This window comes from Centrocercus urophasianus, unplaced genomic scaffold (genome assembly GCF_019232065.1).
Source record: "Centrocercus urophasianus isolate 14NV4802_14NV808 unplaced genomic scaffold, USGS_Curo_1.0 seq_13, whole genome shotgun sequence".
Classification (NCBI taxonomy): Eukaryota; Metazoa; Chordata; class Aves; order Galliformes; family Phasianidae; genus Centrocercus; species Centrocercus urophasianus.
Genome location: NW_024884475.1, coordinates 25,341,997 through 25,630,354, shown reverse-complemented (window position 1 = coordinate 25,630,354; position 288,358 = coordinate 25,341,997). Strand labels below are relative to the sequence as shown.

General features: G+C 38.4%; 8 protein-coding genes across 23 annotated transcripts in view; 3 read left to right on the top strand and 5 right to left on the bottom strand.

The window, feature by feature from the left end:
- Positions 1 to 44,575: 44,575 nt before the first annotated feature.
- LONRF1 (LON peptidase N-terminal domain and ring finger 1) lies at positions 44,576 to 59,466 on the top strand. Its single transcript, XM_042812648.1, has 12 exons — positions 44,576 to 45,152; positions 49,095 to 49,213; positions 51,538 to 51,660; positions 52,344 to 52,490; positions 53,009 to 53,246; positions 53,333 to 53,423; positions 54,263 to 54,377; positions 54,946 to 55,067; positions 55,754 to 55,912; positions 56,022 to 56,184; positions 56,576 to 56,728; positions 58,201 to 59,466. The coding sequence occupies exons 1-12, from the start codon at positions 44,576 to 44,578 to the stop codon at positions 58,357 to 58,359; spliced, it is 2,166 nt and encodes a 721-aa protein (XP_042668582.1). The 3' UTR covers positions 58,360 to 59,466.
- A 4,529-nt stretch (positions 59,467 to 63,995) lies between these two features.
- On the bottom strand, positions 63,996 to 71,129 carry LOC122157181 (multifunctional protein ADE2). The gene is made up of 9 exons (XM_042812650.1): positions 71,022 to 71,129; positions 70,331 to 70,528; positions 69,047 to 69,225; positions 68,511 to 68,690; positions 68,308 to 68,421; positions 67,463 to 67,546; positions 67,134 to 67,314; positions 65,827 to 65,985; positions 63,996 to 65,168 (listed from the first exon to the last, which is right to left on the bottom strand). The coding sequence occupies exons 1-9, from the start codon at positions 71,038 to 71,040 to the stop codon at positions 65,002 to 65,004; spliced, it is 1,281 nt and encodes a 426-aa protein (XP_042668584.1). The 5' UTR covers positions 71,041 to 71,129; the 3' UTR covers positions 63,996 to 65,001.
- A 340-nt stretch (positions 71,130 to 71,469) lies between these two features.
- Positions 71,470 to 113,841, top strand: PPAT (phosphoribosyl pyrophosphate amidotransferase). The gene is made up of 11 exons (XM_042812649.1): positions 71,470 to 71,614; positions 101,513 to 101,579; positions 104,980 to 105,186; positions 105,796 to 105,908; positions 106,000 to 106,145; positions 107,163 to 107,235; positions 108,219 to 108,370; positions 109,492 to 109,619; positions 109,900 to 110,121; positions 110,869 to 110,989; positions 112,353 to 113,841. The coding sequence occupies exons 1-11, from the start codon at positions 71,487 to 71,489 to the stop codon at positions 112,526 to 112,528; spliced, it is 1,533 nt and encodes a 510-aa protein (XP_042668583.1). The 5' UTR covers positions 71,470 to 71,486; the 3' UTR covers positions 112,529 to 113,841.
- LOC122157182 lies at positions 76,062 to 85,740 on the bottom strand. Of its 7 annotated transcripts, none has more exons than XM_042812652.1 (7): positions 85,655 to 85,740; positions 84,995 to 85,081; positions 82,963 to 83,034; positions 81,810 to 82,211; positions 80,375 to 80,440; positions 79,155 to 79,345; positions 76,062 to 76,555 (listed from the first exon to the last, which is right to left on the bottom strand). In XM_042812652.1, the coding sequence occupies exons 4-7, from the start codon at positions 82,072 to 82,074 to the stop codon at positions 76,466 to 76,468; spliced, it is 612 nt and encodes a 203-aa protein (XP_042668586.1). In that variant the 5' UTR covers positions 82,075 to 82,211; positions 82,963 to 83,034; positions 84,995 to 85,081; positions 85,655 to 85,740; the 3' UTR covers positions 76,062 to 76,465. The 7 variants fall into 7 exon arrangements, with proteins under 7 accessions (XP_042668586.1, XP_042668588.1, XP_042668589.1 ...); XM_042812654.1 differs by lacking the exon at positions 85,655 to 85,740 and adding an exon at positions 85,456 to 85,622; XM_042812655.1 differs by lacking the exon at positions 85,655 to 85,740 and adding an exon at positions 85,272 to 85,376.
- A 1,208-nt stretch (positions 113,842 to 115,049) lies between the features above and the next one.
- Positions 115,050 to 139,415, top strand: AASDH (aminoadipate-semialdehyde dehydrogenase). Of its 3 annotated transcripts, none has more exons than XM_042812645.1 (15): positions 115,050 to 115,354; positions 117,357 to 117,610; positions 119,643 to 119,763; positions 120,427 to 120,764; positions 121,411 to 121,603; positions 122,730 to 122,971; positions 125,779 to 125,885; positions 126,310 to 126,482; positions 127,374 to 127,566; positions 128,123 to 128,241; positions 130,043 to 130,880; positions 131,654 to 131,817; positions 132,405 to 132,530; positions 133,733 to 133,864; positions 134,910 to 139,415. In XM_042812645.1, exons 2-15 carry the CDS (start codon positions 117,381 to 117,383, stop codon positions 135,312 to 135,314), a joined length of 3,381 nt encoding a protein of 1,126 aa, XP_042668579.1. In that variant the 5' UTR covers positions 115,050 to 115,354; positions 117,357 to 117,380; the 3' UTR covers positions 135,315 to 139,415. The 3 variants fall into 3 exon arrangements, with proteins under 3 accessions (XP_042668579.1, XP_042668581.1, XP_042668580.1); XM_042812647.1 differs by lacking the exon at positions 134,910 to 139,415 and adding an exon at positions 134,399 to 134,895; XM_042812646.1 differs by lacking the exon at positions 133,733 to 133,864.
- CRACD (capping protein inhibiting regulator of actin dynamics) lies at positions 136,435 to 192,261 on the bottom strand. Of its 3 annotated transcripts, none has more exons than XM_042812641.1 (12): positions 192,126 to 192,261; positions 191,187 to 191,294; positions 172,738 to 172,906; positions 161,171 to 161,306; positions 152,469 to 152,633; positions 150,022 to 150,087; positions 148,572 to 148,754; positions 144,070 to 147,178; positions 142,325 to 142,515; positions 141,306 to 141,471; positions 139,493 to 139,649; positions 136,435 to 138,352 (listed from the first exon to the last, which is right to left on the bottom strand). In XM_042812641.1, the coding sequence occupies exons 4-12, from the start codon at positions 161,288 to 161,290 to the stop codon at positions 138,292 to 138,294; spliced, it is 4,218 nt and encodes a 1,405-aa protein (XP_042668575.1). In that variant the 5' UTR covers positions 161,291 to 161,306; positions 172,738 to 172,906; positions 191,187 to 191,294; positions 192,126 to 192,261; the 3' UTR covers positions 136,435 to 138,291. The 3 variants fall into 3 exon arrangements, with proteins under 3 accessions (XP_042668575.1, XP_042668576.1, XP_042668577.1); XM_042812642.1 differs by having other exon boundaries at positions 191,187 to 191,253; XM_042812643.1 differs by lacking the exons at positions 152,469 to 152,633; positions 191,187 to 191,294; positions 192,126 to 192,261 and having other exon boundaries at positions 172,738 to 173,016.
- Positions 192,262 to 251,450: 59,189 nt separating this feature from the next.
- Positions 251,451 to 283,655, bottom strand: CEP135 (centrosomal protein 135). Of its 5 annotated transcripts, none has more exons than XM_042812688.1 (26): positions 283,511 to 283,655; positions 281,658 to 281,811; positions 280,561 to 280,751; positions 280,090 to 280,257; positions 278,317 to 278,458; positions 276,655 to 276,739; positions 275,637 to 275,765; positions 273,822 to 274,037; positions 273,197 to 273,262; positions 272,103 to 272,253; positions 270,916 to 271,109; positions 270,295 to 270,438; positions 269,597 to 269,740; positions 268,963 to 269,040; positions 268,649 to 268,800; positions 266,927 to 267,042; positions 266,703 to 266,857; positions 266,199 to 266,254; positions 265,300 to 265,468; positions 262,121 to 262,231; positions 260,099 to 260,284; positions 258,969 to 259,178; positions 258,145 to 258,347; positions 254,369 to 254,473; positions 253,820 to 253,966; positions 251,451 to 252,083 (listed from the first exon to the last, which is right to left on the bottom strand). In XM_042812688.1, the coding sequence occupies exons 2-26, from the start codon at positions 281,768 to 281,770 to the stop codon at positions 252,062 to 252,064; spliced, it is 3,453 nt and encodes a 1,150-aa protein (XP_042668622.1). In that variant the 5' UTR covers positions 281,771 to 281,811; positions 283,511 to 283,655; the 3' UTR covers positions 251,451 to 252,061. The 5 variants fall into 5 exon arrangements, with proteins under 5 accessions (XP_042668622.1, XP_042668623.1, XP_042668627.1 ...); XM_042812689.1 differs by having other exon boundaries at positions 281,658 to 281,792; XM_042812693.1 differs by lacking the exon at positions 273,822 to 274,037.
- A 538-nt stretch (positions 283,656 to 284,193) lies between these two features.
- The window catches only part of EXOC1 (exocyst complex component 1), a 25,677-nt gene continuing 21,512 nt past the window's right edge, over positions 284,194 to 288,358 (bottom strand). For both annotated transcript variants that reach the window (XM_042812260.1, XM_042812261.1), the window contains 3 exons: positions 287,208 to 287,407; positions 285,592 to 285,786; positions 284,194 to 284,811 (listed from right to left, as the gene is read on the bottom strand). In XM_042812260.1, coding sequence (XP_042668194.1) covers positions 284,659 to 284,811; positions 285,592 to 285,786; positions 287,208 to 287,407 — 548 coding nt within the window. In that variant the 3' untranslated portion in view covers positions 284,194 to 284,658. The remainder of the gene's footprint in view (positions 284,812 to 285,591; positions 285,787 to 287,207; positions 287,408 to 288,358) is intronic.

Genomic DNA, 288,358 nt, shown 5'->3' with positions numbered 1-288,358 from the left:
TTTTCTTCACTCATGCTGCAATGAGCCAGAGTGATATTTTGACACAAAAATATATTGCTTCAATTTCAGCACCCAACAGCATTATGAAGAAAACAAGCTTTTGATCTTTCAAAATATTCCCTATGCGTATATGCATATATGTGATTGCTTTGTTTTGTTTTTTAAATATCCTAGCCTTCATGAAAATATGTGTTATTCTGTCAGGATTTTGTTATTAGTCAGACCTTGCACCCACATATAAAGAAGATACTAGAGATATTTCTCACAGTTAAAATGTATGCATAATAGAAAATTGGAGGAGTACATGGAGTTCCTTTATATCATCAAACGATACAGGGACTCAGCTCATCCTTTGATTACTCATACTGCATGCATCTGAGTTCTGCTTAGGGTCTAACTTAAAGCAAATTAACTGGTTCCTCTAACGCAATGCTTGTGTGCAGTCCAGAGATAGTTTTTTTGGGTGTGTTCGTTTTTATTTATTTTTTTTTTTTTCTCCCAGGACTCCAAACTAAACATAGTATGGATGAGAGTACACCAGGGCTGTTTCTTCCATACAGTCCTCTAACACTATTCCAATAGACTCATCCTCAGGAGACCTTAAATGCATTTCTACTGTCCTTACATATTGTGTTCCACACATGCAGTCCATAACTCAGGCATTATCTTACAAACATGTTGCTCTAGCAGCTATGACATAAGTCTTACATGATGGCACACACTTTTAGTAGAAAAAGCACAAAAAGCCCATAAGTACACCACCTGTAGACAGTCAGATTCAGAATTAATATTTTTCTATGTGGATATGAACCGTCTTGTCAATGAAAACTACCATACTATCATTAACACCATATTCACTATTTTTTATTTTCTTCCAGAGATGTTATCATGTTACCTATTTAAAATCTATTTTTACCTTCGCTGGTATGAATACACTTAATTTTGCAAGGTACAGCTGGAAATGAGAGATGCTCTCTTTCGGCAGATCAATGACTCTGAACAGTAGGTACTGGAAGACTGTAGTTCCCTACTGGAAAACAGGACCTTTTCTCTAAAAGGCGATGGTAATCCTAGCAGAGAGGAATAAGTCTTTGATAAAAGCACACAGGTATGTTATGATAAAATTCATTAAATTAAGGAGTCCCTTCCAGATATTACTTCAGTGAGAGGAAGGTGGGAAAGAACACAGCTCTATAATTTTAAAGATAGGTAACATCAAAATGCATTCATAAAAGCATACAAATTGCAATTCCATTCCTGCCTTGTTTCTGCTGCCCCCAGCTGCCAATTCCTCTGAAACTGTGCTCTTACTAGATTATCATAACAAATGACATTTTTTTCAGTGTATTGACTGAAATTATTGTATCAAAAATGAGTTTTTCTTCTTATGTAGAAGAAAACAGATTTGTTTTCCCCTCTACTGTCAATAAATGGGGACATTACTCTTAACAAATATGATTGCATTTTTCTTGACAGAGATGACATGCTTGGCCTGAATTTTGCTTCAAAATAAGGTAAAGCTGATAATGTTTGATGCATCAGTTTCTTATTTGCCTGCTTTTAGCACAGTATCCAATACACAGAGGAACCTTATTTTCCACAGAGCACGGTGTGTTTTATGGATCACAGTCTATGCCTAAATGAACTTCACCTGTAAGGGATGATCTTAAAATACAGTTTTATACCACCTATAGTGTATAGCTTTTTTGATTGCAATTTTCAGTATGTTCTGCAACATAAAAGAGTGCAAAACAATCTGCTGAGTGGTGCAGTCAATACATTGGAGGGAAAGGAAGCCATCCAGAGGGACCTGGACAAGCTGGAGAAGTGGGCCCATGAGAAGTTAATGAGGTTCAAGAAGGCCAAGTGCAGGGTGCTGCACTTGGGTCAGGACAATCCCAGGTGTTTACACAGATTGAGAGAAGAAACCCTTGAGAGCAGCCCTGCGGAGAAGGATTCGGTGGTCCTGGTGGATGAGAAGCTGGACATGAGCCAACAGCACGCACTTGCAGCCCGGAAGGCCAACTGTGTTCTGGGATGCATTAAAAAAAAGAAGCAGCCAGCAGGGAGAGTGAGGGGATCGTCTCCCTCTACTCAGCTCTTGTGAGGCCCCATTTGGAGTACTGTGTCCAGGCCTGGGGAACCCAGCACAAGAAAGATGCAGAGCTCTTGGAACAGATCCAGAGAAGAAGCACTAACATGATCAGAGGGCTGGAGCACCTCTCCTATGAAGAAATGTTGAGGGAACTGGGCTTGTCTAGCTTGGAGAAGAGTCGGGTTAGATATTAGGAGGAAGTTTTTCCACACAGAAGGTGGTGACACACTGAAACGGGTTACCCAAGGAGGTTGTGGATGCCCTATCCCTGGAGGCATTCAAGGCCAGGCTGGATGTGGCTCTGGGCATCCTGGTCTAGTGGCTGGTGATCCTGCAAATAGCAGTGGAGTTGAAACCAGATGATCATTGTGGTCCTTTTCAACCCAAGCAATTCTATGATTCTATGACTGAAGAAGAAAAAAACCCTTATTTTACAGATAACTTCAAAGAGAATAAGAGAAGCAGCTCTCCTTTTCTGCGTATGTCTATATCACACGTATAGAATCATTTCAGGAGCATATATGTAAACATTTCAAAAATAGAAACATAGCACAGAAAACTAAACTGAAGCTATATTTGAAATTCTAGAACTGGAAAAATAGTATAACTCATTTCTAAGTGCAACACAGCAACCTTTGGCATGAAGAACATGCTAGACATTTTTAGCACAATTCCTGTGTCAGTTCACTCAACATCACTCTTCTCGTTATTGGTTTTACATGGAATTTGTAGATGCTGCCCATAAATTTAATGCCTTTTAATAGACTTTGGTATAAGATACTGATCCTTATATCAGCTTAGTAAAGCAATCAGTGTCTCAGTTTAAATTATATCTTCTGTTAGCAGGATGACCAAAACCAGAAGCACTAAAAAAAAAAAAATAAAATAAAAATCAGAAGCACTAAAAATCAACAGAAATAAATCACACTTTCCACACAGAAAGGCCCACAGCCAGCTTGACTGCAAATAGTCAACACATGTCTTTGTTATCTTATACAGAATAATGTGCCTATTGTAACACAGTGTACATTTAAGTATTTTCAAGATCATGATCACTTATTATTAACAATAGTCCCTATTTCCAGAACGCTCAAATTTTTGTTCCTGATAATACTAACTTCCATGTTTCTTATGCCACTATGAATGACAGTTTTGCTGACAAAATTATTATTGTTTTTAATTCTCAGGAGTATTGGGATCTCCTTAAAGAAAAAAAAAAAAAAAAAAAAAAAAAAAACCAGGAGGAAGGGGATAAAACCAGGCCCATTAGAGCTGAACCCAGGAGAGCAATGACAGCACTGGGGGTGATTCCAGGGGCTCAGCTGAAGAGCACTTACACCAATGCACACAACATGGGCAACAAGCAGGAAAAGCTGGAAGCCACTGTGCAGCAGGCAAACTATGACTTAGCTGCCATTATGCAAATGTGGGATTGGTCCCACGACTGGAGTGCTGCTATAGATAGTTATAAGCTCTTCAGAAGAGATAGGCAAGGAAGGAGGGGTGGTGGCATGGCTCTTTGTGTTAGAGAGCATTTTGATGTCATTGAGCTCAGAGCTGGGAATAAGGTTAGATCTGTATGGGTAAAACATTGGGGGAGGGCCAACCAGGCAGACATCTTGGTGGGAGTCTGTTATAGACAGCCTAAATAGGATGAAGAGACAAAAAAAAGCATTCTACAAACAACTGGCAGAAGCTGCGTGATTGTCAGCCTTCGTTCTCAGGAGGGATTTCAACTTCCCTGATATATATGCTGAAAATACATATAGCACAAAAGAAGCAGTCTAGGAAATTTATAGAGTGCATGGAGGAAAACTTTCTGATGCAGCTGTTAAGAGAGCCAACCAGGAGACGTGCCCTGCTAGACCTGCTGTTCACAAACAGAGAAGAACTGGTGGGAGATGTAGATGCTGGAGCTGATCTGGACAGAGTGACCACTAAATGGTAGAATTTTCTACTCTTGGTGCAGTCAGGAGGGGGATGAGCAAAACCGTAACTTGGATTTTGGGAGGGTGGACTTTGAACTGTTCAGGACTCTGTTAGGAAGAGTCCCTTGGGATTCAGTCCTGAAGAGTAAAGGGGTGCAGGAAGGCTGTCTGCTCTTCAAGAAGGAGGTCTTAAAAGTATAGGAGCAGGCTATCCCCCTTTGCTCAAGATGAACTAGCAGTAGGAATAGAAGGAATGGCCTCAAGTCGCACCAGGGGAGATTCAGATTGGAAGCTGGAAATCTTCTTCTCTGAAAGAGTGGTCAAGTGCTGGAATGGGCTGTCCAGGGAGGTGGGGGTTGGACTTGATGATGCTTGGGGTCCCAAGCCACTCTATGATTCTATGATCAGGAAAAGTGTTCACCTAAAAGAACAATTGCTCCTGTCACTGTGAGAAATTGTTTTTAATTGAAACAAAATAATAGTGTACCAACAGCATCAATATTTTTCCTGTGATTTTTTTTTTTAATTTTAGTGGAAGAAAAATCTAATCTGCAGCAAACAAATGTGTTTGCTTTACTACATGCTGTTTCCCACTGGATGTATTTGATCAGTTTACTTGATTGGTCTAAACCCACCATGCTCTGATCCAACCTGTTCTTCCTTCCAAATAGCATTCAAGATGAAGAGCTATCTAATGCCAAATTAGCTTGGGGATAGCACAAGCAGTGAGTAAATATATTAAGGCAATTACTGTTGAAGCATCATCCTTAAAAGGAAGTATATCTGCAGAAAGACAGAATGGCCCAGGAATGATTTGGCAGTAGGTCTAATCTAGCAGACAAAGCTTCCCCCTGCTATGGCTACTAACATGAATTTTAATCAATGTTAAAAAGCTACTGTAGAGATTTCTACTTTTTATGATGCTGAAGGAAAACATTCAGGACATGGTATATCACTTGAATATGCACGCAGATGAACAAGCCACTCACAATAATTTTTAGATGTTAAAACTGGCCCACAACATCGAATTGCTCAGAATCATTGAAGCTCTGAAATACTGGCAGGATTCCAAAGCAATTCGAGTGCCAAAAGACCAATTGGAAATACTTTCAGATCATTTTTAAACTCTGAAAGCATTTACAGAATTCATACTTCCTAATCAACAGCAATTTTTGATTGCTGTTTTTTTTTTTTTCCTCTCCTGATATTAAAATAGCTGAAAGCATACATCTGATGCAGTATTTGACTTACAAGGTTGAAAAGCTAATTGACTAAAAAAAAAAATAATTTACCTTAAAAATATATATTAAAAAAAAAAAAACAACAAAAAGCAAACAAACAAACAAACAAAAAAAAAAACAGAAGCCCATATGACATTCGATCCATTTTGAGCCTAGTATGAAAAAGTGGAAGAATAGCAAAGCATGAAGAAAAATATTGCTCTCTCTGACAGTCAAAGTAGTCTGAAAAGTATGAAATTGCTTTAGTGCTCAATCAACTTTAGAATATTTTAGTGGCAATCAGATCAGCAGCTAACCTGTTCCAGTCTCAGCATTGTTACTGAGCTCTGGAACAGACTGTGCAAATCAAATGTTTGAAAGAAAAACATTAGAAAGCAATAAAAATTGTCAACATTTGTTATCAGGTATTCTGATAGATGTGTTTTTCTGAATTTCATACTAATGATCAAACGCCATTATCAGCACATGCTATTTTGGGCAGTAATGCATTTGTCAGTGATAAGATGAAGATGAGTTAGTATTTTCATGCTGTATTTAGCTAACTTGAAAGACATACATGTTCTTATAGCTAAACAACAGATGTAAATCAATCAGAAAGCACAACAGATAAATAACTTAAAAAATGCTTGAAAAAATAGGTAACCTAGTTATATTTGTGACTTAGATTCTGCTAAATTATTTAAGACAAAACTATCTTGTAAGTTACAGGTGCAGTATATCTGCAGTTAGATTAAAATGTAATGCTACCAATAAAATCAAAATGTCTACTGGTTGAAACTTAATCAATGAGATACATCTCATATATCAATTCAAGTTTTATCAGAAAGGCACTTCTGTTTTACAGAATCCAGTAACCATGCTGATCTCCAAATGAATCCTCATTCTCTCAGTAACATTCTTTTGGATTCCCAGATCTGACATTCTGAGCCTACAAGCATGTTCTCAAAAGAAAAGAAGAAAAACAAATCCTGGAAATGTACAAAAGTTTCTAGAATTTGTTCAGAGCATTCATGTAATGCCCTGGAATTTTACACAAACTGAGGTAAACATTCTGGTTATTCCTTAGTCGGGAAAAGAGGTAGGAAGGTCTACAGACAAGTTAAAAATTAATATGTGTACTAGTATTTCTACTAACTCTTTCTGAGAAAATTTATGAGGTTGGATAAAGAATGTTAGAGATAAGCATGGGGAAGAGCAGGGAAAGAATATTATGCTACCTTACATAACTGTTCTTGGTGCATTTTTTTCCTTATCACAACTCTCTACCTTGATGTGAAATATCAGCTGTCCGTATTCAAATTCTATTTGTTGCATGCATGAGATGAAAATACACCACACATTACAAAGCCATAAATAATAGTCTATGTCTTTGTTCCTCAAAGACAATACCAGTGCATCAGCACTATGATGTGCTTAGGGAGCCTCTGTTTTCTGCAGTCAGAAATTATCCAATACCCAGCCCACGAGACTGCAGAGCTGGGAACATCACAAAATGTCCCACAACTGGATGGCAACTCTTGGCACTGAACAAATGTCAACTCTGACACTCCAACAGCGAACAAATTCCTGTAAAGAGCTGCAATGTTCCTTTGCCAAAAGTTAGCCTTAGCTAGAACAGAATATTGGTGTGGGGGAAAAAAAAAGAAGTCATAGTAGTAAATGCACAAGAAATATACAATATAGGGTTTCCTACTGTCAATTACTATGTAATCAGCCCTTCAGCCTGCTGCTGACATTGAAATTATCTCAGTTCTGCTCAGTGTGGCTGCTTGTCTTGCCACTCTCTAAAACAGATCTGCCAAGTATCATTTGGACACCATTGTCAGAATTTTCTGTTTTCTCAGTTTGAATTTTGGGTGGTCCTGCACAAAGCCAGAAGTCGGACTTGGATAATTCTTGTGTGTCCCTTCCAATTTCAGATGTTTCATTATTCTATCAATTATCCCAAATTTGAAAGCAGAAGAGTGGCACAAAGAATGTACAGTAAAACCTATCATTAAATAGATCATCTTAAATACAAAATTTTAGCAAACAGAAACATCAATTAAATTGCTATCATAGCAGAAAAAACAATTAGGGTGGTCACTGTCAGCAAGGAGGTGGTAATGCCAGGCTGAGAGGGCATCAGGACTGGTATCTAGATCAGCAACAGGTAAAGCCATGTGTAAAGTCACAGCCTCCAGCTGATGGAGAACAAACAAAATGGCAGCAGCCAGAAAACGTCACTGTTGCTGAAAGGGGAAAAAGAAAAAAGAGAAAAAAGAAAAACAAGATCATAAAGTGGTAAAGCTGCCAGAAATATTTAAGCCAATATCCTGCAACTTTTGAACTCTTCCTAGTTTAGATTTATTGATTTACTGTTTTTACGAAAAAAGAAGTGAGAGAGAAGAAAAGCCCAACGCATTAGCGTTGTGACCACCAACCAGCCTTTTCCCAGGGACATGTAACATAATTGAATAATCTTTTGCAGAAGACAACGCTCAAGAAAAAGAATAGTCGGGAAAAAAAAAAAAAGAATAATTTTCCTTTGTAGCCTATTCATGGCTACGTTATCAGACCTCAGAAAAGGGTAAGTCGCAATGCAGCAGAGCAATGAACACCACCAGCTGTGCCAGCAGAGATGGATCTCTGCCCTTTCAGCCTGTGTCATCGGAGGGATCCCACATCACTACAGTCAGTGGCTTTCCCAGCACCACATCGTGGAAGAAAAGCCAAACTGCAGTTTTTCCCATCAGCAAACTAGGAAGAGCTTGCAGCTGTTAGCTTTTTTTTTTTTTTTTTTTTTTTGCCTCTTTTTTCCCTGTGAGTGGCTTCTTCCTTTTTTAAATAACAACAAGCCCACATCTGTTCAAGACGTACTGCATCTGTCTGTCTTCCAACCCACAGCTTGTGTTATGGGTATGGTGTGACCCAACACCCCAAAATACCCTCTGATATGCATGTGGTTCCTCGACCGTCCTCTCCTGCTGGTACATCTACAGTTGGCCTGGGGACTGTCAAGCCCTCCTGTCCCCATCTCCATCACATCTCTGCACCAGCCTCAGCAGTACACACCATAAATCTACATGAGAAGTCTGTTCTGTCAGCAGTACTTTGTGTGATTATACAAGTTCGAGTCTTTTCTACTGAGATGTAACACATTAAAAAACCCAGAACCTGAAAAACTTCTTTCAGAGAGCAGCAAGTCAGAACCCATCACATACTCTCCTTACTCTGAAAATTCAGAACTCTTGCTATGATATACTAAAATGAGGCCAAAGAGCTCATTTCAGTAGAAACTGAAAATGTAATTTCCATCAAATGAAAAATTCAATAATTTATCCACTCGCCTTCACCTCTACTTTAGTTATCTTCCAGAAATGAAGATAAAGGACAGTAACCTCATTCCTGAAGCAAGCTCCTTCAAGAAAAAAGGACTCGCTCACAGATAGCTACACTGAATTGTATCCCATTATCATTCTATTCCTTATTAGATCAAAGCTTCAGAGAAAATAGAGTCTTTCTGCAGAAAATTAGATTTCCTATTCTTCACTTGTATAGAAATATTCCTTCTTAGTTTCCAGAAAAAAAAATCTACTGTGTGCCTTCATGACTGCCTCTTCCTGTAACAATTCATATAACAAGAGAGTTCTGCAGACGTGTAACATAAGCCTGTCTGAGATAGAAGGTATGATTCTGAAATTTGATGAAGACACAACAGCTGAAACACTGCCTGCAATAAAGTAGAAGATTTCTAATTAAACCCTAGCTGTTAATTATTATGACATCTAGTACTTCATTCTTCAATACAGCTTGTATCTTAGCCTAGATAAACTTTTAAAAAAGAAAGTGATATGTGACAGATAAACTGTAAAAAGTTACAAAACTCCCATACATGCTGAAATTTAAAAAGAAGCACATCCTAGTATTAAATAATATGCACTCTAACCAAAATCCCTGGGCACAGTTAAAGCCTGAAATGTTTCTAAGTGTCCCTGTGCTGCAATGAGGCCAGTGCCCAGCCAGATCTCGTTCAGCCTCCAAACAGTGGGACACACTGGCAGGATGATCTGTACCAATGTACCCTGATTTTCCAATACTTTCACTTCAGTTTGGAAACGTGTTACCTCCATTACGTGCTTTCAAACTCATGTTTGCCCTGGAGTTTGGAGAGATTAAGGCAGCTATGCTCCAGGGTGGATTTCTTGATATACAGCTACTAGTAGGTTTTTCACACAGATGTGTAAACATAAAATACCATGTAATTGAAATGAACAGGTTTGAATAATAAGCACGTTGCAAATGAAATATCATAAGCACAGATATATAACACTGTCAAAAAAGGTAGTAAAGCACAGACTAGAGGTGGCTTGCCGGAGCTCTCGGAGCAGAGACGCCTGCCGCTAGCCGCCGCGGTGGCAGAGGGACGGCAATCGCCACTGACCTCCGAACGCCAGCGGATGGCAGCACCGGCACAGAAACTGGAAACACGGAGGGCTCTCTTTATGGCAGCGAGAGGGATTCCTGCTTCTGGAGTAACTGCCACAATCAAGCCACATTAAGTTCGTTATAAGGCTCTCTCCTCCTCTTTGATTTTATCCTCTTTCTGAAGTTACAGCAGGAAATTCATAAGATGCACATCTGTGCACGTAGATTAATCAAAAGTTTTTTGTTTTTTTTTTTTTCTTCCTTGACTAAGAAAACTAACCTTGTAACGATCTGGAATCAGCACAAAATACTGTGAGTACCATTATTAAAGTCATATTTTCAGCTACAGGGCAACATCCCCTGAGTCGGGGGGAGAAGGAGAAAAGACATTCCTCAGCAAAAGGTATTTTCTTTGTGTTGAAGTGAACCTGTTGCTATTTACCTTGCAAACAAAATAAACAAGTCAATATTACTGCCCAAGACAGATCTACTATGTTGTGCCTGAGAGGTTGGGGCAACATACAAATTTCTAGTAGGGTCAGCAGATTCAGTAGCCTTTGTTTTTAACTTAATGGTACGGGTTAAACACACAGTAAATTTTTTCAGTGTAAGCAAATAAAAAGTACAAAATGAAGTATTTTGTTGTTCAAATTCCAGGAAACACTTAAGTGCATATATACACACACACACTTTCAATTTAGAATAAAATCTGAAACAGACACAGAATATGTCATTTGTACACATTTCTAAGCATTTGTAATCCTTTAATCACTATCAAGCTAAACCGTCTTAAGAAGAATACTTCCTTTGCACCGTAACTATGCCCTGGCCCTTCTATAAATATCTGAAGCACTGAATTTAAAATGAATTTATTTTCAAGTGTGATTAAAGCTATTTTCTTACATATGCAACTCAAGCTCATTGTGACACACTAAAAATTAAGTAATTATATAAAAATAGTTTAATTACTTAATAATTAGATAGTTACTTATCTGAACATACACCAAACTCACAGCTAGAAATCCTATTGACAAGTTCAGCATAATAAAAAAGCCTTCAACATCATGAACAGTAATGAAAGTGCCAAATATTCCAGCTATCACATGTTGCAAATGGTTCTCATTTCTGCAGAGGGTACCAGGAGGGGGGAAAATAAACTCATTTGCCTAGTACATCTTGAAAAGAAGAAAAAGGGAAAAAGGGAAAAAGGGAAAAAGGGAAAAAGGGAAAAAGGGAAAAAGGGAAAAAGGGAAAAAGGGAAAAAGGGAAAGCTTCCATCTTCATTCTTTTTATCATAGTTGTAGAAATGTGATCTCTACAGATTTACTGTTACCTAAGGTAAGTCATGAATATGTGAAAACTGATTTAACTATTTACACTGGGAAAGTAATCCATTTGATTTGATGCTCTAACTGCAGTACACTAAGTCTGCACTGGGCCTTGCAGATCTACAAACACCTTGTTAAGAATACAGTTAGCTACCCAAACATTAAAACTGAAAGAGGAAGAGTGTCAAAAATTCTTTACAGACTGTAATGAGTTCCTCTTAAGTATACACGAGGATTTGGATGGAAGTTAAAAGTTTTAGATACACAAAGACATGAAAGTTTATGTGCAATGGAACAGACACTGCTGGTCCAAAAGTAACTACTGAGCAAGACAGAAGCATTGGTGACCATTTTTTATTATTCTTCCACAGAGTCCTGAGAAATGTGACAATCTATGCAAAATAAGTCACTGACATCCAAAATCAGTTTTATCAAAATATTTTTTGATACAAAAACAAATCTAATAACAGCTAGTCATAAAAGAACTTGAGACTAGTTGACAGATTATTTCACACACACGTACAGTGGTGTTAAGCCACATTTTCCCTTATCTGCATATGATAGAAGAGGGAGAAGAGGAGATGGAGGAAGCACAAGAGAAGAGGCAAATAATTAATTGGTAAGACTCTCGTGGGGCAATTTCAAAGACTGAGTATCAAGCAAAGATGTAATTTCTGTGCCAGGTTTGATGTCAGCTTGTTACAGGAGCCTTCATTCAAATAAAACCTTCTTAACTGGTTAAGTATGTACTTTTTCAGAGAAAATCCACCTTCTCATAAGATCCAATATGTCTTAGTTTTCTTTTGGTTTCTATTTGTGATATATTGAACTTTGCTTGAAATTTTTCATTAGGATTCCATAAAGAATCTCAAGCAAATCTCTGCCTGTCACAAACAGTAGCTACTTTTGTGAAGAGAAATAGTAACTGTGGGCATAAAAGACACTGTCTAAGTCACTTCTTATCAAGAGACTCTGAAAAACATCATGGGTGCCAATCCCTTTCTTCAGGGTACAGACATTAAATGACAGATATCCATGTGTTTCTATTTTGACTTGCATCCAAGCAAATGTTTGAAAATGACAACAGCATGATAATGCAGAATAAAAAAACAGAAAGATTGTCATTCTGTACAATATGAAAGAATCACAGAATTCTCTGCATCATGAATTTGCAAACTTATTGCTTTTCTAGCACTAATTTTAATATTTATATATAACTTACTGTACAATTTTAACAAACTTTCATGTTAGAAACAAAAGTATGCATTCTTGAAAGAAGAAAGTCTGCTAAGCTATGATAAATAAAGAATAAGTATGACAGTACAAGAGGATTTGGAATCTTCCAAAAAGATTTGGCAGACCAAAAATCTTCCTGTCAGTTTGAAGAGATCTTCACGCTTGGCAGAATACAGACTCATAAAATCCCATCTGACCTCTTCCTTATGACAAGTATTACAAAAGACATATGAATTTCAAGATCTATCATATTGGCAATATTTTGTACAGTAGTATCAGATGGAGCAAGGTGTGACCTTAAAAAAGAATTCATGACTCACTTTTGCACTGCAGGAGGACATCTAATCTTTCCTAGTATCTGATATGAATGTCTGCATAATGGTGGCTTATTTCTAGAAAGCTTTTTGGTTGCTAATACATAAAGCTTCAGATTCTACTCTCAGCTTTGGACTTACAGTTTGAGGAAAATGATCTATCAAATACCTTCTTTCATATTTATCAGCAGAACTGAACTGCTAGTCACTCAGAAGTTCACTGTTGTCCTAATCTTCCTGCTGATGGTGATGGGCATACTCCATCACATCCAGAAATCTACCTCAGTGTTTTGCAAACGTGAACTGAACATGGAATTCATGCTGAAAACTGCTGTACTGGGGTGGGGTTCTGCACAAAAAAAAAAAAAAAAGAACAAAAAAAAAGGATATTAATCATTGGAAATGTTCTACTACCTGCATATTTACATCTCTCTGAAAGTGGAAAGTGTCCTAAGGGCATACTCCTTTCTCAGAGGTTGCCTCAGTTAGGGACCAATTCAGGTAGCGTGGTCAAGGGCGCCGTCCAGATACAGCTGTGGAGAGACAGCCACCAGGGCTGCCTTCCCTTCTCAAAGCTGCTTTTAAGATGAACCACTACCATTTGTCTGTATACCAGAAGAGGCATTGCTGAATTTTTTGTTGTCATAAGGACTAGTAAGAAAGGCTGGAGAAACAGCTGAAGCTTGGAAGGTGTACATCCTGTCTCAGGATATTCCTTGTCAGACACACTGCTTCCGCCACTAATATTCACAGCTTCTGTGCTGAGAGGACCCATGCAGTCTTGGCTCTGCCTGGACAATGACCGCTAAAGACCCAAAGAAAGTCTCTTTCTAGAATTCCTGTGTAGTAGGTGAATAAAGAGGACTGCGCTGTTTATGTTTTTCTTCCTGAAAAAAAAAATCCTAAAGGGTTATCATCATCAATGGCATAAAAGAGGATACACAAAATATTTTCTCACTGATCCTGAACTGAGCATCGTTGTGATATCAGTAAGTGTGCTTTCTGAAGATAGATTAATATTTCCTCCTCAACAGAAGTTATGAATTTTATAAGTTATATAACTTCCTATTAAAAACAGATAACAAGTAATAACTAATGCCTATTTGAATCTTTTAAAAACATTGCAAAGAACATAAGGTAAAATATTAATGCCATACACGTGACACAGTAGGTTTGATAGTTTGAAAGCAATTGTACACCTCAAAAAAAAAAAAAAAAGTTATCCATTACTTGATTAGAATCCCTTATTATTTATAATGAAGTTTACCTGTTTTCTTAAATGACTGAAAAGGACCGAAGGAGTAATACAGGGCACTATTACCATACATGTTTTCCAGATGGCTTGAATTTAATATTTATTCATGTTTTTTTCCATACACCTCTCCCCCCCCATCCAGTTTAATTCTCTGATTCTGTTAACCAGTCAACTTTTGCACTGTTAGTGTGTGGAAAAGATTATATGCATAAACCAATTAGAAGATTGGAAGTGATTTTCGACTGTAAGCTGGAAAACTAATTTACTAGTGGTGAATGAGCTAATTGAGTACTAGCAAGGTGGCAAGCTTTTTATGTACCAGCAGAGACAACTAGAATAGTCAGGCAGAGAATCTAATCTATTACACAAGCATTATGCAAGGACATTAACTGGTTCCTTCCTGTTGCAGCAATGCCAAATTTAATTCAGATATGCTCTGGATTTCACTCTGTCACATCCTTGTTAGCAATTAATATGCAAGATATAACTGACAGATGCAAAATTTAAATGCCAAAGAAAGCATAATTATGAAGTTGGCTAACATTGTAGTTCAACTATACTGTGCATGAAGTTTAAAAAAAGGCTATCACTTCCTCTATTAAATCTTTACTAATGTATTCATTCAAACATTCCAAAAAGCAATAAATACTATTCCAGAAATTAGTGAACCTCAAAACATTGAGAGATTTAGTTCAGATTAGAGCTTAACATCAAAGATCAGCTGGTATATCAAGCTCTCAGTTAGCTCCTCCCCAAAATGTATCCTCCTGTGACACATCATCTACATATTAAAAAGCAGCTCTTGCACAAACACTCCTCTGTGGCCTTTCCTAAGCCCTGCTTATCCCTAGAGCATGATCTCGATGGCAAAGCTAATCAGCTGTACAAATTATGTATCCATTTTTTCCACCTAAGCAGAAAGGTTTTCAAGGAAATAAGTAGCAAGGCAACATGCACTTGCTGGGCATGATTTTCTGAAACATGCAATAGAATCCTGACTCTGTGTCAAAGGCAGGGCGTTCTTTTGACAGGAAAAAAAAAAGATAAACACTACCAGAAAACCCCCAGAACAATAGCAGAAAGCATGGCAGACAGTCAGATTCAAAGAAAGAAGAGGAAGCTGATTTCTAACTTCAGTGTATATCTTTTTCATTGATAACATTTTTCTCCCATCTGCATATTGGCTTTACAAGGAGTTCCACTGCTACTGAATGAATTGGGTAGCCATGCTTTGAGGGAAACTAAAACTACCAAATGGGAGAAGCAGTGGTAGTTAAGCTTACTTTTTCCTTTCATTTTGTTATATGTGGGTTAAATCCAAGTCATTTATGATTTAGGCTTCCAAAGGAAGAATTAAAAACCTTAACCGTGAATAGTGAACTGCTCAGAGTGAACACTAGGCAACATTAATAGTGACTTGAGCCTCTAATCTCATTTGATATTACAAATAAGAACAAACATTCTATCGAAAAGGAATAGGAAAAAATAGAGACAAACAAGCAAATCAAGGATGCAAGAAGCAGCCAAGGCCAGGCTCAGCAGTAGGCGTCAGCCTGATTTCTTCAAGATTAACATCACTTTTGCCAAAGGCAGCAACAACCAAAATGGTCATGTTAGCTAAACTCTATTTAGTGATGATCATGCTGGATAAGCAAATCCTAGTGATTACATCTGGTTTAGACCAACAATAAAAGACAAAGGAATACACTGGTATATCTAATGGGATGTGCATGAGAGAGCATAATCCATTCCAGAAGCCTTACAGCTGCTTACATAACTTCACAATAAAAAGCATCACACCACACCACGGTATGATTTTTGAGAACACAAAATTTCACTCACACAGCAAAACAAAGGTAAATTAGCAAATAGTTTCAGAGCAGTCTTGTACAGTCAAATCCTAAACTGTGATTAAGAGATGATGAAAAGAAGTATTAACATAAACAAGATAGCACATTGAGCTAAGGAATAAGCAATTATTACAAAAATTCCCAAGTGATCTAGTACACTAGAGATAAATGGTAGCATGATTCTCTGAAGTCATAAAGAAGCACCATCCTCTGAGGATGCTCAGATACAAGAGAAAAATATTCCAGAATGTCTAGAAACAGCACCTCCCAAAAAGAAGGGAAATACACAGGGATCCAGAAAGGAGGCAGTAACATTTAATGAAAAGAAAAAAAACCAGATAATTCCCACAGTATTACAAGTAGTGACAGCTAAAGATTTTGTCCAGTAAGTGACATGTTTTACCAAAACTGCCTTCCAGAAAAGAAAAAAAAAAAAAAGAAAACCAGTCTGCTTGTATAAGCATCCCACAGAAGCTCAAAATGTACTTTGAGTCTTCCTTCACTCATGATGTGTGATCAGTACAAACCATGTCTCTTGGAAAAATACAAATTGGATGCCAAAACACAACTGATTATAAAACTGCAAGACAAAAATCTTTCCACAGAAGAAAAGTACCAATGCTACCAAGCCAAAGCAGATAATTAAACTACCCATCACAACTGAAATCAGACATCTGGATGTTCAACAGTTAGAAGAATACATTATATCCTAATACATTCATACATACTGTGGGTGCTTTACCAAGATATTAAGCAATCAAAACATTAAGCATTATTACAAGATGAGAATCAGCAGAGATAGCTCTTAAACTGGAATGAGATTTCCAAAATTACTCTTAGGTTTTACGGACACTGGAGAAAGAATTAAAGCAACCTCTTGTCCCATTGTTCACATAACAACAATTCTTTCTTCTGTTGCTAGGACAAAAGCAACAATTAACCACGTGAAACAAATATGATAGATTTCCTTAAAAGATGCATTAAATTAGAGGTGTGCAAGCATGGTAATAATGACAACAGTAGGACTGCATTGAATGAAGATAGCTAGGTTTCCTAAAAAACAAAATTAAGCAATGTCTACAGGGTATGCCTGTTTCAAACATATTAACAACAACAAAAATGCAATATAACACACAACTTCTGCTGATTCCTCACACTACAGACTCGTATATCATCTAGCTAATGTCTAATACTAACTCCCTAAGAACACTCTCAAAATAGCATCAGTGAGCACAAATAAAAGTAGTTAAGCCAGACTGCATTTCAGGCATTTTCTGGTAAGCGTGGAGTTTCATACAGTCTGACCAACTAGCAGTCTCAAGAGACACATGACATCAGATTTTACAGATGCTACCTAGAATCACAACTCCTGAGTATATTCAGTAGATAAAAACAATAGAACAGCATTACCTATATATTATTTCTATTTTGCCTACCCAGATTCTTGTCTGATTTCCCCATATCTAAAAAGAGAAGAAAGATTTGAACAAAAGATTGAAGGAAAAAAACGGCTCACAAGTATCTATGTTGCGTTAATTACTTTGTCCTCCTTGATTAGCAAGCAAATGGGAGTTATCTATCAGAGCAAGCATTACTTTGAGGCATCCTCAGAGAGATTTTCAATTTCTTTCTCTGGTAGTCACTATGTCAGCTGCCCACACAGAACCAACAGCATGCCCTCCAGATCCACTCCTGTCCCACTGAAGACAAATAGCCTCCCACATTCCTGTGATCTATCCATACTCTTGATAAACCAAAGTAGAAGTAAATAACTTCAAAGAACAAAGTCTTACGCAGCCTACCCATACCTTTGTACAGCCATTGGTTTTGTGTCACCCTTCAGTGTTTTGTTACTCAAAGATATATATGTAAATAAAAGATATATATGTAAATAAAAATCAGTTAAGCATTAACGAGGAATGTTTAACATCTTTCTGACGGCAGCTCTTACAGGAGAAAACTATGCAAACTGGAAAAACAGTCTTGCATTCATTCCAAGCATAAAATCTTTGTAGGATTCCCAAACAAATTCTTTCCTCAATCCCTCCAAGCCATATTGCTTGCGATACTCTACAGAACTTTTACTTATTCATCTTCTCTCCATCCTCCCATTCCCTGCCTGCAAGATGAATTTCAATTTAACCTCCATGAAATTTACTCAGAGAATTTTGTAAAAATACAGACACTAGAAATTTCAGAATTTAGGTGATTCTGAAAACTTATAGGACCACATACCTATCAAACCTATTAACTGAGCTTTGCAACTGCAGGTGAGTTACATAGTAACAATTCACAGCCCTAGGAATGTGATCAAGAAAATCTCTCTGGAAACCATTTCATAGATTTTATAATCATTTGATTTCAAAGGGACTCTTGAAGGTCATCTAGTCTGACTCCTCTGCAACAAACAGAGACATCCACAGCTAGACCAGGTTTCTCAGAGCACCATCCACCCTGAACATGAATGTCTCCAAGGACAGGGCATCCACCACCTCCCTGGGCAACCTGTTCCAGTGCCTCAGCACAATTTTAGTAAAAAGCTTCTTCATTATAACCTTGCCTTATCACAACAGACCCTGCTAGAATCTGTCTCCTTCTTCCTTACCGTCCTCCTTTAGATACTGAAAGGCAGCTATTAGGTTTCCCCAGAGCCTTCTCTTCTCCAGGCTGAACAGCGCCAGTTCTGTCAGCCTGTGTTCCATCCATTTGATCATTTTTGTGGCCCCCCTCTGGACATACTCCAAGAAGCCTGTGCCCCTCCTATACCAAGGACTCTACAAGAGGATGCAGTAACCCAGGTGGGGCCTCACCAGTACAGAACAGAGGGGCAGGATCACCTACCTCAACCCGCTCTTCTTTTGATGCAGTCCAAGATACAGTTGGCTTTCTGTGCTGTAAGGGCACACTGCTAGCTCATATTTAGCTTGCTATCCGTTATATACTCAAGAGCTTTTTGGTAGCTTGCCTTGATAGTTGCCACTACCCAGGTGTAAGGCCTTGCAGTTGAATTTGTTAAATCTCATAATGCTCACCTGGGCCCACTTCTCCTATCTGTCTGGGTCTCTTTGGATGGCAGCCCATCCCTTGGGTGTGTCGACTGTACCACACAGTTTGGTGTCATCCACAAACTAGCTGAGGGCGCACTCAACCTCACTGTCGATGTCACTAATGAAGATGCTAAGGAATACCAGTCCCAGTACTGATCCAAAAACATAAAGGATAAGAAGATGATAGAGAATAGTCAGCATGCATTTACAAAGGGGAAATCATGCCAAGCCAGTCTAATATTTGTAACAGAGAACTGACTAACTTATTGGGTGAAGGGAAAGCAGCTGATTATGTTTACCTTGACTTTAGCACAGCTGACCCATAACATCCCCACAGACAAGCTAATATAATTTATATTATATTTATATTATAACACAGCAAGAAAGGTTGAATCAAAGTCCAGCTAGAAGTTAGTGGCGTAACCCAGAGATTGACACTTGCTAATATTAACACCTTTATTAATGAACTCGGCAATGTGATGAAGTACTTCTGAGCAAGATCAGATATACTAGAAGGAGTGGCTGGTGCACTACATGACTACGTTGTCATTCCAGTGAATATTTTTATTTTATATTATTATATAATTATAATATATTATTAAATATGGGGAATGTGAAGCCCTGAACTCAGAGTGGAACAACTCCAGGTACTGGAAGACATTGAGGGCTGACCAGCCGGAAAGCAGCTCTGCTGAGAAGGCCCTTGGAGTGGATAAAAAGTTGACCATCAGCCAGCAACACATCTACCCAGCAAAGAACATCTACTCTATGAAGAGTAGAAATATATGTTTTTTTTCAAGCAGAAGTCAGTGCAATCAAAAGTGCAAGGGGGATAAGTTGTAGAATATATGCTTTTCAACTTGTATATTTGACATAGAAAGGTGAATGAAAAAGCAACACTGATGAGCCAAAGAGCAGTATTGGTTCTTCAGATACTTTTTTGATAAACCCTAGGGGTATGTCCCTGCTTATATGAAAAGTAAGGATGTGTTTTGTAGAGATCTATTACAGTCCACATAATGGATGATTATGTAAGTTGTATGCTGCACTACTACATTTTTAAATAGGGAACAGACTGTCACCACTATCCTGTCAGGCAGCAGGCTACATTCCCCAGGCAAGATACAATCTGCTGTTTTCACCAAGTTTCTGCAGGTATTGTGGAGCAATCTGACTTGGAAACTGCTGCGTAGTGCCTAGAGGAAGGAAATTCTTTCAGCTTGCTTCACAGGTCTAATAGGAATGCAGCTAAACTTTGGGAGGAGGTAGAAGCTGTTAATTTGCAGATTTGTGTTTTCTTGCCACTTCGTTTTACATTTATGCCTTGTCATCAAGACTTTGATAATTGTGAGTTTTATGCTCTGAGTTTTGGCAAGTTTGAAAAACAGACAAATGCTCGATATCTTAACTCCAAAGTGTTATCTGTACAAAATCTAAAGTACGAATTTCTAAAAAGCCAGCTGTTATAACTTATGTAACTCTTACCCTATAGTTAATAGCATCTATGGAATTTTGTAGGCAGGAGGAACAAACTAACCAAGGCTTATCTGTACAAGCAGGTTTTGCAGCCAAGCAGCTAATGTACTATAAACCCAAACCCTACTTATCATTTATCAGGTAAAAGAAATAATTACGGCAAAAATATTGCAGTACTTGCCTGATCATTTTTCATCTGCTGTTTTACGATGACAACAAAAATTAACCATCATTATTTGTGGATGTTTTGGTGGAGACCAATTTCAAATAGTGAAAAGGAATTTCACAATATATTTAGAGGTGTGAATGAATCTTCACACTTCAAAAGTTCTGAAGTGATACGCATAGGAAAACTTGCACGTATGCACATTGAATGTATGGGTGATGAGGTGCTCTCTTCTTAAAAGTAGAGATGGAAAGCTGAAGATCACATAAACGGATTAGAAAAACCGTGGATTTCCCTCCCATTTCTTTGTTTGCCTATTTTACAGTGCCTCAGTGACTCTGTTCAGCCTAATTACTTTCTCTTGCAAAGACAAATCTTTGTTAACTATCTCAACACAGAGCAGAACACAGCAAAGCACCACTGCAGCAAAGTATCAAGATAAAGGATGAATGATTTAATACATATTGTGTAGTCTGGCAGGAACTTCCAGTGTCTGGAGCTGTGTTTTTAACTTTCAGTGTGACATAGAACATACTGCCCTGTTCTGAACCTCAGATTTAATTCATTCTGGGGTGCCAATGTCAGATCAAGCTGTCAACCACAGTTTTAAAACCACTACATTTGAAAAGCAATGTAAAATTAATTTAAGTTTGACTTCAGAATAACAGAATGAGAGTTCTTCTAAAATTGTCCATTTACAAGGCAACAAAATATTTTACATTATAACAGTTCTCAACACATGCCTGAAGAAACTGTATGAAACCTAACTTACGCCCTAAGAGAAGGTGACAGGAAACATGAGAAACAGATTTTCTTCATAATTACTATCACATGATAAGGCTGATATAAAGATATCAGAGTAATACTGATTACGGTAACAGTAATTTCCCCACAGTTTTTACTCATTGATATTTTAACCCCAAACCAAAGGAGGAGCTGGACAAAAATCAAGAGGAAATGAACAGCTGCAACAGCCCCTAAGCCATCACAGCTGGGTGGAAGGGAACAGGTACAGTAGCACAAGCCAGACGTTGACAGGTCAACAAGTTTTGAAGTAGCTAATTCGAAATAAAATATCATCACTTTGCTTTCTGATACTTTATTTGCAGCTTTTCCTTTCAAACCAATTTCTTTAGATTTATCATTAAGAAACTCTGTTCTACAGGGAATTTACCAGTCTTAAAACCTCTGGCCTTCCAAATATAGGCAAGATGCAGTCATAATAGAGCAATTCTTCTGCATTATAGTAATTCTTCACCATACGTGTCAGCTGCTGCAAAACTAATCCCTCTTATTTTATTACACTGACCTACAACATCAGAGGTAGATGTTGGTGACAAGGGAGTAAAGTATGAACCTTTCCACCAATATTCCATTTCATGTTGTTGTCATGTGGCAGATGGCAGCAGAGGGGCAGTCTGACAAAGCGGTGAATGACATGAAAGTGTGTATGAAGCAAAGGTGTGTCACTGAGTACTTTTGTGCAGAAAAAAATGGCACCCACTGACATTCATCAGCACTTGCTGAACATTTATAGGGACTGAGCAGTGGATGTCAGCACAGAGAGGCAGTGGGTGGTGCATTTCAGCAGTGGTGACAGCAACATGAAAGACAAGCCATGTTCTGGACAGCTATGCAGATTTTTATGAGCACAGTATGCAGGCTCTTTGTTGTTGGTGGAAATGCATAGCAAACAGTGGTGACTACATTGAAAAATACTTCTTGATAGAGCAAATTCTCAGCTACAGAATAGTGTTATTGTGCTCTTTGTATTTACTGTAGTTTCTAAGGAAATAAGTAGGAGGCATTACTTTCAGAGTGACTTACATATCATTGTCATTACATTTAGTGCTATATACATAGTGTGCAAAATAATGTTTGCGAGTTGAACAGAAGCAGTTCAGCAGAGGAGGACACCTGTTATAAGTTGAGTATTTTAATTAGAAGCCAAGTTTTGAAGAGAATATGAATTCTCCCAGCCACTGCTATATCACCAACTAAAAGACATATCTAACACACAGGGAAGTGGTAGGAGCTGGGGACATGACAGCTCACTTAACCACTTTAGTTTATCTGTACACAGACCAAAAAAGGTTAAACTATGATGCACAAAGATATCTCTAGATATTCTGAAGTTTACTTCTGACAGGGTGAATTAAGCCTCTTGAGCATATCTGCTCCCACAGCTGGAGCACTTCAGATCAGGTACTGTCTTATTGCAAGCTGATTTAGATACTATACACTACTGCCTTCCGGCATAAGCTGTAAAGTAGACAATAATAACAGTCATGTACCTTCAACCTATGCACAGCACTTAGTGAAAATGTCAGCTGTTAGTTACTATAGATACAGAAAGCAAATTCACATGTGAAAAGTTTTCAAGTCACAGCGTGTGGCAGTAAGGTGGTAATGCAGCTCACTACAGGAGATGCTGTAGTAGCATGATTAAAATGGTGAAAATCACACTCATTAGCACAGGCTCATCCAAAATAAACTTCCTCACAGCAGAACTACTGCATTCCAGCCCTACAAAGTGTCTGAAGGATGTCAGTGTTGCATGAACACTAATAACTTATCACAACTAAATACATGCCTAACATTCCTTCCTTTCCCCATGCTGGTTCAAACTAAGACTAGAGTTGAATGCTGTATGATGGCATAACACCTTCAGTTATTTCTTTGCAAAAGGCATCTATATTCTTTGCCACTGCGCAAAGGAGTGGCTAGAAAGAGCTTGTTATGGCACTGCACAGCCTTTGCAACTTTACAACATTTTCCTATATCTTTTCCATTCTACCATGTAAGAAAAGGTTTCACAGACATTAACAAAACATAAAACTATCCTTTAGAGCTATCACCTCTTGTGGTTTTGTGCCTAATTTCCCTATGCTGTTCTAATATGGAAACTATGCCAAAGAACATTTATTCAGAAAGAGTCCAAAGTAATTTATACTGTATGCTAAGGCCAGATAGCTGTACTTAAATGAAAACTGCTTAACTCTAGCTAGCATCAGTACAGCTTAACCTTGACTGTAAAGCAAAGATATTTTAGGATTGTAGTATTTAACACTCCAGGTACAAATTCAATCAGCAGAGCTAAATTGTAACATTTTACTTAATAAAATATAGATAAAATTTTACTACTCAGAATTCGGCAGGTATGACGTTTAAACAGGTCATCCAAATGAAAACCATTTTTATTCTTTAATAATTGTTAAGTTCCCAAGTGATCTCAATATTTCACTATAAAAGATAGGAATAATAAATTCTCTCAGGTTAAAATATAAAATAAGTGGGAATGTATCAGTTTATTGTTATTTAAGTTTTTTTTTCTTTTTCTATACTGCACATTAACTCCTGATTTTCATTCATTCATCCTTTCTTCCTTCATTTTGAGCTTGACAAATCATCCTGAAAAATAGTTTTGTGATTGTATTTATTCTGCCTTTTGAAGAATAGTCTTTAATAGATGGACTGAGATAATGTTGACAATGTAATACTTCAAATTAGCAAGAACTGTAAATCTGAACTACAAAATTAAAGAAATAGGAGGTGCAGAGACAGAATGTATAGACAGGCTGGGCAAGGAATTAAATAGTTATTATCCTAAGGGATGCAGACCATTTAGAAGGCAATGGAATTAACAGTGTTTAAGGCACCACCTGATATATCACTACCAATGAAATTATCCAATCTTTTTGATTAACAAGATATAGCATTGAAATAAACAATAAGAAGTTCTTAAAATTGATAATAAAAGCTATATCAGATAAAATACATGTGTTAGACTTCTGAAATAGTCTTTAGATAGTTCTTAAAATTGATACTAAAAAGTTATGCCTGCTATGAGGAATGCCTGCCACAGTGCTCTAACCATTTTCTGTAGTAAGCAAAGAAAGTCATAGTTTCATTTAATAGTGTTGCATGGCCTGAGGGGAGCAAAAGTATTTTCAACAAAAAGAAAACATCTGCAAAGACTCTTATTTACAGAGGCATGTGACATACAGACTTGTGCTCGTGATGTGAAAAAGGAGTAACACCCTTTTCTGACAATTTAACAAAGCTAATATATCAAAAATTGTAATCTGAGTTTTGGGAATACTTATTTACATATTTGTTCTGCTTTGTTGTACTGTTGTGTGTCAACTTTCTCAGTGCTGCAACATAATCCAGTAACATGATTTGGGAAGCATCAGCCATATTTTAAATCTCTAATACAAGTAAACTAAGTTTCATTAACATGTAGACTTTCTTCTGTGTAGCGCTTCTTAATCAAATGTTACAAAGGTTACGTGAGCAACTGAGGCCATCAGAGGATTAAAAAAAAAAAAAAAAAAGTCAACAAATCCCTTATTTAAAAATATATATTCCTATGTAAGTATGATGACTGAGATTCAGTCCTTCTCTGAAAGCTACTCTCTGTCAACAACATGGTAGATATTTTGGAGAATTAACAGCAAACCAAAACTACAAATTCTTACTGATGCCTCTTACATTGTCTTGAACTTTTTTTTCCCCCCCTCACTAAAACTTGTCTCCCATAACTGTGTAGAAGAAAGCTACTGATATAAACTCCCACTCATCCTCTAAGTTTAACAGAGAATTCAAATCAACTCTTAACTAGATCTTTTAGTCACATTGCTTTTTCAGACACATTCATGTAAGGATTGGTGAATGCAAAATACTTGAGAGGTAAATAAGGTAAGGTTTGTTGGAAAGTATTATCTAATAAAAGACCGCCTGACGTAGTTGGAAAAAAAAAAAAAAAAGGTACACAATTATTTTTTCAGATTTGAAATAGAAACATACGTTTCAGGATAAGGGCAAGTTTGAACAAACTGATCCCAGTTACCTAAAAATTATGCAATGTGAAAGAAAAAGCAAGGCAGAGCAAATGACGCCACTAACAGGGCAAGGAATGACACAGAAGAGTATACTGCTAATATAAAGGTCTTTGTGAAAGATAAAGAAATGAAGCAGAAATGATTTTCAGATCTTCAAAAAAATTAAAAACATTTAAATAATCTTCATGGAATTCAGATGTCATTAGAAAAGAAAAAATATTACTGATTCTGAGAAAATACCAAGAGAAATAATTTCCATAGTAATTTCATTCTAGATAATAATAATAAAAAAAAGGGATTGTTATTGAAGAACTGTACAATTACCAAGCCTTGAAAACACTCAGTAAATCACTTAGCAGTTTGGCAGATAGTATCAGGAAATATTTTTAGAAAGTTCCCTCTTCCCAAGACACAAATCACTGCATTATGAGTCTGAAATGCTAAAATATTGTCAGCTCTACTTGTTATAAATCTGATTACATTTTAAGTTGTTCAAATTTCTATACATTTTAAATTTGCAACTTGTAATCTTGTTCATTGCTTATTTATTTTTCGCAGTTAAATAGCTCATCATGTATCTAACTAAAGAAGCTAGCATGCGTGGCAGAATGTGACATAAGTAATTCAGTATGTAAACTCTGATCACAAGATATTACCACTAAATAATATTTCAGAAAGCAGCATAAGAGAAAGATGCTCATTCTGACAAATTATGTAAATTTTAATAATTCCAACGTCAAGAGGTAAATATTATTCAAAGATTTTGTTTTTCCCCTCTCAAAGATTTGCACAAGAATATCAATTAGACATTGTTCTTCTTGCCCTAACAAGACGTATTGCAGCCACAGACCAGCTTTGCCCACACAAAAGCAGGGCAAAGTACATCCAGTACTTCATAAATTATTTACTAAATATATTTTGAGATGAAAAACACAAGAAAAAATTGCAAGACAGGAATAATAAAAAGTGTAACTTTTAGTCGTTTCCTGTCTATACTGATACAAGCATAATCAAAGCATAATCAAACCCCTAGAAGGAGGAATCCCTGCCTATAGTGGAAGGTAGAAGTAGATGATCTTGAAGGCCTCTTCTAACCCAAACCATTCTATGAAAGCCCTAGCTGCATCTTCAAAAATTTAATCAGGTTGCCACAATGCAATTTCTCATAGTCCTTTTCACTGTTGCTGAAAGCTGTATAATGAATTCTTCACAGTAAATAATGCATGAGTTGAACTGAGAGACTGAAAAACTGTGGCTTGGATATTTTGAGACAGAGAGACCTACATATGAAAGTCAAGGGAAGTAATTTTCGTCTTTACTGGTCTTCGTATCAATACAATTGTATTATGTGATATAACAAATATATTTTGAAACATAGGTATTCTGCACAGTAAATCTTACTTTTATTGCTTTGTAAAGGCAGAATTTTTCAGTATTCTGCTTAATAGTGTTATGAAGAGATAATGAGCTAATATCATTTGATATCTTCTGTTTTTGCAAGCAATAGTGCTAAAAAGGGCTGTGCAGGAGAAGCAAGAAACACCTAACATCAATAAGATCAGGAAGAACTGTTACCAAATACATCATTTTGTTTCCATCATGTGCTCATAATATGAACTCTAGCTGCATTTATTTTCTGTTGCTTTAAACAACTTTCATTTAGTGTACATGAAAAGCTGAAGTATTCCTGTGATTATTTTCTTCCCACAGAGCTTCTCTCAGGGCATAAGCACGAAGTACAGAAACTGGATTTGCAGCGAGGCTTTAGATGTCCAAAGATTGGGTTATAGTTTTCTACAGCCCGCAGGGAAAATCATGAATAGGCTTTTTTCCCCCCTCTCTCTTTTTCCTTTTTTTTTTTTTTTTCCTCCCTTTTTTAAAGCAGAAAGAAACATCACTCAGTGAGGAAAAACATGAGTTACTACATCTGAAGTGGTGATGCTTTTTGAGAATATGTATCTCTAGGCCTTGGTAATATGAAAATCTTTGAAAAATAAGTTATGATTACTTCTTTATTATGATAAAGTATACTTACGTTTCATAGAGATTATACATAGACTAAGAAGTTCTTACTAGAAGAACAGAATATACATATTACTTAAAAGCTATAAACAAAGTATTTTTCTTACTCAAAGTAGGTTAGGTGAAAAGGTTCCCATGAAACACTAGGTATACCTCAACATCTTAATTCTTCCCTTTGTTATCTCTCAATACTTCTCTGAAATGCTCTTGCATAACATTCTCCTACATGTAACTGTTGGACGAGGCAATGAATTCACATTGCAAAGATCATCCTGAAATTTGTGCTTAGTCGTTTGCAAAATAATGTGCTGGAATAGACAGGGGTAGACATGTGAAAATAGTTTACTCATTTAGCACGAAAACATATGATAAAGCCATTCATCAGAAAAAACATACACATGGCATTTGGATTATCTCAGCAAGGGTTCATATTCTATATTTTTCCCTCAAGTAGAATTGTCTGTTTGTTTTTCATGATTCATCTGGTACTGCGGTAGGCAACTAGAGTGCTAAAAGCCCAGTGGGGACAATGAACAAAGCCTAGTTAGCATTCCAGTGCTTTTCTGATGTCCAAATTCCTGCTTTGAGTAAAGGCTAACATTTCTTAATGCATTCTTGCAAATTCTGACCTTCTTTTCTGAGATCTGTGACATCTTCCATTTTATTGTCATCTGGAAACATTTTATGCTTCTGTTTGTACATCAGATCATAAATCTCATTTAAAAGAAAAATAATCCTGAAAACAATTGTTGAACTCACTATATCTACTATCTTGCTTTGGATATGTTCAATATGTGATCAGGAAAATTTCTCTAAGACTGATTGATTAACAGAGTCACAAATTCTACCTGATTAGGGTTCACCAGATTTAGCCAGGCGTCTTCAGCACATTAATAGAACATGGCTTGAAGTAAGACCTTGCTTTTCCAATTCTAAATATGTAAAGATTTCCACGAGTCAAAGAGAATTATTCAACAATATTATGTCTCTCACCAAGTTTAAAGATGTTTCAAACCTGAAATGTAGAAGCAGCGTGATATGAACAGCAGAAAAACTAAGAGAGAAAGAGAGTAGATGTGCAAGAAAATACTTTGAGATACAATCCTGGAAAAAAACAAACAAACAAAAACAGTATTTGAAAGATTATTAGATGTTTAAAAACCTACCCAACCATAGAAATAAATGCTCTATTTAAGATGATTCACTTCAAAAGTGGCCCTGAAGAAAAATTCTATCCTAAAAAAAATTGCAAAGATTTTCTCACAGTTTCAACAAGTTTCCTCCAAGAAAAAAAAAAAAAAAAAAAAAAAAAAATACTAACAAAATGATTTTATGATGCTACATCTCCAGGCTATAAAACAAATGTTTAATGTACCAACTAACCACCCACCAATTGTAATGAATGAACATCAGACAACCACAATATATTTGCTATGATTAAGACAGAAATCTTAAGCCATAAAAGAGCCATAAGGATGGCTTGAACCATACAGTAAAGGAGATCAACAGGAAAGGTGGGAATAAAATTAATTCCTTGTAAGTCACATGTAGAAAATTCCTGAAGTAAAGACATTTCTTGCAACAAATATGTTATATTCTTTTCCAAAATAAGATCTAACATAAATGCAAACACGCTCTCTGATTTTTTATTTATTTATTTATTTTTAAGTGCTTTCAGATTTATGCTGGCCTGAATATGAACAGAAGTTGCCCTGTAAGTTTTAGAAATACTTGGCTAGACACCAAACACTGCACTTACATAAGGCTATATAATCACCTGACACTTGTAGCTGCCCTGTTGATTTTCCAAGAATTTTAATCCTCTTCTCATGAAACTATCCCTTCAGTGAGCAAATGTGTTTAGTCAATTATTTAAATGCTTATTTTGGAAACAAAGTTTGATTTATCAAGCAGGAGAATGTTTTCCACTCTCAAACATCAGAAATGAAAAGAAATCTATTTGTACAGCTAAGTACAAAGTGTAGCTTGTCATAAAAGGACCCATTACTCAGCCGAGTACTCACAGGCTGCTTCCACACATTTAAAAGTCTTTCTACAGAAAAATAGTAAAGCTTCACAGCTCTTGCTTCCTGCCAAACAGATGGATCATCATGCCAGCAAGTAACCCACGTAGTTAGCACACAGTAACTGTTACACTCTGCGCAGAGCAGACCGGAGATTGCTGCCTGATGTTTGGGCACAACAGTAACATGAGCTTCCCATTACTATAAGTTTTATTTTTTATAGAAAGCTTAGATATACAACTAGCCTATTCTATTTGCTTTAACTTATATTTATGTCAGATATAAAATTAAATGGATCAAATCCCTAGCCTCATGAAGGCAATGGAATTTTTAACTACAGGCTTCGAAGATACCAAAATCTGTCTCATTAGTACTCAAAATATTTTTACTTGCTGACTTCACAAGTGGAGCTATTCATTAGTGATGACGCTGGTGTCTGGTTTGTTTGGGTTTTTTATATGTGTAATTTACAATTATATCCTCTGTAATAATTAAGGATTGCTGATGTGACAACAGAATAAATTAAGAAAGCTCTGAACAACAAATTGCAACAAGCCAAAACAATACACTATGGAATTACCACTTCCTGTGCACTTTAAAATACATTATTGTGTGGTCTTCTTGGAACAGCTTAAAATTAGTGTCGGAGAAGAACTACTGACAAGTCTGCCAGCAACTATCATTTTGTGCTCTCTAACACTCCTGCTTCAGTATAAGCAAAGCAGCAAGAAGAGGGAGCTGCATGCTGCACACACTCCTTCAACTCTCACAGATCACAGAACTATCTAGGTTGGAGAAGACCTTCAAGATCAAGTCCAGCCATCAACTTGACTTTACTGAGTCTCATCACTAAGCTACGTTACCTACTCCATCACTTCCCTTTGAAGCTCACATCAATGCTTGACTGCCCACTCTCTATGTAGAAATTCATCACGACTTCAAATATAAATCTCCTGAAATGCAACGAGGCTGTTTTCTACCACTTGTCACCTGAGAAAAGAGACTGACATCCTCCTGACCGTAAACTCCTTTCAGATAGTTCCAGAGAATGATGATATCTCCCTCAGACTCTGCGTCTCCAGACTAAAGAATCCACGTTCACTCAGCCACTCCTCATAACTCTTGTCTTCTACTCCCTTCATGCACTTCATTCTGTTCTCTGCACACAGTCAGGCAATTCAATATCCCCATCGTGAGAGGCGTCTAAAAACTAAACACAGTATTCAAGGTGGTCTCACCAGCGCTGCATACGAGGGTACAACCACTTCCACACTCCCCCTGGTCACACTATTTCTGATGCAGGTCAGGCTGTTATTGGCCTTGTTTGCCACCTGGGCACACTGCTAGCTCTTGTTCAGACAGCTGCCAATCAGAAACCATAGGTCCTTCTCTGCCAGATAACTTTCCAACCACTCTGCCCTAAGGCAACGCTCCTGCACAGGTTACAACCCAAGTAATACACACTCTCCTAGCAGACTCATACCTTTCACAGCTGCTTACTTTGCTTATGCCAAAAAACAGCTTTTAATGGAAACTTCTCTAGTAAAAAACCTACTGGAAGCCAGTGGTTATGCCCAGCATTTTCACTGTTCTAGCACCTAAGCAGATATACCAGATGAGGCAAGAGGCAAGCAAAAAGAACGAAAAGCACAAGGACTCCTGTTACTCTCTCAACCCCTTTGATTCTGACACACTATTACTGGAGGTCTCTGAAGGAGAGGATATGTAAGGAGAAAAGTCAGTCACCAATAAGTACAAATACAGGGACACTTCTCTGTGTGAGCACAAGTGATTCTATACTCTTGCTTGACAGGCTCACAATCTCTAACATGAATAAAGCTTTGGTGACTGAGAACTCAGCTGGCTTCCATAGGAATTATGCAGCTTAAGCATGGGAACAATGCTGTGGTACGCACAAAATTCAAACTCTGACAACAAATCAAATGGAATGAAATATTTAGCTCTAGTTATTTTTTTAAAATTCCTAATGAAAATAGTTACACATAATTGAAAGAAAACATTTTTAAAAGTTTTCAATTACTAATTTCTTGTTTATTTTAATACCTACACCATTCCACTGAAAAGGGAACTCTGTCAATTAAAAAAAAAAAAAAAAAAAAAAAAAAACAAAAAAAACCCACAATTTTTAAGAGTTAACTGTTGAACTTACAAGACTAAGTAATTTTAAAGATTGGCAGCAGTTTCCATATTTGTCTTTATTTTCCTGGAAGTGCAGTTATCTTACATACACACATATATTCCTTCTGGTATGCATTGTGTGATAAGAAGTAATTAGAAAATTACTTAAAATCCTGGACTATCCATTTAACGCGAACAGAATTAACTTCAGTTCCTTGCTTGAAGGGTATTTTGACCTATTAAGCAGTTTGTTAAATGTCGATTTTCTAATGGGAAAACAAAACAATTTCAAACTACACTACCTTCTTCATCTTATCTAAAACATCGTTTCAAACTTGTTTACCAAGCACTGAATGCATCTTCACGTCAGCACATTTACTAATTTTAGCCAAAATTCAAAGTTCTACTACTTCTAAGGGACAAGTCTGCAGAAAAACAACATCCGGCTAGAGAAATGTGAATTTTCTTCAGCATCATGGGAAGTATTTCTGGCCACAGAATGAAGCTTCCATAGCAGAATAGGCATTTCAAGCATTTTAAAATTCTTATGTAACGTTAGGTAATGATGCAAAATGTAAAATGCTGAGAGTTGAATCTACAAGGAAGTATAATTGTCTATAAAAAAATAAAATACAGACACATGCTTGCGTATGAATCTGCATCACAAAAATCATTCTACTTTCATTCAGCACTACTTGCTACCTTTCATAAATAACAACATGATTTTTTATTTGTATCATGAAATTTGCTTCACAATTTTTAAACTTCTCTTGAGCACAGAACCATAGAATTGTTTGAGCAGGAAGGGACCCTTAAAGGTCATATAGTCCCACTCCCCTGCCATCAACAGAGAGGGACACCTACAGCTCAATCAGGTTGCTCAGAGCCCCATCTAGCCTGACCTTGAATGTCTCCAAGGACAGGGCATCCAACACTTCTCTAGACCTGTTGGTCTAGAGAACCTGTTCCAGTGCCTCAACACCCTTACAGCAAAAAACTTCTTCCGTATATACATGTGTATAATCAATGAATATAAAGATGCTATAATTATGAAATAAACAAGAGAGTTTAGCTAAGCAGGTTATAATAACAAAAAGAGGATGGATAGAGTACTTACCAGCATTCTGGGCTTGCTACAAAACTCCAGAGGAGGGATCTCCAGAAGAGATCCTTTCCTACTAGTAGTCAGCTCTTAAATGGGTCTAGGAGGGGTGAATTGCCTTCACCTGTGTTCCTGTGACTGACTCATTGCTTGCCTCAGGTGATCAATCAGAGGTTCAGGCCATGATTCAGCAGTTCCCATAAAACATGTCTGAAGCATCTTCAGAGAGTTTTGCATAAGCCCTGCTCCTAACTCCAAGGAACAGACAGAAACTTGTACAGGATCCTGTATTCTGTACAAGATAGTGCATCTGCTACAGGAGAAGTAGCAGCAGCTTCTCAAAGCAATATACACGTTCTGAGTGGTGCTGGCAGTTTGCAGAATGAAGTAAAGCAGGTATACAGGAACACATAGACAAGTCTTACAAATGAAACCAATACCATTTTCTTAGGAGAAAAGCTCAAATATATTATGAGCAATTCAAAAGATGCATTTATTTCCTTTAACCTGCATTAAGCTATAGTGATCTTGACCATCATACATGGTCCTGGAGTTAGGGACCCACACAGCAGTTACCCCATGCTACATGCAGCTTGGCCCTTAAGCCTGTGTTGCATGCACCTCTAGGCTGCAGGATCAACTCAGCCAGCTCACTGCAGCAGGCAGCCCCCACTTATCATAGAATGGCCTGGGTTGAAAAGGACCACAATGATCATCTAGTTCAACCCCCCCTGCTATGTGCAGGGTCACCAACCACTAGACCAGGCTGCCCAAAGCCATATTCAGCCTGGCCTTGAATGCCTCCAGGGATGGGGCATCCACAACCATCTTGGGCAACATGTTTCAGTGCATTACCACCCTCTGAGTGAAAAACTTCCTCCTAAAATCTAACCTAAATCTCCCCTTAGTTTAAAACCATTCCCCATTGTCCTATCAGTATCAACCCATGCAGTCATTCCCCCTTCTGCTTATATTCTTCCTTCAAATATTGGAAGGCCACAATGAAGCCTCCTTGGTGTCTTCTCCAAGCTAAACAAGCCCTCAACCTTCCCTGACAGGAGAGGTACTCAGCAACCACATCAGCCATCTCTCTCAGAACCCTTGAATGCATGTCATCTGGCTCCATGGACTTATACACATTTGGTTTCACGAGAAGGTATTGGACATGTTCCACTGCTACAGTGGGACAGAATCCACTCCTCTCACCCACACCTAGAGTCTCAGGGTCCTGGCAGGCATGGGTAGCCTGATCATCAGTGAAGAGCTGTAAATACTTTGATTGCAGGTATGTATATTTTAATGTTAGTAGTTATGACACAAGAATTATAGAAATGAAGTATGTAGTGAAAACAATAGCACCTACAGTAAAACCCACTTTACTGAAATACACAAATTTTAAATACATCAACTACCTAGAATGTTCAAGACAATTATATTGCACAAATGAAGATACTTCTTTAAAAGCAATGATAATTAGTCGCTACACTAAGCAAGATTGCTTAAAACAGTCATCCCAGATTATTTACAGTAAGAACAGATAAAAGCATTATGGCTTTCTACTGAGAACTAAGAAAGTCAGTCATTGTCTTAAAATGAAACATTATCAAGACTAGAGATTTGTTTCAGCTTTACTATAGCACATTACTGCTCAGATTGCCTAGAGAGAGGCGATTTTGGTGATAATAGGAACAGCTCAATCCCAGTAGTATAAGTAGAAATCAATTACTGGCCTGACAATTAATCTTGTTAATGACATTGCAAACCACATGCATTCTGAAAGTCTGTTAGTTCCCAGGCATTGGTACTGCAAACGTTGGATTATTCTGCTTACAATTTTATCAAGGTATTCCAGATATCAAAAAACATCCCAAAGTATTTTAAAATAAATGTTTAAATAAAATCATATTGCATCTTTTATTTCTACAATTAAGAATATTTACATCTAGTCTATGTTGTTTTGGTTTAGATTTGTGGCTAAGGAATTGTGTTAAAGCAGTACGAGTGGGAGGAAGAAATATTACAGGAGTGATGAATGCTGACACATTGTTGGATGTTGAATCCTACATCAAATCTTCACAGTTGAGAGCCCCAAGATACAACCAACTACTTCATAACAAGACACTGCTATGTATCACAAAGAAAACGATGACAACAGCTTGTCAGCTTTTTCAGCTCTTTAGTGAAGAGCAGGAATGAAGTGAGGGAGAGGTAGGACTCCATAATACCAGCCCTAGGTGTCTTACAAATCCGAAATTAGAACGTGCTGTAAGTCCTGTGCCAACAGAGTTCCACTGCAAGACATGAGAGTCTACCTTCTAGCACATCAGCAGTTCAAATAATGAGCTATTGCTAAATTTACTATACAGCATTAAAAAAAGCAATAAAAAGAACAAAATCAACCAATTTCTACAAACTTCAGTTTACCCATTCAAAAAGCACACTAATATTAACTTATCTAACATAAGTGCTCAGAAAACTACTGTAAGATGCTTTCAGATAATCTAAGATAGTAGCTGATTTGTAACAGAGAACAGATACAATTACCAAATGTGAGAACTTAGCTGTGTTTGCTTCTTAGTTGAAAACAGTTTTTACAGGAGGACTGAAACCTCAATCTAGTGCCTACATTTGTCACTATAGTATCATATTTAGTTATTATGGATTCCTTGTTGACTATGCATCAGACATACTATGCTTTAAAAGAGATGGAAAAAATTTTATTCAGTGTATCCTAGTCTTCCGTAGGAATACAGAGAAAACTGATGTATTAAGATTAATGCTTATGGAGGCTGACTTGCAAAAGCATCACAGTGAGATGCTTTAACATCACTTGGTCAGCTAAGACATTGCTCTTTGCTCCTCAGCAGGCATGTGCTAATAGACTTGCATATAGTTACTTTGTGTATTATGTGTTTTTGTAAATCCTGAGTTATCTCACCATTTTCAGATAACTGAAACCTGAATGTACTTTCCATTAGACAAGTAATTAGTTAAACCATAATGACAACACTATAATTATTTGGGTAAGAGACATTAGAAACTATTATTAAAATATCACCCTTTTTCTGACCTACAGAAAGGACAACCTGATTGCATGCCATTAGAAGGGACATGCATGAAAAACAGTGAATAATGAAATACCTGCATGGAGGTAACATATTATTTAGTTTTAAATTGCTTCAATAAGCTAAATAGGTGCATCTCTTACCACTCATTCAAAATTAGGGCTATCCACATCTTGAAGATACTGTTTTAATTCAGTTACTTTAAACAAAATTAATTCAATGAAACATTAACACAGCTGATTTTCAAATATTTTAATTGGGATTTGACGATCCTTTTAAATTACTGTTTGCATGATTACAGTGTGGGACCTTCTTTGAAAGCTGTATATTATAAGCATAGAAAATTCTGAAAATCATTTTTTATTCAGGCAGTATTTACCTACATAAACAGATCTGAACTTTCAGTGTGTTAACCACAAATACCTAAATGACCCAAGTCCTCTTGACTGGATTCACAAAATTTCAGAAAAAAGGGCAAGTATAAGAATATAACTTCTTTATTCCTTCTTCAAAAAAAGTCCTTGCTTTCTGTCCTTAGTCTTCTTTCACATACAGCATATAAAATCAACTGTTTAGAAGAAACACTGCAAAGGTATACAATAAAAAAAGCCACAAAAATTATACTTCTGCAGGGGATTAGCAAGGAAAAAGCTTGATCCTGTTCAGTTTTAGGTTTTGCAAAATCTTCAATATATCTCTTCTTTTTACTGCAGTAGACAAACAAAATTTTTAATTATTATTTCTGAGCTGAGAATAAAAGATGATAAGGTACACCATTCACATAAATGAACAAGTAGCTCACGTTAGTTCAAGTAACAGAAGCAGCGTGGCCCTGTTAGGTTGGTATTTTGCCCAGAACAGTTCACTAAATGGAAACACTATAATAAAACTACACAGCATTCTGTGTAGCCAGTAACCAAACTGGCTAATATTATAGAGAGAAAATATTGAAGAACATAATTCAGTCATCAGATATTACTCTATGGAAGATAATAAATTGAAATGTGATAGAAATATTTATATAAGCACTGTAAGTAAATACAACATATTGGTAAAGTTACACTATAATTATGTTTCATTTTAAATATTTCTGCTGTAATGATCTAACATAACTGGAGTTCAGAGAAAAGCAAACAGGAAAAGGACACAGAGTGCCAACAAACCCCTGAAAAACAAAAAGATTAGCTGCTCAGTTAAAGCACTGAGGGATTGTTTGGTAGGATTTTCTTTCTTTTAAAATTAGAAATAGAAGTACCAACAAAATATCAAGCAATGTGCTTTAAAAGTTACACTCACATGTATGGGTGTATCATGATCTTTCAGCTGTTTCCATATCACTTTTGGACAATCAGGAGTTGAAGGACACAGATACTTAAGTGGGATCCCTAAAATTTAATGCTTATGTAACATGTGACAAGGACTGAAGATACAATGAAGATAATTTTGGATGGGCTACGTTCACTAAAGATACCTTTGAGAAAATGTGACCAGCCTCAATTCATATCACTGAAACTCTGTACCACTGCATACAATGACAGATTTGCACAAATACATACTGGGGAAAAAAAGAAAACACCCATGTTCTTTGATTTTGTTGCTGAATAGAATCTAGTTAGGAAATGAAGTGCTCTTTTGTCTCTACACTGATGATTTGTGGGCACCAGCCTGAGCCCAGAAATTGTTTTATTGCACTGGAAAGATACAGCAGGAAAAAAAAAAATAAAAAAGGTAGGGAGGAGAAAAACTGAAATAGTAAACGTTCTTTACTCAGCTCGTGTTTCATTTACTTGTTTTAGCATGCTCACTTTTCTTCTGTACGATGCAGTGCTCTGTTGGAAAAAAAACCCCAACAACAAACAGATAGACTCTGAATTCAAGCCTGCAAACAACTGCTTTTGTCAGAAGTGATACAGAAGAGAACATTTCCTGCACTACACTGTACAAAAGACTGGTAAAATGTATGTAATAACCCAGCTTACAATGTACAATGTACTGTGTGATGCTACTAATGTTCAAGAAGTAAGGAGGACATAGAAAAGAGATATAAGCCAAAGCAGAAAGGGGATACTAAGGAATCAAAATAAACAAGAAAATTCACTTGGCTGCTAAGGGGCAAACTATTGCCAAACAGGACATCTAATTGAATAGACGTTTTTTTGCACCTTAAGTTTAAATTAACCAATTTTCATTCAGCTCATTTTCTTCATACAACACTAGATTCAGTAAAGAGTACTATTCATAGTCTTTGAAAAATATTCTATTCTCATTGACCAAAAAGAGTTGCCTAGTATTACAGAATTTCTGAAGGGGCACACATTAGGTAATAAAAAGCTGCATGTAAACTCTATTAAAAAAATAGTAGATAAATATTTAAGACAAAGAGCATACTTCTTTGAGCCTAAACAGTTGATCTAGAAAGAATAAGTAAATCCAAGTTCTGTACCTGTATTAACTGCTTTTCAATTTTCAAAGACAGGTTACTTTATCATTAACTATATTGAAACCCAATGATTTATCTAGAGCTAGCACAACCAGCTTACACTGGAAGTAGAGGTACTTGACAGTCTCATTTTATACCCTATCACAGGCTGAGGTACGATACAGTGGTAATAAGAAATGTGGGGGTTTTGCCACTTAACATTGTGAGGAGGCTACAAAGTAATTTCTATGCATATTTCTTAAATTCAGTACACAGAGAGATTGAAATTACTTCCACAACTATTACTGACTACCCAAAAATGATAGATTTTTTTTCCTTTTGAGATATCAAGTATCACAAGTATCACCCTTAATACGGAAAGAAAAAAAATCTTGTGTAGCACTGGTGTATTTTTAATACAAATACAATATAATAACAGCAGATTTTTTTCTTTAAGGGTATAAGAATGAACATCAATAATTGTTAGAAATCAAGAGAACAAAGAACTTTATTTGACAAAACTAAGTATCTCAGAGGATGATCATAAGTAGATGCAAAGCACCCAACTTAACAAAGATGTATTAGAGAACATATATAAGTATATATAACAAGAAACAGATAATATTTAAAAAGATATCAGAATTATTGCTTAAATATCAAATTGTAGCACAGAACACAAATCCCAATCATTATCTTGAGCTTTTGCTCTATATTCATTTATAAATAACGAGCTTATCCTTTTTCTTCACTGTGAAGCATTAATGCTACAAAAAAAAAAAAAAAACAACCCACAAACTTTAGTATATTCAATAAAATCATAAGTCAATAACCTTCAGCTAGCAGAAAACATGCTGATAAACCGAAAATAAATGCTGGCTGAGTTACTTGTCTTGCACACAGTTAGTGAAACATTTTTGTAAAAGCAATTCCTTCCTTAATGAAAGCCTTTTTAGTTCTACTTTAACTATTCATCTTTTTGTTCATTATTCAGTTTGCAGTTCTGTATTAAAAGCACTTGAACATCAAGAATAAATATGACTACACAGTGCTCTGTATCTCTTTAAATTCAGTATTTAAAGCTGTCAAATCATGACAATTTGAATTGTTACAATATATGTCAATCTATATTGATAGCAGCAAAAACAAGCTTTTCCACTTCAAATTTAGCTATTTTACTAATCTATTAAGTGAATCTCCTACCAGGCAAAATAGCAGAAGGAAGAAGTCCAATCAGTCCAAGGAATCTCTTCCTAAAGAGAAGACAAACATTACTTGTATCATACCTGGAGCTAGACAAGGTTTTCAAACTAGAGAAGCCTAAAATAAAAACTTATTGATCACATTTAGAATTGTATTGTCCTGCAAGCGTAGAAAAATTCTGCTATCTTTTGAAATGCATGTCTTTATAGCTCTATGGTGGATATCACACCATGGAGGAAAAAATGAACACAAGAACAGGGAAACAAGCAATTCAAATTGGTGTCTTCAAGGCAGCCACTGTATTTTCACAACTCCAAAATGTAATCATCAGATCAGATTCCTGCATCTTGCTCATCAACAGCAATTGATGCTAATATATATAAAAACATACACAAAAACACCCATATCAATAGTTAAGTGTGATGACTATCATTTTTGATGGGAATACATTTAATCCCAGCACCACTAAAGGAATGAGTTATCTGGACACAAAAATTATGCAATTCCAATTTTTTTTTTTTTTTTTTTAATTTTTTAAAAATTTTCACTGATGTGTCCTCTCCACAGTCCTCTCTATCTGTAGGATCCAACTACCATTCTGTTAAATCATGGCCGAGATAACAGAAGGAAGAAAAACACCTCTCATAGAGCAACCCATTGCCATTGCAGGCCCTCATTAAATCAAAAAGATTTAAATCGATAAATATTTTCTTTAAATAAAGAAAAGTGATTCTACTCAACAAGAAATAGGATATTAAAAACAAAGATGACTCTCCTCTGATCCTGTTAAAGCTGTGCCACTGAGAAGAAAAGGATTCAAAGTCTATAGGGACAGAAATAAAGTGTGAGATTTATCCCAAAGAATAGGGCATTCAGCAGGAAATGACATCCTCATCTCTAATTCATGCTCCCAAGACAATTTAAATTCATGCTGTCACACTTTAGGATAAATTACTTGGAGAGATGAGACAAGTTTGAAAACTCCTAGATAGAACCAAACTGAATCTTGCAGCTCAGATACGTAACTGAAGATAGATTGTTAAATAAAGTTACTCCATCTCGTCATCCTTCACATAAATGTGAAAAGCAAGCAAATACACCTAACTTTAAGAATCTCTGAATACAACAGCATGTTTGGTGGGGCCTGAAAATACTGACAAAGTAGAGTCACTTTGACAACTCAGTTGAAGACTGGTTTAAGAGTAAGTGCAGAGAAGTTCTGCAGCAGTTCCAGCTGCTGCAGAAATAAAACCCTAGCCACTCTAGGGATATAAATTAAAAAGTTTTCTGACTTCAGGCATCTTCCCACTTAGGCAGCAGCTATGAGAGATTTCTTAGATCTCTTTTTTAGAACCTCAGTACTTAAATTCCTCTTGAAGCTTGCTTTAGGTATGCAAGTCCTTTATTGGATCTCACCAATAAACTCCCTCTTTGCTCATCTGTATATGTCTTTTGCTGGTATTTTCAGCTCTGTTATACTTTGCCTTCTTTCTATTTTTCATGGGATCCTTACCTAACATGTAGTTAACCATTTATCCTATCTGTAGTGGCTTTTTTTCTATTCGATAGTGCTATCATACTTAGTAAGTGTAATTAAATAACTTTGAGTGCCCTATTTCAGAAGTTAGTTAGAAGAGAGTTAGAATTTCTTGAAAAACCCACGCTGCAGTACTGCACAAAAATGCCAGAGATAGCTGTAGCTGTCTAGATCTGATAAGCTTACCTGAACATTGAAGGCCAAGCTGGAAAAGCAACTTTGTTGCAGCTCATGCCTAAAAAAAGAATTTAAAACCTACTTCTGCTAAAGGCTGTACTGCAGAAAGGTCAGTACTTGCTTTACTGCAGAAATACTGAGCATTTTAGCACTTAGAATTCTGCCTGCTGGAGCTACCTTGTTAAAGCTCCAAAAAGTCTACCAAGCAACAACAAACAAACTGAAACAAAACGGAGTTGCATCTAAGGATTCATTATTCCTTGTTCTTTAGCCACGTCTGAAGTGATTCAAAGATCACTAAGGTCTTCAGAAGTTCAAGATTTTTCTAAGTACAGTTTGATATACTCTCTCATATTTGCTTTTTTTCTTTTTTTTCCTTTTTCTTTTTTTTTTAAGAAAAAGTATTAATAGTTTCTTAGCAGAACAACTCACTCTCAGGAACAGTAACATTTAAAAATTAAAAAAAGTATGAACATTATTTTACCTAATTGAATCTCCAACTAGTTTTATTTTGCTCTATATACCCTAGCAAAATTTACAACAGCTGGATAGGTAACTACCTTTAAAGAAATAGAGGGAAAGTAGCTGGAAAGCAATTACCACATTTCTCATGAGGTAGAGCAACTTTCCTTGGATTAACCACTTTTTTCTTGGGATATACATCAAGAGAGACTGTCAGACACAGCTCCAGACTTCCAGGCATTAAGCTTCAGGTCCACTGCCTGCTACTGCCTGTTCTCTCAGCCTGCATTGGTTTTGCTTCATTTTGTTTACAGTGCTGTTTATTTCTGAAAACCTTAAATCAAGATAATTTTATATAATTTACAAGAGGCATAATTAAAGACAAAACACTCTTATGGTCATCTTGTATTTAATCAGGCTGCACGCGCTACATGTACAATTGCTTACAGAAACATCAAATCAATAGCTTAAAATCATAAGCAAAGTACTTCTACCTCACTATACTGAAGGCTTAACGTTTTGTAGGCACCCTGCTGAATGAGGGCAACCAAGACTTACACAAGCAGTTGTAAATTTCTGCTCTACAGAAGGCAGGGGAAGGACAATCCCTGGAGTCCTTCTTAGAACAGCCCACACAAACCGTGCAACTGCACAGATATGTGTTGTTGTCTGAAAGTATTATTTATCTCATCCTACAGTAGGAAGAAAAAAAAAAAAACCTCGCATGTGTTATTTATAATCAAGTGTTGGTGGAACTGTGTGTGTTATCTAATCTAGTAAAAAGCTGCAGGTCTTTTATTCCCTTCTTACGTAACCGTCAGATTCTGATAGTAACACAGTGAAATATGAGAAAACTGAGTTTTTTCTTAGGCATGCCAGTGATAGAATACTGCACCCAAAACTAGGCTTGAAGGAACAAACATAACTTAAATATGTAAGTACAACCACTCTGGATAACAGCATGGTTTAACAAGGCCTAGAATCCCGCTTCCACTAATAAAAAATGTGCATCTAAAAATTAGGACAAGGTGAACATACAGGCAAATTTGTCCTCAAGTAATGTGCCACATTCCAGAGATCCATGTCCTGGGAATTTCCTGACAAGGAAGTGATTAACTTTATGTAAGAGATTCTTTACTATGAACTTCTTTCAACACATCTTGAGCCCAACCCTAATGCACCATGATCCAAAATTATCTGTTATCCAGAGGCTTCCCTACCTGCAACATACTGCTGATGTATTTAACAACATATTCGAGGTCTTTAGTGAAATGCTTCAGTGTCTTTCTGCAATCACACAGAACAAGAAAACCACTTTTTCTATCTAAATCTAGACAATGTTTTTTGGATGCATGAAGTCCTGAATTTCCAAGAGAAATGAGGACAGCTACGAATGTAGAACAGAATGTGTCACAAACATGAGCAGACAGTAAAGGCTTACAGTGACAGTAAGTATACTCACACAAAGAATAAGCTGTGAAGGAAAATACTAAAGATAGATTTCTAAAACTGGTGGGAGCAGGATAGTGTCAGGCTCCCTATCAACCCATTCATCCATCCAATCCAAACTCTTGTCTCTCACTGTTTCTAATTGGTTTGAAGTGGAGGACTGGTGGATAAAGCTGTGTTCTTCTGCCCTAAGACACTCCGGTTAGCAAAGGTCTATTTTATTCTTGTAATCTGGGAATAAAAAATTTTTTAAAAAAGCTGATTTGAGCTGATAATACTGTTCAAATGACCAGTATGTTAACATGTGAACTTTCAAAAGATTCATTGGAAATGGTGAAAAAGGGTTTTTATTTCTACTTTATTACCATCCTAACTCTAGCATTTCAATGAATTTCCACAACCCCCTGAATGTTGCCCTGTTTTTCTGTTTCCATGGGTAATCTAATCTGAAATGAAAAACAAAGTATTGCTCTCTTTGATGCCAATTCACCCTACTTCCTAAAGAGTTTTGTTTGCAATCTCTGCTAGTTTCCTTGAAATTTTGTCCTCGTATTTCCTCATAAGCTTAAAAAAAAACCCAGAACCACTGCAACTATCCATGGTGATTCAAACCATTCCACCTTATCCCATCACCATTCAAGTCCACACTCCAAGCACCTTTTACTTCAATCTTTCCTGAGGCTGTCACTTCCTAACTCATGTTGGCTGTTTTCATGAACAGTCATTTTAAGACTGCTATCTCTCCACATTTAAAAGCTGTCCAACGTTCTCCCTTGATATTTCAACTCCCACAGCATCTCTCGCATTTGACTTCAGGAAGCAGAAAGGCACTTGAGAGGGAATGAGTTCCGACAGCACAGCCGGATGTCACGCTTTGGACTCCATACTTTCTTTAGAGGCTTAACAAACACGTAGAAACCCAAAACATCCCCCCATCAAAGCGGGCTGCGGTTACGCTTTAGGCAGAGATCAGGGGCTTCCCAAAAGCGCTAGGCTCGCTATTTTATGCTCCCGGAAAACTGGAGATGCTCTGCAACAACTGGCAGTTACGGCATTATCTGACCAGCGACTGCATCAGCCGCCATCCTACAAGCACGATACACAGCGAACAAAAAACGTTCGAGAAAATCGGCTGCTCCGCCTCGCACCGCCCACGGCAGCACTCCTAACGCGTGACCCCCACCGGAGCTAGACACTCCAAGGAGCTGCAGCGCCTATAAGAGCCACAATCCGAAGCCGCAGGACCGACCCCTTTCCCCGCAGCCGTCCCCTTTTCCCCCACGTCCCGCTCCCCTCCAAGACAGAGCAGGGCTTTACCCAACGCTCGCTCCCTAAAGGCAGCACGCGCCCACCCACGCCAGCCCGCCCCCCGCTTGACTCACGCCCAGTCCGCCCGGCGCCAACCCCGCCCCTCCCACCCTGTTACGGAACGCGCGCGCGGCGCGGCGTTTTGTAACCACCTCGCTCCCGCCCCTGGAGCGTCCACCAATGGCGAGCCGGCCCGGCCATCAGCTGACGCGGTTCTTTATGTAAGCGGCGGGGCGAGGGCGCGTGGAGACGTTTGAAAGGGGTGGGAGCGGGGTGGGGCGGGGGGAGCGCACACGTATCCGCACCCCCTTCTGCCCCGGGTCGCGCGCGCGGAGGCGCGCACGTGACACACCCCCCGCCCCGCGCGGAGAGTGCCTCGCTTCCTCCCCCGCCCCGCGCTGCCAGTGCCTGGGCGCCTTGCGCAGCGCCGGGCCCGGCGGCCGGAGCGGCAGCGCCACACCCCCCTCGGCCGAGCCGGCAGCCGATGGCGTTCTCTCCTGTGGCCGTGGGCTCGGACGCGTCGCCGGAGCCGGGAAGCGGCGGGCGGCTCGGCGAGGAGGCGGACGGGGAGCGGAGGGGCCGAATGAAGGAAGCGGCGGGCTCCTCCCTGGCGTCGCTGTGCCTCGGACCGCTCGCCGGCCCGCGGCGCTTCGGGACCCTGGTGGAGTGCCTGGTGCTCAACTACCGCCTGCGGCAGGGGCCGGGCCGCGGCCGGGAGCGCGGCGCCGAAGGCGCGGCCGAGGGCCCGCTGCGGTGCTGCGGCTGCGGGCGCTTCCTGAGCGAGCCGGTGACCGTCCCGTGCGGGCACACCTACTGCCGCCGCTGTCTGCGGAGAGAGCTGCGGGCCCGCTGCCGCCGCTGCCGAGACCGGCTGCTGCCGGCGGGGGGCACCGGCGCGGCCGCCGCCCCGCTGCGCACCAGCGTGGTGCTCAGCCAGCTGGCCGAGAAGTGGTTCCCGAGGGAGTGCGAGCGGGCGCGGGCCGGCGGGCGCCTGGAGGAACTGCTGGCGCAGGGCCGCTTCCGAGAGGCGCTGGGCGCCGCCGGGCAGGCGCTGCGGGCAGGTGAGCCGGGTGCGGAGGGGGGGAGGCGGCGTCCCGTCTCCTGAGGGAGGGACGGGGAACGATGCGCTCGGCGCGCTGTGTCTCAGCGCTCTGAAGTTTTCCAAGTTTGTCGCTGGGACCCGGGGAGCCTCCCCGTGGGTTGAGGTGCGCTCCGGTGCCTCCTTTCCGCCGCGCTGACCGGTGCGTCCCGTGGCGGCCGCGCCCGCGTTACCGCGCGTAACCCCGTTTCCTGACGGAGACCCATTTCCAGTGTCACCGCTCGGCTCCGGAGGGCCGGGCCCGGTTGCATAAGCGCGAGGCACGGCGGGGACAGGTTGTGTAATGGCGGTGACATCATGGCGGGCGGAGCCGCGCCCCGTCTGGTGCCGGGCGAGGCTGCGGGGGGCGGGCGGGACCGCCAGGCGGACCGCGGTACGGTCGTGGCTTCGTGCACCCTGCGGGGCTCGGCCCGGGGGTGGGTACACCTGGGTGGTGCTGGCACAGCGACCCGCTGTGTTGGTTTTGTGCATCTGTGGGTTTTTAGGGCTTCGACAGCCCCACAGGTCCCATTTCCTATTGGAAGTGTTGGAAGAGGTTTTTTTTTTTGTGTGTGTGTGCATGCGTGTTCTGAAGTACAGTGTTGACTTACATGGGTCATAAGGAAATTTGTTGAAAAGAGAAAGAAGTTACTTTTGAGAAACACGAGAGGAATGGTAACATTCACATAGATAACGTGTGCTGTGCAGGCGTTGGAAGGAATTACCTTATGTAAAGGAAGGCTTTAATCCCAACACACCAGCTCTCTCACCAGAGGTTGTACAGTCACAAACCTGTTCCTGCTGGAAGAGCCTTAGGAGGTCTGTTGACCAACTCTGTGTTCAAAGGGCAGGCGCTGAATTAGAGCAGTTTTCTGGAGGCTTTGTTCTGTTGGACCATGAAGCCACCAGGGCGAAGATTCCGCTGCTGTCAGGACAACCTGTTGAATGGTTAATTACCATCGTAGTGAAACATTTTCTATTTACATAAAGGCAGAACTACCATTGTTCTGGTTTCTAAGGCATTGTCACTTGCTTTTCCTGCTGTGCATGTCAGGTTCTGTGATCTAGGCAGCCTCTTCTGGGATTTCAAGAGGCTCTTGGGTTCTTCTGCTGCCTCCGATGTTTCCTCATTAAACAACACCAGTGAGCTCAGCCTCTTCTCAGGTGTTGGCACCCTTGCCCTTTGGAATTGACCCTGTTGTACTGCATTCATAAATACTGCATCCTGCAGTTCTTTTGAACACTGGTGCAGAGTGCTTCTTTTACCAACTGAAGCTAGGGAACCAGGTGAAAATCGTGTAGGAGCAGACCAGAAGCAATCCATTTATGATATTCTCATGCTGACAGTAGGCAGAAGCAGATGCTTTGAGAGTAAAGAAATGAATGCTTACCTGGTGCTTTTTGTGTGTAAACTTTTGTACAGTTTTCTATTTGTGTGCAGTAATATATGGTGCACACATTTCTGCACTGAAGATATTCAGTACCTTTTTGTTTTTAATTGCAGTAATTTGTATTGATTTGCTAGGAGTGAGTGGTCTCTATTTAATATACTGGGCTGTTAAAATTGACTGTTCAAACAAACTATTTCTGGTTTTGTTTAATATCTGATATAAGGAATTGAAATATGAGGGCTGCTCCAAAAGTAATGCCTCCTATTTTACTATGTTGGTCCATGATGTCAGAGGCAGATGATGATATGGCAGTAGAGGTTGAACCATCCCACCAATATTCGATTACATTTTGTTGCCATGCAACAGATGATAGAGCTTGCTGGATGTTTATAGAGACCAAACATTGGATGTCAGCACAGTGAGGCAGTAGGTGGTGCATTTCAGCAATGACATCAGCAACATGAAAGACAAACCCCCATTCTGGATGGCCATGCAGATTTTTAAGAGCACAGCATACAGGCTCTTGTTTGGTGCTGGTAAATGCATAGCTGATGGTGGTGACAGTGTCAAAAAAAAATAGTGTTCTGCAGCTGAGAATTTGTTACATAGTGTAATTGTACTTGTTGTATTGTAGCTTCCATGGAAATCAATAGGCATTACTTTTGAAGTAGTCCATATAGTTTTATGTCATCTTGTTAAGTGGCAAGCATCAAAATGCATTCTGCAATGTTGTAAAACTTTCTTTTTCCACAATACAAAGCCTAGGAATTAAATGCTCATTTTAAAACACTCTCAGACATAGGGTTTAATTTTTGGATGGTCCTCTGTGGAGCCAGGTGTTGGACTTGATCTACATGGGTTCCTTCCAACTTGGGATATTCTGTGATTCATTGGCAGTTTTTGTGTAGCAGCAGAGTTGAGATATAGTTAAACTCCTTGATTTAAACCTTAATTTTGTAGCAGTTCAGTGCTTTTCTCTTTGATAAAGAAAAAACTATCCACCAGCTCTAGATTTGACTTACATTTTTATCTTCAGACGACCCCTAACCCCATCTTCCTGAGATCTGGGACTCCTGAGATCATCTTCTACACTTGAAAGTCTGAAAAAGATGAAATCGTTTTGATCAAGTGCGAACAGGCTGCTAGTTTATTACAGAACAAAGATTCCCACTCACTGCTGCCTCTGAAGAAAGGAATTTAGGTCAATATTGACTCTGCTGGACACCAAAAAGTCAAACGCAATAGAAAAGAACTGAGCTCCTGCCTCAGGAGGTTACAATAGTCACAAAGCCACAAGAAAGCAGGCATCAGTGTTCTTACATCTGCAGGGTTACGTGTTAAGTTAGACAATTTTCACCGATTTCTGTTAACTGTCTGAAGCATAGAAACAGATTGAGGAGTATATGTATTTTAAGGGAAACTGAACTATAGCTGAATCGCACGCTTCATTTTCATCCATGGAATCTGTTGGCAGTTTTTATTTACTTACCATTTCTTTTTTGTTAAAGTCTTTTACCTGTGATATCTAAATATAAAACAGTATGTTAAAATACTTTGGTTCAGTGACTGGTCTGGCTTGCTGCTAAAGCAGACTTATGTGTAAAACAAGCTAGCATTGGAAATTATGGGAACTTAAACTAGGCATTTAGGGTAGATTCCTCTGCATCCCTCCAAGGGAATCTTGTTCAAACAAGCTTACAGAACTTAATTTGAGTGTTGTTTACATTACATTAATGTTTAACTTATTTATTTTGGTGAAAAGCACAGGTGTGCAGTTTGCTGTGTTATGAAAGCCATGGTTTAAATGACATAGAGATTTCCTATTTCAAGATTCCTGTGCTGAAAGTCCAAAGTGCCGCATTTGGGACATGAGAATTTGTCTTCAAAGAACACACATGAATGTTTTTCCTCTGTGGAGGTGATTCTAGCACAACTACTTAGAGCAGGTTGCCAGCTGGCAGCAGTGGTTTTCTGGTGTTGGCTATCTTTTCAGTCCGTGTAGGGGTATAGACTATCTCTGATAAATCATCAGGTGCTAACGCTGTCTGTAGCTATCGCTGGCAGGGGCTGGGCATTATCAGAACAAAGGACAGTCTCAATAAAAAGTCAAATGTTTGAAAGGAGGCTTTCTAATACTTAGACTTTTTAATACTTGAGATTCACTGTGCTTGAAAAATGACAGATTTGTGTTTGTACCATAAAACTAAAATCAGCTCTGTTCTCTACTTCTGTTGTCACAGCAGTATTGAGCAATACTTTATTTTGTCAGCTTTGGTGCTAAATCTTTTTAAAGTATAAAAGGGTTCAAAAGTTAATCTTGGAAGACATAAGCTTGGAAGTATTGCCACTTTTTTTTAAATCCGAATACTGGTGAAAAGGCAGGAAGGAGGTACCTCAGTTGTTCTAAGGTGCAGTACAGAAGAGCGTAGTAAATATTTTTGTACAGTACGGCTTTGACATATCACTATAAAACATCTAATTAAAAAATTACAACATTCCAAATTATTAAGGTTGTTGTTTAATTTTGTCTTCAGATTCCAGTAACTTGATGCTAAGAATCTACAGGGCTGAGTCATACGCTGGCCTCCAAGAGTATAAAACAGCCATAGAAGATCTGAACTTTGTTATTTCTAAAATGCCAAATTGGCCAGAGGTAAGTTGATTTGAACTCCTAATTTTTCAAAATCTACGTTTATCTGCAAACATAAGGTATTTTGCATAATCTTTTCATCAAATGAAGCAAGCTGCTTTAAACACTTGGTTTTCTTGTTTTACTTTGTAAGTACGTGCAAAGTACTCAAAAGTTTCTTAAAATAGATACTTATACGTGAGACAGGCAACTGGTCAGCACTGTAAATTGGAACTGTTGATTCAGGTTTCATCAACAACTTCAGGTGCTTTTATTTCCCATCGCAACACACGATAGTGATGCTGGATGAAGGGTGACGTGGAGCAGAACTGATTTGGTGAGAAGTACTACGAAGAACTTTCGTGCTGTTTACAGTTGCTTGTTAGCGCTTATTTCTTTTTTTAGGAGCAGTGCTTTTATTGGTTCTCTTAAGAAAAGTTTTAAAATATTTACGAACTTAAATTCAGCTGAATGTTATTTGAGTGGGTGGCTGGAATCATGCAGCTGGCTTTAACTGCTTCAGAGCAGAATTTCTGAGCCATAGGTGTTTGGCTCATTGATGTAATTGAGATTTGAAATTTCTCACACTATATAAAAGTTACCGCTTTTAAAGCTCTGCATTTCCCTAAGTTTTTATACTTTGACTGTATTTCCCAAAATTGAGAGCGTTTTAAGCACTATTTGTTCTTTGAATATCATGTCAGATGAGTGAGCATTATTGCCAGTGCAGATTAGGATTTTTGGCTCTACGTTGAGTCAACATTTCTCAGGTTTTTTTGAGTCTCACTGATTAGGAAAAAACAAAATACTAATAGGACAACACAGTTTTCTTTTGCAATTGCTACCAGAGTTTAAAAAAACAAACTAAAAAAAACAAACAAAAACAAACAAACAAAAAAAACAACCATGTAGAGAGAACATTAAATTCTTTTGCAGTATTATTTGCAGTAGTAAAAAATGTGTTTGTTTAGGGCCTTCGTTACTGGCTTCGGTATTTGGAGTTGGGATAGTTTGTGGTGATGTAACTTCTTACAGTTGCCTTCTTTTGTTTGTCTGGTGAAGAAAACTTGCTGTTTGAGCTGGGAAAGTTTTTGAAAAGCACAGAGAAACTCATTGGAAGCTGAATTCTGCAAACAGTGCAGGCAACTGGAGAGTCATTGGCCTTCAGAAATGTTACTACTTAAATATTGCTTATTGCAGCAGCATCTGAGCTCAGCACAGCAGGAGCAGCAAGATTTTGCTGCATAGGGACAGATAACTGCTTTGGTCTGGTTTTCTCCTGTGTTGAGCAATTTCATGGCTGCTGCAAATTCAGAGAGCATTGTGCCTTTCTTTCTTTCTCAGACTTCATTTAACTGAGCTTGGTTTGATAGATTAAAATTATTGTCTGTGTAAGGAGATGAAGTAACTGTAAGAGGAGGATTAGCGTGCTTTCCTTCTTAATGAAACTGCCCAAATCCATCAGAGAAGATGCACGCCCTCATCTGACAGCCTTGTTTAAGATTACTGTTTCATATTGGCAGTCTATAGAAACTGCATTCAGTGTTTTGCTTGTTTGCTTTTCTTGTTCGGGTTCAGTTTTTTTGCCCATTATCCAAAATCTAGTTTAGAATTTTTTTTTTTTTTATTGAGCTTCTGTTTATATTACTGCAAACACAACTTTTTTAATTCATGTGAGTTGGGTCCAACATTGTATTTTTGTAAGTTCACCAACATTCAGTAGTCTCATCTCTTTCTTTCCCTTCTACCCTATATAAAAAATAGTAAGCATTTTTTTATTTAGTGTTCAGGAATAAAATGTAGTTGGAGGAAGCAATTCCAAATCTTCATTGTTTTGGATTAGGAATCTATATTAAGATAGATGTAAGGAATGCAGGGTTGTGGGGATTGTCTTTTCATGTAGGTTAAAGCTATAAGACTTCCGACAAAACAGCAAAAAAGGTGTCCAGTGAAAGCTGTTTCACAAGGATATGTAATAATTTTCGTTGTGTTTCCCTCTTCTCCATTTTCAAAACCTCACAGAATAGTGAAATTAAGGCCTTGTGTGGTGAATTCAGCACTAGTCAGGATTTTAAGTCTCTTTTAAAGTCTGGCTTTTATCTAAGCCAGAGCAAATTAACTGGAAGGAGATGAACACCAGCCTATGCCATGGTTATTTTCAGTGTAGGGGACTTATGCTAGGCAAGATATGTGTGTATCAGATATCCTGTGTATGGCTGAAGATTGCTGAAGAGGTGCATTCCTTTGTCATTGAGGGTTCTTGTTCTGACTCTGCTGTAAGGCCTGTAAGGTGAACACTACAGCTCTGTATGTTCACCAGAAGTGTAAACGTGTTTTCTGTTTCTCAGGTCTACTTCCGCAAAGGAAAAGTGCTGCACGACTCTGGCTTTGTAGGCGATGCCTTACAACTGTTTCTACAGTGCTTAGCCCTTGATGAGGATTTTCTTCCAGCCAAGCTAGAAGTAGAAAAGGTGATTTGATATATCAAACTGGATTACTACCTCTGTTTTGATTCCTTTGTAAAGTTCCTGTTGTGGTAGACAATTGACCATCAAAAAATCTGTCATGCATACGGAGAGGGTAGAGTTGATGGTTTAATTCCTTTCAAGATGTACCATGCTGTGTTGGAGTGTCCTAACATACGGCTTTTGAGGGCACATGCCTCAAAGTATTTATGCTTCTGAATTTGCTTGTAGATGACTGCAAAGGGAATGGTAGCTGGAATATGGTAAATTGAATTATTTAATGCGTAGACGACAGCAGCTTTTCTTCAGTACTGAAAACCTGCACAGAAAAATTTTTGTGATATTGAATTGATAATGTCTGACTCTGAAGAAGTTGCTTACTTCTAGTGGAAGAATTTATAGTTGCATTTTCCTTAATAATACAAACTGCATTGCAAAAACTGTATAATATTTAATTGATAATGTCTTAATGTTCATAGAGATCATCCAGTTCTAGTGGAAATGATTCCAAGATAAATTATGCTTAGTTATACAGATGTATGGATTTCTGCTTATTCCTAACTGTTCTTAAGTATTTGGGGAGTAACTTCATATAAGTTGAATTGTTGGTTTTGGTGCGTAGGTTTATAATGAAACTATATCCAGATCCTCCTTTCATTGTTATGAACAGTTAGCTGTTTGTTTTCCAGACATTGCGTGATGTACTGTCACCAGAGAAGCTAGGAGAGAATTTGAAGGAATCTGCTTGGAGTTCACCACATACTCGAAATAAATCTTTTGTGCTTGGTTCTGAGATGACTGAGCCTTACTGCAATTTACAACTTTGTCCTGAGCAGGTAATAGAAATCATAATTTGTTCTAATACTTAAAACTTGCTAATATGCCAGTATCAGACATCCTGATATCCTTATTTGTCATGCTTATTCTCTAACATAAATGCTGGCTCTCTGCAATTGGTTAAATTAGAAGAATTATGATTTGGGAGCGGTGTCTTCTCATTTGGATTATTATATACCTCATTCAAGTGAACCACTTACTAAAAACTACTGAGATGTTACATTAGTTCCAAAGCAAAAAGTACTTTTTGATATTATTGTTATTAATATTTTTATATTTATATTTGTTTTTTAGTATAGCTTCAAAGTAAGAAGTTTAGTTTTTCTTCTCTTTAAGGTAAATATTTTTTTAATTGTTAATGATAAGCAAATCTGAGAATTGTCTTGACTTAGCAAATTCTTCCAGTTAACTGATGAGCTAACTGCCTATCAGTTTGGATTTAGCATTTTTGCATGTTTACATTTTATATTCTTATATGTGTGTTATCTCTTATATACAGTTCTTTTGTCTTATGTAGAGTTTAGGAAGATCAGAGGTACTGGAGCCTGTGATTGGAAGCCTAAATCGTGCACAATCTGCCCATGCTCTTAACTCAACAAAAGCCCTTGCCAAGGAAGATGGCTTAAAGAGAGTATCTTCTGAACCTCTTCTCTCTGGCCAAGAAAAAGGTGCTTTGTTGAAAAGAAAGCTTTCATTTTCAGAGCAGGATACAGTTGTGTGTGAAGATGGAAGAAACAAACACAAAAAGCAAGGAGGTAAGTAATCACTTAATTTAAAATCTGAAGTATTTATTGTCTTGCGCCTTTCTTTGAAAGGTGTGTTTTATTATGTCTTTCTTCAGAAAATACAAACAGGGACATGAAACTGGCTTATGGAACAGTTCCAGGGAATTTGATTGACGTATCAGATTTTGAGTGCTCTTTATGTATGAGGTAAGATTTTTCTCATTGGTTCAATATTTTCGCTATAGGTGTTTGACTTCATATCTTTGTCACGTGTTAACTGAGGTGTTTATAGGTTGTGATGAGCTCTAACGTCAGTTAAGAAAGTGACATTTTCAGCCTTTCCTATATCCCAGTATTTAAATACTTATTTAAATATTTACATCATAATTGTAGTCAAGTTGCCTGTCAGATTTGGTGGTGTCAGCTGGTAGCTCAAAAAGGAGAGGATCTTCTGTGGCACACTACTAGAAGGTTTTTTCATCCAGTAAAACTAGTTAATTTGTTCATTTGGGAGATCTAATGCTTAGAAGGATTACCTGTGCATTTCAGATCAAGGAAATGACTTCAGAATGACAATCTACTAGATGCAGTTGATGGATATAAGTTCTTATCAAGTTGTCTTCTGTTCTAGAATAGAAATCTTAAAACATAGTCTATATGCTAGATTGTCTATAGTTGTGTTAATAGTGTGCAAAACTGCTTTGAAAGCAACATACCTCTTTAAATAATTACTTCATTTTGTGTATTTTGAATATCTATGTAGTAGGATCAAAATCTTCTTGTATTGGAATGAAGGTTTAAATATTCAGAGCATACAGACGTGTGTGGATTAATCACAAAGTGCACAAAACTAGTGCAGTGATGAATGGAAACAAACTTCATAGAAGAAAAAGGAGCATTAGGAGACATGGGATTAATGTTCTCTGCTTTAGATAATAATTAGTGGGGAAAAAATTAAAAAGGTTGATTGCTGAGTTGTTTGTTTTCTTTATTAAGCAGGACACAAATTTGCCACGGTATCTTAATTTTTACTAACTTTGTTTCAGGCTGTTCTTTGAGCCAGTGACAACACCTTGTGGACACACGTTTTGCAAAGGTTGCTTGGAACGGTGTTTAGACTATGCTCCTCAGTGTCCACTCTGTAAGGAGAGTTTGAAGGAGGTACTGTTGATCAGTAGAACTCAGATAGACAAACATTTTATCATTGTAAAGGCTTCTTAAAATGCAAGGAATTAAGATTGTAGATTGCTCCTAGAAAGAAAACACTTGAGGTAAATATCAATACAAATTGACTAGGTTTGCCTTGGAGTCTTAGAGGGTTTTCTGTTTCTGTGATCACCTACTTTATGATATAATTAAATCCTGATTATTAGGAAACTGATAACTATTCAATAAGACTTCTCTGTGGTTTCTATACGCTTTCCATATTTGTGTGGCTTTGTACTGTGGAAAATAAATTCTGGTAAATATAGAAATACGTACTGAATGAGACACCAGAGATGTTGGACTGTAAGAACTAAAACAGAATTTTCAGATATTAATGGTGGGGGTTAAGAAATATAAGAGTTTCAGAGCTCTTCATATCTTCAAGTTTTCATGGACATAAATCTCATTTGTCACATATTTCATGCATCATACTTAAAAAAAAAAAAAAAAAAAAAAGCTGATATGACTCAGTTCTTCTATTAATATATCAATAAAAAAACATTTTGTTTTAATTTGCTTACAGTACCTTGCAAGCAGAAAATACAGCATCACAGAGCTACTAGAGGAATTAATAATGAAATATTTGTCTGATGAGCTGTATGAGAGAAAAAGAATTCATGCCGAAGAAACCGCTGAACACTCAAAGTAAGCTTCACACCTTTTACCTAGAAAACCCGAGAAATTAGTATCGGAATGGTGTTTGACTGAGACAGGCTTGAGCAGTGGGCAGAACTGAACCTCATGAGGTTCAATAGATCCAAGTGCAAGGTCTTACAACTGGATTGTGGCATCCCCTGCTATCCGTACAAGTCTGGGGCTGAAAGGACAGAGCACAGCTGTGCTGAAAAGCTCCTGAGGGTACACACTTCCAGTGGAAGAATTTCTAGATAAACGTTCCCGTTAATAATTACTCCTAGATTCTGCTTAGTTTTTTCAATTGCTAGGCCGTGGTGAGACATTGCAAGTGTAAAAACCAGAGCTTGGGATGCATTGTTGAACTTAATCTAAATGGTGAGCTGGTTACTATGCAGTTATTGTGGCATCAACTAAACCAAAAAGGAAGAAACCAAGAAACACTCTTACTGACATGACAAGTCCTATAATCACTGGCTAGACATTTCAACTCACTGCTGTTACTTATTCAAATCAATACATAAGTGTTCAGTGACTGTGTTCTTACTGATTATGGAAGTTATTGTAACATGGTGATTACTGAAGTTTGTAACAGGTGTTTTATGACCTCAAACACATACTGTAATAAAAAAAAAAAATCTTGGCATTGCTCAGTAATTAGTTTTAAGCCGTGTATTTCTTCTGTCATTCTTTTGAAGCTTGACCAAGAATGTTCCAATGTTTGTTTGCACTATGGCATATCCTACTGTGCCTTGCCCTCTACACGTGTTTGAGCCAAGATACCGACTGATGATTCGCAGAAGTATGGAAACTGGGACTAAACAGTTTGGGATGTGTATAAGTGATTCTCAAAATGGGTAGGTTTACATTCTTAATAGTAAGCTTCTTTTCTGTCTTCTTTTTAAATTAAGCCAACTGTCATCATAGAACTGTGTAATTACATTACTGATAAAGTCTCCTTTCTAGTTTTGCAGATTATGGTTGCATGCTGCAAATTAGGAATGTTCATTTTCTGCCTGATGGACGGTCTGTTGTTGATACGGTTGGTGGAAAGAGATTTCGAGTTTTACGGAGAGGGATGAAAGATGGTTATTGCACTGCAGACATTGAGTATTTGGAAGATGTTAAGGTATTCAGAATGCTGTCCAAGTACTTCTACTTTTAGCTGATATCTTAAGAGTTTTCCTTGATTTGTTCTGGGGCTCTGTCAAATTTTTAGGTCCACTGAACTGTGGAGGATTCAATGTCAGTATAAGGAAGACGGAGAAGATAGCTTTTTTTATTATTATTAAATAAGAAGGAAATATTTTGCTTTTTATTTGAACAATAGTTTGTGAAGCTGTAATTCTTCTTAAGTATCAGAGGATTTCTTTGCAATTCAGCCAGTAGCAACCATGGCTTGGGAGAGTGCAAAAACTTTAAAAAGACATTTAATTTCAACTCTATTTAGTTATGTTAGCTTAAAAACTGTGGCAATTTTCTTCATCTGTAATGGTGTTTTCATAATGTTCTTCTGCTAGGTTGTTGATGAAGGAGAGCTGAAGAAACTGAGAGAGCTTCACAACTTTGTTTACAGTCAGGCTTGCAGTTGGTTCCAAAACTTAAGAAACAAATTCCGCACTCAAATTCTTCAGCACTTCGGGCCAATGCCTGACAGGGAGGAAAATATACAGGTGAGACATCATTTCATATCAAATCTTGAGTGCCTGTTTTTTTTACTGGGGGAAGGTAGGTGAGGAAAACCAAAATCCAGTTGTTAAAAAGCTGCTAAACATTAAAAGGAAAATACTTTTTTTCTCAAGTTTAAAGGAAGCAGGACTTCATCTTGCTTCTCTTACAGAGAGCAGCAAAAGACAATTGGCAATTTTTTTCTGCAATAAAGGATGATATGGTATTTTATATATAGTGTACTGATTACACTTTCAGTTATAGAAATGTTTTGAACTATTGGCTTGTGTAAAGCTATTAAAGTACAAATGGAGAAAAATAGGGAATGTTTAGTATTTTCTTTCCTGTGATGTGTATAGGCAGTAATCTGGGACAGAGGTAATCACAAATGACACTTTCGTCCTTTCTGAGCTAGTGCTGTAAATTGCTGCAGATGTTAGGATTTGGCAAATTCTATGTTAACTTTAAGGAACTAGCTTCAGCCATCTATTTCAGTGGTTGTTGTAAACAATTGATGAAGATCAGAGAGATCCTCAAAAAATGGGAGGCTGGAAAAGGTCATCTCCTATCTGCTACATATATTTTTGTGAGACCGTATCTACTGATTTTGGAAGACTGTAAATACTTTCGAGGCCAGTGTATCATTTCAGAAATGCTTTTAGAACATTTTTATTAAAACAACATATATTAGCAAAGAGGAGTAATTGCACACAAACAGAGTAACTAGCTGGGCAGCAAGACTGAAGGTATATGCCTGGGACTTAGAACATTAAGTGTCAACTGTGTGATAAAGATGAAAGGGAGGAAATTTCATTCAGAAGCGTACCACTGCCAAGACTGTTTTTGCAAGTATGTGAGGTAACTGAGGTATGTCTGCTCTGCAGTGATGCATCATCCACTGAGAAGTGTTGTGTTCTGGGCATGATGTCTCAGGCTCTGTGTAGGGAATTGAATAAAGTATAGGGAAAAGCTAGAAAGTGTGTTTTATAAAATTAGAAGAAACAAGCTAAGCAGTCCTGCTCTGTCTAGAATATAATGAAATGTGAGTGGAATGGAGTAGTAGTAATAGAGGAGTCCTTCACATACAGCAACAGATAAATCTATGTAATCTATGTTAGGCATCAAGAATATTCAAACCTGAAGAGTAATGTGACAGATATCATGTTAGTTTGCATCAGTAATGTTTATTAGGTGACTGTCCTATACTTAGCCATCCTTTCCTAAGGAAACTGAGATGCCTGTGTTGTCTTGAAAACGATTGCTTTATCAAACATGAGTGCACTTTATTTATAGACTTCTGTGGTGAAAAGCGATCAGAATAGATTAATTCGGAACCCTCTTGATCTTACAGATCTGTAATACTCTAGTTAATACCAAAATTCAAACCAGTGCTTGTTTTTGACTCGTTTGTCTTTTGATGTCTTCATTGTGTTGGTCAGCATTGTTCATAAGTAACTGACATTTCTCTTATTTTTAGGCAATGCCCAATGGTCCTGCTTGGTGTTGGTGGCTTCTAGCTGTTCTCCCAGTAGACCCCAGATATCAGCTGTCAGTTCTGTCTATGATGTCTTTAAAAGACCGTCTGATAAAAATCCAACATATACTTACATATTTTTCTAGGGACCAGTCCAAGTGACTAACCGCCTGGGTCTTCCTAAAGAGTAAATCTGTTCTGGTTGTAGTAGCAGCTGGAATTTTTGCTGCCTTTGCACATCTAGCACTGGTTTGAGAAGTGTAACAGAACTGCTTTTTCTCTCTCCTTCCCGCCTGCCCAGCTTCTTGAACCATATGGTTCTTTGAATGCACACTTTCTTCAACTATGAGAGAAGACCACTGATGATTGCACAAAGTCAATCCAGCTAGATATGTTTTTCACATGATCTGTTTTACAATTTGCACTATGTAGAAGAGAACGTTTTTGAGACTTGATAATTTTAGCCACTGACTTTTTAAAGATGTTGGAAGCGCAGGACTTAAGGCTGACAGTCTGAGTTTACAACATAGAACAGGTATTAAAGGTTTTGCAAATAAGTTTGCCTCATACAACTGTTCTTTTGCTGTTTGCACAGATATTTGAAATATAGTGTTGAATATCACTGTTGGATATTACTTTTCTTGTTGAATTATCTTGACCATGAATATGGCACAGATTTTTAAGTTATCTTGTAAATGTATGCATCACAAAACAGGTGACATTACGAACTGTATGCTGAACTGAGAGCCAATTTTAAGGATCAAATGCAAAAAAAAAAAAAAAAAAAAAAGGTACTTCTGTCTAAAAATAATTAAACTGTGAATATGGTTTACATACCTAGGCCTGTACATGTTAAAGAGAAAACTGAAAACTAAACTCTAGTACCAGTTACATTTCTACTGGGCTTTTCAGGCTGGCTGTTCTTCCAGAGCACACACTTAGTTTATAGAGCTTTTAAGGAGAAGTCTTAGAGTGTGCGTGTGTGTGTATTTGGGATTGTGCATCCAGGATTTAAAAGCTTAAAGTTTTATTTGAACTCTTTAAGTTGGTGCAAATGTGAGTTCTATGCCTTATATCAATAGTAGAGCACACTGCAGTGGCAAGGTAAGCATCATGCTGCCATTAAGTACTTTTTGTAATTAAAGGTTTGCATATTTGTGAATATGTCTGATACTGGCTTTCTTGTATGTAAATGATTTGTAAAATATTTCTTAAATCTCGCTTTTGCTAATATATTTAATTTTCAATAAAAGCTAAAAGTTTGTAATATTTTAACTTTATCAGAAACTAAAACTAACTTTCATTTTCCATATCCTCCTGTTGAGAAACTTCTGCCAGGTACAGCTGCCAGGAGCAGCTGTTCAACTCAGGGTTGTGGGCACTTCATGATATTAAGTAGCATGTATTTCTGCTTACAGTACCTCTCTTACTGATCATTGGTCAGTCGAGTTTGTTGCTGGGGTCTTTCTGATATACTGTTGTATCTACTCAAGGTAACTTGAAGTATAAAGTTTTCTTTTCACAGAATTTGAAAGTAATGGGAAATTGTTCTTGCAGAACAGCATTTCACAAGTTTGCTAACCAGGTGTTTTGCTTTGTTCTCTTCTGGTGTTTAAGGTTTGAGATACCACAGGCAACTAAGAATCTGCTGAATTTAGTTGTAACATGGGTTTCAATCCAGGTTAAGTTTGGGTTAATATTTGGGAAAGGTTTATTTACATTAATGGAAGGAGGATCTTCTATTCCTATGGTTTGGTATCTTAACAACCGTAGATGCTTAATTTTTGTATTACCATGATCTACTTAGGAATGCAGGTGAATTTTTTTTTAATTTCTTTTTTTTTTTTTCAGGAAAATCTAGTGGTAGATTTATGAGTTTTGGTTTTGTTGTTGTTTTTTTTCATGCAGAGAGCCTTAGTTTTCAAACAGTGTGTTCCCAAACCTGACAGAAGATGTGGTTTCCAGATGTTCTTATTAATTCCCCTGAGTTTTTAATGAAATAAAAATTTCTGCCAAGAGCAGATAAGGAAGTGTCAATTGGCTGGCACTGTCCTGTGCTTGTGTAAGTTCTACCTCTGGGATTGGGAAAAACATAAGAGAAAATTTGAAGAAATAGAAACAAAATAAAAAATGAAGTTATATGTAGATCAGTATGTACTGCATTAAGACTTTTGAGTATTACTGTCTAATTGCTTTTCCACAATCATCATCACCATGGTTGCCATTGTAAAGGATAAGAAATTGAGAACAGAGGAAAGATTTTTGAGGCCTCAGGTGTTTGTGGATCAGACTTTGTCACTTTGCAGTTAGAATGGAACAGGCAAGCAAGATGGACTGAAAATTGGCATAGACCTTTCAGTGTATATCTTAAAGGTATGTACAGTGTGCATACAGTACTGCACTTTGTGTGTAGTGTTTTGCAGCAAGCAATAAGCTTGTCCTTATTTGATATTTTTTGCTCCATCTTGGAAGCATGAGAGGCTGTTCCAGCAAGCTAGTAGATAGGAGCTATGTTTTTGAGGATCATTGGATCTGTGCTGAAATCTCTCCATAGCTCTCTTATTTAAAGTGTTTTTCTCAACTGGGAAGGAAAAGGAGAAAAAAAAAAATGCAAAATGTTCAGTGCTAGGATGTAACTTGTTCTAAAGCCTTCACCAAAGCAAAGTATCCAGTGAGATCTGAGCCTTGATTTTTGTTGAAGGTGTACTTTCCCAGCTGCTGCTGACAGTAGCTGCTTTCACAAATAAAGGCCAACAAAATGATAGCACTGTGAATTTGAAAAAACAATTACATCAGTGATAATCACAAGTGATGCAGTTCAAGTGCAGTCAGAGAGCTTGCCATAACACAATAGGCATGTCTAGATAGGACAGACAGGAAATAGTTGATGAAGATGACTTCATACTTCCAGTTGACAACTTGTGTTTTGTTAAGATGAAATAATGTTTTGCGTTTTATATATATATATATATATATATATAATATTATATGTAATATATATATATGATATATTATATATATATATAAAGGCTGAAAATGAACTTGTGGTAACTAGGAAGGTAGCCATTTGCTAGATGTTTAGATGAGTTAAAAATGAAATGATGTAAGGGAGAATTCAGGACAGGGATCTGTGCTATATTAAGGCAAATACAGTCACAATTTGTTAAATCCAAATAGAACTTTGGAACTTGGCATCTTGAAAAACTTTTTTGTTTTGTGAGAGTTGGCTCCTTGTATTCAAAACTTCCTAATCTGTCAGCTAGGAAGACATTTTTCTTAACACAGAGCTATACAGTGGGCTTGGCAAAATGACTTTTCCCTTGACAGTGTTGTAAGTTTTGGTTTCCCTTTTTTCCATCTTCCTTTCATCAGACAGCATTTTGTTAGGAGTACTTGTTGGGGTTACCATAGTCCATTCTCTGTTGTATACTTAGCAAATGTTCCAACCTGCTGCCCTCTGTTGGTTGAAATTCTGGAATTTTTAGAAGCTCCAAGTTCCCATAAATGCCAACCTCTTCCTTTCTGTTTAAGACTTGATCCTTGAAAAGACTCAAACCTGGTGCTTGATAACTCTCAAGCACTTGTTGAACTTTTGGCAGCAGTTTTGCTGTATTATTTTTCTCTCAGGTATCCTCCTGCTGTTGATGACATCTGTTATCAGAAGAGAGGGAGAGAGAAATGTGTTGTTTCTGGAATTAATTGTTTCAGAAAACTCAACATATTTCCAAGTCCTAATCTTTTTCATACAGAAACAGATACAGAAGTAAGATAATAAAAGAGAAGGCCAAGGCCTGCTACATGGCTGAAGAAACCCAAAGCTCTACAGGTAGCTACAGCACTGTGATGTTCAACCTCCATTGCAGTTTTTAAAGAAACAAATAGAAACAGTGCTAGAAGAGGAAACGGAGATCTTTCTTTAGTGTAGGTCTCCCAAATGCTTGTCATAAAGTACCCTTCTAAGATAGGACGAAGCTGAACTTTTTTCTACCCAGTAGAGAAGGGATTTATTTGCTTATAACCCAGGTGACTGTTATGACATATAGGATGTGTCTCATATTTTGAATGGATAGGTATGCTTTGATAACTTGTCTGTAGTAGTGATTTTGTATATCCTGATATGCCTTAAATGAGCAAGCTTATTTTTTCTGCCCTGTAAAGACCTAAAATGCTTCTGCACAAGCACAACAGCAGATGCTTAAGTGGTAGGGAAACTTAGCTGCTAAAACCATGCCCAAAGGCTTCAGGTCCCTGTCAGATTATGCAACAATTACATAATCCTGCAAGTACTTAAATTTGAGATGAAATATGGAGCTGGGACTGCAACTCAGTTCTAGGGGCACTTGAACTATGCAGGGCCTTTATATGTAGGGTTTGTTTTTGTAAATCAATCATCTATGTGCTCTCCTTCTGTTGAGGGAACAGATGTAGTTTTTCTTTGGGAATGAATTGCTCATGTAGCTTTCAGGAGGGAAAAAAAGTATAAAAAAACAGCATGCCTTTATGCCATACCCATAAAAGCAAGGTCACTGCTCCAAGCACATTAACTTATTCCTTACAATTTTATCTATATTCAGATGCTACTTATCATTGCCTTTTTTCCCTTTGAATGTTTTTACAGAGTGGGGCTTGGGGGTATTTTTGGAAGTGAATTTGTTATTCAAGGCTAAGGACCACTTACCTGTACCTGCAGCAGCTGAGGTTGTAATACAAGTCCTGCTGTCAGTATTTCCCTCTGCTTGCTGCTACCTTTTAAGAGTTACTCCAGTAGAACAGGTAACTCTGCTGAAGATGACATGATCTCATGGAGTCTGAAGTTTCACAGATTTTTACTGCGGGTATTCCAACTTGAAAAATGCAAATAAACTTGAGTAACCTCTCCATTATAGGGTTTTTATTTGTTTTACAATGATACAAGCACTTAAGGTGTTGGGTTTTTGTTTGTTTTTAACCAATGAGAAATGCTTGCCTTTCATAGCAAGAACTTTAGGAAGAATTTTATATTAAACAGTTGATTTGCCCCATTCTAGGGCAATCTTAATATCAGCAACTGACAGTGCAGGTTTTCTCTGCTGCTTTCAGCAATACATCATCAGTGCTAACTACAGTGAATACTTTTTGCAAGGAAACTTCACAAACGGGGCCTCACTTTTGAGGATTTAGTACAGACTGCAATAAAGGAAGAACACTCAAAAACTGAAGAATGACCTTCTCCATGGCAACTAAAGCACTTAACATGCTCATGCCTAACACAGGTTGTCAGTGTTTACAAACAAAGTTAGTATAATCAGGGTGAAAGTGATTTGATATAAGAAATGAGACACTACACAGAGCATAGTTTTTATTGCTAAGATATTTTACCATGAAATTTCAACCTTTTTGTCACTAACTAGCTTTAAGTTGTTTAAAAAAAAAAAAAAAGCACATTCCCCTCAAAACTACACAAAGAAGTAGAGTTGTTTTGCTTCAGCATAGGCTTTGATCAATTTAAGAAGGCTGCATTCAACTGTGAAAGACAGCACTATTTGGAGCTCTGCTATAGCTACGTAGAAGATGTGGTCCTTCATGTGAAGGCTAAGAACAGCAGAAATCAATCCAGTTTACCCTCATTAAGTAAATGTGAGCTACTACACACTAGTAAAACTATATTTTATGAAAAAGCAACAGGACTTCTTCCAACAGTAAGCAACATTATCTACTACTTTATGCTGGTTTAATACATAAGGTTCTTTTACAAGTGTTTACTGTACCTTAAGAGCTGATGACTTATTGTGTATCTTATCAAGTCTCCACAAGGCAACTTTGAATTAAATAGTTTATTTAATTATAAAAGCATAAGTTGTACATACATTGAGTAATTGCATATTTCTTGGAATCAGTACCTATTTTGAAGAATGTTATGTGCAAAGACAAGACAGTCATGCTTAGGCTTGCCCCTGGTATTCTGTTGCTTTACTATTTGTTCCCACCTTCAGTTCAGTATATCTCCCATGGAAACAGAATGAGGGAATATAGATACATTTGATGTGTATGAGGATAATTTGACAGCATCACATACATCCACAGTAGATCTGCCTAATATTTGAAGGGCAAAGACTGGACTAGTCAAGAGTTATACAGCAAGTAGGCAACAAGCCTAGTTATGGTTCCATTCAAAATTAGAGTTTGTCACAAACAAGAGAACTGTTAATTTGAGAAGTTATGTAATAAAGTTATTGATGGGGTGTATATACATACACACATGTACACATGAAAAAATATATGTTTTTTTAAATAAGGCAATTATTTCTTTCAGGCTCTTACTCATTTTTAGCCTATTTTCTTATTAATACAGCATGTTGCCATTTTATTGCTAAAAGAAAGCATACCATTATTACAAGCAGAACAGTATCAGCACTAGTTTTAGTTAGCAGTCCCATTGAGTTAATAAGCTTCAGGACATACATTATTACTATGTAAAAATGTTACTTTTACAGAAAAAAAAATGGATTTCTATTTAAATCACACAAATTATGTTGACAAAACCATCATCAGTAGTTAACAGTATACACTAAAGAGCAGAACAGCACTATTTTGCAACTACAGAAAGATGTCTAAAATATTCTCATCTTTTACTAAGTGGTTATACTAAAAAAAAAAAAAAAAAAAATACATAAGAGGGATGAGGACACAGCAAACTTATCTGCTGCCCTAAAGATGCTTCCTTCTGTATGAAAAGATTTCTCACATCATACAACTGCAAATCCTGATGCAAATGCATGTGCACACCCTTATCTTTGCCTAGCTAGGAGTAATTACTTGTTGGACTTACAAGGTGCACTCCCGCAATTTTTTGTCAGCCTGTTTCAAGGAGATCCATGTATTTAACATGTTTGATCGCAGTTTGGCCCATACCAAGTGGTTGTTCAACCCAAAAATCTGAGCAGCAAACTGAGCAGCTCCTTCAGGTGACAAAGTAGTAGGACAGCCAAGACCTGCAAAGAAAGCAGAATGCTACTTTCAAAAAACATGTTTTATAAGCACAAGCAGAACGTTGCCTCTAAATGACTGTTTAAGACAGTGCTTGTTTCAGCCCTCAAGAGGCATGTGATTTAGTTTTAAAGCTACTGAAGTGTCAAACGTCTCAATACTTCTCTCACCATGGCATTTGAAACCCAAAGCCAGCATAGCAATAAGTTTATGAAGAAAGAGGTTAACAGGCTGCTGGGCCAGTAAGCTGCCAAATACCTGTTCTAGTCACTAACTGATCAGAATTCATATGGTAGCAATACACTGCTGTAGAAGAGTCAAGCTAATTGTAGAGAAAGAAATTATTCGATCTTTCATCACAGTAAATTTACTGAAGAAAAATGGAGTACTATAAGCAGAAACAACAGCTTCCTATTGTTACTAACTCCTCTTTCAAACTCGTATATTTAGCAAGGATAAGCAAAGGATCATATCTTTCTAAGGAGTATTTGTACATAATCTCTGACTTCCCAGCTGCAAAAAGCCCAGACAAAGACTGCATGCAGATTTCTAGAGACTGTTCAGTACTGATCAAACCACTGTTTCAAACAGTGCACGTACATGTTTATGATAAAATAACTATAGCTAGGTCTGCACAATTGCACATGCTGAAGATCATCTTACCACTGGGCAGTCTGAGAGAAGACCACACATCCTGAGCACCCCAGTCAGATGAGAGGGGGGGACAGTTGACAACAGGATAAGCAGTGTTACCAGACATTACTGGTCCTAAACCATTGCTTCTGCCAGCTACTGCAACAAACACAGTTGGGATTCCATCTCCTTGCAGGGGAAAAAAAAAAATAAAAATAAAAAATAAAAAAAAAATAAAAATAGGCAGTCACACAGAATCACACAGAATGGCCAGGGTAGGAAGGGACCTCAAGGATCAATCTCCAACCCCTTGCCACATGCAGAGCAGTCCATCTTGCTTCCTCCCACTTTCTTTTCTGGAGTTTTATCTGAGTATACAGTTCTTCAGTTTGCAGTTAATTTCTTTCATTCCATTACACAGCACTAAAATTTATGTTGAATTTTCCCCTTCACAGAAACAACTGATCTTACAGCCTTAAAACCCAGATACTATTTACCATAACTGAACAAGTTAACATGACTTACTCTGCCTCTGCTTGAGAGAAAGTATCAGACGAATGGGTGCTGCTTTGCTTTTGGAAAGAGCAACATTTAAAAATGAGGGATTTAGTCAGCTACGTTCTGGCTGAAGTGTTAAACTATAGGTTTTTTTTTTTCCTATAGTCTTAATTCATCGCAAAATAAGTGAATCTCAGCTGTGATTACCATCTTTGTACTTTTGATCCAATGTAACTGCTTCATCCTCTCACCAAATGCTAATTTCTTTCCTGTGTAAGGAATATTCCTACAAGTTAATTTTTATCTCTTCTCTGCTAGCCTATAAACCATTTCAAAGAAAAGTCAAGTTTTCTTAGTAAAAATCTGAATTAAAATAAAGTATTTTTCTCATTGCATAAGAAAATGATTGAACATTTTCAACAAATGGGTAGGATGATGGCAATATCATCTGTGTTGTAGGTAAGCAAAGAACATTTATAGTCAGCTAGAGGAAACCACCATTCTTCCCTGTTTCAGAAATACATTTACTGCAGTATCTTCCTACTGATGCAGGTATTAGCACAATCAAGGCTTGGGCAAAGAAGTTCAGTAGTGAGATATGATCAGAGTTCAAGCTCTTGAATAATGGAAGTTCTGAGACAATATGTTACTTTGTAATTGCTTAGTGCAATCTACTATCTATCATGTAATTAACAAGAGTAGAACTGCACTGTAACAGCTTATTGCTGTGTTCAACAAGCAAAAAAATTCTGGAAAAAGCCTACAGAGATACTTAAGTTGACAAGTCATTTCTGTACATGATACTGCTCATTCTCATTCATTAGTTCTTTGACACCTACCTTCATATTCTGCTTTGATTCTCAGAGTTTCATCCGGCCCTTTGTGAGCAGAGGTTACTCTTAACTCACAAGGAATTCCAAAGGTTGCGCATGCCTTCTTTATTTTCTCACAGTGGCCAAGGTCAGAAGTAGATCCCATCAATACCACAACTCTACCTTGGCTCTTTGTTTTCAGAAGCAGCTACAAGAAAGAATTAAGTGAGAAGACAGAAGGAAGAAGGGGAAAAAAAAAAAAGGAGAGAAAAAAAAAAAAACAGTCAAGAGACTGAAGACAGTTATCAAAGACCACATACACTGTTCATTAGAAGAAAAAAGTCAGCAGAAAATACCTCTACTCTTTCTGCAACCCATTCAAAGTTTCTCTTAACCATCTGCAGTGCTTCAGGAGTCACTTCCTTCAGGTCTCGATAGGACTGAAAAGGAAAAAAAAAAAAACCACAAAAAACAAAAGCAAGAGTTAAAGGTGATCTTTTGCTTCAGGTGCACAAAGCAATTCTCTTTGCTACCACCATTGGTACAAATACCCCCAACTGAGGCATTTATGCCATTTCAAGGAAAGAAGATGAGCTGGCATTGGTACAGTTACAGGAGAGATTCTAAAGTGAGTTTTTCTTTACGTAGAAAAGGAAATGGAAAGAGCAAAGTCTTTAATTCTACGAAAATAAGTTTGAGTGGATGTGATTACTTCTTTTAAACATGGATATGGAAGCAAGGAAAAAACAAACTACATTAGAATTCATGGCCACTTGTAACATGGAAAGCTTTTTGCCACAGGGCTATCAAGGTTTCAATAGTTTCCAGGTGGGTAAGCTTAGGGAAACAACCAATTTGAAGTTGGAATTTGCAGTGATTTGATTGCCTGCAACAGCAAACCAAACAGCAAACAGCCAACCAAGGTTCTGCATGATGTTACCATGCACCTTATTTTAGGAAGATGAATAAAAGTACATTCAGAGCAATTCACTTGAGGATGCCACTACATGATTCATTCAGTAATACAATAAATCAGACAGCAGAACTGCTTTAAGTTTGATGACAGTGAAGTAACACCCCTGCTTCCCTACTCTCCCCCACTATTTAAAGAAAACAGAAACAGATGCTTAACTAAAGGGTGGAATTTTTCTTAATCCTTCTCCTTTCCCACTGACTTAAAATTTAAAGACCAGCATGTTACCTGTTTGTCCTTCTGCTGGCTTCTGTCTCCTGATGGCCACAGTCTCCATGAATCATTATCAATAACATCAGCAAGAACAATTTCTTTGGTCAAAATATTAACACCAAATTCAATCTATAAAGACAATAAGAAGCTTCTGTAAGGAACTATAGCAATATATTTTCCTGTCAAAATTAGGATCACGGGAAATCAGATTTTCATACCTTCAGGTCCACCAGAGTGCAGTTTTGGGGCTGCCATGATTTTTCCAGGATCTCAAAAATAGCTTGAGTAGAACGAGCCATAATATCTACTTCAGTCTTGCCAATAGTAAGTCCAGCAAAAGAGAATTTTGCTTCAATTAGCTGCTCCTCAGACCACTGTGGATCATTATTAGCATCATCCTGTTAAGGAACCAAACATAAAGCACGCAAGTTCAGTTGCTATAAGGGAAAATTAGCCATTAGAAAATAACGTTATTGCTTTAAAAAAAACCAAAAACTTATATATACTCTTTACCATTCAGCATTTTCAAAAGCACTTTGAGTTATCTACTTTATATAATTTGGCTTGTTATTCTTTGATGGCTTTGTGAGCCAGTATTGTATCGATGAGAACACATGAAAACATCAGAATACCTGAACTAGTTACTCCTTAAAAGGAGGTCAGTCAGTGCAACCTCTTATCCATTAGCATTTTAAATAAGATACTACAGAGTTTTATCTTTAAGTTTGATTCTCACCACAAGAGAGCAACTTACCTTGTAAAACATCTCAATTTTAGGTGGGTAAAACTTATAGCCTTCTTTGACACCAGGGTTTCTTTTGAGGAAAGAGCCAGTAGCAATTCTTCTGCAGACCCATTCAATTGGGATCATTTCACAGTGAGCTGCTATGAAAGCGGTGTCACTCTGTTTCCTGACAAAAGCTGTTTTGATTCCTAAATAGAAGGATGGCAGCTTAGTTTCATTAGTAGGCAAACTCCACAGTTGAATCAAGAGTCACAAGGAACTAAGTTTAAGCACAACAAAATCTTGCACTTCATTGTACTTAAAGGATGAAGTGAATCTCTTTAGGGTATTTTAAGCCTAAGAAAAGGGCTTTTTTTTTCCCCCCCTTGTATATGTGCTTTTCAAAGGCTCACACTGGTTCCATTATAAAGGAAAGAAAAACTTTAACAGAATTTGTTGAACTACCACCTTTGAAGAAGTTAAGGTTAAGAAGAGTTGCGAAAAGCAAACAAACTTCTACAATAACACATTCACGTTATCTGCAATTTATGCCCTCAAATAATCAAACCACAATAGAAAGAATCCTGGAAATTATTTTGTTGCTTTAAAATGCAACCGGAATTTACTCTATAGTGCCAGAAGCTACCAAATAAAAGCCACTTAAAAATCTTTGAGGCACCTTCTCAGCATTTAAAACTCATACTATACCCATAGGCTATTGGATATTTAAATTGTTAGGTTAATTACTGGCCATACAAACTTAGGCAACGTATTTAACTCACGCATAAACAACAGGCTTCCCAGGGAAGCCAGCAGCTGGAGGTTATACCGAATGACCCAATCATGCACTCCTCTTCACCAATCTGCAGAAGACCTCAGTATCTGCTAATGCTTTAAGAACTACTTGTACAGAAGTAAATATAATTCTACAGAGGCCTTCTTTCTCTTTCTCACACATGGAACACACTAGCTATGACTTTGCCGACTGACTAAAATTTATTACTTATTATAATAGATCATACAGTTTTTACATCAGCTGAGACTGAGCAGCAAAAGGGAGGTCCAGGGCTACATTCAGACTAGGGTAGAACCTCTACCACGTGGTCAGAAGATTATGCCAGATACTCTCATGTTCCAAATGACTGGGCCACCCACCCAGCTCTGTAGTGTCAGAGACAAAAGGTGAACTGAAAATTAAGTCTGAACAAAACATATCAGAGCCTTCAGGGAGGCTAAGGAGGAGCATGGAATCGGCAGTGTTGAGTAACAACACGTGCAGCATGCAGGCATTAATTCCACCTCTGCAATACAAACCTGCTTCCTGCAGCAGCTGGAACACGCAGCTGGTGGTGGTGTTGGAGATGGCAGCCTTCCCCTCCATCCGGTCCTTCCTGGCGGCATTCCCCGCCGTTATTTGGTCCTTGGACTGCATCAGAACGCATCCCGGGATATCCGGCAGCTCATACACTTCTTTCGTTTTACCTTCATTAACTTTTTTACCAAGTTTCAGTTCTAGAGAAAAAGTAAAATTAAGAGCATTTTAGATGCGAGTTTTGGTCGCGTACGTCAGCTCGCGTGAGAGGCGCAACCAGCCCCAGCGCCATCTGCACACGCAGCCCGGGGCTGCGGGCGCTGCCTGGAGGGCTTGGTACGGCGGGAGCCCCTTTCACAACTTTTTCACCGTTTTCCAGACTCCGAAGCCCAGCTGAGCGACACGCCCCGCGGCGCTCCGACCGCGACGGCAGCGAGGCGCGGAGCTTTTCGGCTCCGGGACCGCGGGACTCACCGCCCACGCTCCGCCTCCGCTCCTCCGGGACGCGGATAGCGGCACCTCTACCTCCGGGGCGAGGGAACGAGAAACGGTTAGAAGACGGCGTCGCAAAGAGAAACTTTTCTGCAGACGGCCCAACGGGGAGCGCGGCAACGCGGTTCCGACTCCCGCTCCCACGCCCTCCTCCCCGCTACCGCCACCCCATCGGCACCCAACGGTCGCGGCGCGCGTTACCTGAGGCGGCGGGGGCCATGGCGATAACTGCGGCGGCGACGGGCACCTAGAGCACAGGAGAAGAGCTGAGCACACGCGGTCGACCCGCCGCGGGAGTAAGAAGGGCCCGGCGGAAGGGGCGGGCAGGCGGGGCGGCGAAGCCCGCGCGCCAATCGCCGCTCAACGCGGCGGGGCCGACCCGCGCCCCTCCATCCCCACCCCCGAGCGAGCGCTGCCCCGTCCCACGCCTCGGCCAATGCCGGCTCCCCGCCGTCCCGGCGGCGGGGCGGGGGGTGGAGAGCGAAGAGGGGACCGGGCGGGGAGCGAGGCCGGAGGCCCCCCACGCATGTAAATGAGGAGGCCGCCCGGCAGGGTACCCGCGGCTCCGCGCGGCGCGGCGTTGTTGGCTGCGCGCGGCGTCCGTAGGAGCGCGCGGGAGGGATCCGCCGGAGCGGGCCGGGCCGGGCCCCGCCGCCACGTGCCGCCATGGAGCTGGAGGAGCTGGGCATCCGCGAAGAATGCGGCGTGTTCGGCTGCATCGCCTCCGGCGTGTGGCCCACCGAACTGGACGTGCCCCATGTGATCACGCTGGGGCTGGTGGGGCTGCAGCACAGGTAAGGGGGACGCGGCCGTTCGGACGGCGCACCCTGAGGGGGGAAGTTAGCGCGGGGCCGGGCACTGGGCCGGGCCGTCCTGCCGACGGCGGAGGAGGGAACTGTGCGGCAGGGGGCCTGTCCGGCCCGGCCCGATCCCGCACCGTCCGGGCAGCCTCCCTGGGCCTCGGAGCTGCTCCCGGGCACGCTTCGGAAGCGGCATCGCCCCGGACCGGCTTTGCGCTCCTCCCGACCCTGGGCCGCGCGGGAATGCGGCAGGGATGCGCCCGGCCCGGCCGCCCCGCGGCTGCCTTAGCGACTCCCTGCTCTGCCATGCCATGCCCGGCATTGTGCGAGATGCTCGTGCCTAAATGCAGTCCCGCCGACCTGAATCTACAGAAACAGAACGGTTCTCGAGGAGTTTCAAGCTCCTCTTAGGCGTAACCGTTCAGATGTATCATAATAATAAAATAAAACTCGCCGTCTACCTGAGAGACATATGGCTGTGTAAAGGAAGCTGCATTCGCTGCGATTCAGTGTGGAAAGTGCGACCTCCTCGTGGGAGCACCCGCACAGGCTCACACGCACATGCTGCGTCTGGCTGCTGGCCTGCGAACACCTGCACAATATTGCTTAACTTCCTCTTGCTGGACGGTAGGCAACATTCACATGCATGGCAACTCGGGAAGGCGTGCTGCTCTAAGTACACATGCACAAATTTGTTCTCTACATTTTTGAGGTCACAAACATGTAAGGGTTGCTCCGAATTTGGTTTGGATCAACAGTAGAAAACACAATCAGTTTTTCTGTTAGATCTGAGTCTCATATACATTACAGGTAAAATGCTGCACCCCTACATCACACTTACATCCTAACAGTCTTCTTTGGGTTGCAGGTGTATCATTTGTGAACTATACATGTTTGTCAGTGTCCATCAAAATCATTTTTATTGGGAATGATAAAGCTACAGAATGCAAGGAATGAAGCCATGTGATCAGTGGCCTCATTTTTGGTTGAGCCATTTTTCTGTAAAGAGCCTGGAAAAACATCCTAGTTCATTTATGCTTATAGTCACACTGCTGGACATGGATGAAGTTTCTTAGTTGGAAATAAAACGATGTATTTTTGTCACTTTGCAACGTACTCTCTCAATGTTTACTGCAACCTTGTTTCACAATTTTCAAAGAATAGTTTTTTTTCTCTCTTTTTCTAATGGATACTTGACAGCTCTATTTGATTTCCATGAGCTCTTTAATATCTAATATCTCCTGTGGCATCTTATATGATAGTAATACTAATGTTGTGGCTGAAGCTGTAAGCAGTTTGCAAGTTATACAAAACTACAGAATAAAGGCATACAGACCCTGCCTCTGATTCTGATCTTAACTCAATATAAGTCAAAGATTTTAAAGGCTGCTTTTTTGGAGACATAAATTTTGATGCATATGTAAAAGGAAACTTGCTTACTTTCACTGTAAAGTGAAAGTCCATGCAACTTGTTACACGTTTGCAAGCAGTCAATAGAAGTGTTGTATAGCTGAGATGTTGATTTTCCCCTTTCCTTCTTTACCATTTCTGTCCATATTCTCTGTATTTCTCCTTAGCATTCTGCTGTGAGGTGTAGTGAAAGGTGCCATCCCTTTCCAGAGATAATAGGGTACCAAATTTGTTCTTACTTCTTTTTGGAACACTTCTTGAAAACCAAGAATCAGATATATAGCATATATTGCATTGGTAAAATCTGTTAAGACTGTTCTTTTAAACTGAAAAGCTAAGAAGTGTCTCTTAGCCATATTCCTTTTGAGGGGGTTAAATATGAAAGGGATGCAGTAAATATTAATGGATGGTCCTAACCATGCCCTCAGCAACTAACAGAGCTTTCATTGTCCAATGGAACATATAGTCTTCAGGCCTCACATTGAAATTAGTGGGGATGTGTAGGTAGTGACTACTGGCTTGAGATGGGTGCAGTCACAATTCTTCTACATTGCTGATTGTTCCTGTGCTATACATGTGAGAAATTGTCCTTTAATTCATCTTGGATTTTAAAAATTAGGATCTTCAGGCGTTCTTGAGATGACCCACAAAAAAAGAGAAAGCTATTGGGAAGTTGTTATAATTTCTGGTCTTTGAAATCATATCTGTACACATAAACATAGAGTTTTTGTTACATGACACAAGAACACATGGCATGAATTCTTTGTGCTAAATGTCCTGATACAGTTGTTTTCAGCAATGTGAAGGGCTTTGCTTTTTGTGCTAAGTGGCCTAAAATGAGGTGAGATTTTTACAGTGTTAAAAAGATAGTCAGACACTGGAGAGATTTACTTCAGTGAGGATCTTTGCAACTGAAAACTTAAAACTCAGTACACTGGATTGCTCCAGGAAAATATTTTAGCATGAGTTCAAATGCATGTATTTGAATGGTGCTCTTTCTACCACTGAAACTCATCTGCGTGAAGTCAGGTATATGTGTCAGCTGGGTTCTGCAGTGAGCCCACAAGCAGGCACAACATGAAAGACAGACTTGGGATCTCACTGCATTGACGTGAGCAACAACTTCTAAGTTGTTTGTTTGTTTGTTTGTTTGTTTGTTTTTCCTCTCTAATGAAAAAACAGCTGCCTGAATTTGGAGCTTAAATTTGCACTTCTTTAAAGCAGAAGGCAGTATATGGCTTTTTATTGGCTTTACTTTATAGTCATGTACTGTGAACTGAAACAAAAACTGAGTGTATTCCTACTTGCACACTAATCAAGGCCTTCCCTGCACTAAGAACACAGTCCCAATTTAACTTAAAACCATTTTTTAGCCATTTTCATCTGATCTTGGCACATTCTATAGCTGCGTTAGCAGTGAATTCTCTGTGAAAACTTTAAGGCTATTGAAGTTAAAACTGTTACTTTGGATTTAACACTAAGAAAACTTAAAAACAGGTATTCTAAGTCATCTTTATGAAAAGTAAGCTAGAGAACAAAGTCACTGTAAAATCGACCGACAGCGTGCCAAAGTCAAGTTAAAGCGTATTGGTAAGGAGAAGATTTTCTTGGGGGCAGTGAGAGAGGGAGGAGGAGTACTTTGAGTTGCAAATCTATTAAACGTCATTGAAGTCCTTGACCAGGACAAATTTGCAACATTAATCTTGGAACAAGTGTGATTTCTGTTAACTTTTTGCAAAATTCTCTGGGAAATATTTTTGGCAGTAATGCCATACACCGAAACTGATTTTTTAACGAAGTCTTTGAAAGTCCTCTTCTGTGCAGGTGGAAGCCTGGTTAAATAAGGGAATCCTGCCTATCCCAGTTCAGCTGGGTCTGTGTATGGGATTTGTTAAGAGAATGAAAGTAAATGGAGAAGAAGCCATGCTTTTCTAATATCTTCCCTCTTACTGTCCACTATTAAAACTCACGCAGTATTGCCAAAACAATCACCATTTTATGTTTAGAATTTTTACTTCATTTTCTCTCCTGTGGAATTACTTGTTGCCTCCAATTAGCCACTCTTTCTAATATCTGTAATCAGTATAGCATATTAAATATCATTATCTACCTTTTCTATGCATCCTGTTCACTGCAAGATGGATTTTTAAAGGCTTTTTAGCAAGCTATTGGTATCCTATCTTACACTGTGAGTCTTACTGGAGCAAATTGGACTCAGCAGTATTTGAATGGGAATTTTCTGAGGAGCATGGATGTGTTACAGGTAGTGATCCTTATAATTTGCTATGTGGTATATTTAACCTTCAGTATATTTAACTTAAGCACATCCTCCATCCTAAGAGGTGAAAGTAGTATTGTTAATGTTTTAATTGTCTAAATGCCAGGTTTTTTTTATTTCTATATACATTACCTGTGGAATATGCTGGGAAAGATATTTGTCTAGTAATTATTTGACCCTTTGTGATATTTTACAGCAGATTTATGCTGCATGTGCTGGTTAAGCATTCCTGAGTACTTTCAGAGACACATACTGCATGTAGATGTACTAACACTTCATCTTCATTTAAGATTGGTGTAAGTTTATAGGCCATTCTGTGCTGCTAGATGTGGACAATTATATGTTCCAACCCTCACTACTGCAGGAAGAGGAGAATGGAGACCTTTGGGTGTGGTGAGCTGTTGCTCTGCTCTGCTTTTGTATAACTTCCTGCATGCTGATTTCCGGAAAGTGAAGGCAGGTTTATGTTGTAAGTTAAAATCACTGAAATCTAATGCTCATTTCACAAAATGCAGCTCAGCCTTAGGTCTTATTTCTGGATGTAGAGTAAGCAATTGGAATGAAATAACATAAGCAGTGGGAAAAACAGGAGGGAAGTGGTGTGAAATGTTTATTAAATGAAGATCTTTCAGAACAGCTGTTATGTTCATTGTGGCCAATGGAATTTAATTCCATCACGTTAACCTAGCCATGGAGTGAGAGTGAAACTGTTAATTTTTCTTCTCGTTGACTTTAGTTAAGTCATCCATGCAGGTGTGATACAGCTCTCCAGTTCTTTTCACAGGATTGCTCTTGGTTGGCTTGACTTGCCATACTTCACAATAGAGCCTGATGCATGGAGGGAGGCTTGTACATGACACAGGAGGTTTGGGTAAAACAGACTATCTTGGCTGCTCTTTCTGACATGTCTTGCATTCCTGTTCTTGATCTTAAGGGGAAAAAAAGCAGCAGCAACAACAACAAAACCAGCAACACAGAGTTGTTTGGAGGGGCTTTTTATCAGATTAGAACTTATGGTTGGACAACTCGCTTGAGCACGAGTGCTTGTACCAGCACAAAGATTACTTTGCTGCAGAAGAAAGGTGGGAGTCTGGAGGAGAGCGCCTTTTAAGCAACAATGGTGATTGTGGATCCACCCAGAAAGCAAGTACTTCTGCTCAGTGGAGCCCATTCTCCATGCATTTGTCCCAGATGTAGTTTGGTCTACCAGGAAATCTAAACGGGGCATTCCTTGCGGTGTAGTAGCCCTATCAAAGGCACATAAAGTGAGCCATTCATATCAGAATAAGTGTGTTTGAGAGGTGAACTGAACACTTAATATAGATCAGAGAGGTGATTGTGATGTTTATCTGCTATACCTCTAAAAAATCAATATCCTCATTTGAAGAAGGCAGTGGGGTGTCCTCACTGCAGCCTGAAGAGAGCCTACAAGCAGGAGGGGAATCAACTCCTTGAAAGGGTAGATAACAGCAGGACAAGGGGAAATGGTTTTAAGTTGAGGGAGGGAAGATTTAGGTTGGATGTCAGGGGGAAGTTCTTTACAGAGAGTGGTGAGAGTTTTTTACAGAGAGAGGTTGTGGATGTCCCATCCCTGGAGGTTGTCAAGGCCAGGTTGGATAGAGCCCTGGGCAGCCTGGTCTAGTATTAAGTGAGGAGGTTGGTGGCCCTGCATGTGGCAGGGGCGTTGGAAACTCATGATCCTTGAGGTCCATTCCAACCCTGGCCATTCTGTGATTCTGTGATTTGCAAACTGGGGAAGAAACGGAATTGTCCTTATGCTATTCTGGATGGTCCTCTGGCAAAAGCATGGATATTTGAGAAGGGAGAAGAGCAAAGATCTCTGTTTTTTTATAGGTTTGCTGTTACTCCCATCATTTCTTTGATGTTGGTTTTGATTTTTCAACTGGATCATTTCTATGAAGTAGTTTATATTAGATTATCAGAGCAGTTATATGTGAACAACTTGGTCTGGCCATGCTGCTGAACAGGAACCATACTGCGGTTCCTAAGAGTGTGATTCTAAGCAGTTGTACTTCCCAAGCCCTTTCAGTTTTCCTGCAGTGCTCTCACACCTAACATTTAGCATGTGTCAGTACCCCAGGTTCCATTCAACTTGTTTGTAAGTGTGCCTAGACTACATATTGTGTGACTATTATAAAGTTTAAAGCAGAGCAGAGCCACAGCACAAGCTCAAGTGGATGTAAAAATACTCTCAAAGGATGAGAATATTGGCCTAAGTAATTGCTAATTTCAAGGGACTTTTTTTGAGAAATCCTTCATTTTGGTGATACTTGATTTGGCCCATTGTCACTACCCTCGGTGATGCTGTCTAAAGGTGACAGACCATAGCTCTACACAACTGGAATTCTAAGTGGAACATTCATGTTATTTTGTCTCTAACCAAAAAATGATGTTGAATCATAACCACAGCTGCAATGAAGAAGGACTTTCCTTACACCACTTGGATTTATCTGTCTAATCTTCCTATATATTCAGGTTAATTGTAACAAGTAAGTGGGAGTAGCAAGAAAATATTAGATGATGCCAAATGGCCCTATACATTTGATCTCATGCCACTACTGACTGAGAATAAATGTGAATGGCAAAAAAGAATGATAAAGAATGTTAAAACGATTTTAGAAAATAAGCTATGTTTTGTAGTCACAAAGCAGAATACACAAAAGCAGATCCACCTTCTTTGCACATTTGTTTGTTAGGTAAATCCTGCTCTATGGCACGTGCAGACATGTTTTCTGAGGGGAAAAAAAACAACACCTTTTGGTTAGAAAGCCATGTGTTCTTTTTTTTTCTTTTTTTCCTGTCAGTTCTTGCTTTGTGCCTACCCTCTAGTGCTGATATGAAAATTTCCATATGTAGATTCCAAATGCATTCTCCAGTACCTGCTCTGAGCTGCTGAGAATTCGGACAGTCATTTGCCTCCGTGCTTTTGTGCAGTTCTTACCTGAACAGTACCATTTAAATACTTGTTTCTTGAAAGCAAATGAATAAAATAAATGTATTTTTTATTTTCTGGGAGAGGAAAAAAGGATTTAGGGTGCAGGCGGGGTTGTTGTACTGAATGATAGCAAAGCTCTGGAAGGATTGCAATCCTCAGAGTGCATTACTCAGAATTTTAAGTGAAGTTTGTCTTCTTTGTCATACAGCCTTCCTAGCGTCACCCTTCTGTGAGGACAGACACAGTATGACAAATCTAACATTTGAGCTGCTCCAAGTTAGGGCTAGCACTGTTGAGAACTTGCTGGGCTGCTTCTGTTCACTACCTACACAGAATATAGTTTGCTTTTTCTTTTTTTCCTTTTTCTTTTTTTTTCATCTGGGCTGTATTAGCAAACTGAACTGATTTATACGGGATCCAGAAAGAATAAAGAGTGAATCTTGTTGCAGTGAGTTATCAAATCAGCTTCAGTTTGTTTATGCAGCATTAGCCTTGCACTCATGGAATGGTATAATTATCATAAAAATTTCTGACTTGCTAACATGGTCATATTTGATGGGTTGAAATGTTAAGTGTAGATGTTTTATTTGATCAGAGTGGTATTTGCTTTCAGTTAAGCCTGTTATTTGTGTCATGTAGGTGAGCTAAGGCATTCAGGGAGAGTTTATATCTTTTATTAGACTGATGCTACTTCTAAAATCTCATTGTTAAGGATTGTAATTGAAAGTCATACCTTTTTCAATTTAAATAACTGAAGGTGAAAAAAATCAAAAGGGAGCAACCATGTACTCATGTGGGTGACCTTCTCTCACAAAAAAAGTCTGTTTAACTTCTTACCATCCGAGAGAATTTTTTGCATGCTAATTTGGTAGAAAGTTCATTAAACCAACCTGTTGCATGGCTGAAGGATGTGCATACAGCTGTGTTCTGTTGAGGTCTTGCATTTCTTCCTGCTTACAAAGCCTTTCTAATAGTAACTTTTTGCCTTCTGCTACTGTGTTCACTCTCTCTGTAAATAGTTTTTGAAACTGGAATATGGTGTTTTCAGAAGCACTTTTCTTAAGTGGAATGGGTGACATCTCTGTGGACAAAAGCAAAGTATTTAGTTAGAGTGCACAAGTCAATGAAATGCTGACTGAAGTTTAGCACATGTTAGGTTTTCCTAATACTGGCCTTGGAGTACCCTCTTTTGGCAAGCATTACTCAGTGTTGTGTAAGGGGACACTGTATAATGACTGGTAGGAAAGAAGTAGACCTTGTGAAAATTACTGTGTTGCTCACATGTATTTGAAAATTTTAGTTTTACCTATTGCCTTCTACAAGACATAGTTATCTAGGTGACAATAAATGAAAGTGTATTTAATCACATAAAATTAGTCTTTTTGGGGTAGTTTGTAACAGTGCACTGAGCAGCTTGAATTCAAAAATTTTGTAGTGTTTGGACCTGTTTGTGTTCATTTGCCTGCAGACAGACATTAAGGGGGAACCTCCCAAAAACTAGCTTTCTTATTCCTCATTGTTGGAGTTTTTGATCATTTAGGGCTTGCCAATTTCGGCAGGAATGAAAATAGCTCCTCTACTTTCCTATATCAAATTGCATATCATATATTTTTGTCCATCCCTTCATTTTTCTCTCACAGTAATTCTATAACATATTTCTTTGAGAATAGGTGTCTTAAATCGTTTTTTTCTTGTGCAGTTTTAGGCACAAAATTTTTCATTTACTCACTACACAGTATAATATAAAGAAACCACAACCATGACTGTGATATCATCATTATTTTCCTCTGAGCAGCACAGGTTATTAAAACAGCTTCCTCTTTTTAATTCTTTTTTTCCTTACATTTTATTTTTTTAAATCAAAGAATTACTTCCTGATGTTTTCCTCATTTTTATCACAGATGAGGTCTCAAAGGAATTGCACTTTTTCCCTCTGGTTCACATTTTAATCTGAAGTTTTCTTTTTACAGATTGTTGATGGTACAAGAAGAATGTTAGTTTGGGGGTTGGTATTAAGTTCTAGGAGTGTTTTTTTTCTTAAGTGTAAACTAGTATATGGCTTACAATTAACAGTAATGTATAGGTGCTTTAAAAAGTCAGAGGCTCTTACCATCATTCCATGTTTTTCTCTTGATACCCAAGGATCCTGCATTTGCTGTAACATCTCCCACTGAAACTTAAGAGAGAAGCAAGTTAACTTAAGTATTTTGTGGAGATTCTAAAAACATAGTCACAAACCAAAATGCCTTAATACTGTAAAAGCAAATGCACTGCGATGAGTGACTTGGAGCAATAGGAGTCTCCTAGAAAAGTCAGGCACTGGACTGGCAAACAAAATGAAGGTAGAGACGTGTTTGCTTGGCAGATACCTTAGCAAAGCTAATAATTAAAGCATCTTTTATGAATGGCTGTTGTTTTCCTTTATTCAGCAGCAGTATTCACAGCACAGGTTACACAACCCTTTTCTAGCATAATAAAATATAAAGCAACCAGTTTGGCTCAAATATTTTTGGTGCTGAAAAATTCTATTTAAAAAGACTAGAAATGAGTGATACTATCTGCATTTTCTAGATTTGGAAGAAAATGAAAGCTTTAAGAATATCATTTAGGGTAAGAACAAGGGAGCTGGGAAAGTGTCATCTCATAACTGTGTGGACTTAATTCTAGCTACAACTGATGGCACTACAAGATGGTGCCACTGGACACCTCACTAGGGCTCGGATTCATGAGTGAGCACAGTTTACTTAAGGATGTAAGTAAGGGTGGCTTCAGCCATTTCTACTCAAGCTGTCCTTGTGACCTCTGCTACCAAACTGGTTCAAGTCCTCAAATAATATTTGCAACATTGCAAATTATTGCCTAATACGTTGACAAAAATCATAGTTTACCATAATTCATTGAGCTCTAAGATGCTTTGCAAAGTTGCTTCTATATGATCTGATCTACCTGACTGCTTTGACTCTCAGGGGCACCTGCCTCTGCTCCAGGCAGGTAATAATTACAAGTGCTGAAATATGTATCAAAATATGTATCACAGCCCTGGATTTTTTTCTCTCCTGGCTGTGAATTGAATTAATGAAGTTTGTATGTTTGGAGCCCTTGCACTTGGTATCAGCTTGCAGCTCTCTATCCGTAAGTGCTTTACATGCCTCTTGGATCACCTCTGAAATCTGCCATATTTTTCTAGCACCATTTCACTGTACGTCATTTAAGATTCCCTAAGCACAAAGACTCTCCAGTAACATTGAATACTTCATGTGTTTGTACATTTTTGGTAATTTTCTTAATTCTAAACTCCTCCAGAGAACCACCGCTATTCTTTGAGTATTGCCTATTTGACTGTGCACAGAATCAAATAATCACAGTATCATAGAATATCCTGAGCTGGAGAACACCCACAAAGATCATCAAGTCCAGATACATGCTCTTTAGTTCTTTTCCCTCCTCATTATGACCATGTACCTCACCCCAAGAACAGCGTGTCAAACAAGCAACTTTTAACATTGTGTGTAATTGCTTTATCTCATTATGGAAGTTTTTAGTACCTGACAGGAGGCTTGAACTTTCGCATCCCCAGCCTGATGGACCTAGAGGCTGTCTTCTTAAGATACAGTCAACTTCATCGTAAAATCTCATTTTCCTCCTGGGATTACCAAGATGTTCATTTTCTTTCTGCAGTGCACGATATTCATATTTTAGGTTCTTGTACTTGGTGCGACATTGTTTCCAGTCTCTGTCTATTCCACATTTCATTAACCTTCTGGCAATTTCCTCAAATATTTCTTTATTTCTTGTTGCCCCTTCAAGCATTTGCTGTATCTTTTCATCTGACCATATATTTATCAGAGCTCTGACTTCATTGTCACTCCAGTGCTTTCCTGCTCCAGTATCATTAACTGTGATAACTTTAAAGTGATTTTGTGCTTCTTCCAAGGGGATATGATTATCTGAAAATATAATGAAGCAACCGGATACTGCTGAGTTATACACACATTGAAGTGTAATTGTAGTTAATGGTTAAGTGACAGCTGAAGGATTAATTAACATTTATAATAATTGCCTGGTTGCAAAAATCTTTTAGTTTTGCAATATTAATATCCAGATGCGATTACATTTCTTTCTAGATTTCAGTGCAAGATATATATATATAATCTATATATATATAGATCTAGTGCAAGATATATATATAATCTCCTGTCCTTGGTAATCGTAAAAAATTCAACATTTTTTCTCTTTCGATTTTGTTGCTGTTGTCAAACTAAAGACAGATGTATCTGAGTGCTGTGTGCAGGACTGCAATAGGTTTAAAGCTTTAAAAGCAACAATTTATCAGCAGTTGTAGGAAATTGGCTTTCCAGTGTTTTGTCAAATTAGAGTGGCAAGAAGAAGTATTATTCAAATGACAGTGCTTCTAGGGATTGAATACAAGAAAAAAACATCTATATGGATATTTAGAAGAAAGCAGATGGTGTTTATACAATAAATACAAAGCGTCACTAAAATATTAATTCAAGTTTTACTAATGACAGAGAATAATGATAAGAAACTAAACTTTGGGTGTAGTGCAAAGACTAGACAACAGACAAAAGCAAATAAAGTAAAGTAGCGTTTATGGTAGAGATTTGACTGATCCAGCTTTGGTCCTGAAATTACAATGCGACTCTGTTTCAGAGTAAATGCATGGAAATCAATACTCACCTGTCCCAACTATCTGTTTTGCTAGCGGCGTACATGATCTGTCTTCTGAGGTAGAGCTTATAGAATCATCATCTATAGAAACACACGGGTTTAAAGAAAGTGGACATAGGCAAATTAATCACAGGGATTATTGTCATTTTCTGCAGGTAACACCTGTCTTAATTAAAAATGTCATAACCCATTAGTCTTAGAGGGCTTTAATAAGTCTTTCGCTACATGCCTCCCTAAATCAAATTATCTGTTAGCATATCTCATAAGCCTTATCTTTGTTTCTGCTGCTGTGTTCCCCAAAAGGTAGCTGTGGATGCTGCACACAAGTTTAAAAACTTAATTAAATGTGTAGGCGTACATCAATGGTTTGTATCTCTCATATAGGTCGATTTGCATAACATGTTTCTGCACATTCACTGGCACAGGCATGCCACCCATTTTTGGGTGCCATTTGTACAGTTGTGCTCTTGCAGATTCACTCATACTAGTAGGGATCGAACTTCTTGAAAATTATAATCAGAAATTACATTCCTTTTTAAAAAAAAAAAGTGTGTGTGGTTAACTTGGGATGACAACAAGAAAAATTGTTTCATAAACATCTATTTCATGACTAGGCACCCCATAATTCTTCAGAAAATTCTTGCATTTTCAGCTGTTGGAAATACAGCCTTGAACCGAAAGGCAGCTCTAGCGCACCTGGTCTAGAGGTACATATCCCTGCCTGTAGCAGGGGAATGGGAATTAGATGATTTTAAATGTCCCTTCCAACCCAAAACATTCTATGATTTTATTCCTGGGCTCTTGAGTGATTATTATTATTTTCTTTTTTAAACTGTGACCCAGGAAAGATGGCTTTGCTTTCGTGTTCTCTCAACCGTGCACTCTAATCTCATTGTGCATTTGTGTACTTCTGACCTAAGTGATTGCTATCTTCAATGGATATTATGCGACAAGAAAAGGGAATTGGTGCAACTAAAGCAATCATTTGTATTCTGTTTCACTGTGCATGAACTCTTCTCTTTGCATTCGGGTGGCCTTGCTATGCCCCTGAACTTTCAGGGACACGGTCTTACTTTATCCTTAATGTAATTTGCGTTTTCAGTGTCATTGCTGTGATGGCATTGCTCTGGTGTTGTCCTCAGTGTCATATTCCTTACAGTTATGTAAACAGCTGTAAAAGCTGTGCTGAACAGGAGGTCTGAACAACCAATTTCAGATAACATAATTGCCAAGGACAGCTCCTTGCCTGGATTGCAGAAATACTGATGCATACAATGGAAATATTCTTTCAGTCTAAGAGGGCAAAGAATTTTCATTCCAAAAATCACTGCATTGAGTTTTTTTACTCATTCATTTAAATTCTGGGTATAAACAGTAATACTGTAAAAGTAGGATTTGATTCAGGATGTCAGGATAGTAGATTTCAATGTCATTGCTATTTTTCTCTAATGCCTTTCTTCCGTGACCATCCATAGCTTCTATGTTCAGTTATTCCAGAAGGTTAATATCCCACGTGTACTCTGATGTCAATTTTAAGTAGTTTAAATATATTTCCCAAATACGTGTTGTTGAATGTATTCAACTCTGATTTCAGTTTTAGAGGTAAGATAACACAGAATATTTATGCAAACTGTTGGATAGTGAACAGTCTCAAATTTAATGGACTGTCTTGAAATAGTTGGAAAAGACAGACAAGGCATAAAATGTTTAGTGTTTATGGGATAGCTATTTAGTCGTCCAGGTCACCCTCTAGTAGCTGTGAAGAAAAAAAAAACAAACCTGTATTTGTGTCACAAACAAGCACATATTTATCACATGTAGCATGAGAAGTATGTTGTCAGGTGAAATACAATCTTTTTTTAATGGATGAAAGGAGAGGTAACTGTTAATGCATTTTTTTCACTAGGAAATAAAACAAGAACAGGTTTTATCATAACCTAGAAGTAGAATGAGTATAAGTAGGAGTAACATGAATCTTAGGGATCTACAGCTCCCATTAAAGTAGAACTGTTATAAATATCAGGACACGGTCTTCACTTACCTATATCAATTGTCTCCTTCTTTATTTGTGTAGCTTCCAGAGCTGCCAGGGTGGAATTGCTGAAGTCCTCCTCATCTTCAAGGATTTCTGCAACAGAGATTTAGAGTTCTTATTAACTAAACAATCCTTAAGATATGGCTCTAGGACCACCAACTTGACAGTGTCTGTAATGATTACTATTGCTAGAGATTTCATCTCTTAATTTAAGACTGTCACTTCTTGACAATGCTGGGCTTAAAAGCCTAGTGTAAGCAATTATAAAATAACTCCAGAATACCACGTGACAACTTGTCAGGTAAGTTTATGGATGAAATGTGCAAACTCTTAAGTTAGTAAAAGCTGGATCAGAATGTTTAGAATTGTTCTCTGATCATGGTTGTAAATAACATAGTAACTGATAAACCTGCATGCAGCAGAACAGGCAAGACAGTGACTTTTGTAGGGGGTGTTTCAGTACCCACTGAAATTTGAAAGACTCCCAGCTGAGTGATGCCAAGAGTCACTGAATTAGCCTCAGCTGGAGCAAGAGTCCTTTCATTGACATAAGTGTGCTCTGCCTGGATAATTGATCTGCAGGACTGATTGCTTGCTTGATAGAGACAAGGTATTACATTCCTGTCCTCAGAGCATCCCCCCTGCTGCAATTGTGGCAGCGCTTACCTCACACTATTGGGGCCCAGGCTCTGGGCACACTGACAGTGGGTCCATGGGCTCTCCTCCACGGGGAGGAGAGCTCTGCACCTCTGTCATTGGTTCTCCCTTGTTTAATGGGGAACTCCACCCCTGTGCCCTCAGACAAATTGGCAGATGATGCAAGTGGTCTCTCCAATCATCATTTCTAGGTGAGGAAACTGGTATACAAAGATTACATGCTGAAGGCCACACTGCAGATCAATGACAGCAGCTGCTGACTCCCAGCCTCGGTCCATTCAAGAATATTGCCCACAAACATTGAGCAATAGCACACGATCTATAGTCATTTTATTAAAAATTACCCCCTGAATCAATACAGGCTTGTTTGCATCAGACATTCTTTATGATGTGACCAGCATCATGTGCTTTTCTTTCTTTCTTTTTTCTTTTGAGCCAAGAATGTGTGGGTAGATAGCCTGCCTTTTTTTTCTGAACCATTTGCCTGAGTTTTTGGGGGAGGGCATGAGGAGAGCATGGCTGAGCCAAACAGAGCAAACCATCATTGGTTTCTGACATTTATAAAAGATACTGGCTCCATCCATGTTGTTTTGTCAAGCTATAAATGACTGCCAGCAAACTTGCTTAATCTCTACTTTGTATTTGGAGCACTGCTCACAAAGCCACCTGAGCAGTACTGTAGCAGTCTTCTCCCATTTACTTCTTCAGACTGATAACAAGCTATGTTCTCTTTCAGTACTGTGCTCACTATTGCTATTTATCCTGTGTTCTGGCTCACTAAGCAAGATTAGTAATGCGTCTTAGTCCTTACCCTCATCTGTGTCATTTATGATACAAAAGTGCACCTACTTCACACCAGCCTAAGACATATGCATTAAAACATTCTCTTTTGACTAAACATTTAAAAATTCTACTCACAGGCAATATTCAAGAGAAGCCAACATAAATGCCTTGAGTATGTTCTGACTTAAGACCTTAGCTTTAAACAACCATTTCAAATAATTTTCTTAACAATGTACCATGGCAGTGTCACAACTTATCACAAATTTGTCCTTAGAGAGACATATAGTAACATAAGCAGCACAAAGAAAAACAAAAATAATGACAAGAGAAGTAATTTGTTGGAAACAAAACGCATAGATGTTTTTGCATCAGTCTGCTGGCATTCCTTAGAGTCTTGTCTTTATTTTCACTGTTGTTTCCTGTGTTACTTTAGATTTAATCAAATACCTGTACGCAGTCTGTGGTCACGCTGCAAGTAACATGTTTGGAATGTGTGCTTACGCATGCAGACTTCGAATTGGCTGTTCTAAATAGATTTCTGGAATTAGCTGCCCTTAAAAGCAATCTCATGTTTTATGAAACAGAAATAAAAGTGACTACATTGGTTTTATTTCCAGATTGACTTAATATGGATAACTGTTATCAGGATAGGAAGAAGTTTACAGTGACCCTGGGTTTTCTTTGCCTGTTTTTGACTGGAGAATGGTTCTGTGATTGATACAAGGCTCTGGTGCACTCTGCTGGCCAGTCACCTCAAGCACAGTTGCAGTCTGTCAAAGAATGTATAAGGATTTATTTACCTCTATCTATTCCTTCCCAAGTGGACATTTGCTACTCTTTAAGTGGCAAATACATTTGTGCAGTGATGAAAAAATAATGAAACATCAAATAACTGAGCACTTGCCTCAGACTGGTGGGTTTGTCTTTTGACTAACACTGTCTCAATCTTTTTCCTTGCTGGAACCTGGCATACCTGACTGGACTGTTCATAATGATTGGCAGTGGGTGATAATGTCACTGTAGTTTTTAACTCACATGCACACATAAGATCATGAGAAGTACATGCACTGCAGAGGAATCTTATACACCTCTGCACTTTTATGCTACTGCAGTTTCCAGAAAGCAGAAGTCTCTAGTTCATAGAAACAAACATGCACTTAATTCCACTTGCTGTTTCTATGTACAAATTTGGAAGATGCCCCAGCATGAAAATGCAGAGCAAGGTTAATTGAATTTCTAAATTCATATTTATGTCCATTTATTTATTTATTTTACAAGTATTTAAAAGAAAAATAAATACATGTATATATATAGATTAGAATCATAAACTTGTTGAGGTTTTCTGTGGAAGTTCTGCTGTAATAGGTAACAGAGGTCACATCCTAAAAGCTATGGATTGCCAGAATTCTGTTGATACTGAAGAACCCTTGTAACATGGTATCCCTGCTGCTGCTTGCCTTTTTGTGAATGCAAAGCTACATACTCTTTATTTAAGTTTCTCACTCTAAATTCACTTGAATTATCAAGGAAAGGCTAGTATCAAAACTAGAAAATAGAGTGCCCACGGTATTGAAGTAAGAAGCAAATTTCTGTTCTCTGCTTTATATAGTGCCTAATGGTTGTACCATAAATAACATTAAAGATGAAGTAGTTTTTACCATCTGTGATAAAATAATTGGATCCTGTATTGTTCATTTGGGAATGGAGAAAAGGATTTTGGAAACTAAACGGCATCTTATCAGGAGTGGGTCCTGTTTTTTGCCTGTTTTTCCCCACAGAAGTTGGAACAATAGTCTTCAGAGTGAATAGGCTAATCTAGAGAAACATGTGATATACTTGCAATTTTATTTTTTGCCTACAAAATGAGATTTTACAAATCGCAATTGCAATTACCCAGAAACAAAGAAAAAATGCCATTAAAGTACATATATTTGAAAAGGGAAATGGTAACTATGGTAAGCTGTAGCTGCCAAACTACTACACGTATCCTAATGGAATGTTAAAAAGTTAAAAATGAGTGCTCAGAACTGTCCTGGAAATATACAGTTAACTTTCCCTTAACTGGTTCAGAAGCTTGCAATCCAAGAAGGTTACAATATTAACACAGCAAGCATTTGAAAAAAAAACTAAGCCTTAGGACAGTTTAGTAGCACTGCTGAGTCTGCGTATTGTTACAATGTGGTGATTTTACCTGTTCACGGGGGAAAATGGAGTTTGGTGCATTTTACAAGTTGTCTTGAGTAGATCTCACTGAATAGCGGTTATGATTTCTTATATCTTTTGTCTCTTTAGAAAATGTACTTTCTGTGACAACCTATTTTTTCCCTAATGAATGCCTGAGGTGTCTGTGGTAATCCGGTAAAAGGCTAGTTGCATATTTCTTTGTGAGTAAACTTAAATTAATAAATCTAATTACATTTGAGCAGTGAAGCAAGAATGCTAATGCCCAGAATACTTCAAATTACATTTAATCATCAACTATCTCTTTACTTGTCATAGCTGTTTCTTTCCTTATATGAAAAGCTGCCAGATTCTCTGGAGAAGTATTTACAGTAACATCATCTGACAGAAGATTTTTAATTTGACATTAAAACCTTTCAAGTTCACTTTAGACCATTTTAAATTGTATTAGAGTACTCCTTAACACCTTATTTATGTGCACATTCTACCTTGTGCTACTGAAGGAGACCATTAGGTCCTCTCTGCCAAGGAAAGACCCACCCTTCAGCCTTCCAGACTTTCATACATGCCTTTAGCTCAGTGCTGAACTCCCACTTCCCCCAGAAGTTATGCTTTCAGAAGTAAGCTGTAATGTTTCTTTGTAAAGAGCGTATGGCTTTCGTTTTCAGTGGCCACCACAAGCTAGAAAGTGATATCTGAAAATGAAATTCTCACCGCTGGCATGGGTGTTGACAGAATTCTGTTAAATACTGACCAAATCATGTTGTGAAATTGAGAACACTGTATTAGACTATGCACAGGAGATGGATAATTATGTGCCTTGAGTATATACTGCTTAAACAAATGCAGTAATATTATACTCAACTTCCTTAAATCTATAGCTTCTTCTTTATTTTGTGGTCCCTAAATCTTCAAAAGGGTTATTTAATAGATTGGTTTTGTCAAATTCAGCATAGCACTGTAAATGTGTACGTGTGCCTGTAATTATTAGAAGTATGGTTATTATTGTGATATCTTTTGCTTTGAAGACCTCTACATTTTCTGACTGTTGTTGCAGTGCACGCTTCTTTTAGAAATCCAGCCAAGGTTACTAAATGTAAGAATTTATATTAAAAAAAAAAGCAGACTTTTCAGTTTACCTGAATCAGAAATTTTCTTTACATCTGCAACCTGTAGGTCTTCAGACAAATTACTAACAGAGTCCTCTTCACCTGTGTCTCCAGGTATTTCTGTGTAAGTAATGCAGTGTTAATTAGGGCATTGCATTTGTGTTCCACAGAAGAACAGCTGTGCTGTGTCAAGTCAAATGAGCCATCCGACCTATTGATTCCCTTTGTGCCAGCAGTCATTAGTAGATACATAAACAAAGAATTTAGAAGCTGCAACTGAAGAGTGAAACTTCTCCCAAAATGTTCTTATAGTTTTTATCAGACTATCCACTCATCTTTGCATTAAGTTTTTCTACATTGACTTCTTCCATTAAGCTAGACTTATATTTTTGGCCATAAAGTCGTCCACCATGTAGGATTATTACTGTGTAATAAATTACTTTAATTTTAATTTTGTTTTTAAACAACATGCCTCTACGTGGATGTATACACATAAGAAAAATAATTTAACTCTCATGCACTGTAGGTTCATTGGTCTTTTCTATTTCTGCGTTAGTCCATTCAGTATGAAGTTATCCATCAATAAGCACACAAAAACAAGTAACTGCCAGGATTCTTTACACCAGTCATTCTGCTATTTTTACAATAGTTGTCTCACTAGTTGGGGAACCTAGCTCAAAAGGCCAGTAAAACTGAATTTATTGGACAACATAAGAAAAATAAATTAAACATTTTTTAACTACTGCCTACAACTGTAGATTTCTTTGTCCAGTAGCAGTCTGATCCTTTCTTATCTAAGCTGCAAACAGTCTATTCAGACTTGATTTTGATTACAATTGTCTCTTTCTTTTCATCTTGTTTTCTTCTTTTTGTTTCCTAATTCTATAGAAAATGCTTGGAGGAAATCACTGAATAATATTAAGTGAACTACTGGACAAAACACTTTCTACTCTGCGTTCCTCCACCACCCCACCCAGCAAATTGATTCACCTACCTGCTTGTTTTTTTGTGATTCATTTTTAAGATTGCTATTGCAAAAAAATTTAAAACTAAAAATCTTAAATGATATGTGGGAAGCTGGAGTACTTACCTATGGAGTCCTTTCCTGATTTTGCTTCTGTCCACTCCGGAGGCCTCTCACTTTCCTCATTATCTGATTTACTTGCTCCTTCCATGGTACCATGCCCCAGAATAGCATCCAGTTCATTAAAAAATTTCATGCTTCTACTTGTACTCCCTGAGTCTTGGCCATTTTTTATGCTCTTGTATTCATGTTTCAGATTTTTATATTTTGTCCTGCACTGCTTCCAGTCCCTGTCAATTCCAAACTTTTGAAGTCTAGCAGCAACCTGTTCAAATATTCTTTTATTTCTCACTGTCCCCTCCAGTTGTTGCTGGATATTTTTGTCTGACCATATGTGTATCAGAGCTCTGACTTCATTAACAGTCCAGTGTTTTCCTCCTTCATTTGCTACTGTTGGAATGAAAGCCGGTGTTTTGGAAGCCTCTACTGCTGGTGGTGGATTACCTGCATCGTGTGGGGTAGGGGAGAGACACAGACACAGGTTACCTGCATTAGATAGGCGGGGTAGGGAAAGGACAGAGAGAATGAGGATGAAGTATGCTAGTTCCTAATGATTTTTGTAACGTAAAGACTTAACTTCCTGCATTCATCTCATGCTTCTGGTTTTACATACATGCAGAACTCAAATTGCACAAGGATCTGAAGAATCCAATTCTTAACTCCAAACAAAGCACCCCTTTGGAGGGAAGTGGACAAGTGGAGAATTTTGCCATTTTGTGATCTGCTGGTACAAAACTGCTCCCTTTCTCAATGTAGTTCAGCATAAATATCAAGATTTCGATGATCAAAAAAATACATATTTTTAAATGAAAAATGACAATTTCAGCGACTTATTTTGTAGAACTGTATTAGTATTATATATTATGACTCTCTCCAGTCTCCAGCTTTTTTTTTAGCGTTAGGAAATAAAGGAGATACACACAATCACTGTAAACACTGAAATATGATCTCTTGCATTGAACAAGAAATACTTATTTGTAATTATGAATTTGCTTAAAGACGTCATTTTGATTGGTTATTGAATTAGTTTGGGAAGTTTTATCTCATGCATTTTACAAATCTTTTCAAAAAATAACTTAAAAAATAATAATAAAAAAAACTTTTATCAAAGAGAGCAAAACTGAAAGTCCACAACAGTAACTGATTTTTTTTATTTTTTTTTTTTTTTCAGTCATACTGAAGTCATAAATGCTTTTGCAAGTGGCTTATTCTAGCAGGGCAAGCCAGAATGCAGGTGTTGGATATGGTATAATCAGTGGGCTTTGTGTGATGGCAAAAATATCTGACCTTTGCTTGCACAGACAGCAGAAGTGGAACATAGTTGAGTATAATAACCTGTCTGGGGACAAGCTTGTCCTAGATACAGGCATTATTTGCTCTGTAATTCATTCCATTTGTGAGAAAGCTGTACTAATACCAATATTTTTCCTGTTAGCCCTGTGATAACTGGAACTCTGCAGCAGCCAACTGACTGATGTTTTATTAGGAAGTGTAATTTTCAGATAAGATATGCCTTCTTCATTTCTTCCTGAGGGAAAATGCTAGCTTACATTGAATGCAACCATAGGAATTGCCATGGTTGTCAACTGTCAGCATCAGATAAGCTTGATGTGGTCTCTGCTTAGTATTACTGGGAGTATTTCACCTATCTGTGTTTCCAAAGTAGCTCATTCTTCGCTGTCAGAGAGCACTGTGAACACCAGAGGAAAAAGCCCCGGGGAAGAACAGCCCTCTATTGGCTCTGTATTTGTCAATCAAACCCATACAGTATATGGTAGTTTGAGAGGGAAAAGGTTCCTTTAGTTCTTGTATAGTCCAGTATTTCTCATTATGAAGTTCATTTGCAACTGAGCTCACTTTCAGTTATAAACATTAGTTTGAATGAGTTCTAGTGACTCAGTGGATTGCTCATCTGTTCTACTATATGCAGAGCAAGTAGAGCAGAATAGAAAATTGCTTGTTTGGTTCCCCATTACCTTTAAAAAAAAAAAAAATCAAAATATTTTACCCTTAATCAGACAAAGCGGTTATAGTCTCTATTTTTTCCTTAACGTCTTAACTTCATTTCAGCTCAAATTTGTTTTAAAATGATTTTGAAATTATTAACATAGGATATCCAAATGTTTTTTAATCAGAAAGGTGTATGTGCCGTATTTGGTATTTTTCTCAGCTTCTTCAACATGAAAAAAGTGAGCAATCTGCTGAAATGAAACCAAAATATTAAGTAACATGGGTATGAAGAGCTCAATATTTTTTTTCAGTGGTGTCTGAACCACTGTCTGAAATCTGAAGATCAACTGGGGCATTAGAGAAGACATTTTAGTATCAGTACATACCTGAGAGCCTATGCAATTTAAGTTATTGAGCTGTCTTCATAGAAAGCATTTTTTCCAGAACTTCAGTTATTTAGCAGGTGTACAATTAACAAATGTACAGTTAGAAGAGTAGCGTAGTTAGGATAGTATTTTACAGGTTTGTAGTTAGAAAGATTATCGTGGTGGAAAGAGACAATCAAAAATGAAATGCTCACCTGTGTCTTAGGCTCACAGCAGAAAACTCCAAAAGGAGGAGTATGCTGCAAGAGCACTAATGAATAGCACAGACCTATTCCTGTAAACTTTGTTTCAGATATGGCAATAAAAGTTTTGGTTTTATGTGAATGTGTGTATACAGTTACTGCATGTGGTATTCTTGTCTCATCCTTGATTTCTTGTTATGCCAGGCAGAAGGAGTGTAGTGTAGCTATTAAAAGCCATAGGTTTAGCTGGGGCCCTGTTTTCTCTCAGAATATTGCACCTTGGAGATTATGTAATGAAAGTTGAGAATGGACTGGGATGTACCCTAGGGCAAAAAGGACTTGACAGAAGTGAAAAGAGCACTTGGGAAGATTCAGGACAGTGCTGCTGTTCATCCAGGGAAGGAATGAGCTCATCAGTTCTCTCTGATTCTCCCCAAAATGTGTTCAGATCTCTCTGTTGTCTTCAGCAGCCCATTGAAGGGGTTCACATCTAGGATATTCACCTTCCTTAAAGCTTGCCAGATTTGTACTTTTGCTGTGTAATAACTTGCCTTAGCAAAACTCTTACAGGAGTCCTACTGGCCAGTTTCAAGTTGTATTGTTAGCCTAAAACATTGTTCACCACCCTTTGCTTGAAGAGAAGACACAGTTGCTGTGAAGACTATTGTGAACCTGGATTACTTAGTAGGAGAGGTCAGACTTCTGCACTGCTGTCCTGGCTCAGGCCATTCACTAATACTACTTCAAGCAGAAGTTACACGAGTTGGAGAAAATCCACAAGTTGACATGTGGATCACACACTACCATTTATCATGCTTTCCACTAGCATTTAACAAAACTAATATGGTTGACATGGTTAAACTACAACATGGAATGTCTTTTGAGTGGGAGTGGTGGTCAAGCAGGAGGCATGTCACATGCAGTGAAAAGTATTTAGTGATGCTTGAGACTGCTAAGTACTAAGACTAGGAAGGAGAAGGTGGAATAGTGTGATTATTTTAAAGCTTTGTTGGTCAGACAATGATGGCATATTCAAGCTATTGAAAATGCTCTCAAAGCTCAGAAAGCTATGCATTTAATTTTGGGTCACTGCTCCATCATACTATACCTAGTTGAACTGGTCTGACATGTGACATAAAAAGTAGTGGATCTCCTGGTGCATCCTCATCGTCTTCTAAAGAAACTGATAATTCACCTGGGGAGGAGAGAGTTTTCAGATGAAAAACAGGTATGGACAAAATTAGAAATTAGTTTAAGTGAAAATGTCCATACAAAATGAAATCAGTAACGTTGTAATCTCCACGCTTGATTTGTATTTAAATTAAACTTAAACTCATTTGGCCTGTCCCCATAAAAGGATGGGAGTTACAGGCGTTAAATTAGATTATTTTACATCTACATACAATTTCTGTTAGAAATATATTTTATTCTAAAATTCTTAATTCTTAGAAACTGACCAGATTCTAGTGACCCATATGCTTTTCTGATTCTAGGTATTTGAGGTTGCACGTTAAAACTGTAGTTTGAAAACAGAGAATGTAGAGATGTACAAAAAAGTAGACTTTGCACATGGATTCAGATAAACATGAATTCATTTATATAACCAAACAAAAATTTACAAAAAGAACATTTAGAGAAGAATAGGAAGAAGGTAATGAAGTTCAGCAAAGAGTTGTGGAAATCTAGCGATTAATGGTACAGGGAATGCGGGAAAATACTCTGTGTAGAGCACGGACATACTTGTAGCCAACTGGATTCAATCTAGCTTTTAAAGTATTGCATTCCTACATTTCTTTAACAAGCAACATTATAGCAATTGCTACATGCATTTGGAAAGCAGCACATGTAGCTCAAATTATGAGTCAGCTTAATTTTCACAGAGGACAGACTTTTAAATTGTGCTCTATTCAACACACACTGTGTTGACAGGAAGTTTGAAATGATGATTTTGCAGTTATGCTGAGTGAGCTGCTGTCATTTCCAACCAGGTAGGTCACACCGATCAAAACTACCTGCACAGCAGTGTTGCATTAATAACAGCAAGCAGTGACAAGATGCAGTCCTGATGGAATGTGGCATCCCTGACGTAGGTGAAATTGAAAACTGCATCTAGATTTGTTTGAAAACATTATCCTAAATCCTTCCGACTTTCAGCAAGACCCAGAATGACTCACAGATATTGTGGCCTCATCTCTAACTGCTGCCAGTTGTCCACCTTGTTTCTCTGGCAGAAGCTGTAATCCCCTGCAATTGGCTTGACAGGAAGAAAGGTGTGCTCCTGCCTCCACCCCTAGTGCCAGGCCTTGTGCTTTATCTGCCTGAGAGCCACAACGCACACTGTGGAGAGGGAAACAAGCTCTTTGTGGGAGGCCCACTGAATGGGCCGTGTGTGGGCAGTGGGATAAAGAAGCTTTATTTACAAGGTACACTTTAAAAATAAACTGCTTAATATTGTAAGCAAATAAGAACAGCAAACACGAAATATGTTGTATTTGAAAGAAAGGATATTTGATGGAAAAAAAGTATTTGATGAGTAAAAAAGTTTACATGCATGTATTGCATTCTTTTATTAATAATTCTATAGTAAAGTATATAGAATATTTGTGATTGCCAAGTTTAATGTTAAATCCAGACATGGAAAATGACATATGTGTGGCATTTGCAGTCTGCATTTTCAGAGGATCTTTTCTAGTAGCCATCTAAGTTGAGTGCATATGATAACAATTTCCTTGCTGATATATTTCTATTCTGACTGAACTGAAATTAGATTTTTTTTCTATGTTTGCTGTTGTAAAGCAAAGAGCAAGGAAATGAGTTTGTCCTCAGACACCTCTCAGATTTAATTGTGATTTTAACTATTAGCTTATCTAAATTACTTTCTAAAGGAATCTGACTTTATAAGATATGAAAAAAAAATCAGGAAAATGAGGAAAACACTGCAGAAATGCCATTCAGTCCCATAGAATTAGACTTCTTTTTTTCCCCTTCTTCTCCTTCCTCCCCCTCCTCAGCAGTATCGTAGTAGTTGAAATAATCAAACAAAACTTTGTAGCTTTATATGAAGGATGAGTATGAATATTTAAACTGAGGCTAAGCAGAATGGTAAAAGAGTTTTTTTGGGAGTGTGCCCTGTCTGCGTCGTGCATTTTAAATAACACTTTACAACAGCTAAGTTCTCCAGATAAGATCTGCATAGTGAATATTATTATTTGGCACAGGTTTTAGTTTTCTGATAGCCTTTTCTTGTTGCTGCTCCTCCTATGCAAGGCAGAAGCCTTGGGATCTCCCAGGTTGTTAAAATAAGCCTTCTCAGCCCCTTCTGAAAAAGAGAGGGGTAGAACCGTGCCTCCCTCTGCTCCTTTCAGTGGCTTTCAGTGGCTAAACAGAAGTTCAGGAGGGCACCTGCAAGGTCACAGATGTACACAGGTCTTAACAGGAGACACTTGTATGAAATAGTCCCTTTCTTCCGGAAGGCAGCGGAGGAGCTGTGAGGTTCATGCTGGATAGGCACAGCGGGCTGTGCAAACTCACGCTGCCATCTGTGGGAGTGCCACATTCACATCTTCACCCACGAGACACTTCTGACCAGCAGCAGCACAGCCACAAATGCCGCTTCAGCCTTACAACTGAATTTCAAAACACTGAGCTTGGCAACTCCTCCTTTCATAGCCACCACAATGATGGCAACGATGATGGCATTGCCATCATCTGATGGCAATGGGAAAAAACTGTCCCTGAAGCAGCGCTGTTTACTTGGCTTGTGTCCTTAAATGAAGGAAGTTGATGCTGTCACCGCTATTCACTCTGCCTGTGGTGCAGATGTGTGTGTGCTGCATACCTGCAGGACACATTCATTGCTTAGTGAGCTTCCACTGTGGCTGAATTATGGTTGTAGGAGTCTTTGCATTTAAATTGTTACCACTTGTGTTACATTATTACAATTACAGTTATTTTTACAGTTTTACAGTTGCTGTTACAGTTTCATTTACTTTCTGTTTATAAAATACTTGGTTGGGTTTTTCTTTTTCCTTGTAAAGGAAGTAGTAGAAATGCTTCTGCATTTCATTATACCACCTTTAAAACCAGATTGTGCCAATGCTTCAAAATGAAGCTTCTCACCTCGGGGACGAAAATTTTTTATTTTATTTTTTGTGTTTTTTTCCAATTTGGGATTCATAACTGCAACCAACTCCTCCTGATTTAAACTTGCAAGAGATCGAAAGCAGATGAGAATTACATGAGATGAGATTAACAATTGGTGCAAACTGCATCAAAACACAGAGAATAACCTAAGTTCAGAGCCTGAGAGGAGGGACTCTGATTTAGCTTTGTGCACTCCTCAGGAGTTAACAGCTTGTATCAGCCACAGATTTGGCTCTCAGTTCTGCATATTTAAAAATAAAAATGGATTGTAGTAGCAATGCATTGTGCAGACAGCACATGTTAAAATAGCATGAAATTGGCATTTTATTTTTAAGTGATTTATGACAGATTAGAGGCTTTATGCTAATGATGACAAATTAAGGTCGAGCTTTTAGCTAAGGTAAACAGTGGCAAGAGAAATGTTAATTCCTTTTTATCAGATCTGTAAGACAGCATTGTAGAAGGAGCCTTGGAAGAGTACAGTGGTAAGCTATATGTCCAGCATCTTTGTGCCATTGGCAAGTTCCTCTAATACTATTTTAGTGGGTTTATTGTTTTCTTTAAAAAGATTCACAGTCTTAATTAATGTAAATTTGCATATACGGATGGAACAAATTGAGCTTATCTTTGAATTTCTCTTTGTAGCCATATTATTTGGATACTTAGAACTATTACTGGAGCTTGTGCTTCAGTGACATTCAAAATGAGATGAGGAGGTTTGAGTGCTGTCAAATAGCAGATTAACCCTAATGAAATGTTAAGCACAGCTTAAATGCATATGTAAAGAGGGCCGAATTAAACAAGGAATGCAACTAATTTGGTTTAAAAAAACCCTTTCAGAATAAGAGCAGTTGTAGTTACGTGTTTTGCCTCAGAATATTCAGACAAACATTACAATTTTTATTTTTCCTTGGCACATTACAATTTTTAATAGGAAGTTATTAAACATCCCTCTGTTTCTCAAAAAAATGAAGTTAATCTCTAATAGAATAATTTCATTTACCTTTGATCATAGCTGAAATTTCAATTACAGAGAAATAAAAATAAAAACTAGAAATTTCAGTTGTGCCACAAGTAACAGTTCTTGAAATAATCATGACATTTTCCACATCTACATTCAGTTTTCTTTAAGTTTAGAACTGGAGCTCTAATAGTCAGGGTTGCAAAGTATCGCAAATGAAATTAAAGGGAAAAAAAAAAAAAAGCAACACACACAACCATCTTTCCTTAATTTAACACCTGAGCTCTGTGCAGGAGCCTTGACATCAGAGTACTTACAGAGGCTTTACTGCAAGCAGTTAGTGTGATTTGGTGAGAATTACTCTGTATTTACAGGCTTCAACACTGGTGGGTGCTAGCATGTCCTGCCCTGTGCCAGAGCGCATCCGTCTGGGGCTGCTCTACAGCACTGCCAGGCTGGGCAGCTTCAGCGCAGAGCCGGCAAACTTAGGATGTGGGCTTGTTTGCCTGGGGCTGGGGGCTTTTTGTTTGGTAGTTTTTAAACAAAGGGAGGATATAGAAGCAGAAAGAGTTTTACCTTGGCTGCTGTCTGCGGTGGGACTGGCGTTGAGCCGTGCCTCGGTGGTGGAGCACCTGGCGTTCCCCTCGGCAGCCAAGTGTGCGACAGGCTCACATCGCAGTATGGCATCCAGGTCATGAAAAAACTTCATGGTTTTAGTGGCATCCCCGGAGTTGCGGGCGTATTTAACCGTTCTGTATTCATACTTCAGGTTTTTGTACTTTGCTCGGCACTGTTTCCAATCTCTACAAACTCCTAACTCCTGCAGCCTTTTGGCAATGTAGATGAATATTCCTTTATTCCTCAGGGTGCCGTGGAGCTGTTTCCTGATGCTCTTCTCCGACCAGATGCTTAGCAAGGCTTTAACCTCCTCCTCAGTCCAGTGCTTCCCCGCTCCACTCTCCATGTTGAGAGTGACCTGGAAATGATTCACTATTTCTAGCCAAGATCTGGTTCCCTAGGCAACCAGGCGCCTGCTTCTCGGTGCGCCGCCCTGAGCACCGCGAGCTGCAGGCCGCCCTGAGCTCCACACCAGCACCCAGAGCCCCAGCGGGCAGGCACACAAGGGCAGGCCCTTGGCAGCCACACTGCCATCAGCCGCCTCTCTGCCCGGCCCCTGGAGTGGCCTCTTAGCCCCCTGTGTGGAAAATGGTGCCGGTCTCACCACTGCGCTGCCATCAGGGCAACAAAGCCGGTTGGGCTGGCTTGATGCCTTGAGCAAGAAAAACACAGGTGCAGAAAGCAAGCTGTGCTGGCACCCCCCCTCCCCCATGCTGGGGACAGGCTGCGCGGACGCACTGTGTGGGTGCTGTGTGTGAGCACCGCAGCACCTCCTCTCCACCAGCAACCTGAGGCTGCTGCCGGCCGCTGTGTGGGCTGCCAGGCGGTGTGCGTGGTGTGGCAGCAATGTGGGCATGATGCACAGCCTCACCATTGCGTGGCCAAGTGGCATTTGCTGTAAAATTGGTGGGCGCTTACATGCATTTCTATATGCATTTTTACTGTCCATTTACTACCAGTGATGAGTTAATTAAGTGCTTGCTTACTTAAAAATCACTAAGTTGGTAAAATGGCATAAGCTCCTTGCTTCCTTTTTGCCTGTGCTTACTATTCTTCTATTAGACTACATAAAAGATGTAAGCCCACTACTTGCAAAGTCCTTTTAATCATGATGCCGGCTTCTCTCCCTCTATTTGATTTTGGTGATGTTTAAAGGGACATTATCAATATTGAACTGGAAATCATCTATAATATTGAAATTTGAATTAAAAGTTGCTGAATGTGGTGTATGAACCCTTAATCTAACAAGATTAAGGTCAGTCATTATGTTAACAGATAGGATGTCTTCCTGAGATAAATGAATGAACTTACGGGTTTTCTTATCTCTGATTTTTTTTTTCCTCAGGGATCTTTCAAGTCAGCTATAAATTCATTCAGATATGTGTAAAGTTTGTTTTGTTCTGCTTTCTTTGTTCTTTAAACTTTGTTCTTTAGATGTTGCTGTACATGTAAGTGGGTCTAGCGACAAATATAAGGGTTTTAGGGCTTAAAGAAAGTCTTCAGTTGTAGATTAGAATCTGTTATGTAGGTTTGCAGCTACTTTGATTACTGCTTATACTAGATAATTCCTCAGTTGAGTTAAACCAGTCCGATGGATGAATAGCAGCTTCTAGTATTCTAAAAATATTCTAAGTGGTTCATTTTCTAAGAAAAACATCTTTCCCTTTTACTCCTTATTAAGTACAAGAATGCAGTGGGATCTGAGCAGGCCAGACAGGCCCTGCACGGAGTCAGGGAAGACAGCTGGGAGGAAAAGCAGCAGTCTAGGGACAAGGCTGTCATTTAGCTGGTAGTGCTCTTCTGCTTAGCAAAACACAGCTGCCAGCGTGAGACTGGTCTGCCATAGTGGAAGCATTTCCGTTTTCAATGTCACCGTACATAAGAACTGTTTTGCTATGGTTCAGAAGCTTAGGTTTATGTTCTCAAGCACTTTGCCAGAGGGTTCACACAACAGTTAGTGGTGTAAATGCTAGTTTGACTGCTTAAGTGCAAGAGTGCAAAAAACTTGTGTAGGTGATCAGTGGGAGAAAAAATGCATTCCTTGAGGCAAAACCAGCAGTTTCTTAAGACAAACCCCAACAGAAATAGATGCAGTGCTACTACTCTAGCTAATAGTAGCTAGAGTAGTAGCACTGCAAAGTTTCTTTTCAGATTAAACATCTGCTGTTATTTTATGCTTACACTGAAATTGGACTGCAGTAAGAGGCTGAACCAGTGCTTTTTAATGGAAAGATTTCCACTGAATTCAGTGGGCTTAGGCACAAAACTTATGTGACTGTTTTGAAAAAAAGAGCACAACGTGGGCAAGAAACTGCTTTGAATACAAATGTGTAAAATGAAACAACAAATAAATTTAAATTAAAAGTTCATGTTGTAAAGAGCAGATGAAAAAAACATTAATCCATAGCATAGTATGGTGTTTCATTCTAAGTACTTTCATTCTTTATATTTATTTGTATTTTGTTCACAGGGGCCAAGAGAGTGCTGGAATTGTGACAAGTGATGGAGAGTCATCCCAAGCATTCAAAGTGCACAAGGTAAAATGTAAATGTTTTGCTGATGCCCAAGTGAGATGCATATTTCAGCAAGGAAGCTAAATAATTAGAAAGAGGGGAAGCAGTGTGGTTTCATTTGCTGTTTTGGCATTGTCAGAGTGATAATATCTAATTGTGTTATCTAGGTGATTTCTGTCTTAAACTCATGTTTAAAGCAAATCTGCCCATGTTATCCCCTTCTGGGTGTAGCCACATGCACAGCAGTAGACACAAAGAAGTATCCAGATCAGGCTATTGTTACCTTAAAAAGTGTTTTCCAGCTCCACCTGCACCTAAAGTGTTAACTCCAGAGATGTGGAAGAGTACACCAATGCAACTTGAGAAAAGACAAATAGGTACAGTTCTGCAGAAGGACGTGGCCAACTAATTCTTAGCTTAGTGAGAATCAAGGAAGTGGCAGCTACTTCACCTACAGGTAAACATAAACTTTGTAAATGGCTGAGTGGAAATCTGAGAAGGTCACCCAGTCTTTCTCAAGCTGAGAAAATCCCAAGGGAAGTTAACAGCCATTAAATGACCAGAGTCTCAATATGCCAGGACAATCCCTGCATGATCAGGGATTGGTTTTGCTCATCCAGAAAAAGATAATCATCAACCTATTAAATCCTGGAAGAGCAGAGGACTGGAAATAAAACTATTTCAGCAAACAAAACTGTGGAGCACAGTTGATATGAGTGTGCTCTCTGACCACCGTCAGAAGGCAATTCATTTTTATGCGTATGCATCTCTGAGGAAGATTAATTAAGCTGTTCAAACCAGTTTAAGAGTAAGAACTGTTTTGCTGCAGCAGCATGCATATCTGCATGACTGCTCCATGCCTCGTGCACAGTCTCATCTCTTGAGCATTGTGTTCATCACCTTTTCTGGAATTTCCCCCCTTCCTATCTGTTACATACAACCTCATCCTGCCCCCTACACACTTTTAAATGCCTATTTTCTCAAATTCCACACTGTGTTATCTGTTCTTCACTCCTGCTTCTGCTTGGGTTTCAACTTACCTTAAGGTTTACTGGAATTGAAACTTTCTTTTAAAGTGAGATTTATACATAAATAATTAAATAAATCCTGCAGTAAAAATTATTTATGAAATTCTAGCAGACAATAGAATAATCTGTAGAGTTTCCATGTTACGGAGCTGACATACTTAACTGTCATGCTAAGAGTTTAATTGACTTTCTCATTGTATCAACTTTGATATTTTAAGAGTTACAGAGGATGTGATGTTTACTCTTATCCTTGAAATACCTTTCTTGGATTCAACACTTCTAAAAGACGCAATAACTACAGTGTAATAAAGAGTCTGTGGAGTACAACAGATTTCACTTGTATAATCCTGGAAATTATGCCAATGTAAGGAACATTTGTGTCTGTTACCCTGGTGAAGTTACATTTAGGATTCTGACTTTAAACTACACCATGAAAAAATCTCAGCAGTGAAGATGTCGCTGTGTCCGTTTGTCCTCCAGACACCAGCTGGCATTCTTCATAGCAGAAAAAAACAGAAGGGAAAAGCTGCCTGCTGCTCACTGCATCGATTTACAACACTGTGCATTAGTGCAAGCTCACCTTTGTCAACAGATTAAGCCAATGGATTAGAGTACAAACTGGACCACCTACGGATGGATATGTGTTCTTTTCTGATCGTTACCCGCCTTTGAAGGTGGATTAATAGCCCCTAACAAAGGTTTATAATCCTTTGTTTTAAACTCTCCCAGAAGACTCATCCAGATTTGTCTGGTAGAGCCTTTCAGCCAACTTTGTGCAAGAAAAAATTAGTGTCATAGCTGTACTAGCCCAGGATGTGGATAAACGTACATCTCTTATATAGATGTAGTAACATCAGTAGCAGAAGAGCTTTGTCTTACTGTTGCATGCTTGAATATGCAGAAAAGTCTATATTAAAGTAGATATATTATCATTTTCTGGTATATACCAGACCTGGGACATACAGAAATAAGATTGCATTCACTAGGAATTTTTTATAGTGGTGTAATTCACATTCATTGTCCCACTGACACAATCTAAATCAGCAAAATATTTCACTATGCATATTAAAGATGATGTACTTGTGTCACCAAATGTGTTTTGACATAGGATTGCTTGTTTAACCTATTGCAGTGTTTCAAATAGCCACATCCCTTAACATTGGACCTGTGAAGTGCCAGATCTCCTGTTGGGATAAGTAGGCCTAAGTAAAACAAGAGCACGATTGCATTTCTGCACATGGTACAGATTTCGTGTAATGTGTGAGACAATAGGTGACGTTTGATTGGGCATATAGTTTGCTGAACCATTAAAGCAAAAGCACTACTTTGAATGCTTGTGGCAGTAATTTTTTAACATGACAGCAGGTATCCTAAAACCATATGTGCAACCACAGTCTTTTTGTATTTTGAGTCTATCCAGACAAAGAACAGAATACTCTAAAGCCTGACTTTCTTTTATCTGCTTTGGTTGAGTTCTGCAAACAACTCACCATATTTCCTTCCTCCCTATGTTACCCCACTGTGTTGTTATTATACCCACAGCACAGGCCATAAAGCAATCATGACTTTTCAATCTCTCTCATGTAACTTTACAGATCCGAGAAGAGTGTTACCATGTGTGATTTCATGTACATCACAGTTACCATACATGATAGGGAAACAGGGGCTTAGAAGGCAGCATAAGAAGCTGGAGTGGTAGGAGGGTTTGGAATCCAGTCTTAATTTCTACTGTATGCAGGTTTTTTTTCTCCAGGCTATTCTTGCTGTTAATTTGTCTCCACATAGTGCTTGTTGCCATAAGAAGCTCCTGACAGCTGACTAAAATGCTTTGACGCATGTCTGCTTTAAATAGAAGGCAACCTGGATGTATGAAATGTTTGTTTTAAGTAAACAAGAAAATCCTCCAGAAAAAAAGCTTTGCTTCTGACATTGAGAGCAGTCTGATAAATGGGAATGACTACAATCTGATAAATGTTGTCATGGACCAGTATAAAAGTAAATCATATATATCACTAACTTGCCAGTAGTATATCCTAATTAGAGAATCTTGTGACTTCTTTCTTCTTTTCCTTCCCTTTGGGCATTCTTTTTTCTTATGTTTTTAAATGCCTTAGCACTTTGGTTGTGTTTTTCAAAGGATGCGTTTTTAGTCAGGAAATAGATTGTTCAGTGGAAATCCTCAGAACGAAAATGTATAAAGTTTTGTCTAAAAATAGGTGTGCTGGGATCTGACATATCATTGTGACACCTAATCAGCTTCTTTCTTTCCTGTGGATTTCAGGTTATTTCGCTTTCTAGCAAAGTGTTTATTACCAGGAACAAGCACAAGGAGAAATGAGCACACTGCCAATAAAACAAAACAGCAGAACAACAATTTTTTTCCTTTTCTCCTGAAGGGAATGGGGCTTATAAATCACGTGTTCAATGCAGACAGCCTGAAGAAGCTATATGTTTCAAACCTTGGTATCGGGCACACCAGGTACTCTACCTCGGGGATCTCTGAGCTGCAGAACTGCCAGCCTTTTGTTGTAGAAACTCTTCATGGAAAGATTGCTGTGGCACACAATGGGGAACTAACAAATGCTGTACGACTGAGGAGGAAGGTTAGTATCTCCTGGAAGAATCCAGTATCATTCATTCCTGAGCATGAAACAGAAATGAGCAAAAAGTTTGCTATGATGAGTGCTTAATGACAAACTACTGTGTGTTGTGAAAGAGCATCATAATCAAAATAGCCTTGGGGGAAGAGAAGCCCCAGGAAAGAGTAGACATTTGTAGTTGCTATAGGTCATAACTCACTAGTCCTCTAGACTATTTGTCACACTTCTGTATGTCAAGTGAAAAAACTAATTCCTAATGATCATATGTTAAGAGGGTTAAGAGAGACATAATTAGGTGAGGTAATCATAATATGAAATGTTCTTGTTTGGAATATTGTCTTTACTTGTATTTCTGGCTTGCAAAATTAATCATGAGTATGGTCAGGGCACAAACATAAGGAGATCATCAAATGACAGATTTTACAGTCTATTTGTCTGGAAAAGTACGTTTAGAGAACCTGCTGAAAATTTAGCAGATGTTTCATTGTGAAATCTGTGCTATTAAATTCCATCCAAAATCTACAGGATCTACTCCTGCACTGAAGCAAGGCAAAGGTATGACAAGATCAGTACTTTACTACTGGTAACCCTTTTTTGTGTGTGTCTTAAAAGCTTATGCGGCATGGTGTAGGATTGTCAACCAGTTCTGACAGTGAATTGATCACCCAGCTGCTGGCTTTCACACCTCCTCTAGAAAATGACGACACTGCTGACTGGGTAGCAAGGTGAGGATTACAGGTTTCAGAAGCAAGAACAGCAATCTAGTCTCAGCATGATGTGTAACACGTTATTATGTTCACCTCTGTCTCATTGCAGAATTAAAAATTTAATGAATGAAACTCCAACTTCATATTCATTGCTAATTATGCATAAAGACATAATCTATGCAGTACGTGATCCATATGGGAATCGCCCTCTCTGCATTGGTCGCCTTATTCCAGTAGGGGACATGAATGGAAAAGGTAAATCATACGTATATTCTAATATTCATACACCTATATGCATATATATGAATATACACATTCATGTTAGCACATGAAGCCATCAATTTAAGTAATTACAGCTGCATTTACTGAAGTAGAGATAAGAACATGTAATACAAAAGTCAGTTTTGTAAATTCCTAACAGTGGTGTTGTAAGGAAAAGGTAATTTGTAGAAAGTCTGCAAACATTGTTTCTGTTTTCAGCAAAAGTGAATACTGCCTGATGACAGTGTCAGAATTAGGCAGCCCAACTGTAATAGAGTATTTCTGAGAATGAAACTAAGTTCTTATCACCAAAATAGGAAAGCAAGGACAAACAGAATCACAGCTGAGGTTGGAAGGGACTTCTGGAGGTAATCTGCTCCATCCTGCTCACTCAAGCAGAGCCACTTGGAGCCATTTATCCGGGACTGTATCCAGTCCAGAAAAAATGACAATTTTCTCCCTTTCTTTTGTGATAAGTCAAAAGGTGTTGGATTACAGACAATCTATTTCTACTTTCCAAATGCTCACATTAACTGATGGGAATAAAGTCCTTTGAGCACAAGAAAAAACTCAAGATTTTTAAAGCATACAAACATTTGGTTTGATCTGTTCTGTGCCTGTACTATATTGGAGTTCAGTCCAGTATTCACTGTAGTCAAAAGGCTCTTGACACAATTAACATAGGAAAAAAATAAGGAATTTCTTGTCTAAACAGAAGTAATTATTTATATCTAAAGCAATTCAACTATAAATGCAAAAATCTGAAATAGTGTGGAGACAACATTTCTGAACCAGGAATAGGATGCTGTTACTATCAGCTGTGCCTAGGATTACTTTATGGTGCTTACATTTTTTAGAAAGATATTATAGAAATTTTAGAATGCTAACCATTGCAAATTTAAATTTGAGCATTTGGCAAACTAGAACATAGCAAGACAAGTACTGTATTAGATATGCAGTGTGGTATCAAAAATTGTGGAATCTAACTATAACAGAAATCTTTTATTTCAGGAAAAGATAACAGTGAAACAGAAGGATGGGTAGTCTCCTCTGAATCCTGTAGCTTTTTATCTATTGGTGCTGAGTAAGTGTTCTGGTTCTCACTTGATCTGAAAGCTCTCCTCAAGCAGCAATTAAACATTAAGCCTCAAATTGCCAAATATCGTAATCTCTAACAATGTAAAGACATGAAGGATTAGTTTGTTGACTGGTCGGAGGTTTGTTTTTTTTGCCAATTCTGTCTTTTGAGAGTTTATTTTTTTGATTGAGTTAGTGTAAAGGAAGTTAAATAATTATGTGTTCAGAAAATAAGAGTGAAGACAACCTCTTGTTGCTTTAAATTTGGATATCCTTATCAATTTAAATTTTAGCCTGGTTAGCAGTGAAATTCATGTATTATAAAGTAATGCTATGGAAGAGGTTGCAGTGGTAGCTTATGGGTTGTACTAACTTGAGCAATAGCATTTGCTGCCTATCAGCCAGCCTCTTTGTTTCAAAAAAGTGACAGGTACTTGAAACTATTTCCATAGGTGCAAATGGACCCATTAAAGCCAAAGGTGAGATTCACATTCTCTCCCTACCTAAGATGCTTTAAAAAGAAAAGCGGGACACTTTGTTGAAACAAAAAGAGATTGAAGGCTCACTGGGAGATGTAAAAAAAAAAAAAGAGCAGTTATATTTAATTTCTTAGTCAGAGATTAGAAAAATATGCATTTGGGTAACACACTACTAAGTAAAAAGAAAGTAAAGCGAAACCAGGAAAGAATGTCATCACTTTAGTATTCTTTTATTCTCTTCTGTATAGTATTCTTGTGGGTGTGTTTTTCTGTGTTCTTTGTACTGGATTGCATCCCACATATGGGAAGAATTCTGTGGTACCACAGTATTAATTTATTGCTATTAGATGCTAATTCAGACCATTTTAGTAAAGGTCACTTCTCTTACATGTTGGCCATAAAGCATAGTTAAGTCCTAAGACAAGAAAAATATGTTCTAAAGCAATTTTCCCACCAATAGGGTTTATGTTTTAAAACTATCATTCTAAATGCTGCGTATTTCTCTTTCAAGGTACTATCGTGAGGTACTTCCTGGAGAGATTGTGAAAATATCCAGGTATGATGTTCAAACATTGGATGTTGTACCAAGACCGGAAGGAGATCCTTCAGCATTCTGCATCTTTGAATATGTTTATTTTGCAAGACCAGACAGTATCTTTGAAGGTGAGAAGATGTAATGTACAAAGCCTCTGCTTCCCAAAATAATGGGAGGTTATAGTCTGGAGAACAACTGACTCTAGAGAGGGTGTAGGATAATTGCAGGTTGGCAGTGAGTGTGAGTTTTCACAACAGGGCTGGCATAGAATGGGCTGGCACAGTTCTTGAGGATAAAAGACTCGGGAGAAGCATGTAGCATCACTTTCCTGTTCCTGTCTGTGTATATTGCCTCAGTCAGGCCTGCCTGCATAGCCTCGTGGAAAGGAGGAAAAGAACCACAAACATGATTGAGGTCGTGGAAACATCCCTTCAAAGCAAGAGACTTATTAGTTCTTAGAAAACCTTTTAAATAATTAGACCTATGAAAGAGAATCTGCAAAACAACTTTATCTTAGTGTTTTTGTTGGAAGAAATGTTCACTTCAGGAAGATGTTTTTAATACAACTTCTAAATCTGTGAATTGTCTAAGTATTTGGGACAGTCAGTCTAATGTTTCTATTTCAGTAGAAACTTCTGAAAATTGTGTTAGAGATGCAGTATTAGCCAGGACATTCATACCTAGCAATGTCCCCACTTCCTTCATGTTCCCTAGTTCTTCTGTACCTTTACCTTGCCTATCTCACCACAGTACTTCCAGTTTCCTCTTCTGGTTCCAAACTTTTAGGACCTTCAAAGCTCTCGAGGCCTCTTTTTGCCTTAATGAATGTGGGGTAAATATAACCAACAGGTTTAAAACTAATAAGTGGATGGAGGCAGACAGAATGATTGCACAAACTTTGTCTGCTTAGGAAAACAGACTAAAAATAGAACATGCATATTGTGAACATGCAGGCATAATTTCCTCTTCTTTGCTCCTGTAAGTAGATTTTGTAACATACACATAAAGTTTAGTTACCTGATTAGAGCAGACCGGGTTTTAATTCTCTGTGTAGTGATAGAGTTGTGAATGTTAGAATATGACATTATGGGTGGAAATAAAAAATGAGCTCGTGTGAATGACTGCTTATTAACTCCAAAATTTTTCTCACTGACTTCTATGCCTGCAACTTACCACAGACATTTGTACAGCAATCTGAGAGGAAATCTGAATTATGCATACCAGGAAAAACACTTATTGCTGTTCTTAGGTCAAATGGTGTATTCAGTCAGGAGGAGATGTGGCCAGCAACTTGCTATTGAAGCACCTGTGGAGGCAGACCTGGTCAGCACTGTTCCAGAGTCTGCAACCCCAGCAGCTCTGGGTTATGCTCAAAAGGTTTGTGTTAATTTGCTTTCTTTTCTCAAATATATCTACACATATCTTTCTTTTTTTTTTGTAGTGGTGCATTTCAGCACAGGCTACTGGAGTGGCCTACAGACCTTCTGAGTCACTGCATCACTTGTTGGTTTTTGTCATTATTCCACTCTATTAAGATATTTCAAAGATTTTTGGTTATTGTGAAATCATACTGAATCCTAAGGTTTCTTTGAAGCACAGTAACAGAGAATAACCAGTTTTATAGATACTAACTCTGTTTAATGTCTCCTGTTTATAGTGTGGACTGCCATATGTTGAAGTACTCTGTAAAAATCGCTATGTAGGAAGAACTTTTATCCAGCCAAATATGAGGTTACGGCAACTTGGTGTTGCAAAGAAGTTTGGTGTTCTATCTGACAATTTTAAAGGCAAGCGAGTTGTTATCATTGATGATTCAATTGTGAGGGGCAATACTATTTCTCCTATAATAAAACTACTAAGGGAATCAGGAGCTAAAGAGGTAAGTTCATTTTTAGTCTGTATATTACACATTTAAGTACAAGATTGATTGGAGTGTAAAGCACTGGGTTTTGACTTCATTTGTACTACACATTTTTCCATTATTTAAAAGTGCAAGTGTGGAAAAAAAAAAAAAAAGAGAAGACTGGTGTGTGTTTTTGTCATGGTGGGTTGAAAAGTTTATTTTGTTTCTTTGGCTTTGATTTTTGGAGATTAAGGGGAGAGGAACATGTCTCCATTTATAAAGTGCTAACTGACAACTAGAATAGAAAACAGATTAGGTAAGATGAGAAAAAAGTGTTGGTGTATTTCTGCCACATGCATTAAATACATTCACATACTGCAGTAATCAGGAATGTGCTTTAAGTCATCAAAGCACGTTTGTTTAATTGATACAAATTTTTAACTGAAACTGTAAGCAAGTTTTTCACTGAAGCAGAAGTGTTTCATATGATGTTTGACTTTGTAAACTGAAACACCTGCATCAAGGATTGAATGCTATAGAAGAGAAGCAAAATCAAGACTGAACCTTATTGAACATTAGGAAATTATAATGATAAATTCTAAAATTATCTTTTTTCTCATCTTCAAATCTGAAAGTTATCTTACTTTTAAACATTCCATGGCTTTGATCAAATGCTGTGTTCCTTTCTTCATTATTATTTTGCAGAACTTGGACTTTTATATTTTATTACGATCTGCTGAACTTCACCTCATAGCACTGTCTTGAAATTGTGTTTTTATTCAGGTGCACATTCGTGTGGCTTCGCCTCCCATAAGATTTCCGTGTTACATGGGAATAAACATTCCAACAAAAGAAGAACTGATTGCCAACAGACCTGAATTTCATGATCTGGCAAACTACATAGGTAAAGGCGAGGTTTCTTTGAAAGATGGCTTTTACCTGCAAAGTATTTACTGCCTGCGTCAAAATAAAGAACGCATAAAGGCAAGAATGGCAAAACTGATAAAAAATCATAAAAGTTGACACGCTAAATATTGTGTGTTCCCTATGGTTCAAACCAATTTAGTTGCATATTTTATGATGCAGTTAATGAATTATATTTCTCTGACCAATGTAAACCATTAGAATAATTCGTAAGTTACAAATAAAGGCTAATAACATGTTTCCAGTACATTGAACTCCTTCTGGGAAACACTTGGTGTTGTTGTAGGCAAATATCAGAAAGAAAATAAGTGGTGAAAATCTGTTGTGTAATGAAAAACAAACGTAGTTTCACTTTATTGACATTCATAAAAATATATCCTGAATTTGTAAACACCCACTGATTTTTCTACAAATTTATGTTCTTGTAATTTGCATGACTTTGAAAGAAATGACATTTGAAACTAATGAAAGAATGTTAATTAAATACATTTTAAGATCTCTAGAGCAAGTCATGTTTACAGCAGAACAAAGAACCAGTAACTTAGTGTTGCTTGTGATGTGGTAAATAATGTGCTCATCATGGAGATAGCAGTAACAGAAACTGTGTGAAGGTCTGTGAGTGAGAAAATCCAGTATATGGCTTATTGTGCTGCAAAGTATTTTAAAAATGGTTTAAGAATATAGCTGTGGGTAGAAAACTTTAAATTCAGATTTCTTGTATAAATACTGTCCAATCTTAAAATTAATTCCTTTCTCCAAAATCATCACCATGAAGGCATGTTGAAATATTTCAAGTTTGTAGGATCTCGTATTTAAGAAGCATTCTTTCATAAAATAGTGGGTGTAAATGAAAAAGTGATTATGCGAAAAGCCTGTCAAACTTTTCTACTGCTACAACATTGTCATGAACTGAATACCGATTTTTTTTTTTAACATGATGTTCTTCTGCTCCTCCAAATTCCACAAAGGGTACTATTAGTAAGATGTTAGAAGTTAGGGAATTGAGTCACTCGTTACACCTGCTTCCAGAGCTGAAATGCAAAATAACTCTGTGAAACTCTTCAGAGTTTAGACAGTCTTAATACATACCCTGGATTCTGTTTCAATTTTTGCAGATCACAACTTAGAACCTCCTGTCTAGATTTCAGTGATTCTGCTCCCTGTACAAATAACTGGAGAAGGGCAAGGCTTGTTATGGTCTGATAATTTTTCATGACTATTGTCTATGTGAGGTGATTTACCTTGTATTGTAATCAATACAATAGTGCACTCACATTTTGTAAGAGCATTGCATTTGGAACAAAATCGCAGCTTTTAACCGATGAATCCTTTATTTCCTCTAGGGGCCGACAGTGTTGTTTATCTTTCTGTGGAAGGGCTCGTATCATCTGTGCAAGAAAGCATCAAAGCAAGAAAAGAGAATGAGAACAGTCTTAAAACCCAGAAATCGCGTGTTGGAAAGATTGGTCATTGCACAGCATGCCTCACTGGAGAGTATCCTGTAGAGCTAGAATGGTGAATTTTTAGTGGATGGACATTGGTTCATCCATTGATGAATGTACCTGTTTCAAAGATGCCTTCTTGCTAGTAGCCTTCTTACGTTTAGGTAATATGTAAAGCTTACCAGAGCTAACTGATTACTAACTACATCTTTATGGTAATGGCTTAGATAAAGCCTGTGCTGACAAAAACTATCTAAGCAAATTAAAATATAAAATCATATAGTTTTGAAGCACAGTTGTGCTTTCTATTTTCTCATAAAATATTGTAAAAACCAAAGTGTTTATAATTATTTACCGGTCCCAAAGCTTTTTGTTTCAGTCTTGCCCTGAATATGAGATATCTGTGTCAGATTTATTCACAGAGTTGAAGTACAAATTATAAATCATATGGTGTAATTTCAAATTATCAAAATAATTTTTCAGTACAAGGCTTGCTTCTCTCTTTTGGAAAAAATCTGAAGAGTCAAACTGCTTCCTTGGCAGTTTTTACTTAGATTTTTAAAAAATATATCTTACTAAATAGCCATTTATATATATAGCTAAATAGCATATAAGCTAAATAGCCATTATAAATCAAGCCCTTTGTAACTAAGTATCCAGATTCCATGAACATAATGTCTGGTACATGATTTTAAGAATGAACACTCAGGGAGATGCTAAGCCAAAAGCTTTCTATCTTTGTAACTTCAAAATTCTTTTCCGAAGTCCAACACGTATCTTCAGGTGTTTTCCAGTGGCCAATAGGATGTGGAAGGAGAAAAACACCTGGCACTGCCATTTTTTACTTTTTGTTTCACATCTTGTTTTCTCCAGGACAAGTCCTGACAATTTCTGCAGTCTGAATATTACTCAGTGTGCTCTTTCTATGTTAGCGTCCAAACTTCACTCAAAAATACAGTTACTTTCTTAACAGGAAGCGTGATATAACAACTGAAGATTGTGTTGTTTTGGCCAGACTCTTATTTTTACACATCACTGCTGTTAAAATAAATGTAATGTTTTAAAAGAAAGAGTTTTGAAGAACCATGAGTATTTAACTTTTTAATTGTATTAGCATAACATTTCTTAATTGGTCACAGTTAGTTACTTGTATCCATAACGATTGTTTCAAAATGAACCACTAGCTGAAGGAGAAAAGCACCTTTTGAAACTACTGCAAATGAATGCACAATTGTAAAAAATATTTTGTATACCTGTGTTTTTTCACAAAGTACCAGCAACTTAATTTTAGATTATCTATTTAATATTGTGTATTTTGGCCTTACAATTGCATGTGACACCACTACAAAAACAGAGAAAAATAAAAGTTTAAGAGCTTTTTTCTTCCCCATCTTGCACAGTTGAGAATTGCAGCACTGGTCATTATATAAAAAATTGAGCTTACTCAGGTGGAATTTGTGCCTGATACATGATCACAAAAGTCTCAGTTCAAGAAAGGATGTAAATACTTTCAAAAGACCGAGCCTTGTGGAGGTTCTCTGAAATCAGAACCTACTTGCAGTAAAGCTAATGGGAAAATCTACTTTATTTTGAGAATTGCACTCTTTGTGGAAGTCCAGATCTGCTTATTGGGTGAGGTATATGGATCTCTTCTATTTAGCAAGTGTTTTTCTTTTTTAACAGTCCTATTACTCAGACAGCAAAGTGAGCAAAAAAGGAACTGGATGCAATCTCTCTGACCTCCACTCTTCCACACTATGAGGGAGAAGTGTGAGAAAACTGAGAAACTTGAGCATTTTTTGCCTTTCTTCTCCTTCAAAAAAGCAAACATTTTTGAAAGGATAAATCAAGCTCTTGTGTTAGATGCATGTAAGAAGATGAAACCAGTCGCACAGTTTAATACAGTTGCAAGCAGAATTCAATCCATTTGAAGTTATCTTGTAGAACAGATTGAAAGTTATGCAAATAACTTTTAACAAACTTTCAACAAGAGTGCTATTTTTACATGTGGAAAGAACTGTTTAAATGTGATTTGAGCATCAGGTGGCGTAAATCTGATTTCAGTGAGTCATAATCCCATTTTTCTCCGTGAAACGCACGACATTACAGAAGGACTGCCATCGTATGCCCCGTAACTTTTAGTTACACTGCATGCCTCATTTTAAGGATGCATGTTTTAAAATTAAAGAATGCTTTTCGAGAGCCACTTTATTCACTGAGCAGTGAGGAGGTTACTGGGCTTCTCGTGTATCACATACAGCAGGTTGCACACGTGCTGTCAAAGCTTTGAAGGGAAGAATTCCTTTGGTTCTAGGCACTGCTACCACGTGCGACATTAAAAATGGTGAACGGTTTTCTTGGAAACGGTTTTCTTTCTACACAGTTTTTCTGGCACCATGCCTCGGAGATATCTTTAATAAAATCACCCTGAAAGAGCTCTCGGGCATGGGATAAATCCATTCGGGTCTTACGTTAAACCCCCTCCTCGCGGCAGCGTTTCAGCCCAAGCGCTCCGCTCCAGGAACGCCGTAGGACCCCTACGGCTCTCCGTACCGTCCTCCTGGGGGAGGGGGGGCGGGGTGAGTGGCCTTGCGCGGCGGGGCAGAACTTTACCCTTTGCTCCGGGGACCCTGTGTTTGATCTTCTCCCCTCTGCCTAGCACGGCTATAGCACTCCCCCTCTTCTCGCCCGCGACTAAAATGGCATCACCCACACCCGCCATTGCGATCTGGGCGCCGCTTGCTGATGTACCAATAGCGCGACAGGTGTTGACCAATGAACGCACGCGTTACTAGAGAGCGGGCCGGGGTAAAAGAGATTCCACCAATCGTTAGCGCTATTCTTTGGTTGCTAGGAGACGGTGAACGGATGGCGCTGGGTGTTGCTGGAGGGCCCCGGCAGAGGTGGGTCTCGTGGTATACGGGCCGTGCTGATGGCGCCTGTGGTCCCGGCGCGGCTAAGTGCTCCGGGACGGGCCGTGCAGGGCTGTGCCTGCAGCGCCTGGAGACGGGGAGGGCTGGGAGCGTGGCGGGATGTGCAGGGCAGCCTGAACGCCGAGCTCTCTGCCTCGCGTTTGGGGTGCGGGCAGTCAGGAGGGCCCCGCGGTGCAGGGAGCGATACAGACCAAACTATCCAGTCATCGGCGCGGTGGATTTTCTACTTGCAAAGAAAATAAGGTTATTTCGCAGTACTACTAAAGAGAAAGCTATTAGTTGATCTGTGTTACCAAAATTCTTAATTTGGTTATGTCCAGCTTCAAAAACAGAAGCTTAGCGATGAGCACCCTCTGCAATCAGTCACTACATGCATTTCCAACCTGGTGCCGTCCCCCGCGCCGTCATGGCAGCCATGTGTGGGTGAAACCACCGCATGGCGTAGCTGAAGCTACTGCCAATGAGCGTGTGCGGTTTGATGCGTTGGCTAAACGCAGCCCTGTGAATGGAGAAAAATGTGCAGCTGTGCTTTCCATTCTGATAAAGGAATTTGAGAATGGGTTTCAAGAGTGCCGAATATATATATATATATTTTTTTTTTTTGCGTGTGTCACTTATTTTCAGTTGATATAAGTATGTTTTCAAATAGAACACATAGACTTGCAGTCAGAAATCTGACCATGTCTCCTTACCAGACTTCTGTAAGCCCGCTCTTACCACAGAAGTGTCCCTCGCTTGACAGTCCCTTGCTTCACAGTCATGCCTTGCGTTGCTGTTCATACATTTGTAAACAACTGTTCTCATGGATGAAGCACAGGAAGGGTGAAATTTAATCAAAAATCTCTGATGAGCACCTTGAGAACTCACTGAAAATTGTTAGCACTGCCATTGAACCTGCCTGATGCACTAGCTTCACAAAAAAAAGCTCACGTATCCTGCTGTTTTTATGGTTTAGTTGCGTTTTTCTTTTTGTTTGTTTTAATAAAAACATTAAAGATTAAGATGAGTTTTGTTACTTAATATATATTAACTATGTTATATGAGGGCTCTCAGAAAGTAACGCCTCCTATTTTATGGTGATGTCTCACAATGTCACAGTCAGATATTGGTGGTATGGCAATAGAGACTGAACCTTTCCTCCATTGTCCTGTTCCATTTGTTGCTGTGTGGCAGATGGTGACAGAGGGGCAGTCAGACAAAATGACATCTGACATGGAAGTGCATAGGAAGAAAAGGGTTAGAATTAAATTTCTCCATACAGAAAAAACAGCATTGACACTTGGTGAATGTTAATGAAGACCAGACAGTCTCCATTATGTGAGCACAGTGGGGCAGTGGGTGGTGTGGTTCAGCAGTGGCGATGGCAACAGTGGTCATCACTTCTGCTGGCACAGATTTTTATAAGTATGGCATGCACACTCTTATTCATTGCTGGCAAAAACGCATATAGCTCATGGTGACTCTATGTAGAATCATAGAACAGCTTTGGTTGGAAGGAATCTCAAAGATTGTCTAGTTCCAACCCTACTGCTGCAGACAGGGTGGTGGTTGTAGAAAAACAATGCTTCGTAGTTGAGAACTTGCTCTGTTAATAAATGTTATCATGCTCTTTGTATTGATTGTAGTTTGGAAATAAATAGGAGGCATTACTTTCAGTGCAACCTACGTATAGTGGTCCAGGACAATCCCACTTCACTCGGTGCAGCCTAGGCAATCCAAAAGGTTGGACACCTGTAAATTAGTGAGTTACTCCTCGCCCTTAGCATGGGAGCTGTTGTAAGTGATAGAAGTATCAGGTTTTGCATTCCAGTGGTGAAATGTGTTGTGATAAAGGATTGTGCTTTCTGTTCAGAAGTTGGTTTTTGAATTTTTCCTGCTTGGCACTGTTCTGTGTACGTAAATGTATGTAAGTCATTTTATTAAAATATTATAAGTCGGGAGATGACAATGCACTCTATGTTAATCTTTCAAGGGGAGCTGGAGAAGTGCAGCAGAGATGACTCTCCATGATATGGTGGCTGAGGCAGCCAGCCTGCACTCAGGTAGAAAAGCTGTTTGGTTTGATGAATGCAATGATGGACCTCCAACTTTCTACACATATGCAACAGTGATTAAACATGCCATGGAGTTAACAGCTTTCCTTCAGAAGTACTGTGATCCTCAAGGAAGGTGTGAGATAGGCCTTTACTGCTCTCCTGGAATAAACCTACCATCTTGGATCTTAGGGTAATGTTTTGAATACTTGCATTGTGTTGTATTTTTAATGTTTATCTCCATTAAAGCAAACTGCAAGTTTAACATTTTTAATATCAACAAAAATGCTGTAATGCTATTGTAATACCACTGGCAGTAACTGCTAGTTGGCTTTGGTGCTGCTGAAATGCTACAATTGCTGGTTTTTTGTTTTGGTTTTATTTTTGCCTTTGTTGCATTCCTTAACAGTCTAGAGGCACTGGAGCCTCAGATTCTTATGAGAAGATTATGGTATTACAAATCAGTCTTTGAAAAGTCAGTGCCAGAGGTTTTTGAATCTTAAGTTCACTGGTCTAAAATGTGACTTGGTTAAGTATGTTTATAGAAATACAAACAATTATTAATGACCAGTATCTTTATTCTTGTTTTAAAATGGAGTTGATTTATCAGAATAAATATCCGGCGCAAAACAAATATGCAGATTTGTAATGTTTTCCTCTTGTCTTGCTAGCAAAATATATGAAAAGAAATCTCATGCTTTAAGCTAAATGAGTTTACGGATGCAGTTTCATTACAGGAAGGTTGTAGGAGAAAGTAATTAGCAATGCAGCACTAAAGAAATACTGATTATTTAATGGGAAGGAAATGGAAATGTTTGTGATCTCAATGTTAATTCAGCAATTTTTAAATCTTAGTGTTGCTAATGAATAATAATATTTGTATCCTTGTACCTGTTACACTTACAGTGTAGTACAGTACCTCATCACCATGAGCATATTTTCTTCAGCAGATGAAGCAGCATCTGTGCTTCTCTTAGGTCTGTATTTTCTTCTGTCACATTGCACCTGAATACACAGTAGCACAAGAGCATACATCACAGCTGACTACAAGAGATCTCAGTGAAAGGAGTGCTGTAATAATAAACCTTCCAGGTGTGCTGACGAACTGCTTCACTACTAACGGAAACCCTTCTCTAGTGTGGCAGCAGAGGAGGTTTCCCAGAGAAGTTGTACAGGCTCCATCCACTGGGACTTTCAAGGTCTGCCTGGAGCAAGTCCTGCACAGCATGGCCTGCTCTCACAGCTGACCCAGCTTGAGGTTGCCTCGGGTCCCGTCCTTCCTTGCTTACCCTCTGTCCCAACGCTCTGAGCAGCCACACAGATACCTTTTGTAATGTGACTGGAAACTGACAAGGCACTTTGGTTTATCGATTCATTTATTTAGAGCTCTAATTGCTGAGTAATTAACTGCTGTATATAGTGCAGGGCAGGCCTGAGTGCTTATTGATTCCAGACGCTGTTCAAGTATGCAGAAGGCTGCAGTTTCCAAGCCTTTGTTCAGCATCTTGTCATCATTACAATGATGAATCATTTGCATGAGAAAGTATATCTAATTGGACATGAGAACCCAGCCTTAGATGAAATGCTAAAATTTATGGGAGCTGTTCCTGTTTTAGTTACTGTTTTGTTCTGTAGAGTAATAAATTCAAATGCTTGCCTTTATCAAATTGAGCCTCTAGAGGGAGTGATTGCAGTGTACAACTGTTGCAGAAAAAAGGGACAAGCTAAGGTGCAGTGAATGACACCAGAATGATACTCAGTGTTCCTCTGTTCATTAGGAATGAAGTTCTGGTACACACTCAGAATTTTCTCACGCCAGACTGTTTAGTGAGAATAGAAGCTGTACTCAGTGTGCTGCTGTACACGTATAAATGAATGTTTGTATTTCTGTTCACAGTCAATAGCGGAAGCTTTGAAATTGTGCTGTTGATGTCAGTGCTACCTTTGTCACTGCCAACCTGCTTGGCAAAAAGAATTTTGAATGTTTTTGTCTAGCTCTAATCTTTTTCCTCACTGTAATATGGCAAAAGGCAATACTGATTTGCTTCATATTGTATTTCTAAAAAATATTTGAAAGTCATGTTGTGACTACATTTTCTGACTCTGGGAACTATTTACAGGGAAAAAAAAAAAAAAAAAAAAAAAACTGAGTGAAATTTAAGTGGATTTTTCTTAGTTTTACTATTATTAATTTATTTAAAACATTTTAAATTTTGTCTTGTTAGAATCCTGCAGGTTCCAGCTGCTTACTGTCCTATTGATCCAGATGCCCCACCACTGTTATCTACTTACTTCATGAGGAAAAGCAATCTTCAGTATATTCTTGTTGAGAATGACAAAATAAAAGTGAGTGTTCAGGCTTCCAGAAAAAGCATTGAAGCACAATTTAGAAATGTGTAGCTATTCAGATTGTATTATGTTCATATAAGCTTTGTTGAGCTGGTTTAATTCCTTCATGACAAAAGTCTTTAAGTCAGAATGTCTTCAAGATTAGAAGCAGAAAGTATTCTTCCTTCATTCAAAAAAATTACCTGTTTGTTTTTACAATACTGTCCAGGTAAACTTGATGGGCAGTGACTTTCAAAGACTTCTCCACTCTTGTTTCTCCATACGTCAAGATTAGGAGTTAGAAATCTTCACAACAGTTGAAAACAGTTGCTGCATGTAATGGTTTAGTTGTCTTCATCTTCTCTCAAATCCAGAACCCTGACTTATTGCTAAGGCAGTAGACAAGACTGGACCACACAGTTGTAATGTGGGGTGCTTCGTCTTCTCTGAAATTCTCTTGGATGTTTTCACCTTTTATTATTTGCTCAGATAATTGATTTCTCATTTATGAATTCTGTGTTTATTTAATACATAAGTATATATGAGCTTAAAACTGCTTGGTGTGTGTTCTCCAAAAGTAGAAAGGCAGATTTGTGAAAAAAAGTTTCATATTTTATTACAACAGTAGAGCAACAGTGCAGTCTGAGTTCTGCTGTTTAAACTGTTCATTTTCTTTTACAGCAATTCCAGACATCCCATGTCGGTTGGTTGTCCCACAACTCTTCCACAATAGAAAGTATTGGTTTAACTCTCTTCCAAATGAGTTGGAGCAGTACTGATGTTGATTTGCAAGCAGACAGTGTAAAAAGTAAATTTGAAGCTTTCAAAGTTATGGATAACTCACAGCTAGGTGCTCTCTGCCCAGAGCACCTGAAAATAAAAACATCGGAAGGAAGACACAAGGATGTTGGCCAGAAATGCTCTTTAGCATACATCTTGCATACATCAGGAACTACTGGGACCCCCAAAGTAGTTAGAGTGCCTCATGCATGTATAGTGCCAAATATTCAGCATCTTAAGTAAGTGTGGTTTCTATGTTTTCCTTTAAATGTTTCTACAGATTTGATGTTTGGGAACTCTTTCAAACACTAAAGAGAGGTGTGCGTTTTTTCCTAACACTGCTTCGCTTCCTCCTTCCCTCACTTTTCTGATTTCTTTGTGTTTGTTTCTGTTGCTTCAAAATAGTATCATAAGATCTTGTTTCTCATAATGCTGTGTTTAATATTTAAATGGTGCTTTACCTGAATTTTTGAAGAGTGTACTTCAAATCGTATTATACTGTTGTTTTAAGTATTTTATTGCTGATTTTCTGCTTAAAAGAAGTAGATAACAGTATTAATTATTCACAGTTAAATTTAATGTGTTTTATGGTTTTTAAAACCTAATTCAATTTTAGGCTATTTGTATATATTTGTACATTTGTTAGTTTAATCAGTAGTTCATGTCTTGTTATAGGACCTTTTGCTTAAATTGTCTGGTCTGTATATTAAGGTGGAATATGCTTTAATATTTACTGTAGTCTGTAATCCCTTAGTATTGCTAAAGTGAGACATCTGTTTCATGTTCTTCCACTCTGCTCTTCTAGTTTGGAGTTGGTTTTTTTTTTTTTTTTTTTTTTTTAATTAAGGTGCGTCATATTTGTAATTCCTGGCTTTCTGTTTTTAGATCAATTTTTGAGATCACCCAGGAAGATGTGCTGTTCTTGGCTTCTCCTCTAACGTTTGACCCATCTGTGGTCGAATTGTTCATTGCTCTGACAAGTGGAGCCTCTATTCTTATAGTACCAAATGCTGTTAAAATGATGCCTTTGGAGCTGTCTACTGCCCTGTTTAGCCATCACCATGTGACAGTGTTGCAGGTAGGCAACAACTGAGTGACTGTTTGCTGTGTCTTATTTCTCACTTCTGCTAATGTGTGTTACTTGTTTCAGCAGTCTTAACAATAATGACACTGGTGTTCTTCCTGAAGAGAGCAGACTGTGTTACTCTTTTTGCAGTAAAATATTAACTGTTCAGAAAATTACCTTCTGATCAAGGCCTCAAATATCTTGCAACATAAAGCAATGAACGGAAGATAAAGCCAGCATTCATCTTAAAAATCCATTAGTTCTTAAGAGTAATTACATTACGGAGTAATCTGTTAAAAACATCTACATCTACTTAGCATCTTATAATGGGTTTCCTTTTTGAGCCTCACTTCATAAACAGTTTTAATATTAGTATCTACCCTAAAAATACAACAACTAAAACAGTGCTGTCTATAGGATGTTAAAACGCTTATTGTTTCTACAATACTGAGAGAAAGAGAGAGAAGAAGAATCACTGATTGGTCTGATAATTCCCCAGCAGTACTTCTTGTTTTCAGGCCACCTGCTTATATGAGGTGTTATTTGCCCCTTCTCTCTTGGAATAGCTCTCGTCCTATATGATCGCAGTTGTAAAAACTTCAAAGTTAATTTTTGGAAAATTTACCTGAGTTTATGAGCATTCAACTTGGCCAAATAAGCCCAGTGTAAAAACATATTTCATAAAAATATTAACTGATAATAGAAGATTAAATCAGGGGGAAGAATGGCTAAAACAGATCTCACTTGTAATTGGCTTTGGACAAAATTGTAGTTTAATTTATTAATTCTGACACAATTAATGAATAATTTGCTGAGGACGCTACAGCAGAAATAAAACTATGAATATGCTGTGACTTTATTCCCTGCTTTTGTTTTGATTTATTAAATTGCTATAAATCTTGATGGTGTCCATTTCCCTCTACAGAAGAACATAGGGGCTGATAGCATTCATTCATGCAGTCTTACAAAACACCAGCATGATCTGTACTGACATCTGATGGTTGATGCCATCTATGGTTAGGTAGATCTGCAGTATAGGTGAGATATCTACATATGATAAAGGTAAAGAAAGAGTACACACGTACTGAAATAATGTACAGTGGTTTCTCTGTTATGTTTTTGAATATGTATCATCTAGGCAACACCAACACTTCTCAGAAGATTTGGAACTCACATTATTAAATCAACAGTATTGTCTGCAAACACTTCGCTCCGAGTCTTAGCCCTTGGTGGTGAAGCGTTTCCCATACTGAACCTTGTGAAGAGTTGGAAGCACAGGGAGAACAAAACAAGTATTTTTAATCTGTATGGTATAACTGAGGTTTCAAGCTGGGCCACTTGCTACAGGATTCCTGAAGAGGTTTTTAGTGCTGATTTTAGGTAGGAAATTTCAGTTTTCATGGCTTGTGTGTAAATGATGAAAATCAACGGAATAGAACCTGCCCAGGGCTACAGAGTCCTTATAGGTGTTTGTGTTGGTGGAAGTTACATTTGTGTACTTGTATTTCAATCTATCCACTGATTTCTTGCTCTAATACAGCCCTTTCAAGAAGAAGTTGTTGGGTGACTCTTGAACCATAAAACTTCAGTCTGAGAACTTTCATACTTGTAGCACTGTTTTTTTCACACAGTGTTTCATGGTGGTCTCTGTTCCAGTCATCTGTATGTAGACCTCTTCTGCTTTCCATCCTGTGTTCCCACGTGCTGAGCATGAACAAGCTTAGGTTGGGGTGTGCTGCTTCTGGTATTTGCTAGCCATAACTTCAGTTAGTCCTACTCTTGCTCGTCAGGAAGCTTTTCCAGTGAGATCTTGCATATTCAAATAGAGGAAGCTTAGCAGAACTATTATGGGAGTTTGAAAAAAAAAAAAAAAAAAAAAAATTTAATGAAGCTCTTAGACTTAATCGTAGGCTTAGAATGAAGCTATGTTTGTAGCTTAGGTCTGCCAAGGTCAAACTGTTACTTCTGAGGTTTACTTACTTGAAACAAAAATAGTCAAAGGTGGACATTGAAATCCGGCTCTCTTTAGTGGAGCCCAGTGAAAGGACAAGGGTCAACAGGCACAAACTGGAGCACAGGAAGTTCCATACAAACAGAAGGAAAAACTTTACTTTGAATAAGCACTGGTACAGGTTGCCCGGAGATGTTGTGGAGACTCCTCTGGAGGCATTCAATACCTGTCTGGACACCTTCCTGTGTGACTTACTGTAGGGAATTGCTAAAGCAGGGGGTTGGTCTTGATGTCATCTCCAAAGGTTCTTTCCAAATCATATAATTATGTGATTCTAAGTGTGTTTCTTAGAGATAGAGGGCTTTTACCTATGGTTTTTTGAAACTCCACAGATGAAGAGATGGAGACTAGTTACTGATTTTTATTTTTTCTGACATTGGATAATGTACTGCAGCAAATGATCCCACTGATGTTACTTGGCAAGTACCAAGTACTGAAATTGTACAAAGTGAGACATAAGATCTCACAGTCATTTCACGTGTACTTTGAAAAGTAATTTTCTTTTCATCATTTAGCACTCTGCCATCTTAACTCTACTAAAGACTTTGTTCATTGTATTTCATAAAGAGAGTTGAACGAGTGTTGAGGCCAGTTAGCTCCGTGTTTCATTTGCTTCCTGAAGTGTGTAATTATTCCTTGGCATGACAGTTATACATGTGACTTGAGGTAGGCATGTCTGAAACATCCCATTTCATAGGACAAGTGATGTGATATTTTAACCAGGTACTTCAACTGTTGAAGAATGAAAATAGTAGATAGCCAGAAACTAATTTTCCTGCAAAACTCCTTATAAATAAGTAAGGAGTTTTCTGTGGAAGCAGTGTAATATGTCCTGTTATTAAATATCTGCTATGCAGAAAATGTGAGGTCTTCTGCAGCACTGACATTTTCTGATTCTAGTATTATGTTCTGATTTCTTTGAGTTCAAATGTTACTGTCTCCTTTCTGAAGCTGTTCTTTCCTACTTCTTGTCTGTGCTGCAGAGATAATGTGTTGTTTTTCTGTTTGAACTAAGGTAGAATTGGAACATTTGAAAACTCCTATAGTCTGTGATTGTTATCTCCCCCATTTCACATCACAGCCTGCTCCCCCTAAGGGGTAAGCAAGTAAGCAGTCCAGAACAAAACCAGGACACATGGTTTTATGTCATCTTTTCTTCTTAGTATCGGTAGGACAATTGGAGCATAGTGCATTGTTATTTTTGCTATCTGTATAATGAAAACTGGTGCAATTTCTAAAGAGCACTAGAAAATCAAACGATAAGCAGAAAAGTTAGCACGTTATTGGTCTGCCCTGCTCTGCACCACTGCCCTTTTTTTCTATATATTTAGCAAAATTAAATGTCTAATCCCAAGACTCTTAATAATAATGTTCAAGTGAGGTGCAGTTTGTCTTCTGTTTTTGCTCTTTTATAAAAATTTAGAAATCTTGTTCTTAATTGTAGATGTAAAAAAAATTCTAGTATTGCATTTCTGGCAGCACTTTGCTGTGGCATGGGATATACTGAATATCAGGGATGCTTTCTCAAGCTTCTCACTTGGCAAAAATAAAAAATTTGGCTGCATTTAGCTCAACGTGGGATAAAGAATTCATTGACTGAGCAGAGAAGGAGAGGTTTCAACTGCCCAAATAACAGGGTTTGAGCAAGAGCGTTTAAGAGACTTTATGATCAAAGTTGATCTGGAACCCGTACGTAACTTCATGTGTTTGCAAAGTTGTTTCAAATTACTTTTTCTTAAATTTTACTTTACTGAAAAAATCTGTTATGCTCTACTCAGCTGTACTCACCAATACAATATCAGTAATCACAAAGAATTAAAGCTCAAACTATAATGGGGAAAGAATGAATTAAAAAGCCGTCAGGTGTTTAAAATAGTTGTGCTTGATGGAGGTTTTACCTCAGAGGCTTAAAAACTGGGTACTGTTATGGGATTTTTGGATCCATTTAAGCCTTATTTTCTGTCATTCTGTGGAATGGGTTTTGTTCAGTTTTTGTTTGGTGTGGTTTTTTTTGTGTATGATCATGAAACGCATGTGTGTTGACAAGATTTTTCATTTTGAACAAATAGTTTTTGAGAGATAATCTTTTAGAAGCTTATATGTGAAATCATTCTTGTGTTCAATCATTTGTGTTCAGAAAGGAAAGATTTGTGCTGTTTCTCTTTATTATACTTAGAACTGATTTCCCTGTCCCTTTGGGATCACCGCTCCTTGGAACAACGGTTGAGATCAGAGATGCCAATGGTTCTGTGGTTCTAGAAGGCGAGGGACAAGTATTTATAGGTTACTTTATATTTTTTTTAATTCTTCTAAGATATTTTTCCTAGTTGAATTTTAATAATGTTATTTGTTTGTTCGTTTGTTTTTGGTGCCTGCTTCTGCTAAACAGATTAGAGTAACATTGTAAATCCCCATTGGGCTGGGGACCTTCTGATGGTATTTTACATTGTTGGAATGATGAACAGGAAATGATCACCATTTTAGCTGCAAACAGGTTTCATTGTACTGATATATTTTTTTTTCCTGCTTGCGTTTTGAGTCAGCTGAAGTAGTTTATATGTATTAATTGAATTAACTCTGTTGCCTAATATGTGCAGTGTAGAAGTCTAGACATTGATAAGAAACTTCTGATAAAATACTAAATATTTCATTAATTACTTCATTTACTGATAGACATCTAATAATGACCACAGTCTTTTCTTTATAGGTGGTGAAGAACGCATCTGCTTTCTTGACAATGAGATAATTGTACCACAGGGCACAATGAGAGAAACAGGAGATTTTGTAAGAGTGCAGAATGCAGAGATATTCTTTTTGGGTCGGAAAGACAATCAAATTAAACGTCATGGCAAGCGTTTTAATATTGAATGTTTGCAGCAGGTAACATAGCATCTTATGAACAGAGTATGCCAGTATGAAAGAGCAGGGATAATGTACAAATCATTATCATCAAAAATCAGTATGTATTCATTTTCAGAAGATCTTTTGGAGTCTTAAGGAAGTTTAGAGATTGTATTATCGAAAATGTGATTATTAATGTACCTTAATGTAGGTACTTAAAATGGAGAAGTTTGGCTCTGAATTCTTATAATTCTGTCTTAACATGGGCTTTATTCCAATAGAATTGAGATCTCTGTATAGATCTAAAAAATAATGCATGTTGTGTTTCCATGCTCATACAGTCATTGTTCCACAGGACTGAATGTCAGATCTCTCTGCAGGGCTCCATGAAGGAGTCAGTAGCTCCTCTCCCTTTTAGTATCATCAGCAAACATACTCAGAATGCATTCAGTTTCTGCATGCCAATCATTTGTTTTGAGGATTAGTTTCTAAATAGGAATAAATTTTAAAATATATATTTTTTTAATTTTCACTGATTGCTTACAATTTCATTTTTATATATTTTTTAAAATGTTATTAAAGCCATTCTTTTTTAAAGTAATGCATAACCAGATGGGATTTTGACTCATTTAAGACACAATAAGAGACCTAACAAAAGCATTTCTTCCAGGCTTTTACTCAGGAAAGTTGTTTAGATAACTGAGAAGTACGCTGTAAAGTAGCTCTGCTGGTTTCTCTGCGTTCATTCTTTATGGTGTCTGACCAGAATCATTTCTATCTAAGTTAATGCAAGTGAAGTGCCAGTGGTTATGTAGGAATCAGAGAAATGCAAATTTTAAATGGGTAATTTTTAAAGTAATTTGTGTTTTTTACTCCTTGTGCTCAGATGAACTATAATTTCAAACTATATATGTCTATTTTTAATTACAGGCTGCTGAAGATCTTTGTCAGGTAGAAGCTTGTGCAGTAACCTGGTATCAGCAGGAAAAACTTATCCTATTTGTGGTTCCCAAGGGTGATTTAGAAGAGAGAGAAATTCTTCATGAACTCCAAAAACATCTGCCAGCTCATGGAATTCCTGATGAGCTTGTACAGATTAAAACTTTGCCTTTAACATCACATGGTAAATGACGCTTTAAGTATCCTTGCCTCCTTGCTACTTACTTTAATAATTGTCTTTCTGTTCTTGATTTTTTTGTGTTCTTGGGTTTGTTTTTTTTTTTTTTTTTTTTTTTTTTTAAGTTGACCAAAATCCAGTCATGCTTTTTAAACACATAAATCAGACAACTAACTCCTCTTAGGAAATCAAGGCCATCTGTCATGTGTGTTGGATAATGTTTCATTCAAGATTCAAAAAGAAGCAGCAGAATCAATTTAGTATTAAAATTGCACACTTGTTTTCTCCACTGCTATTGTCACAGTCTGCGACAGAGCCGTGACTTCACTTGGAGAAAGATCAGGAACTGAAAATGGGATTATGTGGGAGGCTAGGGTGAATGTTCAAAAAATCTTATTGGATTCTGTTGAGTATATTTGATTGACTGGATTAAAAAATAGTGCAGTCGAGTATTAATAAGGAAGCCAGTAAAAGACTAAGATGACTATTTTGGTAGAGAGAATTTGGGAAATGTAAATGCAGAAGAGCAATTAAAAAAATCACACTTTATTTTCCACCAAAGGCAAAGTTGATATATCTGAACTGAACAAGATTTACCACTACCATCTAAGATCCAGAAGGCGTGACAGTAAGCTGAGTGGCGCAGAGGAACTGTGGGAAAGATTGCAGTATTTATGGAAGGTAGTATTTTGAGCTGCCTTTTTATCTTTGCAAGTGCATCATTATACATGTGTCAGGAATTAAACACTTTAAGAAGTATGACTAATGCAACCAGAACATTCTAGCTGCCTATACATTCAAGTATTATAGCTCCTTCTGTTCAGTTAATACTTGAGTACAGTTGCTCAGTAACGGTCAGGAGGGAGTAATTTATGTTTCTGTATCAGATAAAACTGCAGAGTATGAAGGTATAAGAAATTAGCAGAGGAAAGCTGTAATCTGTCAGTAGCTTTTTGTATGCTGCTTCGCTTACCAAGTAAGATATCCCTAAGGGAAACAGGGAACTGGGATGTGGAAATTTTGTACAAAATAGCTACTGTGTCAGTAGAGTTTCTAATTGCTAAAAATAACTGTGAATTGGAGAGTTTTGTTTTTCTTTTAAATAGGTGGCACAGTTGTGTAATTGTCTGTTGAGCTGTTTGGTTGTATTGTTTCTAAATTTCTGTGCTGAAGCCTTGTTTTTCAAACTACTTAGATATAATACCAAACTGTAATATTTTTTCAAAGGTAGACTTTAGCTTTTCACCTGAAAGTGGGATTTGCTCCAACTAGGACAGGAATAAATAAAGATAGAAAGAAGTTGGTGAAGTAATTGGATTTTCTTGTGCTGATACTGAGCTGTGACAATGGCTATAAAATTACACCCAGTCGGATGGGATGTGCTCTAGACTGAGTTTGAACTGTAGAAAGCAGCTTCCAAAACCAGAGGATTTGGGGCTCTATAACCAGACTTAAAGAACAGAGAGTGCAGTGACAGGAGATTGTATTAATTGTTCTTTATTGTAATAACAGTGCTCAATCCAGAATCCTTCACAAATTGAAAGGACTTCAAAAGTAGATAGAGAAGTAGGTTGCTTAAATCATTCAAAAGCAGAATATACTGCTTTATATAAATTTTATTAATAAAATGAAGCATCTCAACCAATTTTATCAAAACGATTTGTAGTTTAACCCAGCAGGCAGCCAAGCACCACGCAGCCATTTGCTCACTCCCACCCAGTGGGATGGGAGAGTGAATCGGACAAAAACATGAGTTGAGATCAAGACAGTTTTATAGGACAGAAAATGAAGGGAAAATAATACAAGAATATACAAAGTGAGTGAACACAATGTAGTTGCCCACTGCCTACCAACTTAAGCCCAGCCAGGCAGTAAGCAGCAGCAGTTCTCCCACAGCAAGCCCCTCTGGTTTTATTGTTCAGTGTGGTGGTGAACAATGGGGCAGCAGTCAGCTATCTGGTGCTGTCCCCTCCCAGCTCCTTGTGCATCCTCTGTCCCCTCCAGCACAAGAATTTGAAACATCCTTTTATCTGTGTAAGTGCTGCTCAGCAGCAACTAAAACATCAGTGTGCTGTCAACACTGCTCTCATACTAAATCCAAAACACAGCACCGTCCTGGCTACTAGGAGGAGAATTAACAATTCCAGCGAAAACCAGGACAGGCATCAACATCTTAACTGACAGATAGTGTAGATAGCATTAATGAGCAGTACTGAGATTGAAAAAGGCCAAAAAAACAGCAGAATTTGCCTTTATTCCTTAATTGGAAATAAATTGGCAAAACATATTGTAGTACTGAACTAGTGTCTCTGTGTTCCTCCTCAGCTCTTCTTATTGGCACAGTTTCAGAGTAAGTTTCCTCAGTTCCTGTTAATTTTTAGTGGAATTCTGGATATTGGTTAGGATTTTACTCAAGTTTTTTGTGTGGGTGTGATATGGTGTAACACTTATGGACTGTTCTCTCTTTCCTTCTTTTCTCTAGTCCGTTCTGGATCTCCTAGATGATTCAAGTGGAATTCCTAAAGATGCAGTATTTTTGTACAGTGGTGGAGACTCTTTAAAAGCACTGCAGTTTCATGATGAAATTGAGATGCTAGTAGGCAGAGGTGTGCCTGGGCTCCTTGAAGTTATTCTCAGCCGCTCAATTGAGGAGGTTTATAAGCATATTCTTAAAACTCTGTTTCCAGATGAAGACCAACTAATAAATGATGACAATGTTTTGAAAAGAAAGCTAAGTAAAAACAGTGGAGAGGAAATTCACAGAAAATATGCTAAACTGAAATCTGAAGGATATCTTAATGTCGCTCCAGGATTAATTTCATTTATAGCACTGAGAAGAGGAAATCATTTTTTTTCTATGGATTTCACCAACTCTTTTATGCAACCCAGTAGTACAGTACAGGTGGGAGGGGAGTCACTACAACAACCATCCTTTTTGCGTGCTGTGACTCCAAGTATAACAAAAAGCCACGTGCAAGGGCATGAAAAGGAGAACAGGACTTTAACAATTACCAATAAAGAAGAGAAAACTGACTGCTGCTCTGTGCAGCAAATCTGTGCAGAATGCCATCATGTAACAACAGCAGAGTTGGCATTACGCACAAGATGGAAGTCAAATACAAGAAAATGTGTTGATGCATCACCGTTGATTGTAATATCATCTGAAGATGAAGAATCTGCATCTGTATTTGTTGGCTCTCACTCTCACACAATGCAGGCTATTGATCTAGATACAGGAGAAGTGAAATGGGAGAAGAATCTTGGAGATCGTATTGAATCTTCTGCCTGTGTATCGAAGTGTGGAAATTTCATTGTTGTCGGTATGTCTTTTGTGTTAGCTTTCACCTCAGATTATTTTTTTCATATTTCTTACCTCCATAAACTTCCATCTATCTGCTTCAAAATGAATTTATTATAAAACAGAATTAGAAGGAATAAGTAATTTAAATGCCAGGATGCATTGTGATAGAGATTGATATATTATGCAGCTGTGATTGATTTTTATACCAGTTCATTAAGGCCTTAAGGAGTAAACTATGGGTACAGGTAATTTTCAGTGGTTGACTGAGGTGTGACCCTTAAGGTGTTTTTTAAAGAAGTATGGAAGGGTGATTATGGAGCATTAAACTGTCATTAAACATTGATAGAGACAGCAGTTAGGATGTGGTACCTCAGATAATCAAACTGTGAAAAATAGTGCAGTTTCCTTTCACTACATATTTATAAACTACATGTTAACACTTGGATTGTTTTTTGTCTTTAAACATAAGTTTTGGAAAGGAAGTTTTTAATCCATCATAGTACAGGCATTTTAAAGACTGCTGGATGTTGATATATAGCACTGACTTTATATACACTCTGTCAGCTAGGACAAGTTAGGAAAGAACACACAGAATTAACAACTTAGAATGTATAAATTAATTGGAAAGATTTGGTGCTAAAAGAGAAGGACCAGCTTTGGAAAACGTTTTGAAGCTGTACCTCCTTAGTCAACTAAATTCTTTCCAGCAGTGACACAGTTAACAGCATAAAACACACCATAAATGCAGGTATTTCTTTTTTTATTTCCATTGTTGTGTTTTGTTTCCAACAGGTTGTTATGATGGCTTAGTGTATGTGCTCCAAAGCACTGATGGAGAAACATACTGGACTTTTGCCACAGAAGACACTGTGAAAAGCTCTGCAGTGGTAGATCCTTCCAGTGGATTAGTCTACGTAGGATCGCATGACCAGCATATGTATGCTTTGGATATTTATGTAAGAACACTGGATAACTTGTATTCTGCAAGAACCAATATCCAAATTAGACCCTATCTATAGCACACCAGATGAAGCTGTGTTAGTTATTGTTAGTTAGTGGTGGTATTCTCAGAAGTCTGCCATAAAACTTTTGAGATGGTTGTGCTTGCTTGAATGGGTTAGGATTATGTTTTGATAAATAGTTCTAGTCGTTTTCTCATGCTCCTAGTCCTGGCTGAAGCAAGATCTTAAGCTTCTCAGTTACTGAATACTCTGGGTATTTCAAAATAGGGTGCCCATCCAGAAGTGACACAGTGGCTTAGTGGTGGGAAGAGTCTTACATTTTGAAAGAATAGATGAGGGAAGATGGCAAACAAGGGGGCCAGATGCTGCTGGTCATTCAGCAGAATTTTGTACATTTACTGGAAAATACCACTGACATGAGTTTCTATAACACCATGTGAATTATACCTTAATTTAACGTTTATTAATTAAATGCACTGTTTAATAAGCTTTGACATTGAAAGATCATTTGAAAGACATTGAAAGAGAATTTTAAAATTCTGAGCTTGAACTGGAATTGTAAATTGTTGTTGTTCTTACAGGAAAAGATGTGTGTATGGAAATTGCATTGTGAAGGTGGAGCTGTGTTTTCATCTCCTTGTCTGAGCTCTTTTCCACATCACGTTTATGTTGCTACACTAGGAGGACTGTTACTGGCTGTCAACCCGGTATGTACCACTGCCAACTTGTCTTTGATCTCAATATCAAATTTAGATTAAACCAAAATGCATTTCTGAAATTAAGAGCACTTTATCAATGGAAGAAATTATGCAATCATGTGTTACTATGTAATCTTTTTCACTTGAGAGCCTCACTGTTATACACAAGGTCACTATAATAATTTCTGGCGATGAAGAGAATTTAAGTGACTTGCTTGAATTTACATGGTGTAACTGTGGGCCAAAGTTGGAATCAGCATCTTCCAATTCCCGCATACTTATTTTATCAGTTAAATTGGTATGTGAGAGTATGCCTGTGGGTTTTGTTTTCTTTCCTCTGTCCTTTTGACAGTTAGATTTGAAAAAAATATATACACAGAATGTACTGAAATTAGAACGGAATAAGGAAAGAAGCTCCTTTATTCCTCTTTGTGTTCCCCTTCTCATAGTCATTTAAAGAGCTGCCCATCGTCATCTTGGACTATTGCTGTTCTCTGCACCGAGAGAGTGGCATTCTTGATAAATGTGGTGCAATTTTATAATTTTTCTGAGGCAGTTTTGGCTTGCAGCTGGTGCTGCCTGATAGAAGAAACAGTCACTTGGAGCAGATACTCGTGTTGTACACCACTCACAACCCAACATTAGTCCTCACTTTCCTTATGTTCCACCCACTACAAATTTCTGTAGTAGCACCCAAATACTTCTATCTGCATCTAGTTTTATAAGTTTCAGTATATGGTTTTGCAGCTCTAGGGAACTGTGGATAAGAAAAAATATTTGGTGTGTGGGTTTTCTTGTTTGTTTGTTTTCATAATTCTGAGTAACAGGCAGTTGAAAACTCCAGCCATAGCTCCATGTGATTATTTATAACAAAGGAGCTTACTGTGGCAAGCATAGATTGTGGGTTGAAGCATTTAGTATGGTATGTATTATGAAGACATAATACTCATTTTCAAAATATGCTCTATTGCACTGACCCTGTTCACATTCTGAGGAGCTGAGAATGGAATTAAGAATTAATGTTCTTCTTGAAACTTCTACTACTGCTTATTATTAATTATTTTGCCTAGGGGAAGGAAGAGAAAAGTGGAATAGAGGCAATGAGTATGCCAGTGTACAACTGTTTTGTCGGAATAACATTTGAAGCATAGGTTTGCATGGCTGGGTCAAGTTGTAAAGGAAGAACCTTTTTGTGGAACCTCCATTGACAGGTGACAGGGAATAAGATTTGGAAGAGTTTTCTGGGAAAACCACTTTTCTCTTCTCCTCACTGCAATGAGAAGTGTGTTTGTATTGGATGTGTGGATGGAAACTTATACTGTTACAGTCATTGTGGAGAAAAGGTAAAAACTGTTGGTGATGGTGGGGCTGGGTTTTTTTGTTTAATGCTCATTCCCAAACACTGCATAACATGCTTTGTTAATACTGTTTTTTTCTGAGGCTTAATGATTGATTAACATACACCTTTTTGCGAACCAAATAGAAGTGTGTATTATACAGAGGCAAAAGAACTGTAGTACATTCAGTCCATGCCAAACCAGAAATAAGCCACTAAGTCCCAAGTTGCTTGATGTAGTAACAGAAATTGTAGTAGAGCTTACACTCAGAGCAAATGGTGGTGCCAGAGTAGTGCCAACAAATAAATACTTCTGGGTTTCAGATTTTTTCAAGAATGTTTAAAGCCATTTCTTCATAAAGGGTGGCTGTTGAGAAGTAAAGGTTTCTTACAGTGCTTAGTGGTTTGTTAAATACTGGCATCGTGGCAAACATGTTGCAGATGATAGTTCTGGCATAATATATGGAATTAAATATTGTTTTGTTCTGCCATAATGAATATGGTTTATTAAAATAAATGATACTATTTCTGTTTGACTCAGGTGCAACATACATGGCAATTCCAAAGCTTTTTCTGATTGTTCAGTGTCTTGGTCTGTGCCCTGCCCTCTGTCTCCTTGCAGCAGTGGTTAGAGCTCATACTTGAAGAGGGTTCTTTCTATCCATCTCATCCATCCATTAGCTTGAGGAGAGGAAAACTATAGCACTAATGAGACTTCATCTTTGTGGAAAAGAATGGCATCAGAACAAAATTCTTAAAGCTCATTGCTAGTTGTGCTGTGATGACCCCAAAACATTCTTTTCCCAAGTTGGCTATCTGCATGGGCCTCTCAGAAGACAGTAACTCTTCCAGTATATCTATTTTCTCACGTACTGTGCTTTGTAAAACTTAACTTGTAATTTGGAAAGTATTTACCAGCCTACACTGAAATCTTGTATGATTTTGAAATTATATGTGCTTCCATCAACGACTAAGTATTAAAAATTTATAGTTGCTATGATTCTGAAAATGCCATCAGCCTGTGATAATGGGTGGTTATGTTATTTCTGTAGGTTTGGCAGTTTTCCACTAATGGACCAGTGTTTTCATCTCCGTGCATCTCAAGCTTAACTAAGCAAGAAGTATTTTTTGGATCCCATGATCACTTTATTTACTGTTGTGATACAGAGGGTGATTTACTGTGGAAATTCAAAGCCACTTCAAGTGTATATGGAACGCCATTTGTTTTCCAAAGTAATGACTCAAAGAACAAAGTTCTTTTGGCAGCAGTATCTACAGATGGCAAAGTGTGGATCTTGAACGCTAGGAGTGGAACAGCAGAAGGAACAGATACGCTTCCAGGAGAGGTTTTCTCATCACCTGTAGTATGGGGAACAAAGCTTGTTGTTGGCTGTAGAAATGATTATGTTTATTGCCTAGATTTGTACATAACAGGAAAAAAGGAACAAGGATGTTAGACTGCTGCTGCTTAATTGTTTACATTTGTAAATTAAGAACTTGAAGGCACTGTCTACCTCTCTGCCTATTTTGCTTTAGGCAAAAGCTGCTTTGTGCAGCTTTCTCAACATTTTGCACCATTGCAAATGCAGGTAAGTGATGTTTGTTGGCTTGCTGTACTGACTGAAGGATGACTGCTCAGCACTAGCCACAGGTTTCACTGTCCCTCCCTCATTTCCCTGCCCAGACTGAAGAAAGAAAGAAAGAGTGTTTCAAGTTGTTTGGATCTGAGCGTTGTGCTTTTACCTGTGTAGCAGGAAAATGAAAGTCAGTAGTTTGGCTTCAAGTACTTATATGGCTGGAAGAAACTCTGGTAAGGTGCCACACTGTGTGACTGGAATTAACATTCTTGTCTCCCTGAGGGAGGAATGTATTCCTTTCTGTGAATCCTAAGATGCTATAAGGTAGCCAACATTCTTTGTTCAGTCTAACTTTAATTGATTTCTGAGGAGGTAGCCTGCATTCTATGTACATAATTAATATTAATAATCTACAGCAAGTTGGGGCCCTCCCTGGCTTCACTTCAGCTGAGTCTCTATTTTTCTCTATGGAAATCAGCACTAGTCACTTACTGTATTCTAAAGTGTCTATTAGGTGTCAGTGACAATTCCCATATGAGTTCCTAGATGAGGTATGCTGTGTTCAAATCAAAGCCTGCCAAGCTATTTTTGAAGAAATTTCAATTAATGCTAACTGTAGTGTTTACAGAGTGCTATTCATAAGGGATTATATAGGTTTTTTTGTTATCATAAACATCTTAAAAAGAATTACTGTCAGTAATGCAAAGCAAGGATTTGCAGACAGAAGTACTCTTAACTCAAGAGTATCTTCCTGATTACAAGCCTTCTTAAAAAGCTATTGTAGAAGCTATCAGTCATCTCTCCCCTTCTTGAATCATCTACTTCAAATTCTAACATTCTGAGTTAGTTAAAAAGTAAGTAGAAGTTGCAGAGGCTACATTACATGTCTCATTCATCCATTTTACTATTAGGAGACAGGCACAGGCAGGACACTTGTGGTAGCAGAAGTTCTGTTATAAAGCAAACCTGAAGTACACAGACAGCAAAAAGAGACACAGAATTGATACATCCCTGATAATTTTGACTGGGTTATAGTTTAATTAGAATTAAAATGACATTAGTATAATAAACAATTGCACTTTAAAACATTTGAAAAATTAAAAAAGTACACAACAAATACCCCACAATTATACATCTTATAGGTTTTTTTATACATTACTATATGAACATAGAGGTTAATCATATATAACCTGGTCAGAAGAAATGCTATTAATGTGTATAAGTTACAAAAATTGAGACAATATACTACATAGTGGTTTGTTTGGTTTTTAAAACATTTTTGTGTTTTAAAGTCGGAAGTAATGGTTTGTGGTGGTTGGGTTTTATTTGTTGTTGCGTTGTTGTTTTTAAACAGATTTCCAACACTTTATCAGAAACAGCTGCAACAAAGCTAAAGCAAAGTAACACTTCACTTCATTGGTATTTAGTGCAAATTTTTGTTAGTTTATCATGAAATGTCACTGTTGAACATGTATGTTTTAGAAATGTTTCCATCAGGTTCTGTACGTAATACACGTACAATCTGAATTACACTAGATACCTTTATGGTTGAAAAAACAATCTGGTTTGAAGCTTAAGCTTAAGACTTTCCTTAACAAAAGCTCTGTTCTATGTGCTTTAAGTGTATTGTATTGGAAAATTGCATCGTTATGTCACACACAATAGCACCTCATTATGCTATGCTGTCTGGAATACTTCAATCCTGATTTACTTCACCTTCTCTGTATTAAACCTGTATCCCTATCCCAAGGAATAATCCTAAAGACAGATTTCAGGCAGTTTAGTTCTTGTAACTATAAATACATATTGCAGGCTTACAAAATTCACAAAAAGAATAGATTTAAGAAGTAGTAATTCATGCTGCTAGCAGAAATAATTAAGGGCCAGATTCTTTCCTCAGAAAATTCTTTGCAGAGATTTTACTATGTAGCAGTAAGTGTTTTTTTTTTCCCAAATGTTTGAGAACAGCATTGCCTCATCTCTGTATAAAAGATTCTAAATACTTACATTAATGGAAAAAATATTACTTCACAGGTTTGGGTTTTAAATATGAAAATGAGCAAAAGTGATGGCTTAGGAGGCTCAAAAAAACAGTCTTGCTGTGTTCTCATCATCTCCATCTACCATGTCCCATGTGTTTGTGCTGTTGTAACCACAGTAGCAAACCTTTGCTACTTTCTGTTTGATGGGAAACAGGGTGTTCAGTAACAATTTTACCATCGAGCCCTTTTTGATTCTTGGGATGGGAATTCATGGCAGATTTCATTCTGTTTTCTGCATAATTTAAAGTGCTGCTGCTCATGCTGCATACAGCAGTTTGGCTAAAGTATTTCCATGAAATGCACATGGTATCATTCTATAACGATACAACTTCTTTCCATCAAAATTATCACTCTTTATCGTGCATTAGGCCTAAAGTGCCTCTGAGCCTTACCATTACTAAGAGATCATCAAATTTATTGAATACGGCCTTGTAAAACCTTGCTGGGCATGTTACAGGTTTGTTAACTAGGGTGACTTTTAAAAACATAGACATAGCTATTTCCATGGGATATTAAGGATAATAAAATTTTTATTATATTATGGACTTTATCCTTTTTTTGCAAGAGGAAGGCAGTGAACACCACTATTTTAGGTACAGAGAAGTAATAAAGTATCTGCCACAGCAGGTAAGTGAACTGTGGGCAGTAAGTCAGTGCTCACTTAAGGATGGTAAGTAAACCTTTTCAAAGTGTGCTGTCTGTATTGGTCAAAGTGCAGGAATTTACCTGAAATACCCAAAGTTGCATGTGAAGTAAAACCAGGAGAAATGCAGAGCTGAAACTCTAGAGATGTTCATTGACCTAGCTTTCAGGTCTCAGTTAACTTTAACTTCAGTTATGTGGTCTTGCTCCTGTGGGAACTTCCTGAGACCAACTCTGTAAGTATAGGAGCACAGGAATAGTTTTACTTACTTTAGTCCCAGTCACAGAATTTAAAGTTTTAATCTGCAGTTGCTGTCTCTGCATGTTAAATGTGGCGAAGCACACAGTGATGCACTTAAATGACTACGGTAAATACTGACTCCCTGGTTTGTGGAATCACCTAAGTTGGAAACAACATTCAAGACCATGAAGTCCAACCATCAGCCTGACCTACAAAGGCCCATCACCAAGCCATGTCACTTACTGCCATATGCACACAATCCCATAGATGGCTCCAGCAGCAGGAACTCCACCGCTTCCCAGGACAGCCCATTCTGTGGAACATTCTTCCTAAAATCCAAGCTAAGCCTCCCCAGCGCACCTTGAGACTGCTTTGTCACGTTCTACCACTTGTCACTTGAGAAAGGAGTGACATTCATTGCTGCCACCTCCTTTCAGGTCGTTGCAGAGCAGAGGCTTCTTTCTAAAAACTTGCTGACTTCGGCTTAATTAGTAATTTTTTTTTTTTCGAAGTTGGATGAATTGTTTTCTTCTTAGGACTAAGAGAATATTAACACAATAACCCTACAATAAAAAAAATTACTTCAGCATTCGAACCACCTTTCCTATTGCAGGTGGACAGAAGTCTACCAAGGTTCTTCATTAGGTAAGACACTTCTAAATAGCAGGTAGAACTACTGACAGTTCATACAGTTTAACGCTTGAGAAAATTTAGAAGAGAAGGGAACATGCATCTTGCATTGATTTTCAGCAATGGACTGCTGAAAAACTTCTGAGATTTCCACTTAACTGTAGAGATCTAAAACTCCAAAGCCAAATTCAAGAGAATTCAAGGAGCTACTGAAGTTCTGCCCCTTGTTATGATACTTGCTAACATTTACATCCAGTATCTGAGCATTTTTGAACTTTTGAGAGAGACTGGCTCTGAAATTTGTGACCTCACTTAGCTATTTGTCAAAGCAATGGAATATATGACTTGAATAGGCTTTACAGTGAGCTAGAGCAAAATGGTAATCGATTCAGTTTCCAGTCCTCCAATACATGCATTTTCAGTTTTGTCATGTGTTTAAAAGCTGAATAAATAAAAAGAAAGCAGTTAATAGGCAGCAATAGAGATAGAATTTTACAGTTTACTTTATGATCTGTGGACAGTCACTCCAAGCTTTTGCTTTCCTCTTGGCCAGTGCAAGCCAGGCTGGTTCTGTTGACACAGGGTTTGCATCAGGTGTGGAGAATCTCTTGGCCACCTCTTTTGCCAGTGGTGTTGGTGAAACAGAATCTGAAATTTCCACTGTGGGGAGGAGGAAACAAAACAAGTTTTAGTTAAAGCCCATACTTTGTTGGAGAATTTCAGAGATTTAATTTCTGTAAAGGTGTTCTGATTTAACACAATACTTATTTACAACTCTATTAGTTAAATCTTATTTGTTTGCAAAATAATCAGATAAAGAAGGAGCAGAATTTTCTTTTTCAGAAGCTTTGTTAAATGTTCTCAGTCCAAATTACTTTCAGATGCATTTTCACGTTTTGACTATTTTTAAAAGTTTTAAAATTGCACAGATAGCAAAAATTACTTCTTTAGAGCAATTGTAATGATGCATTATTAACTGTAAGTAGTAAATGAACAGTAGCAGGAGCTACTGCTGTAGGCAGACACTTTGAAAATTGAGTAATTTGAAAGGTTGAAGTAATTTATGCTATTTCAAAGGCCGTACTCTCTTAGCAGTTCCTGGTGCAGAAGATTCAAGTGCAAGTCTGAAATAGATCACATTTTTTCAATATATATATATTTTTAAGCCATTACAGGAGAATCAGCAAACCTGTTTTAAACATTTTCTAGCCTGATCTTCTGCTTATACTGCTCTACTAACTGTGGGAAACCCAAATCAGTGTGTCATTATCCATAGTGCAGAAATACTGGCTTGTATTATATCTGTGGTGCTGATAATGGCTGCCTGACTCCAACTGTAGACAGTGCTCCCATGGATATCCAGTCACTGTTTCCTTTACCACCAACACAGTTCTATGCTTTCCCTTTAAGGAAATTCAAAATCTGTGATTCCTCCTGAATTTCCTCCTGAAATTCAGCTGATACCTGTATGTACTTTCAAAGAAGTCCACATTATTTACACTGCAGCTTATAAAAGGTTTAATCTTTACCTATCTGTATTCCTCTCCAAAACCTTTTGCCTAAAACTATAGCTACAACAGTTACTTCCCAAAGGTCATGGTATTTCATGTATCTGTTTTACTGTTCCTGCCTTTTGAATGTAAAATTATTTCAATTTATCTTAGTGACAAGTAAAGAAGTCAATCAGTCCTGGTTCCAGCTGTCCAGACCCGGTACTTGGCTGGAAGAGAAAAATCCTAAATTCCAAAATGACAGGGTAGCCTCAATTTCGTTTAATTGGTATTTGTATTTTTGAATGAAATGAGTACTCAAGTTTCTGGGGGAATTTTTCTCCTCTTCAGCTGGGGATGTATGGGAACATGATGCAGCTAATTGGCCACACAGGTTCATTTAGTAGAGGTTCAGCACCATTTGCACTGGGAGCTAACCCTTAAACTAAAGGCAAAACAATATTGCAGTTGCAATTTACAGAAATTCAAGTTCCTTTAAGTTCACCGGTCTTGTTCCAGAAATATTTGTTGCATATGGCGTGGGGAGAGAGCCTAATGTCTTGGTGGTTTGTTTTGTTTTGGTTTTTTATATTATTTTTTAAGTTAATCTGGGGCAATCCTGAAAAATTCTAATAACTTGGAGAACCAAGTTAAAATGATGCACTGGAAGCTGAGGAGACTGCAGCAAGTTGTGCTGAATGCAAATGCATTTATAATTGTAAGGGTAATACGAGAGAGGAAAAAAATCATTCACTTTCTCAAAAACATGCAGTACCACTTCTAAAACTACATTTCTGCTTGAGTAAAGGTGAGTCTCCCACTGTACCTGTCACAGAAGTTGGAAGGGTGTTAGACTTCTTCAGCTGCTCCCTTCGTTCTAGTCTTGACACAGCCGTCTCAATTTTCTTCTCCCCTTCTTGAGGTGTAGATTTCTGCAGTGTGCTCGTTTTGCTGCTGCTGCTTTTATTATCTGATTGATTGCTTACAGCAGCCTAGAACAGAGGAAAAGTGGTAAATGAGAATCTGTCATAAGGCAACCACAAGTAAGAGGTGTTGCACCTGATGCTTTCATTCATTGCTTGTCCTTTCCTCTGCTTTCCTTTCAGGCAAAGAATCCAAACAATCCGATACTTCTAAAAGTAGTAGTTATTAAAGTTTGTATAAGAAAGCAGAAGAATTAGTTTTTTCAAGTTGTCTCTTCAGTCAAAATATGGAACAGTATGAACCACTCTACCTGATACACAGAGGACAGAAGAACAGGGTGACTTCACACCCCTGCTTCACACCCCCACACCAGTTATATGTGTTTCTGACTATAGATCTGTCTGAGAAATGTAGGTCTCATCACAGACATTAAAATATAGTTACCCACACAACTTCCCTTTTTACCATCCATAGTATCTAGATACAGCATCACGGCTCGTATAGCCTGTTTTAAGCATTTGAAAGCTTTGTATGGCAGTTCATTTCTTTCATTCATCCATATTGTGTCCAAGTATTATGACAGAAGTGAATTCAAACATTAATGTTCACCTATAAATGAAAATAGCAGTACTCAAGCTTTGAAAGAAACATGTTACATACCATTTTTCTGCTGCACCAGCTGCCCTGTGGGCAGGCTTATGATTACCACTAACTCCCCCGGATATTAGGGCATCAGAGTTTATACTGCGACTGTCACAGTGTTGCACATTACTTTCTACTGGAGCAAAAGGCTGCTTTTTACCCACTGTCATCTTAGTTTTTGTGAAGTCTTAACAAACCAACTGCACATGCAAATACTTCACATAACAACAACTGGCTAATACTTTTAATGGAACCATCGGTGTTTCTAAAGATATTTACATTTTCTTTAGCCAGCTTCTCTGCTTGCTTTGCCTCTCTGGCTTGTCTCCTCTCTTCCCTAGTAGCTTGCTGCTCACGAAATCCCTTCTGTTTTTGCAGCGCTAATGTGATCCACAGTGGTTGTGAAGTTTCAACTTTTTCCATCAATTTAGAGCCATCCAAAGAGTGTCTGCTCTGCAGGACTGGTTTTTCTGAAAGAAAACATGAAGATAGTTGGTTGAATAAGGGATATCCATTGTCTCAAGTAACCAATACAACTTCCCACCTTGTGAAACTGCAGCTAAGCTCATGGACTTCTGTGCCATTCACAGACCTTCAGGAACTATCAGATTCTGAATGAGTTTTTAATGCCTCAAGAATATGACCTAATTCAACACTCCAGTACTTCAGCCAAGTTGAAAGTTCTGTACTCTGATAAATGCACTCTCAACATTTTTTTTTAAATTGCTATTTGAGCAATAGTTGATTTCTCATTCAGTGTGGTGACTCAAGAGCAATGAAAGGTGGATGTAACCTTTTCTTCTGCAGCACAAGAGCTTTCTGGATTTTCCAAAGCTATCTTGTATCTCCACCGAACTGGTTCAGAGACAACAAAACCTGAATTACTTCCTTCTTGCTCTTGTTGCCTGTGGCTATTCCCAGAAACAAATCAGGCTTTATTTAAGCAATTACTTGAAAAGCTTCATTGAAACTAGTAGCCAAAGTACCTATAAGTGTGAAACCACATAACTAATTTTAAATATCTACACTCATGTTTGCAAAAAAGTATTTGAGGCTAAAAACATCTCTGACAGCAAACATCTTGTACAAAATTGAGTCTTGTAGTCAATACAGAGCTGTGTAAGGCACTGATGGTAACTGTGAGCAGCACTGTAGGTGCAAATGTTCTCCTGCAGAGCACAGAAACCCTCATAGGGCACAAAGGCCCTGCTCTCCTAGAGCACAGCTGTGCCTCCAACTAGTTTCCAAAATCCTCATTTAGAAATGAAAGGAAAAAGTCTGTGTTCACAGAAACTGTAAGTAGTTCGCCGAGATGCAATTTTAGAAGTCTTGATGTTTACAGAAGTCAAGAATGGGGAAAAAAGGGGATTTCCCAAGTAACGGCTGAATTCTTGGCCTCACTCATCTAAGTGTCCTCACGCTGACAAGGAACTTTTTCCAATCATACTGAGCACTCTTTCAGGACCCAGGGACTTTCAACCTTCCTCTGAAGAGCCATTAGGGCCACTGTAAGCACTTGTACTACTGAAGAGTGCTGCTGAAATGCAGACTCATGCCCCGCTGTAGATTGATAGAGAATATGCCCAGGTCAGGTACTGCAAGGGCAGCTAGATCTTATTTCCTTTTTTAAGATCTTTTTAAACTAAATACTATTCGTCCCAGAATAAATACAATATGCAAATTATAGAACTGACTCCCTCCACTTTGATGGCACCATTACACATAGAACACAAGTCCATATTTGCCTAACTAGGTAACATCTCTATCAAGGAAAACTCACTTCTGTCACCTTGAAATTCACTTTCTGAAGCAGGACATACTGGCTGCATTGAGTTTGTGTGTATCTGAATTAACCTGTGGGGTTAGGAAGTCTCATTCATTCAGACAACTGTATGCAAAGCAGTGGCACTCCACACATAATATGTCAGGTAAAAATTATAGCTTAAGACCAGATTTCTTCCTCTGGACTTCAGTATCTCATTTTGGAATTGCAGACAATCGCTAAATGACTTTTAAGTACATACCTTTCTTCAATGGCTCAGGCTTTTTGTCATTTTTTTCTCTCCAGGGAATACTCAGAGATGGAAAAAACGACTTCTTTTCTCTGATTTCTTCCTCTTCATTTTTGCTCTCGTTTGGTGCCACCGGAGGCACCGCTCTGTCATCTTTTCTCCAGCCCCCATCCGATTCAGCCTTAACAAACCTCTGCCCCAGTGTATCAGCCAGGTGTGATCGGTTCATTTTCGAGAGAGGAGATGATGGAGGTGTTTGGCTGGCAGGCTTTGGAGCTAAGGCAGGTTTCTGTGGGAAGAGCGACTTGCATGCTGGTTTCTCATGAGGAGGTAAAGCGCTCTGGCTGGTGGCTGGCAGTGGTGTGCCCACTTGTTGTGAAGTCTCCAACATAGTAAATGAAGAATCTTTTGAGTCTTTTAAATTCCCATGGACGTTTGCTTTCCCTATACCAGGGGATGTACTCTCCTGTGTAGCAAGAACAGCAGATTCCTGTTCACCATCAGCTGTGAGTAGTGGGTCAGGCACACCATCAAAACTGTCTCCTGCACTGTACCTTTTCTTTTTCCTCTGCTCTGCCTGTTGATCATAATGGAAACGTAAAGAATAGTTTGTCCTCCGTAACTTTATCCCAAAGGGAGAAACATTTTCTTCTCCATTTGGTGCTGGTTTATCTGGTTTTTTGGTGCTGTTGTTCTGCTGATTTTCCAGAGCACCTGGAAGTTCAGACTGGGGTACCTCCTTACCTGGAGAACGAGGAAAACTTGGAACAAGAAAAGATGGAAGATCTTTTGCAAATTTACAACCTTCTGTGTTGTCTGTAATTTCGCTGTGTGTTTCTATTTTCTCTTTAGCCATTTCAGATAAGTTATCCTTTAAAGCGGACACTACATCCTCATTTGCATCAGTGCATGACCCAATGTTTCTTCCCACAGCCACTTTTTCATTGCATTTTGCTGCACTTACATTCTCAGTGCCTGAATTGGTTTTGGAAGCTTCTGAAAATTTCTGCCACGCTGGTGTTATTGAGAACTTTGCATTTGCAGATAGGGTTTTCCTCAAGTTACCATGGGGAGAACCTCGTCCCCGGGGCGTCCAGTCATCACTGTGTCTGCAGGCACTTACTCTGTCTTTCTCATTGTATTTGCCATTTTCTTTATTCTTTAAGATTCTAGAACGGATAGAGGCCCACTCAGCTAATGTGGCTTGGTCCAATGCCTCTTGTGTGTATTTGATTTTACTGCTGCTGGGTTTGGGACCTGGAGATTTTTTCTGGGCCTTTTCTGGTGAAGGAATATCCACATTTTTTTTCTCTTCTGTTAAGCCAAGCAATGATTTACAAGCTGTGTCCTTTATCTGGTTCAGGTTAACTGCTGTGCCACACAGCTGTGCTCCAGTAACCAGAATAGCTGTATGGGGTACACACACAGATGATGGGAGCGTATGAGAGCCCTTGCTGGAGGTGTGCATCATGCTATCTTTGACGGATGGAGAAGACAGTCCTGCTCCTCTGGCAGGCGTGACTGGACTCAGATTTACTTTCTGAAATATGATCTGTTTATCTCCAGAAGACACTTGAAATGTGAAGGGTCTGGATGCAGTTTGTCTTTCATCTACCTCCTGCCACCTAAGTTCTTCCCCTATTCGCTTTTGTTCTTGAGCATCAACTTCTCTCTTCAGTTTCTGGGCCAGGATTTCTTCTACTGTTTTACTCCCTTTTTCTGGCTGTTTGATTTTTTGCGGTCTTGGTCTTTCCTGGAGCTTGTCATCTCCTTGATTCCTATCAGCCCCCACAGAACACAGCTCATTCTTGTCATTTTGCTGCTCCAAGGAATTTTCCTGTTGCTTTTGAGGAAGATTTTGCCCTTCTGTGTCTATTTTCTGCTCTTCCAGCTTGTTCCACTCTTGTTCCTTTTGCTGTTTCAGTTCATCTTGTTGCACAAAGTCTGTACTTTCCAAGTGCATTTGTTTGGTGAGTTTATGTTTTCTCGGCTCTTCCCGCCTCTGTTTCTTCTCCAGAAGCTGCTGGGGTTGCTCTTCCTCTGTCTCTTCTCTCTCCTTCAAATGCTGTCTTTCTTCTTCCTCTTCCTTCTGTTGGCTGGGTACCTCAAACTCTTTCTCTTGCTTCAGTTTCATTTCAGCTTCTGGAAGCTCTTTCTCTTCTAGTTCTCGTCTCTCTTTTTCTTCCTTATTTTGTTCCATTAGTTCTTTTTGTTCCTCCATCTGGTTTCTTTCCTCTTCCTCCTGACACCATTTCTCAGTCTCATGTTGCGTCAGTTCTTCCAGCTCTAGCTTCTCCGGTTCCTCCAGCTCATTTCTCTGTTGCTCCTCCAGCTCCTTGTGCCTCTGCTCTTCCAATTCCTGGTGTTTCTGCTCCTCTAGCTCTTGCTTCTGCTCCTCCAGTTCCCAACGCCTCTGTTCCTCCAGCTTCTGTCTCTGTTGTTCCTGTTCCTGGCATTTCTGCTCCTCCAGCTCTTGTCTTTGCTCCTCCTGTTCCCAGTTCTTCTCCAGCTCTTGTCTGTGTTCCTGACACTTCTGTTCCTCCAGCTCCTGTCTCTGTTGTTTTTCCCATTCCTGGTCCTTATATTCTTCCAGTTCCTGTCTCTGTTGCTTGTTCCATTCCTCGCACTTCTGCTGCTCCAGCTCTTCTCTCTGTTGCTCCTCCAACTCCTTCTGTCTCTGCTCTTCCAGTTCCTGGCATGTCTGGTCCTCCAGCTCTTGCCTCTTCTCTGCCTCCAGCAGTCTTCTCTCCTCTTCCTGGCAGGTTTGCAGTTCAGTTTTTGAAGATATGTCTCCTTCGAGGAGATACTGACTACTCTCTTTTTCATTGTCCCTTCTCTCTTGCTCTTTTTGCATCTGCTCCTCCAGCTCTTGGCACCTTTGTTCTTCCAGTTCTCTCTGTTCATCCATTTCTACAATCTGCCTTATCTTTTCAGCTTCAAGGATCCCCCAGTGATCTTCAGTTCTTTTCTCCTCTGCCAGCTGAAGCTGCTTTGGCTCATCTCTGTTCTGGATTAGTTTGTCTGCAGTGATGTGTCCATTATAACCTGGATATCTGTCTACAAACAGCTCAGTCTCTAGATCCTCTGGCTCAAATTCTGTTATCGTTAAGCTTTGTGATCCCTGAAATAGGGAGGCAAGTATGGAATTACTTAACATTGCCTACTGGCTTATTATTCTTTACAGTGAAAAAAACTATAGCTTGCAAATGCAAAATAATGTCTTTTCTTTAAAGAGAATGACTCAGATCTGGAGCCAACACATTTCAATTTACAGTTAATTTCTTCACAAATACCACGCCTCTCACCTGTACAGGTGACAGCCTTTTTAAGAAATCTGAGATCTGCCATTTCAGGAGGCTGAGAAATATGAAGTTTCACACTCTGTTCTATTACTTAGAACTCTGTTCATAAACCTCAAAATAATTAGCACCTGCCTCAGGGCATTTGTTTTGCCAGCTCTTTTGTGACAAATCTAATGTTAACATAAAGAAGAACTGCAATGCTAGTCAGGAAAGAACAGTGCTCAGGGGAACAGGATTTGGTTGCTTTTCTCAAAGCCTTGCCACAGTGAACTGAGTCTCTGTTTCTAACTGCTGCCCAGCAATGCTATACTGTTCCAAGGCACACGTTAACTAGTGCCTGGTTCTGTGTGTTTGCCCTGCAGCACTGCCAAGTAGGTGCAGTGCCTGCAGTAAACAGAAGGCAGATCTTTTTCACAGCTTGCTTCTTATCTCTATAACGAAGATGAGCTGCACCTTAACAGCGCTGCCCAGCACTTTCCATGAGGAAAACAGCTCAGTTAATGCCCTGCCCAGCTCTCATCTGTACAGTTGTTATTTGGCTCCAGTTAAACAAGAAAGAAACTAAATTCTTAGACTGAATATCTTCATTGCAATAGTGGATAAGAAGGATCAGTGCCTTCTCCTATATGTTGTATTAGTTGAATAGTCCCATTTATAAATGCTGATGTCAGGATAAAAACCAAAGTAACCATGCAGTAAGCATATTAGAGCTAGGATTTGTTATCTCGCTCTCAAAGCTGTAGGAAGAGCTGCATTACTCATTCTTTCTCTTCTCTGTAAGACAATGATGTCAGCACTGTCAGGACCTGCACCATTCTTCCAGAAGCTTCATACCATGGTGTCCTAATTTTTATTATTACTTTTTTAACTAGATTAGCTAGAATCAGAAAGTTCTCTTGAGTCTAGAATACTAGTGGATGTACCTCAGATTTAAATAGCATTTGTTTCAGCTAGCAATGTGAAAACTTTGTTGCATCTTATCTCCAGGTAGGGTTTCATCTTTAGGTCTTGACTTCAAAACAAAATAATCATCTATTTTGTTTTAGCCTGAAGACACAAGATTTGTCCAAGCTTTCACTAGTTGCCTCCAATTAATATCAATTACATCTTAAGGCAGTCCTCTGCTACTCCTGGTGCACTCAGTTATGGCTATTTAGTACACAGCTTCAAAAGCAACCTCCTCCTCTTGTTATTTCACTGAAGGTTCAATACCTTTGTTAATCTCTTGTGTTTTCTGGACATTCTCTGCTTTTTTGGCTTCACGGACAGTTTGTGTTTAGCTGCACTGTTGTCTAGACGAGCAACAGCCTGGGGAACTGCATCCAGATTGATTGTTTCAATTGTGCCAGAACAGGAGAATTGTCTTTTTGGCCGGGATGACTTGACTGGAGTTACCTGTTTGTATCACAAATACAAGAAATCTCTATTAAGTTGCTCACTCAATTTAAAAACATCATAACAAACAAACACACATACAACAAAACTTGGCAGTTTTGATTTCAAAGGAACTACTAGCTTATAACCAACAATTTGTTATCTCAAGCCCTCTTTTCCCATTACAGAAGTTGTGAACTTTGTACAGCTGTAACATTTTTCTGTTTCCGGAACCTCACACATTTTCATACCTTTCACTTAAATATTACTCAGAATATCCTAGCTGACTTTTTTCACAGAAAATGTCAGCTCTGCTCATAAGCTGTTGGGATCAACAAGGGCAAAGGCAGAGTTTTCAGCAGCGTCCCTTAGGACATTTTAAAGTTTGCGTATTGTAAAACATGTGCATCTTTAAATAATTTAGATAGGACGCTTCAGGAAGAGTAAATCAGAATGACTTATTAAAGCACTATAATAGAGCAGCTACAGAGAGGTACTGTCTGTGTGGTAGATGACTAAGCTGTGGGGACTCAGAGCCTCCAGACAAGCCTCTCTCCACAGCCATGTGGAGATGTCCAAGCAACCACAAGCACCAAGCAACAACAAAAAATGAAGTATGAGAATACTGGCTTTAGTGCTTTTCCTTATGCACTTCCAATGTTTTGGTTCAGAAACTGCAAATACAAACAAAGTGATTTAGTGAGACAAGGGGCTAAGTACAGTGGGACTGGATGCCTACACATGTAAGAGTGAGCCTGGAACCACAGCTTCTCCTGTAAAGCACTGAGCTATCATCCCAAACCTGTGTTTGGCACAACTCCAGTGGAAACAGAAGACAGAAAAAAAGGGAGAAAACGTTTTCTGTAAGGAAACAAAGTCACACGTGTTGTTTTCAAGACAGTCCTGCAATTTTCTGAGGTTAAGCATATGCTAATTAGGGAACCAATTACTTAAAGCTGATGGAGCATTTAACATACACTTACTGAATTACATGTAGACATAACAAAGTAGTAGAAGTACTTAGGAAAATCATGGCTCTGTGACTAATACATCAAAAGCAGAAATGCTGTAGGACCAGCAGAGAGATTTCTGCTGTTTCCTGCAGTCAACTCTCACTACAGAAACAGATTTCACAGTCTTAGTGATTGCTGATTTACTATCCTCAAAACCATGCAATATTCACAAGATCTTGGATGATGATCATGAATCAAAGAAATGTATTAAAACAAAAACCAACTGTTAGGCTTCTAATAGCTAAAAATGGAAACTAACTCAAAAGTTTCATTACCTTTTCTTCCATTTGTCCTGTTCCAGGCAAATCCATTGGTCTCAACAGATCTGGAGTGTCTGCTGGCTAAAAAAGAAGATTAGCACAGCTGGATATTAAAACTACAGAATCTAATAAATATGGTTCAAAGATCTTGTGAAATCATGCAGTTACAGTAGATTCAGTTTTCTCAAGTCTTATTTCCTGTCTGCAGGACTGCTGCATAAACAATTCTTGTTTCTAAATACTATCATTTTCTCATTGCTCCTTCAGTGACTACTGTCAACAAGAAGAAATTGCTGCTACTGGACACTACAGAAGGTGAAACACTTCCTTAATGAGATAACTACATTCAAATGAAAGAGCACAACTTTTCAGGATTTCAGGCAGCTCTTAATAACTTTATTTTCTCCTGATCTAGGCCCAGTGAAAACTAAGAACCTGGTCTGTGTCCAGTCAGGCATCAGTTCTGCTGCACAGAGCTGCAGCTCAAGATTTTCAATAACTCCTGTTTTTCACAGAGTGACCTGAGCCTACCAGAGCTCCATAGCTACTGTCCTGCTTGAAGCCAGCTCACACAGGGGGATTCTAAAGCACAGGGGTAGAAGCACCATTAATTGCATCCAGAAACATTTTTTAATTATTATATCACAGTATTACTTCACCGCTTAATGAATGTTTGGATCCCATTACACCAAGTGCATATAAAATTTCCTTCTGAACAGATTAATAGTACAAAGCATAAAAATATAGCTTAAATATAAGTCTTGCCATTGATCCAATTTAGGAAAATCAGAAGCCACAAGCCAGCATAGGAAGCTTGAAGCACGACAGTGCTACATGGTCCCAGCCACCGGCTCCCCCAGACCCACACAGATAAGCACATGGAGCTGCTACAAGACCAGCAGAAGAGACTGGAACTGAAACCAAGCAAGGTGCCATGCAGCAAAAGTCTCTGATAAAGCAGGCAGCAAGCAGCGCTCAGCAGGATAAAGCAAAGTGCTGAGCACTCTGGCAACTGAGCAATGACTTATTGGTATCTACCTATGTACTTGGAACCGCGATCTCCTGGGAATACTGATGTTCACTCCTCTGTGTTATGAGAAAGAACTATGCAAGGCAGCATTAATTCTGTTTTCAGACCATAGTACTTGAAAGAGAGGCCTGAACCTCTCTCTATTACACAAGGGAACTCCTGTGATTTTTTTGTGATTCTTTCTTCTTTCCAGTTGGAGGTCACCAGGTGGTGATGTTCTGGTCTCCCGAAGCACAAAGACCATCTGCAGAGGTGGTGTTGGAGTGTTCTCCCAGTTCCAGGCTATGTAGCCAAAACCTGCCACAGCCCCACTGTGATTTGAGGCACAAAGGATGCTCTAAACTGATTCCTTCACAAGAGATTATTTGTGAAGCAGAAGAAATACACCTTACTTCTAACTGCATTTCTGGACTGCTGAGGGACAGGTGTGAGCATGCAGTTCCTACCCAAGTGCTTAGCTCCCTGACAGCTCCAACTACTGCCATGAAGCAAGCAGTAACAGAGAGTTATGCTGCCTCTTGAGGCAGACGGAGACTGGGCCACCTCAGCCATAAATCTCTCTTCCATGCATTTATCTTAACATAGGCATGACCTGCAGAGGACATTCATTACCTTTCACATAGCCAGTGCTGCCTTTAGCACCCACGAGCAGAGGCTCATGCCCAGGATTTTATGGGCTGCGTGTACATGGTGAAGTTGCTGTGTGCCTTCCCCTGGCACAATGTCAGCCTTCTTCACGCAGGGAAGACTGCCCATTTGTCTGCCACAGACATGCCTTCAGCCATTACAGCAACTTCCAGAACCAGCATCACAGCACAGAATTTCCAGAGAGATTTCATCCCTTGCTGTGTTTCTTCAGCATGAGAAAAAGCCCCTTCTAGATACCTGCAGTTCCTGGTATCAAAGTCTCTGTATAGAACCTGAGTCATTTGAATTGCACTGTGCATTTGGGTTTACAAACCATTCTCCAAATGTTTCACCACCTTGTATGCCTTCAGTTCCTGTCCAAGATAAATATGGGTGTTTACCCCAAGATCACAGATCTTGAGGATTTAGTCTCCATTCCTCTCTCATTTTGCAATGATTTTTGCCACAGATGCTGCGCACAGCTTTCTGTGCTAGAAAAAAACATATTTCAAGACATATTCAGTTGCAGTTAAAAATCCGGTCTGCTGGCTACCCTGTGAGTAACACATGCTTTGCTGGAGGTTCAGAGCAGACAATCAGATGGGCAAAACTATGGGATCTAACTCAGGAAGCCAAGAGCACACACTTCTCACCAGTCCAAGATGCATGAGCTGTGCAATCCCACCCACACGCAGCAGCCACTGAGCCTGGCTCAGCCTCGCTGGAGACATCTGTTATGCCCTAGTGAACTTTACTGGTTTATTATCACCATAAAGCCATGAAAACATCAATTTAAAGTGCTTACTTTATTACCACTCTCTGAGAGCACCGTGTCCTGCTGAGAGTCAACCTCCATGAGGCTACCGAGAAACACATCCTCTTCTACACTAGCATTTGCCTCCCCCATTGTCCTCCCAGAAATTGTCATTTGCGGAGGCTGCCCAAATTTTATATTCTTGGCCAACTGTTGCTGAAAAACAAAAAGAGGGAGAAAAAAAAAAAAAAAAAAAAAAAAAAAAAAAAGGTATTTAGATTATGAGCAAAACAATCCAAATCTCCCAAATGTTCCCCTTCTCCACATGGAAGCGGCACAGAAATACTCAGGACAAGTTTTGGCTCCAGACAAAAATAACATCCTGAGGCTCATGTTGCTGCAGTTTGGTGGCCCTTCCCTCTCTATTCCCCTCACAAAGTGACCAAGAACAGGAATTCACTGCCTAAGTTCTGGTTTGAGGTGGTTAGCTTCAGTTTTAATCAGTGCTGAAAATTTATTGTGAATTTTGTGAATGTTGCAGCTTTCTGTCTATTTTCATAATCTATGTCCTAGATTAAGACTGTTTATAAAGCTAATTAATTACCAAGACTTACCATCACAAAGAAATGATAAGATCACAAACCAAATTCAAACTGCTCAGTATCTGGTTCCTACATGGACCCCAATACGAGTTTCATTGAGAAATACAGAAGCTCAGAGTAGGTGTCACTTCGAACGAGAGTGTATCTTTTTCCTATACCACAAAATCATGAACATGGCTCAGGTGAACAACTGGCAAGGGAAGGAATCCTTTAATAGCACAGGGTAGACTTCTGAAAGGATTCAAGTCAGATCAGCCTTCCTTTCATCGTTGCTCAGTGGACAACATTCTTGCCTAAGTTTACCTATACCAACTGCAAAACATTATCTAACAGTTTGATACAGAAATCTGGTAAAAATTCAAGCAGTTCGTGCCCATGTGAATTTTGGCAGAAAATAATGCAATTCATCTAGTACAGCATGTTGAAATAGTGGGCAGTTTTGAATGGCAGAGGTTTATTTCCACTCAGATTACTGTTCGTGTATCCTCTGTCTAACAGCAAAGGTTCCACAAAATCCTCCCAGATTTCTGTGTTACAAATATAGCTCTCTGACTTGAAATGTTACAACGTCCACTATGCAAGAGGGAGTCAGAGAGATCAAACACTGTGAAGGCTGTAGCTGAGCTCTGCTCCTACAGCTCCTCCGATACCAGTAGAACGCTGCTTCAGAACAGCTTCTTAATTCAATATCTTTTCTAAATTGAGTTTCCTGCCTGGTTCATGCTAAAGTCATATTCTTGAGAAACAGCTCTTCTTCCAAGCAAGAAGTTGGAACTGACAGGATTACTCTACTAGCTACCCATAAAACTAAAGACTTGGGCATCTATTACACAATGTACATGCGAGTACATGAACACCTACATGTGGTGCAAACTGTTTTGGTGGAAGGGAGATCCATTACTCTCTCTGTCTTCTGATCAAGTTCTTGACCTAATGTGAGTGCAGCGTACGGTGGGAGCTGTGTGTCAATGAAGCTATTGTGCTGAGTGGGATTAACTTTAAAAAGTACAGGTGTTTTTAATAGCCATTGAGGATACAATGGAAAATCATGTACATGTATTTATAAAGGTTTGAAATTATTTTCAGATAATATTTATTTTATTATTTTCAGATATTACCAGGAAATAGGGTAACTTCAGTATTTCTGGACTATACACAGATTTTTAAATTACTTTGAATTGTAAAGATTTTTATGCTCAAACACGCATGAGTTAAAGATATAAAAAAAATCCAATAGCACTCACATTACTTATATGACAAAAGGCTATTTTTTTTATTATTTTCTTAAAAAAAAAAAAAAAAAAAAAAACACAGTAAAAAAGCACACTTACATAAACTTCATTAACAGTTTTCCATGGCCTATTGCTTTCAGTGCACACTCATCTACAAAACCAATGCTGAATACTCGACATCTAAATCTCAAATAGCTTATTGTTACCAGTAAGCAAATTTATTCTGATTGCTTTCACAAAGCAATATAAAATCTGTTCCTTACTCTTTTCTGAAAATGTGCACGCACTCCAACCAAACTGCAACTATTTTCTTATAAATTCATACAAATACATTCTGTACCTGGGGTTCATAAGAACCCCAAGACTGCACCATTCCTCAGTGAAAAGATAAAATCCACAGGTTTGACTTGGAGGAACACATTCAGGTAGCACAACCCAGAGATGGAGAGAGACATTTATTTAAGCTTCAAGTGCACTGAAAAGAGACCATATTCCCTGAAAAGAAGCATCTGCTTTGAATTTCTTAAATGTTTGTCTTAGACAAATATTCCAGGACACATCTATAAACCGTGTGCTGACAGCACGTGGGCGACAGTTGCCTAAGGAGGATTATTTGCAATTCCAGTCATTAGAAATTGCAGGCGTGACATTTTGCTGTTCCATGATTGTGCAGTCACGCACAGGATGCTTAAATAACCTGCAGAAATATCCACACATGAATACTGATCTCAGTTAAATGCACCTGGTTTCTTTTCGTTTGTGCAAAAAGGCTTTTAATTTAGCAGTCAGAAATTGCCATCCTGCACCAAAGTCTCATTTGTCAGCTAGAAACAGCTGAACACCTCCTGCCTGTACCTCCCGCTTTCAGTCTTACCAACTCCAGTGCAGTTTCTTCATCCCTCAGTTTGCAGACAGGTATTTTGCACAGACATTATAAAACATCCACAGCGACAAACTGCTACCACGCTTGACCATGAAACAACAGCCAGTGGGCCCACACACCGGAGCTTCTGAATTGGACCACTAAGCCGGAACATGGGCTCCAGCCGCAGCTTACCTCATGGCCACATTTTCTGTGGTGCATAAGCGTGTCTGTTCACACCCAAAGCAGGTGGCTCTGAGCAAGGTGCCATTCAGCATGGGGCAAAGCTGTGCATGGGAAGTCACAGCTGCCTCCACCTCCCCTCTAGAGGAACAGGAATCACACTGGGCTGCTCCCTACCTAGGTGATCTGCACCCTCACCTCTTCTGGCTCACCAAGAGCTGGCTTCACTAGGAGGAGTTGTGGCCTTGGCTCTGTAACTTCACTCTGCCTTCGCATGCTGCAAGGTGCAGGAGGTCCACCTCCAAGATGACTATATACAGTACAGTGCTTACCAAAACACAACCTTGGGGTCATGATCCCACTGCTTTATTTAAGATATTCCGTACTGCGGTTGTTAATCATGCATTTAGTTAATAAAGCCAAAGAAATATTGAGAACTTAGAAAAAGGTTTATACTTTTGCACTCATTCCATTTTGAAAATCTTCCACAGCAATGACCATGACGCAGACTCAGTTTTACTTCATGCAAAATAATTTGCTAGAACATGATGCTACTGAAGCAACAGCTTTATACCAGCTTAACATTAATAGCTTCAAAAATAAAACTCCAAAGTGAAATTGCTCTGCGTTACTTGGCGCCTGCAGTGAATCAAAAACCTTCAACTTTAAAAACATTCTTTATGTTCATATAGGAAATGCCATAGAACAAACCTTCCATATTACCCCGCAGTGAGCCCAGAGGAACATCTCCTGCACAGGCTGCACATCTCTTTCACTCAAATTTGGATATTCTTCCATGTACATGCCTGCCTGACTGCATGCTGGATTTAGCCCTCTGAAACCACAACATTCTTAATGCTCTGTGTCTGGAGTGAATCCAACCTGGATCCACAGAGCTACTTTCTCCGTTCAGTTTTAAATCATTAAAATAGAGAGCATTATTCTGGCTGATCCTCTTTGAACAATTCTCAGAAGAAATGCTGGTAATATTTTGCCTTCAACTCAAATACCTATTTTTCATGCCTGTTTGCCCACATATATAAATAAATTATGCTTTCTAGTTTTATGTTGCTGTAAAATTACTAATCCATCAATAATACATGCCCTAAGAACAGACTTAACACTGAAATCCTGCTTGGACCCACAGTTTCTCACAGTGATCAAAAAATCAAACAAATCAAGAATGTATAAGAACAGGGTGAGCCCACACTATGAATACCATCATAAACGCTCCTAGGATTCATGGCGTCTGAGCACTTTTGGAGTCAACAGCAATTTGGAACCTTTTATGAATGTTTAATTGCTTTTTGAGCTTTTATAAATAGAAAGGAGGAAGAGCGAATAAGGGGATGTGTCCCAGAAGTGCTAGAACGATTTGGAAAAAGCAATAAATCCAGTTTGTAAAGTAGAAATTGTCAAATGTAAAGAAAAAAAGTTAGGATTCACTGGCACTAGAAATATTGGCACTAAAAAAGTGATTTAAGAAAAATACAAAGCTGGGCAATCATTTAGTGAAAACTCACTCCCAGTTCTATAAAAAGAAGAGCATTAAGTTAAAAGATAATAGCTCTGAGGTTTAACGAACAGCCTTTACAGCCTTGCTGAGGTCTGGACAATAGCAAATACAAAGAGCAATGGGGAACAGGTTGGACGAATACACACATACAGTGCAGAGCAGGGGTAGCCCTGGCTTGATCATTAGCTATAGTATGTTAATGACTAAAAGAAATGGATACCGAAACTGACTAGTTGACAACAACAACAAAAATACTACCAAGGCATTCATCAGTACAAAGCCAGTAACATTTGAATTTACAATTTGGCTCCTTAGAATTTGATCAAGAAGCCCAGATCTCCAAAATATGTTTTTATCACAATAAATCACTGTAATAAATGATGTTTTAAACCATACATCCACATAAACTGAAAACATCTACCCAGAAGTTCCTAGATGCAGTAAGCTCTAAGACATACTCAACCTATAATATTTCTTGCGGCTTACTGCCACTGCCTGAGGGATGTCAGAAATGTATTCAGTGAAGGCAAGAGGCAGTGAACAAGCTGTCCCTCCTGCTTGCAGGGCTAGAGCAGTGCCACACCATGGTATTCTCACAGCAAAGAGGAGACAGTGGTCAAGGCGCACCAAGATACTAATACTGAAAACAGGTTTTCATTTTACTTACTAAAGTTTCTGTAGGCCTAAAAGAAACCATCTTTTGCTCTTTTGTTAACCTTTGCTGACAAATATCATCACTAAGATCTACAATCACAGCTGCAAAATAGGAGGAGATTGATCTAACATACTTTCAAGAAAGGACAAAAAAACCTACCTTTGAAAGGCAAGTCTATAAAGATATGTTTCCAGAGTCTCTTTCTGGCTTGTTCTGATACTCTGCTGGATTTAGGCCTTAAGCACTCCTTAGTTCTCATTGAGAGTCTTGCATAAGTAAAGCACCAGAGCCTGATTAATTAAATGAGTTCAGCATTAAGAGTACTAAGAGTCTCTTGGTGGAAGCAGATTCAGGATAGACTTTCACACTTCATCTTAAAAACCAGGTAATTATAAATCTTGGCAGATTCAAAGGACAAAGCAATGACTGCTTTTACAATAGTAAGTGGCTTGAACTAGCACAAAAATAACAGCTTCGGGATACAACAAAGCCTACCTGAGGTTAACATGAAGTCTTGCTTTTCTCAGCTCAAATTCTAGCACACACTAAAACCTTAGAACATGACCAAATCCATTTATGGAAAGCCTGATGAGATAAATGCTGCTAAGCTGAAAAATCAATAAAAATAAATGAGAGCTGTGCCAGAAAAAAATAGTTTGCCTTGAACATACAACCAAAAGAAAGAAACATACAACCAATAAGAAACTGAACCAGCTGCATCAGTCCTGCATCATTACACAGCTCTTTTTGTGAGTTCATCAACACTTCAAAGGCAGATGAAATGCCAGGGGAGAATGGGAAACACTTCGGTGGTCAGTGGAATGAGATCCAGCATCATCAGTATTAAATTGCTTGTGTCTCTATCCCGATTTCAAAACCCTTTCCATAATCAGTTGGGCTTGTCAGCACGTTGTCTTTTTCAACAAAGATTTAAGTTTTGCATGAATTTTACTGTATCATCACCCACAATTTCCTGAGGATTGTTAAAATCTCCAGAGGTTTCCGCACAGTAAGAGCACAGTAAGTTCAGAGTCAGCACAGAGCTCTGAATTCTAGCATTACTCCTATGCTGAGAAGCACCTTGCCATGCAAGCAGAAACTGGAAGAGGTTTAGAAGAGATGACTGACTCCTTGCTCTACCTTGATCTTACTCTTGTCAAGTGTTGTAATGGGCTGCTCAGAAAATTGGTGGAGTTCCCATTCCAGAAGGTATTTAAGAGATATGTGGACTTGGCAATAGGGAATATAGCTTAGTAATGGGACTTAGAAGGTCAGTTTGATGGCTGAATTTGATGATCATGAAGGTATTTTCCAACCTAGATGATTATACAACTCAAAACAATACAGACATTCCCAGTGGGACTGAGCTTGCAGAAAGGGATTTCAACACAAACAAAAAGTTCTGATATTGGAGAAAGCGTATCAATGTTTTCTGTGACTGAAAAATCACACAGCAAAGAAAATTAACCTTTCTGAATACTACAACAGAAAAAAGGAAGGGCTGCAAAGTGATAACTGCATAAAACCTTCAGAAAGGAATGGTAGTCTGAATAATGGTTCAGAACTTGGATCCAATTCTGAGGTCCACCTAAAAATGTCCAATGAGATTTTTGGCATGATCCTGTCCTAAAACATGGGGAACAGCTGTGGAAATCATGGCTACGGTAATAGGGACAGTCATGTCCTGGACAGCAGGCTTTGCAGAGGTAAGAGGTAGCCCCAAGTTCATTATAAGGAGCCTTCATCTTGGGTTATGAAAAAAATCCAGACGTTTGTATGGATGCGTAATATCTGCATAAAGATGCAAATAGTTCAAAATGTCATTTACAATTTTTTATTTGTTTTCTATCTGTTTGAATGGGTTGCTCTGGATGTCACCATCACCAGTAGAACAGGAAAAGCTGAATCAGGAATGCGTTACAGGCTGGGCTGCAGCTCTATGTTAAAATGCTAAGAAGGAACCAGCTGCCTTTTGACTTTAAATAAAATAAGCACACCTTTGTAATGAGGCAGCCAAAACAATACTCTCCCTAAAATACATGTCAGTAACCACCAAAAACAAAAGCTTATGCAAAATCCATATGAACAAAACTGTGTATCAGTAGATATTCTTGCTGTACCTTTCAAGAATGACTATTTTTATTTTGCTTCTTGAGTTACTGTTTGCTTAATGAAGATGGTTGTTAGTAAATACAGTAACTCTTAATTTTGAGCACTTCTCTAAGTTTAATCATAGAGTCGTAGAATGGTTTGAGCTGGAAGGGGCCTTAAAGATGTCAAAATCTAGTTCCAGCACCTCTGCTTTGGAAAGGGTTGCCATCTACTAGATCAGGTTCTGCCTTCCAACCAGGCCTTGAATACTTCCAGGGATGGGCGTTCACAATATTGAAAGCAATAATTTTCATGGGAAACTGTAGGGTGTTCGGATATAGAAGGAGAAAAACTTCAAAGAGAAAAGGTATTAAGAGAGAAGCTGACGTTCTGAAGCCAAGACAAGGTCCAGCAGGCAAGGAGGGCACAGCTCCCTGCTGAAACCAGTTGACTTTGCATACAAAGGACACTAAAGCATTCTATAAGTGAGGTCCAACTACCCCACGTCTTTGCCCAGAGCCAGTAATCATTTTAAATATGACTTCTAGCCTAGCAAGTAGAATGCATTTAAAACTAAATGACACAGGGGAATTTAAGCTGAAAAAACAGCACAGAGAAATTGGAGCTGTCCTAGCATGGTTTTTACTTTGAAGCTTATCTGTAGTCAGCACAGTCAATGCCATTCAGGTGCTATGTTTGCTGACAGCACTGTACAGGAAAAAAAGGAACAATCACATCCTGAAATTTTGCTTGTTATTTCACTCACTGGAAAAGCTGAACTCCAGTTAGCAGTTTGGAGGTGAAAGAAATCACTGGTATTTCACTAGTCATCTACAGGGTAGTGGCACCTACACAGCATTAAAAATTTACCAGCATTGGACAGAATACGCCAGCAATTCTCAGCAATAAACTGATAAATGCTTCTGAAGAACAGCTTTTTCAAGGTCTAGATAAGCACAGAGATAAGCATAAGCTTTGATTCCTACAGATACACAAAAAGTAAAGCAAAAACTTAGGTAGAGCAGGAATGGGATACAATTCTGGAAAGGAAGGGAAAGCAGGTCATGTAAAGCTCTTTCAAAGCAAATATCCAACTGAATTGGCTATGTAATTACTGATGTACTTCTTACTGCGGAGAGTTACACGTATCTGCCTTTTGTAAGCACTGCCCAAAGAACAGGGAGAAAAAGATTGCGAAAGAAATGTAAGTACAAAATGATACTGAAATGAGCTTTGTGAAGAATTCCCACTCTGTAGGCCATTTGCTGTCACCTGAGCCCCGTTTCTTCTCCCCACCACATCTGCAACCAAAGCATAAAGAACAGGGGATGTCAATCCCATGAGTTCGATTCATATGAATTCCACAAGATGCAGACACACCCATGCAGTTTCATGCTTGCAGCATCACTGCTGTACCTTTCTAGATGAAAACCCAGACCTCCTGCAAACTATCCAAACTGCTAACACAGCTTTTGGCCAGATAATTGCCTGCTTAAAAGCAGCCCCCAGGCCTAGAAAGCAAACCACCTTTATTCACGCTTAATATATTCTGGAGCTCCAGAGACCATTTTCCACCACATTTTAAATATTTTTCCCACTTGCAGTTTCTTACCTGAAGAGTTTTGACTTTTCCTAAAACGTTCTCTTGTGACATTGCTTGGATGGCCTGTTCACTCTCTGTTCTCCCATCAGGTATAAAAATACTGTCATGGGAAAAAGCTCGACTGCCCATAGAATAATGGGAAGACCTGGAAAACAGTTAAAAAGTACAGCAATTAATTTATGAGAGCATCCCTTCATATCATAACTGTGTTGCTGCATAGATTTTTCCTCCCTTCTCTACATGAAGGCTTCGACCATTCTCAGAAGAGAGGTCCAAATCTCTGTTACCAAAAGGCTGATGATTCCTTCTCATACATTTTCCCTCCTTGGGAGGATGTAAAGTAGGATGGCTTTTAATAGAAATGCTGAAAGGTTAAATCAATTTTCCTTAGGAGCTTCAGATCTAAACACTACTTTTGGGATACAGAGTAGTTTATGATGATGCATACATTCAAAAAGAAAGACAGGAGGTCCAAAGTAAAGGTAGGACTAACACAGGCAGAGGTAATACACTGTACTAGTCTACTTTTAAAGAACAACCTTGTCACATTCATTACTTAACCATTTCTATCACCTTGAGTAATCACACTGACAATAAAATGTTATTAAACTGATATGAAGGATATCAGACCATTCCACATGTGTTTTATTAGCAACAAACAGAGAGATGGCCATATGTTACTGTTAAACTAGACACAGTTGCAAAGGTAAGAAGTGCACCAGGGACAACCTTCTTACATGCCTGCTGTAAACCAACGGGAAAGAGATTAAACCAAAAGGTTCTCCAGGAAAACTGAGAATTAAAAATAATTAAAAAAAAAAAGTTTGTGAGAGTTCCTAAACCTTTCAATTTAATAACCTGTTTTCAACTCCACTGAATCCATTTCAGCAAACTTACAAACTTTGGGGAAAAAAACAAAACCACCGAACAACTTTTTTACACCAATCTAACCAACATAACCTTCTAGATGTAGTAGAGAACAACATAAACAAATTAAAAACAATATAAAGCAAAAGCAAGGAAGGCAGATCCTTCTGGAGAGAGGTAAGTAAAAAGACAAAAAAAAAAAATTAAACCCTCATATGCTTAAGAAAAACCATATCCTCTCTTTTTCTCCCTCTAAAAATGTGCTGGTTTAATAGCACACAGCACAGTCCTATTCATGTATTATGGGATGTATTCAACTTGTTGATTTGTGTTTTGTCCCTTAGGATATGGCCATCATTTTTTTAAATAATAATCATAACATTTTCTCACAAGTAGAAACACTACAAAAGTTTAAAATAACACTGATTATGTTATGTAGGATGCTCTAAAAGTAATGCCTCCTATTTATTTCCATGAAAAATACAATTGATACAAAGAGAACAATTACATTACTTGATAGAGCAAATTCTCAGCTACAAAATACCATTTTACAACACAATCATCACCAAGGCTATCTATTTTCACCAGCCTCAAACAAGATCCTGCACACCTCACTGGTAAAAATCAGCACCAGTAAAGGCAACTCACTGTCACTACCACTACTGCTGAAACCCACCACCCACCTCCTCACTGTGCTCACATCCACTGCCTGGTCTCCCTAAACGTCTGGGAAGTACCAATGAATGGTAGTGGGTGCCACTGTTTTCCACGTGGAGGAATTCAGAGACATACCTTTACTTCACATGCACTTCTACATGAGAAGCCATCTTGTCAGACTGCCCCTCTGCTGCCATCTGTCACACAGCGACGGAATGTAACTGAATACTGGTGAGATATCAGTCATATCACCAACATCCACCTCACAGATCAAGATAAAATAGGAGGGCATTACTTGCACAGTAGCCTTTGCATAAGGTATTTGTGATGTTTATTACAAGATTTTGTACAGGTTGCCTGAAAATAACAGGAAAATGGCCTCCCACAACTTCTCTGTTTTTTATATATAGAATATATCTGTGTTCATTAAATATATCATCCAAGCTTTTGGGATGAACACATACAGAGCTCACTGTATCAGTCCACTTTGCGTTTAAGCACAGAAAAACTGGAAAACTATTTTTTTTAATCCAAGATTACTATTTGAACAACATGCTTCATTTGAAATAAATTAGCGTGCAATCAAGCAAAGAGTTGTTTGATATTCCACAGCATTTTTAGCCATCAAAGAGGGGAGCATTTAACTGATGCTATACACTATTCTAGATTTTTTTTAAAATAGAAGCCTCAACTTGATTGCCTTTGGCTGCCAAGGGTAATATGCCTTCTTTTAGAAACCTTCTATTAGAGAAACCATAAAAGTATATTTTTAAACTCTCTTCCAAAAGGGGTTCTGTACTGAATCATCGTGACTCAGTCTGTACACAGAGCTGTGGTGGAACTGTGTGGCTTTGGAAGATATGACAGAATGCTACCTTCCTTGGCCATTCAAGCACCAGACCACGAACTATAGTTTCAGAAATGTCCCCTAAATGGAAACAAAAATCACAGCAGGTCTGGCTTGCAAAATGAGGGTTGTGAAAGCTTTTTTTTTTTATTTAATCATTCAGATGAGTTTGAACTAAAAGCTCCAGCATTACATTCAACAAAGGTAATACAAAACTCTTTGTACTCACAGACCTTTGCCTGTGACCAAAATCAATGGCAAAATTTGACAAATCAGCCCATGCTAATCACTCCTTCATTTGAATATTGATTGGTTGAATATGTGAAATGGCAGCAAGTGCAGAAGGCAAGGACAGCGACTTCTGAATTTACAGTTCAAATTTTACCTTTGAGCCGAGACATCTGCTGAAGACGTACAAATACACTACGCTCCAAAGAGGATCCTCTCTCACAGATTCTTCTAGCAATTACGTGGTTCAGACACAGCTTTGCCTCACACTTATTCATTGTGCCCATGGCACTGATGTTCCCTTTACACAGAATTTTTGTTGCTGTACAAGTAACATCAAATGTTGCACGTTTACCCCCATTCTTTTGTTCATCACAATTAGTAGACAATGGCTGCAATATTAAGGCACCAAAGAGTCCAGTGATTTGTTTGCCAATGGTGCTTGACCTTACTAATGTATCTGTTAATATCTAAGAGGGGAAAAGTTGCCAGACTGCAACTTTTGAACCAAAGAGGGTTCATTAGCAGTTCAAATCCCAAAGCTTCATTTATCCAGGAGCAGGAACTGCCAACTACAGGAAGTTTCCAGTAATGTGAACCCCCAAAATGGAAAAGAAGACAGACTGTTGAGGTCAGTGCCAGTAGACTGTGTGGCTCACAACTGTGGGCACACCATTTCCTTGTTCTGCTGAGGAAACCCTTGGTGGTCAGATCTCACTACTGCCTGTGAGCTCATCCACAAAAAAAAAATCTCCTGTTGGTGACACACAATACACTGAGATTTGGCTATATGCAAATCTGTGTTTATGACTAGCATGATCAGACTTAGTAAAACGTCACTGAAAGCCTCCTTTGGGACACCAGATCACGTGAAAGAGCTTGGGAACTTTGTGACCTGCAATGTTGAACATTAAGACAAAAAGTCTCAGTAGCCTATCTCTGACAAGTGGCCACACTGGCTGGTTAGGACCATGCTGAGCATCTACGACATCTCTCTGATATTCTCCCATACACCCACTGCTTTAATTTCAGGCCCCGCCTTATTACAAGATGAAGAACAAAAACGACATTGCAGAGCTGAGGACAAGCCTGCATTTTGAAAACTTCTGTTTTTTAACTTCCTACCAAAACAAACATAATAATAATGGTCAGAACGTGAAACATTTGCATGAAACCCTGCACGGAATTAACCTGGGACCTCTCTCTCCTGTATCCCCTCAAAACGTGCTTCAGATACACATGCCATTTCAGCACTGCATGACTGAGACATTCTGAAAGCCCCATGTCCAGTACCCACTAAAAATGGTTTAACTTTTCTTCTTAAACATCTTTCTAGGCTAAAGTACACCAGAAAAAGCATATTCAGGCTTTGTAGTAACTTTGTTTCTTTTACAGGTGAGTTTAAAAAGCATTTAAGGCGATCTCTGGACTATTTGAATTTTACTCATCTTACTCATTTGGATCCTTTCAAGTCTCTCCAGCTGTGAGTCTGACAGATTATATTACAAAGGTTCTTTTTCCACCCTGTTTTTCACTCTCCTTGTGTTCTACTTTTAGAAAGACTGAATTTCTTTCAAGTCATAACACAGTAGGAATAATTGATTCTCCTTTATTTCTACTACCGTTCTTACAGCTGAAGATTTTCTCAGAAACCTTTACACAGTAGAATCCTCCCAGTTCACATCTACAGACTGTTTCAGAAAACCCTCTCCTCAATTAAAGGGCATGTGAGCACCAGGAACAGCTTTGGATAGATTCAAGGTGTGCCAGAGAAATGGGTTACAGATGTAACCATGGCTGAAGTTGTGGCTCAGGCCTAGGAAAACATCAGCACCAATTGCTAAGTATTTCTGCAGGTAATGTTGACAATGACACTTCAGAGGCTGCGCTCAAAGTAATTGAATCGTAATGTGACTCACTTCTGGAAACCTGACTGAATTAAATGAATTATGGATGTGCTACTCCAAAACGCACAGCCCTTAGAGCAAACCCTTAAAGATCTCTGAAGATGTGTTGCTACCCAAGTATTCTGTTCCAGTTTCACTTTCAGTACACAAATTTTCAAAATTATTATTTTTTTTTTTTTTACAGTTGGTGCAAAGCTAAATTTAAATTCCATGAATTCTCAGAGCTTTCTTTGCTCTACTTTCATCTCAGTATAGATCCCTGAATACAAGAACAATTTTTTTTCTCAGAAAAAAAATAAGAACAAGAGCAAACAGGAATATTGTTCTTTGGATCCCCATCAGTCATCCATGACTACACACTGTGTCTGTATAGCATGGGGCCTTTTATCAGCTCTAGCTAGTCCATATTATAAATGGGTGACGTATTACCCTTTCTTTCCTTATCCTCCTTCCCACGTGCTCCTGTCACTTCTTTTATGCCTGCTTAATGGTTCACGTGAAACAGCTGAGGGAACTTATTTAGGTAAATAACTAACTTGGAAAAAATAAAACCCACATCTTCCTGGTCTGGCTGAGAGGAGACTGGCATGAGCACCTGTGTCAGCTGCAGGAGAGGGCTCAAACACACATCCAGAGAGCTGCAGGAAAGAGTCTGACAACTGCAGTCTGGACTTTGATCCAGTCATACTATTGCGGGACTGCACCTGTAAGTAAACCATGGTAGGTACAGGGGTGACACTACACAGAATACAAGGCTAAGTTTACCTAATTTCCTCCTCAGCTACTTTTCCTCTTAAAGACAAACATGATGTCCTCAAAAAGAGAAAAGTTTTGCCAGCAGGTTAACACTCAGCTCTCAGTTCTTGCATAATTCTGCACCGATGAATTACTGTCATACAGAAATCTCACACCACCAATTGCCTCTTCAGAGCCTCATAACTGTTCCTCCCACTCTGGTATTGAAGATTTAGAAATAGAAAATGGAAAATAAAGGAAAAGAAGGCGTTGTTCTGTTCTTTCATGTTCAGACTCAAAAAAAAAACAACCACATGAAAAACAGTCTCATGACTTCCACTGCTCTAAATTTATAATAGAAACCTATTCTATAAAACCAATCAGGAACAGCCAACTTTTTAAGATTCAGCCATTTTTTAACACTGAAAAATCCACTAAGTATGCAATGCAAGAACAAACGTGTGTTAGCCATGCATTGACCCTTTCTATAATCCCTTCAAAAACATCTGAGAGTCACCTGCCAGAATAGCGCTACAGGGAGATGACAGGTACAGAGACAGCTTGCCTTTACTTAATTTGTTTAAAAAAAGAAATCTGATTCCAGCTCTCTTCCTCTCCCATGAATGTCCTCAGGGTAGCTAGAGATGAAAAACAACAATTCTGTTATCTATTCATTCCAAAGATACATTAATACTTTAATAGATTACAGTGGACTGTAATTCTGAGATGCATTTTTAGCTGTTTTGTTTCATCTGTTTACACAGTGCTGGAATGTGAGTTTTAGTTCTAAATCCAGACCCCTGTCAGCAGATTGCCTTCCTAGCTTGTCCTGTATTCTCACTGTGTACCTGATCCTAACCCTGACCTACAGACTGATCTTGCTCAGCCTAGAACTGCTTTATCATCCAGATATTGTCTTATCTGTGCACGTGACTGGACTTGGATCTGTCCCTACTATCCTTGTTTTTCTACCCTATCCTTGTACTGTGAGACTGGACTCTGGGCAGCAAGTCCCCTACCCTGTTGTGGGATTGCCTCAGTGTCAAATCTGCCCTCCTTCAGGGAGCAGCCCTACTGTTGCTGCTCCCTGGTGGGAAGATAATGACATAGTACAAGATAATTCTTGACATATGAGTTTCATATAACTATTCACCAAATCCTGCAAGTGTCAGTTCACAATGCAAAGAAAGGCAGCACTCTGGCTTCCAGTGATTCAGCAAGTAATGAATGTAACTTGAGGACTGCAGACAACTTACCAGCTTTCACAGAAATATCACGAAATAGAGAAAAGAGCAGAACTCCAAATGGTCTGGATATTATGCTTCACCTGGGAATCCACTACATGTGTTGTTGGGCACTGAGTAACTGAGAAAGTGTAATGAAGAGATCTCAAAATCATATACAAATGATGGTGTACCTAATTAACCAGCTTTATATCTGATGGCTAAAAAAACAATAAAGATACTGCATGCAAACTACTAATAAGTGACAAAATTGCAACAGGAGGGAGAAAGTCCTAGCTCTCATACTTGAGAACAGAGCTTCCAAAGTACAAAGAAAGACTTAATGAAGTTAGTAACAGAGGAGGAGAAAAACAAGAGCTGAGGTGCCAAGAAAAATGCTGAGCATGATGTTAGACTTATGTCTTATGTTCAGCAAAGACACCTGGAACTGTTTCAGGAAGGCTTTCTGCAATCTTCCTACCACTCAGTACAGATTAGAAATAGCCACTCATAAAGCATTTACGGATCCTATTCTTGTGCTGCTCAGCTGCAACATAAATTAGAGAAAAGAAGGAACAACCCTAGCTTCACCATCACTTGTAATGAATACATGCAAGTGGACTGGTGAGAGCAAAGCTGCACTTTGCCACAATTTTCTCTGTCCTGGATCATCCCTTCATTCCCACGATATGCCTCATAACCCAGAAATAAGAAACTTGTTCAACATAGATCTGTGTCTGCTAACACAAGTGAGGAAAATTCAAGCATGCTTTGTTTCTAAAAGCCTTAAAAGGGCTATGCATCACTTCGCTTAAGAATGAAGGTTAATTCAACCAGCGTGCTGCTAATATGAAGGCTCCAGGAAAAGATGCACACCAAGCACTACTGATCTAAGGCATTCCCAGTGAAGGCAGGCATTCACAAGGGGAAAAAAAATACATTAAATAAAAGTTTTCTTATTCTTCCTATTTTGACAAAGCAGATTTCCAAAAACTGTAACCTTATAGGTGGTTGGTTTTCCTCCTCCCCACTCTCACATTTAGAAACTCAACAGCTGAGCTGTTGGTGAATCACTTTCATGAGATCAAATGCTCTAATAGTCATGCAGATAAGAAATATATATATAAATACAAACATTAAAAGTTTATGTATTAGGCTTCCAAGTTTGAGCTGAAAGTAGAAACAAAATTTTATTTTAAAAAGACTTGAAAATACAATGAGCTGCTTCTAGAAATTTTAGGAAAGACTGCATGCCAACAGGTATTTTGATATGTCTCCTTTATAACAGTCTATCTAAATGAGATACTGAAAACAGACTTCCTGTATCTTGGGATCAAGCTTTAAACAAAATCTGTGGGGTGGCATGGAGCAGAAATATAAATCCTCACATCCTGCTCACTGTCATCTGCACCAAATCTGGTAAGTACAGATAGTACAGGTCAACACTAAGGAAAGAAGACCTTAACGCTTGTCCTACTCTTTTCACTATCTCTCTCCAAGTAACATAAGAGATGCTGTTCACATGAACTGCATCACCCATGCAACTGGCAAGGAAATGTGAGCAGCAAGGAGAACATGCCGTCACAGTAGGGGCTGGGCTTGCTCAGAAGGCAATGTGAAGTCCAGAAAGAGACCGAGCAGTTTCTCCTATCGTTATGTTTTGCTTTGTTTAACCAATCACCACACATTCTTTTAAGGTACACGTCAAGAAATTACCATAGCAATAACAAGAGTCACCTGAGAAATGACAAAAGCGTAACTGCATTCATTTTTCAGGTCGGCCTCTATGACAGTGGGACTGAATGCCATTGATCAGCAGCTAGTTAACAAAGGCCATATTTGACACAGATGAGCTGGTCCTCATTCATATGAAATGCAAAATGAAAATGAAATACTCAGAAGCTAAAATGAAGATCAAAGAGGTGAATAATAATGAGTAAATTGTATCACTCCCTAGACCTAACATAATATGCTGTTACTGGGGAAGGAAAAGACCATAACTACCTGCAGAAATTTCCGAGCCGAATGCACTGTTTACAAAATCACTGTTTTCTGAAGTACATGCTCATCTGGAAACAATCACAGAAAGGGTGGGCGAGCACACAACCAACCTCTGCTGCCTCTAACTTCTGTGAAAACAAGTACAAGAATACAGGTCCCCTTCTGTACCTGCTAAAAAAAACCACAGCATTTTCTTTGGAAAACGTGTTCTTTCAAAGCTGTGACACTCCTACCCATGTATGCATAAACTCAATATAAGCTGCACTCATAGGAACAAAGTTCACATAGACTAAAAATAGACACAGTACTGAAAAGTACAACTGGGGCATGTGGGGTTTTTTCCCTTTTTTTTTTTTCTTTTGTACTGAAGATGAAAGTTAAAAAGGGACTGAAATTGTGGCTTTCATTGCAATCGCTTGTTGCCATCATTTCATTCTCACTTACAGTGAAAGGAACTCTTTGCTTAGTCCTCCCATCAGTAAGCAGCTCAAAAGGACTCTTCCTTATCCTTTACAACCCTGTAATTCACCATTTGTTTCCACTTTCTGTAGGTTTCTTTCTCAAATTTCAGACCATTAGACCATTGTTATTTATGCTTCCTGCCCTTTCTCTGCTTGAAAATTTGTGCTTGTACACTTCTTGCTCATTCAGACATGAAATCCAAAAGTAATGCAAAATTAAAATGTAAAGGTCAAATAACTCTTAAGTAAATGATAATCTTTATCATGCTATTTTCTCTCCAAAAAATATGTCGAAAAAGACCAACAGTGGCAAAGTAGGAGTCTTCTTTTTCTCTCAGAAGCCTGCTGCTCACACAACTTGCAGCTTTGTGCATGTGTGGTCTGATTTGTTTGCTGCTGTGTCTGCATTCACCACCCCAGGGTGGCTTCTCCTGGGAACTTCCAGTCACAACCAATAAAAATGACACAACTTGAAAACGTGCTGTGCACCGTGTCTCAACTCTGGTCCATGAACTGTTTACTCCTTATTTAACTAATCTACACAATCTAATTATTAGAACTGTGCAAAATACTGATTCTATGCCTTAAGTCCACATGAACGTCTTCAAGTGCAGACATTGGGTAAATATTACAAAGATTTTCCTTCAATTCTGCAAGCATCCAGTTTACATCTCTAGAATTGAGGGCTCCAGGGAAGATGTCAGTGCTCAAAGGAAGATAATGTGTAAGTTTTAGTGATATGACTGTCGTAATTGCAAGGGAATGCTTCTGGCTTCCACAATAATCAAAATTAAACAATGCATTTATACAATCTCACAAATTATCTGACCAAGGGCAACAGGGATACAGGTTGAAAAGCAAATAGCTTAGAACTAATGTGTTCTGAGAAATCACACCGCTTATGCATGCGTAAGCAGAAAAGAAACTGAATTCATTAGGTGAGAAGTACCTGCTGCACAGTCTGGCACAGCTCAGTGAGGGCAAAGAGCTGGGTGTTTCAGGGCCAGTCTTAACAGCAGCTCATACTGACAAAGTTACAGCAAATACTAAGCAAAGTTGTTTACAAGATCATAAAATCTCTCACATCTTCATATGCTGCATTCCATAGCATGGAGAAACAATTACAATCTTTAGGTAATTTTCTCTTACAGAATCACAGAATTGTAGGGGTTGGAAGGGACCTCCAGAGATCATCGAGTCCAACCCCCCTGCCAAAGCAGGTTCCCTACAGTAGGTCGCACAGGTAGGCATCCAGGCAGGTCTTGAACATCTCCAGAGAAGGAGACTCCACCACCTCCCTGGGCAGCCTGTTCCAGTGCTCCGTCACCTCACTGTGAAGAAGTTCTTGCACACATTTGTGCAGAACTTCCTATGCTGCAGTTTCCGGCCGTTTCCCCTTGTCCTGTCTCCACTCACCACTGAAAATCTTAATGAAGATGATTTTATGAAGGTGATCTGAAAACCGTTTTGTGAGGATTATGGAGAACTGGATGGGCATTTACAAATAAAAAGATCCCATTTTATGGACAGCACACTCAATAGACTGATGCTTCCTGAGAGACTTTTCCTTGGAAAACCAATGTTGTCTACAATGCAGCTACCTTCAGACTTGATTTACTGAAAAGTTTCGACAGGCTAAAGAGGCATAGAAGACTGCATTGCAGAAACCAACAGGGGAAACCAAGAATTTACAGAATCTCTTTATAGATAGTTAGATAAATGGGATATATACCTAAATATCACATTTTCACAACTGGGATTCTGCACCACCGAAAATAATGTGCAGGCCATATTTCTAATACACATTTATTTCTTGAGAAGGGCAATTCGGTGCAGCTTCTTGATGCCCTCCCTACTGCAGTTTCTCTTTTTCCAAAGAAACATGAACCCACTTAGTCTGTGCATCTTGTTTTGTTGTTATTACTGCTACTTTTGTTTTGTTGCTGTTGTTGGTTTGTTTTTGTGTTTGCCTGTTGTTCTGTTGTTGTTGTTCTTTATGCCATTTTTCTATCTAGTTAGAGACTGATGACTTATTAATTCCATGCAGTTTCTATGGAGAACTTTATTAATGCTCTCCCTCCCGCTATTTCTGCTCCAAATTCTCAAGCTCTCTTTCTATTCCCTCTTGCCATTGGAATAGGATCTGATTAACAGGTATATCTCTCCGCACACTTCCTTCTTCTACTCTATATTCAGATAGGAGCAGAATAAAAGCAACATGTTTAATTACAATGCAAAAACCATAAAGGGATGGATTCAAAGAGGATATTTCTAATTTGAACAAGAGATACCACCTTGCAGGAAAAAGAATGCAATAAAATTTCCACAGCCGTCAGCTCAAAGTTCCCTTCCCCCAATTTTAAAACCATGGGGTGCCAATAATATTACTACTCAGACACTCTAAATCATGAAGCTGGATTCAAATTCACTTCTGCTTAACCCTGGGATTTCTTGTTTGTATACCTGCACAGCAAGTACTGTGTGCAAGAAGTCAGATCTCAGTTTCTGCAGCAGCACGTGCTAAGTTCAAAGAGATGCACCTGCTTCCTAACAACCAGCACACAACCGTCTGCCATTAAGCACTGCCCAAAAGCAGAAGCAAGAAGCTTTGTGTTTGCATAGGCTGCTCCACCGACCCACACACACTTACCTCAGCCCAGTGTTTGGCTCTTCATCAGAGGAGAAGGTACCATTGCAGACATTTCCAAAGGAGTGGCTCGGCTTCAGTTTGGTTTCCTCGCAATCTGACACAGGTTCCCTCTTCTTTCGTTTCCCAAATAACTTCTTGAAAGGCTGGAACTTGCCTGCTTTTTTCTTGTCTGCAGATGACAAGACAAACACAGGCAGGGCTGAGGGCACCAGCACCCAGCAACTCACCAGCAAGCAGGGTTAGCGTCTTCAAAGGAGGAACACGGTCAAAGAGCAAAGCAGCAGCCCGGAGCAGCCTGGCACTTGCAATGTAAATGCTGGGCTGCAATTCCCTGCTGACGTACAGTATTGACAAAGCAAAAGTAAGTGCATTCAAACATCTATTCTTGGTTTTAGGGATCTGCTCGTAGGTATCAGCTGATTATTGGAATAAGGGAAAGAAGACAATTTTGCAAGGCCAGAACATAATTTTGGGGCTCATTTTTAGGCTTATATTGCTTACCATGCTTATATTTTGTTCTTTTCACCAAAAGACAAGCACCTTTTTGATTACCCCAGTACCACAGGTGCAGGATCTTCTGTCTTGAATTGAAAGAATTTGAAAATCATGTGCTGGATTTTCCTTTTGCAGCATCATAACTAGACAGGCATGCCAATTTGCAAGTGACCAAAGAGAACACGAACAAAGTTCTGTTACTTTGCTAATGAGCTACTTAATACACATTTTTCTGACCATTTCTTTCCCCCAAAGTAATGGAGTATAGAATTTAACCAAGCATCTCTTCCTTGAGATACTTTTTAAAAACTTCACCAAAACAACACAGCAGAAAGACAAAGCAGACATGATGACAAGAAATATTTTTAAAAATATTTTTAAAGTTAACAAGAAGTGATTTATTTTTCCAAAAAAGAATTAATAAAATAAATATAGCTTCAAATGACTTTTTCCTCAATGTGTATTAAACAAAAATCACCAAGAGTTTCTTGTTAAACATTGCCAACAAGAGATTAATTTGTCTGGGCTAGACTGCACTAAAGAATTGCTAGAGCACTGTATTGTCAAAAAGTTTGAGTTCTTCTCTACCTGTATGCAATTTTGCACTGAATCTGCTTAAAACAAGCTAGCAGGTTGTTTTAAGACAAGTTTGAGTCTCAGGTGAGTGGTATGAGACAACTTTTAGTCTCTTGTCCTAATCCAGTTTGAGAAGCATCGTGTCGTACTGGTGACAAATAGCTCTGTAAGCTATTTAAATCCCTCTATGTGCTTTTCTCTCAGACTGTGTGCAGAGGCACTGCCTGTGTGCACACCCTGCTCTTCCCTAAGAGCTTTTGTTCAGCAGGAAGAAGCAGTTTGGTTTTAAAATACAAGACTTCTGTAGGAACATTGGACCAGGAAGTACGAAAACATCTCTGTAGCGCAACAACATTCTTCAGTACCACACTGTGTTTTATGTTCCACTTTGTTATACCTGTGTATGACAAAGCCACACCTAAGTAACACTCACTGCAGCTGCTGGAGGCATGATGATGGAGTATTTAGTGAGAGAAAAAACTCATGAGTACACTGGGATCTGGCTACCTCCAACAACCAGTAGTTTCCAAAGAGGAGGGTGCCAGGTGGCCTGAGCTGAACCCAGGGGAGGGAACAAACTCACACAAAGAGCAGGAAAGCTGTAACCGACTCCTTGTGAATCTGAGCACATCTGTACCTGATCACGGATGAAGCAGGAAACCTAGATTTAAATAATAAATCAAAGATGCAATACATCCTAACAGCACATTTCCTTTAGAAATCTTTAAGATTTTTACACAGGTATCATCCTTCTTGGATGATATTCAGCAGTTAAGATTCATGGCATTTGTGCAACTCTGTTAAAACAACACTGTGTCTCAGTAGTTGGGGAAAGACAGAAGGATGAACTGCTGGACTACCAGGTGACATACATTTGCTTCTCCCTATTCCTGAGATCTGCTTTCCAACTGACATCTCCAGCCAGATCAATCACCTGCTGCTCCATTCTAACTTCAGAGAAAGGTGTTACACTGAGCCTGTACCAGGCAATCAGGCAAAGACATTTCGCCCTAGGCAAAAGGTGCCCCAAGCCCTTCACCCACTTCAGAGACTGTCTGCAAAAACTCATAAAACAAATGGCAGATTAAGCAGGAGAGAAGCATCACACATGAAACTGGGTGAAAGAGCTGCTTTAACATGGTTCCCACATTGCCTGCCTCTTCAGCCTTCTTTGAAAGCGCCCAGTCCTGCTGAGTAATGTAACCTGCTGCATAAACCAATTTGACTGCAGCATTTTTGAAATGTTCTCACCACGTTACACATCCACATCATCCTCATCTCCTCCTCGTCTAGAGGTCCATGGATAAAACTCACTGCCTCATCAGCTTCAAGCTGCTTTCATTCCAAGTTTTGAATAGGTAAGACAGATCAACGCAGCTTTCATTTCAAAATGAAGGAGAGCCAACGCGATTATATATTCAGCCGAGGCCTGTTTGTCCCCATGTGATTTAGCATGTGCCTTAGCTGATTCCTGCTCCACCCAGCATCATCACAACAGCCACATTACTTTGAATTCAGGCTTTGTGAGTCACTGCAAAACCAGCAAGCACACTTCACTGCACAGGCTGCACGCAACCTTCCTGATCCTGGTGGTGCAGACATAAGGAGTACTCAACTCTAAAGGCTAAGGCAAAGTCTAATATGTAAACCTGTCGTCAGACTTCACAGAGGAAAGCATGTTTTGATGTCATCTACCTTCCTGTAACAGTAGAACAATTATGAAAATGGGAATGAAAATATTTGCAATGCAGCAGATAATAGCCTGTGCAAAAGCCATTCAAGTACGATGCTACAGCTGAAATATAGCTCAGCCTTCTCATTCACCTATGCTGTAAAAGGAAAAAATGTGATAGATAAGGTAGACAGTTGGGGTACCCAATGCTGTTAACTTGTGTCAAGGGCAACAGCTGAAATAGCCAGGAAAGCTTATGTGGGCCATAAGAAAACAAGCAAGCAATGTACTTGCCCTGCAGATCCAAAAGCAGCACTCCCTGGAGAGGTGTCTCACTCCTCCAACAACAGGAAATGAATTCTTTGGAGACATGTAAGGACAAGGGCAGATTCTGTCCAGCTTAACTATGGTCCCATGTTTTAAAATACGAGCTCCACTGCCTGTTCACATTAATCAGATTTCACACAGAAAGCTGATTTCTGGATGTTTTCTACTCCCATAATCTTCCGTTGGTCCACTGCACACTCACACACAAGAAAAACAAACAACAAAAACCTCAACAACTGAGGGTGATAGATGGACACATCCCAAATGCACAAACACAGAGCTTGAGGAAATGTGTAAGCTAACGGAGGGGGAAATAAAGATGAACTGAAGAAAAGGGCTGAGATTCAGATTCAGTGATACAACTTCCCAGCAAAAAATTCAAGTCCAGCTGCGTGAGACATTTAGCATCACAGCATAACATTCATAAAGCAGGCAGTAAGCAACAGTTCCATGCTGACTAAGATATGATAATGTAACCCAAGATGAAATTGATTCTTGAGAAACAGTAAATGAAAACAAGATTGGAAGGGATAAGGCAACAAATTGGTGCAGCCACAATGGTTTCCTAAAACACATAGGTACAACTAAGGAAAAACAGCTTGCCAATACTTGTCTGTTTTTCTAAGACTATCAACTGATCTTACAAGAGACATTATTTCTTGCAAACTTTATCCCACAGAGAAGATGAGGCATTCTTGGATTACATGATATAAGCAAGTAGTACTTCCTAAAGTACCCATAACACAGCAAGAACAAATCTTGCTTTCCAGAAACATCTGTTTTCCCTTGCCACCTGCAGAAGCAAGAACATTTGCATGAACAACAGATCATGAAGTGATTTCCTTTCTCCTGAAGACTGTACCTTCCAGTGAAATCATATAGCTGAAACAGATGTTAGGAAACATGAATCAGCATAACAGATTCTATTAAAGTTCAAACAAACCCATAAAATATACTTTACCTTCCAGACTAAGAAAAGAGCAACTTCAACACTACTCTCTACACAATGAACAGGAAAAGTAAAACCTGTATAGTTCTTACATTATTTAATTCCAGGTAAAAGAACCTAGTTTCTGCTGCACGAGAATTGCCATATCATTATCAACAAGGAAGAGATATTAAAGGAGAACAGTGAAGAGCAGTGCTTGTATTTACATGACATTACGAAGATGAACCAAGTAGATGCTGCTTTCCACTTTGCCCCTTTACTCTGGCAGTTTGCTACCTCTCCCATTTGTGAGCTCCCATGTTCCTCCTTCCCCTACTTACGAAGACTTTCCAGCCATTTGTATCATTTCTGTGCTCATAATTTTATTAAGAATTCCAATGAGTACTGCTCGAGGTCAGAAAGCCTGACCTTCCTCATGTCCCCCCATTCTGACTCTGACATCCTGTCACCTTGCCCCATCAGTCAGCTTTGTGCAGCACCTTTAGGGCCAGGAAGATGTGGTTCCTTCCTTCTCAGTGGCTTCTGATTCACCAAAAAAGCATTTGTTCCTTACATAACAGTAGGGAGAAAACCTAATTGTACTATAGGGCAAGGCTTATAAACCAAAGCTGTTCATGGAAGATCCTGTCAGTATTCTGGGTTTTATCCAAGGTTTCTTGATATGCTTAAACACTTGATGTCGACATAGTAGATATGTTGGCGTATTGTTTCCTTCTTAGTAAAAAAAATTGTGATGAACATGGGATTTCCTCAGCAGATTCATTTTTTAAATGAGACAACTCCTGCTTGAAACTATTTAAATCTGAACTACTAGCCAGCTGCAAAGAGCAACAGCCTCCCAAAGGCAATGTGAGCTGCCTAATGCCAGGCTGCAGTGCAGCCCAAAGTGCACAGAACACACCTGATGTGACCAGACACCTCCTTGCTGCCCCTGCCCAGCCTCAGCAGTCATTTATACCTGAGTATCCATTAAGATCATTTCATCAGGGCACTATGTTATACAAAATCTTTTTCTCTGCCTCGCCATCAGCACAAGAAGCACAAATGCCAACAGCATGCTCCTGAAAGCTATTACTAAGCAGTGTCCTGAGTGCATGAGATTCCAAATGTTGCGCCAGAAGGAGCTTAAAATGGACTAAACTCCTCATCTTGTCATAACAAAATATACAAAATACGTAAATACATAAACATCCCTCTTATTTATTAAGTAAGAAAGGAAAGCTTGGAGCAAAGACCAAAAGCAGAACCTGACTGGCATATCTTCAGTAGAGTTCTTGCAGTTTGGAGGCAGCTGAAGGATTAAGGTGGTCATGGTTTGCCTTTGATTTTCAGAATCAAGGTAGAAAAAACAGGATATCACTTGAAACACTTATCGACTAGTAACCTGAGAAACATCTGATACGATTTTACAGCTCAAACTTCCTTACAAATATCTAGGAAATAGAAAGCTTCCTGAATATTTTTCTTCTTTGTAAAACTAACATTACTGATTTCATAAAATACTGAGGTAGATGCAGTTTGTAACCAAATTTATTTGGTCACTGCTGTGACCATATTAATATAAAATACTAGTAACTAGTAGTAATTTTAGATGTTAGCCAAATAAGGTATCTGTACAGATATCTGTTTATATACACTACAAAACGAAATAATCAATAAAGTATTCTTCATAAGATCCGTACCATCAAAATGGAAAAAAAAGAACAATAGTCCAGCTAATACTGTGATGTTCAGTGAAATCTCTCCTTCCTCTACCCATTCCATTTTATGACAGAAAATTAATTGCTTGTGAAGAGGAAAATTGAAGAGAAAAGGAACAGCCATAGAGAGATACTCAAGCATTATAAGGCTAAGCATTTTTTTTAATATCTTAAATAATTTATTTATAGAAAGGTATTTGAGTGAATGAGCAACTCCTCACTAAACTGCAGTGACCAGACGTTTCTTTCAAAAATATCTCTTTGGGTTTTCCTTCCTCTAGGCAGAGAGAATAAAGAAAAACAAAAACAAAACTATTTCCTATTTTCATGCTAGTTTGATTCCAGGCCAGGATTTGCCACTTTGACTAACAATGCTGTCTCACAGTGGTGAGATCACAAACCATTATCACCACTGAACTGCTGAAATACAGCAAACATAGCAACAGAAGTTGAATATAATTTAATCTCACTGACAAAGGAGACAATACCTTTTCTTCAAAACCACTTGCCCAGACTGGAATTTACTTACCATTTACAATGTCCCAGAATGAAATAAAATAGAAGGTACTCATATGGCCCTCCTTTTCTGGGGAGGACAATTAAAGGCATCGCTGCCAAGGGAAATTAATGCATTGTATACAAAGGATATGACATTGGTACAGAATATAGATTGACAAATATTCAGGGTAAATTCATAAATGGGTGATTTATAAGCTTCAGAAGCACACTAGCTATGCTGGCAGTGCCTGTCCTACTCTGAAAAGGTACAGCAGTCATCAAAGCCCAAGGTACCAGCCACCTGCAGCAATGTGCTACAGAACCATCCCAGAAAATATCACTCACACAGAGCACCTTCTGGCAGACCAGGTATTCTCCAGCCATTTGAATGTGGGAACAGAAGCATGAAACAGAAGTACTCTGGGTAAAGGCACTGATTAACTCAGTTGATTAACAGAACAAAAATAAGAGGAAAAACAACAACAAAAGTTTATAAAAAGAATGAGTTTTTGTAATGTAACCAACTAGCACCTCTGCCTTATCCATTTTGAAGCTGAGATCTGCAAGGCATCTCAAAGCCAATTCAGGGTGAACTTCCTGAAATCTTCAGCACAAGATCATAATTTCTGAATGATTTGCCAGATGTGAGCATGACAACAATATTATTTTTTGTTTTGTATCACTAAATATAGAATGAGAACATTAATATTTACAGCAAGAAGTCCTAACCCAAGAGCATAATCATCCTAGTGCTCTGTGCTGGCCTACGGTCAGATCTTCATGCCCTATTTCCAATGCATTTTCAGAAAAATACTGATGCTATACATGCCTATGCTAATCTTGACACTTGCTTAAACTGCAGAGTGAAAGTCCCAAGGCCATATGAGCAGTAACACTCATCAAGCACAGCCAGGAGAAAAAAAAAAAAAAAGCATTTAATTTATAGATACAAAATGACAGCACTGTCAGTAATGCAAGGTAACTTTTTGCAATGCTCAAGTCAATCTTACGTTTCTCCAAACCCTTTGCCCCACACTTCAACTTTTCATGTTACACAAAGAAAAATTATTCTTGCCGGTTGTGAGGCAGGAACACACTTTAATGCTAGTCAATGCAGGACAACTTTTTCTTCAATATTTTTCTTCATAGACTTTGACTAAACCTCAAGGCAAAGTGTCTGTCCCAATTTTATTTAAATAATTCATTTAGAGTGAAGTGGAAAGACTAGAAGCAGAGACCTCAGATGAGGCAAACTCTCCTAAAGACAGAATCACCCTTTACAGCCTGGGTGAAAACATAATGCATACCTCACAGCACGATAGGAATCCCAAATAGAAGCTCCAGAGACAACAGTCCTGGGTAACTAATGCAGCATCACTTGTACTCTAATGGAATGAGCTCAAAATTGAAGAAGTGAGAGTGTAGGCTTATTTTTGTTGTTATTTGATTGAGGTCTTTTTGTGGGTTTTTGTTTGTTTGTTTAATAAACTAAAAACATCTTAGCTTTTAACTATCTACTGTGGTTAAAAGTAAGGTGGTTATAAGCTCCTCAAGGTGCTGAAGGACAAGGGCAGAGCCTCCAAAGAGTGATATGGGCTTTGTGCTGGAGCTAATGCGTTCTGAGGACATGACCTCACTGTAAATAGCTGTGTTTCTCTGCCCTGCCTTCCTGGACCATGCCGTCAGACCAGCAATGTTTGTCTGTACCTGTTCTCCAGGTTATCCCAAGCATCGTCTGTGGAGTCATCCTGTTGTTATTCTCCAGTGCCTGAACCAGCTGGGTCATTCCTGCTTTAGGCTGTGCTAGAAAATGGGACGTACACTCTACCCTTCAGGCTAGAGAGAACACGTCATTTAGAGAAACAGAGTTCCAGAGTAAGAATTAAATGCAGTTTGCTATGGGATCAAAAACATGAAGAGACTGCACCTTCGGAGTATGGAAACGAGATTTTTATCTCACTGTTGTATAAAGAACAAGTCAAGAAGTTTCCTAACAACACTGGGCAGAGATCTTTAATTAGCTCATAAAGCATTTTACTGAAACAGAAATTTATTCATACACCAAAGAAAAAGGTGCTCGTTAATGGCATGTCATTAAGTGTAAGTTGCTTTGTAATTAGTAAAAATTACTACAGGCATGGCAAGGTTGATTCAGACAAGAACTGCACTTAGGTGAGTGTCATAGTCCTGACCACAGTGAGTCTACACAAACTACAGAGAAGAAATTTGAAATTCAGTCATGACCCATGGGGACAGGCAGTCGGACCATGCATTCCAACCTGTCTGAACAAGCACTAGAAGAAATCTTATCAAACTCAAATATGAATGCCTTTGGTATAAATGACTGCGTTAGCCAGAAGGAAAACTAAAAACGTTTGAAAGCTTCACACAAATAAACTATTTTCTTTGCACTGAATTGACACTGTACTCCCACTCCTTCACAAAGGAAGTTAAGAGGTTCTTTATATTTCAAGCCCACTCTGTTTTTCTCAACAAAATATAAATGAAATGGCCGTGTGAATTATTAACAGATGTCAACAGAGAGCTAGCCAGGTATTTCAAACACTTCTATCTATTCTTCCTACATGAATTCCCTAATTGTGATTGCAAAATATGTCTTCTTACTTCTTTCATATTTTAAATCCATAATTAGAGCCGATCAAATAACTTTTCAAGGAGTAAAAATTATTGTACATTCCTTTCTCTCTCTTTTCTTTTCCTTTTAGAAAGCGTTTTTTCTTTTCCCCGTTTAATACCTTTCCAGTAGTGCAAGCTCACGCAAAGCATCACACAGTCCTATAGAAACAGATATTATTTACTTCTGAATAGAAACAAACACAAATACAAAACCTGAAAACAGAGTAAAGCTTTTGTCATGTTAAGATGTTAACCATTGGCTCAAGTTAAAAGCAAATGCTGTTCATTATAAATATTTGGAAAATCCCTCTCCCCATCACCAAAAACCCCCAAAACACAGCCAACAAAGAGGTGAACAGGACACCACATTGATCCAGCACCATTAACTGCTTCAGAGCATGCTTGGTATTTATGCATACATACAGATTTAATACTGCTTCAGTCCATTTACATCATTTAACTCAAACTCTGAATATGTCAAATAATCACTGCAAATCCAATGCAAGAAATGAAAATGAAACAATGTAAGTCAGTATCAGTACAACTGGAAGATTGTACAACTGGAAGATGACAACTAATACAGATAGAAACTATTGAAATTACAGCTATAGTAGCAAGCTTTAAAAACAGCAACCTTTTTGACAACTTTGAAAAGCAATCAGGATGATCCTAAATGAATACATTTTTCTATTAAGTTCAAAATTTAAATCCATAAATTCATAACTTTCAAAAATTAGGGCCATCTTCAAAGTTAAGGTAAAGCACAGCATCTGACATAACATAAAATGGGGGAGTCAAGTTTATCACTGTGGTGCAGATATTTCCCAGTGATGCTACAGGGAATTACCAGCAAAAACACAAAACAGGATAACCTCTGAGGTTTGAATTTGACTCCGCTGCATACACATGCTACTCGTTATGCCTGCCAAAAAATGGACAAAAGCAGCACATACATTAGCAGCAGCTCCTGCTTAAAAACAGTAAGCACAACACATCATCCCCTCAGCCAGCTCCCCAGTGAAAGTACTTCAGACTAAGCCACAAAAAAAAAAGACCAACAAAACTAACAGTGAGCTTTTGAATGACAGGACACCATGTGCTCCATAATCTACAGAACCAGTGAAGTACTTACAAGGTTTCTTAAATAAATTGATCATCCCTACAATTTCAGATGAAGTCAGAGAAACTCCAGACTTGATCTTCTCTGAGGAAGAAACAAAAGCCGTGAAATCACCAGAGGGAAGGGTTTGGCATTTTTTGTTTGTTTTTAAGAGAAGGACAAATAGAACATGAGGGAAAGTGTGTAGAACAGCCCTGCAAATCAAGTAGAGAACATATTTCAGCATTATTTTTACTATATATTTTCCCTACTTTAAAGTCCTTCTCAAAAAGTGGGAAATGTTTTTTCATGCAGGTTTAAAACAGCAAGAGCCAAAGTGATTTCAGATTTATGGCTAGGACCTCCTGACCGACCTTTCACACAAAATGCACTTGCTACATTAGTTTATACAACTGCTTTTTGCTCAAACCTCCCCAGCTATAAAGCCAAAAACAGCTTACCTTTTCTACAAGGGCAGAAAGGTAGACCCAGAACACTACGCAACTCTTTATAGGCGCTATAACACCAGCAGTTTTTAATAAGTCAGAAATTACTCTATGTTTTCAGCTTTACAAGAACAATTAAATGTCAAAATCTACCATGAAATCTGGAGACTGCATTTTTCCAGAAAAAATTGTGCTAGACGCTAGTATTTTCTCAAGCATCCTGTTATTACCATGAAACAGAGGCAAGTGTTAAGCAGTCTATAATATTGTCATAAAGGAAGCAATAATGACGCAGATCCCTCCTGGAAAGCAATAAAATCTTGAATATAAGACCTAAAAAGACTTCATTACATAGTTCTCAATCAGTACAGTCTAAGTCAAGACTACTACAGTACTTCTCCATATTCTGGATAAAAACTGGCTCCTTTTGCAGAGGTGCCAGTCTTACAAATCTTTACAATCAGGATTTAAGCAAAAATCAGCATCTTAAGGCCAGGTTCTCAGATACATAATTTGTCATAAACACGGATGGCCTAATTTTTGAACCTCCTAGCACCCAAGTAATTTCAAGTGCAGTAAAACTATCTGCAGAAAATTCCTGTTCTAGTATAGTCTTTTAAGTTCTTACATGAGGTTTGTTTAAAATCATGGCTTAAAATCTTTACCCAAAGATCCACGATGGTAAGCAGTTCACATCCCAAAGGAGTTCAAACCAAAAAGTGCTTCACCTAAAATTCACCATCTAGAGAAAGACTGTACTTTCTTGCTGTAAAGGCAGATAAGTTTATGGTCATTTTCAGGTTTAAAGTTTCTTAGCACTTTCGTATCAGTAGCAAAGGCTTTTGAGATCAGTAACAAAGTCTTTTGCAGAGGAGAATTTAAATTATTGAATATATTGCATTCGACAGAATCTAATTTATTAAATCTCTCTCTCTGTAAATTCAATTAAACACAAATTATTCGTTTATTTGAAGAAACATTTAAGAATCCCAAGCTGCTTAGCATCCACATTTTGGTAAGCATTGAAAATACAGACACATAGAGAACCATTTTCCCAAAGCACAAGCATACAAATGAAACAGAACTAAAAACGAGATAAGATTAAAAGGCTGTAGGAATATCTTCCTTGTGCCTCTCTTCTGGGGCATCTTGTCAGGAAATATATCTAAAGACTTACATGTAACAATGGCTTTAGTGGGGTCATTTTTGTATTTTTGGTTTTGGTTTTTTTTTTAGGGACATTTTATTTCACTAATGAAACATTTTCAGGAACCAGGAGAATGACTTTCAAACAATTTCATTTTTAATTAATAAGAGCTGCAAAAAAAAAAAAAGAGAGAGAAAAGAAAACAGCTTTGGTCTAACAAAATGCATGATTTTTTGACCCATCTGAAAAGGGTCGCTTTCTGCACTCCAGCATGTCACAAGAAGATTCCCTGAAGCAAACACAACACTTCACCTAGACCACTTAAGCCTTTCTCCCCTAGCACTACACACTATCAAGCATCCTGCTTAGTAGCCAGCAAGCCAGAATTAATTCACGGAGCTCATAATAACGCTCTGGATCATCAGAAAGGCCACATGGCTTCCTGAGCAATCACTTCGCAGGTCACAACTGAAGTCAACACCCTTGGATGTGTTCTGCAGCTATGCAAATCCTTTGCAATTTTATTATTTCAAACACCATGACCAAGCTCCAGTTTGGTGACCAACAGATGAACATACTGAAAGATGAAAGATACTGAAAAGCCCAGGCATCAAGAGGTAGCTCTCAGAATGACTTTTGAATCTGGCATCCAATTTGGAGATGCATGATTGACCATGAAACAATCTCCTGGCCAAGGATAATTAGCACAGTATTTAATCATCCCACAAGTTTACCAGAAGACCTTTTGGAACAGCAGCTGAGGAACAGCATCACTCAGACAACCACCATGAAAGCAAGCAGAGGACAATCCTACAAAAATACGAACTACTCACTCTAATATTAGCACTATCTTAGCCACATCCAAACCACCTGCCACCAATGTCACAGCCTTTCCCATCTAGGTGTTTAAGCAGCTACAAAAACACAAGCTTTTCTTATACATCAAAACATTAAGTGCAAGAGGATTGAAAGATGAATTGGCAAAACTAAACTCTGTACAGTCAAAGTTCATTTTCCTATTTAAAGCTTTTTTCCATTCACTTACGTGAAAGCAGGTTTTAATAGTTGAAGGATGTAATGCAGTAGACATTTAAAAGGTCTCAGTTGTTCCCCAGATAATTCATGTCAAATTGCTGTCTTCTGTTATATACTATCTTAAATCTTTAGGGTATTAATGCAACCTTAGATTTTACATGGGCACTAGACCTTCAACTTGTGAAACAGAAGGCTTACCTGGTGGTTATAAGAAACTTTTTTTACCAACTCAGTCAAATGTTTCAAGCTACAGTCAGTGCTGCAGTCAGTGGAGAACAGTGAGACAAGAAAATGAAATCTAGTAAAAGAAAGTCACAGACAGTGCACCAGGCAAAAATCACTTCACTGGATGGCAGGAAAGAGCAGCTGAAAGAGTAGAACTGAATAAATAGTGCTACAAAACAGGAACAGATTTAGGAATAATAATCTCATACCTCAACACACATGAAGTTATTCTATTCACTCTAATAACTTCAAGTTCAGTAGTAGTCTCATCATAAAATACCATAACATTTTAAAGAAACAGAAGCAACTTCAGTATTTTGACCAATTAGGAAAAAAAGAACAGAAACCAATACTATCATGTGTTACTTTTCTGGTTCTCTTGTGGTTTCATAGATTAAAATAGAATTTAAAAGGAGAGAAATGTTCCTTCCCTCTTCACTCCTCCAAGGCAAAGACCCTTCATCCATATATGCGGTTGCAGCTCCAGACCATGGAACAACCACCTTTGTGGTACTTCAGAAACCTCATCATGCCTCTTTTCACCTGCCCAAAGAGTCAGTCATTGCTGTGGAGACAGCACAAAAGATCCCCTTCTCTTCAGGCATTACCTTTTCTTGCTCCTTCTATCTACAGTCTCTTCTTGACTTAGCAAGGAAGAGATACGGTATTAGCTTCTTAGAAGACTGTCAAGCTACCTAAAAGTAGCAATGCAGTGCCATAAGGTCCAGCAGTGCCAGTGTCAGGAATTCATGGGAGTATAGAGGAAAACAGTGGTGGGAGGCAGGAAGGAACAAGGTAGATATTCACATGTCGGAGCATGAACAACTGACAAGGAGACAAGAAAGGAAGAGGAAAGAAAACTGAGGGATCTGCATAAGATTAAGCCTGGTTGGACCTCTGTGGGATTGGTAATAGATGTACAGTCAAAAAAAAATAAGAGGAGTGGGATTTTGGGGGGCAAAGGCAATGTAAAAATAAAGTACACCAGAGACCATGCTTTTCTGAAATGAAAAGTGAAGCAGTCAATATCTAATAAAAGAAAGTTCTAAGTGTCAAAATCTCTCAGAAAGCACGTCCGCCTACTGTTAAAGCATGACACTGCTATCCCTAAAAGGGAATTGGTTTCTAAGTAGGAACAGATTGGAATCACTGACTCATCCACTCTGGGATTTTATAGCAAACTGACAAAGAACAAAAAGCTGGTAGAGGAGAAAAATAAGGAGGCGGGGGGATTCAAATACGATTAGTTAGACATGAATTCCAAATAAAGATTAATATCACTGCCTTGTGGAACTGGGGATTTGTGAAAGTCAAGGTCATGAAATTAGCAGAAGGCAGGAAGTTCATAAGCCCATATGATGACATTTAAAGGAGTAACTTCCAGCAGTATTTCTACTCTTAACATTTGCTATTACATATTATTTCAGGCTTCTTGAAACTGTAACTGTCATTTATTGCAGGTATCTAAAAATCCCCTGCTTCCATTTCAGAATTATCAACCATCCCTTTTAACACAAATAAGATGATTTTTGGGGGAAAAAAAAAAAATCATTCACTATATATACACTCTGCTGTAGCCAGAAGAGCCAGACACTCATAAGAAAGGTCAATAGCTTGACTCTGTCCTTTTGCACTAATAGGATAAACATTATTGGTAGGAACGGTCTTTACTGAACCACCGAACTGTTAATTAGATGACATAGATTACAAACACTTCAAAGCCACAGAAAGCACTGTTAATTTCTGCTTTTGTAACTAATGCCCAACACAGATCAGATTTCTTTGCAGATTAAAAGGCATTTCAATCCTTTTAGGTATTTTTAATTTTATTTTTTTCAAATTAAAATTTCCCCAAGAATGTTCAGTATTCCTTCATTCATTCAAATTCATACTCTCAACCAAATAAACTATTTTCTTCCATTTACAACTCTGTAAAGATATCACAAAACCTATGTAATTTCTCATATGTACTTAATGCGAATTAGAAGTTAATAAGCTGTAGCTCTTTTATTCTGCTGTGACAATCTTTTCAAGAAAGGAAAGCAAGGGACACATTACTAACTCAAATCCTGCTATTAAAAAAGTTATAACTCAGATTTCCTTTAGAAGAACTTGGAACTTGATAGGTTAATCAAATATACTCCAAATAGTCTAAGAAAGACATTGGGAGAGTTATCTGGATTAAGAAGAATTTGCAGGACCAGCCTGGTCAGCTCTATGACTTTCAGACCCAGGCAGAAACAGATTATTTGTGATAATTTATAAGGGAGAAACTGGTTTCTTCTGTAAATAAAATGACAATGTATTCTGTCTCTTTAATTTTCAACCAAAACACCGCATAATTTTTTACAGTACTTGAATCATCAATACCCATTATCTCAGGGTCAACATTTTAGTCAGTATCCCCTTCATCTGTAGCCATGCTTTCATATGTTATTTTTTGTTTTGTTTGTCTTTTTTTAAATGTTACTGAAAGAATAAGTACAGCACAACTGATTTAAGGCCAGATTGGATGGGGCCCTGGGCAGCCTTGTCTGGTATTAAATGTGGAGGTTGGTGGCCCTGCATGTGGTAGGGGGGTTGGAGATTCATGATCCTTGAGGTCCTTTCCAACCCTGGCCATTCTGTGATTCATTTGCATAATCACTGAGTTCATGAAATCAAGCAAGAGTTTAAGCTTTTCTTATTTTTAAATCAATGTTCTTGCAATAAAATGCCTTACATTTTAGGCTTCTTAGGAGTTAGGCAGCATTAGTAAAATTGTGAGGGTACAGGAGTTGTTACATGATCAAATCTTTAATAAATAAAGATTGCAGTTGTGCAGGACTAATGAGTTGCACCTCAGTGAAGCACAGTTTTGCAATAAGAAAGCCACACTGTACATTTTCCACCTGTCTGCATTTCTTCCTTTGACCACTAATGGGAACAGCTAACAGTGTTATATATTTATATAATATGTAATATTATTTATAAGAAATATTTTAAACTGTCTATACAGAATTTCTATTTAGCACAACAAATAAAAACAGTGCTGTACACAAATACTGAATTAAAGTGTAATAGTGTTGAAGAGCATTACAGTATAAAACTCTGCATTAACTACCTAGACCTTGTAGAACTGAAAGGAAACCTTTTTAAAAGAAAATTATTTTCTTCATATTACATCCTCTAGTTGGGTGTTTTTGTATACTTCAAGTTTCATCAAGGAATAAACCACTATATTAACATGCTCAATTACAGACACTTTTACTGTCTATATTATATAGGAATATATAATAATAATAGTAGATTACAACAGATCTAACAGAAAAAAAAAATCATTAAGAATTACGGCACTATCCTTCTGAAAAATATATAGTCAAACCAAAATAACAGCTTAAAAACATCCTGAGAAACTTTCTAGTGAAATTTGCCTGAGGACTGAACACTTCTTACTTTCATGTCATCTCCAGATTCATTCCTTTACGAGCAATAAATCTTTCTTTACACAATAACACATGTTCCATGGGAAAAAATAGATTACGATTCAAAATAGTGCTATAATACAGATTTACCCTCAATTACATCAACAAAAAATTAGCAATCTGAGCAGGACCCTTCAATGAAAAACCTTAACCAGCCATACTAGGAGAGTTCAGCTGCCCTTACTGCTTAAATGCTTACAGACAGTGGAACTGAAGAATGAACTTGCCTTGAAGACACCTCTGCCTACTGCCAGTTCAGGACAGTGCAAATCTCTAGGAAGAACAACAGTGTGCAGTGAAACAAAGTAAAAATAGCAAAGGATGCATGGACAGCTCTACAAAAGTCATGCAAGTCTCTGAGCTGCATTTCAACTGAAAAATTCACTCAGATGGAAGCTGGAGCGCCACAGGGATCTCGCGTGGGAATCTACCTTGTGATATTAAATTTGAGAAGACAACCAATTCATTCACATTTCATAGTTTTTCAAATTGAAGCTTGTTCCAATTACCATTCAAATTCATTGCAATTGTAAGTCTAGAGATAGAGAAAATGAATCCTGAAGAAATGCTACAACATTATGCTGACTATACCAAGGTGTCTGTCTTCTTCGTAGGACCTCTTTGTTAAAATGAGGAAATAAATTATTTTCACAGCTGATTAACGCATAGTGATTCAGTTAATTAAATCCTTGTCGTTTGTACTTCCACTGAAGTGACTTAAAGTCCACAGTTGATTGCAACCACAGTCATCAGTTACTGTAAGAAAGAAATCTTTATTGGATAAGCAAGAAGAATGAAGAATGCAAAATACAGAAAACAAATTAACAGAACAAATGAAAGAAAAATGGCTTTGAATGATACAAGTGAAATCAGAAAATTTAATAGAACAAAAAAAAAAAAAAACAAAAACAAAAAAACAAAAACAAAAAACAAAAAACATTGGTTTTTCTACCCTCCTAATTATTTGAAGGAAGAAAACAAAAAAGCCACATCTTAGAATCATAGAATCATAGAATCACCAAGGTTGGAAAAGACCTAAAAGATCACCCAGTCCAACCGTTCACCTATTCCCAATAGCTCCTACTACTACTATCTTGAAGAAAAACTGAAGCCTTTGGAGAGCCAGGAGAGAATTACCAATAAATATGAGTCTGAAGATTAACATTTTAACCTAGAAAATATGAAATGACAGAAGGAGCTAATGACAAAGTATGTACAAGGGCTGCTTCAAAAGTAATGCCTCCTATTTCATCATGTGGGCCCACAATGCCAGAGGTGGATGCAGGTGACAAAAAAGAATATTCTAACACAGAACATGTGGGTGTAGGTTATGAAAGAATGCTGATGGACTATGGGGAAAAAAAAGCTAGCTTTACTTGTCTTGGAATAAGAAATATGCGCAAATCCTATACAGAAATGTATGTCTTACATACTTAATTTAAAAAAATCATATTATCATATTCATTCCGATCTGAAGATGGTACTATAACTGACCACTCTCATACTGCTCTTCAAATACTCATTTGTTAAGCAATGTGTATTGTACCAAGGCTTAGCAAAGTGAAAAAATGTGCTTTTTGAGAACTACATGTATTGCATGCATAAATTAAGTCTATCCAAAAGGAACAGAAGGTAGCTCAGAACCTGTCCTCCTTAGACACAACTGACATGCAAACATGATGAGGTTAGAGAGAGCAGGCAGGAAGCATCCTGCCCTGACAGAGGAGCACATTTGCATCTTCCTGTTTTGAAAAAGTAAGAAAATACCCTACCTGTGTTACATTAACAGAAAACAGCTGACCATTTAAGGAAAGCTGCCAATGAAATCTGCCTATCATTCATTCTCTTTCCACATACCACACCAGTCAAACACACATTTTCACATAACATTCACAAGTAAGTCAGGACAAGAATCTTTTTCAATTTATATAGCAATATTAGTTAGACAGGACAGATTTTCCAAGTAACAAGAGTAACTGCAAACAACAGAGTCAACATTTTTTGTAAAAAAAAAAAAGCAAATACAGCATCTCTACATTAGATAAACACCAAGCCCAGTTTTACAGAAATGCAGAGTGCATGAACATACATTCTGAATGCTAGACAGAGCCCTGCAACCAAATTTTGACTGGAGCTGCCTCTACAGGTAGAGTAAGTTCATGATAGCTTTTGTACTTACCTTCACACTGACTTCACAGATGAAGCTCACTGATGAATATGTTTGCCCACATTCCAAATTGAATGCTCTAGGAAGAAGTCATTACCTGTCATTCACAATTTCAAAATTCTTCCCAGAAAAAAAAAAATAATAATAATAATAATAAATAAAAATCAAATAATAAAACAAAAATAATAATAATTATGATAATGATGATAATAATAATGATAATGAAGATAATAATAATGATGATGATTATGATGATGATGATGATGATAATAATAATAATAATAATAATGACAATAAAATAAAATAATGGACTGAATGGACAAAACCCTTTGCTGCTGTCATTCCACTTTCAGAGGAAACAAGCACAATTCAGTATGTTTTCAGCATCTTCCAGTACTCAATAGAACTGAAGCATCTAAGGAAGCTGAGTTGTAAATATTTCACAAATAACCAAACATTCAGAAACCCTGCAAAAATTAAAATAGTACAGATCTGTCCTGGTAAAAGCCTAAATGCACTAATTCCCAGTGGTAGCATTCTGCAAACATGCTGTATTTCCCAAAAAATCTCTCCTGGCAAAATGAGAGCTGCTTAGTAGATTGGAGACTATGTATATCTTTGCATGACTTCAGTGATTGAAATTAAATATTTGCTGTTGTGTGCAGTGGGTGTTTGTTTGTTTTCCCATTAAAAAAATGGGCAAAAAGCACACACAGAATATTTCATAGTACAGTAACACATACATTACATCCTTCCTTTATTATGATAACGTTTTTTTCTGTTGTATAGGTTAGAGTACAGAGATTAAAATACAAACTTCAGTATTCAGTTATCTGCATTTTCACTTCAACTTAATGTTAACTGAAGACATCATTTACAGTGATCAGCACAAAATCTGCTGGGGGAAAAAAAAAACAGCACTAAAGGATCAGCAGAAAAATGTTCCCTTACCTTTTTTAAGATGGGGTGTGACGTTCTATATTTTCCACAGTCTTCCTTCCTCTCTCAAAGAGGGATTTTTCTTTAATGAAAGCGATCAGAAAGCAGAATATGGTGCTAAGGCCATGTGGTTAACATTCTTCTCCTACACTATCAAGGTAAAAGGGGAAAAGAAAGAACGTTAATTCACGTTTTTAAGATCACACCTTTTTGCTTTCTCTCTTTCTGGGGTTCTTATAAGCTGAGCAATTCCTGCCTGCCAGGTCTTTTGCAAACAGTCTGAGATGCTGCAGTTAAAAAACAAAACAAAAAACAGCCAAACCAGAGAAAGATGGAAAGATAATGCAATAAGAGAAATTTTCATTAGTTTCAGATTTCCCTCTAAGAGTTTCATACAAAATGTTCTTTTTACCTTTTCTAACTACTGAAATAGCAACTTTCTTACGTTTCCTGCCAAACAGTCATAAACTGTGATTCTAACTCAATTATTTTTCATGAAAAATATGGCAATGGTTTTAACTGTAGTTTTGGCTGAAATAAAAATGTGATATTTGATTCCAGTTATTCCTTTTGAGGAACTAACAACTTCCAAAAATTAAAATGAGAATTTACTGTAATTTCAATTTTATTCCAACTGCAGGACGAGTTTTAAATACTCTTCCAGCAAAAAGTATGGAATACTTTTTTAACAAAAAAATTTCTTACCTCAAAATAATCAAAATTTAGTAATCTATTCAATATAGTAATCTATTCTGTGAAAGAAGAAAACTTTAAACAGATTAACAGAAATTGTAAAATTGCACAAAGCTGAACTATTAACAAAGTTTTATTTTGTTTTCACTAGGCTTTTAGTTTTGCATTAAAAAAGCTTGAAACTTTTTAATTTTAAATAAAAACATGCTGCTGAAGTTTTCTTATAAGTATTTTAACTTTTATTAAGGCACTTGCTGTCAGATGAAGTTCCCAGGGACTGGAAAAAGGAAAACATCACTCCCATCTACAGAAAGTGGAGGAAGGAGGACCCAGGGAACTACAGGCTGGTGGACATCACCTCTGTGCCTGGGAAGATCATGGAACAGATCCTTTTGGAAGACATGTTAAGGTACATGAGGGATAAGTGGTGATCTGAGACAGCCAACATGGCTTCACCAAGGGAAGGTTGTGCCTAAACAATCTGGTGGCCTTTATGACAGAATGACACCACTGGTAGACAAACAGAAGGCAACTGATGTCATGCACCTGGACTTCTACAAGGCCTATGATGTGGTCCCCCACCATATCCTTATTTCTAAATTGGAAGAGGGATGGATTTGAAGAGTGGACTATTCGGTCAATAAAGAATTCGTTGAAAGGTCACAGTCAGAGTGTCGTTGTCAATGGCTCTATGTTCAGGCAGAGGCTAATTATGAGTGATGTTCTTCAGGAGTCCGTCTTGGGACCAGTACTCTTCAACATCATTACCAATGACATAGATGATGGGATTGAATGCACTGAGTGCACCCTCAAGGTGGCTGATGACACCAAGCTGAGTGGTGTGGTTGACAAAGCAGAAGGAAGGAATGCCATCCAGAGGCATCTTGATAAACTCAAAAAGTGAGCCCTTCTGAAACTAATGAGGTTCAACAAAGCAAAGTACAAGGTTTTGTACTTGGATCAAGGTAATCCCAGTTACGTATGCAAACTGGGAGAAGAACTCCTTGAGAGTAGCTCCGCTGAAGAGGACCTAGGGCTCCTGGTCAAAGAAAAATTTAGCATGAGCTAGCAGTGTGTGCCTGCAACTAGGAAGGTCAGTAGCGTCCTGAGTTACATCAAAAGAAGGCTGCCCAGCAGGAAGAGGGAGGTGATTGTCCCCCTCTGTTCTGCTCTCATGAAGCCCCAGCTGGAATACTGTTTTCAAGTCTGGGGCTCCCAGAACAGGAAAGTTGTGGATCTTTTGGAGAGGGTCCAGATGTGGACCATGAAGATGATCCAAGGGCTGCAGCATCTCCCCTGTGAAGACAGGCTGAAGGAACCAGGCTTGTTCAGCCTGGAAAAGAGAAGGCTGTGGGGAGACCTCATTGCAGCCTTCCAATATTTAAAGGGAGTTTATGAACATGAGGGAAATCAACTTTTTACAGGGATAAGATAAGGGGGAATGGTTTTAAACTAAAGAAGGTTTAGATTAGATGTCACAGGGAATTCTTTTTTTACTCAGTGTGGTGCTGGAACAGGCTGCCCAGAGAGGTTTTGGATGCCCAGTCCCTGGAGGTGTTTAAGGCCAGGTTGGATGGGGCCCTGGGCAATCTGATATTGTACTGGATCTAGCAACTGGCAATCCTGCCTGTTGCTAGATCCAGTTCTATGGATTGTTGTTGTTGTCTATGATTGTTAGCTTCCATACAACTAAAAAAAATTGAGCATCAGATAGACATTTCATAGCATCTATCCTATTCTTTTACTGCATTAAATAGTATTTCTTATATTCATTCACACAGTCACTTGTATCCTCAGGCAGCTACAAATAAGAGTATTTTGTAGGAACAACGTGATAAGAAAATCATGGAATCATAGAATTGCAGGGGTTGGAAGTGACCTCAAGAGATCCCCGAGTTCAGCTCCCCTGCTAAACCAGATACCTTACAATAGGTCACTCAAGTTGGCGTCCGCATGGGTCTTGAATATCTCCACAGAAAGAGATCCCACAACCTCTCTGGGCCGCCTACTCCAGTTCTCCATCACCCTTACCATAAAGCAGTTCTGTCACATGTTAGTATGGAACTTCCTACATTCAAGTTTTAGGCCATTACTCTTTGTCGTATTGCTACACACCACCAAAAGCAGCCTCACCCATTTGCCTCCCACCTCCCTTTAGATATTTATAAACATTTATCAGATCCTCCCTCAATTTTCTTTTCCCTAAGCTGAACAGACCCATGTTACTCAGTCTTTCCTCATACAGGAGACGCTCCAGGCCCATTATCATCTTTGTGGCCCTCCACTGGACACCTAGGATATCCCTGTCTTTTTTGAACTGGGGAGCTCAAAACAGAACACAGTAGTCTAAACATGGCCTCAGCAGGGCAGAGTAGATGGGGAGAACTGCCTCCCTCGATCTGCTGGCCACACTCTTTTTAATGCACCCCAGAATACCATTGGCCTTTTTAGCCACAAGAACGATGCCCCAATTCACGAGACAGGGCTGCAGCAACTCAAACAGAAGAGCTTGCCAACAGCCTGTGAGCATCAGACTGTGGGATTCTTAGCTTCAGTATTCAGCTGCTGCTGAAGTTCATAAGGCTGAGTGTGCAAGTGGATGCTCTCAGGATGCCAGGACGTCAATACTGGAAATCAGGGCTGATCCTATAGAAAATGTATGTGGAGGTGGAGGCAAGGTCAGCTCAAGCTGAGAAATGACACATTAGTGCTCTGTTGACTGATTCTACACTACTCGTAACATTCAAGATGTAATCAAGGTGTGAATGGAACGTGAAAAAACATCATGAAAACATCCTGAACTCATCAGTCCAAATTAAAATAAAATGGTACTACTCATATGCTGTGACAAACTGAAAGTCTCAATCTGCTGATAGTTGTGAATAACCAGGAACTTCAGATGTTAAAAATTTCATATACGCTCATCAGCTTCAGATCTAAGTTCCACACAGTGAATCAGAACTGCTCTCTTATTTACAGACACAAAATGCAGTAATGAGAAGAGAACATGCACCAGTTTGAGCATGGAAAGTTTCTGACCTGCAAGAGCATATCAGGCTAACATTGTTCTAGCAAAACAGGCAGAAATCTACTCATTTTTCATCAGAAAATACCTCCTTCCCACCAGTAATTAATTGTCAGTTCAAAGACCTCTGCTACTTTTTAATCTGTAAATCCTGGATGCAACCAAAATCCATTTCTAGAGCAGACTCTCCAGCACTCCTATCCTGCAGACATAACGTAGCTGCTGGAATAGATAGGCTTTCAGTGAAGCTGGCTGCTAATTTCATGTTTCCCTGACCTTCCTGCAACTGACTGACTTATTCTGACGGCTGTGGCACAGCAAGCCCCAGGAGGCCAATGTACCTGCACAGTAAGCAAGAGGCTGTGGCTTCACTACTTTGTATGCATCTCAAGGGGAGCAGTAAATCAATAAATGGCTGGCATAACATGGAGTCAGTTTTCATTCAGTTGGTTCAGGTTTCGAGGGATGTGAGTAACTAGTCTTTGAACTAGTTTATTGTTCTTGAAAATCAGAATCTGGAGTACTCTGAACTCCTAGGGATAATATAGACTTCTAGTGCTCAAGGTTAAAGGAAAAGAAAAAAAATTACTGTTTGCTAGCAAGCTCATGAAGCATTCCAGCAGATTAAAAAAAAAAAGTCTTCCTTATGTTTAATAGCATTCTTTTATCCTCCCAGGGGAAGAAGTGGATACAGGTATGTGTGGAAACATTTCGATGAAAAGGAAATTCCAGCAGCAGTCTGGAAGGGAAGACTTGGTCCTTGAAAGATTATTTCAGGAAACTATTCTACACACATCTTTCTAAAGCAGTAGTAGAATTCCGTGCAATGTTAGAAATATACATTTCTAGCGTAGAAAGTTAAGTAGACACACACTCTGCATAACATTAAGAAATAAAATCACTGCATCCCACAGTAATAAGTAGCACCCAAAAGCAATGAGGTCAGGAGCTAGCATCCATGAAAACTCTAACCAGAATGGAAATCAGGAAAGAAAAAGTTGCTTTAGTTTCTCAAGCTGTTGTTGGAGGTCAGAGAGCATTATATTCTGCATTTTACAATCTACACTTTGCCTCAAGAAATAATAATAGTGCAAAACTACAGAACAGAACAAGGCCATTATAAAAGCAGTTCCCTGAAAATAGCTACCATGGTACTAGATTTGCAAGTGGTAAATTGATTGACTGGTTTATTTCCAGCTTCTCAGACAATAGTTGTTCATAGTCCAGAGAGCTGTTATTTTGCCATGCAGTACAAGACTAGTAGGCATGTCAGCAAGTCAAGCTATCAAATATTTATATCAGCAAAGAGCTCTCCTCTACCTTCCACCCCTGTCTACAAATACCCATTCATATCAACAAATTCTGTTTTACTAAGAGCATATTTCTACTTCTCAGCGTAGCTGAGTAAAGCTATTTATTCCAAGAGGAAAATAATAGTATCACTAGGTAAATATAACTATCCTTACTCACACTGCTTTCTTTCCAATGCAAAAGAAGCTTCTAATTTAAAGGAAAATAAATAAATAAATATATAATCAAACAGAGAACACCAATATTAACAACTCCTTAAAAAAAAAAAAAAAAAAAAAAAAAGCAGTAGAACACAGATATCTTTCAGTTTAAATAGTGAAAACTGTGAGTCTGTGTTTCTTATTGCAAGGAAGATGATCCCTCTAAGAAGTGAATGTTTTCTGTAGAACCTGGAAGATCATTCTACACTAGAAACAGCGTTAGCCCATTTAAAAATTGTGGTTCTCAAATCAATTTTAATAAAATAACTATCACATGAATTAATTATTTTACACACCTATAAAAATACAGAAAAATTGATCTATTTTTTCAGACTATTTACTCCATAAAATCTTGCCACGAGTGTTAGCTATGAAAAGCAGCAGAGTTCAGAAAAGCACTTCTGGCATAGTCAGATTTGGGAAACAAGTTAATAATAAGACACAAGTTTTACTAATAACTTGTAATAAATTTTGATACCTAAATTTAGTTTGTAAACTAAAAACAAAACTGAAGAACGTCACACATTTCCTTGGTGTGTTGCACATCACACTATTTCATTGCTTTGTGTTCCTGTCTCTGACAATGCATCTCTTAGCATCTGCAAATGCTAATAGCTAAAAGAATAAACAGCCTCTTGAAATTCTATTTCCATTTATATCACTTGATAAAAAAAACTTGAGTTAGACTCCAGTTTCTCTCGGGCCAACTCCTGAAAGAACACAAGCCCCAGACATTCATGTATGCATGTGCAAATACACAGATAGAGATGCAGAAATACTGTGCTTATCTAGCAGCAGACATTTTCCCCATAAGGGATGAAATACCAGTTTCAGTTCATCTAACTTTGTTTTCTTTCATGAGTCTGGGGTTTAAACTATTTGAGTGCAAGCAATCTCCTTACTCCAAATACCACAGTGCATTTAGAGAAAATAATAGCCAACAGATATGATCTGACCTGCCCTTTCCCAGTTTTCTGCAAGATACCTGGGCTTTTTAACAAAATGCTTTTGAAAATCATCAAAGCGAATTCTACTTCAAAAAGAGCTACCATCATACTAACGGGGGTACCTCTCCTTTCCATCCAAACACTGATGGCAAATCATTCCCTTGCTATACACGCAGGAAATAACAACCAAACAGGCTGGACAACTTGTGCTCTCCCTTTTCAGCCAAAACTACATTTTTATGCACTTTCTTGAAAGCCAAGCAAGAACCTAAAGGTTCAGAACTAGTATTTAAAAGCACTACGAATAGCAGAAAATGTAAAAGTCACGGTTAATAAATCATCTCCCAAAGAAGAGCACATGAATCCTGGGATAAGTTGCTTAGGCAACTTAGCACATCTGTTATCATCGGTATGTATCATGTCCTGAAATGATAAGACCTCATAAAATATAATTTAATTCATGTAACTGCTAGGAGATTAGGAAAAAATATAAGCAGCAAAAATGGTCAACTGTCAGTTTTCAATACCGGTATTGGTCAGATTGGGGGATCCCAGATCTCCTTGCTTTGCCTTGCAAGAAACCCTCTTCTGAAGTGCAAAGACACGTAAGAAAACGAAGGAGGAAAAAAAACAAACAAAACAAAACACAAAGAAGATCTGAGCTTATTTTCAGTCATATTCCACAAGCCACAATAATACCTACAAGGGCACATAATAATCTAGAAAAAAAGAATATTAAGATGGAGCCAGGCTCTTTTCTGTGGTTCCCAGTGAGAGAACAAGAGGCAGCGGGCACAAACTTGAACAAAGGAGGCTCCCTACAAATATCAGGAAACGATTTTTGACTGTGAAAGTGACCAAGCATTAGCACAAGCCACCCACATGGAGTCTCCTCCTTGGAGATCTCCAAAAGACACCTGCACATGGGCCTAGGCACCTGCTCTGAGCATCCCTGCTTGAACAGAGAGGTGACCAGATGGACCCAAAGGTCCCTGTCAACCTTAGCCACGCTATGATTTTGTGAAAATGGAAGAGTACAAATCCAGAAGGTAGCATACATGCTTAGGAAATAAAACCAGGAAAAATGTCTTGTTTTTTCTCAAGGATAGCCCTGTTTTATAATAAACCAATAAATGACATAAGTAAATACAACAAAACTGAATTAACCTTGTTGGACCTACAGAACCCCTGCCACTGACATAATATTGGGTCAGACTGACACCATTAACAAGTTATCTCCCCAGTAAAGGTCACATATGTAAAACTCAAATGCTTGCAACAGGCAGAGAAAGAAGGCAGTTTGATCTCCCAGGAGCAGAACAGCCTTCTCAGAAAACCTTGTCAGGCCTTAATATGAAAAACAGATTTTGCAGAGCTAACAACCCCCTGCTTGTGCACACTTGGCAGCTGTGTGCCCTGCTCACCTCTGTGTCACTCAATTCACTGCAGCACAGTGAGGGGCAGTGAAGGTTAATTCCATTTGCACAAGAAAGGAGCAGCACAGCATCTAAAGACATGCGGACATGCAGATGGGTAAATGAAACTGTTTGGTCTGTGCAACCTGACTGCTGATGAGGGATGAAGAAGAGAAAACGTAGCTGGGTGTAGTGGAGCTTGATGGCATTGCAGCGAAGAACAAGTACATTAACGACTGGGTACCATTTTGCAAAGCATTAATGTGTGGCAATGACGTAGCATAAGCAGAGCATGCTGCAGTTTTACCTTAACTGATGTTTAACAACAGCTAAATCAAAATAAAACCACGGTTTTACCTGTGATGTAGCGTGTTACAAACGTTAGAGAGAACTCCTCTAGGAGACTAACCCTCCAGCAGAGCTCTTCACGCTTGGCTAACCTCAACTGGGGGAGGTTACTTAAGTGTGAATCGAAGTGCGCTTCATTGAAGTGCTCAGCTATACTTACGCTGGCAGAATTTAAGAAATAAATTAAAGAAATTAAGGAGAATTCTACCTATTCTCCTATTAAGGAAAATTCTACCTAATAGAGGCTGAAGCCTCTATTCTGCACAGCTTCTATGCACAGGTGTTTTTTTTCCTTTTAAAACAGCATAACATTTTCTTTCCCAAGCACCACAAACATCTTCAACTAAAAATGTTTTTAACACACTCTAGAAGTGAAAAGTAAAACATTACTGTTTCTTCATTTCATTGCAAAGACTGATTTCTTTCATTCTGTACACTGTGCAAATTAGAATTCTAATGTCCAAAAGAAAATACGTTACAGCTTCTCTTGTACTACTTTAAAATGATAAGGCAGGTCATCAGTTGCTGCAGGATATTTTTTTGTCTCACGGATTTTGAAGGTAATATTTCTTCTGTTCTTTTCTACCCACTTAAAATGCAAATAAAAACACTGATGGCTTAAAAAATAGTTCCCGAGCATATACACACAATATTCCAAACAATTAGAAAAATTGTTACTTCCAATACTATGTGACCAGATTCCATCAACTTTATTTAATCTAAATTGAATTCTGCGCTACAGGCTGACTCAGATGAAGCTATAAAATTGCCTGTGGAGTAGGATCCTGCTCCACGTGCATAAAATACTTGCTACTTATTTGCAAAACAGTCAACAGAACTTAAAAATGGAAGAAAAAAAATGGGCACAGGAAAGACTGAAACTCTTTCCTAAGGAACCTCACGTGTGCAAAGTGCACAGGGAGCACAAACCTCATGGATTAATTATGCCTAACTCCAACATATACCCAAGCACAGAGTGGGAAGAGAGGAGTTTCTTGCAATGACCTCCTGAATCAATAGAGAAATCACTAACAATCTGTTTCAGTTAGTTTCTGGTGCAGAAATAAATTTGCCAGCAGCCTTGGAAGCCCTCTGAAGAATGCACTATATAAATATAAATCATTAATGAACTGAGTGACCTCACCCTTGGGTAACTAGAGAGACACAAATACAACACTCCAGAAGTAGAAAGTCTTCTAGCTGGCAGTGCCATGCAGCAGCAGGCAGCAAACACAAGAGCATCCATCCTCATGATGCTGAAGCAGATTCCTTTTGACAAGCTTTGTTTTTTTATCTCAACCACCACATCAGTGGCAAAAAGCAAAGACTTCTGAGGACAAACCAGTGAATGATTCAATAATTAAGAGGAGATCCCTGCCTCATCTCTAACATTTCAAAGGCTTGCCAGAAATGGAACACTTGACCGGAGTGAAAATACATTTTGCTACAGCCAACAACACAAAAGTAGTGATTATGTGCAAGATGCTAAATGATGCAAAGCTGTTAATGCAGACTGCAACTTGTGGCTTCCACTACGATCCTTTGGAAGAAGGGGACCAAATGTTCCATCAAACACTTCTCAAGCAACTATCCAACTCCTTCAGCCCTGCCAAGCCATGAGAACTACTTTCATCAGGTGTGAACATAGATTGAAAGTACCCAAATGGCAGGCCCTGTGAATTCAATGTTGTGCTTGACAGAGATATTTTCAGTCATTGGTAGAAAAATTCAGTTACTCTAAATTTTCCTGACAATTACAGGTTACTTAATGGCATCATGAAGACAGCAGTTCTTTAAGTGAAGTTTAAATGAGGACAGGATAGTGAGGACAGGATGGTGAGTTTGCAAGACCAGTGAGGTTGTTCAATGCACAAGCTCTACAATAGAGGGAAACAAATGCAACAAATAAATATAGCATTTCTAAATCTGGCAAAGCAGAAGAAACACCTCTGGTAAAGTGTAATAAGCCAGTGTTTCTCTGGACAATTCTGTGGGGTCAGAGGCTCTGTGAATGCCATGCTAGGTGGAGTTTTCTTCTCTCTGTAGAGAGAAATGACAGAGGAGCACTGCCCTGGCAGTCCCATCCTCCTAACAGCTTTACACAGCAAGGAAACTCACAACTGAATGTCTTACCAGCTCTTCGAAATCATTTTAGCTAACAACCAGACTAAGCCGCCTCTTTTGCTTTGCGTTTAAGAATTTGTTTTCTAACTAGCTATACATGCAAATTAAACATAATATTGTTCCAACTGGCCTCAGACAGTTTTTCAATCTGTTCTGATAAGATTACAGGCAGCCCATTACCTCCATCCTAATGGATGCTTTTGCTTGCTTGTCACCCAGGTTCACATTACCCTCTCCCATTTGATACAGCATTGCTTAGATGGTAGCAAATGGTGCAGAAGGGTTTGTACTTTTTCCCTCTTGTAAAACTGTTATCTCAAAATTAAGAAACAGGGTTGCAGAGACTTAGCACTCTCTCTCCCCACAAGAAATCTGTATGCAAAAAGTTGTTATCCAGACAAGATTAATACCACTTAGTGATAATCAATAGTTCTATCCCTGAAGCGTTTAACCTTCAAAATCTTCTTGCTTTATATAATACAGAAGGTAGAAAACTGAAAGATAATTTCCTCAATTTCTTCAAATTATCCTGGACAAACCTCTGAAAATAACACCTTGTATGTATTTCCATGGAAAATACTATAGATACAAAGAGAACAATAACACTATTTGATAAAGCAAATTCTTAAGCTCAACACCATGAGCTACACATCTTCATTAGCGATGAACAAGAATCTGCATGCCATGCTTGTAAAAATCTGCACTAGCAGAGATGACCTATTGTCACCACTGCTGAAATGCACCACCCACCGCCTCACTGTGCTCGCATGCACTGTCTGCTCTCCATAAATGTTCAGCAATTGTTGATGAATGTCAATGGGTGCCTTTTTTTTTTTTCCATGTAGAAGAATTTAATGACATAGCTTAGCTTCATGCATTTCTATATCAGATGTCATTTTGTCAGACTGTTTCTCTGCTGTTATTTGTCACACAGCAACAAAATGTAATGGTATACTGGTGGGAAGGTTTAACCTCTACTACCTTATCAGCAACATCCACTTCTGACTTTGTGGGTCAAGATAACAAAAATAGGAGGCATTACTTTTGGAGCAAACCCCAGCAAAAGCATCAAAGTAAAAAAGTCACTGACAAGGACTTGAAAGCAGTAATTGTATTCTTATTGGCATGTATCATGACTCTTTAGTTTACCCCCCTTTTGAAACAACACACACAATGCACTACAGTCTAATTTTTCTTTCAATTTCACAACATTTTCAGGAACAAAATCTATAACTTTTCCAACAAGCACATTAATATCTGTCCATCTGACAGGCAGAACTACCTCCTAGCAGCGCTGTTAAGTAACGTCAAAGGTAAAACAGGTACATGCTCATAAGCAGATACATATGCACCCACTCAGGCACACACACAGTCAGTCTTCAGGTTTTTAAAATACTTTAACAAAAGCTTCAAAATTTAAAGAATTTTACTTGTCTATCCCAACTTGATCTAAGCTGAAAATAAATACAAATTAATCTCAGCACTAGCCAGGAGAATTAAATGGATCACTAATAGAGCAAAATATCCTTTATACAAATTAAAACTAAATGATATCTATATCTGAGGGGACTTAAAAAGAAATAACAGGTCTTTTAGAAATTCCGTCTTTTATCCCCTCCATCTAAGCAGGGAGACACCTCAGAACATATCTGAAAAAATGCCAATTTAGCATGTACAGATTTGCCAAGGAAAAACAAAATATAATTTTAAAACCTTTACTGTTTTGTTTTGTTTGAACTGCAAGGCCTTCCTGCTGAGCTGTTTTTCACCTCCAGGAAACACACTGAATTTTACGTAGTTATTCAAAAAGTCATCCTTTGATAACTGTGATTGGCTGCAACTCCCTCTCTCGGGAAAGATTAATGTATGCTTGTTTTTCAGCATCATACTTTCTGTTCATTTTAACAGCTCTGTCTTCCAATAAATTGAAGCTGCAGAGGAATATCTTTACTGTGTTTATTTTTCAAATCAGAAAATGCACGTTTTGCAGAAGCTGTTCCTTGCCAAAAGGAATACATATTAGATGCTGAAGCCTTTAAAAAAAAAAAAAAAAAAAATTGTAAAATGAACTATTGGTTGATACAAATTCATTAATAAACTCTTCATTATAAAATTTCATGAATTCTTATTGGATTTTTTTTTTTTAATGATAAACTTTTAAAAACATTCCTCTATATGAAAGTTGTGGTGAACACTGCATGTTGCCTAAAGCAAGTGACTTTTTAAGCAGTTCAGATATCCCTATTCAGGTAGACCTGGTTGTGCCATCCATCACCACCACCACAATAAACAGAAAATATATGGAGAAAGGAAGAATGACATATGTACAGCAATAGCAGTATAGCAGTACATACCTGTCTTTGTTTTAGTATTTTGCAATACTGTGTAAGTTTTCACTTAGACATATCATGCCAGCAGATATTTTCACTCACTTGGAAACCTTTGTGTTCTCTATCTCCGCATCAAAAGAAGGACAGATGATGAATTCGTCCAGTGCTATTTTTATTTCATTTCCAGTATATAATTGCACCACTCACATGATTTCTCCTGTTCTCCTGTGTTCTCCTGGACAAGCACTGAGTCATTCTATAAGCTGGAGATGCATCTAGCACGTTTGGCCCTGCTGCCAAATAACAACTACTGACAATCCTACAGAGCAGTGTTATTTTTTATTATTATTATTATTTTCTGCAACAACCTTAAAAGGGCATCTTCAGCAGCAAAGTAGCAGAAAATAAAGATGTCAACTGTCAGTCACAGAAACACTTAAATGCACCCACTTTCTGTCAGCAAGAAGATGCCTAGAGCAAGAAAACAGCCAGAAACGTGAAAGAAAGCAGGTTCCCGCAGCATGCCCCATGGGGAAGATGAAAGTAACACACAACAGGGAGATGGGAACAAAGACTGCTGTGGTATTTCTGTGGGCACTTGTGCTCTAAGTATCATTTCCAGAAACACACACACACACAAACACACAAAAAAAAAGAAGCAGAAAGAAAAAAAGCAAACATCTTCTCTGGAGGAACAGGTTCTCCCAATGGGATCCAGGTGTTAATCCAGAGCTGCCTGTGAGGAGAGGCCAGGGCCACCTGGTGCTGGACACAGCTGGTTCTAAGGGTACCACCATCAGATGCAGCTGAGCCCCACACAGTGCTAGGCACCTCTGGGAAAACGTGTGTAGGTTACTCTGAAAGTAACGCCTCCTATTTATTTTCATGGAAACCACAACAGTTATAAAAAGCACAAAAACACTGTTTGATAGAGCAAATTCTCAGCTACAAAAGACTGTTTTCCAACACAGTCATTACCATCAGCTATGCACTTTTGCCAGCAATGAACAAGAGCCTGCATGCTACATGCAAAAAAATTGCATCAGCAGAGGTGCCCTGCTGTTTCACAGCTGCTGTGACAGCTTTTTTGCTGAAATGCACCACCCACCACCTCACATCCACGGCTTGGTCTCCACGAACACAAGCATCGATGAATGCCAGAGGGTGCCATTTTTACACCTCTGCTTCATGCATTCTTCCATGTCAGATGCCATTGTGTAAGATTGCCTCTCTGCTGCCACCTGTCACATGGCAACAACATGGAATGGGATACGGGCAGGAAGGGTCAACCTCTCTGCCATATCACCAACATCTACATCGAACCTTTGGGGCCAACATAATAAAATAGGAATCATTATTAGAAACAGTTCCTCAGCTTTGTATCTGTGATATCAGCACTCCCACAGATAAAAAAATAAAAATTGTTGCAGTAACTTCCAGCATTATTTCACTTCAGTATTTCAGCATATTGCTCAATATTAAATAGAAACACTTTTCAGTGGTGCTGGAATGACCGATTGCTCCCACCGGGAATTAAGACATTTAGTTGATGGAAGCAGTTACGTTTTAGAAAATTCCATAGAAAATAAAAAATTAGAAAAATTGTTTGGTTTTTTTTTACTTAAAAAAAGGAAATACGAAGAAGGCAAAACTAAGGAGAGCTACATGCCAGCTATAGAAGCTGCATGCGTATCAGCACCAGGAAACATGAGGCTCAGCTATAAAAGCATAGGCAGGTGAGCAAACAGAGTACTGGTTCTGATACCCCACTTCAAGCAGATGAATCATTTGGCTAAAATTGGGAATGTTCTTTTCAACATCTATTTTTAAATAAAACATCTAAGAAGCATTCACAAGATTTCTGTAATCTCTATTTCAATTCCCCAGAAATACCAAAATACTACCAGAAATGTTTGTCCCAGAGCGTTGCTGCCAGAATCTCAGAATAAAATTCCAAAAAAAAAATTCACGTGGAAGCATACTGCAAATGTTTCTAGCTTGTTCTGTCTATGTTTAAGGTTCAGTGAGCTTAAACAATCAGTCTAGTATGCACATCTATGACAAATGCACCTTCATCTCTTTGACAAGTCCATCTCCCCTTGATACTAGAAGAAATGATTCCCTATGCTAAAAAGAACAAACAGTGGAAGGCACTCAAAACATTATCAAAAGACAGCTTGAGGGGGAGGAAAGTTCACTTATTTGAAACAAAAAACCATCTGAACACTGCTAAGTTTCCATGGGATTCTTCATCTGATTATTTTTAACAGCAGCATATATAAAGAAGAGGCTATGCTGATAAATGAAAAATACAGCTTTCCCCAACTGTCAGCTTGGCTGTTTTCTACTTAACAACTGAAAAGCCTTAAAATTTGTCCACACCTTATTATATATTAAAATAGATAGCATTGTTTTACATAGTATGAAAAAAATACATTAGTTTATATAAGAAACCCTATATGCCTTATTATTATTGACAAATGTTACAACTTGTAACGTACTGGAAGATAATAGAATTGTAACCCTCTGGCCAAATCTACTGCCTAAATTTTCTTTGGAGCCAAATTACATTGCATTAAATTGTGTTATAACGTGTAAAATTGCAATTACACTTCAGTAATTCGGTTTAAATTGAACCAATGCATTTGCCATGAGCTAATCACAGGCAGGACAGGCACATTTTACATTTGTGGAGAAAACTGAAGTAATCACACTTCCTTCTATGTAGGTCTAGTAGTAATCTATCATTTTATGTAGGATAACAGTATTCATCTTCACTTTTTACCATTCCTGCTCAATATAATTGTTACTCATATTATTAGGGGTTTCCCGTTCAATTACATCAATATTGTAATTAATGAATATGAAAAGTGAAAAAAAAAAAAAGAATCTGAATCTTGATGGTTGAAAGTCATTTCACAAAATGAACGTAATACAGGTAGCAGCAGCAGAATCCTTTCTGCACACAAGACATCTGGGTCTTCTCATCTTATACATGCAATTCATTTCAAAAGTCTTCTTTAACCATAATGACTATCTTGCAAGGAGTGATGACTCCATATTGTAAAGTAATGATATGCCAACAATTTATACCTAGCTACATATATACTATAAACGTAGCTAGTTATATTAGTATGTAAGTGCTCAGTTTTAGTCTTACGTTGGTTAAAAACTCTACCAAAAACATCTCTCATGCACTTTCTGCTATTGACATGAAAGAGAAGGCATTCAAAATCTTCACAAATGCCAGATACACAGCTGTATACTTTAATTGAATAAAAAGGTAAAATTTTCCCTTAGATACCTTTAATTTAAAATTTGCAACCTCCTGGTTGTGTGGAATCTTATCTTGGCATGGGAATATTAAAAAACAGGACTTTGAAGAAGTGCGTTAGAAAGCTTCCTCACCCCTGGAAACTGCTATGGGATTACAGCGATCAAATGCATTAAGAAGGGAATCAAGTGTTTCTCCAAAAATAACTATAATCTTTCCAAATAATTTATCTGCAGCCAGAATATTTCAGTTTAAATTTCCTGTGCCAGAAAAGCTTTTCCCCTTGTCAAAATTAGCCATCTCATTTTGGAAAGTTCACAACTAAAACAAAGAGAACATGTGAAACAGCAAGGGAGGTGTTACCACCTCTACTCAACAATAACAGGCTGTGATAGATCCCTTCTTGCCAAATTACTTCAGCTTCATACAGAATTTTAATCCTGACACAGCTAGGTTTAGCAATTTGGATCCTATAAGCAAAGCAAGATTTGGAAATGCCAATCTCTGAGACTTGAACAAGTCTCAAACATCAGTAAGCTAAAAGGAAAAGACCTTTGCTAAGGCTACTTACATTAGACTTTGCTATTGTTTTATCTTATTAATTACAAATTATAGATGCTTTTCAGAGTGCAATGAAATAACTCTGAACAAGGCAAGTTATATGAGAACAAATACTTGCAGTACCTAACCCTGGTTGTCATGAAGTAGTTCAGTTATTACCTAATTTTGGTAACTTATTATATAAATTTATAAAAATATATAAATATAAGTTACATAAATTTGGTAAATGATCTACTCTTTTCTTCCCTTTAATGGGTCCATTCTCTTCTCCCTCTACAGGTGCTCACTCCTGCTCTAGCAGACTCAATGTCTCCAACTAGCTGTTCGACCAAACAGGTAGAAAACCTCCAGCACAGCACAGCAACGAGCTGCAGGGCAGGAAGGAGCACAGAGATGAGAACATTCAGTTTTTCAACACCTTCTTCTGCCTTCCCTTCAAACTGGATACCACAGTGCTTACAAGGCAAACTGAACAACTCTCATTTAATTGGAAACTTACGCTGTCGTTTCTTAGCAGATGAATAAGACAAAAAGATGAGCAGTTCCATGGATACAGTTTAGGGAACATGTCATCTGTAGATGAAGAAGGTTTGATGTTTGATGAGAACATGTCAGAAACACATTTGAAGACCAGAGAATAGGGAAGTTTGAGGAGTAAGCTCTGCTAAGATCTTTCAGTTCCAGTGGTTTAGCACATGCATGACTTAATAATAATAAATGGAAAAGCTTATTCCTCCGCTTTCCCCCATTTAATTCACCAAAATTCAAAACTGAATTGCTTCTGAAACATTTCAAAATAACGCTCAGACTGATCAGGTTGGGTGGAAAATGTCAACCCTCGTGAGCAGCAAAGCTGTGTGAAACTTTCTGTTGTGACAGTTTGTGCTAAATCAACTGTATACCCATTAGGGAAAAACAATATTCCAGACTTCCAGGAGGACAAGAAATGGGTTTAGGACTTGCAACTGATTCTTAGTTAATATAACCAAACTATGTCAAAGTTCTGCCATAGTCTCTCTGAATTTTGAAATGGAGAGACAAAGTTAGAATAGGATTTTATTTTCTACACTTTTTTGGAAAAACTCAAACCTAGATCTGTATTCCATTTTAACTAATGCTTGGAGATTGATGGGGAGGGAAGGTCATGGTAAAGTTCCCTTTACACTGGAGGTGAAACTGTCTGTATCTACTGACATTAAATGGACCTTTTTCTGCTTTGGGAGCTGAATCTTTTCCAAAACATATACTGATGCTAAAATATTTACTATTCTACAGTTTTCCTAAGTGCTTTAAGTTTGACTTATTTCCAGCTCTAAGAGTAATTAAATTTTTCATACAAAGCATTTCCCTAGAGTTTCAGTGACTTCAGATCTAACGGTTACAAGCTCACCTTGGCAGGAGGGGATATCAGTGTTTTGAATCTGGGCCACTTGCAAGGTACTTTATCTGAATTAATTTTAACTATCATAATAGCCATGCCTGAAAACAGCTCTCTGAGCAGAAATCCCCAACTGTACTAATGAGTTTAAGGGTTTTGCACAATCAGATTCGTGGTTATTACTGGAAACATAATAGGAACTGCAGCACTTTAAAATGATACCTATGTAAGAGTATTTAAACAAGAACAGCTTCTGAGTGAAATAAATACTTCATGCTCACATGAGCCACATGCCTACAAATCAAATACAGCCCACTGAGCCATCTGCTCTCACAAGTGTTTCTAGTCTGTCCTCATCATGATGCACTGTGGGCTGTGCTGTTCTCAGAAAGGTTTGGATTTAACCTCTGAGGAAACATAACTTTAAATGGCATGTCAATAACCCATCAAATGACTGTGTGCTGTAATTGAAATTACCAACGTGAAAAAGATAGCAGGTAAATGGCTGGGATACGATTTCTAGGTTTCTTATCAGAACCAAGATTTACAGAAAGTTGGTTCTTTCTGCAACTGAAATAAATCATTCTCCTATTTTCATTACTAATGTGATCTTGCCTAGCTCAGACAAGAACAGGGAATTAACTTAATCACCTTCAGCATAACACTGTGGGAAACAGAACAAAATGCCTTGCAAATTTGGTGTAATCTACTCAAGAAATAACACTTCACACCTTCCCAGGGCACTTGCACATTCTTCCTAAGAGGGTCATGGTCAAGAATTGTCCCCAGATTCCAAGGTGTGACATCAGCAACTGCTGCATAAGGCTATTTCAAAGGTGAGAAGATCAACTGAAAAGTTGCTTGTGAGCATGGAAACTAATCTTACACATGCCTCTGGGCTGCTCTGATGGATGATGACAGGTTCGTTACTCTGGAGTGACACAGCTTGTGTGGAACACTGAATGGTAACAGCACAATGTCAAGCACCAGAGAGGACAAGGATGTGTGTCATGGTGGAGGTGGGAAGCAGTCTCAGTAGTGCAAAAAATGAAGCATGGTGATAAAAATATGAGAACTTCAGTACTTTTCAAAAACTTCTGTAAGGTAAGAAAACTTGGGAAGCTACAGTGTATTGAAGTTGCTGAACCTTTGATGAGTGTAGCCTGCTATTTCTCTTCTTAATATTCCATAGAACCTCCCCTGTCCAAACTGTCTGTTACCCAGACAGAACTAGAATGACAAACCTTTAACCCATTAAATATTAAAAGAGTGCTAGAATGTAGTGAGTCACCTTAGATGCCTTCAGTACGATATATAGGTTAATAATTATTTTGTACAAGAATGCGTAGGCATTACAGCAATAAACCATACTCTTCTGATTTTTTAATAACCATCAAAGATTTAGCGCTTTCTTTAAGGTGAAAGTAAATCTTTTGTATGAGTCAGCAAACCACAATTCTACCAGAGCATCACACAAATTAAAGTAGAACAGCTGTCGTTAATGGTTCTATCACAGTGCATAAGAGAGAAAATATTCTTCATCTAGATTCTGCATTTTAGGTTACATTTGCAGTATGAAATCTGACATTTCCAAGAAGAAAAAAAAAAAAAATCTACTTCTCCAGACTGCAATACTATACAGCTCAAGCTTTGTCTTGCTGTAGTACTGCTGTTAACTTGAGGGGGAGGGGTAGCAGGGCAAAAACATACTCCCCACTAGTCTCCAATCACCTACATATAGTTTGATAACAGCAAAATGAATGCAACAGATCTGCTATGCTCAAAGAGGATTCTTAACTGTCTCAGTGGCTAGCAGCCAGAAATAGGCCATGTGAAGATCAGGAAAAAAAGCATTTCAAAATGGTAAAGCCTTTTCAGAACACTGAACATGTTTTTAATGACTCGCCTAGAAGACATCAAAAGAAGGACACCCAGGTCTCCACATCTCAAAGTGATACTCTGAATTGCTACTTTTTGGTAAACCATAATGTGATTGACTCATTAAATCTTAAAACTAGCATATCATCTTCCGCCAATAGTTACAATAACAACAGATTTTCAGTGCTATCACAATTTAATACATAATACTGTTTCTATGTTAACATCTAGCAAATGTCTGCACTCCCATATTTTTTTTTCATGTGTATCTATTCAAAAATGTATTAACATTTTTTCAAGATACAATAATGTTTCCGAGTAGCAGTCCCTGAGCAACAGCCTTCTAATGGTACCTGTGGCCAAAGAAAGTTGTTGACGGTAAATTAAGGGTGACAAGGAATATGAAGTATGTTTAGCAATACTGAGTTTCTTCGCTCACAAGCCGGTGACTTACAGACCTTTTCTAAGTCTATGTGAGCACTTCCAGCTTTTCAATGAAACACTTGCTGTTTGATAACATCACCTATTTTCCCCTTCACAATGTGAAAGTAAAATGCCCTGGGAATTATGTTGATTCCATGCCTCACCACAACCCGCTGTACATGAGGATATTTTATCTAGCATTCAATAACAACAGCTTAAAATACTATGTAGCGACTGTGCTACTTTCTAAAATCCCTTAGAAAAATATTTTATCAGCATTTCTTATTATAATAGCATACAAATCTGCCATGGCAGATCTGTGTTTTTCCACATAAATCAATCTAGCACGTTGAGATACTGAAGCCATCCTTTCCTGACTTTCCCAAGACTTATCGAGAGCCTGACGTCTCACAATATCGCATTTGGCCAAATAGCAATAGAAGAACACTGAAATCCACATTAAAATCCAGTAAAGAATCTAAGTAATGTCTCAAGCAGAAAGATTGTTATGCATCTGTATATGTTTTTCATGCATTTGATTTTGTTCTCCTTTGCTCTCTGGAGCACATTTTAAATAGATTCTGCACATTCCCTCTGATCTGCGTCAGGCCTGTGAGCAAATGAAGCTGAACCCACGTCTCATGCAATGAACAACTCTTTAGAAGAATAATGCACTTTCTTTGATTCTTGGAATTCTGAACAGTGCGAAGTAAGAGCATCCTAAGCATTTTTACTGTCCAAATGAATGATCTCCAGGAAATTTTCAGCTGTCAGCTGCATCTATTACAGAGGCTGAATGCCCCAAGCTGTGGGAAGCCTGAGGGTCTGGGTTTTGCTCGTAACAGAAATCAAAGACTATGATCCAGAAATTGGGAACAAATCTAAACCTTGGATCAAACTTCATATGTTAAGCAGGCACCCCTAGCTGAGACAGTTTCAACTCTTAAGCTGTGTTGAAACAGCCCTTGGCTGGGCATTCTCAGAAGTGGCTGACGCTATATTTTAAAAGAGAAAGAAGGAGAAAACAACAACGGAGGAACAGATTCCTAACTGAGTGGGTGGCAGTACACAAGCAACACAAGCCTCTGCTTTCGAAGAGAACAGAGTGATCTTGTGGCAGTTAAAGATGTTCTGCTTATGTATGTTGTCATGAGGAGCAAGAATGCATTAGATGTGCTCTGTGGAGTTTGGGGCAGCTTTAACTGCTGTGTGCTCACAGCTTTAAGCATTGCTCAGTGAACCATTTCAGTTATTGGGAGTCCAGATTCAGCTATGAAACACCAGTTTGGCCATACCTCTACTCTTTAAACTGCAGGGAAAGATTAATAAGCACAGTGTACCTTAGCATTTAAAAGACAATGTAGCAAGAAACGAAGCAAACATCTTCTCTGTATTAGTGGCCTGATCATTTTCATTGCAAATACATCCTTATGCTACTACTGTGTCTCCACCACACAGACACCAACTCCCATCCTAAAAGCAGCACAGTTGCATTAACAACAACCATATGCTTCCAGCAAGGCTTGTCAGCTGAGGTACAGAGCTGCTGCTTTTGATTCTGGAGCAGGATAAACCAATGCCAGCCAAAATCACTGTGTGTGTGCCTGTTCTGCACAACAGCAGTGGGACAACAGCACAGAAATTCCAGATACTTGTAAAGTAATTAAAGTAAAGCAAATAGGAAGGAGTTTTCTCTAGAAACACATCAGAGATGTAAATGCCGTAAGAAGTTAAGATAATGGGCACATTTTGAATGAGAATCATTAGCTATCCAGTGGTCAGTAGGATCCAGTAGGTTATTGGTCAGTAGGTTATTGGGAAAGCAAAGCCAGAACTTTCCCTTACCACATCCTCCAGCCTGTAAAAGAGTAGCAATTTGAGTTGGGGAGGAACAAGAAAAATGCACACACACAAAAAAAGCCAGAAACACTCAGTAACACAAAGCAAAATGTCTGTGACCATTTTCAAAGATTCAGTATGATAAGTTTATGAAAACAATACCCAGCACAATTGCCCATCACAGACGAGGACAAAAATTCAAAAGCTAAGGAAGGCAAAATGCCACACATATTGAAACCTAAATTATTAATACATAGTAGCACGTAAGTCATGTATTGAAAACTGGAAGGAAAAAAAAAAAAAAAAAAAACAATAAAACAAGTATAAACATCTTCTAGTAAAGGCTGGAATTTGAACAGCCTCCTAACAGAATCACCACAGTCCCGACTTTATTGGATGAGTGCTTCAGTTGGCAAGCACTTCAAGACTGAAACAATGGTGGATCGTGATGCCAGTCCCATAGCAGCACACAAGGCCAAAACTCCTCTGCACATGATGACAGCCAAACACCTCCCTACACAGCAAGGAAAGCCCTTCTATAGTTGACCACTCTGGCTGCAGACTTTCACCATTGCCTGCATAATACTAAAACAATTCATGTTCTGAGCATGCGTGCTCACTGCAGTATAGAATGATTAGGAATAATCTCGCTCTGAAACACTGAGCCACAGACGTAACTTATTCAGCCAGTTTTTCTGTTCTTCTGTTACCAAATAAGCTAGGAAATTCTTTGCTCCTCCTCCAGAACCTGTTCAGGAAAACTGGACTATTTCCATCTCCTGGAGCTATGCATCAAGCCATATTACTCCCAATAATATTCTGTTACTTGCTGCAATAACATGAAAGAGAGGAAGCGCATACATGAGAATTTCACAGAATACAGTCATCACACACAAAATCTATATTGTTCTCCATTCGCTTGAAGGCTAGAACATCAAGCTATTTTAGATTGATAATTAACTTCTATTTCAGTACTGTAAAGAAAAGAAATGTCATCCACTGTGGGTAATCAATTGCATTACATATTCACATGCACCCACATTCATTTCAAGAAGGAAAAATATAACTCTCTGACAGTGATGCTTTAGTAAAAAGTAAAAACCCAACAGCTATTCACAGAGATTCCAGATCATGCAAAAGAAACTAAATATTACTGTTATGTAATTGACTTCAATACTGGAGACAACAATCTTTACCGAAAAGTTTTCTTTATAAAAGAAGTCTATTGATAAGCACAAACCAGTTTGTTTCCCAGTTTCATAGATCTCAACTTTCATATTCACCTTTTAGTGTCATCAAAGTCCCTGCACTTCAGTCAAGAACAATATGTCCTCTTTTCTTTTTCTGGGACCTTCTGTCTGCACGTAATTTGAAACTGCTCAGGAGCAGAATAAAACGGAGGCTTTCAGACTCACAGCAATGCAGGCTTCCCTTAAGCACTGTCACTGGGGAATCCAAGCTTGGGGCAGGACAAACTCCTCAAGCATTTGATGTGCTTATTGAAATCCAGCCTCTTGGAATGGTACCTCAGCCTGGACCTGACAGACCTCATGCTTCTTAAACATACTCGATGGTTAGAAAAGAAGGCTTGAAAATAACGCAAACGTCAGTTAAGACATAAGCAAATAACATCAATTGTTATTACAAGGATAAAACACCATGCAATATCCTCTTAATTTGTTGTTTTGTTTTGTTTTTTTGGAAGAGTGGTAAAATTGGTTTGCTACGTGAATTTTAAGAGAGTGCACCTATGAACAGATTCAGTGATATGCTCTTTCCTTTCTATAGGGTCAGTAGCAACCAACTACAGATTGCTCCAGGCCACCACTGCAGGCATCTAAAGGACACTGGAAGATCTATGTGAGGAATCACTTCTTTCTCAAAATTCTTCCTATGAATCAAGAAATTCTTCCCTTCTTGGGAAAGGAGAGCAACCATTTAGTCTTCGATCTCATCTCAAAGGCCGTAATGAATCCAGACAGCACCTTCCAGCATAGCAGAGCTAGACAACACCCTGGGCAATGCCTACACACCCATCACTGTTTGCTGCTCAGCTTCCCCGCTACTGAACCTCTGTGCTGCATTTCCCATCTGCTTCAGCACAGATCTCCCTTTGTTTGCCTGCCTAAAGAAAACCTCATGTGCCAGCTTACATATAGAGATCCCCTTCTCTGATTCCTGGAAGTCCACAGCACATTGGATGAAAACGAAGTAGGACATTAAGAAAAAGAAGGCAGTATCTGAAGGCAGGCAAAATCCCGTGTCTTAATACGGGGTTGAGGCCAACAAAATTACGTTCTCAAGTAAGATACACAGACTCATTTTGCAGTTCAGAGAGATCAGTGTTTTGGGGACAATTATAATATAGTAAGGAGAGCCAGTGTTCAGCACAGGAAATGCAGCACATTCTGGAATAACTTCCTTGAGAAGCAGGAAAGGAACCTGCCGCTGAGATACATGCATTTATAAAATGCACCTCTGTGGACAGATACACAAAGATAAGTGCCGGATTTGAACAGAAACCCAATGCAAGTTAAAAAGGTTACTTGTTCCGTCATCTGCTTGTTCTCATTACCACTGAAATAAATTGCAGGACATCTGCCAGAACAGAGCTGTGTAAAAGCTCTGAGGCAGCCTAGGACACAATAAGCACGATCAAAGTCCCATAGACAGAGGTACAATGAACGTGACTTGCCTGGAGACATTACAGTATAGCCTTGTGAGCAAAAGAGTGCTGGCCAGGAACGCTGCAGGGAAATGAAGACGTCAAGACTTACACAAGCCCAGGAGTTTTCAGGGCAGAGCCTCAAGAGGGAGGAGCCTGTATTTATCAGTATCTTTATTTAAGAATGAGCATCCTATGCTTCGTATCTAGTTAATCAACCCAGTTAATTATTGTTACACAGTCCCTAGAGCCAATCGCACCCCTATTTAAATTTTTTTTTTGTTCATAATGTTCCATTAAAGCAGCAGTTGTTTCCGCTCAGGCTCAGCCTGAGCAGCTTCTCTGGAAGACAGCCCAATTAAACAGATTTTCTTATTAAGCATGCCCCAATTAAGTGAGGTACATCACTACTGGCTTGGCTTCTATGCAATTTTTGTATACTGAGCAGAGTATCACGAGCATTTTACACTGATTTTAAGCTAGCTGGTCCTCACACAAACAAAACACATTTTTATGTTAACTGCAATAAAACAACATCAACTGTAGATAATCTGAGATGGGATGAGATGACTGCTGCTGTAGTTCTTCATGGAGACTGGAAAGAAGCTACCCAAACTTCCTTTTACACATTTTGCTGAAGTACTTCTCGAGAGAAACTCTGATGTCTCACATCCCAGTGCTCACAGCAGCACATCCCTGTGCTGGCAGGATGGGGCTCTGCTCTCCCAGGCTTCTGCAGACTAACTCTGTAAGTCACTCTGTGCTCCACTACTACATATACATACATATATATGTGCACATATATATATTTTTTAATTAACCACAGAGCCTGTGGGGACAAAGAGATTCAATGACAGCCTTCACAGTCACTGCTTAAGGTTGAATTTCTGCCACTTGGTAAAGGATCTGAAACAAATCCTGGATACGTGCCTTATTTTTACAGGATGATTACTTAAAAATCTTAAAAACCTAGAAATCAGCAGTCCTCGTGCATTTTATTGCATTAGAAACTAGCTTATCTAGGATAGTAAAATTAAAATAAATGCAGAAAGGAGAAATTCATTAAAAGTTGTTGTACATCTTAAAGAATGTTTAAGTTTGTCCTAAGCATTACACAGTACTGACCTTACACCCATAGGTATTGTTTCAGTACAGAACATTACTTTCTGAACCCATTACAGTCAAGCAATTGACATCACTTTGCAATCCATGTTGTTATTAAAAATAAACAAACAAACAAACCCCAACATACTTTGGAAATGCTAAATTGGTTGCCCCACAAAATGATCTTCCAACTTGATTTGTCTGTCAGTGGCAAATAGCACAGCAGTAGGGATGAAAACCTGACTGTCACTGTGAATTGCTACTGCTTTTTGAAGTAGATAATTTCCAATTTAACATCATTATGTTGCTGTATTAGTCCACTTTCCCCATTTTATTATAAGAGTTAAAGCTTTAACTCTATAAATTATTTCCAGTTTGAAAAGACACAGGCCTTGTGCCAACAAGTTAAACGAATTACTTTTGTACCATCAGAGGTTTAAACGCAACCATCTGGTCCACCAAAACTGCTCCACATTTTTCAGTATTCTTTAAATGGCACATGCTGAGAAAAATCCTGGTCCAACTGAAGAAGGTGGCAAAACTCCCACCAGTTTAAACGAAGGCAGGATTTCATCCAACATACCCCAGTGAGAACATTTCACATTGCTGGTCCATGTGCAGGTTTTGCATTGGCTATAGCTACGTTGGTTGAGCAAGAGATGTTTTGTTGTTTTTTTTTTTTTTTTTCTTTCTACAGAAACAAAAAAATTAGCATTATGAACTACTGAAGAAATATTCCAGCTGGACAGAAAGAAAACAAACAGTACATTTCTTCACTGTGCTATGTCTTCTGCGTACCCCAGGATGGAGAATTATTCTACCATATGTATGGTGAAAGGAACAGACAACTTATTTTAGTCAAGTCCAAAGTATGGCCAACATAGAAAGAAAAGTCCTCTCCTGGTGTAATATAATATCTCATTAACAGTCAGCAATGCATGAACTTCTGTGAAAACTCGCTAAATTGGACAACTGGTATCCTGTACTACTGGTTATATATTTATTTTTGAACGTACACACAGACACCCACATATCACCAAAGGACCACAGTCTACAAAATCAAACTATATATGCCAGAGTGAACCAGCAAAGTTTTCACAATAAGCACTTTGCTAATTAATAATGCTTACAGTTTTTTCAGGTCATTTAAACTGATTTTATTTATGCAGAAAATGCTCAGAAGTCACGAAGGAGATGCCAGTGCAGGCTTCTCATGCAGTGACCATTTCCTGAGAGCCAATCCGGGTAGCAGTCAGGCACAGCCAAGCTGGCACAAAATTGTCTTTTTTAAACCACAGTAAACAGATAAAGACAGAAACCTGTGCTCTCTGTAGTCCTTCATGGTTTATGGCCAAACATATAGACTACTTAATTTGTTTTGCTATTTATACTAGAAATTAGGTAGGAGCCACTTAAATCTATGTGTGCATGCACACACAAATTTAGAAGTGTATTTATACCAGCATGATTGCTTTGAAATAAGGCTATTCTGGATAGTTTTAGATGCAAATCAATTCCATTTTCCACTCTACCTGCAGGATTAGATTTCTGCCATTGGTGAAATCCAAAGACACCAAGTTTAACCTGGTGATTCTCAAATTATTCATAATGAAACCCTCTCTCACAGCAGTGGGTGGCCATATATATTCTCCGGTTTTATTCTGAATAGAGACATGAGAGCATCACCATGCAGAATGGTAACAGCAGTCAGATTTCAGTTGACCTATCAGATGATCACACTTCAACTGTGCTTTCAGGGAAGGAGAGAGGTTAGAACTTGTGGCCACAATGCCACACACCTATTGCAGAAGTACAGCGTGAAAAAAATGTTATGTGCATCCCTTTCTGACATTGCCACTTTCTAAAAAAAACAATTCAGTGATTTTTTTTTTTTTTTAGAGAAAATAACTATCAAATGTACATCAAACAACTACCCATCAATAATTTCCTCAAAGAAATATATATATATGCTAAGATTTTATGAGTAATATGACTTTGCTTTGCAGTGATTTTCTTTCAAATAAAGATTTGCATTTCCAGTTTTAAGTCAAAAAAATCCAAAAATGCTTTTAACATAATGACAAAGATCTACGAGCATCAATGGAGAATCTCTTGTTGAATCTGCCTCCCACTGCCTATTGAGTATGAGGAGCTGGAATACACGTATGTCATCAAACACATGTGGATGTTAATTACATTAATTTTCAGTAGTCATGTATTAAATATTTTCATATAGGAATTTTATGCACTAGGTGTAAACATTTACTGATTTTTTTTTTATTATTTTTTTTTTTACTTCCTTTGCCAAAGCTCAAAAACAAATGAATTTTCCCTCAACAGGACAGCTAAAGTCCAGCTCAAAATGTTTTCCTTGAGAGACAAAGTTGAAACTCGGCTAAACAGAGATATTTCCATGAGCATGTCTAATTAAAATTGCTGCTTGATAATTTTCCTGCTGGTTTTATATTTCAGCATCACATTTCCCTGCAAGTAGTTGTCTTCACATAGCTTACGTGTTGCTTATAGTATTAGAAAATTCATTTGCAATCATGGAACTAAAAAGTGTCCAGTATTTTGCTCCCTCTACAGTAATAATCCCTTCATCTAAATAAACTTCCTATTTATTTAAATGTGAATGTATATATACATATAGTATCATATACATTCCACAAGCCTTTTTAAGATCTGACATTCTGCAAATTAATGCATACTATATTAGACCAGTTTCCTATGCTTAATCAAGCTACACAAGAATATCTTCTCATGTAAAATATATGGCAGTTCTGAATAATTTAAAAAGGCTCAAATGCTCTGTTCTCTTTGATATCTAGATATTCCCTGTCAGAGGAAAATAAAAAGAACACCTCTTCCACTCTTTGAAATTAAAAAGGAAATATTTTGTTACATATAAATAAAAAGACTTCTATTTCAACCACGTATAAGCAATTTGAAGGGGAGAGAGAAGGAGGAGCTATTCAGGCATTTATTCCCCAAACACTTCTGAAACAGGATAGACCTTTACTTATGGTCCAGCTGCATTAAAACCAAGATACTGATAACTCAACCCTGAAATGACAGAAGAAGAGGAAAACCAAAATTTATTTAGCCTACAAATAGAAGAATCTATTCAAGTTCGATGATGAAGTTTCAAGATGAACTTATTATACACTTACTTTTATATAGACTGACTCAGCACTCTATGTATTTCATAGCATTCACTTAAATCTTAACTTCCAGAGTTGCTTCCACCAATTACTACAGCTTTTTGTTTCCAAAGATCACTAGTACTTTAAAGGAAATGATTTGGGATGCAGGCATTAGGCACGTAAGAATAATTAGCAAAATCATTTACAGTTTACTGGAAGTTAACAGCCCATCATCCTTTCACGCCAAAAAATTGAGACCCTTAAGGAAGAGACTTAAGTGATTTTGAAGTACTGCCAACTTCAAACCTTTTCTTTTATTCTTAATTTTATTCACAACTTAAAATGCTAAAAGGGTAAAACACAATTGAAGCCAGCTGGGTTCCAAGTAGTTCTGTACCAAGATAAAGCAAAGTACTTCAGAGTCATTTAGAGCCCAAAACAAAAGTTCAGCCTATCAATACAGTTGTGCCACATAGAGTCTCATTTGTTTTTTTTCCACGCAGCCAGCAGACTATTTGAAGAACTACGTTAACAAGGTCCCTTAATTTGTAACTCTTTAAAAGAGTGACCAGTGTAACAGAATCATTTGTATTATTCAAGTTTCTAGTTGGGAGATTGTTTTTAATAATTCAGCATTTATATCAGTGTATGGCCCTTCATACAGTAATTTAAAGAAAGCTGAAATGATTATACAAGATTATATTAGGCACTGGAATAGGCTCCCTAAGGAGGTGGTTGAGTCACCATCCATGAATGCATTTAAAAACCATTTGGATGTGGTGCTCAGGGACAAGATATAGCAAAGGGTTGTTAGTTATGGTAGAATGGTTAGGTCTTGGTCAGACTCAATGATCTTTAAGGTCTTTTCCAACCTCAGCGATTCCATGATTCAGGAACATAAGATAAACAAGAATAAGCATGAATATATAAGTATTAATCACAGCTAAAAGAAGCAGAAAGACAGAAATACTTCTACTTCTTTTAAAATGCCACAATGCAAACTACAAGTAGTGACACAGTATTCTAAACTGTGGGGGTTGATTGACTTTGAAACAAGATTTGATATCAAAGTAGCATTATAATTCTGTTTATGGAGGAGAAAATGGGTGAACATCATTTTACTGATGAGGAGGAGCCAAACAACCTTAACAACTCACTACAGCATTATCACTCTAAGTCTATAAGTTACCAAATCCTAATATTTCTTTGAGACAAAAAGTAACAAAAGCCTTCATATGCATCTGTTGACTTCCTAGGGAAGATATTTAAAGAAGAGAGCATGTTCACTCACACACGCCATAGATACAGATCTTGTAACCCTAACAGGTTCTCACAGCTGGCTACAGCTTTTCCACATCCATTACACCCTGGCGTCTAAGACTGGAGGGCACCTGAAAACCAGAACCACATTTCTGCTTCCTTACAATAAATGTCTGTCAGGGAGTTTGATGCCCTGCAAGCCAGACCTATATCCAGCAGCAGTAGTATCTGTATGCAAAGGTAACTTTAATGATAGAAGGACACATGCAATTTCCATTCTGGATAATAATTATTTATTCATTTAGCATTTCAATGCTAAATATTCCCAATGAAATGCAACCTGAGTTACCATACCATTTAAATATTGCACATCCTGCTGATCCCAGGGCTGGCTTCCCACCATCCATCAACTCAGGCAAGCAGCTGTATTCCATCACTAAGGCTCCCACTGGCTTTGAGCTCTGCTGGCAGTGGCCCAAACACCTAGCAAGGCACTGTTGATTTCCTGAGGATAGGCTCCTCCATCACCTGCTGCTGTAGCTCCAAGAGGAGCTACAAGAGGCAGCAGTTCCTGGGCTGCTCTGTTCCAGTTGGGTTAGCTCTAACCAGATTCCCTCAGGCTTTTGGAAAATTGCCCTTTCTTCAGGGCAAGAAATAAAAAATAAATCCTTAGAAACCCTATGGGATGCTGTCTTTCCTACCATATCACTGTCCTTCTGTGAGCCTCCCAAGCAAAACAGAACTTGTTACAAGGAGTCATCATGTATTTCTAGTACTTGGTGGAAGTTTTAAAAACATGCTGAGGAACTGGTGGGGTAGGGATATCCTAGAAGTTTAGAAAAGCCTTTACTGGAGGAGAAAAATATAAAATAAACGCTTCCTACAATCTTAACTGTATCATATGCAAATACTAACTTGTTATCTATTAAATTATGTTAAGCAGATATAATTGGAGAGGGAATCTGCAGCATAAAAATACATAAGTCTTCTATCTTTAATGCAGGAAATATTTCAGAATTATTGGCTAGGAGCCAGGTGTGCTCTCATACTCATTACAAATTTCAGTCAAAACAATCTAATCAATCAAAATATAGCTACTTAAGTTGGTAACATTTGCATGCTTCAAGCTGTCATAATTGATTCAGCCCTGCTGAAAATCCAGGACCAAAACCTTTCCAATTCTCTTCAATTGTAAATAACAGAGATATAAGCTTAAAATGCATCCAACTCCAGTCTCCAATTTTCACCTCCCAGGTGTATCCAGTGCAAGACCTATCACTTTCATGGATGCATTCTCAGCAGACAGGAACCATTTCATCCCATTTTAACTTTATCTTACCAAAAAACCTACAAATCTCCACAGCTGTTTATGCCCAAAAGACAAAACTAGTCACTGTTGCTAGTTCAAAAATATCACCAATTATTTCATGTGGCATTGTGAAGCTGGAGACCCACTGCCTCCAACTACTCATATGCTTCACACACACCAGTTCTGTGCTCAGTTAAATCTTTCTCGATCACTCTTGATTTAGCAAGTGTGTTCCTCAAAACACACACATACATCCTTTTACTGAAGACTCAAGCTTAGGAATGCTGTGAAAACTGATGAATTCTGGAATTTTGCAGAGCAAGACCCTAAGGTTGTAGGATGACAACACAGCAGATGGAACAAGACACTATCTGCTCTGATGCTCGAAGGGATGGCAGCTCTTTGATGCAACCTTCCACAAGAAGAAATCTTGTAAAGAAAAATAAATAAATAAATAACCAAGAATTCAGACTCTCAAATCCAGGCTTTCAGTTATGCAAGTTCCCTGATCAAAAAGCTAAATTAAAGAATATTAAGCTTCCTAAGTTTAGATAAACAATTGGAATGTTAAATTTAGTCACTTCATTCCCAAAGTTGTCACTCAGCTCAGTTAAGGCCATTTAATTGCAACCAAAAATGCTCAGCAGAAGATGCTATGAGAGACCAAACATTTACTATCCTATATTATCTCAAAGCAGTCAGTAGCTCCCCTTAAGACGAGACTAATCCTAGCCCAGTATTTCCTCAGCTCTGTGACCATCCAGCCCCAGCAATGACCTTCCCAGCATGTATCTAGGGAAGACCCACAGAGACCACAACTGAGGCCCCACATCACACAGCGGTTCTACAACAACAGTCATTGTTGCATTTTTCATATTTGCTCAGCAGATGGGTATCTAAAAACAAATCGTGGGCGTGCATACTGATGCCTTTGCAGTTGCAGAGGAAAATAATGCAGGCTACATACCATTCTCACTCAAGATAGCAGAATTTTAAAACATCTTAAAAGCATGAGAAATGGGCGGCCTAGGAAGCAGTGGACTAGGAACTCAGGGAACCGTATTTTGCAGAAGTTAACATTTTTTATGAGCTTTTGGCTACAGAGCTATCTTTCTTGCAATGAAGATTTAGACAAGGTTAATTCAATCATTACTAATGCCTCTTTACTTCAAATGGCTCCTTCCAGAACAGGCATAAAACTCTTATGCTTGGATTAAATAAATAATTCTATCAACCATTAAATAGCAGTTAGATCAAATATATATACTCTTTAGAGAGTATAATGTATTCTGATACAGTGCACAGTGTAGCACAGGCCCTGAGCACAATGCAGTATGCAAGAAAGTATTGAGTTGCTTTTTGTCCCAGTTATCTACCTGAATACACACAGAAATGTGATGATTACAATTATATAAAATGCCACACATTTCCACTCACATTGCTCATCTCAAAGAAACAGATGTGCTATGGAGGATAACCCTGTATTTTTCTCTTTTTCTATAGCTCTGGCAATTATGTGATTGTAAAGTCTTTTTCTTAGGTGGATGAGAAAATCAAATGATACAATTTTCCAGTAATGCAAATTTTTTATACACCGTAGGAGCTGTAGATTTTGAGGAGGTGATTTTGCACTGATCTTCTCTAATGCAGAAGACTTTAGTAAGAAACACATTCACTTCTTTACAAGTAGTAAGCAAGATTATATACAGACTGTTGGTATTGATAAGTTACATATGCACAAAGCATCAAAAAAAGACATTTTGCAGAATTGTCAAAAAACTGACAGTTAGTTAGTTAGAACCCAATAACAAGATTAATAACTGGTTGACTGGGCTAATGCAGAAATTTCCATAGAATAGGCACATGTTAGAGGCTAGCTGAACGCTTTGAACAGCTGAGTTGTGATCACAGAAATATCAAATCCCTGCCATTAATCCAACTGGCAGACACGTGGCTAGGATTATTTCCTTTCTTTAAATATTAATGTTGATAGGTTTTATTTTAATTCTCCTATTTGTCTAACACTAATTTTACTTGTATTGCTGTGAGTGAAATAAGTGGCTCATTAACTTGTGGCTGAACATACTTATTTTATTCCCTGAAAAACACATTCCTAGTTTTGTTTAAATATATGTTTCATTTCAATTTCCTTTGCATTGGGAAAAAGAAATGCAAGTCTTGTGTTCTCACTGAATAATTAAGCAGGGAAGTTACAATGAAAATATTTGTTAAGTACAGGACTTTTCACACAGACAACAGTTCTATGGAGTGTCCATGGCATCCTTTTCTCCAAAGCTTGGGGAAACCTGTGTAAAAACAAACAAACAAAAAAACAAAAAAACACAACAAAAACAAACAAAAACCCCTAGTGCAACAAATAAATTGTGAAACATGGTAACTTGCTGCTCTTGCAAGGCATTGTGCCCATTTTCCAGCATACATATGAGTGCTGGAAGTTGACACAGGGACTAGAAAAAGTTGAAGTTGTGTCCATTAAGAAGCAATGGAGAAGAAGGAAGTCCTGTGTTCAGGAAAAGCACAGCAGCCCAAACTAATGCTAGCTCTACAGCTCTGACTGGCAAGGAAGGGTACAGAAGGGTGCAGGGAGAACAGAAGCACTGACACTTATCTGACTGATGGTTATATCAGCCTTCATGAGCTACACAGGAATCTAGGAAAAAAAAACAACTATTCAGGATAAGTGAGAACAAACAACTCAGTTTTCAGCAGTTGCAGCACATCTGAACTGTAAAGTGGAATCTGGCATCCATTTCTACACCTCCAGTAACATGCCATTTAGCTCCAGAGGGAGCACACAAAACATGTTAACTCAGGGTGAGGTAACTGCTTTTCTGCTTGCTCTTTTTGATTGATATTGCACAGATCACACAAGCATTGTGTCGTAGTGGGTTTAGATGGCATGTAAATGTAGAAGAGACACACTTAGGTGGAAATTCTGCTTCAATTTGGAGGACCGTGGGCTGGACATTGGCAGCGCCCAGCTGCACTTCTCAGTCAATCATGATGAGAGTTTGTCAGCTCCCTTCATTCAGACCCGAGGGCAAGCATTGGATGGGTCCATCACTTCAGCCCGCATTTCTGAAGCTTAACAGCTGCCAGAAGAAAGAAGGTCTTCATGTATTAAACATGACAGAAAGCCACCGTTAATAGGCAGTCCCATTAAGCACGATGATCCCAAGGTGTGGGATATTGCCACCTCTCCCAGTGACAAAAACACTCCCCCAGGGACAGCTGGGTCATGTCAGAATATATAAAGACCTCATGCCATTTTCAACGGGAAGATGACTTCTGGGAGTGACTGCTTCTCAAGCTACAATGAATTAAGTATTATATCCAAATATTAAGGCTAGCCTGTAGCTAATGGCAAGGGGGTGGCGTTTGGTTCTAGTGGGTTACAGTTGCTGTGTTATCCAGGTCTTCCAGCACCATGAGAGGAGACTGGATGGGATCCTATCTGAAATCAGAATCAGGGGTTGCTGGGGTTTCCTACAGCTCTAGGGTGAGAAGGCAAAAGAAACTGGAGAGAATGGCACGCTACGCTCCAATTTCCAGAAAAGTTGAGAACTTGGAAACCAAAGAGAACAAGAAAACCAAAGCCTGCCACCAAGCAAGCTCGGCAGGTGAGCCTTGCTAAGGCCTCCTATTAATCTCCTAACAAGTTAACTATAATTAGATTATGAATACCACCAGCTTAGCTAGCCCAGCAGAAACTGCATCTCCTTCCTGAGTCATCACTCTTTCATTTAAGATATATTTGGGGAAAAGCAATGAGGTGTTAAATGTTCATGAGCAAATGTTCGTAATCTTCAAACCAGGACTTTGGAATATAATTGTGTTTGGGAAAAAGGAACTTCTGGACAATTAACCGACCTTCCTGTAATCATTACTACTGTAAGCCTCCACTTTCAGAACAGGGAACAACACTGCAACTTGAAACATTTCAAATTACAAACAGATGGATTCCCCTGCACACAGACCAGCATCACTGAATCTCTAAACCTCCAGGTTTGCTCTGTGTCCTACAAAGTGCAAACATAAATCATGACTACTGTTGCAGGTAATTGAAACTAACAGTGTGATGCCACCAGCTACATGATGTCCTGTGTATAGTTATTATCATGGTGAGGACCCATCACTCTAATAATTACATTTCACATTTGGAGACAAAGCCAGAAATGACTTTGGACAAGATGATAAAAAAATTCATAAATCCTCAAAAGACATATATCCCTACAGAATCAAAAATAATCCGCTTTTTCTAATCCAAAAGATCAAAATACCCACACAGCACTAATTTAAACAAAGGTTTTCCTACTTGGGATTGTTTGTGTGCACATCAAGCTGTATTACAACTGACCAAACGCTAGGATGAGTTAGGACACACGATCAGTACAAAGCAAGATGCAAACTCCATAATTCTGTTGCATATTTGCATACCTTAGAGATTCAAAGCTTTTACAAATTTTCAGTAGCTTATTGTGTTGGAGGAGCATCACTCTGATACCACAATTAATACGATGAAGAAACAAGGTATTTCTGTAAGGATCGTTGTTTTACCACGCATTTAAGAAGCCTGCACAGTGTTACCTGGAGCTAGTACACCCTACCATGCCTCAAGCATAAGGAAAAAGAAGTTTTTTCAGGAGCATTAGCATTTCAGTTTTTAAACTAGACAGATACTCAACTTACCAAAAATTGAAAATTTACTCCCTGCAGACACATTAATGCCAGTAGAAATAAATCACTTCTTATCAGCAAGGAGGGAACATGCTGCAATGTTCAGCAAGGTGATTTGAGTCCCTCTTGCTGGTGAATATGTGGACGAAGTATTCATGATGAAACATTTCCACCCAAGGTAGCATCCTAAGGGTTCACCATTTATCACTTACATAACACCGTTTTGTTGTTGCTGCTGTTGGTTTGGTTTGTTTTGTTTTTTTGCTGTTGTTGTTCTGTTTTTAAGAGGATTATTAATCCTTGTAATAAAGGATTAGCATTCTTCAAAATAGAAAGCAGATGCAATAGAACAGGGCTACAGGCAGGATGCTGAGCAATCCATTTTTCTTCCGGCTAAAGCACCATTAGAAATCACTTTAACACAGTCAGCATTGAGTAGGCTGGGACTAAAGGAAAGTGCAGAAGGCAACTGCTGTGGAAGATTTAAAGCCCACTTGGTCTGCTAAAACAAGTAAGTCAATACAAATAGTAGTAAAAACAAGAATAAAATTGGTGAAATACTGGCATTGCTTTCTTCCACTGCTACTTGACACTGCTAAATGCTCTGCCGATGGAAAGGGGCATGGTTAATAAAATGCTATGAAGTGACTTTTCTTGCTGTGGGTGATGATTCCTTCATTCTCACCATACCATCACGTCCATAACCCACAGCTGACATGGAAGACCAGAGCACAAATGCCCATACAATTGCTCTGAATGCTTCGAGCACACAGCCTCCTATCCTTAGGGAGGGATGCCAATGTCTGGGAGAGCTGCACCCTCACCCTCTCCCTGCTGGGAGCCATCAGTCACAGCAGAGCCATGAAGCAGAACCATACATCCTCAGGGCTGAGCAGCGTGTGCAGAGCTGCTTCCCAAGCAAAACAGTGACTCTTCCATGTGGAACCTCACACAGATGCCAGAACAAAGCACAAGGGATGGGCGCGCTTGTTGAAAATTACATACAAAAGAAGGCTTTTCCTTTAAAACAGAGTTAATAGAATGCTGTATTTTAAATGGTGATCACAGTAAGGCAGTCATTCAAATTATCAGTTTTTAGGCTGAGAAAGTAGTTTCATTAAGATTCAAACATCTGAAGGAACTGCCCACTATTTACATAAAAACTGTCTGCCGTTCCACAAAATGAATGCTTTCTGTGCTAACAGTGGTGTGGAGGAAGAGCTTTGTCAAGATAGATTCATACAAACAACCGCACTTGCTTTACTGTCTTAATGAAAATCTTTCATTGCCAGACTGCATTAGGAAAATTACAGTGTAGTGCTACGCCATGGTTAAAAATCCTTTTGGCCTCTGATGGTTGATGTAAAAATTGTTTCAGGAATAAAAGAACAGATGCTGACAGCCATAGCAGCGCTCAGTGCTCATGCCAGTGAGCCACGTTCGCTTGAAAAGGCTATTCATAATGTGAATAGTGCTTCATCTGGAGAGAGCTCTATTATGCAATATGGTATATATTTGCAGCAAAAATGAGCCCGTCCTCCCTTCCCCCAGATTTTTTTTTCCCCCTTTACCCAGCTTTACTTGTTCTACAATTGCTTTGTGTTGTATTGTCTGCTTCACTGCTCTGAACGCTTCTTGTTTATAAATCTGGTGCTTAAAACAAACACACACCACACAATTCACAATTGGGGAAATGTATTTACAGACTCATTTAAGAATTCCAAAAATGCCAAGGTTTAGAAGATAAAATTCTGAGAAATTTGATCTGTACATCGCTTTATGATCTAATTTTTTTCCCTGAAAGCATCTGCAACTGCTGTCCCCCATGGTCAGCAATAGGAACATCACTTGTATCACTGTTCTAAATAGACCTCTGAAAACTCACCACAGTTTTTTTTAGCCTCAATGTCATAGAATCACAGACTGGCCTGGGTTGAAAAGGACCACAGTGATCATCTAGTTTCAACCTCCCTGCTATGTACAGGGTCGCCAACCACTACGTCCAGCTAGACTAGACAGTAATTATAAAGGCATCAGATCTGCCCAAACTACAAAGAAAACAAATAATTTCCAAGGACCTTCTCATTTGAGGGGTTCTCATGCACTCTGTGCAAAGCAGGAGCACAGTCTTACAAAGCTCCATCAGCTGCATTGTGGCTGCTGAAGGCATTCCTCACTCTCACGCCTGTGCTATCTAGCTGTGAGTATACTCAAGAAAAAAGGCAAGAAAGGTTTTATTTCAACTCCCAGATTTTCATTACGCATCTCCATCCGACACACAGTCCAAGGGACCCAGCTTACTTTTTTTTTCTTCGTATAAACATGCTACAGAAGACTTGATGGTGGGACTCTCCAACCCCCTCCCAGGCATCAGCCACTGTGCTCTGCTCCTGGCAGTGGACACAGCCACCGAATGCTCCTGACACCATCCAGCCCCTGGCACTGCACTGCTGTGAGTCAGGTTCCCCAGTCCCTTCCCTGGGGACACAGGTCAGCATCATGTTGCAGCCCAGCCAATTCCCTACTGAGAGGGATGTTCATCTCCCTGAAAGGAGAAGGGAACTTCTCTGTAACATCAACAGGGAAAATGTCCTGCAATACTGTATTCCATCAGTTGAAAAACTGCGTAGGTGGCCATGAAGCAAACTATCTAGGCTTGGTTTCCATTGTCATGCAGGCATTGGTTTATAGGAGTTTGAGCGGTTTAGGAGAGTTAACACCAAGCCTTGCCTGCTCCAGCATCCCCTCCTTAGCCAAAGCTAACTTCACTTACTCGCATCCTCACCCCACCCTTAAAACATGACTGCAAGCACTCAGAAGAGCCATACTGCAACCAAGCCTATGTAAAGCCCAGTTACATTTATTCTTGAAACACCTAGTTCATGACAAATGACTTCAGCTACATAGACTGTGATAAATACCTAGATATTAACTCTACATTGAGGACATTTCCTTTTCATGACAGAGGAGTGCGTTTCCAGCTGGACTGTAAGATGTCAGATCCACAGCAAAACAGCCAGCATGCTTTCTTCTTTAGAAGTTCTTCGGAAGAGCAGCCATTTCAGCCTGTTTGTCTATATGCGAATGTAATAGTTAAAAAACAATGGATGAAAATTGCCTCTCACTTATCTGGATAGAGAATTGAAGACACTGGCTAAAAAACAGGCTAAACACCCTTTGAAGAGCTTTTAGGCAAACACCTGTCCACCAGGAGCAGAATGAGTGCTTCCACATCAGACATGTTTGATGCTTGCACTGCTACCCCACTCCTGAGAGCAGCCTGGATAAATGACACAGTGACTGTTTCCTTGGGGGCAACTGAATACCCCGAGCTGGATCCCAGCTTGTCGTGTGGTGCAGAATCTTGTGACCCAGAGCAACTTACTCTGTCATCAGGTGTAGCACAATAGCTGCCTTCAGCAAAGAAAATGTTTTCTGACATTATATATCGTCAACTCCATTTACAAATAACCAACTTGATATGATGGAAAGCAGGCACAGCAAACTGGAGCTGCCTCATGGCAAATCTACCTTGGACAGCTGGGTCACAGATTCACTGCCAACTTTGGAATTCATCACATCTAATCTGCAGCACACAGCAAACCGCTGAAATGCCATGTAAAACTAATAAAAACAACAGCAGTATACGATGCAAGGTACATGGTCTACTGATTCTCCCTGTTTTGAAAGCTCTTCATCTGCCACATTCAGCCAGTATTATGCAATTCTGCTCATTTGCTGTCTGGTACTATTTTATTCTTATACTTTTGCCTTATTCATGACATAAATGAGTAAGGCAAGGTTGAATGAATAAGGAAAGGGTTGCCTCATGTATTAGAAAACACAAATCAGAGTTTCCCTGGTCCTGCACCACTGGGTGCCCAGCACCTGTGAAAAACATCCCCCTAACCTGACAGCAGTGCTGCTCTGCTGAAGCTATGGGAAGCATTACAGCCCATCTCAGAGCAGAGCAAGGCCCTTTGAGATCAAGCTAAAGCACAATGTTTGCGTTAATCTTTCAGCAACTGGAAATTCTTGAGGAATTTATTTATTTATTTATTTATTTTTAATTGCTGTTACTTGCATTAAGAGCCCAAGGCAAGGCTTGCTGATCCTTAAAATATGAGAGAATCTTGTACAGGCAAGAAAATGCATCTCTGCTATGAAGATACAAAGAGGAGATGCCAGCTTCCACAATCAAATTAATAAGTCAGCTAGGGATTTGTTTTTGCAAATCCTGATGCTCTTCTGAACTGAAAGCCCAAAAGTGGTGCTCCAGGGTTTTTGCCTTAATCCTGATCTGTTTGCCCAACTCATGAATCCTTCAGAATGGTGAGAGTAGAGATCCTGTGGAGCCCTGGTTCTTCTTCTGTTTTCTCTTTGTGCAAAGTCAGCCCAAAATCCACACAACTAAAACCGACCTCACTCCCAGGCATATCACTGTGACCTCTGATTTATTTTAGACAGCAAATTTAACATCTCTTTGGAGCTGTCATAACTAAGCCATAAATTCTTGCAGGTGCTAGCAAGGATCTGATCTCTCTTCATCTGCAAAAGCAGAATTATTGCCGTCAAACAATGTCTTCCATGTAAAGTGGAAGAACTTGCTGTTTGCTGGCCTGGCATAACAGAGCTGCAGCCTCACTGGCCCTGCTGCCTTGGAACACAAGCATAGTACATGTGCCACATATATTAAGCACAAGCACGGACTGGCGTATGCACACATACCATGAAAGACGTGAGAACATCTTTAGAATCTTACCGGTTTTTATTTGTGTGCTCAAGAGAAATGCATTCCCTGTTAACTCCAGTCATGTACCACAAACATATCCCTTGTTCAGTCCAGAAGCACAAAAGCACCAAACAACATAATAACCATACTGTCAAATTAGCAGATGAAGCGATGCCGCATATATTGCTCAGACAATCAAGCAGAGGAGCACAGTGTTTAATTCCTCAGCCAGAAGTTACAGCAGGTGTGAAAGCCAATACTACCACAAAGGCATTTGACCCATGGTTCTGCCTTTAGGCAGCCTGTGGCCAAAGCCAACCCGGTATTCCTCCTCTGCCAACTTAATGCCCCGAGTCATTTCATATCCCGCAGTGGGCATTAAATCACTTTGCACTACTTTTCTAGATAAGCTTTGTTGGCATGAAAGGGAAAAATGCAATAAATAGCGCATAGACTTTAATTTTGATTTGACCTAGATCATTTACCAAACAACTTAAATAGGCTGAGCTAAAACAGAAATGAAAAATATTCATGATGCCTTTCCATTAAGTCAAGTTTAAAATATCTTCTCAGATCCAGCTGTCACAAACCTTCCTAAAAGCCTTTTCCTAAAGGAGATAGACTTGAGGGGAGCATTACTCTTTGCAATGCTTCAGCCATTAGCAATCACAGAAAAGATCCCCCATGCTTAGGAAATGCTCACCTGCCCACAGCCCAGAGCAGGTTAGTTGCAAAAAGGACACACAAGCTTATATTCCCCAAAGCAAAGGGCTGTTCACAGTCACCCATACTCAGGGGTAGCCAGCCAGCACCGAGCTGGAAACTGAGTTTTCTTTTAGCACAGTGCTTGCATCAGTAAAGCAAGCACAGGACCTGAGGAATGCTCCAAAGCAGTGACACAGTTTTTTGGACTGTGGCTTTTTCACCTGCCCTGCTAACTTGGAGAGCAGCTGAAGTTCACACTGAAAATGCAGAAAATCTCAAAGGTTAAATTATCCCATTGCCGCTGCAAGCCATGACACTCTAGTTTAGATTTCCTGGGGTAACATTCATATACTGTTTCTTACTTTGCATGATGACAGTGACTGGCATGACACTAGTGCTATGTCAAACTGTTCATAGTTAAAAACAGACATAGATGTAGGAAGAGAAGCAAATAGCAAACAAACCATCTGTTTCTTTTAGGAAAAAAAAAAAAAAAACAACAAAAAAACGGGGGGGCAGAAATCTGAATATCTAGAATTTAACTTGACTTTTGAATAAAATTTATGAACCTTGGCAGAAAAAAACATTGTCATAAGTGGGAAACAGATTTGAGAAACAGACACCTAAACACATAAAATCCTATATATGTTTACTTATTTTACAAGACAGTGATAGCATGGCTGATGAGGAAACTACTCACATAAAGCAGTGCTAAAAAAAAAAGCAGTGCCTTTGGTGACCAAGTCTGTGATATGTTATCCTGACTACTATATGAGGCTGCTGAAGCCCAGCCTGCGTCTTAAATAGCCCATGTTGACCAGAGAATACCTTTCATGTATAAAAACAGTGTGCCAAGGATTGGCTGTAATTGGCTTTATGAACAGGAGAGCTGTCACAGCACATGAAATATTAAAACAGAGATATGAAGTTAGTTGCCCCCTGGCAGACATCAGAATTTATAGAAAAAGAAACTTCTAAAGGAAAATACTCTTCTCTACTACAGTGTTATTTAATGTAATATGCTGGAGTTACAAATGTCAAACTACTGTAGCATGCATTAGCCTGCAAATCATTTCTTGCTAAAATAAGAAGCAGTTGTAGTACCAGTATATATAATATATAATTAACAATAGTTATAATATAATAATAAAATGTAACTTTATTATTATATATGTAATAGAATATAATATAATTAATAATAAGCATTATTAATGCATTAAGTAATGGCGGAGCAGAAATCCAGGTACCAGATAGGTAACCAATTAGAGCTCAAACTGCCTTAGGCATTCATTATACTTGATTAACTATCTTTTACCGTGTTCTTACATGAAGAACAACAGATAATCTATGCAGTGCAAACATCTCCCACTGTGAACCAGCTCTGCATTCCCCCTTCAGATATGGTTTACAGAAAAACTAAAAAGAAAGATGAAATATCCACAGTGAACAGACAAGTGCTTGTGATGGCCCCAGGCATGCTGTGCAGTCTGGGAAGGGGCAGCTGCACTACAACGTGCTCCAGTCCAATGGGCCCTGGTCCCACAGACTGTACCAAAGTTCCCTCTACTGAGGAATGATTGGGTTTTATATCAGTCCCTGTCCCTAGGCACTGAGCAGACGGACACATTGGCAATCCAACGTGCTATCGGGCAGGATCCTATGGAAGAATTGGGGAATGGTGATGAAAGTTCCTTAAGTATTAAAAAAAAAAAAAGAAAGAAAAAAGAATCTTTTGCAAGGCAGATGAGGCACATTTCTTGTGTTTGTTGGTAAATAAATAAATAAATAAATAAATAAATAAATAAATATATATGCACACACTAAATGAGGCTGAACACCATGACACCGGAGTCCCAGGAAAAAAAATGAAAAACACGATGCAGTTTTTGCAGTTGCTAAAGTAAGAATATGAATATTAATTATTTTTTCAAGAAAATTCTATGCCAAATAAGATAATGATGTATGAAAATAGAAAGAATCATGCCATGCTTACTGGACCTCAGCAAAATCTTAGGCATTCCATTATCAGAAAGGGAAAAAAATTAGACACGAGTTGCAAAAATGGCATCAATTTGGAAGAAGACCAGAAGCATGAGGGCAAGGGGAGGTGAGCACAGGTTGCTGACAAGAAACCAAATATATGCGTGGCAAAGCGCTGCTTCTCCTTTTAATCCTTCATGAACTTAACAAAGCATTTTACAGCAAAGATAAAACCCAATGACCAGTGGAGCTGCCACAGCAGCGACATTCTCTCAAGCTCAGCTGTGCTTCACTTGTTCTCAGGAAGCATATCAGGGATCTGGGTTCACAACTATGCGCAGCTGGACCAGGAGTGCCTGCAAGGACAAGAGCATAACTCGCTCATTATATGTACACCAGATTTTTTTGCCCTTTAAGTAAGGGCTTGGTACCAGCTAGCTGCAGATGTTTGTTTGTAGCCACCTGTATCTGCGCCCTACATTGCAGAGACTCTCCTGTGGTATTCTACAGAAATTTAAAAGGCAAGCATTGCCCGTGTGTTTTTGGAGGGTAACCTTTGAGCGTGTTACCCTGTGAATGAAGATGAACAAAGAGCTCACTTACTTCATGTACAGATTCCAGGCAATTATAAAGTGCCAGCAAACAGCGTACTCATTTTGTCACCCAATGAAAGGCCTGAAAACAGCCATTGGTCTTTCAGTCTATATGTTTTTACAGAGACAAAACCATCCAACCTACACATACCAAGAGGTTATTAGATAAAATATACTGAATACATCTTCTATTAATTGAATAAATGTCTTCAGATTGTTACCTGCCACATTAGTTACCTGCTTACCCTTCTCACAGCCTGTTCCTGTACTTCGTCACCCTCAAAGTGGGCAACATTCACGTTCATGTGGAACTTTCTGTGCTCCAGTTTGTGCCCATTGCCCCCTGTCCTATAACTGGACACCACTTAAAAGAGCCTGGCCCCATCTACTTTACACCCATCCTTCATATTCTTATAAGCATTGGTAAGATACCCTCTCAGTCTCTTCTTCTCCAGGCTGAACAGCCCTAGGTTGGAGATGCTCTGGGCTTGGAAAGTTACACTCTGAGTCAGGAAAGGGAATAAAACAGAACTTAAAGTAGGCTCTTTACAGACTGACAGGTTGAAATCACAAGAAAGAGCTGAAACTTAAGTGATAAGAGACTGTGGGTAATTGCAATTAATTGCTGAGAAAAGCAAAGCTGGTGCTGCTGTCCCTGCAGATACAGAATTCAACACAAGCTCCATCTATGGAGCACAAAGACCAAAAGCAAACACATAAAGAGTGGCACGCACGAAGGTCACCAGATAGCAACTGGAAAAAAGACACTACTGGAGACATTCCCAGCTCCAGCCCCAAAGCACATCTGTCCTTCTACATTTGTCCTTCTGTTTGTGATGGCGTAGCACAGTTAACAGACATACTACTGTACAAGAGCAGCTCAGAAAGTAACGCCTCCTATTTTATTACGCTGGCCCATGATGTCGGAGGCAGGTGGTGGTGGTATGGCAGTAGAGGTTGACCATTCCCACCAGTATTCCATTACATTTTGTTGCCCTGCAACAGATGGCAGCAGAGGGGCACTCTGACAAAATGGTGTCTGGCATGGAAGTGAAAGAAATGGAAGACAGACTGCATGGGCAACACCTTCCTAGTAACACCACCATGACAGCAGCATTTATTGGCAAAAAGAAGAGATGTCATCTCATGTTTTTCACATACACACACGATGCAGTGCCACTGTCTGCCAGAAATTGAACATGCATCCTTGTTAGGAAACAGAACCTCCTGGCATCCCTTCTGAATGGTGCAACCCAAGCATATTGTGTAGAAGGTACTCCCACAGTGATCCTACAGCAACACGCTCTCCTTTTGACCAAGGCAGCACAACTACTGCCTGGATGTGGGTCAGATAAAGAGGTGTTTCCACTGAAATGCTGCATAGAGATTCCCATAACCAATGTTCAAACGTGACCATCGAATTGCGATCAACTTGGCATAAAGGTATTTAAGGTTTAAAACAGTACAAAGCCAAATGCAACAGTACACAGTCTGTGTATGCATTACAAGGTTTACCTATATATACAGTCGTTCACTTCAGTATAGATTCCTGTCTGCTCTAGCACGAGCAAAATGCCAACTGTAAGCCAAGTAGGACCTCTAGTCCTCCATAGAGACATCTCTGGGTCATCTGCCAATTCACAAATCTAGGACAGTACTTGCACATTCTGTCTCGCAACACATGGTTAGATGAGCCTTTCCATTCAGCATGACATCCAAGCATCAAAGCTTTGTAGAATGAGCCGCAGAAAGATCTGTTCTTCCTCAGGAGAATTGTCCTTCACTGAGCAGTCATTGCTGTAAGTCTAAAGAGCCACCCTGCTCTCTCAAAAATGGACAACTACTCCTCCAAATACCCTCAAAGAAAATCTCAGAACCACCTAGAGATGAAATGGCCTGTCCTCATTTTCAATCTATGCAAAATTGAAGGCAGTTTCTCAAAACAGAGAAACTACAGCTTGAAAATAAGTAATCTACAGATAACACTGTGCAGAACAGGACCCAGCCACAGTCACCATTCAGTCTGACAAACCAAACATTCAACTTCCCTTCGGAATTACTAATGAGCCTTCACCGTCTCCTTTGCTCCTTTTGACAATATAAAATAGCTCCACAAAAAACATCTTGGTGGTGAAAAAAGCATATTTAAATAATTTCTCTGGTCTGTAGCGTCTGGTTGGAAGGGCTGTAGAGGAAGGCCTTTAACCAATGGAAAGCATGTCACAGCACTGAGGTTCTCCAAAGGTTACCTACTTTGTGTTTTTCAGCTGTACTGGTAGATATGACAGAAGCTACTACACCATCTCCACAAATCCCATCCCACTATCACCCTTTGACCACTGCCAGTACACTAGCACTGCTCCTCCTGCATCCCCAGCAGTCTGTAACCTAAACCAGGCAGCCACCATCCCATCTCAGGAAACACAATCACCTGAAGCACGAAGTTTATTAAATATCAGGTGCTGGTATCAGGATACAGAACCTAGTAACTTGTGATAGTGTTCAGCAGGCTGTGTGGACACTTGAAAGACTAATTGCCAGAGAAAAATACAGCAGAGTTGCTTAGTACAATCCACCCTTGCACTGGCAGCAGGGAGAGATGGAATAGGGTGGTTAGAAATAATACCAAACCCCCCTGTACAAGATGAGGGCGCCATTCACTCCTCCAAACACAAGCAGCAGTGAGTGCCAAAGCTTCAGAGCACTGTGCCTCATCACAGTCCCCAGATAGGCCAACGCAGGCTACTGCTGAGTATCTACAGGCTTGGAACAGAATTTTGAAAGAAAAGGAAAAAAATCAGCCACACTTTTTTCTTTCTTAGCAACTTCTGATGCTCTAACAGCTTTGTGAAAGCTGATGACATGATTTCTTCTGAAGAAAGGTATGAAAATTTGCCTTATTTGCAACTAGAAGGAAAAATAGGAAACTAAGGCTTTTTTTTTGATCGTCTTTTCATAAGAGGCTGCTCCATTTCACGTCTTTTGCAGGGCTGGGAAATTAATAACTAATGCTTCACATTAAGCTAGGTGAGAATTAGAGTCTGGTCTTCATGTACATCACTATCCCTGTTACTTGCCAAAGTTTAAAAAGAAAAAGAAGCAAAAAAAAAAAAAAAAAAAAAACAACCCTTACAAATGTTTGGAAAAGTCAGAATTGCAATAGCAAGCCTTAATTAGTTTTCAATGCCTTTAGCTAAGCTTATCATTCAAGTGAATGAAAATGCTTTAATTAAGCCACCTTCTAACTCAATTTCCTCACATGTCTTCCTCCTTCTGCAATAAATGATGCAGATGCCAGAGACCACAGCTTCTGTCAGCACACTGCTCCAGTTCCCATTGAGAACATGCACACAGACATACGGGATAGCTGAGGCTGGCAGAGCCCACCGAGTCCATCTGGTCCCATCCTCATTCCAGCAGGAACATCCAGAACAGGTGCCCAGACCCACATCCAGGCAGTTTCTGAAGATTTCCAAGGAGAAGACTCCACAGCCTCTGGGCAGCCTGTGCCAGTGCTCCATCACCTGCACAGTGAAGTTGTTTTCCCTCATATTCTGACAGAACCTATTGCATTCCAGTTTATTGTCCCTGCCTCCTATCTTGTTTCTGGGTAGATCCACCCTGTGCACCCATTAGAGCTTGGGTTAGGTTGGTAAAACAAAAATCAGTAGTATCAGTAAAGTTAAACACATACAAAGAGTCAAAACCGTTACGAGGAAACTTGAGTTCTTGCACTTTCTTTTATTCTATGCCAAGTTCTTGCCATCTGCCCCAAAGCCTAACCTCCCCTTTCCCTTTCTTCATGTCTTGTGTTCATGTACTATCCTACTCATCACACAGTTCTTTGTCTTGTGAGATTTATACCAATGCTCTCCAATTCCTGTCACTTTCCCTTTGCTACCCAGATCTCAGGTTAGGTTCTCCCAAAGCATTCAGTCCTTCACACTTTCTTCTTTCCTGAAAGGCACCTCAGCTGGTGCCTGGGCAAAAAGGAGTGAACGTGAGATTTGGCCCTAAAAGAGAGATTATAAGTTTGGTCATCTCTGCTCACACGCCAGCTCTCTGTGGAGAACATCACATACTGCCAATCTGTCCAACAACAGCATTTGTGAAGGGACAACTCACATTGTGGTCAACACCAGAAAGCAAAGTGTTGGGGTTTCACAGGCCTAGAGGTGACCTCAAAGCGTAATCTATCCCACTACTCTGCTCCTGAAAGAATCAAATACATTCACACTGTCCCTAACTAACATTCCAACAGTTAATGATTCTAAAATCCTCAAAACCCCAATCCAGTGACCAATCCTTTGCTCAATTTCACTAATGCTGAACCTGTTACATATCGCTGAGCCAGCACAGGTGTGGAAAACACTGCTTCACAGCAGCTCTGTGACATCTGAAGGTTATCATGTTGTGCTCACCTTGCCACTCTTCTTTGCTGAAACAACCCCAACTTCTTTCAACTTTCAAAGCCCACATTTTCTAAGTCTCCTATTGTTTTAATTCTTCTCCTCCTGATTCTCTCCAATGTGTCTGATCTTTCTTGAAATGTTCACTCCAATCGGATACAATGACATAGGTGAAGAGAATTACTGCAAGGCTGGAAGCATCACTTCTCACATCCTTCATGCAGGTCTCCTATTTGCACATCACAATTCCAGGCTTGTCTTTACCGCAGTAGCATGACTTTGTTTATTTGGTTCCACAACTCATCACAAACCACAGATCTTCTGAAGAACTACCACCTAATCCCTGCTGATTACAACCTGACAGATCACTGATCTCTGTCCTGTCAAATCACTTAACTTCAATTCCGTATCTAGAATATTCGCAGTCCCCCTCCAACTACATGCCAGCTGCATATGCAGTAAGCACCACCAAAGTCACCACTACAAATGCTGTAGTGGGTGTTAATGAGAAACACGGAATTTCTCACTTTATTTGCTAAAGTTTTCACGGGTGAATGTGTGAAAACTACAATATTCTGAGGTCATAACACCAAAAATTTGTGCAGGATTTCTGAAGATGGTAAAAATGCAGACCTTTGAGAAGAGGTCGCTACCTACAGCTCACATAGTTAAGCCCTGACAAAGTTTCACAGCTTATTAGAGGGGAGATCGTTCATTTTTGTCGGCAGATGGTGCCACAACCAAACTATATCACCTGCGCACCAAAATACACTCACAGATTTACAAGGGGTTCAATCACTGTTTTTCTTTCTCTTCTACATTATGTCAAACTGCTCCACAGTTCACTCTGCAACTTCATTTTCCTCTGCTAAACAGTTTCACACGTGAATTTATGAAAGATCATAGGGAAAGACTGCATGTTACTTTGAACAAAATCAGCTTGCTTTGAAGAGCCACATGAAAGTCTATACAGCTCAGTTCATTTGCCACAGCAGCCTCACCACCCATCGCCAGGTTCATCGAGCTGCCCAGCTCTGACTGCTGGCTTTCAGAAAAAGCTGAGCAATGAAAAAACACGTGCAAGCAGGTCAATAACACATCTACTGCATTTTGTCCATCTAAGCACTAAAGTACCAGGAAAGCTTTTACATGAAAATGACCTGAATAAATAGGTTTTATGAAGGCAATACAGTTACAGAAAATTAAGCTAGGTAGTTGTTGTAACTAAAACGATAGAGTTGGCAATTTTGGAGATGCGAAGAGCTTGACTTTAATGATTTCATTCTCTAAGAGTTAGTTACCACAGCTGAGTTAGTTACTACAGCTGAAAGTGGTCAGCAGAGAAGTGATAATTACAATAGCTGAGCTACAACACCTGGTCCCACGAGCTGAAATCACCTGAGATTAAGTTCTAAAATGGGCTTCTTCGAGGTATGAAACTGGTATTTCTGTAACTTGGCAAGTGGCATCCACAGAAACGAGAATTTAAAATGTCTTCAAAAGTGCATGAATGTAGATCACACGTTTATCATTTTGCATTTGAATTATATTCATTTCACATGTATGGTACAACTGCAGCATAAGCCATGTACCCAGGATAATACACAGCAAGATCCTTACATTTTTCTTCCCCCCCAAACTTAATTAAACAAATCACTGTGATTCAGCCCATGTAACACACTGGCTCTTGAACAGTAAAATTTATATGTAACAAGCCAAATTTTATTCCTTTGTATGAAATCATAAATGTAAATGCTGAAAGTAAACTAAGTGCAATTGTCATATGCTTCTGACAAAACGTATTTTTGTTCTTAAACAAAGAAATTGTGTAATATGCAAGGCAGAGAAGCATGAGGAGTGCCTCCAGGAAGTGGTCTGAAACAATAAGCACAAGGTCGACACAGCAATCATTGTTTCTTAAAGACAGAACTCACAGGATCACCGCGGAAACAAACACACTTCTTATCTGAACAGATAAAGAGGAGAATTTGGCCTGCCCAGTGGTAGCACTAATGTCATTACAGTTCATGCCACAACGTTATGTGGCATTCTATCACATTATGTGAAACCAATGAATTCTATTTTAACATGCATTTCAGACCACTTTATTAAATCCTGCTCAAACATGTACATCAATGAAAGCATCTGTGTTCAGAGCAGCTCCGAGTCTACACCACACTAAAGGCAGCTCCACACAACCGCGCTGCCCCGAGGCTGCTGATGCCAAAGAAATTGACTGTACTTTTCTAAATGCCACTGGTAGGCTTGTCTGTATTTGCTATATTTCTCTCATTTGAGCCTCTACAGAACAAAGGCTGTGCGCTGATTTTGTATGAGGAAAAAAAATTCCTCCTAACAATCAGTGTCAGCTATTTTCAAATACAAATCAATCAGAATCTGAAAAAAATCCTTGTCCTGGCTTATGAGAAAAAAAAAGTCATGCTGCAGACATTTAAGCAGATGCTGTCTACATAAAAATTCCATGTAAAACAACAACAAAATATATTCATGTTCATAAACTGATCATCACATTTCACCCAGCGCTTATTATGTCAGCAATTTCATGTTTTAAAAGACCTTTCCTGACATCTACAGTCAGAATCATACTGAAATAAGGCTGAGCACTGTTGCTCACAAGGATATATCAATTTTCAGTGACTGAGATAACTGGCAAAGCAACATTCAGAATGACTGTGTGGCAGAGCAGAAGAAAACCTCAGAACTTCAGCATTCTCGCTGCTGTTATCAGAAACCAGAAATGCAGCTTTTTGCCATCTGCAATTAAAATGACATGTTACTGCCACAGTAACTGTCACTTACGAAATTAAACCTGTTCTATTTCAGTTTGTAGGATGCAGATGCTAAAAAAGACGTTGATTTCATCAAATGGATTATCAGCTCATCCCCACTACCACCTGCATAACCCTCACAAGATGACAAACCAAAATCACCTGTAAGAAACAAATAAAAAATGAGCAAAGTTGATGCTTTACCACAGAACATTGCAGGACTTTCCTGGTTTGGACCGAGTGGGTTTGTCATCACTATGCTCTTAAAAATGACATTATATAGCACACATATGCAATAAAAAAAAATTGTTGTTGCTCACCAGTGTGAATCTTAAAATGCAGGATTGTCCAACCGGGTATTTGAAAAGACCCCTTGATTTGAGGAGGGGGATGCCCTGAGATACGTTTTCCTATTGGAAAAGAAAGACCCAATGGCAACTGGGAGCAATCTCTTTGCTTCGTACCATATTTATTAATAAAAATTTCTGAATAATTCTCGTAATTATCATAAAACTGGGACATAAATAAATATACCAATCAATTTCATGTAAAGTTTCAATAAACACAGAGCGTTCCATTCAGGATCGTTATTGGAATGAAATATCCTAACCCAAACACAACCTCCATACCTACAGACCAATACCAGCCAGGGAAGAGCTGGTTTTATGAATATGATGAGTTCCTGACTCGGATTCAAACGGCACAGAGCACATTACAAGCAGAACTAGCAATTACTGCTGTGTTACAATATACTGGTGGCTTTGTCACAGCATCTCACCATAACGTGCCTACTGATTCATGCTCCATACTGATTCATATTCCCAACCGTCGATGCATGGTGTGCTTGGAATTATTTTGGCAATGAGAATCTCTTCAGTCCACGCTACTCCACATCAAATTAAAAAATCGGTTCTGACCCCAATGTATTGTCTTCAATCTGCCAAAACAGAGCACCTGCCACACACGGCTGCCATTGGGCAGCATGAAGGGCTCTGTTTCTAGGGAAAGAGCTCTCTCTCCCTGCACAACGGCTGCACGCTATTTGGGGCCGGCACACAACGCTGGGGTGTGCAGCGGCTTTCAGCACCGCCCGGCAGTGCCGCGGCTGTCCGTGCTCCCCCCACCCCCCCGGAGCAGCGGATCGCTTTCCATGCCACCATTGTCGGAGCATTAATTTTTCAGGCGCACGGCTGTGGTTTCCAGGTCGCTGCCCACAGCCGGTACCGTACGCTTCTAGCGGGGCGGGTTACCCTCAAACGACACAGCAACGGCAGAACTACGACCGGACCGCAACCGGAGATATGCGGATATGTCATTTAGTGATGTTAACACCCCGGTCGCCAAGAAAGCGATGTATGTTAATGACATATAGAAGGAAAGACGCGCAGCTCGCATTGCTCTCTAAAACACACGTTTCCCAAGGGGAAGAGGACGGTTTCCCATGCAGAACAGCCCCACCCGGCTCACCTGGGGAAGGGGCTCCCGGGGAGGGGCGGGGGCAGCCAGCAGCCCGCACGCCGCTCACACCCAACGAGCGCCGGGTTCGGTCGCCCACCGGAACGCGATGGCAGCGCTGTGACAAACGGCTCGCGGCGCTCAGACAAAGCGGTGCCGCTCTGGCAGGCGCCGGGTGAGACCGAGCCATCCTCCTCGCGGGTTCTGCTTTTCAGCGGAGCCCAAAGCACGCGGACGCGCCGGGAAACGCTAACAAAGGGCGGCCGGGAGGGATGCGAGAGCCACGGAACTGCCGGCAGCGCCTCCCGAAACCGCCGCTCGCCTCCGTCCGTCGCACAAAGGCGGTCACGGCGGCAGGCGGCCACTTACCCACTTGCCGCCTCGCCCCGCCGTGCCCCCGCCGCAGACACCGCCGCCGCCGCCGTCCCTCCGCCTCACGGGGCGCGGCGCCACGTGCCGCCTCCCAGCGCGATGCAACGCCGCACGCGCTCACGCGCCCGCCCACAGCAGCGGGCAGCCCGGCCGCAGGGCGCGAGCCGGCGTCAAGGCCCGGAGGCAGCGCCGATACCTGCCCGGCCCGCCCTGCGAGGGGCGGCAGCGGGAGGAGCGCCGCCAGGCTGCACCGTACCGCCCAGCCCCGGGAGCCGCCCCAGGGCAGCGCGGCCGCGGGCGGGGAGAAGGGCTGTTCGGCGCTTTGGGCGGCGGAAAGGGAGAACGGGTGAGACCGGAGCCCGCTGGTACCGGGTACCGGCACCCTGGTGCCGCCTGAGCTGTGCCCGGGCTCTGGATGCTGATTTGTTCACGTCCCGTACTGAGACCCAAGTTTGAGCGCAGAGCTTGCTTGGTGTGACATGCAAACCATTGTCTAATTTCATTCACCACGAAGTGTGAGGGAACTACAAAAAAAATAACACGAAAAAATGCAGCTGTCAGCCCCAAAACAGCAGTGCGGGAAAACAGCCTTCCCTCTCTTCTGCATCCTTACACCCAGTACTTCTGTCACCTCTGTCGGGATACCACTCCCACAGACCAGCCAGCCATCAAGGCTGCGAGTCAGCAAGGTTTTACTACTGCTGGCATCCCAAGCTTCCCAAGGAGCACACGGCAAAACCTGCTGCCGTGGAGGCTGAGGGGAGGCCTCGTGGCCGCCCATAGTTCCACAAGGGAGTGATTTCTGCTGGCCAGAGGGAACAGCATGGAGCTGCATAAGGGAAAGGATCTACACCTAGTAGAGGGTGGTGGGCATGGCCGCAGGCTGGAGTTCAGGTTATGTTTGGACTCTGCTTTCAGACACAGGGTTTGTGTGGTCATGTACGGAGACAAGGGATGGACGTATTGCTTTGGAACCAGTCTGTTCCTTAACTTTCTGGCCCAGGTAAAAGTGCCCCTTCTGCTCTCGTTGAAGAGAACAGGATCTTACGGAAAAGTAACACCCATGCTGGGTTGGACCAAAGAGCCATCATGCACATTCTTCTGTGTCCAATACTGGGATGATTTAAAGGGAGAATATAGTTTTAGACTCTTTAATGATCTGCAGATCAGCAAATTACAAAGTCAGAAGTATTACGGGGGAGGGGGTTGGGAAATGGATTAAAAAATAAACCATACAACACTGAAATAAATGCTAACTCACTTTTTCATCTGCAGTAATCTGGAGTTCTACACCTCAAGAGAGTTGTCCATTCCCTTTTCATTCCCTTCATAACTGCAGTCATAGCATACACTGCATGAAGCCTCTGTACCAGATATGTTACTTGGAGGACAGAAAAGTATATCGAATGCTATCTTTACATTAGCAATTACACGTATATATTTGTATCAAAAATACGTGGCCACAAACCACCTCAATTATTAAAGCTGAATTTTGCAGCACTCTTTTGAGGGATTCAGGTTTTTTACTGTTCTGCTTTGCTGCCCTTGCAGAACTTAAACATTTTAGACAGTAGAGTCCAGAACTTCAGTGGTAGTCACTAGAACAGAGGTAAAGTCAGCCTTCAGATCTATCAGTTTCCTCAGTCAGTGTTTGTGCTTTCAAGGAAGAGAAGCTTTAAGCTGAATAGAGATTTCCGTATTTTTTCTTAAGAACATGCTCTCTTTCTGCAAAGCGATAGCAGCTGTAAACCTCTCTGGCAAAGCAATGTTTGCAGAATCACATGGCATTCTAAATAATTGTTTCACCGCGAATTTAGTAGATGTATCGACTTTCCGTGGAATAACCGTATCTGCGGTGTGCTATGATCGCGAAAAAAGACAGACGTCCACTAGATGGCACAAATACACCACAGAAAAGCAAGGAGCAGCTGTGATAGGGGGAGTCTACTATTCTTCGAGTTATATTTATGCAAAGAAAATGAGTACAGGTAGACTTACTGCACATGCAGCTTTAGTCCAGTAACCCACATGTCAGATAAAACAATCAGATGTCAACATAAGTAAAAGCTCAGTGCAAAACTTCCTTCAGAACTTTGTTTACAAGTGGCAGTAACCACACTTTCACTCATTTCTGTTTGTATTAAAAAAATACACAATCGTATTGAAACTAAGTATAAAGAGCCACTGGCATCCACACTGATTCCCCAACTGTCCCCTTTTCCTATCATGCTGCTGTTGTTGATATAAACAAATAGTCTAATTCCTGGAGGCATCACTGGCAAGCCTGTGGTGGAGCAGCTACACTCAGACTATGCTCGCCTAGTCCCATGCACAGGAGAGGGAAATACAACATGATCAATACCAAAACTCATCATCTATCTCTGCTTGACTATAGATTATTCTAATATTGAGGGGGAAAAAAGCAATAGAAATTTTTTATACTCATAAATCTTAAAAGTAAAAAATAGCATAGAAAATAAAGCATAATTTCTCTATATATCACAAGCACAGGATAATAGAGGCTGGAAGGGACCTCTGGAGATCATCGAAGTGCAGCCACCTGCTAAAGCAGGTTCCCTACAGCAGGTTGCACAGGAAAGCTTCCAGGCGGGTTTTGAATATCTTCAGAGGAGACTGCAATCTCTCTAGGTAACATGCCCCTGTACCATCACCCTCAAAGTAAAAAAGGCTTTCTTTCTCACATTCACATGGAACTTCCAGTTTGTTTCCATTGCCCCTTGTCCTGTCGCTAGGCACACTGCTAGATCACATCCAGGGAAAGGGCAAAAGTCAGTGGGCACAGGCTGGAAAGAGCCTGGCACCATCCACTTTACATCCACCCTTTAGATATTTGTAAGCATTGATAAGATCCCCTTTCAGTCTCCTCCAGGCTTAACAGCCTCAGATTGGAGATGCTCCAAGCCCCTGCTCATCTTTGCACTAGGGAGCCAAGAACTGGACACAGGGCTCCAGATGTGTCTCCTCCAGGGCAGAGTAGAGGTGGACGATCACCTCTCTTGACCTTCTGGCCATACTCTTTTTAATCCACCTCAAGATACATTGGCCTTCTTGGCCACACAGATACACATGGCCAACTTGTTATTCATCAGGACACCCGGGTCCTTCCTTGCAGAGCTCCTCCCCTCACCCGTACTGATGCATGCAGTTATTCCTCCCCAGGCGTAGGACTTCACACTTGCTCTTGTTAAACCTCATAAGGTTCTCCACCTGTCTTTCTTGCCCTCCTGGTCCTAATGGATGGTAGCACAGCCCTCTGATGCACCAGCCCTCCTCCAAGCAACAGATGGACAAAGTAAACTAATCACACTGCTGTCAGGAAAATATCATCACCAAATTGGCTGCAGCTGTGAGCCCACAGGAGCAACTGAGGAGAGGGTCGAACTAGACAAAGGAGGTCCAGCTACAGCAAGTTGTCCAGGACTGCAGCCTGGCAGGTTTTGAATATCTCCATGGACAGGGAAACTCCACCACCTCACCCAGCAGCCTGCTACACCATTTGACCACTCTCACAGAAAAGGAAACAACAACTGCACTGTCAGATTTAAATCGAGCTTCCTATATTTTCATTTGTGTCCACTGACTTCTGCCCTACCCTTATCACTAATACTGCCTCACCACCCATTTGGCATTTATAGACACATTTCCTCCAACGCATTTTCTTCCCAGGCTGAACACCCCCAGCTCAGTCAGCCTCTCCTTACGTGAGAAATATTCCAACTACTTCATCATATTGGTGGTTCTTTGCTGGTTACACCAACCCCTCCTGAGGTACTGAGAGTCTTGCAGAGCCTCTCACTGCAGGAGGTAGTGACCTAAGGTAAGTCAAGACTCTGTTGTACCTTAGTGCCCCAGGCCTGATCCCAGCACTCCAGCTGGGGTCATACAGATTCGTTTAAGAAATGGCATTTAAATAGGTCAGCTTTCCCACACATGCACCATTTTTGCATGCATTTTGTTCTACATGAAAAGACAGAAACCCTAAACTTAGCCCTCTTTAATTAGCACCACATAGAAATATTATCACTATTTTCAGATTTGGGGTTACAAAAAATAAAATAAATGCATTTTCAAATGAACTCTATAATTGCTCTTTAACATTGTTCATCTAAATTAACATTAAGGGACAACACTTGTAACACCGCAATGTGATGGAAAGTACAGCAACAATAGCAAGGTGGCGAAGTCTTTGGCTGCAGCAACTGTGGACACAGAAACAAAGGAAAAAAATCTGCTTACCTTTGGAAGGCCTCAGTAGTCAGGGATCTCCACTGAGATACCCTTACCTCCACTGCCAACCCTTAAATGAGGTCTGGGAAGGGGTGGATCATGGCTCCAGTCCTTCTGGTCACTCAGATGCATTGCTTGCACCTGAGCTCCCCTAAGTTGGCCCTGCCTTCCCACCAGGTGCTCAATCACTGTTTCAGGTCATGACTTAGCATTTCAGCTACAGTACAGTATGATACAAAAAATTAAGCAGCATTAAAAAAACAAACAAAAAAAAAACACAGAAAGTTTAATCAAGCACTTCAAATTTTAATAAGTTCATAAAAACCATCCTTTTATTCTCTCCACTTTTAACAATACACTTGCCTTGTTTTGTAGAAAAAGCAGCCCCAATAATTACAGCCTCACCTTCATTATTCTTCTAATACTTTTCCTCCATTCCCAACTGTAGAAAACAGAAAACAGATTAAGTAAGATTTAATGTCTGCCCTACTCTGCTTTCTACTAACCCCAGATGATGATTAAAACAGGTCATAAGGATTCCACCATTTTTTGGTCTTTCAGCAGTTGAGAACAGCACAGAAGATTCTTTGAACAAAGCCCAGCAGAGATGATCATATCCCTGACTTACATTTGATTTCTTTCATATATGACAGTCCACTGATTTAAATCTTCCACAAATTTTGGCTTGTTTTGTATTTTCAAATACAAAATACTTTATTTTAATGCAAAGTTGTTTAATTCTTACTTTTCTTTTATTGTAGTTGCTTACAAAAATGTATTCAAAATAATAGCAGCAGAAGTGATGTCTGAATATCAGCATTGTTTCTGTTTCAGAAAGCTGCTTCAGTCACTGCAATGACACTAGCTTTATTATACCTGTTGTGCTCCACGATCCACTAATTTTTACAGTTGACAGTCATGTAAGAAGGGTTATTGCTGTGTTATGGCTTTAGTAATAAAGACAAAGTATAAATTTCATGTGGGAATAAACACTTATCAATAAGATGGAACATTTGTCTTTTTAACTTAGATTCCATTTTGAAGGCTTTATACACAAAATAAGGTGTTTAGAAGACACTACTGAAAGAACCGAGAGCAGAAAATGAACTGGCATCAAAAAACTGTTGACTTATTTACAAATGGTGACAAACCATAAGAGACAACAACCTCCCCTATTTCTGTAACTGCCAAATGAGAGACATCAAAAATAAGTAGTATGGATGCATACATTTTAAAATAAACAATTCCTTCCAGTGGCTCAGAAGCCTAATCTGATACAAGCATTTTTCAGATACTCCTGAATGTTTTCTAAGTTGATTTTAATTAGCAAAATATAATACATACACAACACACACTAAAGAACACAACTGACAAAATACAATATGTAAAATTAAAATATATCGATTTAGCTTGCAATTAGCATTTATCTACAACTATGAGACAGTATTTCCAGTTAACTCAATATTCTGTATAATTTACAACTGTAACAATCATAATGCAAAATAGACAAATTCTAAAAGCAAAAAAAGTTTTTCTTGTTATTTAATAGGTTGTTTACTTACTCTTCAGGGATGCTTTCAATATTAGCTGGTAATCACGTTTTTTTAAATTATTATTCAAAACATTAAGCAGTCATTGCCCCACCTGTTGGTCAATGGAAAGATGTGCAACAGTCAACTCCCCCACTTCCAGTCCTCCACATGACACCTGTGAATACACACCACATCAACCTCAGCTGCCATACATTCTGGAGCAGAGTGATCTGATACACAATATCCTGCATAGACAGACATTAAGAGAATACCATAAGATTCTGATAGCACACCTCATAGTCTAAATTTGTAGCTCTTCTGCTAAATACACTAAATATTTTAAAGATTAGCTCTCTCTACACTTTTATCTAATGAGTCATAATATAAAGATCTGTGTCACCTTTCTAACAACTTGAGTTGTGTGAAGGATTCCTGATTTATGCTCTTTAAAAAAACTTTTTTATTCTCCCGATATGATTTGGAAATCTGACCATGCTTTTTAATTAGTTTTATAATATTTACTTCAATACACCTTTTAAAATACCAGTTTTCACTTTTTATTTAATATTGGGATAGTATTTAAATTGTACATAAACACTAGGCAAAAGGAGATGAGTAGTTACATGACAAAAACAATAAAGAACAATTGATATTCTTTATTAAGAAAAACATTCAGTAAGCAAAATACATTCATAAAATACATAGACATTCTTCACAATATTTGAAGTATTGAAAAAACACTTGTTAAAAACCCAAACACATAGGTTATCATCATCAGTATGAAACATACACTGGCTCAGCACTTTTAAGGCAAACATGTATGTTATTCTCCTGTTAGCTCACAATAAAATAGACAAAGTTCTGTAACCACGTAACAAAAGCAACTAGAAATAAAATAATAATAGAAAACAGGAGATAATCATATCATATACTTGTTTCTTTCATATAATTATATTATGTATGCAGAAGTCACAAAACCTAGCCAGACTTGATACCAACCCCATCAAAACAACCCACAAAAAAATCCCAGACAGTTGGGAGGGCAGAATTTTGCAGAGTTGGTTGCTTCACATGTATTCAGAGATTTCACAAAAGTAATCACTGATTTGAAGAAAACAGAGGTAGAATACAAAGTCATCCTTCATAATTTTCAATAATAAGTCCTTATAACACAGAAATATTATGTTTGATTGCTCAAGTACTCGTTACTCCTTGAAGCTCACGTTTCTAGGGGAGAGAAAAGAAATTTCAAAATAATGCTACTACATTCTAATGAAAATTAATGAAAATTAAGATAAAGCAGTAGTAATAATTAGCAACTTTGTGATCTCTTCTGTTATTCCTAAATATCAACCATTAGCATACTACCTAAAACTCTCTATTCACTTCACTGACTTATTGCTCAAGTGCTTAACAAAGTAAACGTGAGCTGAGGAGGAAGAAATATTCTTGAGAGGATTAAATCAGATCACAGAAATACAGTTACAGAACAATGCAATTACAGTGTATGCTTTACTGTGTTAAGTTCCCAGGAAGAAATAAGTAGATAGACTGAAAGATGATGATAGATGTGCAGAGATTATTCTAATGTACTTATCCACAATACATTTATAAGGTAAGACAGTAATTTAGTTTGCATATGAATTAAAAAATACTTTCTTTCAAAACACATACTTTGTGAAATTGAAATATTTGCTGATAGGATCTGATAATGACATAAAAACTAAGTAGGAAAAGTAGAAGGATAAAATATTTCACTACATGGTATTCTTCAAGTACATCAACCAGCCTACATTGCATTCAACTATAAAGCAAGAAAGAATAAGGACAATACTCCACTAATTACGTTCATTCTAAGAAATATATTACTTATCATTATCTTAAGAACAATACAGAAATGATCCACAGACTACTAGGCAAAATGTTGATTTAATATGCAACAAGGTTTGCTTAATGACTCACCAGTGAAGCGAAAGAAAAAAAAAAAAGACAACTCCTGTGTTGTCCTCATTAATATTTTATTTTTGTTTCTTAGTTTCACTGTCAAAACCTTGTGGAAGAAAAATTGCTGGCAATGTGGATCAGGCCACACTGACCTCAGTTCTCAGGAAACTTACGTTTTATTAACAAAAGCAAGCCTAAGAACAGGACATATGTATTTACCAACATAAATAGCTTAAACTCTTGTCAGTTTGGAATTCTGCTTCCCAGAGCTAGCAGACAGACAGTTACATTCATAAGCTTATTGCCTGATACGCTATTTACCAAAATAATCACTGCTCTCTCTCCCTGTCTTTCCATTCTTCACTGCAATGTGTTACACAGTATGGGAAAGACAGGACGTGAAGTTGGTGATGCCTGTAACATGTAACAGACATCATCTAAAACAATACTCTCTAGAAGAATAAAAATGACAGTGAAAATGAACAAACTGATTAAGACCTCTTTTTTTTTTTTACTCTGATGATCACGTTCTTAGATATTTATAGCTTTTAAGCACTAACAATGCAAAATACAGTAATAATTTTTATGTACTTTTAGATACTATTTTATCTAACATGTTGAGATCGAATTCATTCTTGTTGGACTTTTTCCTACATAGTGTCTCTTGAATTTTATTTCTTATAATATGAACCGTTTGTCATTTGCAGATAAAAATTAACAGTAATAAATTGACCATATATACCTGGACATAATTAATAACAGTAGTAAGCAGGCAATATGTATTTGGGAGCTGTCAGCTGATGCAAGACCATTAACAAAAACAGGAATGGGAATCCATTATATGGTCTTCGGAGAGCACTGCGCATCTACTGTTTCCAATCAAAATTTCATAGTAGAAGACAGCAAAAGAAGAATTAAGCACCACCTAAAGTGTTGAAGAACTTCATATAATTAAAAAAGTATTATCTAGAAACCATTTAACTTAGATGGAAACAAAGTGACTAAATCAAATCACTTACTTTTCAGTTGCTCCTTGATCAGCTGTCCCTACAACTGCACGATCTGGAGAACGTGAGGGAGATCTCAATGTAGAACTGAGAGGAGGTGAAGCACGTAATGACGACGTAGAGAGACCATGTCGACGCATTTCCTGAATTGCACGCTCTCTACCAACAGACAGCAATTTCAGTTACAAAATACTTCACTACTGCAGGGTGTCAGAACAAAAAAAATGTTTTATATTTTACTTTGGCGATTATCACAACAGTTTGCAAGAGTCTTGTTTTCTTGTAGTGTCTTTCAGTTTTCCTCTCACATTTATGATAATGGATATATTTTTTAAGGCAATAGTAAATTCACAAAATGTAGGAAGGAAATCAGAAATCACTTTTTTTTTAATTAAACAGTTTTCAAGTTATTAGTTTTACATCAGGTCATAAGAAAATTAGATTTTGCATAACAACAAGAACACAATTTTCCATATCAATTACGTTTCCATGTTAAAAAAAAAAAAGCAACAGTTTTAAAAATAAGAGAACCACCTCAATATGAAGAAAACATCCTCTTACCGTTCAAATCTCTCAGTCGTTAGCTGTCTTTTTAAAACATCATAGTCAGTCTGCAGCTGCGCAACTTTACTTCGAAGTGTGGAAACCTCTCTATTATGACTGCTTCTAAAAAAAAACCATCAGAAGCAACAACGTTTTCTTTGAACGCCAATAGATAGGAGCTCAGAGGAATTAGAGCAAGTCAACAAAAGAAAACCAGAAACTCAACATGCTGTTTCATACAGACCAAATCACAGAGACAGATTAGAAGGAGAGCCAAGCCAATTCCGTGGCATGCTTGTAGAAGAATCTAAGGTGAGAAAGATGTGAGAAGCTACTAAGTCTCTCATTACATCTTTACTACAACACACTATATTCTTTTTCAGGCAAAGGTAAGCAGTGATGTTCTATAAAAGCAGACAAATTAATTACATTACTATTCTACTGATTGTCTTCTGCTGCAATATTAAATCATTTTTATGCATACAGTGAAAAAGAAGAAAAAAATAGTAGCCATTCATAAAATGTACAAACATAACTGATATAACTGCAGTAAAAAGTATCAGTCTAGAAGGGAACATAACTGAATAACATCTAAATAAAACTGGTATTAATACAAGCTCAAACCAGCAAAATCTGCAGGTTTGCCAAGTACACTCCTGATTTTGGGGTCAATTGTTTCAACCTCAAGGATCAAAAAGAAAAAGAGCCCTGAAAATCTTAAGTGACATAATTAAAAATGTTTCTCAGCAAATCACTGATCTGGACAATTCAACAGTTGACTGCAAAACACTCCAAATTGCATTACAGAACAGAAAAAAAAAAAAAAGTCACTCCTTGAGTGTAAAAGGAGTTGTCTAAACAGGTATATTATTCCATGTCTTCAAAGCCAGTACAAAGCTGAGTGCTGAGAAGTCAGTTGTGGAAAGGGAAAGATGTTGTAGCTCACTGTGTAAGCACTGAACTGCAATCCTGAGAAAACAAGTTCCTTTCCTAGCTCAGTATCAGACTTCATGTCTGGGCACCCATTGGTCTCTGACTCCAGGCAGATGCAAAATGCTCAAGAGATGGGAGCCCCCAGAAACGCAGAACATTTTTCCTTGTCTTCCATATTCACCAATAAAATTCCTATAGTAATTCTGATCTAGCATATTGCAAATAGTTGCAGAAGGCTTCTGATGATATATTATTCAAAGTCCTTCTGAAATTGGCATGTATTTCCAGGATGAAGTAAGAACTCAGAGCCCAAAATCATTATTGTAAGATAAAGAAAGAAAGCAGTTTTGCGAATTCTGAGGTTAGTACATGTAAATAACTTTGAAACAAAAGTAGAGATGATGAGTTAAGTCACTCAAAAATTAAGGAAGATTAAAAATAACAGAATTTTGGAACCCCTATGCACAGCAATCATCCTATAATAAAATTACATGGTGATTCAATATTTTTCACGTGGCATCTGGCCTTTCCACAGTCAGTATCTCCAGCTAGCATCAAGTAGTTTAGATACTGAATATGCTGTTTATTTAGTACCTGATGACTGCAGTCTCAGTGCCTCATTTACCCCATTATGAAAGAAGCATTTTGAGTAATGCAACTATTCACTCTTCACAGAGTTCAAAATTTATGGCAGTGAAGAGCTTCAAAGCTATACTTTTGAGAATCCTTCTGAAGTTAGAGGCTGTGTCAGTACTATTTTATAAACAGAGTGGAAGCACAGGCACAATAGTGTCAAAAATGTAAATAATGTTCAAAAACATCAATGCACAACTTCTGCAAAGTTTCAGTTCTAGCTGACAAGTTCACTGCATTTTTCACAAGAGACAACTGTAACCCTCACATACTTCAATCACAGTTGTGAGCATTTAAAGCTTCTGTCCTTCAGACTCCAAGTACTACAAAAACTGAATAGTAGAAAATGGAAGCATATGCAACTAGTTCTTATACCTGAACACAAGCCTGGCAAGACAAGGAACCTCCAATATAAACACAGTATTGACATTTGCAATAAAGAAGAAAGGAACCTTAAAATGCATTCAGAAGAAATCTTTTGAAAGAAATATTATGAAGTGATTGAAACAAAGTTTTGTATTTTTGGCATGCAAGAAGCTGAATTTATGTTAAATGAAAACCTCATTCTTTTCTTGTTTTGTAATTTCCATGTTTTATTTCACAGTCAGGACATTCCATTAGTTTATATCTTTGTACGTGATTAAAATTCTTTTTTTCCTCAAGTAAACAAAATTCAGCAAATCTAAAACATGAAGCAATGAGATGCACAGAAGTGATCGATACCATACCCTCTATACCTTTACTGAGATCATCATTATTTGATGTATGGCATCAATTGTCAGTAGTAAGCCTTTACACACATCAATCCAAAGTGATTTTCTTGACATTTGTGTCATCACACAATAGCTTTTAACAGTTCAGGTATGTTATATTCTACTTCTTGTAATAGGGAAGCATTATCTGTCCTTTTACTTTCTGCTTGTTTCCCTTCTCAACCTACTGCAATGTTCTTTTATTCTTTTCTGAACTTCAGTTTGACTTCAGGCTTCATCTTCATCTACACTCAGCTGCTATTTCAGCATCTTGCTATTCAGTGCAAAGTTACCACTACAATCACTGGCTAATGATCCCCACAAGAATAAATGGTGTTACCATGTTATGATGAGACCTAAAATGAAAACTTCAAAACTTAGTTTACTGAAATTTTACATGAAGAGTTATAATGAAAGTGCTGTCCACATTCACTGTAGGTATTGGTTTCAGTTCTTTTGGCTTTTGACTGTCTCCAAAGAGGGAGACTCCCCAAGCTCTCTATGCAATCAGCATCAGTACTCAATCCGTGGAACTGGAGCATTAACTCTTTAACTCCCAGCACTCTACATGATGTTATGATATGGAATACTGACAACAAAAATCACAAAATCACCATACTGGCAGAGTCAAGAAGTGCTCGCTTAGAAGGAATCTCGTGTTCCCACTGGTGCTCATTGCCCATCATCCCTGTCACTGGGCACCACAGAACAGACACTGGCTCTGTCTTCCCTCCTGTTCAGTTATTTACATACATTGATAGATCCTGTCCAGAGCCTTCTGTCTCCAAGATAAGCAGCCTGAGCTCTCCCAGCCTCTTCCTCATAGGAGAGATGCTCCAGTCCCTTAAACATCTTCGTGGCCCTTCATTGGACTCAATCCATTAAGTCCATGTCACTCTTGTACTGAGGAGCCCAGAACTGGACACAAAGCCCCAGGTGGGGCCTCACCAGTGCTGTGAAGAGGGGAAGGACCACTTCCCTTGATCTCGGAGGAAAGGATTTTAGTGATTGCACTGAAAAGATGGGAGAGTTATATCAGACAAATGAATTTAAGAAATGTGTAACTTACCTCATTTTGACATGAAAAAAAGAGTCTGATGTGAGAAAGAATGATGACTAGCAGAGAAAGTACAGCAAACATTTTGGAATAAACACTGTGAGTGGCGAGAGAAATTTCTGCTTATTCTCAAGACTGTGAAAACAAACTTAGCAAGGTGTACCTTCCTGTTAGAGAAGGTTTGTTTTAGAATTCTCATTTGAATTCACTGCTAGTGCTAAACTGAATTCCACCAGATTTATTAATTTAAGTGATATGAAAGAGAAATTTTTCACTAAACAATGCCACAATTGGCCAAAAGGTCTATCTGCAAAAATCTACTCAGCCACACTGAACATCAAGAATTTGACTGTAAGTGCCAGAATAAAGGAAAAAAAGTCTCTTTGTAGCCCACATAACACATATAACTTAAAACTTACAGTTTCCCCTCAGCAAGTGTTAGCTTGTCTTTCAGTAACTGAATTTCTGAGTCTTTTTCATGAGACGTTAAATGGTTCTGAAATTCTTTATTTCTACTGGTAGCCAGCAATGTTTCAAGATTCTGAATTGTAAGTCTCTCACTGGATAACTGCTTTTTCAGCAACTCTGCTTCTGATTTAACATCTTCTAATTCACTTAGAACCTAGGGCACAAATTTTATTCATAATTAATACACTGTTTTACAAACACAAACAGCTCTCTTTCCTGAAGAGCTGTAAAAAACAACATGATTGGAAGTTTCATAAAAGTGAAAAGGAAACTGAGCTCAAAAAACACACTGAGGCAGAGAAATATTTTAAACTATACTTAATTAAGAAATATTCAAATATCTGTCAAAAAGTTTTACTGGGAACTGGATTATTGAGTGTGTAGGCACTTGGATAGTGCACGCATTTGCACAGGTATAAAAACAGTACATACTATACTTGATTTTATTTGACTAGGATGGCTCAATTAGTTTCCCAATTTTTGCTGAAATTGTAGAATTGTTTGGTTTTGTCATTAATTTTACCAATATAAAGAAATTCTGTGGGGATGAAAACCACAGTTCTCAAGGTCTTGAATAATCCACTAGGAGAAAGCTTAATAAATCACTAAGTAAAAACACTGATTGGTGCAATAACCAGAAAAACAAATGATGTAAATTGACAAATTTTACTCTCTGAAGCAATGTATTCTTTTTCTTCAAAAACCATTAAAAACAAAAAACATCAAAAGCAAAATATGATTTATTATAAAAATTAAATTTGCTTTTGCTGCTTACCCTTTCATAATCCATGCTTTTAGACGCAAGCTGTCGAGATAAAAGGTCTTTGCTAGCTTCAAGTTTAACACAAAGTTCTCTCACAGAAGTCAGGTCAGCCAACACAGAGGACTTATCCTGATGTTCACGTTTAATGTCCTCTTCCAATTTAGACATATTTTTTGTAATGGAGGAGATCTGAGATTCATAAGCTTGATGTGCAATCATATGCTAAACAAAAACAAATATGGATACCTTTTCAGGAACATTAGTAGTCATCTCCCGGTTAACAGATTTTTATTTTAATATTTCCTTTAGCCTTCAAAAATTAACTTTTCCTAAAAAATTAATTTTAGATTACATTATTTTTCTTTTCTCTTTCTAAATCACAGCTAAGAACAACTGATAAATAGTCTCTGCATTTTTACACCACCATCTCAAAGAATTATACACGTACATATACATGTACAGACAGGAGTAGAAGGAAGCTGGAATTCAGAACAGAATTAAAAGTTTCAAACTTCAAAATACAATTAATTTATTTAGTCATCTCACATTATTTTGTCTCTTATCTGCTTTGGTAATTAAAAGCACGAAACAAAATATGGTCAGTCCAGAACTATTTATATGTTCCAAAACTTCCTTGACCTCCATGAAATTACTGTTTCTAGAAAATAAACCTCATTATTTTAGAACCATTGCATTAGGTTACTGCACTTTGTAAGCCTGATTCTGGAATTTGGACTACTACTTATTAAATGTTATCAGATTTGTGCATTTAACCTAGCCACCAATGCTTCAAATACTTCATTCAAAGCTTCAGATAAAATCAAGATCTAAGCTCACACAATGCTCACAAAGATAGATGGAAATATTTTGAAGCAACTAAGTAAAAGTTTATTACAGAGACTATAACAATGATCTCCCTACAGAAGAGATCTTAAAATACATGCTGAGATTCTAATTTTGGGAAGCTAGGGAATAGAGATTAGAGAAGGAAAAAGTCTATCTAACCAGAATCAGTTGCTGTTTCAAAAACTCACCATCCATAACTGAAGCAGTCATACATAGGAATTAATTTATGTGCAAGAATAGAAGAAGTGTGTTGACACCTCACTTTCTTGACAGAATTACACTGTGTAGGTTATTACCTCTTGAATCTCTTTTTCCAGAAGTTCTACTCTCTCTCGAAGATGTCTCCGATCCGTATCTACAGAAAGGAGTTCAAGCCGTATTGAGCTGCTTTCCCCTTCAGCTTGATGAGCCTTGATTTCCCAGTCCTCAGCTTGTGTATGAAGCATTCGGAACTTCTCTAACAATTCTTGGTTTTCTTTTTCCTAGGCAAAGCAGTAAAACACTCTGCAATCATCAACATACCTTCAGAGAGCTTGGCCTTTTTTCACGCCTATGAAATATTCCCCATATATTTTTCATCAGAAAGTAGAAACATTCTCCATCATCTTACTCCTCTTATCTTAGCAATTAGTAAAGGGCATCATTCCTTTTACAAGACCAAATCACAAACAAATGCTGATGGCACTGAGTTTTATTAAACAGAAGTATTGACATCTAGCTGCTACTAGTAAGTTTTAAGGCTCCCACATTAGAGGTTCCTTTGAACTTCTTGTTCAAGTTGTGTTGTCGAGGGTCACATTACAGAGATGTACTCATCACAGTATTTTTTTCATGAAATTCCATCAGAAGACCATTTTTGGCCATTTTTCCTATCATACTCTTGTTAATGTGTATATTACAGCAACACTTGAAAGGCCCACCTGGCATAAGCAGTCTATAATGAAATTACAAAATTGCAAACTTTAGTGCTTATAAGATATGCAATGACAGAATAACTGCTGCCCAAAAATTTTAATTTTGCCCACCTGCAAATGTACATTATAAGACAATGCTTAACCTTTCTTCTTTATTTAGCCCCATTCCTTTTTTCTCCTGTTCATTCAGTGCGCAGCGGGATGAGCATACTGCTAGTAGGAATCAGATTTATCTAGTGAGGAAAACTATTGTTTGTGAAATTCTTCTGTATTTCTGGCACAACTTGGAAGGTACAGACAAAAATAGGGGCATTCGGATGCAGAAACTCACAATCAAGCAACTGAACACTATGCAGAAAAGCAAATTCTTGTCTCTGCAGACAACATTCACATGTTGTGACAAATCCCTGAAATTAACCTTTCATAACTGGCAAATTAAATTCTACAGTTTCTTGGTACCTGACTTGAATGATTGGACTCCCATTCACCACATTTGTAGCTTTGGACATAATGACGTATAGTTATAAACACTCTTATCAACTAAGCTACAAGAGTTTTAAATTGAAGGTTCAAAGCTACTGACCATTAGTTCTTCTCTGTGCTTCAGTTTATACTTATAAATTGTATTCAAATTTACAGACATTCATCTAACCCATGCAAATTGAAGTCACATCAAAACTCATTCTTTTACAGCCAATTTCACATAAATTTGCCAGTTCATGTTGTCTTGACTACTTATTCAGTATTGATTCATATAGAATCAAGAAAAGTAGTCCACTTATTTTAAGTACTTACAAGATTTAGTACACACACTTCACACTTTTGAATCGAAGTATGAGAATAAGATACATTTAGCAAGAGCACTGTTTTGTCAGGACAGCAAAAAGATTGAAATCTTATTGACCATGGAGAAAACATTCCAATATGCTATTTTTACAATGTCTTACAGAAGAACTACACCTACAATTTCTCTTTTAATTATTTTTTTTCAAATATTAAAAACTATAATTCATGCTTGCTTGTTGTCTATAATCATAAAAGAGTAATAGATATTTTACTTGTTGACTTGCTAAAACTCACAAAACTCAAGAAGTAAAACAACATTCAAATATTTGTTTCTCATTCACCGGTGTCATGGAGAACTGAAACATCAGTGAAATTCTGTGCACCAGAATTCAATCAAAGTTCTATACGAATTCACTACTAAAAAAGTATTGCAGATAAAGCAGGGGGAAAAAAAAAGAAAAAGAAGAAGAAAAAGGAGGGGTAGTAGGTAAGGAGAGAACAGGACACAAAATTCCACATTTCTTGATTTGTTTACAATATCCTAACAAAACCGTGTTATATTCTAAACCTAATGACGTTACCAAAAACAGCAATGGGTGCCTACAGAAAAAGATTTACCTTTGAAGCTATCAGACTCTCAAATCTGGAAACTTCAGTTATATAATTATGCACTCTTGTTTTCATTTCTTCCTTTTCACGTATTGCATCTTGAAGCTCAGAACTAACAGCCTAAAATGATTACATAAAGGCAAAATAGTGCATTACAGGAAATTTATCTCTTTATATTACTGTATCAGACAAGCAAAGTAATTACACGTGCCCTAGATGTTATTCTTAAACTTTTAAGTAGTTTAGTCAAAATCCTTTGGCATCAGTTGGGTTCAAAAATATCCCCTATTGCCTTAGCTATAAAAGAACGCTTTTCAGGAAAGAATAAACACAGAACAATGTGGAACAATGAATATCACATCAATTCATAAAATCTACAGCTTTTCTGGCAGCACAGCCTACAGCTGTTTGGAAAACTTGGTATACACATGTTTGGGAGCTGGAAATTTTTTTAGCCACAAAATAAATCATTCCTGATGCAGGAAGGTTTTGTGTGCTGAATCACTACAAAAACCAACTTTGTAACAAAAGAACATTACTTTAAAGTCAAATTGCAAGGTAAATTAACTAAATGTATTATTAAGACTGTGTTTAAACATCAAAAATGCTTCAGGGTGTTTACTTGAGATCTTGGAACTGCTAACTCTGGCCCTCTCTGAGGTTCAGCTCTGTGTCCTCATGTATGAAAGCTAAAAAGACACCTACATTTTATCTTGACTATCAAATATGTTTCTTTTCACAGTATGTTAATATTAACAGCCTTTCTGTGTCTCTAACTTACGATATGCTTAATTCAGACTGCTTGTGGTAGCCTTCCACAGCTACCTGGGAAAGATTTAGTCACTGAAGTTTGATATTTAACACTTCATCTTATTAGATGCCTGTGGAGGCATTTCTAATTTCAATAATACACCTACATATCTGTATACTGTAACACCGGATTTACAGAAATGATCAGAGTACTACATCACATGGAATACCTTTCTGTAATACACATTTTAGCTCCAGACTCAGTAGAGTTGATTGAATGGAAAAACATGATTTAACAGACAAGGCATTTACAGTGATTTCAAATAAGCATTTGTATCTCAGCACCAAAATTGTACAAAGTATTTGAATCTTATGATGAGCAGCAATGGCTGTATTGTTATACAAACTGAATGGGCAGTGAGGAGTTGCAACAAAACTTCAGGCAAGCTCTGTAAAGCAAATTCACATACTAACTTCCTTTTCTAATGTTTAACCTGATGAAACAACTTTACTTACCCTAAAAACACTGGGTAGTTTTTTTTAGAAATTGCTCGTATGCACATTCTCTTGCATGGTGACATCCACCTCATGCATGTGGAACTGGGAGATTTTCAGTGAGCAGTAATCAATTAGTGCACAAAACTCATTATTCCTCAGCACTTTCAATGAGGGATTAACAAAAGAGCGCACATTTCAGCCTCTCCCAGCTGCAAATCCCAGACTCAGAGAATTCCAAATAAGAACAAATGGAGCAATGATGACTAGGAAGCGTGCACGTGGACATACACTACATATGCTGTTTGTGTTCTTTGGAAGAATGAGCCTTACACAACAGTGGTTGCTTTAACTCCTGAACCCTAGGGGACATCTCAAGACGCAGATCCCACAGTGATGACAATCAAACACTGAACCTCTCAACCACTTCTATTTCAGAGTGTTTATTTAACCTAAACCATCAACTTGAAGTAGTTCATCTTTCAACAAAACAAATTATGATACTCTAAGACAACAGGTAATCCCTCAAGGCATTAAAGATTTTATTTCAACTTTGATTTTTATAACTGATAGAAATTTAATTTATGCACTAGTAGAATGCACCTTACAAAGAAAGTGTTCAGTCATCAGCAACTGAAAGGGATTGTATGCCTCTCTGCTGGAAGACTGACCACAAATACACACAAACTAACACTCTGAGCCCTCTGGGCAATCGTAAACCACTTCCCATCTACTTTTTAGCCTAAAGCTACTGACTGGCTAGTTGCTAGCAAGCAGTTACAACTCTGAACTACTAGAGGAAAGATTAAATTATTATAGAAAAATTAAATAATATAAAAGTACATAACAAAAATAAAAGATAAGGTTCTGAAACTGTCAAATAAAGTACCTGAATGGGATCTCCACCAAAATAAATTATAAAAACAAATCTAACACACACACTCACATAAGAAATACATTCCCAAAAAAGCTGCAATATACAGCCAAATTCTAAGATACTACCTCACTAAGACACCTACCTTACCAAAGCAAAGACAATCCAATAAGAATGTTTTCTCCAGGCACCTTTGAATTCACCATCTAAAAACCCCACACTATTTTGACACAATGGAAAGGGAACCTTTACTATTTCTTATCAACTGTGCATCCTTATCCATTCGTGAAATCAGGAAACAAATTCAGACTATTCAGACTGCCATATCATAAAATAAATTTTCTTTAATCTAACTTGTAACCTTTAAACTATTCCATTTTCTCACCAGAATTAATCTTTCCCGATTAATCTGTAGAGCAGACTTCTTGTAGAGCAATGCAAAAAAAAAGGAAACTGACCTTGCCAGAATTGAACATTAAGCATCAGCCAATGCTTCTTTACAGCCACCATTATCAAGTTCCTTAGAAAATAAACATTAATATCTAGATTCAAAACACCCTAATTTCAAAATGCGGCATAATTCACAAAATACATCCAATGCTTCATGAAGGTGATGGATAAAACTAAATAATCACTATGCACTAGAATGTATTCTGATGAACTAACAATATTCTTTTCTCCTCTCTATGTGTAATCTTTTAATAACTACTTTTTTTTTTTTTTTTTTTTTTTAAGCAATAACTGGCAACTATGATGCGATGTAACCAAGTAAGAAAATTTCATTATAAGAAAAGCAATTATGTCCTCAATTTATTTTATTTAGGTTTCTTTTTTAACCTGGGGAAGATTGACTAAAAGGAACGTTTGTTTACATATCTCTTATTGTACTGACTATGCATTTACAAATTCCTGGCTTAATTGCTTTTGCCCAGTAACTGTTACTACACCAGCATTCAAGAAATGTCAACAATTAATTATAATAAATCAAACTCAAGATGCAGCAGTAGTCATGTACAATAAGCAAACAATAAATAATTCAATACTTCAGCAGTATGTTCTATCTTCATACCTGGTTTTCTCTGGTCATTGTAGCCAGATCATCTTGTAGTCGTCTATTTTCTTTCAGAGCTATTTCCTTTACTCTTCCTGTTTCTGCAATCTCTGTGTGGGATGCATCAAGTTGGCGACGCAAGCTAGATATCTCACGGTCTCTGCTGCTCAAGAGGTCCTTCAGCTGGCTATTGAGGGAGAGATTTTTGAAAATCTTATTTAAGATGCCCCTTCTCACACTATACTGCATACTGCTGAAAATTATCAAACATGGATTTTATATACACAGAAAGTTTCCTTCTTTTCTTTTTAAATGGTACAATTCTCACTCTCCAAGACTGACAAACAAGCATAAGCTAAGCATGAAAGTAACTTAAGGGTGTGACATTAAGATATACAAATAATAAAAAAGATGCTTAAAAACAGACAAGGTGGAAAGATCAGATGAAACAGCTAAAAACTAAATAAATATATTTTATTAAAGACTATACTTGTAGCTTAAGCTTGAAGAATTAACTTATCAAAATTAGAGATCAGCTCCTGAGTTTTAACTGGGTAAATCTAATAATCTAATAATACCTAATGGAGTACTCGGAATACTAAAAAGCCAGTTCTTAATTGAGAACAAAGAAATGTTACCGATTTGGTAAAATAAGAATAGACAAACAATTGCTAATTTGTAATTGCTGTCTTAACAGTAACCCAGCACCCTGCCATTTAATTGCAGGAGGAGTATCTTTAACAGTTCTATACATTTTACTCTATTGCATATGCTCATTTACTTGTCCTAAAAAGAATTAAATTATTTTCACTGAATTAATTAAAATTATCATCTACTTTCACTCTAAGGCCACTGAAGACACTTACTGGAGAAAGCCAAACTATCGAATAAACTCTCTGAAGAAAGCTTTTACTTACTCTGTTGACGACTCCAGCTCAGAGAGCGTTAGCCGTAAGTGAGTAATTGTCTTTTCCTATGAAAATAAAAGCAAAAATTGTCCTAGGAATTACTGCAACATTCTAGGATAGCTCAAGTTAAAAATCTTAATATTTAAACCTTTATTTTAACACTCATCAATAAGTAATTGCATCTTTGCACATTCAGATTTTCAGGTTTTTTTTCTGTATTGAGAAAGGCTTGTCATGTCACCAAAAACAGATGGGATCTCAATATATACCTCGAACTACAAAGGGAAAAATATTTTTACTTTCTTGAAGTGTTTAGAGAACATGTTAACAGTAATAATTAAAACTTTATTAAGTTGGCAAATGACTTCATATTGCCTAGGTCTAAACAAGGAGCTCATGTGGTGCCTAGAGATCTACACAGGCTTTGCTTTCAAAGCAAAATGCCTCCCTGAAATTTAACAGCTTTGAAAATCCCAAGATAAGAGCACAGAGTAGTACTTTCACTGCACATACCTTATTAGCTAAGTTGTCGTCTAAGCACGCAATTCTTTCTGTTTTTTCATCTACAGTTTCTTGAAGATTATCCTTTTCTTTGTCCAAAACAGTAATAGTACTTCTAAGCACATTGACTGCCTCATCCTGTGAAGTGCTCTTCTGGTTTAACCTATCTATAAATGTCACAGTAAGTATTCTTGTCTTTAGAATAGGAAACAAAGGTAAAAATAACTAGTGATCACCTATTTTCTCCTCTAGCTTTACAATTTCTTCTTGAGCTGACTGAAGTTCATCCTTTTTGAGAGACAACCGGTGCTGTAAGTCTTCCACAGTTCTCTGGAGTTGTTCATTTAAGAGGCTGGAAAATCAGTACACCATTGAAAGACATTTGGGAACTCTTAGTTTGGGTTCTTCAACTTGTGTCTCTTGAACTGCTTGAAATTCTGTAACAGTTCCAGTGTAACCTCATGATGGGACTGTATGACAGCTAAGATTGCTGAGACCAATACCACCTCCTTGCTTTGGACCCCTGCAGCAAATCCACCTTAACACCATTCCAAAATGGAGCCATGGAACCTCTGTGAAACTACCATGAAAACTGAAACTGAAACATTCACGTCCCCTGATTTTTCTTACTAGAAAAGCTTTTCATTTTTCCAGAATACAACATAGCTGCAGGTAAAAGTGACTTTTACTCTATTTAGGATTAAACTTCAGAGGACAAAAAGGTGCTCTACACAGAGCAATAACAAAGTGGATCCAAGCGCTAAAATGACTACAGCCCTTTACCTTTAAAAAGCAGGAGATAAGGAAATGATACTTTCTGCTAAAATTGTAAGGAGTCTCACAAGATAGTCCAGCTCTATGAATTATGTCACAATTTTACAAACAAATACACTAATGGGTTTACCTACAAATAGCTTTTGAGTAATTTGGAGTATTATATAAACTCTGAGGATTGCTTCTGAACTTCAGCTTTTTACAGTTGTAAGTACAGAATAGTACTGCTTTGCCTTATATATGTTTTTGGGTTTTTTTTCAAGGGGGTTGGGAGGGTATGTTGTAGTGTGGAGACAGACACTGGTTTCACCTGTAAAACATCCAAAACATCTAATCTAACAGCATAACCTTACATCCAAGGCTCTCATTTTTACCTAAATCAAATGCAAGATTTTCAAATGTCTGCCCAGATTTATTCCAATTTCTATTTCATTTTGTAAGGCCTTTTCTTGTCTCTGAATGAAATACCTGATGGAAGCTCTGAAACAATTTGAAAGACCAGCAGTGATCCTTCAAGTTTAAGCAGGCCTCCACAAAACATATACGTATACTTAATCCTGCAATTTTGAGCAAATAAAATCCCTTCTGACTGGACCTAAGGGTCATAAGATGCCAACATGCAAAAATGAAGTATCCTTTGGATAGTACTAGCATATAAAAGAGAGACATGAAAAACAGCTCAAACAAAATGCCATTACAGAAAGGCTCTCCATGAGCTACTCAACTGTCAAGTATCAGTGATGCTTAACATAAAATCGTCAGTATTATTTACACCTCTGTAAAACCAGCACAATTTGGTCCTACTCCTACAGTTTGTAAACACACCTGTCTTCATTTTAGCAAACTGCATTCCTAAGTCCTTTGAGAACTTTCTGTTCTGCTACATTCATAAACAGAAAACACGGTTGTTGGAGGAAACCGTTCTTAAAGGAGAAATTTTTCATTCACAGTTTGCGATAAAAAGCATCAATATTTCTGGTCATTAAATACATCCAGAAGTTTGGTATAAAAAGCTGTACCAATATTTTTTCCTTATTCATATTTACATTTCCTTAAGATAAATAATGTATTGTGGTTTTTTTTCAGTTATCGCAAGGTCCTTCCTAAGATCTTATCTCTGCTATGTTTGTAGAGCAAAATCATGTTACTGTCACTGAAAGATAAGTTTTTTGTATTAGACTTACTGAAGTGAGCAAAGTTCAGCCTTAAATTGAGAAGAATCATCAGATGTCTGCATAAGTTTATTGGACTTCAATTTTAATTCATTTTCCAAAGACTTTATTCTTTCTTTCAGGATAGAGATTGTACTCTTTAGTTCGCACCTTTCCAACTCAAACTGCAATTAAAAAAATAAAAAGACATCGTTGAAGAAAGCTACCACTACTTGGCTCTTAAGTAAATCAAAGTTGAAAGGAGATGAAAAAAACCAAATTGCTAGGAAAAAAAAAAAATCTATCCTATTGTAGAATAAAAACTTGTTTGTTAAAAATGGACTTACTTGTTGAATATTATTTTCCAGTTCTGAAATATCATGCTGCATCTTTGATTTTTCAAGGTTAGCAGCTTCTTGCTGAATCTAAGGTAAAAGCATTGGTTTACATGTAATAAATAAGATACAGATTTTCACTATGCATAATTTCATAGCTGAAAATACACCACTGCAGTTATATATACACACACAAGATTTTTACAATAATAAATTTAAAGTTTGGTTAATTACAATGCAAATTCACATTTGGCTCTAATTTAATTAATATTTGTGAGCTGTTGCAGAAACATTATAGAGATACAGGGCAATAGAAAGGTCACAAGAATGTAGCACGTAGAGTTTTGAAGATGGTTTTTCTATCACAAAGAAGCGCATACAGAAATATTCTGTGAGATCTGCACTCTACACATAAAGTGTGTACTTGCCTTCTGACACTTCAAGCCCATTCCTCTACTGCCACCCTACCTAGGAACTGAGATTACCAGGATAACTCAGACAATTCATCCAGTTCTGCTAAGTGAATTTGAAATCAGACAGGAATAGAAGTTATTCAAAAGTGGAACTGACTGACAGTCATACACAAATACGGTAGCATTTAAAAACCTTTTCTCACTGTAAAGCAATGCAGCTAAAAAAGTCTCACCTTTAACTTTTCTCTTAGACTTTCCTTTTCTGTCATCAGTCTTCTAAAGTCTGCCAGTGCAACATCTCCATCTTCTCCCACGTGACTTTGAGAAACTAAATGATGCTTTGCTTCTCTTCTCAGCCTGTTTAATTCGCTCTGAGACTTTAAAAAGTTTTTACTTGTAAGCATTTGTGGATTGCAATTAATACAATGTATACACTGACAAACAGAAAGTTCCAGTGCCGTTACCACAATAGAAGTGCTATTATAGTCTACTTCCCTAGATAACTAAAACACATTTAAAATCACACAGGAGCACAACAATTTATAATGCCAACATACTTGGAATCCTTCTGCTGTTCCAAGCATAGACTAACTTCACTTCATTTTCTCATAATTTAGTTACAACTTCTACCTAGCCTGTATCTCTACCCAACTTTCTTATGCTTTCTTTTTATTTTCTCCTGATCATTCTCATTTCCAAATGCCAGTAGAATGTTAGAATGACTCTGAAGTTAATACATGAATGTCAGAACACACAATTTTTTTAGCAAGTAAAAAAAAAAGTATATGTAAGTAAATATTTTATTGTTCTTCATATTTTCTAGTAGGTCTATACTCAATTTCTATTATAATGTGGAGCTCCTTTTTGAACAAGCAATAGTAAAGAAAGTTTGAGTTGGATATTTCAATGCCAATTATAAAGATCTTCTTACCTGCTCATAAAGAATATTCAATCTGTCTCTTTCTGCAGTCAGTAGCTTGACGCTGGATTGAATTTCTATCATATGCTTTTCAAATCTGTCTAACATTGACTGTAGCTCATCTCTTTCTCTGGTGATCAATCTCAGATCTTCACTCTGCAAAGTGATTAATAAAATTGAGGTTAAAATATAATAATTAGATAATTACTCACAGACACGTGAGTGTTACAAGAACGAACGAACTCACATGATTAGGAATATATGAAAAACATACATAATACATTTTAATTCCAAGAAACGTGGCATTCCTAGTATAATTTAACCACGAGAACAAACTGTTAACCAGAAAAAGCAAACCAGCTAACAATAATACTTCAAACATTGTTTCTTTAACATCTAGTTCTATTTATTTTACACAAATTGATCAATATATAAATCAACACTACTGTAAAATGTGAATAAGAAACAAAAAGCAAGCTCACTGAACTTATTCTCAGTTAATTTTTATGCTAAGAATACAAGGTAAAAAAGTAAAAAACATTTATTGCTATTGAAAATATATTTGATTGCTCCTTAAATCATCTACAGTAACTCCATAATTTCTCCAGCCTGTATTGACAATAGGAACATTACCTTCTCTGGAGTCCTACGACTTGGGCTAGGTCTTCGTTTTATCATTTTTTGAAGATACTCTAATTCTCTTTTATAATAATCTCTGTCATCTTCTAAAGTTTTGACAAATGCATCTAGACGAGATGGAGATTTGTCTCCTAGAGCTATACCGTATTCTAATCTCATTCTTTCTATTTCTAGGACAAGCTCCCGTTCTGCAGAAAGAGAAATAAAAAAGAACTGCAAAGAAAGCTTAATTTCATCAGAGACATTTGCATTAGGAATGGACTAACATCCAGGAACTGCCTGGGCACAGGATCTGCTGAAAACAATGCAGGGATCCGGGTTCACCCATTGCCTACACATGAATCAGCAGTGTGCTTTGGATCCAGTTGAGGCCTAGCAGTAGTGTGGGCTGCATCAGTGGAGATGGAGACCAAGGGATGTGATTATTTCCTTTTACTTAGGGCTTACTAGGTCACATTTACAATATTGTACCCAGTTTTGTTTCTTGTGGTACAGGAAGGATCTTTATAAACTTGGGTGAGTGCAGGAAGGGCCTCCAAACTAGTCTTGTAGCAAAACACTTGCCCTGTGAGGAATAGCTGAGGGAACAGGGTTTGTTCAGCCTATAAAACAGCTCAAGAGGGCCTTAAGAGCTGCAGACAATACCAAGAGGAAGAGTTTACAGACAAGATGGAACCAGTTTCTTCACAGATGTGGGTAAACAAGGGAAAGCATCAAGCTGTTTTTACAAGCAATAGAAAGAAAACATTTCTACACTGAGCATAAATAAATTTTGGAAGTAGTTCCCTAACAAGACTGAGGAATCTCTGCCCTTGGAGGTTTTTAAGGTCTAGACAAAGGTCTTAAGAAACAGTCTGAAGTCACTTGCTCAGAAAGACTGAATAAAAACAGTATGGGATAATAGAAATTACTTTGTAAGAAACTGCCTTATTACTATTAGGATGTCCCATGGGATTACACTTCAACTGTAAAAGCTGAATTTTCAAACATGCTTTTGAGATAAAATATTTCACTTAATGATAGAAGATATACAGACTACTTTTTTCATTTATCTATTAGTGCTTTTAGTCCTGCAGTGTTATTAATTATGTCTTAAATAGACATTTATTTTATTTAAGACATTATGTCTTAAATAGACATTTTACTTCAAAAATTAAAGGAATCTACATTTTATCATTTACCTTTTATTTCAAAGTTCTCTGTTTTTTCTGTCAGCCTCTGTTTCTCTTGTTCAAGCTGGTTTAGCAGTAGTTCGAGATTCGCTTTATCATCTGCTTTTCCAAAGAGTTCTTCACTCAATCTCTCATTCTGACGACGACATGAGCACAGCTCCTGAAGTAACAAATATTACAAAAATTTAGAAGTGCCAATGGAGACATGGAAAGAAAAGTAATCCTGATGTTTTATGTAACATTTGTTTTAACTGAATATTGTTCCCTTTAGGCAACAATTCTTACTGATTTGATTTAAGCATTGCTCCTGACACAGTTTGCAATCAGCAGTGAAACAAGCAAGACTCACGCTTGCTTAATTCAGCTGCTACTCCAAGAAACCAAACCAGAAGTACAGTGAGATGTAAACATAAGAAAGAGTAGTAACTAAATCAATAAATATTTTTAAATGGAACTTAGTAATATTATTGGTGTTAAAACTGGATCACAATGCTGTATATCTCAATCAACTTCTCAATTCAACTTCAAAATCCTGCAGCTATTTAATGCAGCTGGCATTTATAATTTGGTGCTCTGAAAATATTTTCAGGTTTTCAAGTTCACTAGAAACACTAAAAACAAGACACTGCATGCAACCAGTACACAATTTATTACACACTGAAAATAGATGTTTCAGGAATAGGTCATACTGACATCTTTCACCTGCGCAGATAAGCTTTGTTTCTGATTAGTAATGTGTAATTATTCATATATTAAGAGACAAGGCAGATCCTATATTAAAACCTCCTTGGATATCATTATTAAATTTTAGTAAAAACAGTCATGTCATGGCAATTAAATTTCCAATAGCAAGAATAACAACAAAATTTATAGTAAGGATAGTAAAGCATGCTGCCTACAGAAATTTCTCTCCACTTATTTTCACATGATGTAGCTTCCTCAGCTCTTACATGTATTACGCTAGTTTGAAAGAATTTTGAGACACTGCAGAAGTTTCATTTAAAAAATAATGAAGCAATGCTGATTTTTATGAAAGAAATGTGAACAACAGTATGATAAAAGTATTACAAAAGAAGACTTAAACTGGAAGAATTTTTACTTACTGATTTAAGCCTCGTTATTGTGTCTTCAAGATCCTGTATTTCACTGTCCTTTCTTTCAATTTCCTTCTGTCAACCAAAACAAACTTTATTTTTAAAGTTACGTATTCAAAACACCAATTCCTTTGTTATAAAAATTAAGGAAATTGGATTTTTTTAAGAAACAAAGTATAATTAGCTCCTTGTAAAGGCAAAATTTTAGATTCACACATTCATTAAAGCTCCTATTAATTGAATGTGCATAACGCTCATTTTGAACAGAACAACTAAATGAATCACTCCATGACTCCTCATAAAAAAACTATCCATACACTCCTCACTGTTGCAAACATCTATTACGTATCAACAGTATAAATAGCTCTGAATTTTGTTTTATACTGAGCTAACAGAAGAAAGAAGACAGACTGCTTCTTAACTGAATTCATCTCACCTAACACAGCAGTAAGACATAACTGCTGTAATTAATCTTTTAGTGAGAAATTCCGTATATGACTAAGTAAACCAGAAAAAATATTTTCAATGTTCCTTCAGGTATCCTGTTGCAGCTAAAAAAGCCAAAATTGAGGCAAATTAGAGAAATTTCACCTAAGAGCTTAGAAGATCCTACCTATAAAACACTAGTGATTACCTTTGCTTCTCCTATTTCTTTATCTGCAGTTTCAAGCACAATTTCCTTATGTCTCTCCAACTGCTGTGCCAAATGGTCTATTTCATTCAGTTCTTGACAGAGTTCTTCATTTTTATTGCTTAAGTGCACTACCTCACTAGTCACATTTTTTTTTGTGTCCAAGAGGTCTTGAATGCGATTTTCAAGTTCTTTGTTTGATTGCTGAAGATATTCAACCTAAAAGATATTTTTCATTACAACTTTAATATATATTATTTAATTAGGTAGCATATTTTAGAAGACAAGGAGGAGTGTCTGCTATCTCTATATCTCTATATTAAAAGTTATATCCTGTTAATAACGTCTAGACTTCCTGTTCTTAGAAAACAGTATCAACATGCAAAAATATTATTTTTAGAAATGTACATGGTGAAAGAATTCATTACTACACTGATCTTTACATAGGCTCAAAAATCCAAGGTTTATCCTGAAAACAAAGTACTGAAAAGCAGATATCTGTACAGAAACCTGCCTTGGGCACCAGTCCAGTAAACTCAGTGCACTCTGTGTTTCCCCAGATTTCACAAGACTTGAAGACAGTTCCTTCCATCTATCTATCCAGTATATTTGCTAGGCTCGGATTCACTGTTAATTCATTCACAGAAAAGGAAGCTTTACAGATCACATTCCCAAGATCTATATCTTGCTTTCAACACACCAGCATCTCAAACAAAACATTCCAGAAATCCTGTTCTAGACACACTGTTTTTACCATTATGCTATTCCATGCAAGTGTAGTTAAAAGAGGCAGAGTAGGAAGAAAAAAAAACATCTCAACCTATCAGAGGTGCTGCACTTCCATCTCCACATAACTTTTCTCAGTACTCCAGAAAGTTCAGTTTTAGGCACAGAACACAGTCTGGGTTTTTTCATGGTTGTAAATGCTACTATATAGAATCGATCCATTTACTGTCAGAGATTAAAAGTGGTAGATTGGCACTAAGCCTGAATAAATAGCCTTGATCTGCCTTATGCCCCAAATCTGCCTTATGCAGCTCTGAAAATATAGTATAGAAGCCTGGGCTCACTTTGTATAATCTTCAGCACAACTCACTAATTCCGGATCACTGAAAACAGCAGTACTGCTTCCAAGTCATAGCTCATACCATATTTTTGCATCACTGAACCTAAGCTAATGAGCTCTGCAGCCTGGCTCTCTGTGACCCTGTATATGACACACCATCAGTAACCAAATGGTAAATAGGTAGTATAAATTCAGAGATAGACTATACTTCATCTGTACTCCAGTCTGCCTTATACTAGATTCAGAAATCTGAGACCAATAATGTATACATGCTAATATGCACAGTAAACACAGCATCCTTATTCCTAAGCTTACTCTTTTCTTGCAAGTCTGTGTTGCAATAAAGGTGAGGACCATTGGAATTAAGAGAACTTCCCACTATCTGATGCGATTACCTGCAGACCTCTTGGTAAGTATATATACCAGAGTTCATTCCAAAGGCATAAATAGAATGTACACATATACATTTTTTAAATAAAATTAATTTCAAACTCAGTCAAAACACTGTATGCAGAAATTTCCTGAATAGTATACACAGATGTGCATACATTACATTCTTCACAAAAAACAGGCTGTCAAAAAATTTATTTAGACAAGAAACTCTACCACCTAAAAAACCAAGTTAAATTCGTTGATTTTTATCTAATACTGAAATTTCTTTTTGAAAGAAGATCTAAGAGTTGTTTGTGGATTGTTTTCTTTAATTGCTAGTATTTCTCATTTTGACTAATCAACAGCAATTCATTCATTACCTGCAAATTTAATTGAGCAATAAGTTTCTCATTACTTTTACTTCTTGATTCCAGAGATACAACTTCATGAGAACGACCACCATCCAATGCTAGCATTAGGCGTTCTATTTCTTTGTCTCTAAGCTCAACCTTTGAAGAAAAAAAACCTTCATCATCTTCCGTAGCATTTAACAGTACCTTTGTTCTGATATGCCCCTATGCAACGCTCAGTAAGAAGAGATGTCTCTAACAATTAAATTTTTAAATTTAGTATTCAATTTTCTTGAATTCCGCATTTTTCTGAACAAAGCAATTTCTCTGAAATGAAACTAAACAAATAAAATTTATGGGAGAGAAAAGAACCACCACCAACAAAATGAACAAGTCCTAGCAGATTATTTTCTTGGAGAGCAACCAAAGAATTTAATTCACCAAGATGTGACTGAAAAAATGATGTTGGGGTTGGGTCCCACTACTCCTCAGATATTGAAAGATCCATAAGATACAAACACCTGATGCAATTCCCTCATTTATACAGATTGTATTGCCTTTTCGATCCAATCTAATTAAAGAGCTGTAAGATCTGCTGTCCATGAATTAACCTCTGTAAAATAAAATGAAATATAACCAGTCCAAACAATAAAAAAATTATCCTAATGTACCCGTAGATCAAATTAATTTTAACCGGTGGATATTTCTACACTAAAAAAACCCTAAATGTACAAAAAATTGAGCTTATAATCATCAACTACAGTTTATTTAGTGTAACTTTTATGTAGACAAATCTATAAGCAAAGGAGGTGGGGTAGCATTTTAATATTGTTGCTGTCTTCAAAGCTACAAATTCAAAACAGCATAGAAGAAAGAAAGAATTAGAATAATTATATTTTATAACACCTACAATGGTTAAAATAAAAATAAAATAATAGTATTTTATAACACCTACAAGGTTAAAGTAAAAATAAAATTATAATCAAAGCTATTACAAATAATTAAAACAAAAAAAGAAAATAATATAGTGAAACAAATGTAAACATACCTGCTTGCTGTAATTCTTCTTTCCGTTTTCTGATATCTCTAGTTTTTCCTGTAACTGTGTCACTTCTGACTGAAGTTCTTGTATTCTGAAACATAGCAATATCCTGTTTATCTAGATTCATGAATGAGCCCTCCATGCACAATAATTCAATACTGTTATTTTCTCCTTGCTCTCGAACGGAAATATTTCACCAAAAAGAAACTTGCTGATACAAAATATTAATATAGAAGCTATTGTTTGAGATACTGTGGCAGGCCAATCTTGCCTGGCTGTCAGACCCTCACTTATCCTCTCACTCCATCTCCTGAAAAAGACAGTGGGATAAAGACCTGAGGAAGATTAATTTGTTAACAATTGAGTAGGATGATAAGAAACACAGATAAGAAACAAAGACAACTCAAGACCATCTTCCACCCACCTCCATTTCCTAGGCTCAACCTCATCCCTTCATTCCCCACTATTCTACCTCCTGTCCTCAAGAAGTTGCCCCCCACAGCCAACTCCTCTAGCTTTATTGTTCAGCATGTCACCAAAGGGTATGGGATATCCCTTTGGCCAGTCTGGATCAGCTGTCTTAGTGCTGTCCCCTCCCAGCTCCTCACTGGCAGGACAGCACAGGAAGCTGATACGTCCTTGGCTCTGTGTAAGCACTGCTTAATAACAACTAAAACAATGGTGTTACCAACACTGTTCTCATCCTAAATCCAGAAGACAGCACCATACTAGTGACTAGGATGAAAATTCATTCCATCCCAGCAAAAAACAGGACATTGTTCTTTAAAAACTATTTCACCATGAATCCTTTCCAAGGGCTACAGTCCATATATAACAGACAGCTGCAGCATGGGTGCCCCACTTCTCACCCACTTCTCATAAAATCCACCCTAGTATGGGCTCTTCTCCATGGGCCACAGGTCCTGCCAGGAGCCTGTTCCAGTGTGGCTTTTCTTTCCACAGACTGCAGCCTCCTTCAGAGTACATCCACTTGTTCAGGTGTTTTCTCATTCCTCCCTCTAATAGCTGCTTGCTTTTTTTTTTTTTAACTTGTTCTCAAGTATGCTTTCGCTGAAGGACCATTAGTTTGGCTGATGGGCTCAGCTCTGGCTATTGGTGGGCTCATTTTGGAACCAGTTCAGGGCAGCTGTGTCTGGCACAGGACAGCCCTTGATCTCCTCTCACAAAGGCCACCCCTGCAGCTTCCTCACTAACAAAACCTTAACAAGTAAATCCACTTGCAGGCATACTCAGAGTAAGAAAAATTTTATTGAACCTTTTGTAATGTAGGTTTCCAAGCCAAAAATAGTATTACATAAGTGAGAATATGCCAGCCTTCCACTATAAACACAAAAGATCAGTTTCCCCCTGCACAAAATTATGTCTGTTTTTTTTTCAGAATCCCTTACTTAACATTCAGCGCAAGAGTAAATCCTATATAGAAATCATAACATAAATCCTTTAAGGATATAAGTAGCATATTAAGTATCATTGCAATTTCAACAGAAGCAGCAAGGTCAATCACCAAGTAAAATCCTATTTAAGAACTATAAAGTTCTCAAAACATCATGAAACCTTTTTCCTCAGGCAAATTTGAAAGGCAGAAGGAGGTGCTGAAGTCACAGCAGCAGATATTTAATGCCTAACATTGAAAATTCTTTAGATTACCGATTATCAGCCACCTGAAGAAGGTCTGCAATGTAGGGGTCCTCTGGCTGAGGCACTGGGTAGGCACTAACAGCTGATGGTGGGACAGGCTGGTCTATCTGCATGCGTTGACGCCTGAATGGGATGTTTCTTTTTCTGCCACCTGAAAAAGCCCCAAGTCAAACAGCTATTTATGTGATGTTAAAGCAAGAGGGTCTTTGCCTTTTGTACAAAGTGCGATTCAATATTTATCCCACTGCTTCTGAACTGACACAAAGCATCATTTTAATCTGAGTGAAGTTAATAATCTGTTCAACCCAGACATCATTCCTGCAGATAGCATTGGTTTTGCAGAAGTTCAGTTTTAAAATAAGGAAATATGTGAAATCTAGTACAAGTCATTTGCTCCAGTGCTTAAGTCTCAAAACAGTCTAGAGGTTGAACCTGCTGAAGCTGTAACTGATTTACCTTCCTTCCAGCTTAAACACTATCTAAATGCATTAAGAGTCCTTAATAATAATGGCACAAATAAAGCCTTTGCCTCTTTGAAAAAAACAAATGTGCATTCAGCAACAGAGAGAGAAAACAATACAGAAAACAGGAGAATTAAGGAGCAAAGGACAGGAGCAGATTTACCAGCAAAAGAAAGGACACAGAAGCAGCGGTTATTTGGCCCTGTTCCCCTAGCAGTTAATGAAAACAACTAACAAAGCTAAGGTAAAAGATCACAAAAAACATTTTGCTTTCAAATTTAAGAGCCATTTCATGACTAGCTTAAACTTCTGTGACGTTTACAAGTAATCCTTTTCCTTCTATCCTACTATCATTTGTATCATAAACACATAGAGCAAAGTAGGTTATTTGGTTGCATAGTAGCATTATATTTAAAGAAAGCAAAACATTTTACAGAGGGAAAAATTACTCTCCATCAAACAAATATGTATGTGAAGTTTTTGATGCTATAGTATGGAAAAATCTTGTAAGAGTGGTGGACAAGTAGTTAAGTATGAGGGAAGAGAGACAAAAGTGTAACAGCATTTTTGAAGCAAAAAACATAGAATATAGAAAGGTATGAAAAAGTATGATTTTTATTTTCACCCCACTACATTATTTCCCTCAGGTGCCAAAAAGATGGGTAAGATCAAATGACTTTGAAGGAAAGAATTAATTTTACAGTACACTTCCCGTTATCACCCTTAATTTGAAGCAAAAGGAAGAAAAATTGAAAAAATGGGAGAAGTAATTAACCCAACAGTAATATCCTCAGCATCTTAAGTTAGTAAGAAAAAAAATACCTTTTAAAGGTGTAAGCTTTCAGAGGGTTGGACTATTTGTCTGCAGACATATTTTGCACCTTGCTACTTTTTGATCTTGGTTAATAAAAATCTGAATTACTCACTTACATAGCATCAGTTAGCTATCAAAACACTCAAGTATATATTAGAAAAAATGGAGTAGGTTAGGAGTAGCATTAAAAGATGGAAATAAAAACCATTGAGCAACAGTGCCTTTCAGCCATGCTTTAACTTAATAAAGCCTTTAACTCTAATGAATTCAAGTTTGTATACAAATTGGTCCACAGCACAACTGATGAAATTTCTTGCACACAGAGAGGAAGACTGAATTCAGAGCCCAAAGTTTCAAAAGTTAATGTCATTCTATTAGACAGTGTTATTTTACTTCAGTAATTTCTCTTCCTATATGGAAAAAATATATGTATATTCTGAAGAGCCAAAAAAAGAAAGAAAAAAAAAAAAGCCAAGAGAAATATTACCTGGGATTATTTTCACTCACCAGGAGTTTGCACAACCGCTTGCAGATTCTTCTCTTGAAGCTGCTGAATTTTTTCAGTCTTGGCTTTGCTCTCCTTTTCCAGCAGTTTAATTTTATGCACATACTGGTTATTCAGGAATTTCAAGTCAACTGCTTCATTTTCAACACTCCTTAAGCTGGCTTTCAAGTCTTCAAGGGAGAGAAAAAGCAATTTTATTTTTTTTATTCACTAAAGTAGGTATGCAAGTGATGCTTATATTCTTTTTCCACAACATAAAGTTTCCGAATACCCACTGGTAAGTTTACATATGTACACATAAGCACTAATACATTTCTTTTAATTACAAAAGGAATATCCTCACATGAGCTTTAATTAAAGGCACCAAAATTAACGACAACTTACAAGTAGAACTACAGATAAATGATTCTGCAGATTTGTCCACACTTTTGACGCAAAAGAATTTTGAAGAAGTCTCACAACTTTTATATTACCTTTAATATGACAATCAGATTGCTCTTTCAGCTTTAATATTTCCAAATGCAGCTCATTATTTTCCCTGGTAAGTTTTGCATTCTCAGTTTTATACGGTTCTATAATAGCATCATAATTGCTGCATTCTTTTTCGATTTTTCCAGCAGATAACTTTGCACTGCGCAGGCTCTCTGTTGTATGAACAAGGTCACTAGAATCAAGGGCCAACAGACAAGATCACAACGTTATCAGCCTTTAAACCGTTGCTTCAAATATTTATTAAAACCTTAGAAACAAAACCAGACCATGTTAAATGTAGAACACATAAGTTGCAAGAAAAACAAAGAGAACATTAATGTAAGAAAAAAGCAAAGACAAAAATCATTTGCTTAAAAAAAGTATATAGGAAAGGACTGGACAAATATACAAAATAAAGGTATGGAGAAATTCACAACTAATAATTCAATAAACTCTATTCTATCTGCATTAGACATTAGCTATTTCTAGAACCAATTTTTTTTTTGCATGTTTAGTCAGATATAACTAGATGAATATGGAAATTATTATGTTCCTATTGCATCAAAGCCATGAAACATCAGAAACGTTAAGAAGGTGATAAAAAAGTTTGTTCTTCTATTATTATCCTGTGCAACACCAAAGACAGCAAACTTGAACTTCTCCAAATGGAATAACAAACAAGGGAGTTGTGAATATTTTATGCTCAGGTATAGTAGAGAGAATGGGGATTATTATACAACCAGCTATAAGTGCGTCTTCTAATTATCAGCAGCAACTGCTTTGGCTAATTGATAAGGTTAGAAAACTGAATTTTCCCTTGATTGCTGATCCTTAGAGACTATCTTAACAATATAACCAATTTAAAATAAATCTTAAGATGTTCTTACAGCTTAGGCAAAACCACTTGACTTCATCATATGCTGAAACCAAATGTTAGCCTTGAAATAAGATTGTTTGAAAATAATCTTTAGGCTCTTTTCTCTCACATTAAAAAAAAATAAAATAAAAATCAAACAATACCTACTACACGAATACAACGTTGTTTTATTTTTTATTTATTTATTTATTTTTAATCAATAAAGAATCTCTTTTGGAATACCTAAAAAGCTTTTCCACCAAAGGTAAACTCTCCACTCCCAAGGGCTGCCGGTAGCCCAGCTGATCCAGACGTTTCCTGAGGTTAACAAACTTCCTCTCTGCTGCTGTCGTCATTGTAAGTGCAGCCTTTGTAAAACTGAGGGAAGAAAGGACACCTGCAAAATATCGTCTGTTACGGCACTCCTCCCTTACAGAACAATAGACACAGAACCTAGTAATGGAAAAGTAATTTACTGTATAATACATAAGCATATTCTGAAAATTTAGGTAAACTAAAACAGAATCATAAGGCAACCAAAAAGTTTTCAGCATATTTGCATGTATTTTTTTAAATATTTGCCTTGCCAATTAATTGTTTATCACTGAGCATTTCCTAACATCAGAAAGCATTCAATGCCAGGTTGGATGGGGAGTGTGATCTAGTGGGTGGCAACCCTGCATATAAGGGGGTTGAACTGTGTGAACCTTCAGGTCCCTTCCAACATAAGTCATTCCATGAGTTTTAAGAGTATAAACACATGAGTTTTCTTTCTAGACCTGCATTGTGAAAAGATCTCTCCATAAAGATGACAAAGAAGTAGATTCTGATTTCTTGAATCAGCCATCAGGGTAGCGCCCTTCATAATCCAGACTGTTCCAAAAAAAAAAAAAAGAAACCTGTACACTTTTTATCTTTCATATCTAAATCTTGTTTTTAGAATTTACAAGGCAGTACTTATATTTCTACAATAATGTTAAGCATTCTTGAATTAGGAACAGCAGTGATTGTGTTACTGTACCAAGATCTTGTCTCACAGATCCATCTTACTAAAGAAGTAAGGTGATAACTCTTAATCCCATCTTCTCCTTAAGAACTAGATGAGTTAAAAAAATTAATTGGATTTGTTCATCAGGCTTGATTTAAGAGCATACGTTTTGGAAAGAAAAAGGATTTTTCTACTAGTTCCTTGAGAGAGTTTCACAGTGATGGCAAGAACAAAACTGCTTTACAACAAGTAAGGGAGTAAAGCTTTTCTACAGCAACCGTGCTTGTTTGTGCTCCAGTATAACCAAGAAGTGGATACAGGATCTTGTTAAATCATTGAAACCAACATTTAAGCGAGATTCAATTCCTAAATGTGGTCTAGGATTAAGAGATGACGAGAACTTTTAGGATGAATCACTGCCACGCCTTTCTCCTTCCTCAAGATTGAGAAATTCCTATCAATTCATTATTACCACCTTAATTAAACAGGAGAAAATATTATCTGACATTGCCTAGAGCCACATCTGATAACAAAATTAGTCCAAGAAATGAGTTATGTAATTTGTGCTGTAGGTCCAAAAGATGGAGTTAAAACAACCAGAAGAGCTGTGGGTTGTTGCTTCAGAATGCTTACCAGACGCTGGATTCTTTAAGGACAATAATCTTTGTACAATCTTGCGCACAGGAGAATGGAATTGGAAAGACATTACAGTAGTCTGCAGTAGTTGCAGAGCCAGCCCTTACAGATAACCACAGCACAAATCTCACATCCTAAGCTCTAGCAACAGGCCTTGAGTTTATCACGTCACAAAGCCTTCAATAACCTCTCCATCAGGAAAACAGGGTTTTCTGGAGATACAAAACGCATGTAAGAACGGCAGCGCAGCTTCATTACAGCCTGAGCTCAACCCAATCAGCATCCCGCGCCTCCGACAGCGACCACGTTTACAAACACAAAAAGCACGAGCTTCAGGATCAGGCCGCCGCGCGACGAGGCACCAGGCCGTGTAAGCGCACAGCGCACACGAACAGCGCGCGGCCACCGGCCCGCTCTGCGCCCACCTGCCCCGCCCTTCCTCCTCGCCGGCCTCCCTCCGGCTCAGCCTTACCGACACGCTGCTGAAGGTAAATTCTTCCAGGGCAAACCACAGAGGAGACGCCGAGACGTGTCACCTAGGCATCGGCAGAGCCCGGAGGGAACGAGAGCCCAGCGGCAGCCGGGTTAATCCGCGCTCCCCGCGGTCAGAGCGCATCGGCAGCGGCCGGTTTTGCGGCAGGAGCCCCGGCCCGGCCCGGCCCCGCCGCCGGTTTGAAAATGGCGCGCGGCGAAGCAACCACTTCCGCCCCGTCACCACAGCAACGCGGCACGCGCCGCCGGCCCAGCCAACAGCTGCCCGCGCCTGCCGCCCCGCCCCGCCTCTTGTCGCACGACCGGCATCCCTCGCGCTTGGGAGCGGGGCGGGAGGTGGGAGCGGAGGCGGCTCCGCCTTGAGGGGCCTGGCTGCGCTTACAGGCTTCGTCATGCGCTGCCCGGGCTGGGCTGGGGGAACTTCTGCTGCGCATAACCCCGCCCTCCCTGCTGCTTAACAAGGCTTAGCGGGGCTTATAGTGATGCTACATCACGCCTGCTAAAAGGAAGGAAGCACTTGAGAAATAGAGCGGCGCTCCGTCAGTACCCAGGGACATCACCCCAGAAGCAGCTCTGCATTGCCGCCTGCCTGAAATAACACGCCTCAGAGACATAAAGAATGCGATGAACAGATTTTAATTGAGAATGACGGCCACCCTCACATCTCAGAACATGAATTCATATTCCCACTGCTTATGTTCCACAACCATACTTTCTGGAACAAGGATGGGAAGAGATGTGGCAGTCTTTAATGCTTGTGTAATCTCCAAGATGCAAAGTACTAGTAGAGATGGTAGTACCCTTTTGTGTACTACACACGTAGTGCTTGCTGCTTTTAGCAAAAGAGGGGTTATAAATAAAAGTATCTGAACATTAGGGGAGGGGAAAAATGTATACAAAGTGTTTCACGGAATTAATGCTTTCAAACACAGTGCATAGAAGAGCAACAAATGACCAAAGGTTTCACTTTGCCCCGAACAACATTTGAAGCGTATACATACTGAACAGTTAGCTATACACACATACTGAAATACACCTTATAAAAAAAAAAAAACAGCATCTATAGTGTTTGATTCCCTTATCATACAGGCACAGACTTTGCTAGCTTCTCTGTCCCTTTATAGAACCTTAATGAGATTGTGCAATACTGGAGCAGTAGTCTAAAATATCCTGTATAGTGAATTCCATAGTAATTCCTGATCCAGGATAGCAGCGAGCTATCAGCCCTTCAAAGTGCTTGTACTGTCGTATGAACTCATCTTGCATTGAATGCCACACAACCTGCCAACAAAAGCAAATTTTAGGAAATGACAACTGGTACAGCATACTAAATGTGAACTACAGGACACATTAGCTCATTAATTTATTCCCAGTTAAGGTGACATGAAAACTAAAGCTTGTCAAAAACAAAGTTCAGTAAAGTGAGCTACTGCATTAAAAATTCTCAAAGTTTCTTACCTATCAAGTTTCTTAAAGATCATTAATATTCACATCACTCCTACCAAGTGTATTACAAAGCAGAAAAAAAAAGAGGTCAGTCTTGAAGAGGCTGCTTCAAGGAAAGCAACCCAAACCAGACCTGCATTCGTATTCACACTCTTAAAAGCTGTTAAGGCACACTTAACTTGTCATTACAACAGGAAGAAAGTTTACATAATATAATACAAGATCTAAATAATACACTATCAGAAAAAGTCTAGCTGAACTATATTCTACTGCAGTGTACGAGCCAAATTTCATGCTAAATTAATGGCTCATTTCAGTCTAGTTCCTTCTATTTCCATCTTATTTTGAAGAATAGAGATCACTCACTAATGGACAGATAAGGAATCATAAAGGGATTTTCTTTCAGAGATCTATTACCATACCTGAAACCAATCTGTTATGATAAATACAATCAGAAAAGGATTATTAAAAACAAACAAACCGCCACAAAACAGTTCAAAATTCAGGGGTTTTCAGAATTTTGCTGAAGCTATCTCCCAGGATACGCATACAAAAAAAAAAAATAAAGACCTTTCTGCAAACATACAAGAGATTTTAAGCCATGAATTAGTTTACCTGAAGTAAGTTTTCTTCTTCACAGAGATGTTTATCTACCTTCTTGTAAAGATTATCCAGTCCTTTCTTGACTTCTTTGCCAGGATACTCCTTTATAACTTTACGAAGCTCTTGTTTATTAAAAGCCAGTTGATAGCTTACTTCTTCTTCTCGTATACCTTGGGCCACGCGAGCTTCAACACCTTCAAAAAAATGCTAACAAACAATAATACTATTAATGTTTGTCATAAATACAAACTAATAAACTGCAAAAATTCTGGTCAAACTGCATCTTCAACAAAAATGTGGGGAATGCACAACAGTTGTTCTTTTTAACATAAGTTGTGCTGATCCATATACATTAAGGAACAGCAAACCAATGCAGTACTAAGTAAGTAATAAGGTAAAACTGAAATTCATAATCTACAGAAGCAGTCAAGCTTTCAGTTACCACCTCGTAACTAATACTGAACCAGCCTCAAACTCCTCAGTTTGTGAGACCACAGGTTAGGAAAGCATTGGATCTTTCAGATAAACTGACAAAGCATTTAAATTGGAAATTTTCTTCTTAAATCATAATTATACAAGAGCAGTATTGGTTCATTATTGCCCTCTTTTCTCAAGATTCCTCACCATGTTGATCAACATAAAAAAAATGGAAAGAAATATGCTTATGAATGTGCACGTAGCACTGTAACATCATTTGAAGCATTGCACTGACTCTGGACAGGATGGAATTAATTTTCTTCACAGCAGCCTTATGATGCTGTGCCTTGGACTTGTGGCTAAAACAGCGTCAATAACACCACAGCATTCTGCTATAGCATAAGAGTGCTTGCACTGCATTCAGACTTTCCACACACATCCTGTCTTCCTCTTGCCTCCTCCACAGTAGACTGGCATTGGGCAAGAAGCTGGGAAGGGACACAGCTGGGGCAGCTGAGAAGCCGGCCTAAGTGTATTCTCTAGCATGTAACATAATGATCAGAAATAAAAAGTGCAGCTAGAGGAAGTGGAGCAACTGCTTGTCCTCAAGGGTGGCTGTTGTTCAGAGTCAGGTCAACCTACAGAAAGTTAGAAGTGGTAATAAGCATCTTAATTTTCAAGAAAAGAATACATCTTACACTATTCTGACAATAAATGGCTGTAAGCTGTGAAAGCCTGGAGTCCTGCTTATTGAAAAAGCAATTGAAAAATGGAAAACAGAGCAGAACAAGATTAAGTTGAATGCATAGCTCAACTTAGGACATATGGAAATTTCCTAGAACTTTTCTTACAGTTATATGAATCAGAAAGGACAGTAATAGTCTCTGCAGTTGAGGTGGGGGAGATGATTCCAAAGCTCCCAACTGCTCTTCAAGGTAACAGCTGTGGATGAAAACTAGATTTTTCATGGCAAAGTACAGTGCTGACTACACAAGTAATTGTGTATTAAATAAACAGTTTTGAGGAAGGAAAAAAGTGAGGGGAAAAGTAGAGCACTTTAGGCAGCCATGCTTGAGTCTAAAATAGACAGGGATTATGGTAGATGCAGTGATAAATAGACTGGACATTGCAAACTAACCATGTAAGAAAAAGTTATATACGTACTTTTAAATTGTGTAGAGTAGTATATAGCTAGACTGAAGTATACTTACATTTAATTTCTCAAGAGGCTGTCCAAGTGAGTAGACTACATAAGATTGAAGATGTTCAGTGTATTTCAGTTTGGCTTCTTTTTTCTCAGCTTCAAGACAAGAAATTTTCAACCGAGAAAGTGTTGCAAAAATATGATGGAAATTCTCCATCATTACCACATCCCTGGGTGTTTTCTGGCTTTCATTAGCTACTTTTTCAACTGAAAGATAAGGGAAACAAAATATTTAGAACTCACAGAGGACAACCAAATTCAGAAAAACATAACTGATGAGCAGAGAAAAAAAATATATGGAATTTTATCACAGTGATAAAAACCACAGTGTGGTTTTGTTTTGTTTTTTACTTTTTGCAATTTTTAATTCTATGTGAAGTACTACATTTTTCTGACTTGTTTCAACATTACTTGTGAATTAACTACCATGCTGCATTAAACATACTGCTTGCATTAAATTTGCGTATCATTTTGATATTGTTTTATCTCCATTACTTATTTCTATCCCTTATACTCCCTCCATCATAAATACTTGTTGAAGTTCATGCTGTACTAGTGAAATTTTTTTTCTAAGTTCAACTGAAATTCTTTTAAATCTCTTAAAATATACTTCCCTGAATTCTTCCTAGTAGTAATTCTACGTGTATGTTTTGTGTATGGTTTGACTATTAGTGTCTACCTAGTTTCATCACTTGAACAGTAAATTCTGAAATACTGAATAGTTGGCTACAATCAATGTTTTTAAAATTCACTGTCCTACCAACTTCTACTATGAACTGTAGTCCATTATATTGTGCAATGACACATCTTCACAACCTCCTAATGTGTTCAGAACTCCTGTGCTACAGTTTCCTCAAACAAGCTTTATTGCTAGAACTTCCCTCTTCCTTAGCTTCCCTCTGAAAAAAGAGGTAAGTCTCAGTGGTTGGAAAGCACTATAGGCAGAGTTGTCTCAAGGTATGTACACAAATCAGTGTGGAGGTGTCTCCCTGTTGCTTAAAAGGTAAGTACAATGTTTCTGGGGTTTAAATTTCTATTACTTCAGCTTTTTCTTTTTTTTCTTTTTTTTTTTTTTTTTTCTTTTTTGTTAATAACAAAATAAATGAATAAAAACAGGAGAACAAAACTGTTCTGGTTTACCAGATCAGAGTTGGGAAA

Coding starts and splice junctions, on each gene's coding strand:
- LOC122157182 (XM_042812652.1), bottom strand. CDS start 82,074: ATGCTTGAAGGGGCAACAAGAAATAAAGAAATATTTGAGGAAATTGCC. Junction 80,441..81,809: donor AAGTTCAAGCCTCCTGTCAG/GTACTAAAAACT, acceptor TTCTCTCTTAAG/TTTCAGTGGGAGATGTTACA. Junction 76,556..79,154: donor ATCCTTCAGCCATGCAACAG/GTTGGTTTAATG, acceptor TGCCTTTGATAG/GGCTACTACACCGCAAGGAA.
- PPAT (XM_042812649.1), top strand. CDS start 71,487: ATGGAGCTGGAGGAGCTGGGCATCCGCGAAGAATGCGGCGTGTTCGGC. Junction 71,615..101,512: donor CTGGTGGGGCTGCAGCACAG/GTAAGGGGGACG, acceptor TTTTGTTCACAG/GGGCCAAGAGAGTGCTGGAA. Junction 101,580..104,979: donor AAGCATTCAAAGTGCACAAG/GTAAAATGTAAA, acceptor TTTCTCCTGAAG/GGAATGGGGCTTATAAATCA.
- AASDH (XM_042812645.1), top strand. CDS start 117,381: ATGACTCTCCATGATATGGTGGCTGAGGCAGCCAGCCTGCACTCAGGT. Junction 122,972..125,778: donor GTTTTTAGTGCTGATTTTAG/GTAGGAAATTTC, acceptor TATTATACTTAG/AACTGATTTCCCTGTCCCTT. Junction 125,886..126,309: donor CGAGGGACAAGTATTTATAG/GTTACTTTATAT, acceptor TTTTCTTTATAG/GTGGTGAAGAACGCATCTGC.
- LOC122157181 (XM_042812650.1), bottom strand. Junction 69,226..70,330: donor CCAGCTGCTGCAGGAAGCAG/GTTTGTATTGCA, acceptor CCTTCTATTTAG/GAATCAAAACAGCTTTTGTC. Junction 65,986..67,133: donor AATCAAAGCAGAATATGAAG/GTAGGTGTCAAA, acceptor TTCCCCTGCAAG/GAGATGGAATCCCAACTGTG.
- CEP135 (XM_042812688.1), bottom strand. CDS start 281,770: ATGACGACAGCAGCAGAGAGGAAGTTTGTTAACCTCAGGAAACGTCTG. Junction 272,254..273,196: donor CAATAACGAGGCTTAAATCA/GTAAGTAAAAAT, acceptor TTGTTACTTCAG/GAGCTGTGCTCATGTCGTCG. Junction 269,041..269,596: donor GTCTAAGAGAAAAGTTAAAG/GTGAGACTTTTT, acceptor CTTTTACCTTAG/ATTCAGCAAGAAGCTGCTAA.
- LONRF1 (XM_042812648.1), top strand. CDS start 44,576: ATGGCGTTCTCTCCTGTGGCCGTGGGCTCGGACGCGTCGCCGGAGCCG. Junction 53,247..53,332: donor CAAACACAAAAAGCAAGGAG/GTAAGTAATCAC, acceptor GTCTTTCTTCAG/AAAATACAAACAGGGACATG. Junction 56,729..58,200: donor ACAGGGAGGAAAATATACAG/GTGAGACATCAT, acceptor TCTTATTTTTAG/GCAATGCCCAATGGTCCTGC.
- CRACD (XM_042812641.1), bottom strand. CDS start 161,290: ATGGGCAGTCGAGCTTTTTCCCATGACAGTATTTTTATACCTGATGGG. Junction 147,179..148,571: donor AACACAAGAGATTAACAAAG/GTATTGAACCTT, acceptor TCCCTATTTCAG/GGATCACAAAGCTTAACGAT. Junction 138,353..139,492: donor GACTGTCCACAGATCATAAA/GTAAACTGTAAA, acceptor CTATACTTACAG/AGTTGGTCTCAGGAAGTTCC.